The sequence below is a fragment of the Calliopsis andreniformis genome, chromosome 1, assembly GCF_051401765.1.
Source record: "Calliopsis andreniformis isolate RMS-2024a chromosome 1, iyCalAndr_principal, whole genome shotgun sequence".
NCBI classification, from domain to species: Eukaryota; Metazoa; Arthropoda; class Insecta; order Hymenoptera; family Andrenidae; genus Calliopsis; species Calliopsis andreniformis.
This window is the reverse complement of record NC_135062.1, coordinates 215167-491450: the sequence shown is the minus strand read 5'-3', so window position 1 is coordinate 491450 and position 276284 is coordinate 215167. Positions and strand designations below refer to the sequence as shown.

The 276284-nt window shown below is 37.9% G+C and overlaps 4 protein-coding genes and 6 long non-coding RNA genes across 14 annotated transcripts; 5 read left to right on the top strand and 5 right to left on the bottom strand.

Moving 5' to 3' along the window:
- Positions 1 to 1550: 1550 nt before the first annotated feature.
- LOC143178351 (uncharacterized) lies at positions 1551 to 3351 on the bottom strand. The gene is made up of 3 exons (XR_013001768.1): positions 2353 to 3351; positions 1882 to 2266; positions 1551 to 1794 (listed from the first exon to the last, which is right to left on the bottom strand). It is a non-coding gene; the product is annotated as an uncharacterized LOC143178351 (long non-coding RNA).
- A 15306-nt stretch (positions 3352 to 18657) lies between these two features.
- On the bottom strand, positions 18658 to 20373 carry LOC143179876 (uncharacterized). Its single transcript, XR_013002034.1, has 4 exons — positions 19969 to 20373; positions 19675 to 19761; positions 19479 to 19584; positions 18658 to 18895 (listed from the first exon to the last, which is right to left on the bottom strand). It is a non-coding gene; the product is annotated as an uncharacterized LOC143179876 (long non-coding RNA).
- Positions 20374 to 42418: 22045 nt separating this feature from the next.
- LOC143177708 (uncharacterized) lies at positions 42419 to 61423 on the bottom strand. 2 transcript variants are annotated; one of them, XR_013001634.1, is made up of 4 exons: positions 60175 to 60419; positions 59783 to 59872; positions 43303 to 43414; positions 42419 to 43243 (listed from the first exon to the last, which is right to left on the bottom strand). It is a non-coding gene; the product is annotated as an uncharacterized LOC143177708 (long non-coding RNA). The 2 variants fall into 2 exon arrangements; XR_013001629.1 differs by lacking the exons at positions 59783 to 59872; positions 60175 to 60419 and adding an exon at positions 61211 to 61423.
- Stck (LIM zinc finger domain containing stck) lies at positions 52642 to 145026 on the top strand. 3 transcript variants are annotated; one of them, XM_076375802.1, is made up of 8 exons: positions 52642 to 52787; positions 52854 to 53035; positions 53928 to 54041; positions 112006 to 112118; positions 112337 to 112529; positions 116293 to 116434; positions 136223 to 136481; positions 144475 to 145026. In XM_076375802.1, the coding sequence occupies exons 3-8, from the start codon at positions 53938 to 53940 to the stop codon at positions 144672 to 144674; spliced, it is 1011 nt and encodes a 336-aa protein (XP_076231917.1). In that variant the 5' UTR covers positions 52642 to 52787; positions 52854 to 53035; positions 53928 to 53937; the 3' UTR covers positions 144675 to 145026. The 3 variants fall into 3 exon arrangements, with proteins under 3 accessions (XP_076231917.1, XP_076231908.1, XP_076231927.1); XM_076375793.1 differs by lacking the exons at positions 52642 to 52787; positions 52854 to 53035 and adding an exon at positions 53129 to 53438; XM_076375812.1 differs by lacking the exons at positions 52642 to 52787; positions 52854 to 53035 and adding an exon at positions 53129 to 53510.
- LOC143177702 (uncharacterized) lies at positions 55519 to 57339 on the top strand. Its single transcript, XR_013001628.1, has 3 exons — positions 55519 to 55826; positions 55956 to 56143; positions 56631 to 57339. It is a non-coding gene; the product is annotated as an uncharacterized LOC143177702 (long non-coding RNA).
- Positions 97253 to 99085, top strand: LOC143177722 (uncharacterized). The gene is made up of 3 exons (XR_013001635.1): positions 97253 to 97899; positions 98173 to 98719; positions 98803 to 99085. It is a non-coding gene; the product is annotated as an uncharacterized LOC143177722 (long non-coding RNA).
- Positions 105546 to 106946, top strand: LOC143180809 (uncharacterized). The gene is made up of 3 exons (XR_013002186.1): positions 105546 to 105691; positions 106806 to 106838; positions 106915 to 106946. It is a non-coding gene; the product is annotated as an uncharacterized LOC143180809 (long non-coding RNA).
- Positions 145027 to 165637: 20611 nt separating the features above from the next.
- On the bottom strand, positions 165638 to 166780 carry LOC143178255 (uncharacterized). Of its 2 annotated transcripts, none has more exons than XM_076376790.1 (2): positions 166330 to 166780; positions 165638 to 166147 (listed from the first exon to the last, which is right to left on the bottom strand). In XM_076376790.1, exons 1-2 carry the CDS (start codon positions 166477 to 166479, stop codon positions 165929 to 165931), a joined length of 369 nt encoding a protein of 122 aa, XP_076232905.1. In that variant the 5' UTR covers positions 166480 to 166780; the 3' UTR covers positions 165638 to 165928. The 2 variants fall into 2 exon arrangements, with proteins under 2 accessions (XP_076232905.1, XP_076232910.1); XM_076376795.1 differs by having other exon boundaries at positions 165638 to 166119.
- Positions 166781 to 167324: 544 nt separating this feature from the next.
- Positions 167325 to 168551, bottom strand: LOC143180302 (uncharacterized). The gene has a single exon (XM_076379936.1). The coding sequence runs from the start codon at positions 168549 to 168551 to the stop codon at positions 167325 to 167327; it is 1227 nt and encodes a 408-aa protein (XP_076236051.1).
- Positions 168552 to 181706: 13155 nt separating this feature from the next.
- LOC143180294 (uncharacterized) lies at positions 181707 to 247817 on the top strand. Its single transcript, XM_076379925.1, has 7 exons — positions 181707 to 181725; positions 181770 to 181822; positions 181908 to 181928; positions 181975 to 182178; positions 182432 to 182625; positions 237783 to 238059; positions 247704 to 247817. The coding sequence occupies exons 1-7, from the start codon at positions 181707 to 181709 to the stop codon at positions 247815 to 247817; spliced, it is 882 nt and encodes a 293-aa protein (XP_076236040.1).
- Positions 247818 to 276284: the final 28467 nt, after the last annotated feature.

The following is a 276284-nucleotide window of genomic DNA, read 5'->3' as shown; positions in this document are numbered from 1 at the left end:
CCAGATTCAAAACTCCACGTATATTCCACTTCATACCGTTATCAATATTCTTTTCATCAGATCTTTCTTGCACAGATGAAATCGTGTTACTCGTAACCCACGTAAGATCCGCAACTTTAGATCTTCCTTTTTCCGTAACTTTCATAACCGATAAATTAGATTTGCAATTTCGTCTCATTCGATTATATTCTAAAATTGCCGGTTCACTGGCTTTTACACCGTGAGAATCGAAATTATTCAGACGAAGACCATTCAACGACGTAACGCTAAAAAGCACAACGTAAACCTGTCCGTAACTAAAAATATTCCTTCCAACATCCACAATAGCATTACCGAGAGTACGTCCTTGACTCTTATGAATAGTGATTCCATAACTCAGCGATACCGGAAACTGTTTTCGAAATATAAAAGGCGTATCCATTCCTTCAAATTTCATGATAATGCTTTGGACCGTACATTCCAATTTCTAAGGTACAACAATTTTTGTCGATTCAACCTTGTTTATATCGTCAATAGATCTGGAAACAGACGACACCACATCAGTAGTGCCATTACTAAGAACTCTGGTAACGTCGAGGTTTCATCTGATCATCACATTCGCTCCAATTTTAGCAATTATACGCCTAGAAAGCCCAGTCATGTGAAAAACGTCCTCGTCAGTTTTAGCCAAGAGTCGTGATACTGTTTGTTTTAAATAAGGTACACAGTCTATCGTATCTAACAACATTTTTTTTTTTATGTTGCAAGCGTCCGGTACAATTCGAAGAAGTAAATTCTGGTTTTCTGGATATCAAACATTTCGTATCAGAATCTAGCAATACACCAACTTGAATCCTAGAAAGTATTTCACGATATCGCGTATCGGACTGTTGTTGCACATTTATAGTTAACTCGCCATAAGCAAATGCAGTCGAGAAATTAAGAGACCCTCAAGAACCAAGAATTTTTTCGACATTCTCTTTTACCAATTGCACAAAAGTCGCTTTTGACCTGCACATGGACATCACTTACTATAATTATAATTTATTACTATACTATACTATATTATTATAACTATAACTTATAATATATATGTGAGTATGTGTGAGTATGGCTGTTATTGTTTGTGTGGTTGTCATTGGGAATGTGGCTGTCATTACAAGTGTGGCTTTTGTGGTATTTCTATTTCTTTAAGAAAATTTTAATATGTTTGTAAATGTTGATTGTCATTTTGTTTTTTCATAACTATCGCTTATATAGTATAAGTTATATATTTATAAGTTATAGTTATAAGCACAAGAAGCTTCCAATTTGATTATTGATTTGATTAATGATCTCGAGTAAAAAATATCAATTAATTTCTTAGAAAACGTATTCACAAAATCATGAAATCATTTATTTGTAATGATAACACATGTAAAGATCTAAAAGTATTATAGGGAATCACTTTTTCTTGGATTTTGTTTATTCAAATAAAATTTTTTTTATACAAAGTTTCTAATTGATAACTTCTGTCTGTTAAAATATTGGATAACCACGATATAACTACAATTATAACTATATAACTATAACTATGACTTATGATATAAAAAAATTAATAAAAAATTTAACAATATAAAAATTCCAAAACTGAGTGCAATATTAATACTTCAAAAGCGTAAACTCCATTTTTTATGAGAACACAGCTATTTCTCAAGTCAACAATGCTAATTTCATTCCTAATATCAAATATAACTTCAACATCTTCTATTATCTTCCTTTCTTGCTCGGGATTATTAAGTTTATCTAATAGTCAAGCAATAGAAATAAATTTAACTGAAAAACAAACCATTAATTTTGATATTGTGATTGCAACATAAGAATTTAGTTATACCATTTTACAAAGTCTATTATTGCACTTACCTGTTTTCATATACCAAATTAAAAATGCCCATACAACTTCACAAGATTACCTCCATTTTGAAATACTGGATATTTCACAGAAACTTCTAATGTGATTGTTAATTTGATTAATGATCTCTATAATAACTTATGTATTGTCTATTATAACTTATAATATAAACAAATAAATATAAATCTAATGGTAGAAAAATTCCAAAACTAAATGTAATAATAATTATTCAAAAGTGAAAAACTCCTTTTTTTATGAGAACACAACCATTCGTCAAGTCAACAATGCAAACATCATTCCTGTTATCCAATAATCTTTAATATCTTCTATTATCTTCCTCCCTTGCTGTTGATTAATCAAGTTTATCTAATATATGACCAACAAAAATAAATTTAACTGAAAAACAAACCATTAGCTTTGATACTGTGATTATGACATGAGAATTAGTTGTACCATTTTATAAAGTCTGTTATTACACTTACCTGTTTTCAGCTACCAAATTCAAAATTCACATACAACTTCACAAGATTACCTCCGTTTTTAAATACCAGATATTTCACCGAAGCTTCTAACTTTTTTCAGTTAGAAACTTCATGGAAGCTTCTACGTCTTTTCTGTATCTATTTATGGCTGTTGTAACCCTGATAGTTGTGGCTGTTGTGATTGTAGTTGCAAAAAGTAATAATTACTTTGTATAATTAATAAATTTATTAATAAAATACTTTTTGTGCTTTTATTTTTGTCCCTTTTATGATACTATATTTTCTAGTAAAATATGTGTACATATGATTTTCCTTTCCTGTCCTTTCTACTTATTATTGCTACTGTAATCCTGATAGTTGAGGCTGTTATTCTAATTCGGTCTGTGTGTACGATATTTCCATTTCATTAAAAGAATTTTAATAATTAGTAACTGTATATAACTTACATAGTTTTAAGCACAAAAAGCTTCTAATTTGATTAGTAATTGGTGCTTGATTTACAAAAATTTCTACTTCAACTATCTATGCATGTAAAAACTGATGAACGCATAAATAATGCCTACGTCTAAATAACTGAAATTATGAAGTAGATTTATAACAAATTAAACTAAAAACATATAAAGTACTTTATTACTTTTGTTTAAAATACACAGTTAGAAACAGAAAAGTCCAGATGCATAACCTCTGTCTCTACAAGCTGTCAAACGTCATGCACGGCAAACAAAAGTCATGTCACATTCAAAATGATCACAGCAATTTCAGAGGAAACCGACAATCGGTACACGATTGCTAAAAATAACATTAATAGTTTATTGTTGCGTTGTTATTTAGTAAATTGTTCTATTAATTTAAAACGGAATGAAACTTATTGGATTGGAAGAGAGAATGTGTTATTTAGTTATACGTCTTGTCAGTTGAGTTACAATTCTGGAATGAATTGATCTTCTTTTCAATCGTTGCTAACAACTAATATTCCTTTTGTTTTTCTACTGGATGAAATTTAAACCCAAATGTACAATCATTTAAAATACAACATTATGATTTACATTTATAGCTTATAATAATCGATTCATTTAAATCTCCCTCCAAACTATCTTCGTGATGGCGCAGCTTGAGACTTCTACCTAAGTTCACATAATTTAAAGATATAAGAACGCGACGTTATGACATGTTTATTTACGCAAGTCCAATAAAATTGCATTTATTGACAAGAAGTTTCATAGTATAATTCATACTTGGCGCGAATATCTGCCAAGATTTCTGATGTGTTGCCAATCACTTCAATTGAACAATGCCGCCATACTCTTAAATTGATTTAGAACTACAAAAATCGCATTTGACATCTTCCTTGTTCGCGCAAATTTACATAAATCTATCTTTCTCCCTCTAACACAGCTAGTAATGTAGTTCTCACAGGACATCTTACTGGAATTTACTAAACCTTTTTTCGGCACACAAACCGCTTAATATGCTATTTTTTCGATAATGCATACATTAATTTCACTAATATTTGCATCAGTACGTAGATGAAGGTTTACAGTTATAATTAATCAATTTTCATGAAAAAAACATCTTCCAAAATACTTTTAAAAAAGCTCAAAGTTTCAACATCTTCTCATTTTTCACTCGTGTGTAGATACCACGGTGAGATCTTCTCACCAGTTCCCCGCCACTCGTGGTGTGAATGCACTTGGTGCGAGATTGTACCGAGAATGCTGATGCTCTGTGTTAATATTCTTTGGTAACATTTATGTTGAATTCCGATACCGTCTCTTATTATGCGTACTTAGATCAGTCATTACGAATTGCGAATGATGAAAGGCGCAAGCTCGAATATACAAAAGCATTATTACTATTAGATCAGTGATCGAAGTGTATCTAGTATATACATATCAGTGGTAAGAGTAAACTGTTTCTTATATCGCACGTGTCACGCTTTTGATATCACTGGTCCTACAGGTTAATATTGTTGCTATGGAAAATACGGAAAATATACAAAAACAACAATCCTTAAAATCACCTTTCACCTTATTTGGAATACCAGTTATTCAATCAAAGTGCCAAAGGGATGCTTTTCTGTATGGTATAACTGGTGGTATAGCCATTGGCTTAGTCGCATTTTTATTTACAAGCCATGCCAAATATTCTGCAAATATATCCTTTGGGAGTTATGTTGGAATAACAATGTGTGGTAGTTTGTATTGTATCTATAATGAACATAAAATGAGAAAGGAAATGAAGATGATTAAAAAAGTTATGCGGGAAGCATGTTTGGAAGAAAATAATTAAACTGAGAGTACGTAGAAGTAATATTTTTCATGAAAAGTATTTTATTTTTCCGTGGATTTGATAATAATGAAAAAATAATAATACTATATTGGTAGAAATACTTACGTATCATTTTATATGTATATAATCTTAATTTTTAAGAAAATAATGCTACCAGTATAATGTATGGTAATGAAAAATAAATACTATAACTTATTTGTACTTATGTATATGTCAATGTTATTTTTTTTTAAATAATATTATTATGACTTTCCTAAATGAGATGTAATATAAAGCAAATGATAAAACCATATTCAGTACTGAAATAAATAATAAGTAATGCTACAAATGTAGATATTCGTTTCTTATATTACTGAATGAATATTATTCACAGTAAGAACTTCTAAATGAAGTGTTTTTTGTCATTTGAATAAATATATATCTGTAGTGAAGGAGGATATTGTATGGTTATTACAATCACAGTTTATAATGAAAATATTCCAAAGATTTCAACTTCAGATTTTGATCTTTTTAAACAAGATATATCTCTTAAAAAGGATTAAACAGTATACATGTTATACATAGTACATTATTGTAGACAATCCCATTAAATATCTCTAAAATTATTGACAATAAACAAACAAAAATTTATTTATTTATTACAATGAATGAAGAAAACAGTGTACAAAAAAATTCACATACTATAAAAATATGATGTTTGCATTTAAAATATAATGATTTTCCTTAACCCTTTGCACTCAAAGTTTTTTTTCATTCGTATTACCAGCAACTGAAGGGATTTTTGTGAAAAGATCATATTCGCATGTAAGTTAATGATATACGTATTAAAAGAAAAGTCATCGTTGTATGTTATAATTTTTTTAATTGTTTATGAATACAAATGTTATGATATATAAAAAAACAAAAAATTATAAAATTATTACATTTTGTAATCGTCCAAAGTGTGATACCTCTCGAAGCAATGGCCAATATGTAATCTTGGCTTTTCTAGACAGGTATCACAAAAATAATGGGTCTGCCGTCTTTCGCCCGGAATTTTTCTATTGGAACACACTACACAATCTTTCTTGGTTCCAGAACGTATAATGTGTAGGTGGTTGTTGAGCCTGCCCTCCGTATTTGGTGTATAAGTGTATTCTCGAGATGTGCTGTTTTGTCGAAAATTCCCAATCAATTGGTCCACCAACAATTTTACAAACTTCAAATGTGACATTGGTTTTTCATTATTTATTTTTTTAACAGAAGTGTAAAGTGTAAAAGAAGTCATTTGTCACCAACAACGAAACATCTTACAACTAGTTTTTACGATTTGTTCTTGTTCTTATGTTAAAAACTGAAAACTATTTGCATTGTCTCCGTAGCGGAGCCCTCGAGTTTGAAGAAAAATTTTAAATGGCTCCGCTCCGGAGCCCTCGAGTGCAAAGGGTTAAAGGTATCATAGGAACTAGAGAAGGTAATAAATTTATTGAGCTCATTTATATTAATAACAATAGAATTGATACAATTAAATTAACCGTATAGAGTTTGATGGTATTCTTATTTTAAGTCTTTGACTGCGATGCGCCCTGAGGATGTCATACTGCACGGACAAGTCGCTGTTCGTCCCCCGGCAAAGGATCATTGTTGAACACCTATAGGCGTCATTTGCGCGCAGCGACGATTTTTCACGGGCGATTATAGGTGCTGTACGCTGTACGCTGTACACAATCAAATTTTTGGACTAATAACAACACCATTTAGTACCTTTTGGGTAAAATTAGATGGTTTACATAAAGGACATTGTTGTATATCAATTCTAAATTTTCCTCCACTTTCTGAACTTTATCGTATATCTCTTGGAAACCTAAACTAATAGACAATATGTACCCAAATTCTTCCATTCATGAGTCCCTTTTATCACTCATCCGTGAACTCTCCTTAGTTGCTCATTGCTTATTCATCTTTGAACCTTGGCCTCAGTGTCTCATCCTTTGATAATCTGTTAGATCTAAAACAACGCCACTCTTAAAACTACTGAACATACACAGGGTGTAACAAAAATGTTGTAGTTCCTTGAAAGAAGTGATTCAGGGTGTAATTTGAAACAACTTTTTTCTTAGCGAAAATGTAAGATGAGGCTTCGTTAACGAGTTATTAACGAAAAACACCAGCCAATGAGTTAGTAGCGTTGGATACGCGCGCTAGACGCTATGGTTGTACTCCGAACAAGAAAATCGTCATACATCGAAGGAAATAGCATTAGTATGAAAACTAAAAGCGACATAATAAATAATACCGAGTCCTTTTTTTGTTTATCACTTGAAGTGAATAATTACATAAAATCGAGGAAACCTACGTGCAACGTAAAAACACGAATACAGTCTTTTTGTTTAAGGAGAATCAAAAACAATAATTACTTAATGTGAGAGGATAAGGAATACGTAAATTTCTTATTTGCATAACGTATAAACGAAAAAGCAATGCAATAAAAAAATAAAGGGAGAGGAGAACAAACTTCACCTGTAGCTTGTAAACCTGTGTCACTGGGTCACTGTACCGATCCTGGTCATCGACCGTCGAAATGGTTTATGCTAGGGTAGAATTTTTTCAAAGATGCTCCTTCTACCCTCACATAGTTTCCCATCGTTCTATTATGAGTTAACTTCCACTACAACAAAAGTGAGAGAGAAAAAAATCAGTATCTGCCAAGAAAACATGTGCTTTGCAGAAGTGCACAACGAGCACCATCAAGCAGTTTTACAAAAGCGCTCACTCCACTCTTTTACTGCCTACGTATCCAATGCTTCGAGACAGAAAACAGACACATTTTGCATCGGTCCAAAAGGGTTCGTGAAGAAGAGAAAGTCTTTTCCGTCCCCGAAGAATACGAAACAGTTTTAGAATCATGTGTCGAGTTGTTTTTTTTTTTTTTTTAAACTGATGTTTATTATCATAATACAAATCATTCACATTTAATGGCGATAATAAACATAGAAAAATAGCCAAACAAGATATTATTAAACTATAACGCTACTTGACCATCCGCAAATAGTTCTCGCAGCATAACATGGTTTTGTTCATAAACTTAAAATAATAAAAATAAATGGCTTTTCGTGACAAGCATTTGGCGCTTTAACAATTAATGTTGCATGAGCAATGGTACGTGGGGAAAAATGACTAAAAACCCCTGTGACAGAACTGCTTTACATATTTACAGACTAGGACTTACAAACTACTACTTAAAAAAAACTAATAACTAGAACTAAGACTATTTACAAAGAGTGTGATACTCTAACTAGTATATATTAGCAGGGAACAATGGGACTACCTCAATGGGTAGATCTTATTATCAATGACTAACCAGTCTTTCTTTTTATTTTTTAATTTTTTTATATTGCGGGCCGCCAGTTCGGGTAAGTATTTGTCGGTCGGATTGAGCCACCAATATTTTTTGAAATCCAGTCTGTGGAAGTCACAAAAATCTCTATAGGGCAATGATATTCAGAATTTGAACATGTTTCTGTTCGTCAGGAATTCGTTGGGATTGAGCGCAATTCTCTTGTCCGCCTTATTGCGGCGCCAGTGATATATTAACGGAACGTTTTCCGCGTTCTGAATAAGGCCCCATTTATCACACATTAAAAAAGTTTGAGGGGTGATGTAACCCGATTGCAATTGCCTTAGTGCAGTGGCAGGTAACATAGTTGATAAGGATCGTATATTATTATCAATATTTGGGAGTTTACTAAAATATCCTCTAACAAGTTTAATAATAAATGAATCTATTCTTGGGATTTGTGCTTTGTTGTAGATTAGCTTATTGGAAATAAAGTGTTGCCAATCGGTATGTTGAGATCTATGCATTTTAAGGCAAACTCTCAGGCATTTACGCTCAAAGGATCTGAGTTTTTCCATCATTGTATGGTTGATGTTCCACCAGGTAGGAGCGGCGTAGGTAATGATAGGTCTGATTAATAGCTTGTATAAGATTACTTTTGTTCTTGGAGTCAGATGCTTGTTACGGAAGATAGCGCTGTTGGCATGAAATGCCTTGTTGGCTTTGTTTAGTTGAATTTCAACATGGTTATTGCCTCTCAGAAGGTAATCAATATGGATACCCAGGTATTTAACCACTTTTTTGTGTGGAATTGGTTCTTTGGTATTAGTATCCGGGTTAGTGGTAGAGATCTGAAACTTGCCATTACCTCTCCTAGTATTATATGAGAGTAAATCTACCGGTTTTCTGAACAAAATGGATTCGCACTTACTGGGATTAGTTTTAAGATTCCATTGGATGTAATATTGATTCACCTTCTCAACTAATTCCTCAAGGGATTTTTGTACAGCATCTACTTTATTACCAACGACATAAACAATCTTGTCGTCAGCAAAATCAATTACTGAGGCTTTATGGCTTTCGTTGAATTCAAAGAGTTTTGGCAAATCGCTGGTATAGATGTTGAAAAGGAGAGGAGAGTTGACTGTTCCCTGTTGTAATCCCTCTAAAATCAGAAACACTTCAGAAGATAGCCGGGTGCCATCCCATGTTACAAAAGATTTGTCTTTGATCATGTCCCATATTAGATAAATCAGCCAGGTGGGGAACTGCTTTTTATAGAGTTTAAAAAGTAACCCGTTCAGCCATACGGAATCAAAGGCCTTCTGAAGGTCTATTAAGGCCGCTCCAACCAATTGACTCTTCTCAACATACTGTGCCGTATCAGACAGGAGTTTATGGATCGCATGTACAGTCGCGTGTTGAAATTTAAAGCCAAACTGACAGTCCGGAATGATCTTACGAGAGTTGCAAAAGGCGTTAATGTTAGAATTAATTATAGCTTCATAGACTTTACTTAAATTAGGAGTAAGACTGATTGGGCGATAACTTGTTGGGTCGGTTGGGGTTTTGCCTTTTTTAAGGATAGGAATAACTTTGGCTCTTTTCCAGGACTTTGGAAAATAGTTCAGGTTTATGGCATTATTAAATAGAATTGTTAGATGGCAGATGATTATTGGAGGTAAGTGCTTGAGGGCTAGTGTCGGGATATTGTCAGGACCACTGGGTGTTTTATTTGGTAGGCCTTTGAGGATCTTTATGACCTCTGCTGGGTTGCAAAAGGGTTGAAGAGGTGTCTCGGGTGAGGTTGGTCTAATCGCACTATTGTTCCTATTGAATTGGGTTATGGATATTTTTTGGTCTCTTGCAAGATTAAAATTGGCCTTGATGTTATTAGCCGTACTATCAACAATTACCTTTAAGCGGGAATTATCGTTGGTATGGCGTGGTGAGTTGATAGCTTCGAAGTGAGCTCCGATTATATTTAATTTATTTAGATTTTCTGTGAAAATTAGTTTGTTATCTATAATAGGGATGTTTAGTAAATCACATTTGCTTCTTTGAAGTAAGATATTATTACTGTGTAAAATATGTAGCTCTTTAATGGCTTGGAAGTTTTTAGGGCGAAGTATATGGTTAATATTGGGGAAAAAAGCCTCTGGCTTGCGATGATCGATTTTTTTTAGTTGGCTCTCCCAAAATTTCTCCGAGGACTTTTTGAATTCTGAATGTAAAAGGGAGATAACATTCTTTAAGGCACTTTTAGCGTTTCTTGTTAGAGCTAATCTGCTAACCGGGTCAATAATGTGCAGCTTGTGCAACAGGGAAATCAGCTCTCTCCTCCTTTTCTGAAGCTTTTTGATTTTGCAGTTGACATATTTGATGATTGAATCTTTAGGTGTGAACTTAGGTACTATTGTCTCCATCGTCTTAGTGATCGCGTCATTGATCATTTGGAGACCGTGGTCAATCTCATCTATAGCCAGATTACGTTTATCAGAGATAACGTTATTGTAAATTTCATTTAGATTTTTGGCGAACTTTTCCCATTTTGTTGCTTTAAAGTTGTATTTATGAGCAGGGGTATGGTTGACATTCCTGTATATAGTGTCATTATTTATCTTAAATATAAAAGAGATCGCCGCGTGATCGCTATCGTAAGGCAACGTATTTAATTGCTGTTAATACAATCGGTTAAGCTTAGCCTAGAATCAGCCAAACAGATATCTAAAAAGGATTGAGCAGGTTTATAAGTAGGTAGTATAGGTGTGAATAACGATACTTTGAACATAAATTCTTGACTGGAAATCCACTGTTTCAGATATCTGCCCCTCTGATTATTGCATCTGTCTCCCCATGACTTGTGCCGCGCGTTTAAATCACCCGCAATTGTATAATAGTTTTCGTTCTTATGTAAGTTAAGTTTTTCAAACATATAGTTTAATTCATCTATGACTAGGTTGCGATTGTCGTTTGTAGCGTATATGCTGACAATAAATAAATTTTTGCTGTTACCTATGAGTAATTTGATGATAGTGTATTCGACAATTTCGTTACCGAAGGAGGAAGGGAAAGAGACTTCCTCATAGGGGATATTCTTCTTAATTATAATCGCAGTGCCTCCGCCCTGCTTAGAGTAGGGTCTATCCGTTCTAATCATATTGTAGTCCTTCAAGCTTATTTTGTGTTGAGATGTGATCTTCGTTTCGGAAACTAAAAGAATATCATGGTTATGTGTATGTAGAAACTGTAATAATTCTAAACGTCTATAGTTAGCTCTTATGGAGTTGGCATTAATAGCAACAATTTTTATTTGTGAGTCCAGAAATGATAAATTAGCCATTCTGCTTTTTGAAGATTGTATTTAAGATGAATTCAATTTTTTCTGAGTTGGCGGTCACTTTCGAAGCCAAGGATTGGAATTGGATTGAGACTAAAGCTGCGATTTCCATTTTGAGGTTGGACGCCCACGCTGGCGGTTTTGAAGACGGATGAGAGCCAATTGGAGGAAGAAGATCCCTGCCGACTGTATGGGGTGCGATATTCTCTTCGACGTCTGGGGTCGGCAATATTTTTGTTTGTGTTAGCGGTTGTTGAATTGAGTTACCGGATGTTGCTTGTGCGAATGAGATATTGTTTCTTAGTGTTGGAAAGTATGTTTTTGTGTTCTTTCTTCTGGATCAGAGCAAATTTAATAAAGGGGCAACCCTTGTATGAAGCGGGGTGTCCTTTTTGACCACAATTAGCACATTTTAATGTAGATCTTGGAACGATCTTGTCTAGTAGACATTCTCCTGGGTTGTGCGATTGGGCACATTTTACGCAGCAATATTGTAATTGGCAGTTTCTGCTCGCATGCGCTAATCGTTGGCACTTTCTGCATTGGAAAACTTTTGGCTTTCTTAGATACTCCCAGTTTATCTTTTGGTAAGCCAAGGTTTTGATTTTGAACAGGTCTGTCGTGGGGCTGTTGTGAGAGATTTGTAATACGTGGTGAAATTTGTCCGGGTTGGATTTATTATAAATAAATTTTGAGAAGTTAATAAGTTTCAGGTTAGGGATCTGCAGCTCCATTATTTCTTTCTTTAAGTCGTCTGTTGAGAAATCGCCTCTTATACCTTTTAAGAGGATTGATTTGGGCTTAGCGTTCTTTGGCGTGTAAGTGTAGAACTGCACTTTGTTATGGGTTAGGCTTTTAACGAAAGCATTATAATGTAGGATATCATTGATGTAAATGGTATGACTAGTGTCATCAATTTCCTTTATTGCGAACGCAGTTTTAGGGATATTCAAAGCTTTGGATACTTCAATCAAGGATTTAATGTTAGAATGCACTGTGTAAATAGGAGGTGGTTTGAGCTTTTTGGCTGGCTTTCCCGTTAGCGGGTCAGTTGGTTGATCTGTATCGTCCGTCTCCATATCACCATCACTGACTAAGGTGTGAAATTTATTAGGAGTTACCTCTACGTCGTCGGTACTAAGAAGTTTCCTTGGTGGTTACTAGTCTTCTTCGGTAAAATCCAATCGGACTGTGTACGAGAATAGGAGTGTTCATCATTCGTGTTTTGCATGGTGGATTCCAGCATGGCTTGGGATTTGGCTAGGCACGCTATTTTGAGGTTAGCCCTAACATCATTCGAGCACATGTGAATTTGATTTTCCTTCAAGAAGTTTTTATATAAACGGTCCAGATGTAAGGAATGGAGCTTCGGGGTTTTGGAGCGCCTTCCCGTTGTATTAGGATCATCCTCTCTTCGTCGAGGGTGGTTGAGAGGCCATCGATTCGATAGCCCCGCGGGGCGGGCCCTCGAGAGTTCGTGGTATAGGATCACACACTACTAGTATATGTATTAAACCGATTAACGAAAACAATTTTTGACCATAAATTAACCGGCACGAGTGTTGAAGAAATAAGACCTAAATATATCGCAGTCGTGCGTGATGGTCTCTATCCTTCTACCTGAGTGTAACCGTGGCTCTCCTTGGCGCGAGTCTCTGCCGAGACTCCTGAATTTATGGCATTCCATGTGTCGAGTTGTCGCTGCTAGGACCAGTCTAACCACCTTAGCAGAGATCAGGGACACACGTTTAGATAATTTATGGCTTTATTGCTTTGGCTTCGAAACAGACGTGATCTCGCAGTGTCCGAACAAGGAAGGTCTGAAGTCCTTAAACTACGTGGGGATACAAGGAGCTTCTTTGGAAAAATTCTACCCTACCATAAACCATTTCGACGGTTCATGACCAGGATCGGTACAGTGACACAGTGACACAGTGACACAGATTTACAAACTACAGATGAATTGCATTTAATTCATTAGTGATTATTATTTTTTAAATCTAACGCAGACTACTTTCAACGTTTCTATCTTCAACGTTAATTCTCCAATTCTCCGTTCATTTTTTTGTTGCATTGTTTTTTTGTTTATACGTTATGCAAATGTTTTCATACTAATGTTATTTCCTTCGACGCATGCCGACTTTCTTGTTCGGAGTATAACCGAAGTGCCTAGCGCGTACCCAACGTTACTGCGGTCGCTCGGGCGGCAAACTCGCGCTCTCATTGGCCGGTGTTTTTCGTAAATGACTCGTTAACGAAGCCTCATCTTACATTTTCGCTAAGGAAAAAGTTGTTTCAAATCACCCCCTGAATCACCCCTTTTAAGGAACTGCGACATTTTTGTTACACCCTGTATATACAGTAAAACATGAGGTAGCATATCTAGTAATTATATGTGTTATTAAAGACGATCAGGGAGTGACAGTAGTGTAGTATTTCGATCTCACCGTCTGCCGTCTACAATAACGGAATAGGATTCCACAATACAATCCGAGCTTATATTCTATTAATTTATTCATGTATTTATTGTACGTAATTTTCAGAATCATGATTCTCTTCGTAAAAATGTTTAAAGCAGAAGTATTTTTTACACCAAGCACAAAGAAGAATTGCAATTTCTCCGCATATGTGATACATATAAATTTCGATATCTTGTTTCCCGAAACAATAATCAACTGGATGCTCGTAACGATCAGGACGATCTTGATGAATGAATGTTTAAATACATTATGAAATCTAGGCGGAGACAGCTGATTATGAGTAAGAGATTGTAACTTTATAATGTTATTTCTTTGGTGCTATCAGGTTAATTTTTCGATGAAGTGGTTGACGAGAGCTTTCTCTCCGTCGAGCTGCCGTGAGCTTTTGAGGCAGGAGAGCCTGATAACTTATAAGCCGTATTTGCTCTGCAAGTCGCTCGACAGAAACGGCGATTGTCCAGATGGAGGCGCCAGGCACTTTGGTGCCAACTACAATGAAAATTGACAACGATACGCGACCCTTGCAGTGCAGGTACGGCGGAAAACCTCGGCTAACTCGGACGCGCAGAGGAATCAAGCCTTCACGGCAAGGCAAAGACGAAACGTCGAGTATCTTCCACAGGTGTTTATTGAACAAAATACTGGACCGTGCAGACGGCACGGTAACGGAAGATTACACAGATGTTCGGTAATAGTGACAAACACGCGCCCTAACAATCTCGGGACACGCGGACTCGCCCGTTACAAAAGTCGTGTCGATCGTAGTGACACCGGAATGAGCGATACATTAGACAAAATACACAATGCCGCGATATCGGAGACGCCTTGGAGGAAATCCCAATCTTGCCTAGCACCAACGGCACTCCGTGCCCAGTAATTAGACCAAGGAAATCTATGCAACTTACCCTAATTCGCTAATCGTTCGTGGTCTCTGGGTCGCGTGTCGGCAACGACTGACGACGCTCGGCACGCGCGCATGTGGCCCTCCCTCATTCGTGGCACGTCCTTCCCCGGCGCAAGCGCGACGCGCCCTCGGTGTACTTGGTGTGGTTTAGGCTCGTTTGCGAGGAGCGGGGCCCCCAGGGTGGGCCGCTCCTCTCCGGCGACGATCCGGATTTCCTCGGCATCGTGGAGACTTCCCCGGAACTTCCTGTGGCTCCTGCCGCCTGGACAACGATCTCCGGGCTCACCTCCACCCTCACCCTCCGCTTGAGTCGTTGTAGAAGGGCAGCACCGCGGGACCATCCCTTAGCTCGCTGTGGGCGCATTTTCCTTCGGCTCTCTGGTTCTCCGCGGAGACGGCAAGTCCCTCAACTCCGAGGGTGCAGGGCCTCTGTACCATGCGGTGTAGATACGGCGCTTGAATCCGGAAACTGTACGGCCAGGGGACGGCGACGGTCTTAGGGTCCCTCAGATTTCCTCTACGGTCCTGAAACGTCGTGCGCGCTCGGCACGGAAGCACCCGAAATTAGCGGCGGTTCCAATTTCACGATATTTTCCTCCAGGAGGCATCTCTCGGCATGTGTTCCGCAAGGGGGCCGTACGTTCCTTGTTATCACAAACTTCACGTAATTTACCAAAACGGTGACGGCGCTGTGCGCAACGTCACAGTGCAAATTGACGTCGTAATAAACCATAGAAGCTGTCATACAATCTACATCTGCAATTACTCACAGGTATACCATTCATCCAATTATTTCTGCAAATGGAAAGTTACTCTCATCTGTCTATTTAGTACTGAAAGAACCAAGTGGACAGTTCGGACCAGTGGTAGCTAGTACCTTATTCAGACCATCCAGTATTTAGACTTCTGCGTTAAAATATGGAAAATTAACTGGCAATCATTTTAAAACTTGGTTCATACATGTATATTTGCTACAAGTGAAAGATCAAAGCGTATTATTGTTGGATTCTTGGAGCGGACATTGCCCAAATCACGCGTAACAGCTTGTGCCTCATGGTAAGGAAGTAACTATTTTTACAATACTAAAAATGGCTACAGGGCAGCTACAACCCTTAGATGTTCTTGGTTTTCGAATTTGGAAAAATTTCGTAAAAACTTTATCTGATCACATTGTATTGCGTATTTACGACGTCAATTTGCACCAAAGAAATAACATTATAAAGTTACAATCTCTTACTCACAGTCAGCTGTCTTCACCTAGATTTCATAATATGTTTAAATATTCATTCATCAAGATCGTCCAGGTCGTTACGAGAATCCAGTTGATTATTGTTTCGGGAAACAAGATATCAAAATTCATATGTGTCACATATGCGGAGAAATTGCAATTCTTCTTCGTGCTTGGTGTAAAAAATACTTCTGCTTTAAACATTTTTAGGAAGAGAAAGTATCATGATTCTGAAAATTACATACAATAAATACATTAATAAATTAACAGAATATAAGCTCGGATTGTATTGTGGAATCCTATTTAGTTATTGTAGACGGTGAGATCGAAATACTACACTACTGTCACTGCCTGATTGTATGTTCTTTAATTTTGAAATAAATAAAAATTATAAAAGACCATGGGTAAAATTAACTGATATTGTTATTTTTTCTCCCCGTTTAATTTCTTCTCCTTCATCCAGAGCTGCCAACTACAATGCAAGTTGTGCCATTCCACACCCAAGCCATATGTATAGAAAAACTCTACTGCATTATCAGTAGCATTCAAGGGTCAGAAAATAAGGTTTGTTATTATTGTCGGGGTATTGTAACGAACAACGATAACGATAACACCCGAAAATCAGAATGAAAAATGTAATAATTGGATATTTACTTCAATTCACCGTACCAATAATGGCGAATATTACACTATGCAGAAATGATGCAACGTTTTTGTATACAAGAAATAGAATAATTGTATACTGCTATAAAACACTGAATTCGCAACAAAAAGCTCTTTATTTATTTGAAATAAAAACATTTTTTGTTAGAAACGGGGGGGATTGAGTTTTTATAAACAATTCGTTTTTTCAAACTTTTTAATGCCGCCTTATAGGTCTGGAAAAACTGTAAAACTTTTGTATGCAACATTTTTTTATAGCACTTATACTTTGTGAGCTATAAGCACCGAAATGAAAAGGGCGACTTGGATGAAAGGGGTAGTTTCTCTCTTAAAAGTGCGTATGGGCAGCTACTTAGTGCGGTAAAATTCTTACGTAAGATCATAGAATAATTGTATAAAGTTTCGTTAAAATCGGCGATTAACACTCACCGAACTTCCGTTGTAAGATATCACTTTGAACATTATCGAAAGCCCCTTTCATGCCAAGGAAACAAGGAAGAACATCCTCATTCATATGAAAAGTCTCCTCAATAGTAAGAGTAAGCAGAGCAAGGTTGTCAGAGCAGGATCTCCCAAATCTAAATCCTGGTTGAGTTGGAGGAAAGAAATCAATTGTTTCTAACCAGTGCTGCAGTCTTAGCTTAATTATCGCCTCAAAGATCTTGCAAATACATGAGGTGAGCGAAATGGGTCTAACATTGTCGCTTTCTTTTTTATCAATAAAGAAAGTGAGACTATCTTACCAAGACGCAGAAATTTCAGAATTCACATATATTTCTTTGAAAATATCAATCAAGATGAGCTTTAATTTAAAGGGAAGATAAGTTATGAAGCTATACTCAATCTTATCAGAACCAGGAGAGGCTTTAGTCCTACAGGTACTAAGAGCGAGGTTGAATTGTTGTAGTGTGAACTCAGAATTAAGGTAATTACTGTTGTGGTTTGGATTGCAATTAAAATCAGTCGGATTCGTAGGAACCTCACAAGGACTGATTTTACAGATCGTCTCTTCTATCTTGCGAGTACGGTCAGCAGAATGGCATTTACTAGAGTTAGTGTTAGTCTATTTGTTTTTGAGTAATTTACACTTATCCCAAACATAGGATATGTCTGTCTTAAAATTGATGCTTTGAGCAAAATTGCGAAAATCCTTTACCTTTTTTTTCCGGATATAACTCCCAGCTGATGCTTTGCGTTTTTTATATTCTATATAGTCAGAGAGTCGATGCGTAGAGTGCCATTTTTTAAGTGCAGCCTGTCTGAAACGAATAAGTTTCTCACATTCATTGTCCCACCAAGAGGTAGGGTTCCTATGTTCTTCAAGATATGGTGACTTCTTTTTAGGAGTACATTTCTTAATTGCATCAATTACACTGTTCAACAAATTTTGACTTTTTTTCGATTTTGTAAACGTGAATAAACATTTCTTATAGATTTCAACGTGCTGATTACGAATCTGCAAACCGTTTTTTTCCAGAACGTACAGTTTTTGAAAAAATCAATTTTGAAAAAAATGACAAATTTTCAACTTTGGGATTTTTCTGTGCTTTTGCCGTAGTAGTTATTTAGTTGCTCTTTGCACGAAATGATTCTGTGAACTCTCCCGAATAAAATAATATAAATAGTTATTAGATTATAAACATCGAAATAGGTTTAAATAACAATTAAAATGAAAAGGACACCCAAAACGCACCCATTTTTGCTGATATTTTTCACTTTCTTTCACAAAGTAAGGGTCTAGGAGAAAATTTGACTATACCACGCGATAGAGCTAACCTTTCTACTAAGGAAGGCATCAGGCGAATGTCCAAAATTATTTTTGTTTTCAATATAGAAATAAAATAGTTTGACGAAACGCGCGCCGGAGACAGTGGTACTCAATGACGTCAATGTGTATAGGGTCCGCGGAACGGCAGGCGATAGGCGAGGCGTCCACCGGCGCGCGCCGCCGTCATTTACATTGAAAAATGTAAATGGTTACTGGGCGAGAACATCGTCATCATTTTGCATTTTTATCAATCAATATTACATAAGTTTTGGGGAGAAGAAGAATGGTTGTACAACGGTTGTGCTTCATAATTGAAGCACAACCCAGACTTAATCCTGACCTAGACCGGATCTTAGAGTAATAGATTATTAAGAATATGAAATTAAAATTTTAAAAACAATTTTTAATATGTATTTACCATGTAGATTAAAACATGTTTTTAAAATTTAAATTTCATCAAAATAGTAAAATAATTTTATCAAAATCAAAAATAAAAAATAAAAAATACAAAATAAAAATTCGCCTCATTCTTCCTCTTCGGGAGTAGTTCATTATCTGGAATATATAAAAAAATATTATATAAGTTTTTAATTTATTGATATATACAGTATGTCCCACGAAATCCTGGACAGTCGATTATTTGCTAACCTATTAAAGATACGAAAAAAGTTTTTATATGAAATTGAATGGCAAGAGGGGGCTGATTTATTGGCCGTCACAATTTTTTTTTATAATTATTGTCATCAACTGAGAGTCGAGACTCCCTACTGTGCTTCCTGGTCTCGCAGATTTTCTTCCACCGAAAATCAGTAAACTTTTACGCGTAATATCTTAAAAACTATTTGAAAAAAGGTGTATACATTAATGTTTGCTGAATTCGTCTTGAAACGTACTATCTATTGATAAAAAAAAATATATATAATCCCATTTAAAAAACCAAACTTAACTTTCATATCTCTGTAAACAATAATGATAAAAAAAAATTGTTACGGCCAATAAATCAGCCCCCTCTTGCCATTCAATTTCATAAAAAAACTTTTTTCGTATCTTTAATAGGTTAGCAAATAATCGACTGTTCAGGATTTCATGGGACATACTGTAGAATTATTAGAAATCGTATTATAATATTCATACTAACTAAATAAATAATCTAATGATATGTCATTCCACTCCCACAGCTCATTGTTATATTGTCGGCGGCGGCGGCACTCTTCACGGCGCCTTATAAACATTAAGTTTATAAGCTGTAAGCAAACGAAAAAATACAGAAAATTAATAAAAAATTAAATGGAATAAGTATTTTATTAAATGTATTATTTAAAAATGGTGCTTACGGCGTGATACGCCTGGTGCTCCTCGCATATATTCTGCTACCACCGACGTCTCGTGACATGGAACCTCATAAACCAATGATTTATCAGCTGAAAAAATACAAAAAGATTTAATTGTATAAATATAGGGTGCGTGGACACTTGAGAAAGTAAAAACTATCACGAGCTACTCTTGGGAGTACTCTCAGACAATATCTTTTCAGTTACTCTCAATGCAATGTCACTATCTGAAAGTACTCCCGAGAGTAGCTTGTTACTGCTTAATTAAAGTATAATTAAAGTGAAAATAGTACTTACGATATCCAGCGCTGCCGATTCCAATTTTTGTGGAACATTTTCCATTACACATAAAATATGAAAATATAATTTCGATTTTATAAATTTTTTATTCTGAACTGCGACAATGTTTCATCAGATCACACGTTATATATAATTATCCCCACTAGATCATTATTCTTATCATTCACCTACATGGCAAGATTCTACAGTCTCACAGCGTTTAGCTACAGAGACAATGTAGTGATGTGTTATATGATATATGTATTGTGACCAGGGGGAGTAAACTCTTATGTATGACTTTGGACACTCGTTAGTACACTTTCTAAGGAGTTATCTCAAATGGCACCATGATCGCACCACATCACGTGACTGGACGTGACTGATATTCAAATGTTTTGGCGCTACTATTATCGCCAAAACCGCATAGCAACTAATAGCAACACATAGCAATCTTGATTGCAGACTGTTGCGGACTGCGAAGAGAATTAGAGAAACTTTTATATTGTTTTATTAATAATAGAATTGTGTTGAAAATTTGATTAATAAGCTCATGGAATATTGTTCACTCAGTGAACTTATTTTTGAACTTATGTTTCAAATTTTTGTGCATAAATTATAAACTTTTCTAAAGTTTGTTTCAGGATAGTAGGATAGTGAGGTGCAGAGGAGTGGAGCATCAAGTAGAAAAAGTGTAAAAAGTGAATAAAGACATATAAGTGCATAAAACACATAAGTGCAGACAGTTTATATAAACAATTTGTGTGAATGTTTGGACATCAGAACAAAATGGTGAGAGCGTGTGCAGTTCCACAGTGTTCATCGGGTGTGACTATCCCAGCGTACCACTTTCCCAAAGATGTTGTACGATCAGAGTCTTGGGCTAATAAAATTCAGTGTCCTGTACTACTTAAACTGACAAGCACTGAAAGGCGCAGATACAGGGTGTGTTACAGACACTTTGAAGAAACCTCATTTCTGCGTTCTACTCAATGAAGAAGATTAAGACATGATGCTATTCCAACTTTGCATTTGCCAGTGCAGAGCCAGAACAAAGAATATGCATCTGAAAATATAGAAGCAGAAGTATATCCAGTTTCTGCTACAACAGTAGAAAGTGATAACAATAACAAACACAAGAGTCTCATAAAGAATTGCATGAGCGAAGAAATAACTGAAAGAATTTGTGAAGAAACACTATGGGATATTAATGAACATAATGAAGCTGGTCCAAGTAGTTCAATAATATCAGGATAGTTAGAACAGTGTTCAATGTCACAGAAAAGTCACAGAAATATACTATTGCAGGATAACATGAAACAGTGCCAATTGACACCAAAAGCAGCTAAATTATACAAAATTGCTAAAACACTGATGAAACGCAATCGTTATGCACACAGGAAGAGAGAAGATTTAAAGGCACGACTGGAACGAGCAATGGTGTTGTCAGAATCTAATCTGGTACATAGATTTCAAAATCTATCCACCACGCAGAGGATGTTCATCGAAATGCAGTTACGTACATCCAGATCCATGCCACAGGTAAATAAAATTGTAGATGTAGCTAATGATATACCAGTAGCTATCCAGCATTTTCAGCCAGCCACAACAAATCGTATCAGACATGTTAGTACTACTACTACTACTGTTCACATGGGAGGCAACATGATGCAGGCAGTAAGAAAGGTAATGTTTACAATTTGAATATTTTTTTGCACGCTGCTCCACATGCATGAAGTGCCTGAAGATGTGCTTCAGTGATGATGGACCCTGTTACCCTGCCTGCCTGAAAGAATGATGCTGTCTTATGGTTTCTACTTATAATCATACTACTTATTTTTTCTACTTATTTCTTATAGTTTCTATTTATTCTTTTATTTAATTGCAACCATATGCCTCTAACTGGTTTTGTGTTTGGGTATGGCTATATAACTATATTTGATTTGTAACTATTTATTGCTGCTGTGTAATATATGCTGTATTTTCATTGTATTATTTTATTGTAATTTGTTTATAACTTTATGAAATATGTTTTCAGGGAAGACGCTACACAACAGACGAGAAAATATTGGCCTTAGCACTTCTGAAGCACTCTTCTAAATCATACAGGCTCCTGAGGATGCTATGCAATCTTCCAAGTGCAACCATATTAAAAAAGATGCTAAGAAAAATTCCAATCAACGTGGTCAAGCGGATACCATGAGTGCTCAAGAAAAACTGTGTGTATTGATATGGGACGAGATGTCATTGATGCCCCATGTTGACTACGACGTTAACGAAGACAAAATAATAGGCTTCGAAGACTGGGGCACAAGAAGAACTTCAAGATTTGCAGATCATGCCCTTGTCTTCATGTTAAGAGGACTACACAGTGGTTAGAAAATGCCCATTTCCTACAATTATTGTGACAGCCAGACAAAAGCACCACAATTAATACAGTGCATCAAGAATATAGTAAAAGCACTGTAGAAAACTGGGATAGAAGTTGTTGCCACTGTATGTGATCAAGGATCGTCGAATGTTGATGCCATCAACACATTACAGGCAGACACACAGAAAAAATGGAAACAAGGAGAAGAGCACCGTATGTATACATTATTAGGTTTTTCATATAATTTAAAAAATGTAATATTGTGAATCAATGCAATCATTTTATGCTTATAGGTGACGTAATTGAAGTAGATGGTATTCAATTGATACCATTTTATGATCCGCCACACTGAATTAAAGGAATAAGGAATAACTTATTAAATAAGGATCTGAAAATAAATGTGACACCAGGAAGAAAAGAATGTGAAAGGCAATTCGCATCATGGAGAATAATTGAACAGGCGTATAATATGGATATCTCTGGCTACGTGGTACGCCCCATGATGAAGAGACTCACAAAGGAACATGTTGTTCCTAAAAAAATTCCAAAAATGAAGTACGCATCGCAAGTGTTCAGCGAAACAATAGCGTCACATATAGGATTCCTTAGTCGCCACCAATGTAAGTAAAAGTTATATTTTATTATATGAATAGTATGGACGTTCTTTTATGCTTGAATAACTAATAAAATATTCATTACCACAGGCGTTGTAGAAACAGACCATGGCCCATTAAAAATACCGAAGGAGGAAGGCCTCACGACAGCGGAAGTCCTTAGCTTTTTCAATAAATTATTTGACTCCGTTAATGGGCATAGTGCAGCCTCAGAAGCTCAACCGAGGACAGTCATTTCAGAAGCCAGTGCACCTGAAGAATTTTGGTCTGACACGATTAAATATATAAAATGTATGCGATATGTCCATCCACTTACAAAAATGCCAGTGTCTGGATCACTATGTTTGAAGAATTGGATGAAGACTATCTCCGCATTTCAAGTTCTATGGAGATTATTAAAGACACAGGGATTTAAAAATTTCAAGACAAGATTGATTAATCAAGATCCCTTGGAAAATTTTTTTGGATGCATACGATCTGTTGGGCATCAAAACGTACATCCCACTCCGTACGGCTTCCAGGTGGCATATAAAATTATGCTCATCAATAATATTACCTCCAGCCAAAGTATTGGCTTCAATTGTGAAGATGTCTGCAGTGGACACTTTCTGTTTACATTGAAGAAGCTTTTAATAGAAGAAGAAGAAGAAGATATCCAATCTGCAGTGACCGAGGTAATAATGGAAGAAACGAGTGCTGCGTCTCAAAGTACTGAAAATATAGCACAGGAAGAATATGAAGAAATTAATACTTGTGCAATTGTAAAGAAAATAATTTGTACTAGCCCTCATAAAGAATGTCAGTTGTGCAAAGCATCTTTTTGCAGATTTAACGAAGATGCATCAATACAAAATGTATAGAAAAAAATTGATATTATGCTGCACAAAACCATGCCTCATGTTTATTTCAGAAGTAAACTCCAAGAACACATGGAGAACATGTTGCATGAGGGAAATAAACTTATCGTTTATTAAATGTAAGCAGCATGCACAACAGTTAAGAAAGAGAATATTGACTGTGAAAATTTCATATTTTATTAACAAGTGGTGCACCACAGTCAATAACATTCTATGTGGGAAAGACGTCAGAAGGCGACAAGATGCAGTACTTCAGCAAACACTGTTAAAACAAATGAAGTTTAGAAGATCCGTAAGGGAAGAAGACCAATTAAACATTATTATCATGTATTTTTCTTATTTATTTATTTTATTTATTTATATATTGATTTATTTATATATTATGTTACGAGCCGAGGGCTAGATGGTCTGACCGAGGGTCAGGGTTTTTGGAATATTGTTATTTTTTCGTGGACGAACCAACGGGTAACTTTGCACTCGTTGGGAGCCACCTCACGGATGTGGACGAACCAGTGCGCAACTGCCAACACCGGGAGCCACGTTAGGATTTGGGTAGGTTTTCGTGGACGAACCGACACTCAACTTGGCGAGTATCGGGAGCCACTAGGATGGAATAAAGACTGTGGACGAACCAGCGAGTAACTTTGCACTCGCCAGGAGCCACCGGGACGTGGACGAACCAGTGCGCAACTGCCAACACCGGGAGCCACTTGTAGGTTAGGAAAAGGACCTTCGCAAGGATTGCGAAGATGTTAATATAGCCTCGTAACTTTTAAATTTACAATATATATATCTCGAGCGGTAAAGATATATTATTTGTGGGATCGTTTACGCGTTCGCTTCTTATTGGATTTAGGAAAGGTTTTGATTGAACTAAATCCAATTTAACAAACCTTATAAAACTGTATATAATTACACGTTTGAGTTGACTCGAAGGAATACAAGTGTTTATGATTTTACGTGTCGCGGAACTAAGTCCTCTCTCTCTCGATTACGCACAGAGGTATGCGGGGGACGCGTCGTTAAGACTACGTTACAGTGAGTTTTTTACGTACTGTACTCAAAGATTTTTGCTTGAAGGAGAACTAATGCTCGATCTTGCTTTCCGGTCTAAGCCACGTACTAACTTCCAAACTGGATTACGAGTGAGCCCGCTAGACCGAGTGTCTTAGCCTTTTTATAGTCAAAAATCTATAGGGAAAATGGTGGGGACTCGGTTGCATCGCAGAGTTTCCAAGAAAATTGAGAGATATTAATTTCGAAGAAAATCTATTAATTGGGTGCAACGGAAATGCCTATCGGCCCTTACATGGTGACTTCCAGGCAAAGTCAAAGGTCAACGGAGGGAGCTTTGAATCGAGCCCTTTTATAGTTACTTTACGTAACTCGTCTGGACTCGTAACATCTCCCCCCTTAGATGAAACATCGTTTCTTACGATGCTTTCACCTGCCTGGGAGTCATCATGCAGGAACAAATGGATGAAAATCTACTCACGAGTTAAACGGTTGATTCTATTGTTCCTATTGCGGTGTATGTGTGGGTGTTCTGTTCGTGTACTGTAGGTGGGCAAAAAAAAATTTTGTTGAGCTGATGAGGTCTGGTTTCCAGGGGCTGGTGCTCCTGGGATGTCCTGGTCGTCTGGATGTTGAGACCCTCTCCTCATGTTCTGGTTGATGGTTGATGGAATGATTGTCGTTGAACAAAGGATTGACTATTTATTCTCCAAAGAGCTCCTTTATAAGTTTTTGTTTCTTCTTTTGTAGCCGTTTAATGCCACTTCCTGGAGTCCAGTTTGCGATGTTTTCCTTGTCGAGTTTGACCAGTTTTAGCCCGTCTTCGTACTCATAGTCGAGCCTATGGTTGTCGTATACAGTGTCCGTTTGAGAATGTTTTTCTCTCTTTCGGATTTGTTGCGTCTGAGTACCTCTCGCACGAGCCTCGCAACCCTTTCCAGAGATGAACTGCCCTGAGCGATACTTGAGGGTTCCCCTTCGCGATTCCTGGTCCCAAACTGCATAGACGGCCGTTTGGACAGCCACAGTACGTTTGCCTTCGACCAGGCAGGTCTGGGTTCCGATGCTGTTACTCATGATGCTCGTGTCTAACTGTGAAAAATCCTGAGAGTTTCTGGGTTTTATAGAAAAGGGACTTCGTTCCTTCGTGAAATTATCAAATTTATATGACGTTTACTCCTGATCTAGGCACAGTGATTCCCTGTTGCGGTGCCGAGAGTCCTGTCGACGCATTCTTCGGTGTTCCGGGGGTTTGGGGTGATTCCTCAGAGATAATCCCTTTATCTCTTTTTCTGAAGCACTTCAACTTGAAAATTCCTATCGCTAAGCCTACCACAATAAATATCGTAAATAGGCTTGTGCCCGAGTATGTTCCAATGTTGAATTTCTTTGATAAGGTGTCGAGGTTTTTAATCTGTTGGGCTTTTTCTTCCAATGTCTTTAGTGATATGGACGCCTCCGTTTCACTCCATTCTTTGCCTGGGTAGGTTTTTGCATTTGTGTGAGATAGTCCTTCCAAAATGTTAAAGTGTGCGTCGTCGAAATCAGGTGCAATCCGTGTTAAGTTGATTGAGACTTCAGGTGTATATAGATGTTCTTCTATTGTTGCTAAGCTGATTCCTGCTTTTATCTGAGTATTGTCAGTAACTGCCATACATCCTGGGCGTATCCGTATTATTCCCGCTTGATTAATATAATCAACACCGACGGACCGTCCTTTACAGTAAAACTGTATTCGTCTTTCCGTCTTGACATAGTATAGCCAGGCCTGCATGGATTCCAAAGATTCCCAAACTTCATCGGCTTTCAACAGGATGTGCACGTTGCAAATTTCCCAGTCGTCCGGTTTTGGGTTTTTCAATAATTTTGTCTCGCAAATAGGTTGCGTTTCGGTTTTGTACATGGGTAAGGATGCTTGACAGATGATTTGTCTATGGTGATGGAAACAGTGTTGGATGTATTGGTTGGTAGGTAAAACATAGGTAGGTTTAGAGGTGGACGTGGCTATATATGGGGTCACTGGTTTGATGTAGACGGTGACCTGTTTGCCTTCCTTATACTGCGTTGCTGGATTCGGATGAATTTTGTACAGGTTAAAAGTTTCTGGGTCCAATAGCGGTACTGTCAGTTGGAACATCGCTCGTCCACCAGAGTGCACAATCTTTAATTCGGTAATTCCATTGACTTGTTCCGAGAGCAATTCAGCAGGGGATAGCGGAAATTCCAGGGATGTAGCATTCTTTATATGTTGTGCAGCTGCCCAAAGTTGTGTTGGTGACCAAATAGCAGGATGCAGAACTCCCTGTCTTGCAAATAAAATGGCATCCACCATCATGATGAGATGAAATCTGTAATCTTCCACGGCAGAGTCCAATTCCTGCATCCAATTTCTTATGAAGAGTTCAATTCTTGTTCTTCTAATGGAGTTCTGTGCTTTGTTCAAAGATTCACTTATCTCATTTGCTTTGGCGAACAAGGCATCTGCCTTATTTGAGAAGTTTTGTATTTTTGCGTGAAAGGTGCTGAATTGGGAACGAACTATATGTGTTTGATTTACCACTATTTCGGCTAAAGTGCTTTGCCTTGAATACAATTGATCCAGAGCATGGTTGTATCTGGTTTCGTCTTTCTCCGACAAAGTGCCGAATAAAACTTTACTTATAGTACCGATGAATGATAATGGAGCGGTCCTCCTTATTCGTTTGCCAGACGGTTTTCCCAAAGCTTCTTCTAGCATAGCCCTGTATCTGTCAGCGTCGGCTAGTTTTCCCATGATAACGCGTTTGAATTCTTGAACAGGGCAAACAGTGAGATTTCTTTGAACGCATATTTTCATTGCCTGAATTATATGAGTTGAGACAGCAGGTTCATCCTTGAGATACTGCGTTATCTCTAGCGATGTGACGAGGTTCCATTGAGAGCGGTACAGCTTCAGTGGCTGCAGCTTCTCAAAATACAAGCCAGTGTTGTATTTTAACGGCATGATGTCGAAGTCATCTTCTGCCTTACTTCCTTGTCCCAGATGAATAAGGATAATCACAGCTATCCGAAACATTTTCTGATGCCTGTGAACAGAATACGTTGATTGTCATCTGTTTCTTGTATTCCATTAGGTAAACCGGCGTGCATTTAAAACCTTACTTAATAATTGATTATGATTTCCCTTTTTTTTTTTTTTTTTTTTTTTTACTTCACCATCGCGTAATCACCGCTATGGTTTCACCATTTAGTAATTTTTCCTTTTGCTCTTCGTTCAATTCAAAATATTCTTCGATGCACTGAGGGCATGTAGCGGCTGATGTGAACACTGCGAATAATGTATCACACGCTTCGCAGCGGCATTTATTCGGTGCTGTCTGAACGGTTAGTGATTGGCAATCTTCTGTGCAAAGGATCTTGATGAATTTTTCCTCTTCGGATATTTCTGCGTCTGACTGGTGTATTTCCTTTTCCTTCGGACTCTTCTGAACTGTAGCTAAGCTCTTCGTAGCTGGGTCGGGTTTCACGATCTCTTCGCAATTCCCGAATGCGTTGTCCAATGGTGTCAGATCTTGAGGCTGTTGTTTTGGGTATTTGCATCTTGAAGTCTTTGTCCTCTTCCCTCGGAATCAATGGCAAACAGACTACTGGATTACGAGATAAAGCATCAGCATTTTTATTTGTTTTTCCCGCTTTATGTATTACTTCATACTCGTACTCCAAAAGTTTTAATTTCCATTTGACCAAGCGCGAGGTTGGATCCTTAACAGAGTGAAGCCAAACTAATGGTCGGTGATCCGTAACCAATGTAAATTTGCTGCCATAAACATATGGTCTGAAATATTGCACAGCATATACCATTGCTAAGCATTCTTTCTCTGTTGCTGATTAATTCTTTTCGGCGGAATTCAGACTGCGTGAAGCGTAAGCTATCGGCAAATCTTCTCCTACTTTTCCTTGGCTTAAAACAGCACCTATTGCGAAATCTGAAACGTCTGTGGTGATGATGAAGGGTTGATCGAAATCTGGATATTGTAGAATTGGTCCTTTACACAGCTCGTCTCGTAATGTTTCAAAACTTCGTTGTTGTTCCTCATTCCACTTGAATTTAATTCCTTTTCCGAGTAACTGGATCAAAGGATTTGCTTTTACTGAATAATTTGAAATGAAACGTCGATAATATCCGGTTAATCCAAGGAATTGTTGAATATTTTTTTGTGATCTCGGTGTCGGAAAATTTCTTACAGCTTGGAGTTTTCTCGGATCAGGTCTTACTCCTTCTGATGAAACTATATGTCCCAGATAGGTGACTTCTTTGCGAAGAAATTCGCATTTGCTGGTTTGCAGTGTAAGTCCATGTTCCCTGAGACAGTTCATCAGTTTTCTGATCTTGATCTCGTGTTCTCTCAGTGATGATGAGTAAACCACGATGTCATCAAGGTAGACAAACAATTCTGATCCTTGAAGTCCCGTCAAAACTTGATCCATGAGACGTTGGAATGTTGGTGGAGCATTTTTCAATCCAAATGGCATACGCACAAACTCGTAATGTCCATACGGTGTTGTGAAGGCAGTCTTTTCTCTGTCTCGTGGATGCATCTCAATTTGAAGCCATTGGCTAAGTCAAAAATTGAGAAATACTTGGCACTTCCTAATTTGTCCAAAATTTCTGTGATTTGCGGAAGCGGATATTTATCACTAACGGTTTTTTCGTTGAGTGCTCGGTAATCGATGACCATACGCCAACGTTTATTCCCGTCCGCATCCGGTTTTTTAGGTACAATCCACAAAGGTGAATTGTATGGTGAATTGGATGGTTTAATGATTCCTTGTGACAGAAGCGTTCCCACCTGTCGTTGAATTTCCTCTTGATGTATAGGTGGATATCGATATTGTCTGGTGTTAATCGGAACGTCATCTGTAACGTGAATGGAGTGGTAAAAATTTGGAACTTTGTCTAATTTATCTCCTGGTAGATAAAATCTATCAGAAAATTCTTGAATAATATTCTTGATGTGTCGTTGTTCTTCAGAATTAAGATGATCGGTTTTTAGTGTGTCCCAAATATGTTGTGTTCTCTTCTTGTCTTGAACAGCATCTGATTGATAATATAATACTGGATCTTCATCAGAGGTGTCGAAGGTATCATACGGATGCAGATACTGTGGTTCAAAGGTTATTTCCTCTTCTTTTTCCCCTGTATTTGTAGCCATAACATAACCCATACCGTTGCGATTAAGGACCGCAGCTTCACCAATGAAAAGATTCTTTGGTGTTTTTAAACGCGGCAGATAACCTTCCCTAACTTCCGGGTTGGCTATGCTCAATGCTATCGGCTGCGTCGTCCTTCCAGGAATTTGGTGTTTGGTTCTGGTAAGATTACGTCGTGTTTCTGTCTCCATGTAATTACAGAAACGGATAGGTTTAGTCGGCTGGCTGCGAATGACTAACGTCTTGTGGTAATATGAGATTTCGGCTTCTTCTTGTAGTAAAAAAGGACTTCCTATGAGACCATGGGCGTCAATAGGCAGATTTGTTACTACGTAGAAGTGTGCTGGGATTCCATTGATATGAAGCGTAGTGGTACCCAACGTACGGATGATGGAGCGAGATAACCCCGTTATCTCGATTTCTTCCCTCGAAGTGATTTTGGTTGTATCTCTCAACGCATCGAGAACTACAAGGTTTACGGAAGCTCCACCGTCAATGAGGAACTCTCCTTGTCCGTTTTTCATTTCTGGAACTTTGATCCTGATTCTCGGCGTTGGTGCTCCTTTGTAAATTATTGGTTCTTGTCGTTGAATCGGACGGTTCTTTGGCGATCCCTTTTCAATACACTCACCGTGTCGCCTGTACGATGAGCGCTGTTGAAGTTTAAATGTTTCTGTGAAGAAGGTTGAGGTGATTTGCTTCTACGACCATATTTTTCGTTGTCTCTGCAGGTTTTTCCATCATGCTCTTTCACACCGCAGTTCCAACAAAATAATTGTGAGATATTGCTAGATTTGCTGGTCCAGTTGTCTCTTCTGTCATCCTTTGTTGATGTATTAGAAGAACAAGTGGACGAACACGAAGGACGCTTAGACAAAGTTAAAGCTGTTCCGTGTTTCGGCCGATTTCGGTCGTTGTAATCGGACTCCGAACCCGATGCACTTCTGTCCCTCCGGTAGTCGTTGCGATAACGCAAAGGAGATGGTGAATGAGAGTATCCCCGTCGTGAACTATGATCCCTTTCACGACTTCTTCTGCGGCTACGGTAATCCTCTTCGTAGTCGTAATTTGTCGATCTGTCGTCAATGATGTGACGACGGTTTCGTAAACGACGATCCACTTGAAGAACAGCATCGAATGCGTCCTCCAGACTGTCGTGTCTTTCGCCCAAGGATGTCATTCTCCATGCTATTCGTTCCGGTAGTCCCTCGAGGAAATTTTCAACCACGTCTTCTTCTATTTCTTTAATTCTTTCTTCGCTGTTCGCGCCGTACCGATCGCGAATAGCGGTCCGAGTACAATGTGCCAGGTGACTAACTCGATCGATATATTTTCGAATAGTTTCGTCACTACGAATTTTTAAACGAGCAATTTCTCTTTGGAAATACGCGAGATTACGTCCCGGAGCGTAACGTTTCTTCAGATGTTTTAAAAACATTGATACGTTAGAGAACGTTTTATTTTGTATACTGATTCTCGCAGAACCCGTAAGTTTTGTTAACACAATTTTTAGATACTCTGATTCCGAATCTTGCGGAACTAACGCTAACCCGTTTTCTACGTTCTGCGCGAAAACAGAGAGAGGCGGATTTTCTCCGTCGAAAACTGGAATCGACGCTGTTGCGAATTGAATGCAATTACGCTGCGTAAGTGCAGCCATGGAATTAGCCATGGAAAGAGTTAAACTCGCGATATCATCTGGTGCTTGTGCCATGATGAATCCTTAAGCGATTTCGAAAACTAATTCACAAACTATATGTGAAACAATGATACAGCCGCTAAGGCGATGGAATAATCTACTGAGTCTATGTAAAGACTCGTCGATAAACGCACACAAAACAACCGAAGTTCTAGGGCGTTATAAGAATAATTTTCCTCGGAATGGTTAAGGCATAATCTAATCAGATTCTATTTGCCACCACAATCCTTGGTTGTAGTTTAAACTACTTTAAATATCCTCGCGAATTTAAGCGTTTCCCTAAGGAGCATTTTCGGACGCGGAGCCGAAGAAATTATTTAAAAATCCAATTATCCAATAAGAAGGGAGTTTAATTCAAATGGTATATTCACAGAAGTGAATCGCACCAAAATAAGAACGTTAGCGTATCCCACCGCTGTCACCAGTTTGTTACGAGCCGAGGGCTAGATGGTCTGACCGAGGGTCAGGGTTTTTGGAATATTGTTATTTTTTCGTGGACGAACCAACGGGTAACTTTGCACTCGTTGGGAGCCACCTCACGGATGTGGACGAACCAGTGCGCAACTGCCAACACCGGGAGCCACGTTAGGATTTGGGTAGGTTTTCGTGGACGAACCGACACTCAACTTGGCGAGTATCGGGAGCCACTAGGATGGAATAAAGACTGTGGACGAACCAGCGAGTAACTTTGCACTCGCCAGGAGCCACCGGGACGTGGACGAACCAGAGCGCAACTGCCAACACCGGGAGCCACTTGTAAGTTAGGAAAAGGACCTTCGCAAGGATTGCGAAGATGTTAATATAGCCTCGTAACTTTTAAATTTACAATATATATCTCGAGCGGTAAAGATATATTATTTGTGGGATCGTTTACGCGTTCGCTTCTTATTGGATTTAGGAAAGGTTTTGATTGAACTAAATCCAATTTAACAAACCTTATAAAACTGTATATAATTACACGTTTGAGTTGACTCGAAGGAATACAAGTGTTTATGATTTTACGTGTCGCGGAACTAAGTCCTCTCTCTCTCGATTACGCACAGAGGTATGCGGGGGACGCGTCGTTAAGACTACGTTACAGTGAGTTTTTTACGTACTGTACTCAAAGATTTTTGCTTGAAGGAGAACTAATGCTCGATCTTGCTTTCCGGTCTAAGCCACGTACTAACTTACAAACTGGATTACGAGTGAGCCCGCTAGACCGAGTGTCTTAGCCTTTTTATAGTCAAAAATCTATAGGGAAAATGGTGGGGACTCGGTTGCATCGCAGAGTTTCCAAGAAAATTGAGAGATATTAATTTCGAAGAAAATCTATTAATTGGGTGCAACGGAAATGCCTATCGGCCCTTACATGGTGACTTCCAGGCAAAGTCAAAGGTCAACGGAAGGAGCTTTGAATCGAGCCCTTTCATAGTTACTTTACGTAACTCGTCTGGACTCGTAACAATTAATTTATTTATTTATTAATTTATTTATATATTAATTTATTTATATATTTATACATTTATATTAGTATTTATATATATTATATTGTAATATTTATTATTTACATTATTTATAATATTTATTATTTATATTATTTATAATATTTATTGATATTATATTAATTATAATATTTATTGATATTATATTATGTATAATATTTATTAATATTATATTATTTATAATATTTATTAATATTATATTATTCATAATATTTATTAATATTATATTATAATATTTATATATAATAAATATATATTATGTATTATATTTATTTATTATATATTTATATTTATATATATTTATATTATACGTATCTATATTTAAATAAAAATTTTATTAAAATAAACTATTGTGTTACAAAACATATTATGTCCTTTAAGCATAAGTTTACTTCTAAGTTTATAGTAATCGTACTGTAGTAGAGAGGTATATGTATGTGTATGTATGCGTATAGAATCGTATAGCTATATACAGGGTGTCTCAAACTAAGTGCGGGATCCGGAGATGAGAGATTCCTGGGGTGATTCTAAACAACATTTTCCTTTGCAAACATATCCTCCGAAGCTTTGTTAACGAATTATTAACGAAAAACCCCGACCAATCACAGAGCACGAATAGCGAGCGCTCGGCCGACCAGCGACAGGTCACAAGCTACGCGGAGCGTCTGCTACTCACCGTGCTCGAGGTTTGTACAAGAAACTCAAGACCTTTACACGTTATTGCCAAATTTCTTCTAAAGTATTCGATGAAAAATTATGAAAAAAATTAGAGACAAGCTAACTATCGCGACACATATTGTGGAATTTTTTCAGATTTTTAAATTATTAGCCAAGTTGTAGAAAAAAAAAAGACAGTTTTAGTGTTGATTTCTCATAAAGTATTGGACAAAAAATTATGAAAAAAATAAGGAACACCTTAGCTATCGCGACAAATGTTCTGAAATTTTCTCAGATTTTTAAATTAATTAACAAAATTGTAAAAGATAAAAAACGAGAGACAAGAAGGATGTTGACCAATTTTGTTAAAACTATTGGTGGAAAAATTATAACAAAAAATGCTGCAACATGCTAACTATCGCGACAAATATTTTGGAATTTTTTCAGATTTTTAAAACAATTAACAAAGTTGTAAAACATAAAAAACGAGGAAAAAGGGTTTCAAAATGCCGATTTAGTAAAGTAATGCTATAGTAAAAAAAATAAAAAGCAATGTTTTCGTAGTTCCTACGGATTGTACGTTATTTTACTGTGTATTAAAACATTGAAAACTCTACAAAAATACTTATTGCATAATGAATGAACAAAAATTGGACGTATTAGTTGCTGTAATCGGTAAAAAGTACGGAAACATTGATTTTTATTTTTTTAATTATCACGGACCAAAAAAAAAAATGTTTAAATGAATTGAGATTAATAATATGACTATAGTAATACGAGTAATTACTATCGGTAAAACTCACCCATTCGGAGAGGAATTCACCGGCTGCTTGAACACTTGCTCCATTAGGTCGTTGTGCCGATCCCGATCATTGGGGGATGATGCCCAGGTAGCGCTGATCGCAGGTATCCAAGACCGCAAGAAGACACCTCACATTTACAACACTTCGCGGTCACTAACACTGATCACTTCACTAAACGAGCACTTGACCTTTTAATGACCGACAACCGATTACTTTGAAACGTTTTGCGGCATTCCGTAAATAAAAACAAGATGTTACACAGTTCGGCAGCGAAATTACGATCGATACTTACGATTTTTTCCGAAGTCTCTTTCCTCGTGCCCTCGCATCCCTCCAGCACGACTTCTCGGGATGTAGCTTCGTCAAAATACTCGAATTTGATTTGCTAGCTGACACCAACAACGTTGGATCTTCCTCGGTTACTTTTTTTAGTGGAGGTGGTAGTCTCTTCATCGAGTCGAAAAAGTCGCAAGACAAATGCATGGGGAAAAGCAAAGGCATATCGGATCAGCGTAGGAGACCGTAACGAGTGTCTTGCAGATGTGGCCGTATATGATCATAGGTATTACCTTGCCTAGTTCGAAGGAGCCATCCATACCGGAGACCGAAGGCCGCGAGGGTCGCGTTGCGCTTACCATGGAAATCCTTTCGATGCATTCGGACGGATGTAATATGGAATTGCCCGTTGTTAAAAAGCGAGTTGGGGAATCTCTTTTGCCCTTAAACATTTGGTCAACGAATGTCTGGCAGAGAATAATTCGTCGCTGCATCAGGGGTTAAATACATCAATTGTATTCGAATCCCTTTAACTATTTCGATGTCAGCGTCTTGCGACCGAGTCTTGCTTTTTATCACGCTGCACATGTAGTGACCGTACATTTATTCTTATTGTTTGCCCTGCTATCTTTCAAAATATTTTTATGAAACAATCCGAAGGAAAAAAAGTATTGCCATTGTATTGAATTTAATTTCCAAATGGTTTATAAAGGAGGTCCTGATTTTACATATACCTAAATGCATTTACGTGCATGTAAAAGATCCGTCAAATCTTTAATACATGAGTAAGCCTCCCCTATAGGTTGAAAAGGTTTACGAAAATTGGGGAAGAGAGAAACAAACATCGGATAATCACTGTGTGTGTGTGCCGTAATAAAATGCATGCCGGCCGCAGGACTCTGATATTGAAGTAACTAAAGAATGAGAATACAATTGCCGTATTTTCTCCTCATCGACGAGTTTGTCTGTCTATGCGAGACATCCGTTGACCAAATGTTTAACGTTTAGAAGCTTTCCCCAACTGGCGTTTTAACAACGGGCAATTCCATATTTCATCCGTCCTAATGCATCGAAAGGACTTCCATGGTAAACGCGACGCGACCCTTGCGGTCTTCAGTCTCGGGTACCGATGGCTCCTTCGAACTTGCAGGGCAATACCTGTGATCATAAACGGTCGCATCTGCGAGACACTCGTTACGGCCTTCGCTTTTCCCCATGAATTTGCTTGCGACTTTTTCGACTCGAAGAAGAGACTACCACCTCCACTGAAAAAAGTAACCGAGGAAAGTCCAACCTCGTTGGTGTCAACTAGCAAATCAAATTCGAGTATTTCGAAGAAGCTACACCCCGAGAAGTTGCGCTGGAGGGATGCGAGGGCACGAGGAAAGAGACTTCGGAAAAAATCGCCAGTGTCGATCGTAATTTCGTCGCCGAACTGTATAACATCTTGTTTTTATTTACGCAATGCCGCGTTTCAAAGTAATCGGTTGTTGGTCATTAAAAGGTCAAGTGTTCGTTTAGTGAAGTGATCAGTGTTAGTGACCGCGAAGTGTTGTAAATGTGAGGTGTCTTCTTGCGGTCTTGGATACCTGCGATCAGCGCTACCTGGGCATCATCCCCCAATGATCGGGATCGGCACAACGACCTAATGGAGCAAGTGTTCAAGCAGCCGGTGAATTCCTCTCCGAATGGGTGAGTTTTACCGATAGTAATTACTCGTATTACTATAGTCATATTATTAATCTCAATTCATTTAAACATTTTTTTTTTGGTCCGTGATAATTAAAAAAATAAAAATCAATGTTTCCGTACTTTTTACCGATTACAGCAACTAATACGTCCAATTTTTGTTCATTCATTATGCAATAAGTATTTTTGTAGAGTTTTCAATGTTTTAATACACAGTAAAATAACGTACAATCCGTAGGAACTACGAAAACATTGCTTTCTATTTTTTTTACTATAGCATTACTTTACTAAATCGGCATTTTGAAACCCTTTTTCCTCGTTTTTTATGTTTTACAACTTTGTTAATTGTTTTAAAAATCTGAAAAAATTCCAAAATATTTGTCGCGATAGTTAGCATGTTGCAGCATTTTTTGTTATAATTTTTCCACCAATAGTTTTAACAAAATTGGTCAACATCCTTCTTGTCTCTCGTTTTTTATCTTTTACAATTTTGTTAATTAATTTAAAAATCTGAGAAAATTTCAGAACATTTGTCGCGATAGCTAAGGTGTTCCTAATTTTTTTCATAATTTTTTGTCCAGTACTTTATGAGAAGTCAACATTAAAACTGTCTTTTTTTTTTCTACAACTTGGCTAATAATTTAAAAATCTGAAAAAATTCCACAATATGTGTCGCGATAGTTAGCTTGTCTCTAATTTTTTTCATAATTTTTCATCGAATACTTTAGGAGAAATTTGGCAATAACGTGTAAAGGTCTTGAGTTTCTTGTACAAACCTCGAGCACGGTGAGTAGCAGACGCTCCGCGTAACTTGTGACCTGTCGCTGGTCGGCCGAGCGCTCGCTATTCGTGCTCTGTGATTGGTCGGGGTTTTTCGTTAATAACTCGTTAACAAAGCTTCGGAGGATATTTTTGCAAAGGAAAATGTTGTTTAGAATCACCCTAAGAATCTCTCATCTCCGGCTCCCGCACTTAGTTTGGGACACCCTGTATATCAAGCCAAACGTTGGTGCCGGCTTCCGAGAATTTTCGTTTTAATATTTTTTCGATTTAATCGACAACTCAACGAATTAAAAATAGATTTTTTTGTTACGTTACTAGGGCAACGAATCTCTGCATATTTTATAACAATTGGTTGGTGAAATAAATGAGTGTTATAGTTTCAAGAAAATAGAAAACAGTCAGTCAGTATAGCGATTACATCAGTAGGTCTGTGTTTATTTATGTAATAAATAACAGTTAAAATGTAAAAATGCCTATATAATAAGTACATGTATAAAAAATATATAGTAATATTTAAGAATACTTTATAAATGTAAATTAAAAAGGTGCATATATGCATTGTACAAATTTTTTGTGGAGCGCTTAAAAATGTGCGGGCCCCGGGAGCACGTTGAGCGAGTATAATGCCGTACTCACATCAATGTGAACTGGTGGAATCGAAATCTAAACTAACAGGTGCAATAATACATTGTACACATATATTAATATTACAAGGATTAATAAAACCCCTCGAGCATTACAATAGTGTTGTTACGCTGCGGTCTAGACTAATGGGGAAGATGTTTGCCGCAAAAGTTTCTGACATTTCGACACATAATTTCACAACTGAAGAGGAACTAGAATTTAATAATGACGGACATGTAGAAGATAAGGAACTTCACAACGAAGACAAGTATTCCATGAAGAAGAATCATCATCAAGATGATGAAGATGCAAGCGTTCCACTTTCAATAAAGGCCAAGATAGTTTCACTTGCTAGGATGCATCCGAAGTGGAGTCTCAATTCACTTCAATTCAAAGGAAGCAAATTTTTACAATCAAAAACAACTTGGCATACGGAAGAAACAAATCGAAAAATATGGATTCAGGAGAGATAAATTTAAGTAGATAGACAGCTCAGTTTTCGATAGATTTTGGGAGGCAAGGAAAGACAAAAGAGTAATAACGCATACATGAACATTACAATTATGGGCATTAACAGCTGCTTTTCATGACATGTGTGTTAAAAATAATTCACCCAAAATGCACATCTATATGCCAACCGTGTGATGTGTATTTTTATCGGCAAATTAAAAATTACGCGAGGAAAATATAGAATTTCTGAACATTGGCAAGTGAGAATTGCGACTTGCCTACGCGGGAAGACGCTATTACAATCCAGTCGTTACTTCATAACCAGCTGCAAGCACCAATTTATAGTAACATAAGGTAAATACAATTTTAATACTATTTTAGGTAATTATATTTAATTATTTTCGTAGTAGATTATAACACGTTTATTTTCATAATAGATATGCATCAAGCCGCCTTGATTGTTATTATTGATTGAATTATTAATGTCAATCAAGCCGCCTTTCCTCCAGAAACACAAAAACAAATCTGCAACTACGGAACTAGGTGCTTTATCCGATGTGCGTAGTGCATGAAATTTTTTCTTTTGCATGCTTATATGTCACATATCATCCAAATTCGGGTGCATCTTTATAATTGTAATTGAAATTAAATATACTGCAAAATATTAATCAATTAAGCAGTAAATCATATTTACAGGCCAGTTATAAACAGTACATTATAAAATGGGGAAAAAAGAAAAAAAAATCTTGTAAAAATTTCTCTAGCAGGATTCGAATCCGCAACAAAAAGAACAACGTTCCAGCAAGCGGACACCTAACCGACTAAACCACGTTCTCTTACATTGTTTGAAGTTGCAACTTCGGGAGTTAAGGGCTTAGGGTAGTCACGTGACTTAACGAGATTTCTTGGTCGGTATCTGCCGTTACAGTTTTCTTTACAGAAATAAAATTATCCACAGACATATGGCTGCCTAATGAATGCGAGATGGAGCCACACAATGATTCCCCCTCCACCATACACACTACTATACGAGCCGTATGTACGTGAATTCGGCCCTTCGGATCACTTCGGATAGCTTCGGAAAGACGAGAGAGAAGACAAATGTCAAATCTTACTCTCGCGTTTCTAAAACGCTATTGTGGTTTGGTCCAAGTCGCTCGCAAGCGGCATTGAGCGGCACGAGTCACTCGTAAAATATTTCGAGTGGAAACTCTGGTTTATCTGCAAAACTAAATCAGTTTAATAAAAATTACTTTTCGAGTTTATGTAACTTGAATGTAAAAGATGATATATGTCGAGTATATTAAATAAGACAACGTCTGTATGGTTCTAATTACTCTTTTTATAATATTGCCTTTTCGTGACTACACGACTTTATCATACAGATCACAGCATTCTGATCTTGTCTTGTTCCCTTGCCTCCATTGAACTTCACGCTCGATAACATTAAAAACAATAACATCTAGTTCTTATATATGGTGTCCTGATTGAATAACATCAAGCGCCGACATATACTTACAAGTTTTACACTTTCTACGTTCTTGATACCAGCCTTTAAAAAACAATTAAAACAAGTTCATGATGATTTCATATTAATTTACTTACAAACAATAACAGTAAACGAATTTTAGTTATCTCTTTGTATATGTGGCGAATTATTTCCTATTCGTTTTTCCTTCCGGTTTGGTCTGGGTTAGGTCAGGGTTAGCTCTGGGTATATACAAAATAAGAGGAGACGTTGCTAAAAATACATTAATTTAATATATTTATAATCATCAGAATCACGGTTGCCGCTGCGACCCCGACCGCGGCTTCTTCCATACTTTCATTTACGGACTTTCTTTTTAAAATCCCAGAACTGTAATATGAAAAATAGACACATGTTATTCACGAAATTTACTTCGTTCTTGAACAAAAAATGAATAGATAAATTACTTAGCGCTTTAGCATAAGATTGCCTATGATCTACGTACGTTTTGTCGTCATGCCTCCTCTAAAGCTTGCACCGACTCCGGCGTCGACGTCGGAGTCGGCGTTGGTGTGGGCGTCGGCGTCGGCGCTAGCTTTAGAGGAGGCATGACGACAAAACGTACGTAGATCATAGGCAATCTTATGCTAAAGCGCTAAGTAATTTATCTATTCATTTTTTGTTCAAGAACGAAGTAAATTTCGTGAATAACATGTGTCTATTTTTCATATTACAGTTCTGGGATTTTAAAAAGAAAGTCCGTAAATGAAAGTGTGGGAAAAGCCGCGGTCGGGGTCGCAGCGGCAACCGTGATTCTGATGATTATAAATATATTAAATTAATGTATTTTTAGCAACGTCTCCTCTTATTTTGTATATACCCAGAGCTAACCCTGACCTAACCCAGACCAAACTGGAAGGAAAAACGAATACGAAATCCCGGGGGCGCGGCTCCTTAACGCCGAGTATCGGCAAAAGCCTTGCCTCGAACCTTCACAACCAGTTCGGCCCCCTTAACCCTGACCTATGCTGATTATGCTGATTATGCTAACTATCACGGAGGGGAGTGATCACCGGTGGGACTCCCAGGCCACTATCAGACTTGGTACGTTCGACTTCACGCCGAAGCATGGAGGCAATAACCCGTTCCTACCCTCAACCCCAGCTTCCGTTTCACCCCTGCTTTACTGGCCCGGGCCTATGCAGAGTGTGCCTTCAGCCGGGGGTACGTCCTCATCGAAGTTCGTGCCATGGTTCCTCCCTGTTCGTAGTTAAGAGTGGTATAAGACGTTGGGCCGACCGAACTTCTCAGACGCCTTCGAGTCCTGCGAAGAACCCGATCTTGACTTACGTCAAATCACTGCGAATTCTTCATCGATCGAAGCCTCCCTAAGCTATCCTTCGTTACACAAATTTCCCCGTGCACGCGACCTAGGACCAGCTACCCTGGTGCCTTCCCCCCTTAGCTAATCTTCCCCCCACCCTCACAGTTGTTGAGCCAGCTGAATTTCACCGAAATCATCTCATCGACCAGTTGACCTTGCGTCTATCGATCGAGCTATCGATGATATCAGTTCCGTCAGTGTTTTTGACGCGTCTCTTTTTCCCAAATTTTCCCCTCCAACCCCCCTTATGCCCAGAGACGCAGAAAGCTCCCCCCCTCCCTTTCACGAATAAGCAACTCTAGCTCCCCTCATCCTTACGGTGTCGAGCCCCCACCCTTTCATCCCCCATCCCCTCGCGTGCTTTTACTCCCTATGCTCTAGCTCCTCTTAGTCCCTGTCCACCTACCGTTCCCCTGGAGGCTTCCGATCTCAAAATTCGCAGCTCGTTCGTTGAAACTCTACAGTGCTGAGATGAGGTGTAAACCTTCCTCATCTCCGGCCTCTGTAATTCTTCCTTTTTTCAGGAAGGCATTTCCTTTCGGAATCCCCATGTCCTTTCGGACAGGTAACTTGGATTTGGCTCCCCGTCTTCGCGGTTCGCCGCCTCCATTTCTCGTATGTCGGATGCGCAACGTATGTCAAGTAGAGAGAGAGTTTCTAGGACAGACTCCTCGTCCCTATGTTACCGCGGAACTATGGGACAGTTCGTCCTGGATTCTCATGGACCCTCCCCCGCTCCTATGTTTCACCTGTTACAGCTTAACTATGGAACGGACGATTCGCAGGAGTCGGGAATCATCTAGATCTATACTCTGCCTTCCCAAAGGTTCGTTATGATTCTAGATTATCCCGTGGATCGGATACAAGCTCTACTCCTTGTCTATTCTTCAGCATTGCTGCCTAGATATGACTCAGTTTCGTTAAGGACGCGTTTGACTCTAAGACAGGTGACTCTTTCTACCCTCCCGTTACGCATCTTATCCCTCCTTCTCTCTTTTTTTTTTTCTCTCAAATGTTCACTACTTTCCAGGTATATTTATTTTGACACGTTGACACAGTATTCTCGTTAAACGTTTCATTTATTTATTTATCTTCTTCTCTTATAAATACAGGTTTCCCATTCTTATTACTAATACGTGCACCTCCTTATTTCCTTCTTACAATTGTTTATTCTATTGGCTACCTATCGTCATTCCTTACTTTATTCACATGTTCTTGCTTACGTGTTTACTCTCAATCATTTACTCGTTCCATCTATGTACTATTGTGATATCCTAGTGTTGCACTCACCCACGGTGTCCCTTATTCTATTATTTATTATTATTATTCATATTCTATATATACCAAAAATTTTTGTTTTTTTTTCGATCTCCTTTCATTTCTTCCCTCCCCATAAGTACAATTCACCTTCGTGTTATTTCGTTATTATCATTATTACTATCGTTATCTAACTCTATCCTTGGTAACAATCTGTACCTTCTCTATCTTATATTAACATTCTAGCACTAACATCTCCTATATCTAGTCTACTCATCGTACCGTATTTGTTTATCTATCTCTCCTCTTTTCGTAAAGGAAAAACTATACTTAACTAAGCTTACATCATATTCTAATCATTCGTACATTGTGACTCTTTGGAAAGTTTTTTTTTTTCTCTCAAACAATTTATCTATGTTACATTATTATTTTCATTTTGTTACTCTACTGTCTACTTATTAAATTTACGTTCCCATCCTCTTAATTTACGCGTTTCTCTTCTTCTTTTCCTTTCCTGATCCTTCCCAGTTCCTTCCTGCCCACCGGATGTCCCTTTCCTTTGGCCCTCGTCCTTGTCCCATTCCTGTTCCTAATCCTGCATTCCCTTTCTTCTGTCTGTCTCCTTCCGCTCCTCTCGTTTCCCGAGTCTGTCCTTGCCTCCCCTTTTTCCAGCTGGCTGAAAACATTGAACTCATATCACCAGTCTATTTCTTTAGCTCTTGCCTTCGCTCGTACCCCTTGGCTTTGTGGTGACGGGGGCCCCTCATTTATCCTGCTTCTCCCGACTACTTTGGTGATATCCTCCTGGGCCGTCTCTCCTCGACCCCCTCTTCCGCTTCCTCGTTCGCTGCAAACAGTGCAAATAATTATTTCCTCTGTCTCTCTCATCTTTATGTCCATTGCGATGAGAGCCCCGACCTCGCCCTCATCCGCGAGTCCCCCCAGGATCCAATTGATCCTATCATCCCCGAGGATGATCTAAACCTAGTGAAAGCCTCCATCCTTCGATCGAGGCCACCACCTAGCTGGACTCTCCGTTTAACCCTGACCTAACCCAGACCAAACCGGAAGGAAAAACGAATTGGAAATAATTCGCCACATATACAAAGAGATAACTAAAATTCGTTTACTCTTATTGTTTGTAAGTAAATTAATAGAAAATCATCATGAACTTGTTTTAATTGTTTTTAAAGGCTGGTATTAAGAACGTAGAATGTGTAAAACTTGTAAGTATATCATCTTTTACATTCAAATTATATAAATTCGAAAAGTAATTTTTATTAAACTGATTTACTTGTGCAGATCAAATCAGAGTTTACACTTGAAATATTTCGTGCCGCTCAATGCCGCTTGCGGGTGACTTGCACCAAACCATAATAGCGTTTTAGAAACACGAGAGTAAGATATGACATTTGCCTTCTCTCTTGTCTTTCCGAAGCTATCCAAAGTGATCCGAAGAGCCGAATTCACGTACATACGGCTCGTATAATAGTGTGTATAATGGAGGTGAATCACAGTGTGGCTCCATCTCGCATTCATTAGGCAGCCACATGTCCGTGGATAATTTTATTTCTCTAAAGAAAACTGTAACAGCAGATACCGACCAAGAAATCTCGTAAAGTCACGTGACTACCCTAGGCCCTTAACGGCGTCGCGGGAGGTATAGGCAGACCTTCTTGCAAGGACTGACATGGAGTCAACCTCTCGAGCTGGACAGATCTACGTGGAAGTCTTTCGCGTACTTTTGTATTTGCGTTCGAGTGTATTACACTCCGAAACTGTTTTATTGAGTATCCGTCTGTATATTCAATCCCGATCCGCTACGCCACGTCCTCACCTCGTTTTGAATTTTCTTACACGATGTCTGCGTGTCCGCTCGTTACGCCTCTCAAATCAGATTGACTTTTTCCTTTCATTCACGCACTGACGCATTCTCTACAGTCATTCTCTTCTCTTTCTCATTGATTTGCTTGCACTCTAAACTCTGCGCGACACTCGATACACACTTTCAAACATCCTCTCAAATCTTATACACTCTGCTAACATTCAGTCGTTCGTTCCAAATCTTAATCCAAACATTCAAAGGTAACGTGTTGCCTCCGTTTTGAAATGCCGCAGATTTCACCGAAGCTTCTAATTTGATTATTAATTGGTGCTTGATTTACAAAAGTTTCTACTTCAACTATCTATATATGTAAAAACTGATAAGCACATAAATAATGCCTATGGGTCATTCCACGCGAAATCGGGCATGTTTTGGAGTAAGTTTTTGTAGATTGCTCAAATTTAACAAGGTTATAGCCTTTAATGATATTTAAACGTACCCCAAAGGATTTTTCAAAATTTTGAAAATTGTCGATTTTATAGCTGTTTGAAGTTAAGTGCTACCTTTTCTTAAAAAAATTATAGCTGTTGAACTATTAAGCGGATGAAGATGAGCTTTAAGTTGCTTACAGAGAAAACATTGAAGTTCATAAAAAAAATTATTTTAGTTAAAAAAATTGTTTTTTAACTATTTTTTTTTTGCAATTATTTTAAACAAATGCAAGTTTTTAAGATGGTGCGCCATTTTAAAAATCTCAAAAAAGGAGAATATAGTTTGATCCTTCCCCTTGATGGACAAACTTTCAAAAAGATGGACATTTTAAAATTGACCCTGTGAAAATTGTGGAAAGTTGACGCTGTGTCGAGTCGCACTACCGCGGCGGGCGCGTCGTTGCTGGCAGCCTGAACGTGCGTTATTATTTGCGACCAAGCCGGCAAATATTGATAACTCACTCTTTGTCAACGGTACTTATTGACAAGTTCACATGCATTTTTGCCATGTGAAGTTGCAAAAAAGTGCCAATCAGCATTAATACCAAAATCTTCGAAATGATAGCTAGGATTTAAGAGATTATATTTATGTTTTCAACAATAAGACGAAGAGTGAGTTACCAATATTTATTGATTGCATTAACCCTTTGTACTCGTATGTCCACTCTCAGCCACCAAAGCCTTTTTACCGTTCCGCTCGTATGTCTGCTCTCAGCCACCACAGCAAGGAACTATACGAATCGTATACCGTATGCATTCATGTATCAGATTTCACTTTTCCTATAAGAACCACAATGCCTAAGGAACCTATTCACAAACTAATACAGTGCTCCATCGACTGGAGATAACGAAAACCAATCTAAACAAATGTTGTCACCCAGCGCTCGCCATGCAAGACGCAGCGGCGAGTCAGTCCTCTTTTGAACCTAATGAAATCGACAACGTTCGGCAATACCTCGTAGAATTCCGAAGGACATTTTATAAATTGTATTTAACAGTAATTAGACATTCTCTCTTCTTAAAATATTCCAAAATTATCCCCCAAAATGGCAAAAAGAAAGTTACCGCAAGAAGTGTTCGGTCAAACTGACGATAGCGATGAAGACTTTTATTTTGGCCTCCCGAATACTGATTCTAATAGAGAAAGTGATAACTATTGCAGTGACTCTGATAGCGACATAGTTCCCGTGAAGCGACAAGTAAGGCAGTTAACAATATCCAGCGACAGTAAAACAGAAGAAAATGATGAAAATGAGAATAGTAATATAAACGAATTTACTACTTGGAGAGACGTTACGTACACAGATGAGCCACAATCAAGAACTAATTTTTCGACGGGATCGAAGACTGTTGGACCGAATGTACCCTTGAATTGCACGGAACCTATCGACTTTTTTAGACTCTTCTTCACAGACACACTGCTTGAAAAAATTGTACTAGAGACAAATAAATATGCCCAAAATAAAATAGAACAGCAGAGCTTATCAACTCGATCACCGTGGAATAAGTGGATCGATGTGACGAAGAAGGAGTTAACAGATTTTTTGGGTGTAGTCCTGAACATGGGTACTATACCAGTTCCTAACATGCAATATTATTGGACTAAGGATTATATTGGAAACATACCATTTTTTAGAGGTACGTTTCGGAGGGAAAGATTTTTGCAAATATTTTGGATGTTACATCTAAATGAAAATGTTTCCACAAATAGAAATGTATCAACGAGAATTCAAAAAGTGAGCAACTTTCTGGATTATATTGGTGAAAAGTTCCGAGCGTATTTTACACCGGATAGAGAAATATCCATCGATGAGTCTGTTGTGAAATTCAAGGGCAAAATTAGCTTTATTACATATAATCCTAAAAAGCCCACCAAATGGGGAATCCGAATTTATGTATTGTCAGACTCCCATACAAGATACATATATGCTATGCTTCCCTACTATGGAAGCGTTACTACAGACATTCTCATCCGTCCAGACCTCCCTGTCAGTTCAAGAATTGTCTTACAACTTTATCACACGCTGTTGACCGCAAATCCCGAGGCAAAGGGATACCACATCTTTACAGACAGATTTTTTACAGGGATCCCATTAGCGCAGGAACTTCTAAAAATAAACTGTTATTTAACTGGCACAATTAACACAAACACGAAATATGTACCAGCTGTGATTGAAAAACCAGCTTTATCAAAAAATAATACTGTCGCTGCCTACCGATCAGGCGATATTCTACTATTAGCGTGAAGAGATAAAAGAATAGTGACCATACTAAGCAGTTACGACCCATCGGGTACGACAATTATAGAAAGAAGAAAGAAACAAGCTGGGACCGTCAACATTATCAAACCAAACGTTGTTATAAATTATAATATGAACATGGTAGGTGTGGATAAGGCTAACCAATTAGCAACTTCGTACTGTTTTATGAGAAAATCGTGCAAGTGGTGGCGAAAACTTTTTTTCTGAGGATTAGAGATTTCTGCAATAAATAGTTATATTTTATATAAGGTGTCAGCTAGAAGGGAGAGCAGAAAACCTATGTCACATTTTATGTTCGTCCGAAAATTGGTGGCACAACTGGTAGGTGATTTTCGTGACGGACCAGATTCAAAACCAGGAAGACCACCGACCTCTGATAAGGATGAAAGACTGAATGGAAAACTGCATATATTGCGGCATTGCGAAAATGTAAAAAGTAAAGATTGTACTGTATGTTCAAACAGAAAGATTGAGGGTGGAAGGCATCAAACAAATTATTTTTGCGATACATGCACTCGAAAACCTGGCCTACATATTGGAGAGTGTTTTGAAAAATATCACACGAAGGAGAATTATAAAACATAATTTTTATACAAAAACATATCACTAGATGAGTGTATGGAATAAAGATATATCTAAAGTTCACAAAAAAATTACTAAATCTTGTTTATACATCCTAAACTTGCGTGTTATGTATCCCTGCTCTATCGACGGAAATTAATTCCGAGCAGTACGATACCCATCTCTAAATTTAATCCGAGCGCAAAGGGTTAAACTTGCAAATGCTCGGAGATAATGTAGAATAATGTTGGGTGAAGCAACCAAGATCGCAAATAATTACGTACGTTCGCCCGCTGGAGTCGTCCAGGCTGCCAGCGACGACGCGTCCGCCTAGGCGCGGCGCACCGTGGTCTAAAATCCCAAAAATGTGGCCAAAATATGAAAGCGTCTTATGATTTTTGTGAAAAGTAGTATATTGGGGTTTTTGAGGTCACTGATAACGAATTCAAAGTCGAAATAATAAAAAAACAAAATAGTGAACTCAAGATGGCGGTCTAGTGTAACGAAGAAAATACTGGAATCAATGATAGTTGGTATTCTGGGGTTTTCGAGGTCACTGATAATAAATATAAAGTTAAAATGGCAAGAAGTAAAATGGTGGACTCAAGATGACGGAAAAATATGTTAAAAAATATCAAAATCATTGAAAACTATATCTAATTTTGATTTATATTATCATTTCACTAATTCAATAGAACACGCATTTCAATAAATGAATCAAAAAATATTTTACGTTAACTGTTATTATTATTTGCATAATTATACATAATAAAAATGAAATTGTAAATTCTCATATGTGCGCATATAAGTCATTTTATTTAACATTTTTACAGCATTTATACAAAGAAATCGAAAGTATTTCTGTCCCCATCGTTATTTTCGTGTAAATCATTTGCTACTGTTCTTTCACTACTGCTATTTCTACTTCTGGCTCATTTAATAATTCTCTAACTTGTAATGGGAGACATTTGATAGCCTTCTTAATTGTATGTCTATCTCTGGTGCTTGAAATAACAGGATCTGAAGAAAGTATCAATCTATGAAATACATCTTCCAATGTTTCTATCCTAGATGTCTTACGAGAAAAGTCTGCGCGATATTTTCTGATGTCCTTGTTGCGGGCTTCCAAAGGTTCTTCTGAAAACTGCCCAATTGGAAGAAGTGCATTTTCGATTTCTTGAAATCCGTGTATCAAAATTTTTTGGACTGTTGTAGGCATTGGATACCACGCATATTTTTTTGTATATAATTTTGCCGCGTCCAAGGCATAAATGTTAAATTTAGAGGCATTTATTTTAAATTCACAGAATAGCGCAATAAGAGTTATGGGTCATTCCACGCCAAATCGATCACTTTGTGACCTCGAAATCAGGGATTTTGTTCAAAATTGAATATGATGTAGTCCACATGAAATTAGGTTGGGTTTAAGTCATCATTTTGCTGTTATCAAATTTGTTTACAAAATACAGGCGGTCAAAGTTTTCAATTTTTGCCTATTTTCGTGAAACCGGGGTGTACTTTGGAATTTTTATCTCAGGAACTATTTGTCGTATTGAGTTGATTTTTTTTTATTTTAATCGGGATGATTTGGCCTATTTTAATAATATATTGTTTAATTGGAAACTGTTTTTTGTAATATGGAAAAGTATAAACAAACTTTTCTTTTGCAAATTTCCCTTAGAGGATCGGGGGTCAAAAATTAAAAAAAAAATATGACCATATTCCTTGAACTTTAGCCTACAAAATAAGCTATTGCCGAAAATGGAACTCGTAAAACTAACTGCGCTGTGAACAGTTATAGGTAGTGATGCGCGCCGCTTCAGGTAAGCGACCCGCGCGTCCAGAGATTACAGTCGCCCGATCGGACCTCTCGCATCCCGTATTATTTGACTGAGGTGTATTCTTTATGGGAGTTGATTAATTATAACTCTGTGAACCTTCTACGTATTGATGCAAATATTAATGAAATTAGTGTATGCATTATCGAAAAAATAGCATATAGAGCGGCTCGTGTGCCGGAAAATGGGTGATAATATTCTAGAAATATGTCTGTAAGAACTATATCACTAGCTGTCTTAGAGCGAGAAAGATAGACTTATGTAAATTTGCGCAAATGAGAAAGATACCAAATGCGATTTTCCTAGTCCTAAATCAATTTAAAAGTGTGTCGACATTGTTCGATTGAAGTGATTGGTAACATATGAGGAGTTTTAGCAGAGATTCGCGCCAAGTACGAATAAATAATATGAATAATGTCGTGAAACTTCTTGTTAATAAATATATTTTTATTGGATAAATAAAAATGTTTATAAACTAGCAGTGATATTTTTAGTAATCGTGTATTGATTACCGGTTTTTTTGAAATTGCTGTGATTATTATTTTAAATCAGGTAAATTTTATGATTATATAATTTTCGTTTGACAGTTTGTTGAGACAGAGGTTACGTATCTGAGTTTTATTATCTCTATAACTGTGTACTTTAAATGAAAGTACTAAAGGAGTTTATATGTTTTAAGTTTAATTTATTAATTAAATTTATTTTATGGTTTCAGTTATTATCAGTTATTATCAGGCATAAACATTATGTATGCGCTTATCAATTTTTATATTTATAGATAATTGAAGTAGAAATTTTTGTAAATCAAGCACCAATTAATAATCAAATTAGAAGCTTTTTGTGCTTAAAACTATGTAAGTTATATACAGTTACTAATTATTAAAATTCTTTTAATGAAATGGAAATATCGTACACAGTGTCCGAATTAGAATAACAGCCTCAACTATCAGGGTTACAGTAGCAATAAGTAGAAAGGACAGGAAACGAAAATCATAAGTACACATATTTCATTAGAAAATATAGTATCATAAAAGGAACCAAAATAAAAAAACAAAAAGTATTTTATTAATAAATTTATTAATTATAGAAAGTAATTATTACTTTTTGCAGCTACAATCACAACAGCCACAACTATCAGGGTTACAACAGTCGTAAATAGATATAGAAAAAGAAAATCATAAGTAAACATGTATATTGTTAATTAACATATATAGTGATAAGTTACAATTATAGTTATAAACAAAAGAAGCTTCTACTTTGATTTTTATTGTACTTTTATGTGACTATAACTTATAAATCACATGTTTATTCACGACTTTTCTTTTCTGGATTTATTTTTGTATTTTGCGATTTTGACTCTGATGGTTGCGGCTGTGGTTGTTTTTCGTCCTTTTTCTCCCAAAATCATGACACGGCAGAAGATACAGGATTGCTTTCTTAATTATTGTTTCTTTAACACCTGCAGAACCATTCAACGGTGTTTCTCCTCCCGTACCCAACAATTTGTGCTCGGGGTAGTTTTGTATAATTGTAATCCCAGCAAAAATATTGTCTGTGTGAAAATGTACACTCAGTACATTTGTAAAAATCGTGATTATTCCGGTCTTAAGAAGTATCGAAATATTGAATACTATGTAAATAAATAGTAGCGACAAATTGATATATGTATATTAGCACATATGTGTTGACTGTAGAAAGGGGGCAAATTTTGCAAAAAATAATTAAATCCCAACAAAAACACTATCAGTTTAAAAACATGTGCCAAGTACATTCACAAAAATCGTGATTATTTCGATCCCAGCAAAAAATATTGTCAATTTATCCCCACGGAAACGCTATCAGTGTATCGCAGCAAAAAGATTGTCGGTGTAAAAATGTACACTCAGTACATTTGCAAAAATCATGGTTATTCCGGACTTACAAAATATTGAAATGAAATAAAACCAAGTACATAAGCCTTTTATAGTTTATGTGAATAGTCCAGTGTGCGTTGTGAAAAATTTGCGAGACAACTATCACTTTAGGAGTCATACAGAAATTGAAAAAAAAAAAAAAAATATAAAACGTACTTGGCGGGCCCTTTTACGAAGGAAATGTTTTAATGGGAAAAACATTGCCATTAATTCTGCCAGAACCAGATCTAGGGGATGCAGAGAGTTTCGAATAAACTTGTGCCACAAATGCAGTTCTGAAATCCTCGCTCAGTTGTTACCAGTATTTAAATTTATTATAGCGGATAGGATCGCTTATTTGATGTATAATTGATTCACCCCCACCACTCATAGCGCGAATGTAATGTACTTAGCACAAGTTTCTATCGAAGCTTTTGATATAATAACTAGAGGTTATATCCTTTCTAATTTCTCCTACTCCCTCTAATCTCTCTTAGTCCTTTTTCCTTCCTTAATCCAAGCCTGGTAAAAACATTTCCTTCGTAAAAGGGCCCGCCAAGTACGTTTCATTTATTTTTTTTTTTTCAATTTCTATATGACTCCTAAAGTGATAGTTGTCTCGCAAATTTTTCACAGCGCACACTGGACTATTCACATAAACTATAAAAGGCTTATGTACTTGGCTTTATTTCATTTCAATATTTTGTAAGTCCGGAATAACCATGATTTTTGCAAATGTATTGAGTGTTACATTTTTACACCGACAATCTTTTTGCTGGAATACACCGATATTGTTTTTGCTGGGATACACCGATATTGTTTTTGTTGGGATACACTGTCAAAGACGATATTTTTGTTAGGTTGTGTATGACTGTTAAAGTGATGCTTATCTCGCAAATTTTTCACAACGCACACTGGACTATTCACATAAACTGTAGAAGGCTTGTGTACTTGGCTTTATTTCATTTCTATACTATGTAAGAGGCAAATAACCACGATTTTTGCAAATGTACTGAGTGTACATTTTTACACCGACAATGTTTTTGCTGCGATACACTGATAGTGTTTTCGTGGAAATACATTGACAATATTTTTGCTGTGATCGGAATAATCACGATTGTTGCGAATGTACTTGGCGCATATTTTTACACTGATAGTGTTTTTGTTGGGATTTAATTATTTTTTGCAAAGGTTATCCCCTTTCACCAATCAACACAAAGCTGGGATACACCAATAGTGTTTTTGTGGAGATACATTGACAATATTTTTGCTGTAATCGGAATAATCACGACTTTTGCGAATATACATACTTGGCGCATGTTTTACATTGATAGTGTTTTTGTTGGGATTTGGTAAGACCGGACGATTTCTACATATGTGCTGGGTGTACATTTTTACACGGACGATGTTTTCGTTAGGTTTTTCAGTTCGTGAACTCTGCAAATCCTGAACCCTGCGAAACTACCGAAGAATATTCTTCTTTAGAGTGGAACTATCGTAAGCTGTCATTCGTCAATTTACAGTAGACGGCGCTGCGGTAGGAAATCCTCAAATCTTACAATTTCTTGAGGGACTTTACTATGCACTAGTTTCTTTCTAGGTGAGTTTTCTTGTTTATGATAAATATTCGTAAAAGGCTACGTTATGTTTCCAGTGTTTGATTGGTCATCGTAGATAAATGAAGTTGTTTATAAGTAGTGCTGACTGATGTAATTTCTGTTTTAAGGTTATGACGAATCAATTTTAGTTTTACGTAAATCCCACGCATATGAGAAAGTGTACATTTTACACGTATTTTACGTAGTAAACTCGATTTTAGGCAAAACTATAGTGTCATAATAAATATTTGTATTCTTATTTTTTTTTTTAATATTTCATATTTCCCTAAATAGTGTGTATTATTTAATGTTTAATACTATAAAACCTCAAAAAATAAAATAACAATTACCATAAAAAAACGTGAAGTTTACTTAGTTCTTCTTTATTATTAAAAGAATGCCAGGGTAAGCACAATTATTTCTCTTGCGAAATAGTGTTTTAGGATATTTCTTCCGTCTTCAAAAGTTAAGTTACAGGTATATAATTTAAAATCTGTTCCTCTGAGACACTTAAAATGTTAATGTATATGAATTTTTAATATGATGATAATTTGTAAACTTTTATTTCTGTAGTTTTGGAAAAAAAGCAATTTGAATGTAAAGTAGTTATTATAAATAAAGAAGCAATATGATTATTTATAAACTAATTACTATAAGTGGATACTAAAAATAGGCGATTCTATTTTGAAAGTAACAGAAGTTTTCTATTTCATGCATTTTGTCAAATTTGATCTTTCATTAAGTTTATTTCATATTACCTATTTTAAATAAAAAGCTATATGTATGATTCTATCAGTTCCTTTTTTAAATTTGTAAATAAACATTGAATATATGGAATATGAAATGAATCATGATTTGTGCCATGTTTTTATTGACATATACTTTAAAAAAAAGTGTTACAGAAATGTCTCTGGATCATATGTTTTGTTCTCGATGCAAGGAGGGATTTGTACCTCATGAAAAGATTGTGAATTCGCATGGTGAATTATGGCATCCTCAATGTTTTGTGTAAGAATACCTACTTATTATATTCTTAATTTTATTAAATCACAGAATATTTTTTTTTAATTCTGATAAATATATTTACATAAAATATATGTTTTATATGTATTTGGTATACAAACTGTTAACATTACAATTATGTACCAAATGACCCAATACAATGATATAAGGGAGAAGCTGTTACTTCTTTAGGAAAAATGAGATCAAAAAGCCAAGTTCTATTTTTAAAGTACTAACAGTTGAAAATTAAGAGTTAAGCATTTTGACTATATTTATAATGGGTAATACAGTTCTGGAACATTAGTAGCTAGTAGCTAATAAATGACTGTCCATGCAAGGTTTAAACTTGACACAAAAGTTAAAATCTTCACTGGTTGAATGTTACAAAGACTGCTATTTGTCAACTAATTGTCATGAGACAATTAATTATCAATATTCTTAGCATTTTGAATGTTAAACAGCCTATCCAGGAAAAAAAAATCTCACAGTTTCAGCTATAATTATTTTGGAAATAGAACTTCAAATTGCATCTTAGTAAAGGACCTTTTTATTTTTTTCATGTAACAAATTTGCAGCTTTGGCTCCATAGTTTTTAACACATTTTATATATAAATATTTAATATTATTTATATTAAATTTAACAAATAATCATGAACAATAGTACATGATATGTAGATAGAACTGTATTTGACAAGTCAAATCACCAGGTATAAACAAATACAGGTGACAGCATTTTGGCAGGATAGGAATGTATTTGTAATTCCTACATGGTGTGTGTACTATGAAACAATAAAATATAAATGTAACTCAAAAATGAAACAACAAATATAATTATAATACAATAACTATGAATACACATAACAAGTATGCAAACACAAATAGTGAGTAATGATGCAGACTACAATAATTTGACATTTTTTATAACATGATACAATCTGCCATTATTATTACCAGTTAACTAATGTTTGATAGTCTTTGTCTGTCACTTGTTATGAATGCTACTTTTGTCATTTTCTTTAACATGTGAATATTTTGTTTACATCTGGTGCCTCAAATTGTTGAACATAATATAACTTGTATCCTCTGATTAACTTCTAAACCTAAACTATAGTTAGTTGTACAGTTTTAAGGAGGATAGTTCATCATATTCATATTTTTTTTTAAGGCACTGATATTTTAAAGATTTCAAAGTCAGCTTTGTTTCTTTGCGTAAAATTTTATGAAAGTAACGAATTCTGTGGGAAAATATATTAACAGTTAATGCTTTTAAATTTAGTAGTTAACAAAAATAATTTGATTCATTTATCAAAAATATTTGATACTAAAAATTCAATATCTAGAGTAAACACTTTAGTAATGCAACAATATCTACATATATTTACATTATGCAACAACATTTACTTAGCAATGTTTATTAACATGAATAATTTTATCTTAGTGTAATTATCTGTATTTGTTGTTTAGTTTCAAGAATATCATTATCTAAATGGTCACTGAAGCTTAATCAGTGAGAATGAAAATTAGATATGCAACAATTGGATATGCTTGTAGAATTTAATGAATGAAAATGTAATAAAGCTACAATTATGTATCTATGTTATAAAATGTATTAAACAACACAATTTTTTCAATGAATATCTAAAAGACTTTTTCAAGACTTTATAAATTGCTGTTCACGCGTTATCGCATAAGGGTCATTCCACGGGAAATCGGACATTGTTTGGAGTAAAATCTCGGATTTTGTTCAAATTTGGATTTTTCAAAATTCTGAAAATATGATTGATTTTACAGGTACGCAAAGTGTAGTATTAACTTTTTTTTCAAAACATTGTAACTCTTGAACCACTAACCGTACAAGAATATGCTTCTGGGTAGTATAGCGATGTTACATCCGTAACGAAACTTTCGTTTCATTGACAGGAAAAAGGAAAAGTGCTAAAAAAAAGACATGTACATGCACGTTGCAGGACTGTCCGAACGATGCAAACAGGGTTGCTTGGGTTCAGTGCAATAATCCTAACATTGACCAGAGCGAGCGCTCAAGGACTCCCAAAATCTTTAGGACGTATGATGCACGGATGTTTTGGAGAATCGGAGTATCTCGGCTGGTTTGTGTCCCGATATTCCTAACAATTAATTGTGCTATGAGGAATAGTTGTAATTCGACAAAAAGAAATTAACTTATTTTTAAAAAATATTCTTAAAAATAAACATTTGTCTCTATTCGTAACAGTGAACACATAAGAATACTAAAAAAAAATTGTTTTAGTTTAGAAAAAGCTTTTTTTAAACATTTTTTCTGTAATTATTTTGAGCAAATGCGATGTTTTAGTACCGGGTACGATTTTAAAAATTTGGAAAGAAATAAGAAGGTAGTCTTATTCGATCTCTTTACGGACATATTTTCAAAAATATGGACATTTGAAAATTGACCAAATCAAAATTGATTGAAGGTGACACTATGTCGCGTCGAAGCGTACCACGTGCAGCCTAATGGTACGGTACTAGCGGCTAGGCGGCTGTACCCGTCATTTACGTAGCCTAATAAATTTGTTGTTGGAGATTTCGCAGAATATTATTCATTTCTAATTTAAGATGGAATTCAGAACTACCATTGGCCTGGCAAACAAGCAACAATACATATATTCATTGCTTATCATCGAATGGATAACAAGCTAAAACATGACAACTTTGTCATTATATCAGACTATCATGAACATGATAGTATAACTGTTCGTTTACTTCAAACCTAACAAACAACTTCAAAATAGTAAAAGAATTACGTCAAGTACATGAAAAAGTTAGTACTGTGTAACAAAACAATGTGAAATCAAAATGAGCTGCAAGTACATAAAGGAATGTGCAAAGGGGACACTATGTAACGTAATGTAAGATTTAGTGCTTTCCAACTACACTTAAGATGACACAACTAGCACAGCTAAAATGCTGTGTTCAACTTGGCGTGGCCAGGCAAGGTTAAGGTGTCGATGAATAAGAATTATTTAGAAATTGTAAACTAATGAAAGTGTACGTAATGTGTTAAAACTTAAAATGACCTTAGAAATATTTTAAAATGCAACATAATGAAAATCTACTCATATTGTCAGAGTTTTAAATTCACAAATTATCTGAAAGCCTGCGAGAGAAGGTATGGTATTGATCTGAGAATACCTTAGAATTTGTTTTGGAAGCAGTTATATTGACTTTCTTCATTATGTTTGTATTTTAACTATCACAATTATTGCAAGCATTTGTCAGATTTATCCATCTTGTAAAATTATGTTTTATTATGTCTTAAAATTCAAATGATTTTTTTAACATCTTGGGCAGTGCAAGACGTATACCACACAATTTATACTGATAGTAGTACTTGTATAATTATATTTGTTGTAACAATCATACATTTCTATCGTAATTTTTCTTCGAGTATTTATTATATCAATATTTGAAATTTCTGTTGCATTACAGAAGAGTTTATCAACTAGTTAATTACAAACTGAAAGCAGTTAAAACAATGAAATGATAATGTTTTAAATGAGAATTGTGGCTGCAATTTGTTAGAACATATTTCGCACAAGCATGGCACAAATTTTCAGAAACTTGTGCGAATGAAGATTCTCCTCCGTTCTACAACCTTTTGCAACAGATAACCTCCCTGCCGAATGATCTCGAGAGTCGATGAACGAAACATGTGTTAGTTCCTTTTGGCTGAATATGTGCGTGTAACGCGTATACGTATTATGTTGACGAAAATTTGCCTGAAGAATAAAAATCATAAGAAGAATCAAAAGAAAAATCATACAATTTTCGACTGATCCATGACATGATATTACGATATTTTTGACATAGGTTGACCGATTTTCTTGAATTTGGTCTCATTCGAAAGCTCAGATGCGGTTTACATAAGAAAAATGCTTTTAAATTTAGAAAATATTGTCCGTGTGATGAGATATTAATGAAACAAGTTTCAGGTAAGCTTGAATTTTCGAGTAAAGATACGCGGCAGCGACAGTCGACACAGTATGTCCCACGAAATCCTGAACAGTCGATTATTTGCTAACCTATTAAAGATACGAAAAAAGTTTTTTTATGAAATTGAATGGCAAGAGGGGGCTGATTTATTGGCCGTAACAATTTTTTTTTATCATTATTGTTTACAGAGATATGAAAGTTAAGTTTGGTTTTTTAAATGGGATTATATATATATTTTTTTGATCAATAGATAATACGTTTCAATACGAATGCAGCAAATATTAATGTGTACACCTTTTTTCAAATAGTTTTTAAGATATTACGCGTAAAAGTTTACTGATTTTTGGTACAAGAAAATCTGCGAGACCAGGAAGCACAGTAGGAAGTCTCGACTCTCGACCACACTTAAAATGCTACGGGTTAAACCGTATCGTGCCTCTTGAAACTGATACGAAGAGACTGGGGTAGGAACGGCAGTCCTAAATTCTACACAATAATTTTGTATACACCGTAGTAATACCATTCACATCTGAAAAAGTTTCTCTACCCCTTTTGTACGAATTTAAATTCAAATTCTAATATTAAATTCTTGTGGTACATAATATCTTGCCATCATAAGTATTTTCCACTCAAATGTATTGCTAATTTGTTAATTACTTCAAAGTATGAGCAACGCTTTAGTTTTATTTCTCTACTAAAACATGGGCGATATTTTTCTGCATGCTGTAAAGGTAATGGTTGTGAAAAAAACTATTTTTGTAAAATTTAGGCCTGCCGTTCCTACCCCAGTCTCTTCGTATCAGTTTCAAGAGGCATGGGTTATCCTGTAGCATTGTAAGTGTGGTCGAGAGTCGAGACCTCCTACTGTGCTTCCTGGTCTCGCAGATTTTGTTGTACCGAAAATTAGTAAACTTTTACGCGTAATATATTAAAAACTATTTGAAAAAAGGTGTATACATTAATGTTTGCTGCATTCGTATTGAAACGTATTATCTATTGATCAAACAAAAAATATATAATCCCATTTAAAAAACCAAACTTAGCTTTCATATCTCTGTAAACAATAATGATAAAAAAAAATTGTTATGGCCAATAAATCAGCCCCTTTTTGCCATTCAATTTTATATAAAAACTTTTTTCGTATCTTTAATAGGTTACCAAATAATCGACTGTCCAGGATTTCGTGGGACATACTGTATGTACATGGTGTTCTTTTTCATGTACATACTTAGCGTCGAGACGCTACCGCGTGTCTAGATACATTTAATACAGTTTTTTATTGAAAACTATGGTGCTGGTATTACAAAAATTAAATACTTTTCTGACGGGGCTTCTTAGCAATACAAAAATAAATATAATTTACTTAACCGCAGCTTTCATTTCGAAGATTTTGGAATTCATGCAGAGTGGCACTTTTTTACAACTTTATTTGGCAAAAACACATGCGATGGTGTTGACGAGTTCTTGAAATGCCTTACAACTCGAGTTAGTTTATAAAGTCCACTATAATATTAAATCATAACACCACAGAAATTGTTCAATTGAGCTACTGCGAACATTGAGAATATTAATTTTAAATTTTGCTCAGTTAAAGAATGTAAAGAACATTCAGAACTACTACCAGAAAGACGCACATTAGCTAAAATAATTCCTTGAACAAGACATTTTCATTCATACGTACTGACAGATATACTGTCTGATTTGTTGACTATAGTTTACTCTAATAGTCAAAATTAAAAATAGTAAAAATTATTAAATAATTAATTATTGTGTACCCTCTACATTAATGACAGGTATAGCCGCCTAGCTGCTAGTGCCGTACGTTCAGACTGCACGCGGTACGCTTCGACGCGACGCAGCGTTACCTTCAATCAATTTTCATTTGGTCAATTTTTAAATGTTTATATTTTTTAAAATATGTTTGTAAAGAGAACGAATAGAACTATATCATCATTTTTTCAAGTTTTTAAAATCGTACCCGATACTAAAACATCGCATTTGTTTAAAAAAATGAGAGAAAAAGTGTTTAAAAAAGCTTTTTCTAAACTGAAACAACTTTTTTTTTAGTACTCTTATGTGTTCATTATAACTACCCAAAAGTGTAGTGGTTCAAAAGTTGTTTGAAACTACATTTTTTGGAAAAAAGTTAGCACTATATTTTGCGTACCTGTAAAATCAATAATTTTCAAAATTTTGAAAAGTCCTTCAACATACGTTTTAATATCACTAAAGTTTACAACATATCTAAATTTGAACAAAATCCCAGGTGTTGCTCTAAAAAGTGTCCGATTTCCCGTGGAATGACACGTAAGACATTTGTGTTCAGTTAACGGCGAGTAACATGGCGAGTTTTGAGATAGTGCATCAGTATCATCTCAACACAGAACGTGTTAATATCCAAATCTTTGATATGTAAAGAACTAGAGAACAGGTTCCACGGGTGTATTTAAAGTTGAACTAGATACAGCATTACCTCAATACAAGTAAACTGCTCGGGGGACAAGGCGCTATTGTATCGAGAGCTGAATACTATTCGGCCCGTCTTTATTTAGCCGCCTGGTGACTGCCGCAGGGGCGAGACATGTGTAACAAATACCATTTTAGTTTGGCGCACTCTATGCAGAAGAAAACGGAATAGATGTATTTTTCGCACTCTGTTACTAACATATACTATCTACAATTCAAATAGAACTCTCAATTGACATTTATGTGTAAACTTATATTAATTATTTTACTAGAATTATTCTAATATTTTAGGATAACTATGAGGTGCTGAGAAATATAAAAATGAAGAAAAAATTGTATAGGAAACCTACTTTTTAAATCAGGTTTCAAGTATAAATTAAATATTTATACTTTCTTCTTTTTCATTTTAGTATTTATGTATATATTCAAATTTGGTACATATTTTATAAATTAAGCAATGCACTTTTGTCGTGAAAAATGAGTACAAAAATATCGTACGATATTAAATAAAGCTAATGCATATTTACGTATTGAAGTCCTGTGGCAAATTTAGATGTAATAACTAATATTTGCTATATATTTTTAAGAAGTATATTTCAACTTTGTCGAATTGTTCAAGTACTAGTTTTCTGGAGAGAGATAGCTGTTGCCATTCTGTGAAATAACTACATATTAAATACCATTGTCTACAATTCAAGATATTAGTACACATATGTACAAGAAATATGAATTTTTACCTTCTTCAAATCGCCGGTGTTCTCTTCGTTGACGGTATTCTCATCGATAGCGATGTGTTTGGTAATGTCCTTGGCAATGTTCTCCTTGATAGCGATATCCTTTGCGATAGCGGTGATTTCCTCGGTAGCGTCCTTGATAGCAGTATCCTCTTTGATAATATCCTCTACTTTTTCGTAATTTTCTTACGGAATACCTCTACGACAGCCTTCGCCTAGCAGTTGTAACGAATGATCATTTTCTGTTTGTCTTGACAAGATATCATATACAAAATCCAATTCTTGTTTTCTGTTCTCATCGGCGGTTGCGGCGTTCTCGGTGGCGGTTGTGGTATTCTCGGCGTCCTCTTTGGCGATGTCTCCTCTTCAGTGGCGTCTTCTTCAGCAATGTTTTCCAAAGGGCCTAGCCGAATAAGGGGGTCAAAAGTGCCCCCAAACCAAATCCGACTTCCAATGAATCATTCGATAGCTTATTACAAAAAACTAGTTTGTGGCAATTTTCAACCCTGTAACTCAACCTGGGGGGTAGTTATGAGGGTAAATAGAAAATCAAGTTTTTTGGAAATTACTCGCATCTTACTGAATAAAAAATTCGACAAAAAATCAGAGATATATCAGATACCAAGACACATGTTGTGGAATTTTTTGAGATTTTTAAAACGATAATTGAAGCCGTGAAAAATAAAAAACGCAAAAAAACGCCAAAAAACGCGAATTTCGCATTGAAGCAATCGCAGAACTACAATCATATTTTTACAGTAAATACATAATGTTGTTACTAGTATCCCTGATTTTTTTCAGATTTTTCGGTTTGGTGCGCCATTTTCAAAAAAATCAAAAACCGATATTTTCGTCGTTTCTTTCGCGTCAGAGTAACATGTACGTTGAATTTCCGTACATTCTTTATGAAACATATGTTTTGTGCAATGTTCAATGCTTTTGCACTCAGAAAAATAATATAAGAATTACAGAAAATAAATAAACTCGTCCGATGAAAACTATGTCGAGCGCGTTATGTTTCGAAGTGTCGACGCTATATCTGCAACAGCGTCAGTGGCGCAGCGACAAAGCGTCCGCTTGCCGGACCGCTGCATGTTTTTTACCTGCAGGTTCGAGTCCTTCTTGGACTCATAATTTTTTATGTTCATTATTATATTTTTTTTTTAGTTTCTAACTATGTAATGATGATCAACATTTACTTTTAAATGTTTTTTGAGAACGTTTCAAAATATTTTAATCTGAAATGCCTATAAAAATAATTTTGGAGTGTTTTTCACGATTCCGCTTTTCTTATTACATATATGTTGTAGGTGTTTACCACAGCTTCAGTATCTAACGGAAGAAGCTATAAGGATCATTCCACTCTATATCTACTATCCCACTCTCAGTCAATAATACTTTTTTTTTAATAATCACATATTTAAGTACCTGTTTGATTGTTCGCTACTCATTTGTAGAAAAAAGTATTATTGTTCGATGGAAACCACGGGAAGGTGGTGGGCTTCTTCCATCAGGAAGGGGTAAGAATTGGTCTGGGTTAGGTCTAGGTTAGATATGGGGATAAGGGAAGGTGGTGGGAAGATACGGTTACTATTCGTACAATTCGCAACAATAACGTTTAATGCTAGGGTCACCTATTGAATTTGGAGTATAATCAATGTGACGTCTGTAAGTATGTTCATTTTACCTGTCTTTTGTTCTTTTTTGGTATTTGATATTCGTCCCTACCATATTTACCTTAAAGCTTGTCATTGAGTTTTAAGTAAAAGTTTTTTAGCGAGACATAATTACTCTTCGGACAGAGGAGCGACTGCGTACACCATAAACCATTGTACTCAAAACAACGAATTCATGAAAATGGCACTCATAAAGCTTTTACTGTATTGAAAAAGGTCAGTCTCAAAGGGTACAAAGTTGGAGAGTACCGACCATGTGCGTCCCTTACTATGGGTTTATAACAGGTCAATTGCTATTGAGGATCTTGAACTGTGCTTCAAAACAAGAAGATATAAAAGATCCTTTAGTCTTTAGCTCCCTTCCCACTCTCGTTACCTACCTTCCCCCCACCGTCCATTGGAAAATGTTTTCCTCTAAGCAAAAGTACGGAAAAGATAATCAGTCTTGGTTGAAATACCAAATACAACGGTCTTCATTAATACGTCGCGTGGTGAGCTTATTTCATTTTTAGTAGTAGCTATTTGATCAGTTTCTTAACTTTATTTTCCGCGTACATTCATCTTTTGTGTATTTTCCAATATGTCCAGTCAATCAGTACAATTCGTTGAAAGAAAAACTTTGCACGCTAAATGCATTCGTTGTCATATTTTAATTCGTAAATCGCCTGGTCAGATCAAGAAAATCAAGACAGAAGCTGAAGCAATGAAGTGTTCAAGGATTTTGAGAATTTCCGTGAGTGTAGGTGACATGTTGTGTAATAGGTGCCGTGTTTATATGTATAAACAAGCAGTGACTTCCACCTCAGATTCTGATAGTTCTCAGGTATTTCTTCAGCTTGAGGAAACTTCCACCGGTATGTCTTCTATTGTCGAATCTTTTACTTCAGTCGAGTGCTCTTCTGCAGACATAGTGTTCTCTTCAATTGAGTCCTCTTCTTCAAATGAAATCATTCATTCAGTTGAACCCTCTTCTTCATCTGCAACTTGTCGTTTAGTTGAACCCTCTTCTTCAGCTGAAACTTTGTTTCCAGTGGAACCTTCTTCTTCTTCATTTGGAGTTGTTTCAGCTGAAGTATCTTTACCTGGAACGTCATCAGCCGAGGTACCTTCACCTGAATCATCAGTAGAAATGTCTTCACCAGATCAATCTACCTCTGAACCCATTTCATCATGTTCCTCAATTCAAGATCCATCATTTGTTTTCGATTCAAATAATATTGAAGTTTCGGTCGTAGAAATGCCATTTGCAAGAGTTATTTCCACTCACAAATAGTGCTTTCTTTGCGGTTCTTCAAAAAATATCATTAGTGTACCAATTGAAACTAGACAACAGGTCTTTATCATGCGCAGATTATATGTTCCTAAAGGAAATCGAGCCTGTCCTGGTCATTTGTTAAAAAAACGTTTATTTCAAGATGATATTACGAATTTACGCGTACATTCAAATAGTAGTACAATCGATACAAAAGAATTACGGAATTATTTTGAATATCTTTCGATTAATAGCTCTTCGCATATTCAAGATAAAGTAGGTGATTTTACACTTTCCGAAGAACGGTTAAAAGTATTTACAGGTTTAACGTGGGAAAACTTAATAAAACTTCGCGAAATGATGTCTTCCATGAGGAATTCTGAACAGCGTGATGTTACACAAGCTATAGTTGTTTTTTTACTAAAATTGCGTACCGGTAATTCAAATAGTATGATAGCTCCAATTCTCGGATTAGAACGCGAGCAACAAGTATCTGATTTTCGTAGATCCGTTATAAACTCGTTCGAAAAAGACATATTACCCTTTCATTTTGGATTCGGCGTGCGTTCTAGAAATGATTTAATAGAAAATGAAACTTCGCTTGTTGCTAAAAAATTGTATAATATAACAGACTAAATGGCACTGATTTTCGATGGAACATATATTCGGCATGAAAAAAGTTCTAATAACGAATATCAGCGGAAATCTTATTCAGGTCAAAAGAAGGTACCTCTGTGCAAACCTTTCACTGTTTGCACAACAAACGGTTACATTCTTGATATGCTAGGTCCATTTTATGCCACCCAAAATGACGCGGAAATTCTGAAAATTGTATTACAAGATCCTAATGGATTACAAACAATATTAAAATCCGGAGATATTTGTATTGTTGATCGAGGCTTTCGCGATATAACGTCTTATTTAGAAGAACGCGGTTATAGAGTTCTCATGCCTGCGTTGAAAAGCAAACGTAGTCAATTAACGACTACAGAATCAAATGCATCTCGTCATATAACGAAAGTTCGCTGGGTAGTCGAGACAGTTCATGGCATTTTAGGTCAAAAGTATCAGCTTTTACATCATCAATTAGATAACAAACTACTCCCAAAAGTCAGTTCACTTTGTAGAATAGCGGGTTTTCTTAATAATACTTTCGGTAAACGCTTAAATTCGGATGTAGGTCTTTTTAACGAAATAGTAGACAGAATGTCCTCTCAAAATAGTATCGAGAATTCACTGGCAGTACAGGTTGAGAATCAACACTGGAACAGAAGAAAGGTACCCTTCAAATTGCTTTCAGCTTCTGAAGTTCTTGATTTTCCGGAAATGACCGAGAAAGATCTTAAAATTCTGTTTACCGGTTCTTATCAATTATCTCAAGCGGTTTCGTATTTAGCGGAACTTATGGATGAAGAAAATAAAATTAACGTTCGTTGCCTTAAAGAGACCAATAATATTCTTAAATTCGAAGTAAAATCACGGCATATTAATAGTAAAACATATAGATGTTACATTGATTATACTCCAAATTCAATTGGTTACTCGGGAACTCAACGCTATTGTTGCGAATGTGCGAATGGTAACCGTACCGTCGGATGCTGTTCACATGTCGCAGCAATCATATATTATTTATCACATGCTCGGTACTTATCAAAAGTTATACGTCCCGCAGAAATCTTAACTAAAATATTCAGCATCGAAGAAGTAGCTCCGGTCATTAACGCAGACAGCGATGAAGATTAGAAACATTTTTAGGAATTCATCCGGATCATTCCACGCTCGTACTTGCAACCCTTTACCCCGCCATGTAAACTCATCTCATTCAGGTTATCCTTTGAAACCTATCTTTATCCCCAAACCTAACCTAGACCTAACCCAGACCAATCCTTACCCCTTCCTGATGGAAGAAGCCCACCACCTTCCCGTGGTTTCCATCGAACAATAATACTTTTTTCTACAAATGAGTAGCGAACAATCAAACAAGTACTTAAATATGTGATTATTAAAAAAAAAATATTATTGACTGAGAGTGGGATAGTAGATATAGAGTGGAATGATCCTTATAGCTTCTTCCGTTAGATACTGAAGCTGTGGTAAACACCTACAACATATATATAATAAGAAAAGCGGAATCGTGAAAAACACTCCAAAATTATTTTTATAGGCATTTCAGATTAAAATATTTTGAAACGTTCTCAAAAAACATTTAAAAGTAAATGTTGATCATCATTACATAGTTAGAAACTAAAAAAAAAAATATAATAATGAACATAAAAAATTATGAGTCCAAGAAGGACTCGAACCTGCAGGTAAAAAACATGCAGCGGTCCGGCAAGCGGACGCTTTGTTTTTTTTTTTTTTTTTTTTTTTTTTGTGAAAAATGTTTATTAAAATAGCTTTTACAATCTTTTAACAATGTCATAAACATAAATGAAAGAACATTTTAGTCGGATTTTTCCAATAAGGCCTTATACTCCGGCTCACATTGGAATTTGTTCGCATACATCGAGTTTAATAAACTATACTTGCTTATAACTAATTATACCTTTGTACTTCTCTTTTTGGCAACATTTATTTTTATTGCACTAATAATACTTGGGGAAAATGCTATTTTTTTAAAACCCCTGTTTCAGTCTTCCAGAAAATTTATCTACTTATTCTAATTAACCTAAACTTATAACTACACTTAAACCTAAACTATGTACAATGGTTATACTCTCCTATAACCTAATTCAATTATGTACTAGGTTGTCACTCCACTTGTACTCTTCTTTTTCTGTTTAGGTATATTTTATACCTATCCTTTAAATCCCCTATATGGGGGTCATTCGGACCTATCCACCAGTATTTTTTAAAATTCAATCTGTGGAATTCATCTATGTCGATGTCAGGGATTGTCATTGAATAGGTAAATTTCTCAGGTGTCACTCATCTGGCATTGTGTTCGTACGCTATGCGTTTATTGGCTTTATTGCGCCTCCAGTGATAAATTAGCGGTATATTCAGATTGTCTTGAATTAAACCTAACTTATCGCAATGAATAAACGTTTGTGGGGCGACATAACCCGTACTGAGGTTTCTTTGGTTTCGCGCTGGATGTATTTCCAACAGCTCCTTCATGTAAGTGTTGTCTGTAAGGGGAAGTCTGCTGAAGTAGTCCCTAGTCAATTTTATTATGAACGAGTCTATTCTTGTTATGTTGGTTTCGTTATATATAAAACTATTTGATAGATAGTGTTGCCAATTAGAGTGTGCTGAGCGGTACATCGAGAGGCAGGCTCTTAAACACTTACGTTCGAAGGTTCTAATTTTCTCCATTGTGGAGTGGTTAACATTCCACCATGTTGGTGCCGCGTATGTGATTATCGGTCTTATTAATAACATATACAAGATGATTCTACATTTACTAGATAAATATTTATTATGAAATAGTCTTCTATGCATCTGAAAGGCTTTTTTTGCTTTCTCTAATTGTATGTCAATGTGTTTATTACATCTTAAAAGGTAATCAATGTTGACTCCAAGGTATTTCACAATGTTTTTATGAGGGATTTCGATTAATTCGTCTGTTCCGGGTTTAAATGTAGCTATCTTGAATTTGTTGCTACCTTTTGTGGTTTGATAAGAAAGGTTGCGCAATGGTTTACGGAATAGAATTGTTTCGCATTTTGTCGGATTTATTTTTAAATTCCACTGTGCGTAGTAAGCGTTTATTTTGTTAACTATTTCTTCCAGTTTGTCTTTTACCTTTGCGACTCTATTTCCGGCTGTGTATACTATAAGATCGTCCGCGAAAGCAATGGCAGAAAATTCTTTGTGTTGATTTAGATCGAACAGAGCATACATGTCGCTTGTGTAAATGCTAAACAGTATTGGTGAGTTTACCATTCCCTGCTGCAAACCCTCTGCAATCCCAAAGATCTCTGAGGATAACATTAGTCCGTTCGTTGTTACGAATGATCTATTGTCTATCATGTCCCAAATTAATCTTGTAAGCCATCTAGGGAATGCTTTTTTTTCCAATTTATACAGAAGACCATCGTGCCATACCGTGTCAAACGCTTTTTCAAGATCTATAAGCGCAGCTCCTACTAGCTTACTATTTTCTACTTCCTTTGAGATGTCCGATAACAATTTATTGATAGCATGAACTGTTGACAGTTTGTTTCTGAAACCAAATTGACAGTCTGGGATTATTCTATTGAGCGAGCAATGTATATTAATTTTGATGTTTATGACTGCTTCGAAAACTTTACTGATGTTCGGTGTTAAACTGATTGGGCGATAACTCGTTGGATTACTCGGATCTTTATCTTTTTTCACGATGGGTACTGTTTTGGCTCTTTTCCAGTTACTTGGAAAATAAGATAAATTTATTGCGTTATTAAATAATATCGTTAAGTTGATGATAATCGATGGCGGTAGTTTTTTCAAAACTATAGCTGGAATGTTATCTAATCCCGAAGAATATTTGTTTGGCAGTTTTTTTAATATTGTGTAAACATCTCTCGGAAAGCAGAATGGGAATAGTTGCTCTTCAGTGTTTAATGGCCTAGACGATCTATTATTATTTGAGAAATGGGTTATCGTTACATTTTGAATTTTCGAGTTAACGAAATCATTTTTTATCAATTTAGTCCTATCCTCTATGATTGTTTTCAGCCTGGTGTTGTTATTTAAAGTATTGGGGGAGTTAACCGATTCAAAATAGGCTCCCATTATATTTAAAATATCTTCCTGTTTAGTAGCTCTAGTTATGCTCTGATCGATCTGTAACTCATTTCTGTCACATTTACTACGTTCAATAATATCACTATTTATATTCTCTATATTAAGTCCCTTTATTTTTTGTATTTTTTTAGGTCTAAAGATTCTATTTATGTTTGGGAAAAAAGCTTCTGAATTTCTATGATCAATTTGTTTTATTTGGTTGTTCCAATAATTATCTGCTGCTTTTCTAAATTCAGACATAATAATTAACGATATGTTTTTTAAAAGGATTTTTGCTTCTCTGGTACTGCTCAATCTACTAAGTGAATCAATCTTATGCAAATCGTGTAACAAAGAGACTAACTTTTTTTTTCGTTTTTGCCATTTTAGAATATTTCTGTTGATATATTTGTCTACGCTGTTTGATGGTGACCATTTGGGAATAACCCTTTCTATGGTTTCAACAATCAGTCCGTTTATGATTTCCAGTTCTGTATCTATCTCTTCTATTAATAAATTGCGATTATCGGGTATAATCTGTGAATACTTATTGTCTAGGACTTCAGTAAACTTCCCCCACTTAGTTCTTCTAAAATTATAGTGAATCTGTAGTATATTTGTATCTGTAAATGGTAGTAAATTTTCTGTAAGGTCAAAGGAGAGAGCAATGGCCGCATGATCGCTGTCATATGGCAATGTTATTAATTTGTCATTCGTCCCGTTCGTTAGCACGAGTCTCGAGTCCGCGATACAGATGTCTAGGTACGAATTTGCTGGTTTAAAAGTTGGCGACGACGGGTAATACACTTTAGCTTTATATCTAATCCCTTGGTTGTTATCCCATTGTCTTAAGTAACGTCCTCTTTGGTTAGATACTCTGTCGCCCCAGTCTTTGTGTCTTGCATTCATATCTCCCGCTATTATGTAAAAATTGTTATTTAAATCTAATTTTAACGCTTCGAACAAAACATTAATTTCATCTAAAACTAAGTTTCTATTGTCATTGGTGGCATAAATACTAATTATGAATAGACTATGATTGTTTAACAATCTTAACTTTATGATAGTGTATTCTAATATTTCGTTTTTGTCTGAGGATGGCCATTGTATTTCCTCAAACCTGATATTCTTCTTAATTATTATAGCAGTGCCACCTCCTTGAATTGCGTTTGCTCTGTCTTTTCTAACTATATTATACTCTTTGAAATTTAATACATGCTGCATGTTTAATTTAGTTTCAGATAGCAAAACTATGTCAAGTTTGTAGTTTTCTAGGAACTGCAATAGTTCATATCGTCTAGCATTTGTAATTATAGAATTAACATTAATCGCCGCTAGATGCAATTGAGAAATTGGACTATTCACGTTATCCATTATGTGTTGTATATAAAGAGTTTAAAATAAAATCTATTTTGTCTGTATTTGACGATACTTGAGCTGCTAAAGTTTGAAACTGTTTTGTTATTACGTCGGTGAGTTCTTTTTTCAAGTTTGTAATCCAATCTGATGAGGGAGGTGCGGGTTGGTCCTGTTCATTTCTGCTTCTTTGTGATGATTGATGTGTTGGCTGCCTATCAGATGTCCATTGATTGTCTTGCGATGAGTTCTGCCTTCTCGCTGCACTGATCTTCATTGATTGTGATGATTGTTCGTGCTGGACTTGTGTAGCTTGTGCATATGTGATGTTTTTCCTAACTGTTGATGCAATATGATTTATTTGGTTGGTTTTCCTAGTTATTGAATTTTATTTTATATCCTTTCTTTGTTCTAAAGCAAATTTTATGTATGGACAGCCCTTATAAGATGCGGGATGGCCATTGCGACCACAGTTTGCACACTTAAGGTTGTCCTTGTTTGCCGTTTGCGAGATGTTGCATTCACCCGGAGCGTGTGAGAGGGCACATTTGACACACCTGTAACTCATATTACAATTAGTGCTAGCGTGACCTAGCCTTTGACACTTTCGGCACTGGAAAATTAAAGGTTTTTTCAAAGGTTCCCACTTCACTCTTTGGTACGCTAGCACCTTAATTTTAAAAAGTTCTGCAGGGGAGCTGTTGCTGGAAATCTGTACAATGTGATGAAATCTTTCTGGGTTGCTTTTGTCGAATTGAAATTTGGTTATTTTTATTATGTCCAGATTTTTCCAATTATACTCCATTAGTTCCATTTTTATCTTTTCCGTTGTGAAATCTCCGCGGATTCCCTTTAATACGAAAGATTTCGGTCTTTTGTCCTTGGGGGTGAAGGAGTAAAATGCTATGTTCTCCTCTAATAATTTGCTCGAGACAAGGGTGTGCTGTTCATTTGTACTCAGATATATCGAGTGATTCGTTGGGTTTGTTTCTCTAATTGAGAAATTTTCTTTGTTTAGACCTAGGTTTGTTACTAGGTTAATTAATGCTTTTAGATTAGTTCCCAATGTATAGATAGGTGGTGGTTGTCCTTTCTTTTTTTGTCCTTCACTCGCAGAATTCATTTGTTCTGTTGGATCTGAAATTTCCATATCTTCCTCTTGTGATAAAGCTTCAAAAACGTTGTCTGACAGTACAGAGTTGTCTTCTTTGTCTTCCTGCGTCAAGTTAGTGGGTCTGGCAGTTTTCTTGGGTATCTCCCAGGTATCCGTCGGTAACTCAATATTTGTGTCTCGGCTTGTACCCGCTGAGACTTTCATCTGTGGCGCTAGTGTTTTTTCTATCTCCGATGTGCCCGCGTTCCTCGGACCACGTGTTCCTTTTAGGTTAGGAACCATTGTATGTTTGGGGATACTATTTCCGTAGTCCTTCATAAAGTCTTTATACATCCTATCTAATTGAAATGAGTGTGTTTTAACAAACCTAGATTTTCTTTCCGGAGAGGACATTTCCGGCGGTATATTTTCTTTCTCCTCTCTCACCAATTCACGCTTTGCACTATGCGAACTCCTGTCCATTTTTAACTCTGCCCTTATGGGCGGCCCAAAGGCCACTAATAGTTAAAAACACTCTTCTTCACTTTCTGTACATGTTGCACTCAGTTCACACCTACAAAAAAATGCTACTTTGCGCTGTTACGCTAATCTAATATTGAAAAATAACTTTCACTGAATACGGAACGTGTTCGTGTTTACGCCGCCATTCTCCGTCCCCAAGCGGACGCTTTGTCGCTGCGCCACTGACGCTGTTGCAGATATAGCGTCGACACTTCGAAACATAACGCGCTCGACATAGTTTTCATCGGACGAGTTTATTTATTTTTTGTAATTCTTATATTATTTTTCTGAGTGCAAAAGCATTGAACATTGCACAAAACATATGTTTCATAAAGAATGTACGGAAATTCAACGTACATGTTACTCTGACGCGAAAGAAATGATGAAAATATCGGTTTTTGATTTTTTTGACAATGGCGCACCAAACCGAAAAATCTGAAAAAAATCAGGGATACTAGTAACAACATTATGTATTTACTGTAAAATTATGATTGTAGTTCTGCTATTGCTTCAATGCGAAATTCGCGTTTTTTGGCGTTTTTTTGCGTTTTTTATTTTTCACGGCTTCAATTATCGTTTTAAAAATCTCAAAAAATTCCACAACATGTGTCTTGGTATCTGATATATCTCTGATTTTTTGTCGAATTTTTTATTCAGTAAGATGCGAGTAATTTCCAAAAAACTTGATTTTCTATTTACCCTCATAACTACCCCCCAGGTTGAGTTACAGGGTTGAAAATTGCCACAAACTAGTTTTTTGTAATAAGCTATCGAATGATTCATTGGAAGTCGGATTTGGTTTGGGGGCACTTTTGACCCCCTTATTTGGCTAGGCCCTCTTCCGCTTCTTTGCATTCCATAATAAAATTAACGAGTTTCGCATCCCCAGCTGCTTCTCGAGTAAGAGATACGAATATCTGACTTATTTCTAAATCTATGGAACGATCCAATTCTACTTCCTGCGTGAGTTTCGGGTTTCTATGTGAATAGATCTTGTTCCAAGCATTGGGTATATTTGTTGCTGTTACTGCTGTCCACGTTTCGTGTAAATGTTCTATGCCGTCCTTGATGGTGAATTGCTTGTAAAATTTCTGCACTTCACTTGGATACTGTACAACAACCTGTAACATCCTATATCGATATAGTTTCTTCATTTTGACAATTATCCCTTGATTCATTGGTTTGTTACGAGACGGGAGGCGAGCAGCGCGAGAGACCGTCGAGGATAGGTATATTTCCAAAAAATATAGTGGTTGATGTGTTAGTTGGTACACGGACGAAACTGATGCGAAATCAGTGAGCCGCTGAGATTATTGTAGACGAGGACGAACCTGATGTAAAATCAGGGAGCCTCTGAGGATAGGTGTGCTTGCGGACGAAACTGATCGGTGATCAGTGAGCCGCAGGAGAGTGAGTTTTGTGAACGTACCTGATGCGAAATCAGGGAGTCACTAGGATCAGTTTTACAGACGAACTCAAATTAAAATTGAGGTGTTGTTAAGGAGGTTGGCGAATTCGAACAGACGAGCCTGATGCGAAATCAGGGTGCTGTAAGGAAGTTGGATAATGTACAGACGAACCTGGTATTAGGTGGCTGTAGGAAGTAGACGAAACTGATGTAAAATCAGTTAGCTACAGGATAAGTTAGCTGTCGTGGACGAACTCGAATAAATCGAGGAGCCACTAAGTTGAATGCAGTTTCTTTGAAAGTAAGGATATGCGGACGAAATTGATGCAAGATCAGAGAGCCGCAGGAAATGTTAGTGAGCCTCGTAACTTTTTAAATTACTAATTGATACAACTTGAGCGGTTAAGCTGTATCGTGGTGGGTCTGTCAACTTCGAATGGGATCGCTTAAGGTAGTTATAGGTTTGTAAGCAATCTACGCAAAATTACAATGAATGCTTAAATATATTCTAAATCAGTCTTTACGTACAAGTGTACAGTGTAGTGTTGTCGCGTAAAGTGTATGATATTAATGCACGGTGTTAACGCACTGGCGATGCGGGGACTTGAGTAGTCGTAGGTATTGCCAGATAGAATTTATGCCGACTCGCGGATTCTATGAGGTTAAACTGTAGACTCGAAAGGGAACTTTAGCCCGATCTAACTGGATAGCAACCAACTCTGACGAACTTGACTATCAACGTGACGGTACTGTTCTGAACCCGTTAGAGCTAAAATCTCTGAGTTTATATAGTGCGAAAACTGAGTGGGGGTTCGTTAAAAATTTCCATATAAGGAAATTTCTCACGGTTGGTACAGCGTCGTGGTTGCTACCCAGCTGCTCGGAGCCGCGCTTCTATTAAGATAACGAAAAAACGAAAGTGCTAGGGCGTTTTCTCTTAACAGGCAGAGACTTGAATATTTGAGAGAGTAGTCGGAAAATATTCTCCGTACGTAACAGGTTGAAGCAACGCCGTAGCATTAGATGGCAAGAACTGAATTTCAGAGTTCTCGTCCTTATTAGGTGTCAATAATTTGTGATTGCTACAATTACTTAGTAGCAAGATCACATTACCACTAATCCCGTTTTCCATTTGATATTGTCTAGAAGATGGTTTGAAGTCATTTTGAACCAATCGATGAAAATTTTTGTATCCATTCAAGCTTGCTTCTGAGCTTTATAAATTGCCGAGAGCTTACTGCAACGTATCAGCACTCTTAAGTTCTGGTATTTGTGGATAAATATTGGTACTAATTTGTGACTGCCAGACACATTGGTACATACGACCGCTGTTACGCGCTCCTTCTGTGTTTTTACTCCTCTCACCTGCGTTTCATTGTCATGAATTAAACTTTTGGACGGTAGAGCCTTCCACATCGTAAGTTCTGTCTCGTCCATGTTGTACACATTGCCTTGTGTTACGTCTTTTCGTTCTAAACTTTTAACAAAATGCAATAAAAATTCTTCTAAACCTTCTACATCCGCATTTACCTTCTCTCCATGGAAATGAATTAATCGAATATCGAAACGTTTAAATTTATGTAGCTGGACCCTACTGACGTAGAAGGTCAACGGCTCTCCAATTTCGTTGTTTATTTCCAACGCCTTCTCATACAGTAGAGCTGTTACTTATAAGATACCCGGATACTCGGGTTACCCGTGAGATACTCGGGTAAATGAAAATTACCCGGGTACCCGGTTAAATGAAAATTATCCATTACCCGATTCCCGAGGTAAACGAAAACTACCCGGATACTCGGGTAAATGAAAATTACCCGTTATCCAACTACTCGGACAAATAACAATTCAAGTAACCTTATATGTAACCATGTTTCATGAGATACTCGGATACATTTTTTACAACATTAAAACAACGGTATGTATTAGGTGCCAAATTTTTATTGCAAAAAATGCAACTTACCGTATTTACATTTATTCCAGATATTTAGTATTAAAGATAAAGTTATACCTACTACCGTTCAAATACCTCGGGACTCACTATATCTATATTATCTATTGCTTCTCGATTCTCGACCGTTTGGGCATTTGAATACTCGATACATTTTAGTCAAGTATACCTGGGACTCCTTTTACGCGGTCTGTTTTACACGATTTGTATACTTTTATAAAGATTACTTACGCGGTGAAAATTAGAAAAAATTTTTTTAAATAAAAAATTTAACAATTTTGACGATGAATAAAATGTCCATCTTTGAAAAAACTACTTTTTTTATTTTCCTTAATAAGAGTTTGATTGGTTAATCTTGATTTTCCTTACTTCTTTTATGTGTTTACTGAACAAAATGTTGTTAAATTGCTTTTTCTATTGTTTACATTTTGTTGACTTTTTTCTACACGGTTTTTCACACGGAACGCGCCGCGCCCCCCCCCCCCCCCCCCCCCCCCCCCGTGTAAAAAGAATCCCGGGTGTACTCCATTCATATTATTCGGTTTTCTGTTTCTGCGAGAAATAATAAAACAATAAAATAATTAATTAGTTTACATGAGATGTTTTTATTTTTGTACAAAAATACTAAAAGATCTACATTTTCTGGTAATAAGCTCGATCGCTTTGAATTCACAATATTTCCAGCTGTGGAAAATAGTCTTTCCGAGCTGGCGTTTTGCTAACTTTGCATATTTTTTTTCTTTTGTTTTTCAACACTCTAATGGGCATAAGTTATGATTAATTTCAATATCTTGTAAATAATTATTAAGTTCTGCATTACTGTCACTGGGAAGTTGTGTGTTGTGGAATATAAAGTCGAGACCACTAGCTAGTGTAGAACTGATATTTTCTCTACTTCCCGATGTTTCTATGGTTTCCGTCATATTCACAATAGATATTTTAATAAAATCTTTCTTCTCATCAGTTGCAAATGACATATCTTTACTTCTTGGATCTAACAATGAAGCAAGACAATGCATAATGTCGGTGTTTGAATTTAAATGAAACCTATTTGTCAGTGATTTCACCAATACGTTTTTAAATTGTTCTGTTTCAGGTCTATCCGTACTATTACTTTTGAGGTGGTTAGTAATAAGGCTATGGATGATAGGAAGTACCAAAGAAATGGTTACTTCAGTTTCTGAACATAATGCTGTAGTTGCTATATCCAGGGGTTTTAAGACCATAATTATTTCATCCATTATGACCCAGTAGTGTTCTGATATATTGAGTTTTAATGCAATATTTAATTTTGTTATGGTTCTATCCGTTAAAACGGATGTAATTACATTTCTATTTTGTACGAGCCTGTCACACATGTAAAAATAAGAACCCCATCTTGTGGGACAACTTTGAATTAATTTTTGCTTCCTTAATCCTAATTGCTCCTGTTTGGCGGATAAAGCATTTGCAGCAATATTAGAATGGTTGAAATATTGAACGATCTTACTGCCTCTTTGAATAACATCTTTGATAGTATCTATTGCATCCGGAGCATCTTTTACACATAGATGAATAGTATGTGCCACGCAAGAGATGCTATATTGCATGTTGTCCAACAAATTCGCAGCCATACATACGTTATACGCGTTATCGTGAACCATTGCATTTATTTTATCAGCAATTTTCCAGTTTTTAATGATCATATTGAACTTTATAGCCAAATTTTCCCCCAAATGACGGTCTTCTATTGGTTGTGTACAAAACGTGTAACTTTTTCAGACCCATTGGTCATTAATAAAATGTGCTGTAGTAGAAATGTATGAATCTTGTGATCTCAAGGACCAACCGTCATTCGTCAAAGCTATATTGGATGCCATAGAAAGCTCTTTTTCTATTTTCTTTCGTTTTTCATTGTAAATAACTTTCAATCGATTTATAATACTTTTGGGACAAGGACACCGATATCCCGGTTCTAATACAGCCATAAACTTTCTAAATTCATCACTACTACAAAATGAAATCGGTATCATATTTGCCGAAATCATATGTGCAAGAGCTTGTGATATCTTTTCTTGTCGTTTTGATGTGCATAATGTGTCTAATTTTTGCTGTTTCATACGGAAACTGGCTTCGATAGATGATGAGTGTGATGAGTGTGATGACACTGATGACTCTGATCTAGATATCGATGTCGATGGTTCATCACTCTCAGCGTAATAACGGACGTTGATCCATTAAAAGATAAGCTATTATCACATATATTGCATATAATGAACTTTCCATCTTCGGATGGAATACTGTATTGCCACACCCAACTTCTTTATCTTGAGACAGATCCGGGTACCCGGGCACTCGAATAACTGAAGTACCCGGGCCATCGATCATAGCTTTATCAAGCAGCAATAAATCTGTTAGTAGATCTTCCACTGTCCTCTGTTCCAAAAACCACGCGTATAATTGGTTTTTCATATCTTAATGAACTGCTTTTCTCATTCGTGTTCACTTCGGCGTAGGCATTGCTGGTGTTCCATAATTTTGGAATTACTTTGTATTGTATTGTATTGCACCGTATTCTTCAGGTGAGGTGGTAACGGCTACACCATTTTTGAATTTTTGGAAAATGTCAATTTTCTGCTGTATGATCAGCTGTGTCCTCGATGACGCCATTGTACCTTCATAATGTGCACGTAATCTCTTTACAAAATGACTAAACTTGCACAAGGGTTCGTTGAAGTGTTGTGAAAGACTGACGGATCACGATGTTGGACTCTTGCTTATAAACCTCAGGCTTTGAGGACTAAGAGGGTTAACGAATTCCGATTGGCTGATTTTCTACAAGAGTGGAGGAAAAGGTACCTCCTCTAAGGCGTCAATGAAGAACTAATTAGGAAAATCCTCCGATCGGCGATGAAAAATATGCCCCTTTTATTGCAAAATTTAATTCGACTTCCTTTGTTCTTAGTTAATGCGTTATTGCTTCATTGGCGAGAATAAAAATGGAAAAATTTGGGATCGAAGCGTACCATTTTCCATGATTGACTTGTTAAACAATGCGATCATAAAGCGCGACTGTAACGAGTCACTTTTATCAATCATTCTCTAATTTTTTAGTACTAAGAGGTTGCATTTTACATATTTAAGTTGTTGTGAACAAAAGTAATACTTTACCTTTGCATTACCAGCGTAATCGGCAGCGAAGATATTGTAAAAAGTACACGAGCCAGACTCGTCAAAGTACGCCAAGGGGTTAAATCACAGAGACAAGAACTGCAAGTGTCGTAGAGTGAGAGAAAAATATCCTAATTTATCTCCTATTGCGAAAGCACTGCCGCAACCTTGTCAGGCGAAATTTATTGCTTGTACCTATCATCGTCGCGATAAAACTACAATCAAAGTGGTGGGGGTAGCAGTGCGCTTATAGCGAGAGCTGAGAAGATTACTCGTATCAAGGCAGTAGTATAGCTACACTGTTGGCCTGTCCGTTATTCTTTGTAAAATCGGGTTAATTACGTTATTAACCGTATAGTATGTATAGTCATTATTGGTAGACATTTGAATTGTACTTTTGAGACGCCTGTATTTCTCAGTGTGTTACAACTGAGAGGTGCCTAACTACCCGACATATTCATAGATTTAAAACATTTGTAGAAGACTCATTTTTGTAAGAATATATTGTTTTATATTTATACTCAAATCATGAGTTATTTCAATCTAGCCAAAACGCAAACATAATCCGAACTCATAAGCAGTATATCCTTACCACTTGGGGTGTATTATTATAAAAGAAGTATGATACGCGTCAACTAACATTCTTCGAATTTCCGACATTTTTACCAGGATTTAGGAATTTTTTTTATTTGCCACAAGTAAATATTTTTTTCGCTATTTGATTCTACAGAAAAACGATGTATGTTTTGCACAAACATATGCATTCAATCCACACAAGTTTGGTGGTGGCTTGGAGACACGGATCCACTGACCGCGAGAGCATTGCGTCGCGGGGACTTCTACTCAGTAACAGTCAAACGTTTGCAAACTGCGAAACTAACTATTCTGTGTCATACAAATTTACTCATTACGTACGATATAAATCTCCCGTATCTCACTGTGATAGTCGTGTGGTTGGTAAAGGACTGACCACGAAGCTCGCGAGCTTCAGCTTGCGGATCCCTACCAAGAGTCGGCAGAGCCGTACACATACATGACACTACCCCTCTTACAAAAGTTGATGTTCCTGCATCAAAGTGATTGTTGTTTCGTAGATTGGTTTGTTGCGTTGTGTGTTGATGTTTTATAGTTGGCGTGATCCGTTGTCTGAAAGATGTTTAGTTGGACGAGTAGTGTCGTGGTGTTAACAATCTTGTTTATCTGAAAAATATGGCACTATAAGAACAAATTTCCATGTCGTGATATGATTCAATTATGATGTGATATGAGGATTTATATATACATACGTATACCTGTATAGTTTGAATATATTGTATAGTTACCAAATTATATGCATTTATATTATTGTTTTATGATAGGTGGATTTTTTATTCTTCTTTTTGTTCTGAAACTCTTAAAGCTTATTATTACATATATAATTATATTACTAAAGAAGAAGTATATGTTTTCTTTTTTTTTCTTTATTTTTTAAGCAAATGCGGATATAAAAACAGAAGCGTTAAGATATAAAAACATGCACTACTATCACTATATTTTTAAACACTATAAACTACATGTGCATTAGTGCATCTATAAACTAATATAGCTTATGTTTTGTGCCGTGTATGAAAAAATGCTGACTTGTATTATGGAATGATATTTTGTGTATGATAGTGTAATGTTTGCATTGGTATCATCTTGGTTCTATTTACAGTTTCAATTTGGGGTGTCGATACTTCGATGGGACTAGTTAATTGTATTATTCTTTGGTTGTTCGTTGGTTGCGATCGTGTTCCATTTCGTTCGGCAATATTAGTAATAAAGTTTATTATTGAGAAGATTTTACTGAATATTGAAAATTTCTAACAAAGTCCTAGTGTAAGTATTATTGGGCCCATTGAAAATCCTATATATTTAATTACTTTTTCAAATATAGAGAGTCTATTATGTATATAGTGTGTTTTACTGATTTCTTTAGCTTTTGCTATTATTGTTTTTAATCTAATTTCCTGGTGAGTTAAATCCTCTGTAATACTATTTGGTTCTAAAGTCTCTGTGTACCTGTCTGTTTTTCTTAAAATTTCTGTAAGATTTACAGTATCTTCTAAATCTATCGGTTTTTTATTATTTCGATAATGTTCAAAACTGCTAAGTGGAAGGAAAAATTTGTTGTTATGTGTGACGTTATTTCCGTTAACGGTACTAATTTTACTAGATGTGTTTTGGCAATACAGAATTCCTCAATTTGGAGTATTCCTGTTCCTTCTATTGACTCTATAAGGAATTGTTTATTGTTACATGTAATGTAAAGTGTATCGGTTTTTGGTGCAACGTATAACAAATTATTTGTACTTCGAATTCTAACCAGTAAGTTTGTTCAAGGTTCTATTTCGTATATCACATATATCTAAATTGTGGAAATTTGGATTTAGTAGCAGTTGTACTTCGCATTCAACATCGTTACTTATAGTCTGGCTTGGACTGATTTGATTGCATATATAGTAAGAATTTATGTAAATTTTGAATGTTGCAATAACTTTCAAAATCTACGGAAATTGCAGTGTACATTGTAGATGGCTCTATGAAAGTAGATTTTGAACTACTGTTAATATAGATACATTGAGGAATGAGCACTGGGAAATGTTGATACACTTTCTAAGAAGTGTAATCCAGAAGTGATATTTTCAAAATATAAATTAATTTAGCTCCATTGTGAAATATTGTTAAGTTGATTTTTGCTGAAATACTGTTAAGTAACTGAGGTATATGCTGCTCATCCAGTGGTATCGAGAATTTAAGATTTGGCGTAGATTTGTGTATAGTCTCAGCACAGGATAGGATTTGCTGATTCGACAAAATCTAATCTTTTTTGCAAAAAAAATAGCGTCGATAAGGGTATTAGTTTTTATTTCTAGTTTTGTTAGTGCTTCATCTATTCCTGTTGCGTATGCGATTGCCTTTTGGTTGTATTGAAAGTTTTTTGTCGTAGTAATATTTGCTAACAAAACCTGATAAACTAAATAAACCAGAGTTTTGTATAAGTGGTGTTATCGTGTACGGACTCTCCGCTTGCACTAGTGATGGGAAGCATCTAGAACATGTGTCAATTTGATTTTATCTACGTGCACTATTTTGGATTTGTTTTCGTTAATTTTTAGTTTCACATTATGCTTATCTAAAATTTCTAGAATTTAGAAGGGACCAATATAATTGCTTTCGAGCTTATCTTTTTTCTTTGGTCTCTAATTAAAAATACAAGCTGACCGACAGAGAAGTTTGGTATGATAACTCTTCTATCGTAGTATCGCTTCGTTCTTTCTTTAAATTATATTTGTTTTTGCGCTGCGATTTATTGTTTTCTTTTTAAATGTTCAATAAGGTTACGTAAGTAGTCGTCATATGTTAAAGTTTTTTCGAGAGGTGGAAATTTTGAAGGAGTACATGCTGTTCTACCAGAAACTAGTTCGAAATGTGTAAAACCGGTACTTTGATGTACATTTGTATTATAAGATAGCATCGCAAGTTTGAGATATTGATCCCAGTCGCGCGATTCGCATATAAATTGTTTTAAGTATTCTATGAGACCATGATGGCTACGTTCAACAGCACCATTTGATTGTGGTTAGTAAGCTGATGTTTGATAATGTTTAATTTTAAAATGGTTTGTAAATTCCTTGAATATGTTAGACATGAAATTTCTGCCCTGATCCGAAAGAATCACTCGTGGAGCACCAAATATGGCAATGAAATCTGTAACGAGTGCTTCAGCGACTTCCGCAGCTGTTTGTTGGTTTAGAAGTATTGCTATTCCAAATTTGCTAAAAAGGTCGATAATTGTTTAAGTGTTCCCATAACCATTTCCTGTTTTCCTTAAAGGTCCGCATATGTCTATAGCAACTTTGTAAAATGGTTTTGTAGGCGTGTCCGTAACAATCATCGGAGCTTTACGTTTAGCTCGCACTAATTTGTTCTTTTGGCAATCGAAACAATATTTTATAAAGTTTTTAACATCATTTTTCATGTTTCTCCAGTAATACTGAGAAGCAATTCTTTTGTACGTTTTCGATATAGCCTTGTGACCGCCGATTGTGGAACTGTTCAATTCTTCGATTATCCTTCTCCTAATTTCCGCTGGTGGAACTGATACAAGCCCTTCGCAAAGTGTGATGGTAAGTCACGTGTGTGGTGTATTTATGAGTAAAAATGTTTTGCTGTTTGACCACATAAATGAGTCGATTATTTTGGTATCTTTGAATATAGTACATGAATCAATTTGGAGTTTATTCAGTGTATTTAAAAGTGTTGCGAGACATATTGTTGCAGTGTCAACATTTATACCACTTGTACTACTTTTTTTGCAAATTATACCAAAATAATAAGTAAGACCGTGTCGTATAATAAGAATATCTCCGGCGTTTGGATTGCATTCTAAAAGAAATTGTTGGGTTATAATTCCTTTTTTCTGAAGTGTTTGTGTTATCGGTGTGTCAAATGTGCAATCTGCGGAGACGAAATATGCGACTTTGTCTTTTTTTGTTAGAAAATTATTCGGTGCAACTATAATATTATTTCGTATTGTTATGTTCTTTGTGCGGTGCGTTCGCTGTGTACTTGATCTTGGTATGATTAGCTGCTTTCGGTGATAAGCTGGTGGCTGGTATGCTTCGTCTTGAGTTTCATCCGCTGTGGAGGTGCTTGAACTACTTGATTCTATACGTGTCTTATATTTTTGAAATATGAGGTTTCGGTCTTGTGTACCTGTTGTATAATTTTTGTTCGGTAGGTTTGTTTGTGTTTCAACTGTATTTTTTTTACTATATTTTTCAGAATTTCGTAATATTGGTTGGGATGCAATTATATTATCTTGAGATTTATTGTCAGGTGTTTCATCCATTATTCCTGTTGTTGGCTGATTACCCGGTGGTGGTGAACGGAAGTTTTGTGTTACTTTTTCCGATGATATATTTGCCTCTGTGTCGAGAAGATATGTATTGTCAGTTGAATTCGTTGTTGGGTTTTCTTCTACGATATATGTTGGTTTTTGATTTAAAAGTGGTGCGTGAGGATATATTTGATTGTCGTCATTTAGTAAACGGTCATTTTGTTTTTCATCGTCATGTAGCAGACGTTTGCTCATTGTTGCATCACTTGTAATTTTGTTACTCAAACTTGATTCTGTTCTGTTTACTACATCATTACAAAATTCATATACCTCGACCACCGTATATTTTTCTGTATTGATTTTTACTTGGTGATTTTGTTTTGTTGGATTTTTTTTCTGTGGTAGTTTTACATTGTCTATACTTCAAACGTTTTCGTATTACATTCTGTTTTTGTAAAATGTAATTTTCGCCGCGATGATACAGACAATAATAAGTCCCTATTATTATGATCTATGGTATCATCTGATTCTATATTTCTAAACTCCATATCCAATAGTGTTAATGAGTTGGGGTCTGGTTCTGGTACCCAGTGGGTTATGTTTTCATGCGAGTTAAATTGTTTCTTGCGCGGTGTTGGATTTCTTGATCCGTCATCCGATGTCGAATGTATCCTAGTTAGTGATTGATGAATGTCTTCAGTTTTTTATTATTGTCTGTATCTGTAGTGTCCGATAGTTGTCGTCTTAGTTTAATAGGCATAATGTTCGCAGGGTATCGAGATAAAGCATTAGCTACTAGGTTTAATTTTCCAGATTGGTGATGAATTTCGAAGTTGTAGTCATTTAATATCACTTGTTTGATTAATATCATTTTGTATTAGAAATTTTTTTAATGGGTTGTAATTTTAATTCTGAAATTTCTAATCCTATTGGTGTTGTATCTGTATTTATAACGTGTATACAGTATGAAATACTGTACCCACGAAATCCTGGACAGGCGATTATTTGGTAACCTATTAAAGATAGGAAAAAAGTTTTTGTATGAAATTGAATGGCAAGAGGGGGCAGATTTATTGGTCGTAACAATTTTTTTTTATCATTATTGTTTACAGAGATATGAAAGTTAAGTTTGGTTTTTCAAATGGGATTGTATATTTTTTGTTTGATCAATAGATAGTACGTTTCAAGACGAATTCAGCAAACATTAATGTATGCACCCTTTTTCAAATAGTTTTTAAGATATTACGCATAAAGGTTTACTGATTTTCAGTACTCTTGACCACACTTGAATTGCTACGGATTAAACCGTGCCTCTTGAAACTGATACGAGAGACTGCTGTAGAAACGGCAGACCTAAATTCTACACAATAGTTTTTTTCACAACCGTTACCTTTACGGCAGGCAGAAAAATATCGCCCATGTTTTAGTAAAGAAATAAAGTTAACGGATAAAGCTAAAGGACTGTCTACCCCAGTCTCTTCGTATCGGTTTCAAGAGGCACGGTTTAATCCGTAGCATTTTAAGTGTGGTCGAGAGTCGAGACCTCCTACTGTGCTTCCTGGTCTCGCAGATTTTCTTGTACCGAAAATTAGTAAACCTTTATGCGTAATATCTTAAAAACTATTTGAAAAAGGGTGCATACATTAATGTTTGCTGAATTCGTCTTGAAACGTACTATCTATTGATCAAACAAAAAATATATAATCCCATTGAAAAAACCAAACTTAACTTTAATATCTCTGTAAACAATAATGATAACAAAAATTGTTACGGCCAATAAATCAGCCCCCTCTTGCCATTCAATTTCATATAAAAACTTTTTTCCTATCTTTAATAGGTTACCAAATAATCGACTGTCCAGGATTGCGTGGGAAATACTGTATATGCTATATTCTTATGGTTTTTCATTAATGCATTTTCTTAATAAAAATTTTCGTGTGCTTTAATTTTTGGGTATGTAACCTTCCTGGAGATCTGTTCGTTTTAATCTAATATGCTAATTTCTAACTTAATGCTATTTCTAACCGTTCTATTATTTTATTTAATATTTTACGTATTCGTACAGAATAGTTGATTACTGATTCACCATAATTTTGTGTAGACGATTTTAATTCGAATTTTAAGTCAGATAATTCAGTAGGTTTACTAAATGTGGTCTTTAGATTTGATAATAAATCATTTAAAGATGCGTAATTTTTTGTATCTACTAGTTGGATAGCATTTCCAGTTAATTTGTACGGCAATAATTCTAAAAATTTAGGTTTCTCTACGTCTAACAACGCAGCATTTGCTCGATTACACGCTCGGATAAAAGTTTCTGTAGGTATATTATTAGCGTTAAATGTAGGAATTGTAAAATATATATTGCGAAATATTATTGTATTTGACATTTTTGTTTCTTTATCTATTATTTTAGTTTCCTTATATTTTGGAATTTCTAATGGTACATAAAAAACTGGATTCAGACGATTTTGTTTCGTATGACGTTTTGGTCGTGTAGGCGGCAGGCGATTGTTTATACGTTAATGTTTGTGACTTACCGTATGCATAGGATGCAGTATAGAACAATAATTGTTTGCATCTTACATTCTCTATGTAACCTTTGTTTCCTCTATCTTCTTTTCCTTATTTTTTTTATTATTTTTCACTTTATTTTTGTTTCTTTTGTTTTGTTTTGTTTTGTTTTGTTTTGTTTTGTTTGTTGTTATTTTTGTAAAGGACTGACCACGAGACTCGCAAGTTTCGACTCGCGATCTCTACCAAGAGTCGGCAGGGCCGTACACATACATGACACCACAATAATGGCTAATGGAAATAAACGAATCGCCGACGCATGTAATTATTATACTAAAATTGATGGTAAACGTGCAAAGTGCTCTAAATGTTGAAAATTAATTGGATCTAAAGGGTTATCTATCAACTAGTGGATTAACAAGGACACATCGCGAGGTGTAAATCGTTGATTTTTATGAAACATGCCAAGATTGTAGAGTAGCCGAAAATATTCGACACGTATATTTTACCAGCTCTAATTCGTGTTAAGTTGTTGAATACCACTCCCAAAATGAGAGATGGAAAATATATTTCGTTTAATATATCGAAAACTTTTGCATGCAGTAAAATGGTGTAAATAGGACGATTGTGTATTTTTGAACGACGAATTCACGTATGTAAGCAATTTTTTAAAATATTGTTACGTACGGAGAATATTTTCCGTCTACTCTCCCAAATATTCAAGTCTCTGCCTGTTAAGAGAAAACGCCCTAGCACTTTCGTTTTTTCGTTATCTTAATGTAAGCGCGACTCCGAGCAGCTGGGTAGCAACCACGACGCTGTACCAACCGTGAGAAATTTCCTTATATGGAAATTTCTAACGAACCCCCACTCATTTTTCGGCCTATATAAATTCAGAGATTATAGCTCTAACGGGTTCAGAACAGTACCGTCACGTTGATAGTCAAGTTCGTCAGAGTTGGTTGCTATCCAGTTAGATCGGGCTAAAGTTCCCTTTCGAGTCTACAGTTTAACCTCATAGAATCCGCGAGTCGGCATAAATTCTATCTGGCAATACCTACGACTACTCAAGTCCCCGCATCGCCAGTGCGTTAACACCGTGCATTAATATCATACACTTTACGCGACAACACTACACTGTACACTTGCACGTAAAGACTGATTTAGAATATATTTAAGTATTCATTGTAATTTTGGGTAGATTGCTTACAAACCTATAACTACCTTAAGCGATCCCATTCGAAGTTGACAGATCCACCACGATACAGCTTAACCGCTCAAGTTGTATCAATTAATAATTTAAAAGTTACGAGGCTCACTAACATCTCCAGCGGCTCTCTGATCTTACATCAGTTTCGTCCGCTTACCCTTACTTCCAAAGAAACTGCATTCAACCTAGTGGCTCCTCGATTTATTCGAGTTCGTCCACGAAAGCTAACCTATCCTGTAGCTAACTGATTTTTACATCAGTTTAGTCTACTTCCTGCAGCTACCTGAGACCAGGTTCGTCTGTACATTATCCAACTTCCTTACATCACCCTGATTTCGCATCAGGCTCGTCTGTTCGAATTCGCCAACCTCCTTAACAGCACCTCAATTTAATTTGAGTTCGTCTGTAAAACTGATCCTAGTGACTCCCTGATTTCGCATCAGGTACGTTCACAAACTCACTCTCCTGCGGCTCACTGATCACCGATCAGTTTCGTCCGCAAGCACACCTATCCTCAGAGGCTACCTGATTGTACATCAGGTCCGTCCTCGTCTACAATAATCCTAACAGCTCACTGATCTCGCATCAGTTTCGTCCGTGTACCAACCAACACATCAACCACTATATTCTTTGGAATTATACCTATCCGCGACGGTCTCTCGCGCTGCTCACCTCCTGTCTCGTAACAATATCAATTTGTTCAAAAAATATATTAAAAAGTAGTATGTTTTCGTTGTTTTCACTGATTAAATGTTGATCGATTGTTTCACAAAGGGCCTACCCGAATAAGGAGGTCCAAAGTGGACACAAACCAAATTCAACTTGCGATAGGTCATTCGATAGCTTATCACAAAAAAGTAGTGCCAATTTTCAACTCTCGATCTCAATCTGGGGGGTAGTAATGAGGGTAAATAGAAAATCACGTTTTTTGGAAATTATTCGTACTCTATTGAATAAAATATTCGACAAAAAATCAGAGATATTTCAGATACTAAGATACATGTTGTAGAATTTTTTTGATATTTTGAAATTGATAATTGAAGCTGTAAAAAATAGAAAACGCGAAAAAATGCCAAAAAACGCGAATTTCGCACTGAAGAAATCTCAGAATTACTATAATATTTTTACAGTAACTACATATTGCTGTTACTATGTAGTACCTCTGACATTTTTCAGATTTTTCTGTTTGGTGCGTCATAGTAAAAAAAATCAAAAACTAATATTTTCGTCGTTTCTTTCGCGTCAAAGTAATATATGTATACGTTGAATTTTCGTACATTCTTTAAAAGGCAAGTGTTTTGTTCAATGTGCAATGTTCTTACACTCAGGAAAATAACATAAGAGTTACAAAAAATAAATAAATTTATCCGATGAAAACTGCACTGTAAATGAAAACCGCACTAATTTGAATGCACTTTTGTGGGATTTAATTTGTCTTTTGTCTTACTAACACTTTATCGACTCGTCATGGTTAAGGCTGCCACTCTCAGTAAGGACCGGCTTAGTCGCGCGCGCATTTGCTTCCAGTACTGGCTAAATTTTCGCTATTTATTGTGTTGTGCTTATTCCTTTTGTTTCAAAGGAATATAATTTTATTGATATTTATGCTTTATTTTACATTTATTTTATATAATAAAGGGCCTTATAAACTAGTATTCATATAATATATATTCACGGTAATAGTAATTCAAATTTTTAATAATTCTTTAGAGTGTGATATCGCTCGTAACAGTTACCCTTATGTAACGGAATAGTACAAAATTCACGTATGAAACATGTTCTACTTCTTGTATTTTTCGATGCACATACTCTATATTGTTTTTGGGGTACTTTGCTTTTACCACTTATCACTATTATTATAAGCTTATGCTTCTTTATGCATGATAATCTTTCTGGATGATCTGATCTTGGTGCTCTTCTCGTAAGCTCTGAAGTACTTGATTTGTTAGTTGAGTCTGCTGTGTCGTCACTTTGAGAATCTGTTGATGATAAATCGGATATCTACGAAATTGCCGCTTTGTGTAAGCATTTCTTATATATCAACTTTTTTCCATTCAATATTGTATTGTGGTAATTGGGTTGTAGTAAATTAGTACACACGTAGATGGTGTAAAAATGCTTCGTTTATTCAGCACGGCAGCTTGCCGTATTTGACTCGAAGAGTGCTGTGAGTTGCCGTCTTCACGTTCAAGGGCTTTCTGCCGTCTCTGATCGGCGACATCGCAGATCGCATTTTTCACGCTTCGGGCAGGCCGACCATCTAATTGCTTTGTATATCTTTCGCGGCGCCATTCTGCCCCAGCGAGATAAGTCTGTATATACATCGGCGACTCGGTTTTCTACGCCGAAAACTGGCCTAGTGGTCGCTACATCACCCCCTTACCAGTGATAACGATACGCTAAACTATACTCTAGATTACTTAACCTATTTATACTAACCTACTCTAATTCTACATCTAAGTCTTACACATACGTTATTTACAATATTTACAGTATTAGCTCTAAGTCGTTATCGACCGACTTGTAGACGATCTGGGAACCTTACTCGTTTCACCGAACGAGTACGTAAAGGTTACTGTACGCAAATTGATTTATCGGGGCTCGTACCCTTGTCGCTTATAGTAGGTGCCTGTTCTTGCACTTGACTATCTTCGTTAAACAGATAGACTGGTTTGAGCCTGTCGATAGGTATCGTAACATCTTTGCTTCGTAACCGGACTACAAATGTCTTTTCCCTCCGTGAGATTACTTTAAATGGTCCTTCGTAAGGATTTTGCAACGGACTCTTAACCGGACTCTTAACGTCATGGGACGTCGTAGCCAAATCTTTAAATACAAACACCCGCCTTTGTCCGTGACGTAAACTATTTACTGCTCGCATGTTCCTAAAATGTGCGCGGAGCTGCTGAATTAACTGGACTGGATCCCTGTTGTAATTTCCTCCGTTTACAAACATTTCTCCAGGTAAACGTAAATTTTCGCCGTACACTAATTCTGCGGTGGATGATTTCAAATCATCTCTATAGGCTGTCCTTATACCTAACAATACAATAGGAAGGGCGTCTGTCCACCTTTCGTCATTATGGCATTTTATTGCCGCTTTGAACTGACGATGAAAGCGTTCGACTAGTCCGTTCGCTGCCGGATGGTACGCGGTGGTCTTCAGGTGTGTTAACTCCAATAAAGAATTTACCTGCTTGAAAAGTTCTGTCTCGAATTGTCTACCGCGGTCAGTGGTAATTCGCATAGGCATTCCGAACCGGCCGCCCCAATCAGCAACGAATGTCCTAGCGACAGTTTCAGCTTCTATATTTTCGATCGGAAATGCTTCGGGCCAACGAGTAAAGCGATCGACACAGGTTAAACAGTACCTGTCGTTCCGGGACACAAATAAAGGTCCTACAAGATCTATGTGCACGTGTTCAAACCTGTGCGACGGTGGCTCAAAATTTCCAACCGGGCTCGTTACATGTCTACTGACTTTCGCTTTCTGACACTTGAGACAGCATCGGCTCCATTCGCGGCAATCTTTTTCAATAAACGGCCAGACAAATCTTTGCTTTATTAACCGGATCGTAGCTTTAACCCCGGGATGAGACAATGCATGCATTGCGCTAAAGACCTGTCGTCGAAACAGCTGTGTCACGAATGGACGTACGTTCACAGTCGACACGTCGCAATACACGGGCGAGTCGCTGTTTAAAAAGCGTACACGCTTCAATTGTAATGATGTATCAGACGCGTTTGGGAAACTGCTTATTTCGTCATAATTTTCCTGCGAATTAGCTAGCTCTTCGTAGTTCAGTGGTGTCCCTACAGCTTCTATTCGTGATAGCGAGTCTGCTACCTCATTATCTTTCCCGCTAATGTGTTGTATGTCAGTCATATATTGCCCGATCAAATCAAGATACCGAAACTGTCTCGGCGTGCATTTTTCTGGCTTTGGCTAAACGCGTAAATTATCGGCTTATGATCTGTATACAGGGTGTCCCAGAATAAATGTAAGTCCCGAGAAGGGGTGATTCCTGGGGTAATTCTAAGCAACTTTTTCCTTAGCAAAAATTTCCTCCGAGCCTTCGTTAACGAGTTATTAATGAAAAACATCGATCAATCAGAGAGTGCCTATAGCGAACAGACGGCTGTCCGGTGACAGGGCACAAGCTACACGAAGCGTTCACTACTGGCTGTGCTCGAGTCTTGTACAAGAAACTCAAGATCTCTACGTTATTGCTCAATTTCTCTTAAACGAATAGATGGAAAATTATGAAAAAAATCAGGAACACGTTAGCTATCGCGACACATATTATAGAATTTTTTCAGATTTTTAAATTAATTCTCCAAGTTGTGAAAAATAAAAAACGAGAAAAAAGAACTTTAAAAATGCCGATTTAGTAAAGTAATGCCATAGTAAAAAAAATAAAAAGCAATGTTTTCGTAGTTCCTACGGATTGTACGTTATTTTACTGTGTATCAAAACATTGAAAACTGTACAAGAATACTTATTTCATAATGAATGAACGAAAATTGGACGTATTAGTTGCTGTAATCGGTAAAAAGTACGGAAACATTGATTTTTATTTTTTTAATTATGACGGACCAAGGCAAAACATGTTTAAGTAAATTGAGATTAATAATATGACTCGAGTAATACGAGTAATTACTATCGGTAAAACTCACCCATTCGGAGAGGAATTCACCTGCTGCTTGAACACTTGCTCCATTAGGTCGTTGTGCCGATCCCGATCATTGGGGGATGATGCCTAGCGCTGATCGCAAGTATCCAAGACCACAAGAAGACACCTCACATTTACAACACTTCGCGGTCACTAACACTGATCACTTCACTAAACGAGTACTTGACCTTTTAATGACCGACAACCGACTATTTTGATCCGTTCTACGGCATTCCGTAAATAAAAAGATGTTACACAGTTCAGCAGCGAAATTACGATCGATACTGGCGATTTTTTCCGAAGTCTCTTTCTTCGTGCCCCCGCATCCCTCCAGCGCGACTTCTCGGGGTGTAGCTTGGTCGAAATACTCGAATTTGATTTGTTAGTTGACACCGACAAGGTTGGATCTTCCTCGGGTACTTTTTTTTAGTGGAGGTGGTAGTCTCTTTATTGGGTCGAAAAAGTCAGTTTTTCAATACCATCACTTTTTTGTCTTCTCCGTGCATAGCGTCATCTTTTTCCTTTTTAAATATTTTCCAAATATTTTTAACATCCCCTTCAATTCTTATTCTCTATCTACTAGTAATACGATGTCGTCCGCATATGTTAGCGACCATACTTTCTTTTTTCCTATTACCACTCCCCCCTCTTGTCCTTCTCTCGTTTCCTCTTTTAAGTCCGCTAAATAGATGTTAAAGAGAGTTGGGCTCATGGGGCATCCTTGCCTTACTTCTAACGTCGTCCAGAACTCTTTCGTCATCATACTTCCCACTTTTACTATGCTTGTTATTTCCTTCAGTCTCTCCTTTAATGCTCTCCTGTTCACCCTATTAAATGCCGCCTTCAAGTCTGCAAATTATGCATATAGTTTCCTTTTTTTCTTCCCGAGTGCTTTGTCTATTGCATGATTCAGGACATATATTGCATCGCTTACACCTCTTTCCCTTCTAAATCCAAACTGTACCTCTTGTAACTTCCCTTTTATTTGTTTCCTGAGCCTTTCATTTAGTATGTCCGCATAGATTTTATACGCCGTGTTCATTAATTTTACTCCTCTATATTTTGCCACCTTTTGCTTATCTCCCTTTTTATAAATTGGACATATCACTCCTCTTTTCCATTCATCCGGTATCTCTCCTTCTTCCCATATTTTTCTAAATAAGCTCCACATCTCCTTTCCTATACTTTGTGGTATAAATATCCATACTTCATTTTCCAATGTGTCTTGCCCTGGTGCTTTCCCCCTCTTCAGTTTCACCACTTGCTCTATCACCTCCTCCTTGCTTATCTCTTAGTCCCCTGTCATCCCCTCGTTGTTCTCCTCCTCCGGCACCTCCCCTTCCACTCCCCCCATCACATCTCTCCCCTACTTCCCCTTCAACCTCTTTATGAACTTATTTCTCCATTGCTCTTCCTCAATCCATTCCATTTTTTGAATCTATTTATATGCTTCCACGCTTCTTACTCTGTTCTGATGTTTTTGATCTTCTCCTCTTCCTCTCTTTCATATCCCTTTTTCTTCTCTTCACCCCATTTCTTATACTCCTTTCTTTTCTCTAAGAACTCTTCTCTACTGCATTTTTCTTTTTTCAGCTTTCTTAACATTCTCCTTACCTCTCTTTTTCTCTCCGTCCACTCCCTGTCATGCCATACTCGTTCCCACATTTTCCATCTTTTTCTTTTCATAATCTTCTTTGGTATCGCTTGGTTTACTTTCTCTTTTATCTTCCTCCAAATCTTCTCTATTTCTACTTCTCCATTCTCCCATTGTTCACAATTTTTGTGGTATATTTCTATATTTTCTACCGCCCATTCTCTCTTTTCCCTTGCTTCTTCCTCTTCCTCTTTTGCCCCTCTCCTATAAAACTCAACCTCCAATGGCATATGGTTCGATTCTGTCCTCTGTCCTATTTTCAATTCTTTGATTCCTTCTTTTACCTCTTCGTTTCCTATTATATAGTCAATGGTTAATGTTCCTTTTTCCTGTATATATGTCCAATCTCCCTTATCCCCTTTACTCCCATTAATTATTGTCCATCCCTTCTCTTTTATGTATCTTATCAGTCTTCTTCCCTCCCCATTTAATATCTTGTCGCGCAATTTCCTCAATTCTTCCCTTTCAAATCCCTGTGCTATCTATCCTCCCCTATTACTTGTTCTTACATGCCAATCTCCTCCTATGATTACCACCTCCTCCTCATTTTCCTCCATTCCTCTTGATATACTCTCCGTTGTCTCCTTTACATTTTGACTATAAACAGTCATCACCTTCCATTCCCTCCCGTCAATTTCTATTTTTCTTTCAACTATGTTTGTCCTTCATTTATTATATCCTTTCTGTTTAATCCTCTTGTCTACCCCTGTTATTATCCCTCCCTTCGCTCTTCCCTTTTTTATTTTTTCTTTTTGCTGGGCTACACTTCCAGTCGTACTTTTTAGATAGCCTCCCTTTTATTTTATCCCATTTGTCTTCTTCTACCCACGTTTCTGTCAATCCCACTATTCCAAAATTCTCCAGGTAATCTCACACCTCCATGTCCTTATTCATTACCCCTGCTGTGATCCAAAAACACATCTTCACCCCCTTCTTCGCTTCCCCCTTGCCTGTTACCTTCTTTCTATTTTTCTTCCCCTCTTTTCGTATCCCTACGAAATTTCTCCTTCGTATCACTCCAGATATACCACTGCCGCTCCACTCTTAGCTTCATAAATCCTACATTCGCCCTCTTGCCTTTTTCTCTTTCTTCTTTCGCTATTCTTCTCGCTTCTCTTTGTATATCCCTTTACTTTTCTGCCAAATCGTCATCTATATACTTCTTAGTTCATTTTTACTTTTCATGACCATCATCTTCATCTCCTAATTTTCTAGCTTTGCCACCACCATGTTTCCTGTCTCTCTTTGTTTTTCTCTACTTAGCAAATGTGCTTTCTCCATTTTAATTATCTTCTTTAGGTTTTTTTCTATAAACTCTTCTACGTTCTTTTCTATATTGTTACGTTTGTGGGGAGCCGCCGGCGGCTCCCCGCGCGCACCGTAATCTCTAACGCGTCGCGGCATCGGAATCAAGCTTACACGGTATCACAATTTCTTTATTTACAATTATTAACTATACGCAGTATTATTAAGCTCAGATATAAGGTAAACGATTCGGGTATTTTGCTCGTCGTGTTTACTGCCTGACAGCTGTCAGAATTCTGTTCTACAGTTGTTCCTCGAATGTCCTCCTATTCCTCGTTGCGAGCGTAGCAGGCCATGGAGATGTACCCTGGTCCATCCAATGGCCGCAGAGTTAGAGCCATGGCTAGGTCTTCATATAGCCATTTTGTATCTCTCACCCATTTTCTGTAGGTGGCTCGAAACCCTAGCAACAAGCTCAGGGCTCCAGCGTAATCGTCCTGACATGTTATCACTATCAGGGAATTCTATGTCCGAAATAGACTGTAACCCTTCAGGGTTTAGTCTTTCGACCAATGGTCTGAAGCCCAACAGGTTGAGATTAGGAACTGCACCGTTGGGATAGGAACCATCAGGCATGGGGTTCCAGGCCTGGAATCGTCTATCCTCGTTTTGTCTGCGAGTCTCCAACACTAATTGTGAAGTAATAAAGGGCGAGACGTAACACTCATACTTATTGTGGTCCGCCGCTGTTAATCGCTCAAAACTGCCCGATGGTATGGCATCCTGTTGACAGGCGCCACCATCGTCGTCGACTTCTGGAATGCCCACTTGAGGAATCCCAACTTCAGGAATATTAACCTTCACCATGTCACCTTGTGGCGTAGTGGTGTTGGCAATCATCTTATAATATTCCGATATTGGAGCAGGAATGACAAAATCTTCAGGGATCAAATTGAGTGGCGATTCTTCATCAGCATACCGATCTTCTGCATTGATGGTACGTACGTGATCAATGATCACAGCATTAAGTACACTTGTATATACATGCTGGAATGCGCAAAACGGAATTTCTCGCCTTAGGCGGGGGTTTTCAGCCTCTAGGTCACCGTACACTCTTTCGCAGAGTATCGGGAAGGTGGAAAAATCCATATTCTGAGAATAAATCCTAGTTATAGGCTGGGTGCCAATAGAAGATTGTGGGCTCCCCGCGCGCACCGTAATCTCTAACGCGTCGCGGCATCGGAATCAAGCTTACACGGTATCACAATTTCTTTATTTACAATTATTAACTATACGCAGTATTATTAAGCTCAGATATAAGGTAAACGATTCGGATATTTTGCTCGTCGTGTTTACTGCCTGACAGCTGTCAGAATTCTGTTCTACAGTTGTTCCTCGAATGTCCTCCTATTCCTCGTTGCGAGCGTAGCAGGCCATGGAGATGTACCCTGGTCCATCCAATGGCCGCAGAGTTAGAGCCATGGCTAGGTCTTCCTATAGCCATTTTGTATCTCTCACCCATTTTCTGTAGGTGGCTCGAAACCCTAGCAACAAGCTCAGGGCTCTAGCGTAATCCTCCTGACATGTTATCACTATCAGGGAATTCTATGTCCGAAATAGACTGTAACCCTTCAGGGTTTAGTCTTTCGACCAATGGTCTGAAGCCCAACAGGTTGAGATTAGGAACTGCACCGTTGGGATAGGAACCATCAGGCATGGGGTTCCAGGCCTGGAATCGTCTATCCTCGTTTTGTCTGCGAGTCTCCAACACTAATTGTGAAGTAATAAAGGGCGAGACGTAACACTCATACTTATTGTGGTCCGCCGCTGTTAATCGCCCAAAACTGCCCGATGGTATGGCATCCTGTTGACAGGCGCCACCATCGTCGTCGACTTCTGGAATGCCCACTTGAGGAATCCCAACTTCAGGAATATTAACCTTCACCATGTCACCTTGTGGCGTAGTGGTGTTGGCAATCATCTTATAATATTCCGATATTGGAGCAGGAATGACAAAATCTTCAGGGATCAAATTGAGTGGCGATTCTTCATCAGCATACCGATCTTCTGCATTGATGGTACGTACGTGATCAATGATCACAGCATTAAGTACACTTGTATATACATGCTGGAATGCGCAAAACGGAATTTCTCGCCTTAGGCGGGGGTTTTCAGCCTCTAGGTCACCGTACACTCTTTCGCAGAGTATCGGGAAGGTGGAAAAATCCATATTCTGAGAATAAATCCTAGTTATAGGCTGGGTGCCAATAGAAGATTGTGGGCTCCCCGCGCGCACCGTAATCTCTAACGCGTCGCGGCATCGGAATCAAGCTTACACGGTATCACAATTTCTTTATTTACAATTATTAACTATACGCAGTATTATTAAGCTCAGATATAAGGTAAACGATTCGGATATTTTGCTCGTCGTGTTTACTGCCTGACAGCTGTCAGAATTCTGTTCTACAGTTGTTCCTCGAATGTCCTCCTATTCCTCGTTGCGAGCGTAGCAGGCCATGGAGATGTACCCTGGTCCATCCAATGGCCGCAGAGTTAGAGCCATGGCTAGGTCTTCCTATAGCCATTTTGTATCTCTCACCCATTTTCTGTAGGTGGCTCGAAACCCTAGCAACAAGCTCAGGGCTCTAGCGTAATCCTCCTGACATGTTATCACTATCAGGGAATTCTATGTCCGAAATAGACTGTAACCCTTCAGGGTTTAGTCTTTCGACCAATGGTCTGAAGCCCAACAGGTTGAGATTAGGAACTGCACCGTTGGGATAGGAACCATCAGGCATGGGGTTCCAGGCCTGGAATCGTCTATCCTCGTTTTGTCTGCGAGTCTCCAACACTAATTGTGAAGTAATAAAGGGCGAGACGTAACACTCATACTTATTGTGGTCCGCCGCTGTTAATCGCCCAAAACTGCCCGATGGTATGGCATCCTGTTGACAGGCGCCACCATCGTCGTCGACTTCTGGAATGCCCACTTGAGGAATCCCAACTTCAGGAATATTAACCTTCACCATGTCACCTTGTGGCGTAGTGGTGTTGGCAATCATCTTATAATATTCCGATATTGGAGCAGGAATGACAAAATCTTCAGGGATCAAATTGAGTGGCGATTCTTCATCAGCATACCGATCTTCTGCATTGATGGTACGTACGTGATCAATGATCACAGCATTAAGTACACTTGTATATACATGCTGGAATGCGCAAAACGGAATTTCTCGCCTTAGGCGGGGGTTTTCAGCCTCTAGGTCACCGTACACTCTTTCGCAGAGTATCGGGAAGGTGGAAAAATCCATATTCTGAGAATAAATCCTAGTTATAGGCTGGGTGCCAATAGAAGATTGTGGGCTCCCCGCGCGCACCGTAATCTCTAACGCGTCGCGGCATCGGAATCAAGCTTACACGGTATCACAATTTCTTTATTTACAATTATTAACTATACGCAGTATTATTAAGCTCAGATATAAGGTAAACGATTCGGATATTTTGCTCGTCGTGTTTACTGCCTGACAGCTGTCAGAATTCTGTTCTACAGTTGTTCCTCGAATGTCCTCCTATTCCTCGTTGCGAGCGTAGCAGGCCATGGAGATGTACCCTGGTCCATCCAATGGCCGCAGAGTTAGAGCCATGGCTAGGTCTTCCTATAGCCATTTTGTATCTCTCACCCATTTTCTGTAGGTGGCTCGAAACCCTAGCAACAAGCTCAGGGCTCCAGGGTAATCGTCCTGACATGTTATCACTATCAGGGAATTCTATGTCCGAAATAGACTGTAACCCTTCAGGGTTTAGTCTTTCGACCAATGGTCTGAAGCCCAACAGGTTGAGATTAGGAACTGCACCGTTGGGATAGGAACCATCAGGCATGGGGTTCCAGGCCTGGAATCGTCTATCCTCGTTTTGTCTGCGAGTCTCCAACACTAATTGTGAAGTAATAAAGGGCGAGACGTAACACTCATACTTATTGTGGTCCGCCGCTGTTAATCGCCCAAAACTGCCCGATGGTATGGCATCCTGTTGACAGGCGCCACCATCGTCGTCGACTTCTGGAATGCCCACTTGAGGAATCCCAACTTCAGGAATATTAACCTTCACCATGTCACCTTGTGGCGTAGTGGTGTTGGCAATCATCTTATAATATTCCGATATTGGAGCAGGAATGACAAAATCTTCAGGGATCAAATTGAGTGGCGATTCTTCATCAGCATACCGATCTTCTGCATTGATGGTACGTACGTGATCAATGATCACAGCATTAAGTACACTTGTATATACATGCTGGAATGCGCAAAACGGAATTTCTCGCCTTAGGCGGGGGTTTTCAGCCTCTAGGTCACCGTACACTCTTTCGCAGAGTATCGGGAAGGTGGAAAAATCCATATTCTGAGAATAAATCCTAGTTATAGGCTGGGTGCCAATAGAAGATTGTGGGCTCCCCGCGCGCACCGTAATCTCTAACGCGTCGCGGCATCGGAATCAAGCTTACACGGTATCACAATTTCTTTATTTACAATTATTAACTATACGCAGTATTATTAAGCTCAGATATAAGGTAAACGATTCGGATATTTTGCTCGTCGTGTTTACTGCCTGACAGCTGTCAGAATTCTGTTCTACAGTTGTTCCTCGAATGTCCTCCTATTCCTCGTTGCGAGCGTAGCAGGCCATGGAGATGTACCCGGTGCTCGCAACATTATTAATGAATCCGAAGAAGTGTGATTTCCTAAAAAGGGAAACAAAATACCTGGGACACATCGTCACCGGAGAAGGAGTCAAGACAGACCCTGAGAAAATACGAGCCATTGCAGAATGGCCGGTCCCAGCCAATATCAAAGAATTGAGAAGTTTTCTAGGACTCTGCACTTACTACCGGAAATTCGTGAGGAACTTCTCGGATATTGCAAAACCGCTGCACCAGTTGACGGAAAACAAACAAACCTTCATCTGGACGGAACAGCACCAGAAGACTTTCGAACGGCTGAAGAGTTGTCTAATAAGCTCTCCCGTTCTCGCATATCCCATTGAAGGAGCGGATTTTATTTTGGGCACGGATGCCTCAAACGTGGCCATTGGAGCAGTATTATCACAGGTACAAGGAGGCCAGGAAAAAGTAATAGCCTATTTCTCTAAAGTCCTGGGGAAGCCAGAAAGAAATTACTGCGTGACCAGAAGAGAATTGCTTGCGGTAGTGAAATCCGTGGAGCACTTCCACCACTACCTCTACGGACGAAGGTTCCTGGTGAGGACTGATCACGCAGCATTACGATGGCTAATGTCCTTCAAGCGTCCTGAAGGGCAAATCGCTCGATGGATAGAGCGATTACAAGAATATGACATTGAAATCCGACATCGAGGAGGAAAGGCGCATGGGAATGCAGATGCGCTGTCAAGAAGACCGTGCGCCGATACACATTGTAAACCCTGCAGCAGAAGAGAGGAGCAGGACCAGAGGGAGACTACAAGGATTTTACGGACGGCCTGTGAAACTGGAGACGTCGGAGACTGGAGACAAACCCAGGCCGAGGACGAGGATATTGGACTGATCTTATTAAAGAAGCGCGAAGAAATCAGACCAACACGAGAAGAAATTTCAGCATGTCCGCCGCAAACAAAATTTTATTGGACGATATGGGATTCCTTAGAGGTCAAGGATGGCATCCTCTATCGAAAATGGGAATCATCTTGCGGCGCGAAAATAACGTGGTTGCTAGTGGTGCCACGGAAGAAAGTAACAGAAGTACTACAGGAATGTCACAGCTCCCCAGCAGCAGGACACTTCGGAGTGAACAAAACCCTGGCGAAGGTGCGGCAGCGATTTTATTGGATCACCTGTCGACAGGATGTCGTGGAGTGGTGCCGGAAATGTACTACTTGCACGGCGAAGAAGGGACCGCGAGAAAGAGGAGCCGGCGTGATGCAGATCTACAATGTCGGAGCTCCGTTCGAGAGGATTGCGATGGACGTCGTAGGACCCCTTCCGAAGTCAAGTTCTGGAAATCGATTCCTGCTGGTGGTTGCTGATTACTTTTCAAAATGGCCAGAGGAGTTAAGAAGACGAGGACTACACCCCTGCATCCACAATCTGACGGTATGGTGGAACGGTTAAATCGGACCTTACTACAGTATCTCTCCATGTTCGTCGCCGAACATCAGAGGGATTGGGATGAGTGGATTCCGATGTTCCTGTTGGCATACAGGTCAGCCCGACACGAAACCACACAAATGACACCGTCAATGGTCCTGTACGGGCAAGAATTGCGTCTCCCTATACAATTGTGGAGGGGGCTACCGCCCCAAGGAAATGACGCCCAAACGGAGTTTGTATCCCAACTCAAAGAGAGAATGAAAAAAATGCATGAGTTTGTCCGACATCGTCTGTGTTTAAGTAGCGCCAAGACGAAGGCCTGGTACGACAGCCACGCTAATACCATCACTTTTGTTCCAAGTGAAAAGGTATGGCTGTTCCAACCGCGATGAAGAAAGGGCAAATGCCCCAAGCTACAGTCGGACTGGGAAGGGCCGTATGTCGTGGTAGAGAAATTGAACGATGTAATTTATCGAATTAAGGGCACCGCCCGAGGCAAGTGTAAAGTAGTACATGTGAATCGCCTCGCGAGATTCAGCGAATAACCCATTTCCCCAGCAAAGAAGAAACAAATATCTCCAAGAGAAGAGGAACAAGAAGAAAGAAGTGCTCAAGAAACGTCAAGAGGCAAGAGGAGCTGGGGAAAGCAGGAACAGAGCTGAGACGCGGGCCCCGGGTGAACACGGGGAGGGGGGGATGCCGGGGGATCGTTGGTCGGGACTCTTCGGTAAGACGACCTAACCCAGGTCCACGCAGGCTCCTGGAGGGTTGCAGAGGACGTCGCGGCCTTGGGTTCCCCGGGCGACACTCCCTCTCCAGGCAGGGAGGTGTCCGAGACGAGCCCACAAAGTCAAAAGACTCCAGGACCACAGTACAGGAACAAGAAAGGATGGGGACATGGAAAGCGGAGGAGTATTTTCGCCGGCGAGTGCAGGAAGAAGGACCAATAGAAGAAAGAAGAAAACCAACAACCAACATCGTCCAAGAAGAAGAAGCGCCATCGCAGAAGGCTAGGGTGAGTCTCCCTTCTCATCTCCTCGTTCAACCTCGCCGTCCAGGGGCACAACGGCTACCATCGTGTGCCGCCCGGGGTTCGCAGTGCGGATCGGCCGACAGCGGGTGGGGGACTTAACCGTACGCGGGTCTGTTTCCCCACACCGGAGAAGTCTCGTTTTCCCGGGAAGGCGAGCCTCCGGGGCCGGTCCCTGGATATGTGGCGCACCTTTGGACCTATAAAGAGGTCCCCTTGCCATACGGGGAATAGTGATTCCCTGGTGGGAAACAAGGAGGTGCGTCCGGCCGAGGTATGTTTCGTGGAGAGAGACCGTAGGGAGCAGGGCCCGAGAAAACAGCAAGAAAGAAGGACGCAAGTATGAAGAGGACGGGCGAGGGCAGAAGAGCGAAGAAGAGGAATACGAAATTGGTCTTAGCACACTGCGCCTCGCCCAGGGTTTTGGCATGGTTTTTCCCTGGGACCGTGGACGAATGTCGAGGCGCAGCCTGGGGAAGGCCATGCAGGTATAAACTTTCTTGTACCTCTTTTCCAGGCAGCAATACAGACGCCGACTTGGAAGCCTACATTGAGCGCGGTCGGGACGCCCGCTTTCCGAAGGAGGGGAGCAGTGTTGCGAGCACCGGGTACATCTCCATGGCCTGCTACGCTCGCAACGAGGAATAGGAGGACATTCGAGGAACAACTGTAGAACAGAATTCTGACAGCTGTCAGGCAGTAAACACGACGAGCAAAATATCCGAATCGTTTACCTTATATCTGAGCTTAATAATACTGCGTATAGTTAATAATTGTAAATAAAGAAATTGTGATACCGTGTAAGCTTGATTCCGATGCCGCGACGCGTTAGAGATTACGGTGCGCGCGGGGAGCCCACAATCTTCTATTGGCACCCAGCCTATAACTAGGATTTATTCTCAGAATATGGATTTTTCCACCTTCCCGATACTCTGCGAAAGAGTGTACGGTGACCTAGAGGCTGAAAACCCCCGCCTAAGGCGAGAAATTCCGTTTTGCGCATTCCAGCATGTATATACAAGTGTACTTAATGCTGTGATCATTGATCACGTACGTACCATCAATGCAGAAGATCGGTATGCTGATGAAGAATCGCCACTCAATTTGATCCCTGAAGATTTTGTCATTCCTGCTCCAATATCGGAATATTATAAGATGATTGCCAACACCACTACGCCACAAGGTGACATGGTGAAGGTTAATATTCCTGAAGTTGGGATTCCTCAAGTGGGCATTCCAGAAGTCGACGACGATGGTGGCGCCTGTCAACAGGATGTCATACCATCGGGCAGTTTTGGGCGATTAACAGCGGCGGACCACAATAAGTATGAGTGTTACGTCTCGCCCTTTATTACTTCACAATTAGTGTTGGAGACTCGCAGACAAAACGAGGATAGACGATTCCAGGCCTGGAACCCCATGCCTGATGGTTCCTATCCCAACGGTGCAGTTCCTAATCTCAACCTGTTGGGCTTCAGACCATTGGTCGAAAGACTAAACCCTGAAGGGTTACAGTCTATTTCGGACATAGAATTCCCTGATAGTGATAACATGTCAGGACGATTACGCTGGAGCCCTGAGCTTGTTGCTAGGGTTTCGAGCCACCTACAGAAAATGGGTGAGAGATACAAAATGGCTATAGGAAGACCTAGCCATGGCTCTAACTCTGCGGCCACTGGATGGACCAGGGTACATCTCCATGGCCTGCTACGCTCGCAACGAGGAATAGGAGGACATTCGAGGAACAACTGTAGAACAGAATTCTGACAGCTGTCAGGCAGTAAACACGACGAGCAAAATATCCGAATCGTTTACCTTATATCTGAGCTTAATAATACTGCGTATAGTTAATAATTGTAAATAAAGAAATTGTGATACCGTGTAAGCTTGATTCCGATGCCGCGACGCGTTAGAGATTACGGTGCGCGCGGGGAGCCGCCGGCGGCTCCCCACAAACGTAACAATAACTTCGCGTTCCGAAGGCGTTGAAATACATATTCTCCTCTTTGAACACATATTCTCCTCTTTGAATTCTTCCCCCTTTATCTCTATGTTTTTCTTCCTCTTTTCTATCTCTTCCCTGTCCATTGCCTTCTCCAATCTTCTTACCTCCTTCTGTAATTCTTCTATCCTGCAGGATTTTTTCTCTTTCTTCCATTCTTCCATTCTTCCTTCCCACTCTTCTCTCATTCCTTTTCTTATCATATCCATTTGTATTTTTATTTGCTCTTCTGTTTTTCTTTCTATCCATTCAGTTCTTTCCAACATGTTGTCTCCCAATTCCTTTATCATTTTCTGTATCCGTCACTTCTCCCTTTCCTCTTCCTTTCCCTTCTCCACTCCATAATTCTCCAGCGTTGACTCCTTTGGTTTGTTTTTGCTTCCCAACGGCCTTCTTACCTTTGCTCCCATCTGTGTTTCGCCTTGTTACGATTCCTTAGTTTCCTCAATCTGACTTCTGTCCTCTAATCTCTAACTTCTACTGTTCCTATTTTTCCTCCTACTTCAAACTTAAACGAAACTCCCACGTAAACTTCAAACGTAAACAATACTTGCCAAATACAAAAAAAGGTCTTGACAAACTGCAATCGAAAAACTAATATGTTAGCGTCAATGTATTTTTAAGAGAAATTTTGGGACGAATAGCCGAACGATGACGGGTCTTTGATGAATTTATGACAGGGTCTTAGTTTACGAAAGGCTGATCGAGGGTGCATGAGACTAAGCAGTCCCGTCGGCGACCGATGGCTGATGGCTACGTTGGGCCTCCCAGCTATCGGGTGTTCTATGACTGTTTAGAAAAAGAGCGAGTGTTTGGAGAAGGCAAGCGGCCGGACGCCGTATTGCTAAAGAGTAAAGATATTGTTCCTAAAGGATCTGGCCACGGGGTGGGGAAGGCTATGCCTTTTGGTAAGAGGACTGTGACGAACCCCACGGCACTTACCCCAGAACCTCGACGGAAATAACTTGGGTTTTCTAACAAATATTTTCAAAATTTTAGTCTTTTCAGTTCGAACGTTACTGCCTGTTGGCATTTCACTGAACACTTAGTACTTTAATTTTCCTTACAACTAAAAATCACAAATAATACTATATGTAGTTCCATGTTTTTTACGTACAATGATACGCCTGAGTAATTACAAAAGTGGCACGAATATACCAATAAGTAGAGGAGACACGAAAATATTCATTCTCTTTGTTGAAATAGTTTATTTTCAATAAACGTTAACAATAGGTAAATGTATATGTATATCTGGAACCGCTGTACCAGAATGTAAAATAAACCATATCACTTGATTTAAAGAAACGAGGTTAAGGGCCTAGGATCAGATATGTCAGGGCGGTGACATTACCGACAAAATTAGGCAAAAACAGAGGTTTACGCGCTGACGCTTTACGTCCTTATATTGAAAGATTTTGAGATGGAAAAGGACTCATTCGATAGAGGAAGATTCAATCTAGCCCGTGCTGGTCATTATTTAATCAGATTCTGCTGATGTTCAGTAATATGAGTGTTCAAAGTAAAGCAAAAATCGACAAATTCACAGCCATGAAATCTAACCATTTTTACCTAATTTAGAGATTGTTCTGAGTGAAATTATGACCAGCGCGGGCTAGATTGATCCTTCCTCTATCGAATGAGCTCTTTTCGAGCTCAAAACCTTCCAATATAAGGACGTAAAGCGTCAGCGCGATTTGGCAGTGCTTTTTGCCAGGTTAGAGATAAAACAGAGTAAAAAACTGACAAGTTTAGTTCCGCTTGAACACACCAGGCAGCGCCTAATCAGGAGGCCCGTGCTGCCCTGAGTTGGCACGCGAGTTTCGAGAATTTGACGCACTACTGCACATGCAACTATACGAGCTGCGTGTTTCACTCATGTCCCACAAGAAGTCCCATGAAAAGTCATTCCGAGTGACATTGTAAGGTTCAAACAGAAAGTGAGCTCGGCGGTTCGGACTGCTTCGGACGGCTTCGGAAAGATTCGGAAAGAAGCTTGAAACGCTTCGGCAAGCGCAACACGGCACAAGCAGCCTTTTTGATATTATAGATATTTTCACGTTTCGACTCGGAAGGAGATTATTCGGTGAGATCTTCAAAAATTTTTATGAAATTTTGAGGGATGAGTTTAAAGATCAAACGATGACATTCTCTGTGTATTTTGTATGAAAAATTATATTAAAACAAGTTTATGTACAAGCTGATACAATCGAGAAAGAGCGATTCTACATGCAATAATAAACTAAAAATAAAGAATATAAATTGTTTATAATATTTATATGTTCTTAGGTCTGGGTTAGGTCTGGGTTAGGTCTGGGTGAGGTCTGGATATATACAAAATAAAAGGAGACATTGCTAAAAATACATTAATTTAATATGTTTACTTTTTAATTATAATAATTTATAATTAAATCCCCCCCCCCCCCCCCCCCCCCCCCCCGTTCGCGCCTCTTCCCCCCAGGCCAGGTTCGCAGTTGCTGCCACGACCCCAACTGCGGCTTCTCCCATACTTCCACTTGCGGATTTTCTTTTTAAAGTCCCAAAATTATGATATGAAAAATAGACACATGTTATTCACGAAATTTACTTCGTTCTTGAACAAAAAATGAGTAGATAAATTATTGAGCGCTTTAGCATACGATCGCCTATGATCTACGTACGTTTTGTCGTCATGCCTCCTCTAAAGCTTGCACCGACTCCGGCGTCGGCGTCGGAGTCGGTGTTCGTGTGGGCGTCGGCGTCGGCGCTAGCTTTAGAGGAGGCATGACGACAAAACGTACGTAGATCATAGGCGATCTTATGCTAAAGCGCTTAGTAATTTATCTATTCATTTTTTGTTCAAGAACGAAGTAAATTTCGTGAATAACATGTGTCTATTTTTCATATTACAGTTCTGGGATTTTAAAAAGAAAGTCCGTAAATGGAAGTATGGGAGAAGCCGCGGTCGGGGTCGCAGCGGCAACCGAGATTCTGATGGTTATTATAAATATATTAAATTAATATATTTTTAGTAACGTCTCCTCTTATTTTGTATATACCCAGAGCTAACCCTGACCTAACCCAGACCAAACCGGAAGGAGAAACGAATTGGAAATAATTCGCCACACATACAAAGAGATAACTAAAATTCGTTTATGGTTATTGTTTGTAAGTAAATTAATATGAAATCATCATGAACTTGTTCTAATTGTTTTTTAAAGGCTGGTATCAAGAACGTAGAAAGTGTAAAACTTGTAAGTATATCATCTTTTACATTCAAGTTACATAAACTCGAAAAGTAATTTTTATTAAACTGATTTAGTTTTGCAGATAAACCAGAGTTTCCACTCGAAATATTTTACGAGTGACTCGCGCCGCTCAATGCCGCTTGCGGGCGACTTGGACCAAACCACAATAGCGTTTTAGAAACGCGAGAGTAAGATTTGACATTTGCCTTCTCTCTCGAGTTTCCGAAGCTATCCGAAGTGATCCGAAGGGCCGAATTCACGTACATACGGCTCGTATAGTAGTGTGTATAGTGGAGGGGGAATCATAGTGTGGCTCCATCTCGCATTCATTAGGCAGCCACATGTCTCTGGATAATTTTATTTCTGTAAAGAAAACTGTAACGGCAGATACCGATCAAGAAATCTCGTAAAGTCACGTGACTACCCTAAGCCCTTAACCTTCATATCCCTTGTAGGGAGCATAAGGTAACTCCCTCGTTCCACCCACAGATGGCGCAGCGGCGCCACTGCTAACCAATGTGATGAAGGCCGGTATGCGCTAGGGTACTTTGCCTACTGATGCCAGAATTACGGACGCTGGGCGCTCGACGGTTCCCTCACTATGGCCTACTGGCGTCCCCCACTTTGTTTCCATCGACGCGCACACTAGCTACGCGTCCCCTCTACGTGTGCGGTCCGCATTACTCGTTGCTTTCAGACAATGTTCCATGTTTCACGTTGCCAGAAGCGAAAGCTTGAGCAGAGGCACAGAGGGAGGCAGAATGAATCGCCGATCGTCGTCACCGTTGTCAATCGCTAACGTGAGCAGCCACTTGCGACTAGGTGATACCCTTCAAGTTCCAATACTGCAGATTTTAATTAACTCATAATTTTACGTTATGACTTCGCGATAAAAATAAACTGAAATCAGAATTATAAGTTGAACAAATTTACCTAAATTATTAACATTTTCAGTAACTTACCTTTTTTTTCTTAATTTTATATAATTTGACGTTCAAGTTCCGAGAGAAAATCCTTGAATTACTAAAAACTTGAACTGATTCACACACGTTGCCAAAACTACTTCTGTTGCTTTATATATATATAAAGAAAAAATATATACAATTAAAATCTTGTTTGCAATAGAAATATAGAACAAAGTATTAATGTTACTATAAACTTATCTTTTTTTTTTTTTTTAATGTTCCGGAGTCCTAATTTGAGAATGAATATTGGTGTCTTCGAAAACTATACCTTACTTAATCGCCTATAAAGAAAGAGAAATAAATAATTTAAATCATAATCAAAATTTTAATAATATAGTAACAAATATTAACGTTACAATAAACTTTTTTTAAATATTCTGTAATTTACCTAAAACTCCTTTAACTGTTTCGTGTACGTTGTTCAATCTTTTCTCCTTTGTAGCACTGGACATAAACCGTTCATTTGTCAAACTGAAAAGTACAGTTTATCGATGTGACAAATGGGCGGTTCATGCATAAAAAAAAACAAACACAATTAAAATTGTAATTCTGATACATTAAAACAAATTATAAATATAATTGTAATAAGTTACCTTTTTGAAATTTTTCTGATGAAAGGATAGGTGACAGATCTGTGATATGAACGATCATGTTTGTGGGAATTGCAACTGTTTGAAAACTTCGAATTCCGTCCATCAATGCTACACATAAAATTAGACGAATTACCTATTTTCGACAGCGTTTAGAGTCAACTGCTTAAAGGTCTCTAAACGCGTCAAATTTTTGTACAAATGCTGCCCTGACATGAGCTCTAGATGTCGGTCATCGACAGACATGGTGCGACTAGTCCCATTCCTAGCTTTTAAAGGTGTGCGTACCACACAGATTGATTCTAGGAGATCGACTCCTATTTTATTTCTTTTTTTAGATTTAACATCGGGCAGCATAGAAAATATTCGTTCCGCCGTTGCTTTAGAGTGGGGCAAACATCTGTCTGTGTTTACTAACGACTTGAGGTAGGGAAAGAGACATTTTTTCGGGAGTTTCTAATTTGCAAGTGTCTGCCCACATGTCGAAGATCATTTTTGCCCAGTCATCTTTTTGGGCTTGCATTGTACCGCTATACAAAACATTTCATTCTTTTTGTAGTTCATCAGTACTAGAAATTCGGAATTGTCGAGCAACAGCAGCAACATCAGCTAAAGTGGAAACTCTGTCGCTACTAAACAAAGCATTGACTGATTTAAAAACAGTCAGCTGTTTAAGAAAAATATCGTCATGAGGAAGACGATTCCGAATATCATTACTTACGGTAACGTAAAACCGTAAGCAATTTTCGCGGAAGGAGCGTACCTCAACTTCCGACATTGCGTTTTCAGTTGCCTCTTCCAAAAAATCTGTACACTCGAGATCAAGATTCACCTCATTGAGTGAAACTTGGTTGCACGGTAAAGAAAAATCGACCTGTGTAACTAAATCAATGTGCCTTAGAAGAGCCGGCTTTAAAAATTTATTTAAAAAAAATAGGAGTAGCCTGACTGAAAAGGGCTGTAACTCCTGAACCATTGTTTCGCTACTTTGGAACGAGGCATTGAAAGAATTTAGAATATTGAGGGTAAATTCCATAAAATAGAAATACCCTTTAATGTCATATCTGCTAAGAGAAGACAGAAATTCTGTAGTAGCTTTCAACTTTTCAGAAAATGTTTGCTCCGAGAAAAATCGGACTAAATCGTCCCAGATAAATAAAAATCTCTGAACACATTGATGCCTTGCGAACCAACGTGTATCAGAGAATTTGAGTACTTTTAGAATAGCTTTTAGAACTTTTAGAATAGCAGCTTGTTTAAGGCTGCTGTTTATGTAAAAAGCGACGCCTCGGAGCAATTTGTCACATTTGTCGGAAATTGTAGCATAAGCAGTACTTGCTGCCACTGCTACAGAATGGCATACACATAGCAATGTTACGGTATTGGGATGTTTTTCAAGTAACTTGGACTTGAATGAAGAACATCTACTCGTCGTTACTGAGGCATTGTCACAACTAAGGGCTGCGATATTTTGCAAAGGAATTTGCATTTTCAGCAACTGATTTTCGAAAGATTTGAAAATCTTTTCTACTGAACAATCGCTGGCATCCAGATGAATTAGTTGTAACAATTCGGTTCTTAGTGACAAACGACATGGTTCAACATACTTAACTCCTAGGGTGAGCCATTTATCGTTTGTCGAATCCGAGGTTTCATCCTTGTAAACTGAAAATTTAGTATGTCGTACATTGTCAATAATGCGTTCCCTTTCGCGATCGCCTAAAACATTAGTAATAACTTTACTACATTTACTGCGACTGATTTTCACGCCTGATTTTTACCTAACACTTTAGGCTCCTTGCTTATGTTTTGCATGAGATGAAGGAAATCAGACGCGACCGAAAGGAGAACATTATGCTCGGCGAAAAAAGCGGCATATTTTATCTCCGCTATTTTTATTTTTTCATCGAGTGTCAATGAAGAAGAACACGTGACGAACTCCTCGGTTTGGTTTTCTGTTGGTAACGGTTCTTCTTTTCCGGTTGTGGTAGAACCGATACCTTCAGTATTTTTACTACACATTTGCTGCATATTTTTAATATGCAGCTGTGTGAACGAATGCCTGCGTATTTCTGAAAGCCCGCAATCGAAGTCTTTGTTGCAGCCTTTGCAGAAGCATTTTGACTCGTTCGTGGAAACAGTTTGCAACCAAACTTTTTAAGAGTCGTCAGCATCAAACCAATGTTGCTGGAATCTTTTTTTGTACCTTTTAGCTAGTCGAGAATCCATCGTTAAAGCAGTTGCAATTCCTCTTTAGTCGAATATATTAGTCCTCTGGAACCACTTACGCGCACTCGCACTATTCTCTGATATATAAGAACTACGCACGCTGTTTACTCGCGGAGATGCACGTGTCGCGGACGCGGGCTTTAAATGATCAATTGTCAATACTGACGCGCGTAGCATCTATTCCCGCTCAAAACAACGTTCTTTTGTTTTAGGCGGTTGCGTGGAAACGTAACGCTGTTGACACCGCACGATTTAAATGCGTTTTTACAATTTGTCATTATTGATATTTTTCTTCCTATTTCAAAGTTGAAATTTCAAACAAAAAATTGATTCTTTCCTACAAAATGGTATAATCTTCATAATTTCTGCAAGATTTCAAATCTTGGCTCAATGGACTATTGTTAAATTACCATTTTATAACATCGTCGTCCATATTTTATTACTGTGTGCCTTTTTAGTAGGCAAATGTACTGATTAGAAGGCGTCGTTTTTAGTACAGAGATTACTGCAGCCACAAAAAATAGAGTAAAAATAGGGAAAATGTCTGTGAAAAACCTTTTTTTATTTAAATAAAGGTTCCGAAAATAAAACACAATAATAACATTTTCGATTTATTTCACTCCTTCCTTAAAAAATTCCCAAAAATCATCAATTTTTTAACGTGAAGAACGTAGTAACCCCTCAGCAATGAAAGTGTCAGACTATGTATAATGTGTAGTATTTTACTTTATCGTGAAGTCGTAACGTAAAAGTATGGGTTAATTAAAATCTGCAGTATTGGGATTTGAAGGGTGTCGCCTAGTCGCGAGTCGCCGTTCACGTTAGCGACTGACGACGGCGACGACGATCGGCGATTCATTCTGCCTCCCTCTGTGCCTCTGCTCGAGCTTTCGCCTCTGGCAACGTGAAACATGGAACATTGTCTGAAAGCAACGAGTAATACGGGCCGCACACTTACAGGGAACGCGTAGCTTGTGTGTGCGTCGATGGAAGCAAAGTGGGGAACGCCGGTAGGTCATAGTGAGGGAACCGTCGAGCGCCCAGCGCCCACGATTTTGGCATCAGTGAGTTTGATCTGATACTTTCTCCTTCTACTGAGTAAAGTGTGTTACACAGGTAACTGTTTTGATGTTTCACACTGTATACTTATAAATAATAAAAGTAGAAGAAACGCTTTTTGTTCTCTGTGTGTACTGTAAGTTCTTAAAATCTCGGACTTCCGTTTTTTAACCAATCTGTATGATTTATTGCAGTTATAATCAATTGTATACATCATAATTTGTAGGTTTTTTATGTTTACACATTGTATTCATTTTTAACATCTTCATTAAAGTATATTTATCTCAACAAAATTAGGTAAACAGTAAATCTTACGTTCTATTTTTTCAGATGTGCACAATGTTTCCGTCCATTTCCAGATGGAGTATTCTATGAATTTGAGGGATATAAATACTGTGAACATGATTTTCATGTTCTATTTGCTCCTTGCTGTGAAAAATGTGGTAAATTATTTCTTATTTAATTGAGTTCAAAGTAGTTTAAACTAAAGATATACTTAATGTATCCACTAATTCTGGAGATATTGTTTGCTGATTAAGTATAAACATTTAAGAAACGAGCACTATTAACGTCAGTTATTGACAATAGACATATGAAATGTAACGTGTTAGAATAAAATGAAAATTTGTGTCTTTAAAAATACTATTTATATTTTTGTTAGGAGAATTTGTCGTTGGGCGTGTAATAAAAGCAATGAATGCAAATTGGCATCCAGGATGTTTCCGCTGTGAAGAGTGCAATGGCGAATTGGCCGATGCAGGTTTTATTAAGTGTCAAGGAAGAGCTTTATGTCACACTTGTAACGCACGTGTTAAAGCAGGAGCACTTGGAAAATATATTTGTCATCAATGCCAGTATGTATCCTAATTTAACTGGTAGAGTAAAAATTTCTCATTTCTTTTGTATGTGATATAAGATTTTAATATCATGTAAACAGATCTTAACTATAAGCTTAAATACGCAAGAATATAAGGAAACAATGTGAATGACGGTAAAATACAAGAACTTCTTTATTATTTCAAATCTTTCACGGTTTAATATACAGGGTAGAAATTATACAGCGTTACAAACGAATATCTCCAAAAATATTGATTATACGCAAAAACATTTCAGATAAAAGTTGTTCAGCGCTGAGGGTAATAACATGTTACAACCTTTTTTTCAAATGGAATCATGCTTTTATTTTTTGCTAGTATTGTAGCTTATTTTAACACGAATTTGAAAACTATCTACAGAAAGTCATTCAAGGTCAGACTTGCCGAAAAGGTGATTGAAATAAATGTATTAATAATTTAACGTAATTGCGTTTTATTTGTACTTTAATAAGTGTTCAAAATGCTTATCTTGTACTTCAATTCACCCAAGCAGAGATAGAGATCACTACTTCAGCAATGTGTGGTCTAATTAATTGCAAGTACGCGTTTACGTTGTAAGGCAATTTTAGACAGCAATGATAATTGGATATATATTACTATAGAAGCGTCATAAGTAAAATTTATACAATAATTTTTACGTTATTACAACGAATATACAGGGTGTAGTAAAAATGCTGGTAGTTCATTGAAAGGGATCATTCATGGGGTGATTTGAAACAACTTTTTCCTTAGCGTAAATGTTAGATGAGGCTTCCTTAACGAGTTACTAACGAAAAACACGGGCCAATGAGAACGCGAGTTTGCCGCCCGAGCGACTGCGGTAGCGTTGGGTACGGGCTATGCGCTACGGTTGTACTCCGAACAAGAAAGTCGGCATGCATGGAAGGAAATAGCATTAGCATTGAGGCGAATAATACAAACTGACTCCAACTAATTCAGCTCTCAATTATTTTATTGTCACACTTATATGAAATATACAGGAATCTGTAGACGTGCCTACTCGGTTGCTCCGGACTAAGTGTCCCGCGCTTCGAAAATTCCGCCCTTAAATCCTACACGAAAAGAAAGATAGTGATAGTAGAAAGAACGAAGAAAGAAAACGGAAAGGAGAGAAAACCGGAGAGAAAGTTGAAAGAAAAGAAACAGTCCTTAAGGTCGCCCTGGTCTGGTCGCCAAATGTGCTTGATGATGACCAGGCCAGGACGAACCCTTGAGAGCGTAGAAATCGAAAGAGTAGACAGGAAATCGTAAACACGTCAGGAAAAGTAGAAAAGAGAAAGCTACGAAGACTAAAGACAAAAATACACACTAAGAATGAATTGATCACAGCAAGCGCGAGTTGGCCGTTACACACGCCACAGTACCCCCCTACCAGAATTCGACTCGCAGAACTAAATTAATGCATACTTAATAAAAACATTTACAGTCTTTAACTTTCACTGATACATACAATTAAATACATAGAATTTCCCGTATTTGCAAACGATTCGGAAATCGAACACGTCTACCCGACCGCGTGATTCGAACCGGAGGTTCCGGAATAAACGCAGGTGATGACGTAGACGGCTCCTCGGAAACTGGCCACGGGTAGACTACCTGCTCCTCGGGAACTGTCACTATAGCATGAAAACTGAAAGCTACATAACAAATAATACCCAGTCCTTTTTTTGTTTATCACTTGAACTGAATAATTAAGTAAAATCGAGAAGAACTACGTGCAACGTAAAAACACGAATACACAGTTTTTTTGTTTAAGGAGAATCAAGAATAATGATTACTTGATGTGAGAGGACAAGGAATACGTAAATTTCCTATTCCCATATAACGTATAAACGAAAAATCAATGCAACTAAAAAATGAACGGAGAATTGGAGAATTGACGTTGAATATAAAAACATTGAAAATAGTCTGCGTTAGATTTAAAAAATAATAATCATTAATTAATTAAATACAATTCACCTGTAGTTTGTAAATCTGTGTCACTAGGTCACTGTAGCGATCCTGGTCATCGACCGTCGAAATGGTTTATGCTAGTGTAACGAATCGTGTGTCGTTGTACATAAAGCGTCCACAGATAGAGCGGCTTACCTGTGAGTAGGATTCGTGTGGCGTACGGTTAAGAAATAAGTTTCATAGACTATGATTTCTCTTTTAAAATAAAACATGAAATCATTTATTAGGCTAAATGTTTTACAATACTAAGATCCTTAATTCTATTCTTATTGTAATACTACCTTTAGTCTCTGGTGCGATAGATTCCTATTACTTTACGAATTGATACTTATCGCGAAATTCTGTATAGACAGAATATTAATTACTTTTAATTTGAGCAGATGGCAGTGATGATCGGAGTCAATGAATGTTGGGGAAAGGCTAAGGAGCTAGTTGAAGCTGCCTCGGTCGGTAATCGAGGAGCTGATCGAAGCTGCCTCGATTCCGAAGATCCAAGGAGTTGGTTACAGCTGCCCCGGTTAGAAGTGATCTAGGAGCTGGCTAAAGCTACCTAGACTGAAGGGATCAAGGAGCTGTTTAAAGCTGCTTTGAACGAGCTGCTTTGGTGTCGTTTGAAATTTTGGGAGAGAACTAGAGTTTTAATTCTTATTATTTTTCTACTGGCTTCTGGTTCTGGTGCTGCCCTATTTATACGGGGAAATTGCCTCCCTCTTTTGGGCCCAATGACTGACCTCGATGTAGGGGTAGCGTCATGTTGCGCCTGCGCGTGTAGGAGTCATCGCAGAATATGCGCTCTCTATTGGTTCCGGGTTTTCGGCGTATGCGTCTGGTAGTGTTTGCACCGGCGTATAGAGAGCGTTGTTTGTTGATTGGCTCGTACTGTCATCATCCGGACGTACCAATCCTGTGCGCACGCGTAGTGGGAAGCGTTCCATTGTGTGTGAGCACGCGCGCCGCATGTCGCTTGCGCGAGGGTTCGATTAAGGATTTGATTAAGAATTCGATTAAGGATTCGAGGTTAGGGTTTTCTATCACTGCCACTGTTCGAATTTAATTATCTCTTGTTATTTATTAATTATAAACGGGGAAATGTCCTGCGACACTGGATTTCCTCACAGATGAGGTCGCGGCTGGTTGTTACACTAGGGTAGAATTTTTCTTAGGCTGTTTTTTTAGGGTAGAATAGTGTGGTTTACAAACTACACGTGAACGTGAACAACTAACATTTTTGCTAAGGAAAAAGTTGTTTCAAATCACTCCTTGAATCACCCCTTTCAAGGAATTACAAAATTTTTTGTTACACCTAGTATATTAAATTATGCCAGACACGCTCTCGTTAGGTAGACTATACATATACTATTCATGAGAATCTTGTTTGTAAAATATACAAATTTCAAATTCGATTGCAAATTCGGGTCAACAATGTATTCCAATATGTCCATTACTTTAATATAATTCTGTTATATTATTTAGGATCTCATACCAACTCTAAAATGGTTTTAATATGTTTTCTGCTGTGTGAGTCGCGTGTATCGGATAAAGTTTTCCAGAAATAGGGAAACTTTTATTGATTGAATAAATATATTGTATAATTTTCATTTCAAGTAACATGATTATTTCTCGGCAACTGAATATGTGTATATTATAATATTGCTTTTAGATATATTTTTAAATTTTATTGAAAATTTTTTATTCTGTTGCAACAAGGAATATGTTAACATAGATTAAAGATAATAACTCTGTATACTGTTTGTATATCTAATGGTAATTGTGTAATATTTAATTTTAGCGGAGTAATCGACGATAAACCTTTACGTTTCCGAGGAGAACTTTACCATCCTTATCATTTTAACTGTACAGCTTGTGGAGTAGAACTGAATTCTGATGCTAGAGAAGTTAATTCTAGACCAGGATATGCTGCCAACGAAATGGTATTTTGTTATATTATTACTATATAGGCTATTTAGTAATTATGTGCCACTGAAAATGGTGATGATACCATATGAAAAAATAAATCGAAAATCTAGAAAAACATTTTTTTTATATGAAGCTTGATGATTTTCAAGAAAATTTACTTTAAATATTCGTCAAGTACGCATACACTTAACTGTCTCCATGTAACGTATCTCACTGTAGACTACTATGTTAGCACAGGTTTGTACTTACAAATACTCCCAATATCACAAATAAATTACAAGTGTTGAATAATTTAAAGAAAAAATTAACGTACAACCTTCACGAAGTATCCCCTTCCAATTTCAATGACTTTGCAGACGTATAGAAGAAGCAAAAATACATAATGTTACATATTTTTTTCTTTTTTGGTACCAGTGTAACTCAAGTTTAAGGGTGCAGACTCCTTCGGGGCCTACTCCAAATCGATCAAAGTTCGATCATAATGTGACATCTAGCGTTATCTTGTTGAATTATAAATGAGAATTGCGAAGGTATAATTGTTAAATCGCATCGTAGGAAAGTTCTGTCACGCTATTGTCACGTCAGTTACAATTTTATCCATCAGTAAATCTCTACTAAATACTCCTTGAGCCGATATATTGCTTCATACGGAATATAGGTGTTGGTATGATTTATAATAACGCACTTTATTATTACACTAGTAACTACACTTAAACTAAATTTCCTCAACGAATAATAGTTTTAATAACTAAAACATAATATATCTTTGCTCACACGACGCATGGTTACAACTATACAACTCATTCACACTTATACCATCAATAGGAAAGGACGGTGCGAGCGAGAAAGAAAGAGTATCACGAATGAAACAAAAGATATGTGCCCATAATTGTGAAAGTGGTCTAAATCAATTCAAACTTTAAAAACAACATTTTCGTATGAGATTCACAAAAAATTTCACATTCATAATAAATTTTCATTAATTAAAAGTAATAAAATTCTAAATTATAATGTACATATTTTAAATCTATTAAACAATCTATGGAGAACATTTAAATCTAATTGTATACTGCTATATTAACATTTCATCAATTTTTACCCTAAATAAAATAGTTAAACTTTGAAAATGTTTTATAAATTACTATTTTTGTAGTCTACCTTTAAAAGAAAGAAGCAGGGGACGAAAATAAAAAAAAATAGAAGAAAAAGCTTAAAAATTTTCGGAGACAATACCTATTATAAACAACTTTCAAACCTGTCTTATTATTTTTCTCATTAACGAAAGCCTATGAGACAAAAGGCCCTTAGGGTTTTCTTGTATGTAATGTACACTATTATCATGCAAACTTTCATAAAAATTGGAAACATCATTTTGGCGAATTCTTCTTATTAGACCACTTTCATAATTATGAGCATAAATAATTGATTAAATTGATACTATTTATTCATTCATTCATACTTTTTAACCCTTTAATGTAACGTAACATATTGTTATGTGCATATTGTTGCACATATGAATCGTCTATAAAATACCTTCTAAAATCAGAAGACTGATGCAAAATGAATTGTAGACTAAAAGTACCTTATTAAAATTAATCAGTTTAAACTTCTAATAGAACCTTTAAACCAATTATGAACGCCAATTATTTTTAGCGTCTAATTAATATTCATGATTTTTTGTTTAAACTGGAGATGTTGCGCATTTAAGGGTTAAATTTAGAAATAAAAATACAAAGATCTTGTATGTTTTAATTTCTTTTTATTTATTTAAAAATGAATACATTCTTATGACTTCACGAAAAACATGTTCTGTATAATGTTCTGTATACATCGACTCCATTTATAACTTTTTGGATCCGAACTGATCCAAATTTGAATGATGCTTTTACTCATAATATACTATATGGTAGTAAATGACCTTCGAACTGATAAAATTTATACCAATAATAAATTGGTGAATTGAGTTGAATGGTCCAATTGTAATCTGTGAAAAGGTATACGAAAGCTACAATTATTTAAAATAAAAATTTTGTGTTTTGGTTCATAGTATATGCATACAAATTTGCAAAACGATTGATCAGCATGTAGTCAGTGAAAACAAATATTGATATTTTTAAAAATTGTTTACATAGGTGGATTTCGTCGTTCAAAAATACACAATCGCCCCATTTATACCATTTTGCTACACGCACTAATTTTCGAGATATTAAACGAAATATGTTTTCCATCCCCAACTTTGGGTGTGGTTTTCACACCCTTTACAAGAATTAGAACCGATAAAAAAATACGCGTCGAATATTTTCGGCTATTCTACAATCCTGCAAAGTTTCATAAAAATCGGATCTTGATGTTCCCTCATTAGTAAGAGTCAAAATCTTGGCTGGAGCTGGATTCGTTTGAGTTTTCCTGATGGGCAGAATTGTAATATGTACATACATATATGTAGCAACAGCGTGACCAAACTTTCCATACGTTTTGGCAACTAAGCTTTTCTTGCGTCTGTATTCGCGTATTTGATGAATACGCCAGTCAGCTGTCATTCTAGATCAGGAGTCTCGGTAGAGACTCGCGCCAAGTACATATGCACCACGAGTGGTGGGGATAACTGACGAGAGCTCGCCGAGACTATCTACAGGGTGTTCAAAAAAAACCATTCAATATTTATATGGTATATTTAATTTCCCTTTGGTGGTTTTATAAATACGTCTGACTGTATTTTTCCATCTAGTAAAGCTGTAGGTACGTCTAGTTGTTTTATTTTCCAATCATTTTGGAGAGCCAAAGACAATATTACTCTTAGTGTAGAGAGTCTAGCTGTCGGAGCATACATTGTATCTTCCTGATGTATTTGATATCCTTTGGCGACTAATCTAGCTTTTTTAAGCCTTCTTCTTTCGTTCTGAATATCCATTTCGTGTCGATTGCATAGGCTCCTTTGGGTAGTGTAGCCGTTTTCCATGCTCCTAGTCTGTCATGTGCTTCTAACTCAATTTTGATAGCTGTTTGCCATTTTTTATGCAGCACTGCTTCTTCGTATGACTTTGGGTCTGCGTTCGCTAACATGCAATATCTCAAATAAACTTCATAGTCTTTTAAATGATTTGGCATTTTTCTTGATCTCTTTGCTGTCGTTTCTTCGTTTTCTCTTTCCTTCACTTGTTCTATTTGTTCCATTTCAATATCTTCATTTGTTAAAGTTGTTTCAGCTTCCGAATCATCCTTCTCTTCTGATCATCATTGTTTATTCTTTCCTTCGTATCTTCTTCAATTCTTATTCTATTGAAGTTCTTCTGTTTATTTCTTCCATCGAACTTTACATCCCTTGCATTTATTATTTTATTTATAGATGGAATCCAAATTCTGTATCCATTATGACAATAGCCAACCATTTTGCCTTCTATTGCACTGTTTTCTAGTTTCCCTGCTTTAGGTAGTATGTACGTCCATGTTTTACATCCAAATACTCTAACTTTATCTAGATTTACATGACCATACCATTTTTTTATTGGTATATCACCTGCTAAAGCGTTTGTAGGTGATCTGTTCAGAACAAATGCTGCTGATCTAATTGATTCACCCCAGATATTCTTGGGTATATCTTCTTCAGACATCATTACCCTTGCCTTGTTCAACAATCTTCTATTTATTCCTTCACGTACACCATTTTGTTGTGGCGTATATGGAATTGTACTTTGTATTTTTATTCCCTTGTCATCGCATAACTTCTTTAGCTTTTCATTCACAAATTCTTTCCCATTGTCACAGCGCAGTTTGTACTCCTTCTCCGTCTTTTTAATTATCGCGTCGATTAACTCGTTAGAGGATTCGAATGGTCTCTGACTGTTGTCACGTTTCTGACGTTCAGACTGTTTGACTTATTTCGGCGTTATGCTTTTGGCGTTCTGACCAAGACTCTTATGTCTCCTGGTTTTGTTTTCTCGGAGTCCGTTCCTCCACCACTTTCATCCCCCAAACTTGCGAATTTGAGGGCGTCACTGATTTGGTGTGACTAGACAAATCAGCATTGATTGGCCTTCGACCCAAAGAAGGAAGCTCCTCTTGGCCACCTTGACGGGGGCAAGGGAACCGCCCTGACTTCCTCGTGACGAAGGTCGAGGAAACCTCTCCTTTAGGTCGAAGGCCGCGAAAATTGGGGAGGAAGAAACGGTACTCCGGATCAAAAAGACAAGACCGAACGAGTGTTTCACAGATGTTTTTATGGCCATATTGTCCCGCGAGTCGACTGCAATCCTCGATGACCTTACCGAGGTTGGCCCTGAGCCGTTAACGACCGCGGAGCAATATGGCCTCTTCGATGGTTATTGCTAGGGAAAAGAACATGCCGTTCGACGACAGTCCCGAAATTATATTGTAAAAATATGCCAGATGTGGAACTTCGAAACGATGCGAAAAGAACCAAGATTTCCACATCTGGCAACAATAAAAAACAGAGTGTTGCTTCGTCGAACGGAACACTTACAGACTTATTTTATTTCCTTTATAGGACAACAACAGTTTTCCTTTCTTGTTTGTCTTCAATATATATGGCCGTTCGTTATTTTTATCAGTGCTTCCTGAGGAATTAATTCTATGGACTTCATGTGCTTTCCTATATCCTCTGTTACAAGGTGCTCTGATGCACCGGAGTCAATGAAGAATGTTACTGTTTTACCTTCATGATCTGCTTTGTAACAACAATGATCTCCATCCATAACCACGAAAATTATCTCTTCAGAATGTGTAGCACTTTTTGCATAGTTTGTCTTTCTTTGATTATTGTAATGCAGCTTACCTGATTCTTTTTTATATTTTGTTTCTTTAAATTTACTGTAGCATTCGTGTTTTTTATGACCCTTTTTACCGCATCCAAAGCATACTAGAAAACTGGTTTCGTTTTCCACGTTACTGTTTGATAAGTTTTCCTTCTTTAATTCATATTCCATTAATCTCGTCTTTACAAAATCCAAAGTTCTATCGGCCCGCCCAGTACGGTTTTTTTTTCCAATTTCTGCATGGCTCCTAAAATGATACCTGTCTCGCAAATTTTTCACAGCTCACACTGAACTATTCACATAAACTATAGAAGGCTTATGTACTTGGCTTTATTTCATTTCGATACATTGTAAGTCCGGAATAACCATGATTTTTGCAAATGTACTGAGTGTTACATTTTTACACCGACAATCTTTTTGCTGAAATACACCGACAATCTTTTTGCTGGAATACACCGACATTGTTTTTGTTGGGATACACTGTCAAAGACAATATTTTTGTTAGGTTGTGTATAACTGCTAAAGTGATGCTTATCTCGCAAATTTTTCACAGCGCACACTGGACTATTCACATAAACTGTAGGCAGCTTGTGTATTTGGCTTTATTTCATTTCGATGCTTTGTAAGAGAGGAATAACCACGATTCTTGTAAATGTACTGGGTGTACATTTTTACACCGACAATGTTTTTGCTGTGATACACTGATAGTGTTTTCGTGGGGATACATTGACTGTATTTTTGCTGGGATCTTTGTTGGGATTACATTTACCGACTGATCTGTATTTTCATCGATGATGATGGTAATATGATCAAATTGGTTAAGATATACCATCAACGCTTCTAACGGCAAGTCGTTATACTATTTTTTTGTCAAAACGTGGGCACAACGCATATTACGCTTTACGCCTTCAAAAAGTGTTAAATTGAGGAAAATTGCATTTCCACGAGAATGTTCTAATTCAAGGAAGGGTGGTCTGGTGTGCTATGAGTGAACAAACCATTAAATCGTCAGATATTTGCAAAAATGTCACTTCGGCAGCCATCATGCTACATAGTTTCCAACAGCATCTGTTTCATGCTTACAGAGTATAATTTTACATTTTTCTCAACATATAGTGTTTATTGGAGTTTAAACGGACCAGACCACCCTGTGGTGAAGTCTACCCCCAGGTTCTGTACCCGCGAAAAATTCATTTATGCAAGTGTCGAGATGTAAAACATAATTTGCGAAATCGTTAGTCTCCTTCGCTCATCGCGTATACGTGTATGACTTTCTTTGCTTGTGTGAGCGCACGCACACAACTCACGACACAAAGACTTTGCTCCCTTAAGGGCCTAGGGTAGTCACGTGACTTTTCGAGATTTCTTGGTCGGTATCTGCTGTTATAGTTTTCTTTACAGAAATAATATTACCTACAGTCATGTGGCTGCCTAATGAATGCGAGATGGAGCCACACTGTGATTTCCCCTTCATTATACACAGTACTGCACGAGCCGTATGTACGTGAATTCGGCACTTCGGATGACTTCGGATAGCTTCGGAAAGACGAGAAAGAAGGCAAATATCATATCATACTCTCGCGTTTCTAAAATGCTATTATGGTTTGGTCCAAGTCACCCGCAAGCGGCATTGAGCGGCACGAGTCACTCGCGGAATATGTCGAGTGTAAACTCTGGTTTGATCTGCAAAAGTAAATCAGTTTAATAAAAATTACTTTCCGAGTTTATGTAACTTGAATGTAAACGATGATATACTTACAAGTTTTACACTTTCTACGTTCTTGATACCAGCCTTTAAAATACAATTAAAACAATTTCATGATGATTTCCCATTAATTTACTTACAAACAATAAGAGTAAAAGGATTTTACTTATCTCTTTGTATACATATGTGGCGAATTATTTCCAGTTCGTTTTTCCTTCCGGTTTAGTCTGGGTTAAGTTTGGGTATATACAAAATAAAAGGAGATGTTGCTAAAAATACATTAATTTAATATATTTATTTTCTAATTAGTTATAATAATTAATAATTAAATTTTTCCCCCGTTCCCCCCTCTTCCACCCTGGCCTGGACCATGGTTGCCGCCGCGACCCCGACCGCGGCTTCTCCCGTACTTCCATTTACGGACTTTTTTTTTAAAGTCCTGGAACTGTAATATGAAAAATAGACACATGTTATTCACGAAATTTACTTCGTTCTTGAACAAAAAATGAATTGATAAATTACTTAGCGCTTTAGCATAAAATCGCCTGTGATCTACGTACCTTTTGTCGCCATGACTCCTCTAAAGCTTGTACCGACTCTGGCATCGGAGTCGGCGTCGGCGTCGGCATCGACGCAAGCTTTAGAGGAGGCATGGCGACAAAAGGTACGTAGATCATAGGCGATCTTACGCTAAAGCGCTGAGTAATTTATCTATTCATTTTTTATTCAAGAACGAAGTAAACTTCGCGAATAACATATGTCTAATTTTCATATTACAGTTCTGGGACTTTAAAAAAAAAGTCCGTAAATAAAAGTACGGGAGAAGCCGCAGTCGGGGTCGCGGCGACAACCGGGGTCGCGGCGACAACCGTGGTCCCGGCCGTGGGGGAAGAGGGGGGAACGGGGAGGAAAAAATTTAATTATTAATTCTTATAACTAATTAGAAAATAAATATATTATATTAATGTATTTTGAGCAACGTCTTCTTTTATTTTGTACATACCGAGACTGAACCCAGACCTAACCCAAACCTAGGAACATACTATAAATATTATAAACAATTTATATTCTTTTTTTTTGGTTTATTATTGCATGTAGAATCGCTCTTTCTCGATTGTATCAGCTTGTACATAAACTTGTTTTAATTTAATTTTTCATACAAAATACATAGAGAACGTCATCGTTTGATCTTTAAACTCATCCCTCAAAATTTCATAAAAATTTTTGGAGATCTCACCCAAGAATCTCCTTCCGAGTCGAAAAGTGAAAATATCTGTAATATCAAAAAGACTACGTGTGCCTCGTTGCGCTTGCCGGTGACTTGGACCTAAGCGTTTCAAGCTTCTTTCCGAAGTCGTCCAAAGCGGTCCGAACGGCCGAGCTCACTTTCTGTTCGAACCTCACAATATCACTCGGAATGACTTTTCATGGGACTTCTTGTGCTTGTGTTCATATAGTTGCATGTGTAGTGGTGCGTCAAATTCTCGAAACTCGCGTGCCAACTGAGGGCAGCATGGGCCTCCTGATTAGGCGCCGCCTGGTGTGTTTAAGCGGAACTAAACTTGTCAGTTTTTCACTCTGTTTTATCTCTAACCTAGCAGAAAGCACTGCCAAATCGCGCTGACGCTTTACGTCCTTATATTGAAAGGTTTTGAGCTGGTAAAGGGCTCATTTGATAGAGGAAGGTTCTATCTAGCCCGCGCTGGTCATGATTTCACTCAGAAGAATCTCTAAATTAGCTAGAAACGCTTAGATTTCGTGCCTGTGAATTTGTCGATTTTTGCTTTACTTTGAACACTCATATTACTGAACATCAGCAGAATCTGATTAAATAATGACCAGCGCGAGTTAGATTGAACCTTGCTTTATCGAATGAACCCTTTTCCACCTCAAAATCTTTCAATATGAGGACGTAAAACGTCAGCGCGTAAACCTCTGTTTTTGTCTAATTTTGTCGGTAATGTCATCGCCCTGACACATCTGATCCTAGGCCCTTAAGGAGATACAGTAGTCATGTGACATTTTGAGATTAATAGGTCGGTATCTGCTGTTACAGTTTTCATTACAGGAATAATCTTACCTATAAATGGGCAATTGTCTAATAAAAAGCAAGATGGAGTCACTTTATGATTGCAAATTGGAAATGTAATTTAGAAAATTTGCTCTTCTACTACGCATACTACCACCGACTAGGCACCGACCTAACATCCTATGCATTTTTCTGTCCCTGATTTTTGGGGTGCTAGCACCCCATTATCATTATAGTGCCACCGCCAATATTACCGGCGAAGTCTCAAAACAGATTGCAACGCTACGAATTTTCGGAATTACAATTAAAATGGAGTAGGCAGCTTATATTAAGCCCGCAATTTTTGAATGTTTATGTAAGAGTAATAGTTAATAACTATATTGCGAATTTCATTAATTTCTGCCAAAATATAGAAAATATGAAGAATATAAATCAAGTTGCAATATTTAGAAAATAAGACACACTACTTACATAAATAATAACTATACTCTACGTATCAGCCATTGAGATATTAAAGTTTAACATTTTGTAATTTATTAAGCTATTAAACAGTACAATTTTCTAACGATTTGAACTATTAAACTATAAAAACTTCTTAATGTATGTATATTAATGTATATAACTAAAAAAAATCATGGTACTAAGAGACACAAAATTTGTTATATGTTGTAATAGTTGTGTAATAACTTACTTTAACTTGCAATCTTTGTAAAGTTTCAAAGTATAAAGTAGTAAAGTTTCAAAGTTTCAAAGTATTTCAAAGTAAATAGTAATAATAAATAAACATAATGATTATAGTATATAAACAAGCTAAATGAGAGCACCTACATACTTGTCCTGTTTATTATTACACAATGTAATTTAACAATGGAAAGAATTTTTCCCAGTCATTCTCTTTACGAGATTTCAAGGTCACTGATATTTTTGAAACGAGATTCTATATTTTTTTCTATATTCTTCTGGAGGATATCTATAAGAATATATTTAACTTTCTTAATACTCGTAACGTTTCAATTATTATTTCGCAAGATGACTTGCTATAAATAACGCTCTGATCTTTTAAATAGAACTGGAAAAAATCCGTTAAATTATTGTTTATAATAATAAACAATTTTAAAATTTAGATATGGTTCTCTGATTCAATTTATTTGGATAAATTTGTAAGAAATTGTATTGAAATTTATTTGTCAGAAAAATACGAAGAATAAGAAATCTGTTCCTTAGACAATGGTTGGGGTAAGTGCCGTGGGGTTCATCACAGTCCTGTTACCGAAAGGAATAGCCTTCCCCACTCCGTGGTCAGATCCTTTAGGTACAATATTCCCATTCTTTAGCAATACGGTGTCGGGCCGCTTGCCTTCTTTAAACACTCGCTCTTCTTTCAAACAGTCACACAACACCCAATAACTGGAAGGCCAAACGTAGCCATCAGTCGCCAACGGGACTGTTTAATCTCATGCACCTTCAATCAGCCACAGGCAGACTAAGACCCTATTACCCTATCATAAATCCCTCAAAGACACATTCTTGTTCGGCTAACCGTCCCAAACTCTCTCTTAAAATACGTTAACGCTAGCACATTTAATTATTTAAGTTGGAATTTGTTTTTCATGGTCTTCTTAATTAGTTAGTTTATTATTTTTATGTAAAAGAACATATTATATTTTCATACATATATTTATATTTATATATCATGAAGAGACAAAAGTAACGACGTGACTATATGTATAACTATGCAAAATAACATTTTTTTACAATGTTTTCATTCGTAACACATCGTATGTGAGCTAAAGCGTGGGTGGGCAAAGCTCCTTTTCTATATTGAATGAACTGTCAAATTCGACTCTATTCTGAGAAGTCACACGTATGTAAGCACACACACTATTCGATATTTCACCACAGGTTGGAATAGTTCTGCACATAAACGTTATTCGTGAGTAGAGGTCGCCTAATTCGGTAAGGCAGTTTGACCTGAGACACAAAACCCCATTGAATGTTAGGTCTATCATTATCTGGTCGGTGATACTACTACAAGTCACATGTACGTAATTTTGGTTCTTTGAATTTGAAATCATTTCGAACGGCTGCAGAAAGGCGAGAGAGAAGGCATATGTGATCCTTACTCTTTTGCTCTTGGAAAATTGAGATTCAACTATTTAAGAGTTTAAGTCATCAGAAAGCGACACGAGCCATACGCGATCTTTTCAATTGCCAAGATATTTTCATTGTTCGATTTGTTAAAAAAAGACAGTATCGAATTTAGTCTTCAAAAAGTTCGAGATGTTTGGAGCTTCATTAACCCTTTCGCTACGGAGGCTTTCTGCGCCGCGCTACTGCCGCTGAACGAGCTGCCGCGCCAAACGTGTGCACTTGCGAAACGACTGCGATGGATAATCATCGATATAACAGATATACTTTGTTCACGTAGATTCGTGGGTGACTTAAGTCACCGTTCGTACATAGCGAGCATCAAATGTTGGGTGACTATAGTCACCGATCGTACGTGGCGAGCGTCGGGCGTTGGGTGACTATAGTCACTGTTCGTACGTGGCGAGCGTCGGGCGTTGGGTGACTATAGTCACCGTTCGTAGCGAAAGGGTTAAGATAAATAAATTATGGGCACTGTGTATTGTTTTATTTTTATGCAAAAAATTAAGTAAACGTAAATCAAGAATAGTTGGATCAAGTATTTGAAAAGACATCTTTTTCACATTTATCGCGATAATAATGTAGCTGTATCATCTACACTCTCCCGGCTGATCAGTTTGTCTGGAAGCCCTCTGAGTGTTGGTGACATTTATTCTAAATGCTGTTAGCATTGGAAGTGCTGACAACACTCATTAGAGGGTTTCCATTTAAACTGATCATTCAGTAGGTGTTAAAAGTTAGCCATAACTCAGTCAACTTTCATTCAGTTTCTTTTAAACGTTGTTGAATCTTTTTTTCACATATATGAAAATAAGCTTTAAATAAAAAATACAACTCTTTCTATAAGGCACTTAGTTTTTGGGAAAATTGAATTTAAAGACTCGTCTAGTGTATATGTACCTGACTATATTCGGACTTCATGTACAGTAGGGTGGAGTGAAAAAGGCAAATTTTTCTGTTTTTTTTTTTCAAGTTTAATATTTCCTGACTTAGTAAATGGTGCTGTTTGGCAAGAAAGACACTGCAAAAAAATCCCAGCGCCATCACTCATCGTCTTCAGATTTCACACAAGGGGTCAAAGAAGGGAATATTAACGTCAAAAAGTAAAAAAAATCAATTTCTGTAATTTAATTTTAATGTTTACACAGCTTTATTTTTTGACTCAAAAGCAGTTCTAATTATTAAAAAGCAACAGGAAAACATTGTCGTTTCAAAAACATATCATTAACCTATTACGAGTAAAACGTCTCGTGGCCGGGTTCCATAGAGACCGGTTTGGAGAGGCGTAAGGAATAATTGACACGAACTACGTGACTTAGACTGTCTACAAAATTATGAGCTGTATTTCAGTTGAGTTTTGGGTTTTATATACAATTTGGTTGTACAGTCATACGGAGGGTTTTGGGGTAGGGCGTACAGTCATCATAGGAAAATGTTATGAACTATCTTATCGGGGTCTAAGGGTAGCGAAAGCTACTTCAGTAGGTACATAATGCCTCATCGGTGATCTCATGCGACAGAAGTTGTTTTAGGTCGTTACAAACCTGCAATTGGGTGTCATAAGTCCCTGGGTGTATATTGAATACATGGCTGTTAATATTTACATGGACTTAATTTTTAAAACTATTAATATTTAAAAAGCACACAGATACAGAAAGGGAAATGAAAATAAATTTAACAATGTACCAATTTACAATGTATTGGTCGAGTTATATTGATTAATAAAACATTTTACTTTAATCAGTCTTCAATTTTGAATTTCACATGAGGGCCAAAATAATTAACTTCGGTGTCAAATTTTGGAAATTCTTTTCGTGACTTGATTCCGCTGCGAATGTATCCATCCCTGGCTTCTGCGCCACATGTTACCAATAATGCTTGTGTTACTAGTCGCACATGCCTTTCTACTGTTCGAGAATGGCAAGGGAATACAGAAATATCAAACAAAGTACTGTTTGCTTGGTCAAAGAAATCTTTCCTAATTTTGTCAGCCCCTTTTCGAGATTTGGGTATTTTTTTATATCGTTGTACTTTTCATTGTAATTTCTAATAAGATAAATAACTTCTTGATGACTTGCCACAGGCAAGGAGGCTTTCTTCCAAATTCTTTCAATGTCACAAGAAACAATTTCGCTATCTTTTACTGAAGGATCTTTTTTGTCCCCCTTTCACAATAAATCATTTTTTATCCATAGGAAATGTTTCATTAAATCAGCATACGTGGGCAACACTACTTCGTTTAGTTGTAAAAGTTTCACTTCTAGTTGAGGTCATGTTTAATTAAAAGTCCGTATTGTCCAATATAAATCACGATTGATAAAACTTATCAATATTAATTTACAAATTAATTAATTATTATTTTTCGATAAACAGGCACTACAAACTTTAAAAAAAGGCAATACAGATATTTACGTGAGGTAAAATGGTAAAATGGTAACATTTTGAGCTGAAATTTGGAGACAATTTGTTCCAGCCAGTTTCACACCATATAATAATTCAGGCAATGTGAATTTCGAGAAAAAGTTTTTTCGCTCTACCCTAATGTACAGGGTGTTTTCGAATAATAAGTCTCTTCGAGGAGGTGATTCTTTATGAAAAAATAAGTAAAATTTAAAGTATTACATTTGCTGGTTTCCGAATGTTTGTAAATAATGTTTACAGGATATTTCCTAAGATACCACATTCCAGGAAAAAAAAGAAAAATATGGATCTTGTTAACTATTCTGCTTTTTGTAATAACGAACAATAGCAGACAAATTTCCGTTATAGACTCCCAAAGCTCAGATCATGTCAATGTAGTGCCGATTCGTGTAAGTCATCGTCGTGGCAAATTAACGAAAACCGAGTGTTTACGATGAATCATTGATTCGAGTATATACAGTATGTCTCACGAAATCCTGGACAGTCGACTATTTGCTAACCTATTAAAGATACGAAAAAAGTTTTTATATGAAATTGAATGGCAAAAGGGTGCTGATTTATTGGCCGTAACAATTTTTTTGTATCATTATTGTTTACAGAAATATGAAAGTTAAGTTTGGTTTTTTAAATGGGATTATATATTTTTTGTTTGATCAATAGATAGTACGTTTCAAGACGAATTCGGCAAACATTAATGTATGCACCCTTTTTCAAATAGTTTTTAAGACATTACGCGTAAAAGTTTATGATTTTCGGTACAAGAAAATCTGCGACACCAGGAAGCACAGTAGGAGGTCTCGACTCTCGACCACACTTAAAATGCTACGGATTAAACCGTGCCCCGTGCCTCTTGAAACCGATACGAAGAGACTGGGGTAGGAACGGCAGGCCTAAATTCTACAAAAATAGTTTTTTTCACAACCATTACCTTTACAGCATACAGAAAAATATCGCCCATGTTTTAGTAGAGAAATAAAGCTAAAGCGTTGCTCATACTTTGAAGTAATTAACAAATTAGCAATACATTTGAGTGGAAAATACTTATGATGGCAAGATATTATGTACTAAAAGAATTTAATATTAGAATTTGAATTTAAATTCGTACAAAAGGGGTAGAGAAACTTTTTCAGATGTGAATGGTATTACTACGGTGTATACAAATCTATTGTGTAGAATTGAGGACTGCCATTCCTACCGCAGTCTCTTCGTATCAGTTTCAAGAGGCACGGTTTAACGCGTAGCATTTTAAGTGTGGTCGAGAGTCGAGACTTCTTACTGTGCTTCCTGGTCTCGCAGATTTTCTTGTACCGAAAATCAGTAAACTTTTACGCGTAATGTCTTAAAAACTATTTGAAAAAGGGTGCATACATTAATGTTTGCCGAATTCGTCTTGAAACGTACTATCTATTGATCAAACAAAAAATATATAATCCCATTTAAAAAACCAAACTTAACTTTCATATTTCTGTAAACAATAATGATACAAAAAAATTGTTACGGCCAATAAATCAGCACCCTTTTGCCATTCAATTTCATATAAAAACTTTTTTCGTATCTTTAATAGGTTAGCAAATAGTCGACTGTCCAGGATTTCGTGAGACATACTGTATAAAGTCGTGGAATAGTGTTTACAAACACGTTAGACATATTTCATCGTTGGGTCAAACATTGTATACATAGTGGTCCCAACATCATTATTTTCGGTTTACTTTTATATTATATACATAGTTCCATTGATTTTGTCAGAGCTGGATCTAGGGGTATTGTAGGTAATTTCGAATAAGTTTATGCCGACTTGCTAGAAACAGTTTAGTTATTTATTTATTTATACAGGTTTAAAAAGCCTTTGGTATACAAAAATACTGAAAAACTTGATATAGAACCGTCGTAGGAGACTGACAATCGCATAACATTGTCTCTAAAAGGAGCAGGGGAATCGAAAAAATTTAGATTATTCTATTAAGACTATTAAATTGACCGTAAGCTGTTTTATGAAATTCAGGTCGCAGTAATACATGATATCTCAGTGATGTCCATCACGTATTTAAATAGAATTTAGAAAAAATGTCCGGACAAGTGAAAACACTATTTAAAACTTTGACAGCAAAAAGTAAATCAAAGAGTATTCTTCGATGCTCAAGAGACAGTAGATTAAGACGAGATAGTAGAGGTGAATAACCATGCTCATATCGGGACATATTACAATTTCGTTTACGGGATGCCAGACGCAACAATTGATGTTGAATGCTTTCAATTTTAACGCAAAGATAACTATGATGGAGTGACCAAACAGCTGAACAGTATTTTAATTGTGAACGAACTAAAGAGCAATACAAAATTTGGATGGTGTTTACGTTTTCAAAATGCTTAGAGACTCTATTGATGAAGCCCAGGGTACGGAATGCAGCACTGAATATATTTAAGATGTAACTAGCAAAAAATAAGTTAAAAGAGAAAATGACACCATGATCACGTATTTCCGTTTCAGAGTTCAGAACATAATCATTTATAACGTATTTATGTGTTAAGTAATTTTTTAAATGTGAGAAACGGATCGTTAAGTATTTAGATACGTTTAAACAAAGTTTGCTATGTTGACACTAGTGTAACGTCCCTAAAGCGATGCTACGTTGTCCATGGAAGAGCGGCTTTCCGATGGACGAAAAGTGGGGTTCGTGTGGCGTGCGGTTAAGGAGTTAAAATCCAAAACTTAGATCTTTCTTGACAATAATTTATTCAGTAAAACCCTATTCTAATTCTAACGTAAATACAATACTAATGCCTATTCTAATTCGTTAAATGTTTATAAGAACAAATAAGGTTAATTATTATGTACAGACGAGGTTATGTTGATCGTAATCGTTATGCGATATACTTCTATCATTTATCTCGATAACGCGAGAGTTAGGTTATGTGTCTATGCTTAAAATTCGTGAATAGAAGTTAGGTTATGTGTCTAAGCTTTTACATTCGTGAACAAGAGTAATTATGCTGTTATTAATTATTAATCCGTATTAATTGCGGTAGAGGATCCTCTATTTTAGACGATACGCAGTGTAAGTGTGTGTGTGTGCGCAATAGATCTTGTCTCGTATGCCCTGGTCGCTGCCAAAGTTATAGGTGGCTATAACCTAAGAGCGGTCTCAAGGTTTCATGAAACATATAATCTTTGCTTGATTGCCTAAGCATCCGTAAGCCCTTCGTTATCTTTTCTACATCAGTCGCTACCTTGGAGAAAAGACTCTTCAGGAGCGGTCTTAGAAATGCGTCCGACTAGGAATGGCTTCTAGCGCTTGTTGGCAAGCGATTCGTCTGCTTACGGCAAGCACGAACTCTATATTAAAGGAGCATCAATTACTATTTGGTAGAACGGTCGCTACCCCTAAAGGAGCGGTCTCGATCTTTAGTATATCAGCTACCTCCAAGATGTCGCCCGTACTGCACTTGCTTAGAATCGTCGTAGTGCACCTGTCATAAAGTTACTCAAGATTGAACCTGTAAAGGAGCATCGAATACTCTTGATCTCTGGAAAACGGTCGCTACCCCTAAAGGAGCGGTCTCGATCTCACTGGACGAGTATCTCAGCTGCCTCCCAGATCTTCGTCTATTCGGAACCTGATGCCAGAGAGAAGTGTGTTCCTGCTGCTTTCGCAGCTCCTTATATACCCGCCAGTCGGAGTTCGCACATGCGCAGTTGTTCTAATTCTAATGGTGCTCTTATTCTAATAGTGACTGTTTTAATATGAAAACGTACGAAATATGTTATACTTATATGAGAATGTAATTAAAATCTATAATATATAATGTGTGTCGTAATACAAAAATGTCTATTAGTAAATTGATGAACAGAATACGCGCTTATATACAGTAATAAGATAGAAATAGAAAGAGATAGACATATTTACAATAAGATGGAGAGAGACAGCGATAGTAGAGAGAGATAGAGTGAAATAGGAAGAGACAGAGACAGAGTCGTGGGGCGTTACACTAGGCAACTAGGTTATCATGAAAACATTCCGAAATATCATTAATGAAAAGAGTAAATAGTAATGGACCGAGGTGAGAACCCTGAGGAACTCCAGACGTTACACTAATGACATGGGAAAATGAATTTTGTAATTTTACAATCTGTGATCTAAATGATATGAAGCTACTGATCCATGTTAGTAAGTTACCACAGATACTATATGCATTAAGTTTTGCAAGAAGAATGGAATGATTAACTGAATCAAATGCCAAATCGGTATAAATAGCATCAATCTACATTCTTTACTGAACTGCATTTGATAGATAATGTTGTCATAACATAAGATTTGTTTCAGTTGACCTACCCAATATAAAAAACCATGCTGTTCATTTATTATAACATTTCTACAAAAAAAGCTTTTTAGTCATTATTCTAGGATATAGGTAATGTAAAGAATACCCTTTCATCATTTATATTTCACTTGGTACATTCAATACGTCTTGACCTGTACAAGCATATTATAAGAAGTTTCTTGGATAATTTTTGTATGAGAAACTATCTGAGATAGAAACAAAAACAAGCAATTATCCCTTCAAAGATCTTGGAGAATACATTCTACAAACTAATCGGTCTATAATTAATAATATCAGATGGATCGCCACCTTTAAAAGTAGGCCTAATAATACGTGTTTTCCAAAGGGTCGGAAAAATACCTGTAGAGAGCGATGTGGATAAGATCAATGAATTATATTACACTGTGCACGTACAGGACAAGATGACAAGGCAGCGGAAGAATATGAAAGGTTGCCAAAGGAATCATTCGACCATATGGAATTTGACAAATTATAATCACCAAGAATAAGAAGGTCAGTGGCCTGAGGATAGAGGTCAATAATTCCTCAATATATAAACAGTGTTCGGTATAAAGACTAAGGTTACTGGCAGGAGATAAATAAACCGAGCCGATAATAACAGTCTTGAAAGAACAGCAGACTTCCACAAAAATCTGCTCAACATATAACCAGGACGGGGGTAATAACCGACAACTGTATAAGGATTCATGTACAGCAATTAAAACACCACCACCCATATGAGCGTTACTTGAATTAAAATTCGTATCAAATCTATATATAATGTAATTAGGCAAACCAAGTTCGAAACTGCCAATGCCGTCACACAGTCAGGTTTCGACTAATATAATTATTTTATAAAATTTCAAGGATGAAGCTACAGCTCATGTAAGAATATTTAATTTGAATCTAAGACCTCTAACGTTCTGATAATAGACCAAAGGGAAAGCATTTAGTTTTTTTTTATTAAGAGAAGAACGATTAGAGTTTACAATCCTCGGAGTTCCATTTACAAACCCAATTGTTTTATTCAGTTTACTGATTGAGTGGAGATGATTAAGTTCCTAGCGAAGATTTTGAAGATGAGTCTTTGCTTCGGCGTACGATCCTCGCAGATGAAAGCGTGACCTCTGTACTTCTTGTTTCGAAGAACAGTTAAAACGTCCTTCCTCGACTTGAGAGTGATTTTCAGAGGTCTAGGTCGATCTGGATGCCTAATGTCAATACTAACAATATTACAAACAATATTAAGGATATTTTTGAATCAGAGTGATTGCCACTGATTAAAGGGTCCCCCTCACGAGACATTGAGATCTGTGGGATTTTTAGTTCTTTGAGATTGAAGACTAAAGCATGTAGGGATCTTTTATCCCTTTCAGAAATCTCATTAGTGAAGTCTTCCTCGGATAGTAGTCTAGTAGATGACATTGGAACTGATTCCTCTAAGGCAGATAGTCTCACCCTAATGTAATTCATTTCAGTAAAAATCTCATCCTTCACCTTGCCAATGACTTTTGGCATGTTTGTTGGGTAAGCCTTGAAACTATATGATAGGATATTTGTTAGTTTTTCCCTAACAATTTGTCAGAGTTCGTTAAACGGCTGTACATTCATGTCCTGGAGATCCGTTCTAAGCGCAAGAGATGGTGAAGGGGGACATGGTGAGGTCCTAGGTATGTACTCCCTGAAACGATTGTTTAGATCCTCATGATCGGCACGATGAATACATTCGGAATGAGAAGGCATCCCATAAGTTGGACAAAAAACAAGCTCCACCACTGTCTTATTACAAGCCTTACAAATTATGTCTTCCATAAGAGAAGAGACTGCCCACAAATTATTAACTGAAAAGAACCATTTTTAATAACTGACACGTTGTCGCCTTAAGAAGGCAAAACAAAGGAGTGTCGGCTAAACACATCTTGTGTGCTTGACGGTCACAGGTGAACTTTAGACTACGTTAGTTACAAGACATTCTATAATCCAATTGGGGTATTCTACCACCCCTTGAAATATTGAAACGTATATATGTTATACACTGTATATTCTATATTCTGTATAGATTATTTGAGTACTCAATATAATAAACACAAATCTGAGCCAAGATAATAATTTACATAGAAATCCATTGCCCCTCTCCATATTATACCAAAGTTACGGGTGTCTCGCTGCTATGAGTCAAAAGTGACTCCCGCATCGACCAGTATTGCGAAGGTTAAGTCAAGACATAGACAACTGTACGTCCATTCGATGAATATTTAAGGTTGAGTTTTTTAAAACCAAGCATCATATGAAAAAACGTTACTGTACATTTTCCCTTCTAGTTATATCATCAGTTACCGAATCCTCTATGTTATTGTGTTGTCACAAAAGTATAATTTTATGTTTAAGTACGAACTATTACTTTTAGAATGAACTGTATTGTTTGCGATGTCACGATAAAATGGGAATCCCAATCTGTGGAGCATGTCGACGTCCAATAGAAGAACGTGTAGTAACAGCTTTGGGTAAACACTGGCATGTTGAACATTTTGTTTGTGCAAAATGTGAAAAACCATTCCTAGGTCATCGACATTATGAGAAGAAAGGCTTGGCTTATTGTGAAACACATTATCATCAACTGTTCGGCAATCTTTGTTTTGTATGTAATCAAGTAATTTCTGGCGATGGTATGTATATAATATTTTAATAAAAATTATATTTCTACTAAAAAAGAGAGATAGTTCTAGAAAAGCTGTCTCCTCGCTAACTTTGATAATGTTGAAATATGTGGTCAAGATCATCATTTGGAATAACTTTTTCTTACACCTGCCGATCAACCTTAGTTTCAGAGATATTAGCAAAAATATATGCAATACCATTCAAATTCAAAACGGATCAGAGTCAGTTTCAATGAGTTTGATCGTGTTGTATGTTGTCGAATACAGTTTCCAGAGTAACTCGAAGGAAATTACGATTAAAAAACGTTTGAACAATACAGCCCTTATTTTCAACCTAGCTCAAACCTAACGGTAATTCAAACTCATATCGAGCTTAGGATCCTTCGAAATCGTAGAATGTCGAACGAAAATATAAAATATCTCTTCAGCGATTGAATTTACAATAATTAAGGTTCAATAATATTTTTTTTATATTTTGCTTTCGCGTTTTGCGGATCCGAAGGATATCTCAAATTACTCACCAAAATAAAGTGCTCAAAGAAGTTCTAGTTTATAAGATAGTAGTAGAAATGCGTAGTATTAAATACATAATGTTATAAATATTCTTTAATACTTCTCGGGAATTATCTAGCCAATTACCAGGCACATGTGTAAGAACAAGTTGTCCAAATATTCATTTCTACAACATGATTAAAAATCATCGAAATCAATGAGGAGACAGCTTTTCTAGAACATTACCAATAGATCATTCTATGCGAATTCAGATACTTTTCGAAGTAACATCTCCATCTTGTTTAAATTTGAGTATGTTGTAATCTTTAGCAATGTTTAAGCATGTCTTAAAGAGTTTTTTAAAATTGTTCGCAGACACATGGTTTTTATCTTCGCAGTGCGTAGGGTCATTTTTGAAGACAATATAATTTATTCGTGAACCTTTCACATTTTATGAATAACAGAAGAAATGCCGCGCTACACATTTTTCGTGACTACTCCTGGATGGGACTTGGTACAAGAAAATAATATCATAATCGTTTTGCACGCTACGCTTTTTTGGTCACACTGCGCTATATTCTGTTGTTACGAGACGGGACGCGAGCAACACAAGAGGCCAATGAGAATAGATATATTTTCAAAGGACATAGTGGTGAAGTGTTAATGGGTACAAGGGACGAAACTGCTGCGAGATCAGTGAGCCGTTAGGCTGAAGTTCCCTTTCGAATCTACAGTTTAACCTCATAGAATCCGTGAGTCAGTCTAAATTCTATTTGGGAATCTCTACGACCACTCTGTAAATTTCCACATCGCCAATGCGTTAACACCGAGCATTAAAATCATACATTTTACGCAACAACACTACACTATACATCTTTACGTAAAGACTGATTGGGCTACCAACAACTTCAGACAATTTGCCGCATATTTTGTGTATTCCTTACAGCTAACTTAAAATGATTTCACATACAAATTAACATATAAAACTATTATACACTCAGCAAAAGAATTAAGAGATCACCCCTACGAAGCCGAAAAATGGGGCCAAGTTCAAATAGACATAAATTTGGCAAAAATAGTCGAATTGATAATATCAAAAATTTTCATCAACTTTCTAATACTCCATGGGACGTAAAAAATTTTTTAGGTATATTGCATTTATACCAGTCGAAAGCGACTTCTTTCCCATGTAAAATAAGTGTTTGCTGAATGTTGTACGCTTTTTTTAAATAAAGTTATTCAACTTTAAAGCAGAGCCGTCTCTTTGACTTTAATTATTACTGAAAGGCGCTAGAATCGTCGTAGAATGTAGATTGTTTTTAAATGAAGCGTCAAAAAAATCTGGTTGAACCTATTTCCCGTAAATGTGTTTGAATAAAAAGAAATCTAGCTTCCATTATTTCTTGACCAATACTCTTGTAAATTTGCCAATGACATAGTCCCTATATTCGTAATCACTCCAATAAATGCGCACACTTCTTCAATAGTCACACTGTGCTAAGTTTGTAAAGCGGTTTGTAAACACTAAAGTAAACATCGCATGCGATGGAAGCAAGTAAGTCAATCATGATACTAGCAAACAAAAATGTTTATACCTCAGAAACGATTGACCTTTCGACTTATGTTTACTAAAGCTTTTTTAATCAGTACAATGTATCCTATATACCATATAAATATTGAATGGTTTTTTTTAACACCCTGCGTATTTTTCGAAAATATATTCATCCCAACTGGCCTGTCGCGCTGCTCGCGTCTCGTTTCGTAACAACGGTTAGCACGTGCACGTGACTGGTGTTAATAAAGTTCATATTTTCGTATAAATCTGTTCATCGTTACTGTTTTCTGTAATTCCAGTTGTCCCCCGTTCCTCAATACAACACAGATTAAAGCGCATGCGTCGCAAAAAGGTGCAAAAGAAGTATTTGAACGTCCATCCAAATATGTATTTATGCTATAAGTAAATTTTTTATAGCATGGTAAAATGTTCGATCAAAATTGACATAAAACAATTTTAAATGTCATTAAATAATACGTATTATTAATAATATTATTTTTATGAAGAAGATTCATATTAAAGAATAAATTGGTTTTATTGCGTGCGTGCGTGCGTGTGTGTGTGTCCATGTCCGTGTCCGTCGTAATTAGGAATCATGCGATAGAGAACACAATATTTCGGGAGTTGCGAAGAAACGGTCACGAAGTGCGAATGTTATTGAATTCAAATTCCTTTGTTCTTTACATTAATCTTTTAATAAACCTACATATTTTGGGGGGCTCAGCCGGGATAGGGTCAGACGTAGGCAAGTTTTAAGATCTTCGCGACGGTGACATACAAAACACTATGGCGACTACGAGCAAAGATCCGGTACTAGTTAATCCGCCGACAGCCACAGGGAAACCGATAGTGGACATAAAAAATATGAAGCGGAAGAATTAAGGGAACAGTTGAGAAAATTGGGACTCGGTGTTCGAGGTAAGCGTGATTATTGATATGAGGTCGTATTAGCCGCAAGACTGGAAGGCGCCCTTACACAGAACACGGAGAGAGACGGAGAATCTAGCGACGAATATTACGATAGCGACGAAGATCCTGCCGACAGACCCAAGCAGGCATTGTCTTTCAAGGATGTGGAAGAATCTATCAAGGCTTTCAGCGGCAACGATTCAACCAACGTAAACTGCTGGATAGAAGAATTCGAGGAACTGGCGGAGCTGTGCGAATGGACAGACATCCAGAAAATTATTTACTGCAAGAGGCTCCTAAACCGATCGGCAAAGCTATTCGTCCAGTTCGAGAAATGTGGCAAAACGTGGAAACGGTTGAAAAAAGCCCTAATAGCTGAATTCTCAAGCTCCGTGGGTACGTACAAAATTCATAGAGAATTGACGAAAAGAAGAAAGGAGCCCCATGAAACGTATCAACAATACATCTACAAGATGTGTGATATAGCCGCACGAGGTGGGGTAGAAAAGAGCGCAACGATACAGTACATCATAGATGGAATTCACGACGAACCTGTAAATAAGACCATTCTGTACGGGGTAACAAACATTAATGAACTGAAACAAAAATTCGCATTGTACGAGTCGATGAAGAGGAGCATGCAACCAAAATCGAAACGTCCGGCGGAGAGCGAGGGTAAGAAGCAAGGATCGAATCGGCCTACTGAAGGGAAGCGCTGCTACATCTGGGTACAAAGTGTCCGTATTCACGAAAGGGTACTAGGTGTTTCAACTGCAACGGCTTTGGACATATAGCAGCGGACTGCCCCGAGCGGAAGAGTGCACCGAAAAAAAGCTGCAGTACCAGCCATGCATTCGTCAAGAAGAACTTTAAGGAAGTAAAGCTACGAGACGACAAGATAGTGGCGTTGATCGACACAGGCAGTGATTTAAGCCTGATTCGTGCGGAACAGTCGCATATCATGAATGCAGCGCACCGCAAAAGGATAGAAGACGCGGTGACTAACTATAAGCCGAGTAAGACGCGCGGTATTGATATTGAGATGAATATAATTTTGAAAGACGAGGAACCCGTCTATCATCGTCCAAGGCGCCTATCGCCGTCGGAAAAAATGGAGGTAGATAGTCAGGTCAACAAATGGTTAGCGGAAGGAATAATCTGACCGTCCAACTCGGATTTCGCTAGCCCGGTAGTTTTATTGAAAACAAAGGACGGGACAAGTAGGCTTTGCATTAGTTATAGGAAACTAAATCAAAAGATTATTAAAGAGCGATACCCGTTGCCGTTGATCGAGGATCAATTGGACGCATTAGAAGGCGCACGCGTATACAGTACACTCGATTTGAAGAACGGATTTTTTCACGTTCCAATAAACGAAGAAAGCCGTAAATACACCGCGTTCGTTGTTCCAAACGGTCACTATGAGTTCCTCAAAGTTCCCTTCGGTCTGTGCAATTCGCCGTCAATTTTCCAGAAATTCATCAATACGATTTTCAGAAGAAATGTCAATTTATACGAACGCGTATAGATTATCTTGGGCACGTGGTCGAGAACGGAACGATTCGCCCGTCGGTAGCCAACACGTTGGCCGTCTCGAAATTTCCGAAGCCAACTAATTTAAAAGGAGTACAAGGCTGTCTTGGTTTGACGGGTTACTTCCGAAAATTCGTTCCCCAATACGCAATTATAGCGAGGCCGTTGTCCAACCTCTTGAAAAGAGACAACAAATTTAATTTCGGTTGCGAAGAAAAGCGATCGTTCGAGCGACTTAAGGCAATTTTGTGCGTCGCGCCGGTTCTTAGACTGTATAAACCGACCGCGGAAACGGAGTTGCACACCGATGCGTCGGCTATGGGATATGGCGCTATTCTAATGCAACGCGATAGCGAAGATAGAGCATTTCACCCCGTTTACTATGCTAGCGGAAAAACCACACCCGCCGAGGAGAAGTACCCCAGTTACGAGTTGGAAGTATTGGCGATCATCAAATCGCTACGCAAATTCAGAGTATACCTGTTAGGAATACAGTTCAAAATTGTTACAGATTGTCGCGCATTTACAATGACAATGAATAAATTAGATTTACATGTAAGAATAGCTAGATGGGCACTACTTCTCGAAGAGTTCCAATACTCAATCGAACATCGTTCGTGTAAGAATATGACACATGTAGATGCTCTAAGTCGCAACCCTTTACATACGGTGCTAGTCGTAAGTGAGAGCGAAGAAGGAATTATTTTCAAATTAAAAAAGGCACAACGCGCAGACGATAACGTGCGAGCGATTATAGAAAAAATTCGTGAGGGTGAGGCCTCGGGATTTCTAGTAAAAAACGACCTGTTGTATAGAGTAGTGTTAGGGGACATTTGAAGAATATTGCAACTCGGAGAACATAAAACACACGAAAATCACCACCGGAACGCCGAGAGAGAACAGACAAGTCGAGAGGGTCAATCGTACTCTCATACCACTACTGACTAAAATGAGTGCACCTAACCCCGAAGAATGGTATCGCTATCTCAAACTGGTCCAAAAATATCTAAATGCGACGCCAAACAGGAGCATCGATACTTCACCTTTTACTCTATTATTCGGTGTGCCGATGAGAATGCAAGAAGACCAATCGGTAAGGTCGATTATCGAGGAAGAATGGAGAGGCATGTTCCAGGAAAATCGGAAGGAATTGAGAGCATGCAAAGGAGGCTATTCTCAAGGTCCAGGAGGAAAATCGAAAGGGCTTCAACAAGAAGCGGACTGCGGCCAAACGGTATGAGGTGGGAGAAATGGTCGCGATCTGTAGGACACAATTCGGTTCAGGCTTAAAACTATACCCTAAATACTTGGGGCCCTATGAAGTACTAAGAGTCCTGAAAAACGATCGTTACGTGGTACGGAAAATCGGTGAGCATGAAGGGCCTAACACAAGGAGTACTGCCGCAGACTCAATGAAACCATGGAGCAACGACGAAGAAAGAGACTCCTCGGATGCAGGAGAGGAAAATCAGAACATCTGAGGGTAGATGTTAATTGTCAGGACGGCCGAGTGTAGGATGGACGAATCCCGATGCGTGTGTGTATGTGTGTGCAAACACATTTGTGGTCGCGAGGTATCGCCGAATTCGCGCGACGCCGAGTAAACACGCGAGGCAAAACCGTTGGAAAGGTGTTGTGTGTGTGTGTGTGTATATGTGTCCGTCATAATTAGCAATCATGCGACAGAGGACACAATATTTTAGGAGTTGCGAAGAAATGGTCACAAAGCGCGAACGTTATCGAATTCAAATTCCTTTTGTTCTTTACATTATTCTTTTAATAAACCTACATTTATAATATATGTCAATAAAAGTTATTATTAAAATTACATGTATCAGTGTCAGAATTTAACCCTTTGCGCTCTGAGGTTCTGACAAGAGAAGTTCGTTCGGAAAACGAATTGTTTAAAAATATTCAATTTTATCCCCGCTTTTTTAAAATTGTTCTTAAACCACCATATAGGTCTTGAAAAACAGTAAAACTTTTGTATGCAACATTTTTTTATGGCGCTTATACTTTATGAGCTATAAGCACCGAAATGAAAAGGGCAACTTGGATTAAAGGGGTAGTTTCTCCCTTGAGCGTATGGGCGGCTACTTTATACAGCAAAATTCTTAGGTAGGACCATAGAACTTTCCTTGTGAGTTTTCATTCATTTTGTCCTCTTAGAGGAGACACTCGAGTGAAAAGGATTAAATTCTGAAATGTATCCTTAGATAAATTTTCTGAAGGGATTGCATCTGGCTTTAATCTGTTCAGTTTTGCTTCTACAGTATTATAAAAATCAGTACATCCAAAATGTTTTGCACAAATTATACTCCATGTATTTGGTAGTCAATCTTTTTGATTTACTACTGCAATCCATGCTAACAGTAATTGTGGTTCATTTAACGGAAATCTAAACGTTTTTTAATGTAGGAAGTTAGGTTTCAAATAAAGTTTAACATAAAACATGTTTTGCACAATTTTAAAATAATATAATACTCACTGGTAGGACCAAATTCCGGAACCTTTAATTTTCATGCTTTTACAGTGATCGACTACATATTTGCTACGCATAATTATACAATAATTCTTACTATACACTGATGAAAACCGATGTTGATTAGCTTCAATGCAATAAATTCAAAATGGACGCCACGTAGAAAAGTATGCAACACGTATTATGTGCGTGTGTATAAATACCTATATATTTGCACCTCTTCGCCGCGCGTACGTTCATTTAGTACATACTTTCTGGGTACATTCCTTTGCAACTATACATGAGGAGTCAAAAGTCTAGTGTATTGTATAGAAGTTTGTGGTATTGTATCTATTACTTGTGTTAAACAATGACAAAACCAATCACAGTTGACACCATTATTTCAAGACTTTGATTGAAGGGCCTCTAATCGAGACTTTCTCGTACGCTACTAGCGATCAAGCAGCTAAGCACTAGCGCTAAATTTCGACGCAGCGTTAACTTCAACGAATTTTCATAGAGCTAATTTTAAAATGTCCAAATTTTTGTAAAATTGTCCGTAAAGAAGACAGATGACGCTACATTCTCATCTTTTCAGATTTTTAAATATTTCTCCACTACAAGAAAAGGGCATTTATTTAAAACAATTGCAAAAATTAGTTAAAAACAATTTTTATTTAGATATTTAATATCTTTGTTATAAGCATGCATTGAAAAAATGCTAACATTGAAAAAATGTTAGCAGCCTACTTAAAATAACCGTAAAGTCCATCAGTTTCAAAATTTTGAAAAAGCCTTTGAGATACGTTTAAACATGCCTAAGAACTACGACACATCCGAATTTGAACAAGATTCGAGATGTTATTCCGAAAAGTGCCTGATTTCGCATGGAGTGACTCCAAGGATAGGCATTATTATTACTTTAGTAAATACCAGTTATAATAAATTCTTTCTATGTTAAATATCAAAGTCAGAATACTGTCTATCTTTTTCACATTTATAGTACTAAATTACAAAATATCAAATGACTACATGATATATTTATGTTTCAGTCTTTACAGCCTTGAACAAAGCATGGTGTGTTCATCATTTTGCATGTGCATTTTGCGATCAGAAAATGAACCAGAAAACCAAGTTTTTTGAATTTGATTTGAGACCAGCTTGTAAAAAGTGTTACGACAAATTTCCACAAGAATTAAAAAAACGTTTGCGTCGTATGCACGATTTAAATCCTAAAAGGGTACCAGCTTAAGAAAGCATACGCACTATAATTTTACGTTTATATGCATTATTGAAGAAAATGGAAAATAATTTTTAGTCCATTGATATAGGTCTAATTATTGTGTTATTAATATTACTTTATAATTATGTATTAATTATAAATATTATTTTACAATAACTATAATGCATTACTTTTGAGAACTTTATATAAAACAATTATTATTAGCAGTATCATATGTTAAGAAATTAAAAACATATAATAACAGTAAGTTCTATCGATTCATTTCTGAATTAATCTCTAAAAGATCTGCGTGTTTGTAACTTGACAGATATTCATGTGTTAAGGGACTAATTGTAAGTAAATTGATAAGAGAAATAAAAGCCGTATTTTAATTAAAAGCAGTTGTCATTATATGTATGTTTCTAATATAAAAATTAATATTTTTATATCAAAACAACCATTATACACATAACGGATATTTACTGTCTACAAAATCTTTGAAATTTTCTTTTATTTTAATTTATTTATTTAAGATCGCATCGGAAGTCATTAGCGACCACGTGTGTTATTCATTTGTTAGTATACAACGCATGGATCTTTACAAAATATATGTGTATATATAATTTGTTTGCAGTTAGTCTGAATTATTATAAAATAGTGGGTATTTCACTTTTGGGGGCAGGTAGTTCACAGTTTTTTCAATAGATGGATTTGTTCCAAAAAGTTAATTATATTTTTTTGGTATTTATTGTCGTTTAGACTGATTGTAATATCTGAGCGTAGTTTTAGTGTATTTCGCTGCGACCTTGTGGTGGGGCATTCCTGCATTATGTGTTTTATTGTTAACTGTTCGTTGCAGTTATTGCTTTGATATTAAGTAAGTAGTCATGTGTCAATTTGGTATGCCCTATTCTTAGTCTTGTTAGTAGGACTTAATTTTTTCTGATCAGAGGTAGAGCTAGGTTTTCGGTGTTGATTTTTCTCTTACTTCATGGAGTTTGGTGGGTTTTCCATTCAGCCACTGTTGGTTCCATTTGTCATAAATCATCTTGGAAATATGTTTTTGGGCGTCTTGTATTGGGATTGGTGCTTGTTATAGGTTGCTGCTTGTTTCTTTTTAGAAGGTTGTGATCAAATCGTTTTTTGAGATGACTATAATTAATTTTAACATTGTTTTATTTGATAAGTTCGTGTTGGATATTGTTTAGAAGGGGGTCGTTGTTGTATGGGTTCGAAATTTCATTAATGATGTTAGGATCTGTCATTGTTACGGCGTAAGGGATGTTCGGATTTATTTCTAGTTTCTCTAGGGTTAGTGGTACGGTGTATAGGTGGCTCGATTTCTGTGATATTAAGTTGGGTAGGGTATAATTCGTTTTGGCGTTATTGAGTATTGTTGTGTCGATTATTAAGTTATTGTCTATGTTGGTACTAGTGTGAATACGTGTAGAGCTTGGAGTATTTTCAATAGGATCATTTATGTTAATGACTAGTTGTGACGGTAGGTGGGGAAGTCTTTCTGTTATTAGTGGCAGTTCCGTGTTTAATTCTTTGAGAATATTTTCCTGATAGTGGGGTATGATTGTTCCTGCTTTTGTTGTTTAAGTTATTTTTTTTGTTATTAAGGAGAAGTTCCGCACAGGATTGAATGGGGATGCCATTAATTTGCATATGTAGTTACATCTTAGTTTCAATCTTCTGAGATCTAGTGGCATGGTATTACTTTCCACTTGCAGGCTAGATATTGGACTCGTGCGGTATGCTCCTAGGGCTATTCCAAGTCCTGCCTTTTGTATAAGGTTTAATATTTTCGTTGCGTTACTGGTGCCATATATTATTGACGCGTAGTCGAGTTTCGCTAGGATGATTGATTTGTGTCTTTTTAGTAATACTGTAGAGTCTGCTCCCCAATTATTGGCGGCTAGTGTCTTGAGAAGGTTAAGTCTTTTGGAACATTCATTTTTTAGCTTTGTAATGTGGGGTCCCATGTCATGTTCTTATCAAATATTAAGCCTAAAATTTTTAGTTCGTGGATTTCTTTTGTAGAGGACTTATTAATATAAAAGTTGACTCCTTCTAATTTTTTTCGTTTTTTAGTTATTTTTATGTATTCCGATTTATTGGTTGAGAATTTAAAGCCGGTTGTGATTGACCATTTGTATATTTTTTTCAGCGAGTCTTGTAGAATTTTTTGCGTAATTGTCAGGTTTCTTCCACTACAGTATATAGTGAAGTCGTCAGCAAATAGCACATATTTGACCGAGTTTCTGATTTATCTGGTGATGTCGTTGATTGCTAAGAGGAATAAGGTTACACTGAGGATAGATCTTTGCGGTATTCCGTTTTGAATTTCGATGAGTGGGGAGAGGTATCTGTTTGTTTTTACACGAATGTATCTTTGGTGGATGAAATTGTAGATAAATTTGACAATTTTTCCTTGGAGTTTATGTTGGTTTAGTATGTTGATTACTCTTTCTTTCCATATCATTTCATATACTTTTTTTTATATCTAACGTAATTATTGTCGAGTGTTGCTTATTTGCAAAAGCCTCATAGAGGTATATTTCTGAGGAGTCTAAGTGGTCTAGGAAAGACCTCTGTTATCTGAAGCTACTTTGTCCGAGTGATAAAATATTGTGTATTTCAAGGTATGCAGTTAGTCTTTTGTTAAAGATTTATTCGAGTAGTTTGCGTATGATGCATGTTAGAGCTATTAGTCTATAGTTTACTGCATAGTTTCTGTCCTTACCAGGTTTTGGGATGAGGATGATAGTTGCCTCCGTCCATTGTTTGGGGAATATTTCTTCCATCCATATGATGTTTAGTATGTTGCACAAGAACTCAATTCCTTTTGAGGAACGTTATGTTAATAGAATGATTGGAATTTTATCAGAGCCAGAGCTTGTGTTTTTACACTTATTTAATGTCAGTTTAATTTCATGATTGTAATTTCACTGTTTATGTTGTTTAGCTCGGCGTTTTCCTTGTTTCTTGGTTTGTCCACTGGTGTTCTTGGAGGTTGCTCTTGTGCTTTAGAAATTCCTCAGAGTAGTTTTCGTCACTAGAGTTTGCAGCGAATGTTGAAGCTAGTTCTGCAAGCAATTTGTTGGCTGTCATGGATGGTTTCGTCGTTTGTATCAATTAAGTTTGTGATGTTTATCGAAGTATTTCTTCCTTTTAACCTTCTTAACTTATCATAGATAATTGGTAAGGGGGTCTGTGTACTCTAACCAAGATTTTCTTTGGATTTCTTTGAAGGTTCTTCTGCGCAGAGCTTTAGCTCTGTTGTATGTAATTTTATTTTCGACAGTTTTATGTCTTTTGTATACATTAAATGCGTGTTTGCTTTCTCTTAAAGACTCTTCACATTCGCGATTCTGCTATGGAACTTATCATTTAGTAGTGATCTTACTTTTAGGAACGGCAATGTCAGTGCATTGAAGGATACGTTGTACGACGCTATTCACTATGTGGTCTACTTTTCCTTTTATTTCGGATGATAGTTATTCAATGTTTCCTATATTTTTGTCAATTTTGTTCTGGAATTTACTCCAATTTACTTGTTTAAAGTTGCATATTAGTGGAACGTTGTTGGTATTAGTGCTGTTTGTGTCAAGGTTGTATATCATAATGGGGTAGTGGTCGCTGTCATACAGTTCGTCTGAGGCTTTCCATTCTAAACTCTCAGCCATCTGTGATGATACTAATGTTAAGTATCCTGTTAAAATTCCTCATCATATTTGCTAGGTCAGTTTTGTCATTAATATAGTTGTCAGCAATCTTTGAAGCCAAGAGGCTTGCAATGGCATTATTTAGGAAGCTTCTGAAGGTAAGAAAAGTTAGGGGAAAATTATTATTTTCTTTTTTAGTGGAATTAGAAATTTGTCAGTATTGTCCTTGACTGCAGATAGAGGGCAGATTTTCGGTTTTTTGAGTCCTCTGTATTTAGGAGAGTCTTCGATATTCTCTCTAGATTTGTTATTTTGAAGTGTGAATACAGAGTCGATGCTAGTATCCGAATCAGATAATTCGTCCATTTGTATTGTTTCTGTATTAGATCCAAAGGTGGTAGAAATAAGTCTTTTGGTACCTGTTCCTTGTTCCTTCTGGAGTGGGGAAGGTAGAAGTTCCATGTCTATTAAAGAGGGAGTCGGTGGTCTTACATCACGTGGTTGAGAGTTAGGGATAGATGTTTCTGTATCTCGTGTTTGAATGTCTTGAACGTGTGGTGTTTGTGCTGATTGGCTTTAGTTGACCGGGCACTGTTTAGCTAAGTGTCCTTCCTTTTTACAGATAATGCATATGAATAAGTCTGTTGAAAGGAAAAACCAGTAATTTGTGTCTTCGTATTCAATTTGGAAAGTTTCAGGAATTTTGTGTAGATCTTCAGGATGATTCTTTCAGTATTTTTTCTATGATGTCGTTGGGTATTATGGGGCAAACATTGGAGATAATAATTCTTTTAGCTCGTGAGATTAGTGGTCTTATTTGGATGTTGTGGGTTCCTAGTATGATCTTTTTGGTTTTTTGAATCCAATCATTGGCAATTTAATTAGTAGCGAAGTATATGCATATTCTGTTATTAGAGATTCTGGATACAAATCTAATGTTAGCTGGATTTGTTTGTATAGAGATCTCTTTTATGTAGTCTTTAACGGAGAAGCTTTCAACAGTGTCCATTATGATAGCTTGATCTTTTTGGGGGAGTAACGAGTTTTTTGTTACAGTTGCATAGCTTGTGTTCCTTGGTTCATTTTAGTTGGATGACTATTAGGTTCGGCGTTTAACATTGGATTACCTTCTCTCCTGTACTCAGCAGAGGTAGATGATGTTGAGAGCACTTTTGTGGAGAGAATTGCACTTGGTGTAACAATTTGGTCTGATTTTTTTATCAAGACACTAAAGGGGTAATACTTATATATTAGACACACTGTATATCGTACACATTGTATAGGTACATTGTTATCCGCGACACTCGTGGAACCGCGGTGTTTATATAAGGTGTATGCTGATTATGCTGATTATGCTAACTGTCACAGGGGCAGTGATCACCGGTGTGACTCCCAGGCCACTATCAGACTTGGTACGTCCGACTTCACGCCGAAGCATGGAGGTGTTACGTCCCTGCTTTGCGGAGCGCACGCGCGCAGCACGGCAGGGGAAAGTACAGTGAATATTTAAATTTTTAAATATAATTTTGTTTGGGTTCGGAGACACTCTAGTCCCATACGGGCCCCATTCACAGGATTACTTAAAGAAAGTGGTAACAAAATAAGAGCTTGAGATTAATTTTAACTGGAAAAGATATAATGTGTAATTGCCAATTCTCAATGATTACAACAAAGTTATTCAATGAATATAAACATATAAAAGAGAAAATTTATAAAATACGACATACGCGTACACACACACAATCGACCGAGTTGTTACAAAATTTTTATTATAAAGGAGTAACGGAAAAGTACTCACCAAATTTTATTTGGTCAATTTACTTTATAATTTTGCTTTTGGTATTTGGCTTTAACTGTGTTATTTCCTGTTGGGAGAAGAAGTACACACACACTGTTATTAGCACTACAGTTACGTATGATTATAATTATAATAATAAGAAAATTAAAATTGAGTATATATATAATATGGAAAAAGAAATAAAGAAAAAGAAAAAGAAAAACGAAGTTAAAGAGAATACTAATTAGGATAACTAATTTTCGAGAGGCTGAGTCCTTTTTGTTAATAACAAAACTATGTCTCAAACCACCCCACGGACTCACGACACGCACCTCGCGATTGTACGTCGACAAGTGACGCAGCTTCACGCTCCCGGAGGAGACCAAAGTGGGCCTCGTCCGAAATTGTTTATTCTGCGTCCCGTATCTTAACGAATTAGGTCGCGAGTTCGATACATGGTGAGCCGTGATTCGTCAATCTATTGCATCGAGAGCATGTGAAGAGTGTGTGTATGCTCCTTCCTTTCTTCTTTCTATATTCTACTATGCTCTTTTTTTTTTTAAAGGGTTTTATAATGAATTTTGAATTTGGAGTAAAAGAGAATTTTCCAGACGATGCGTGACGCTAATGAAAAGGAAAGGCATTCATAAAATTAGTATCAATATCCACTATGGTCAGGGAAAGCCCACAATGCTATGCAATACCACAGTGTTCTAGTACCATATAGTTCTATTAAGTAATGCCCATCCTTACATTGAAACGCATTCAATCAACTCACTCAATCGCATACACGTACATAGGTGCAACTAAACAAATTGAAGGCTGACTAGCGCGCAACGGTAACAGTGTCTTATAGTTATAAAAATTATTTAACGTGGGAAAGGAATGTTCTAGAGCGGCAAGCGAGCGCTATCACCCTCACAGGATGTTTACGGTCCTTATACGCAACCTGATCTGTTGCGCGTTAAAAATCGGAGCATAGGACCACGCTGATTCCAAGGAAGGAATGTCTAATTTCAACAGCTGTTCGGCGTCACCAATGCGATAATGAATAAACATAGATCGTTTATTCTCTTAATGAGGGAGTTCTCAGTACACCATAGGCGTAATTCATACCATAAGCGTATTCGGAACGTAACAGTCCTCACCCCTTAGAATCATCGTCGTCCCCGACGATGGACGGTGGGTCAGCAATAAGGTTCAATCCAACACAGAAGAATAAGGTTCTGACAGTATTTGGTCGGGGAAAGCCCACAATGCTATGCATTACCATAATACATGTCAGACCCTAATACAGAGGAGAATACATGCTAGTGTAGACGACTCGTAAGTATAAATTTTGCCGAAAACGTGTATATGGTTTAATCGTCGTCCCTCCTACATAAAGGTACAATGGCTTGTCTCTATTCGTTTCTCGAATGCTATTGGAAATACCTTCTAGGGTTGATATGTCTATGTTTTTACATGTTTCGTCGTCTATTGTATTAAGTTGGGTGCAGTGTCGTACCATATTAGATAAATGATTGCCCCTTATACCGAAGTTTGCTCTGGCATGTAGTATTTCTAAGGAGTGTAAAGTTTGAAGAAAGTCTCCGCTGATTACTGGGCGGAGATAGCATATCTCAAGGGTTTTTAGCTTTGGTAATTGATTCAACGGAACGAGATCATTTTCTTCTCTAAGGTTTGTGCAACCATTTATATTAAGGTAGCTAATATTTTTCATGTGGTGTCCTATTTCAATAATAAAATCTGTAGTTACCCAGTGACAGAAAACTAATGTGAGGTTAGAAATGTTCGTGAATTTCGAGGGGAATAAATTTGCTTGTTCTACAGGTTGCCAATCTAATTCTAAAAATTGTGGTGGATCCTCATCGTCATAAATATACATCGGTAATTGAATTATTAAAGTTTGAAGTGTTGCGGTTAACAATGGGTTTTGAACTATAGCCTGAAAGATAACATTATAGTTTAAACGTTCACAACTAATGATCTCTAGATGTTTTAGATTGTTGAAAGTGTTAAAAGCTATTAGCATGGCGAGATAGTCTGTACGTAAATTATTGCAACACTTTAGTATAAGGGACGTCACATTCGCACCTAAAGAAGTTAGGAGTTTACCTGTTAAGTTAGAGTGTAAAAGCTGCAAAGATTCTAAGTGGTTTGCGGTATGAAGTGTATTAATCAGTTCTGTGTCTATTGGACCATCGCATTTTCCTAATTTTAAGTGTGTGATTTGTGTACCGTTAAGTATATCCCTTATTGCCGGAGGTCGAATAGTAGAAGTGGATAAATCTATTGAATGTAAATTTGGACAGTGTCTCATCATGATTGAGTAGACCTGCGGTTTTATATTTTCACTGAGTTTGGCGTCATCTACACTAACCTGTCGGAGGTATATGCCATTTCGCATTAAAAACCAATGGAACGAGTTGGAAGTCACCCTCCTACCATCTCAGGTTTTCGGCCATCGCCAGTCTCCTAGAGTTATCGTAGTCGTACCCCTATGGGAGGCTAAACTTCCCATGCGCCACGCTCGCGACACATGCTCCATTGCAGCCCTATCCTTGTACGGGAGGTATTGCGCTATCTTAGCTATACAATCCACTGGAAGCGATGGGGTCCGTCGTATAAAGACGCCGTCGAAGGGATCAAACTCCTCCTTTCTGTCTTCGTTGACGCTGTGTCGACTCCTTTCGTGCCAAGCATCGGCCCTCAACACCCGCAGTTTGCGATTTTTGCAAAAGATGCCAGGTCCCTCTGCCTCTCTTAATGCCCTTGCAACTCCTTCTTGCGTTTCAAGGGTTACAAACGCTGTGTTTCCTGTTTTCTTCTGCGTTACAACAGCGTGTTCAACACCGAAACTCGCAAATGCCTTCAGGAGATTCTTCTTCCTCGTAAATGGAGCTAAGCGACTAACGAAAAGCCGACATCCTTCATCGTTTTGGTACTCACTATTGGTAGCCATATTTTTTTTTTTTTTTTCCTACCTATTGTATAAAATAACAGATTATGAGTAATGGTAAAATGTAATATCATATCAATTAATAATGATTTACAGCTAGTAATACATATGATAAAAAAGAAAATAATCATTCAGTTTTAAAACATTAAATTCAAGCGTATTAATTTTCAATATTTGCTATAATTCGAGGAACAGTGGACTGGGATGTTGATGGTTGTGCTCTTGGTCGAGGATTTGGTTGAGTCGGAGATTCTTCCAGTGTTGTAGTAGTTGCTTCGATTGCTGTTTTATGTCTTCTTTCTTTTGACTTCCTGAGCAGATGTATGCAAAAGATTTTCCGTATTGAGGTCCAGTAATAGTATGTTATAATTCCAAGGATCATGATTATCTGAGCCATGATTGTTCCATATGTTAATCCAAAATGTATTTTTGTTTCACGATGATGCGTTTCTATTTCCTTTAATCTTTCCTCTATTTCATATAGAGACTCTGCGGTGTGTTGTGAATCCAATGAGAAAATCCGTGTATGGTCGGTTCCAATAGGTTGTTGGTGGTGAAATTCCATCATAATTGGCGAGATTTCGTTAATGTCCAATAAAAGATTAGGATTATAGACAAATTCTTCAGTACTGTCGAGAATTTCGGTTCCAATTAGAGTCGTCATCCTTGTTTTTGCTATACAAGCCGGATTTAGCTGTAGTATTCCTGTTCCATGTATGGTAATCAAGGTGGTACCCAGTTTTCCGCATAGGATTTGCAATGGTTCTGGATCCTTAAGGGAATAGAGCCAATCTCCGGTCATTCTCAATTTGTTCCAATAGGATTCATACCTGCTGAGTTTAATATCACATAATCTAAATGCTTGTGTAGTCGGGCGTAAAAGTAGTGATATTTCATATGCTTCAGATGCCGATGTTTCATGTAAAGGTACATCCATTTTGCATAGGTGATAATGCCAAGTCTTTTGACATGTATCAATAACTTGCTTAGATGTCTCGAAGTACATGCTGTAGTCGTTACTCAGGCCTAAATATGTGTGTCGTGGAACTATATATGCGGAAATATTGGAATCATCCCTCATATGTTGTAGAATCGGTAAACTGTGGAGTTGATACAAATGGTAATTTAAACGATTAACTAATGGAACATGGATGGTAATGAATATTTTTCCTTTGTGATATCCTAATGTTACTCGAGTAATTTTTGCAAATTCCTCAATCCTTGGTCGGCTGTGAGGTAATGGAATTTCATAAGGAGTAACTGAGTTATGAATTTCAGTTATTATGGTATATAATTTAGCCGTATTTAATAATGAAGGATGCAGTTTTTCTTCTCGTGCTAGTTCTATTGCAGTTATGAACCTTTGTGCCGAAGAGATATAGTGGTCCAATGAATATTCTACAGAGGTCGCATATTGACTCAATGTGAAACTGTAGTTTATTAGATCTGCTTGATTTAACATCGATACCAGTTGGTTTATCTTGAATCTATGGTCCTCAACTGTCATTGCTAAACCTTCAATCATTTTGTGTACACCATGAAGGTCACTCAGGACTATATGGGTCTGTTTATCCATGAGTTTTACGATTTCTTTTTGGTCCTTGTATAGTTTGTCAATTTCCGAATCGTAGTATTCTGCATCGTCCGTGTTTAATGTTCCGAATAGGGTGCGCGAGACGGTGCCAACGAATCCAAAGGGTACACCTCTGCGTACCATTGTCCTAGGAAGACCCTCTTTAGGTTCCGATACGATGGTGTCGACTTCCAGTACGAGCGCCTTAACTCGCTTATACATTTCCGTTGCCTCTTCAATCCTTTGTTTTATATAATGAGTTCGCAATAAGGAATTACATTCTATTTTCAATGAAAGATTTATACATCGACTATGAATATCCTCTAGTTTTTGAAACTCTTGCGGAAATCGGTGTTCTAACTTATAAACATCGATAATCAACGCTACACGCCAGTCAGCCATTCGGAATCGAATGTTATATAACTTTTCGAAATACAATCCAGGATTGGCGTCGATGCGTGTTAACTTGTAAGTCTTCTGAGCCTCGATGACAATTATGGATAATAGTAGAAAGGTTAACAGCGTGCGTGCCATTCCTCTGTCCTAGGTTAACATAATTTTAATTTATCCACATGCTTTGCCATATGTTTTCCGTTTTCATCCTCCAACACAACATTGCTTTTCTCCAGAATTTCAACAATTCTATATGGTCCGTGATAACGCTTACCAAATTTTCCTTTCTTTGGCTCGACTAAGACGTATACCGTATCTCCTATTTTGCCATTAAATGGTCGCGCTTTTTCGTCATAATGAAGTTTAGATTTTTCCTTTGCCTGATTTAAATTATGTGCAGCTATAGTTTGCATTTCAGAGAGGCGAGTTATTAGATCAGCAGAATATGAGTTATATGTAGGTAGTTTGTTGTCTATTGCAAAAGAACTCGGACATCGTGCTACTTTTCCAAATACTAACTCAAATGGAGTGAAATTTGTGGTTTCGTGTACTGATGTGTTATAGGAAAACATAGCGAAAGGTACTAAACGATCCCAATCGTCGAATTTATCTATGTAGTGGCTAATGTATTCGGTTAAAACTATGTGGCTCCTTTCTAATGCTCCATTTGTCTGAGGTCTATATCCCGAGGTAGTGACGTGCTGTATTCTAAAAGTTTTTGTCAAATTCTGAATTACCTTATTTAAAAAGCTAGTGCCTCTATCTGTTAATATTGCTCGTGGTGTTCCATATTGTAAAATCAGGTTTGTTACTATAGCATGGGCTACTGTTTCTGACTTTATGTTTGGTATAGGGACTGCTATGCAATATTTTGTCAAATTATCCTGCATGGTTAGAATATATCTGTTACCAATTGGAGTGGTAGGTAAAGGTCCGACTGTGTCTAACGATACCTTCTCAAACGGTTCTAATGGAGTGTCAGTTATGATCATCGGTTCTCGTGTTTTTGTACGAACTAACTTCTGATGTTGACAACTACTACATTTACGAATAAATTCTTGAACATCATTGCGTAAATTTGGCCAATAAAATCTCTCACGAACTCTACGATATGTTTTAGTAACGCCTTTATGGCCGCCAATCAAACTGCTATGCAACTCCGAAATAATCTTCTCACGAAGATCATCGGGTGGTATTTCGATCTTACCCTGACAGAGTGTTATCTTAATGTCACTATTCCCAAAAGTATTCATTAACATCTCCGCTAACATACCCTGGGGAAGTGCATCCGTTAAATCTCCTGTCTGTGATATTCTGAAGGAATTTATACCCAAATGTAAAAGAGTTCGTCTCAAATTTTCTAACCCAATCTTTAAAAGTTCAGCAGACAATTTATCAAAATAATTCTTTTTAATAACCACGCTGAAAATTTTATATTTTCCCTGATTTGTAATTAGGACCTGTCCTATCTTTGGTTTTGATTCTTGCAAATAGTCAGCTCTAATTATGCCTAAATCAGAAAGTAATTTGCTTATGGAAGTGACCAAGTGACAGTCAGAAGAAATGAAATGAATATAGTTCGAATGATGATAAGTTAAATTTTCCCTGGAAAAAGTTATGACCTTTTTAGTTTCATATCGTAGATTTCGCGATTGATTCAGCATCATAGGAGTAATATCTGGGAGTATATTTTCAGTAACTTGAATAGGTGTAGACTCCAAATTATGTTTCTGCATAGATTTTGATTCTGACACAATAATATCCTTTCTTCCCTCCTTAGGATCTGCTGTGGAGATTGGAGAGGATAATGCTAGAGGAGGTGATGTAGGAAGTGGTGTTGGTAACCTAGAATTGTATTGTGGTCTTTGCACTATGGAACCTTTTGATCTAATACTTGAATTTAGTTCTTCGTTTTCCACAATGTTGTCCAAAACAGGTACCTCTGCTATTGGCTCTTTAGCCTTTAGATTTTTATTTTTCGAATTATTGACTTGTTTCATTAAATTTTCTAACCGGTTTTGTAAAACTTCATCACTTACATCGGAGTCAGAATCTGTTCGACTAAAAATTTGTGCTGGTTCTACTAATGTATCTTCATCAGATGAAATGTCAGAAAACTCTTGCTTACTTTGGTTTGGAGTGCTAAAAATTTCATTTTCACTGTCACTATCAGGAATTTCTGGAACTTCAACCATGATTACAGGATCCGTTTCTTCAGTAGATGCACACCGTTCCTCAGAAACCTTAGGTATTCGGGTTTCCACATGAGGTTGGAGGCTCGGTAGTACACTCCTACGCTTGACAAATTTTGGAGGTTCTGACAATTCATCATCGGAATTATCATCGGATGATTCGGAAATATTTTTAGTTTCTGGAGGTGCTAATGATCTAAGTAATGGTCTAGGTGGAGCTGAAGTTGACTGCACTTTTGATCTGGTCCTAGTAGCTACTGCTTCCGCGTCAAATGGTACAGGTTGTTTTGGTTTAGATTTAGAACCTACTGGCCTACCAACTTTTGGAATTTTAGCGGACTTTACTTGAAATTTAGAAACCTCTGGTTCTGTATTTGAAAGTTTTCCCGTATTTTCGTCTATCAGATATGCTTTATGAAATTCGGCTTCATTTTCCTCATCAGATGAACTAGATAAACTAAAATTATCGGAAGAAATTATTTCGTCTACTATAACAGGATTACGAGATAATGCATCTGCGTTCCTATTTAATTTACCAGATTTATGAACAAAATTGTAATCATAGTCTCTTAATTTTAATCTCCAACGAATCAATCTTTGTCCAGGATCTTTTATTGAGTTTATCCAGCGTAATGGTTCATGATCACTAACTAATGTGAATTTACGGCCATATAAGTAAGGTCGGAAATGTAAAATTGCGTATAGAACTGCTAAGCATTCTTTTTCAGTCGTGAAATAATTTTGTTCCGGTTTTGTCAAAGTTCTCGATAAATATGCTACTGGTAAATCAAGACCATCAACTTCCTGACTAAGAATTGCGCCAATTGCATAATCTGAAGCATCAGTTGTCACAGTAAAAGGTTTATCGAAATTTGGATATTGTAAAATAGGATTTTTGCATAGTGCTTTTCGTAATTTAAGGAAACTTTCTTTTTGTTCTTTGCCCCAAACAAATTTCTTATTTTTCTTTAACAACTCTGTTAAGGGTTTAGCTATCGCGGCAAAATTTTTAATGAATCGTCTGTAATATCCTGCTAATCCTAAGAATTGTCTAACATTTTTCGCGTTTTTCGGACGAGGAAAATTTTTAACAGCAATTACCTTTTTGGGATCTGGTTTTACACCATTTCTACTAATTACGTGTCCTAAGTATGAAACCTCGGTTCTTAAAAACTCGCATTTGTCCGGTTGTAAAGTTAACCCAGCGTCTGACAAACGTGCAAACAGTCGTCTAATTTTCTTTTTATGCTCATCTAAATTTTTGGCATATACAACTATGTCATCTAGATACACGAAAATTTCAACTCCCTGTAATCCGCGTAAAATTAAATCCATTAATCGTTGAAAGGTTGCTGGTGCGTTTTTAAGACCTTCGGGCATACGCATATATTCATAACGTCCGTTGGGCGTACTGAAAGCCGTTTTTTGTCTGTCCTGTGGATCCATTTTTATTTGTTGGAAACTACTCGCCAAATCGAAAACAGAAAAGTAATTAGCCTCGCCTACATGATCTAATATCTCTGAAATGTTGGGCAAGGGATATGCATCGCCGATTGTCTTTTCATTTAATTGTCGAAAATCTATTACCATTCGCCACCTTGGATTACCCTTGGAGTCTGGCTTCTTCGGGACTATCCAAAGAGGAGAATTGTATGGAGATTTTGAAGGTGTTATAATTCCGTCAGTTAGCTTATTTAAAATTTGTCTTTCTATTTCTTGTTTATGGATTGGAGGAAATCTATATTGTCTTGTATTTATCGGAACGTCATCTATCGTAGGTATATGATGTTTAATATAAGGGGTTGCTTGCAATTTCTCACCAGGCAAATGAAATCTTTCAGGAAACTCTTCAATAATATCAATTACGTGATTTCTTTCTTCTTCGTTTAAATGATCCAAGCGTAGTCTTTTAATGATTTCGCTGACTCTATCTGAAGTAACCGAGTCTGAAGAATATTTATCGTATTTATCCCCATCACATTCTTCTTCTTCCGGAAAATTATGATATTCAAATGGAATTAGTTTTTGTGGAGTCATTTCTATTTCTATATCTTTATCTAGTGTGTTAATGGCTAGGAGATGGCACACGCCCTTGTCGTCCACTGATACTGCAGCTTCGCCAATGTATAAACCATCAATATAACCGAGTCTAGGTAAATATCCTTCTTTTAATTCTGAATTAATTACATCTATGGCAATAGGCTGACGAGTACGAGCTTTTATATGAATTTTTCGAGGTGCTAAATTTTGTCTGTTAAATTTTAGGTTTACCGAATTTTTATCGATAAATCTAATAGGTCTAATTGGGTCGCTTCGTGTTACCATAGTATTATGTGCAAAGGAAATTTCAGCCTGTTCTTGTCTAAGATATTCTTGTCCTAATATACCATCATTCCTTAATGGAAACGTAGACTTTACAACGTGAAATCTTATTGGTTGATTTTGCAAAGTTACTATCGTCGTTCCTAATGTATCCAATTTTTCTGGGGTTATACCAGTTATAACGACAGAATCGTCTATCGAAACTGTTACATCTTCGTGCAATGCTTTTAGTTTTATTATGTTAATTTCCGCGCCTGTATCTATCAGAAACTGAGCTGAACCTGCACGTAATTCTTTAGCTTGCATATTAATTATCGGTGTATCACGATTCATTTCTATGGAAAGTAATGTTCGTTCTCCTCGAGAAATCTTACTGTCGGTTGACGCATTGTTTTTCCCGAGCTCGCCGTCGCGTCTACACGTCGAGTCTGCTGCAAGTTTAAATTCTCTGACTTTTCGGAGTTAGATTTAATAATACGAGGTGATGGTGATCGTGTTCTAGAAATTGAAGATTGTGCAGAAGATGTGGAAGGCTGAGCCGCGGATGACGAATCCGGTATAGGCGAATATGATTTACGGAATCTCGTTTCCTGATTGTCTTGTTGATGACGTGAAATATTAGAGTGATGATTATTAGGATAATTAGTACAATTATGCACCGAATTAGAAATTTGACAACATGGTGGTATAGTGCAAGAGCAATGGCAATGACGAGTATTTGCCGGATAACTTTGCGAACTGCAATGGTATTGAGAATATCGAGATATTCCATACGGACTAGGTGATCTAGAACGATTATTGCTAACAACAGGATAGTTTTGAAATTCCCGGTGTTGATATGAATATGATAATGGATATGGATCATTTGAATATTCACGATAGTTATTCGGTCGGTAGTTTTCTCGCGGTTGAAAATTATATCTGTGATCTGAATTAAAAGATAATCTGTCGCGTTCGTATGATGGTATAATTCCAGAATTCATTCTATCTTCAATTTTAACTGCTACTTCTAATGCATGTTCTAAACTGTTCGGATCTCGTGCTTCGACTGCTCTAGCCAGTTCATCCGGTAAGCCTCTAATGAATGCATTAATCGCGGCTGTTTTTACGGGTTGTAGCATTTTATCTGAATCGTCTCCATAACTGTCTCTTAATGTAGTATGTAAATTACTAATTAGAATTTTTAAACGATCATAGAATGCGTATACTGATTCATTTCTTTTCATTCGAATGTTGTTAATTTCTTGCTGATAATACTCGTATGTTTTTCCTCTAGCAAACCGTCGTTTTAAATGTTTAATTAAATCATTAAGACTGGAGAACTGTAAATCATAGATACTATCGCGTGCTTCTCCGCGTAATTTACCGATTACTGCTCGAATAAATGATTTCTCTACCGTTTGCGGAAGATTACATGCACCGTTTTGAACATCTAACAAAAAATCTTTCAATGGGATATTGTTTCCATCAAAGTATGGTATATTAGTAGTAGCTTGTTGGATGGCAAAACTTTCAGCCACTGTCATAGACAAAGCATCAGTATGTGAACTATTAGAAGCATTCGCGCTACCAGCAGCGATTTGCTCTGTATCAGGCATAATTAAAGTAAAAGTGTTTCACAAGAAAATTTACACAATATATATATATAACAATGCAGTATAAGGATAAAATAAAATGATTCCCGAAATTATGATAAATTCTGTTCAATAGTAAACGCTATCAAGGATCCGTAAATATTCAATCAATCATAAATCAAATCACTCGATCGTACCTGCGTATGCGTATGTAAATGTACTATGACTTTATATAGGCATTAATTCAGAAAACCAACCTTCTGAAAGCAAAACTGTGAATACGAATGTCTCAGTTCGAATTGTAAAGTTTCAAGAATTTCTAAATTTCGACTATCCCACCGCTGCCACCAATTTCTGTTACGTCCCTGCTTTGCGGAGCGCACGCGCGCAGCACGGCAGGGGAAAGTACAGTGAATATTTAAATTTTTAAATATAATTTTGTTTGGGTTCGGAGACACTCTAGTCCCATACGGGCCCCATTCACAGGATTACTTAAAGAAAGTGGTAACAAAATAAGAGCTTGAGATTAATTTTAACTGGAAAAGATATAATGTGTAATTGCCAATTCTCAATGATTACAACAAAGTTATTCAATGAATATAAACATATAAAAGAGAAAATTTATAAAATACGACATACGCGTACACACACACAATCGACCGAGTTGTTACAAAATTTTTATTATAAAGGAGTAACGGAAAAGTACTCACCAAATTTTATTTGGTCAATTTACTTTATAATTTTGCTTTTGGTATTTGGCTTTAACTGTGTTATTTCCTGTTGGGAGAAGAAGTACACACACACTGTTATTAGCACTACAGTTACGTATGATTATAATTATAATAATAAGAAAATTAAAATTGAGTATATATATATATAATATGGAAAAAGAAATAAAGAAAAAGAAAAAGAAAAACGAAGTTAAAGAGAATACTAATTAGGATAACTAATTTTCGAGAGGCTGAGTCCTTTTTGTTAATAACAAAACTATGTCTCAAACCACCCCACGGACTCACGACACGCACCTCGCGATTGTACGTCGACAAGTGACGCAGCTTCACGCTCCCGGAGGAGACCAAAGTGGGCCTCGTCCGAAATTGTTTATTCTGCGTCCCGTATCTTAACGAATTAGGTCGCGAGTTCGATACATGGTGAGCCGTGATTCGTCAATCTATTGCATCGAGAGCATGTGAAGAGTGTGTGTATGCTCCTTCCTTTCTTCTTTCTATATTCTACTATGCTCTTTTTTTTTTAAAGGGTTTTATAATGAATTTTGAATTTGGAGTAAAAGAGAATTTTCCAGACGATGCGTGACGCTAATGAAAAGGAAAGGCATTCATAAAATTAGTACCAATATCCACTATGGTCAGGGAAAGCCCACAATGCTATGCAATACCACAGTGTTCTAGTACCATATAGTTCTATTAAGTAATGCCCATCCTTACATTGAAACGCATTCAATCAACTCACTCAATCGCATACACGTACATAGGTGCAACTAAACAAATTGAAGGCTGACTAGCGCGCAACGGTAACAGTGTCTTATAGTTATAAAAATTATTTAACGTGGGAAAGGAATGTTCTAGAGCGGCAAGCGAGCGCTATCACCCTCACAGGATGTTTACGGTCCTTATACGCAACCTGATCTGTTGCGCGTTAAAAATCGGAGCATAGGACCACGCTGATTCCAAGGAAGGAATGTCTAATTTCAACAGCTGTTCGGCGTCACCAATGCGATAATGAATAAACATAGATCGTTTATTCTCTTAATGAGGGAGTTCTCAGTACACCATAGGCGTAATTCATACCATAAGCGTATTCGGAACGTAACAGAGGCAATAACCCGTTCCTACCCTCAACTCCAGCTTCCGTTTCACCCCTGCTTTACTGGCCCGGGCCTATGCAGAGTGTGCCTTCAGCCGGGGGTACGTCCTCATCGAAGTTCGTGCCATGGTTCCTCCCTGTTCGTAGCTAAGAGTGGTGTAAGACGTTGGGCCAACCGAACTGCTCAGACGCTTTCGAGTCCTGCTAAGAACCCGATCTTGACTTACGTCAAATCGCTGCGAATTCGTCCTCGATCGAAGCCTCCCTAAGCTATCCTCCGTTACACAAAATTCCCCGTGCACGCGGCCTAGGATCAGCTACCCTGGTGCCTTCCCCCCTTGACTAATCTTCCCCCCACCCTCACCATTGTCGAGCCAGCTGACAAAGCTCCCCCCCCCCCCCCCCCCCCCCCCCCCGACGGGTAAGCAACTCTAGTTGCCCTCATCCCTACGGTATCGACCCCCCACCCTTTTTATCCCCCATCCCCTCGCGTGCTTTTACTCCCTATGCTCTAGCTCCTCTAAGTCCCTGTCTACCTACCATTCCCCTGGAGGCTTCCGATCTCAAAATTCACAGCTCGTTCGTTGAAACTCTACAGTGCTGAGATGAGGTATAAACCTTCCCCATCTCCGGCCTCTGTACTTGTTCCCTTTTTCAGGGAGGCATTTCTTTTCTAAATCCCCATGTCCTTTCGGACAGGTAACTTGGATTTGGCTCCCCGTCTTCGCGGTTCGCCGCCTCCATTTCTCATATGTAGGATGCGCAACGTATGTCAAGTAGAGAGAGAGTTTCTAGGACAGACTTCTCGTCCCTATGTTTCTGTGGAACTATGGGACAATTTGTCCTGGATTTTCATGGATCCTCCCCCGCTCCAATGTTTCACCTTTCACAGCTTAACTATGGAGCGGGCGATTTCCAGGAGTCAGGAGTCATCTAGATCTATACTCTGCCTTCCCAAAGGTTCATTATGATTCTAGATTATCCCGTGGATCGGATACAAGCTCTACTCCTTGTCTATTCTTCAGCATTGCTGCCTAGATATGACTCAGTTTCGTTAAGGACGCGTTTGACTCTAAGACAGGTGACTCTCTCTACTCTCCCGTTACGCATCTTATCCCTCCTTCTCTCTTTTTTTTTTTTCTCTCAAATGTTCACTACTTTCCAGGTATATTTATTTTGACTCGTTGACACAGTATTCTCGTTAAACGTTTCATTTATTTATTCATCTTCTTCTCTTATAAATACAGGTTTCTCATTCTTATTACTAGTACATGCGCCTCCTTATTTCCTCCTTACAATTGTTTATTCCATTGGCTACCTATCGTCATTCCTTACTTTATTCACATGTTCTTGCTTACGTGTATACTTTTAATCATTTACTCGTTCCATCTATGTAGTATTGTGATATTCTAGTGTTGCACTCACCGACGGTGTCCCTATTCTATTATTTATTATTATTATTCTTGCTCTATATATACAGGGTGTAACAAAAATGTCGCAGTTCCTTAAAAGGGGTGATTCAGGGGGTGATTTGAAACAACTTTTTCCTTAGCGAAAATGTAAGATGAGGCTTCGTTAACGAGTTATTAATGAAAAACACCGGCCAATGAGAGCGCGAGTTTGCCGTTCGAGCGACTGCGGTAGCGTTGGGTACGCGCTGGGCGCTACGGTTGTACTCCGAACAAGAAAGTCGACATGCGTCGAAGGAAATAACATTAGTGTGAAAATATTTGCATAACGTATAAACGAAAAAGCAATGCAACAAAAGAAATGAACGGAGAATTGGAGAATTAACGTTGAAGATAGAAACCTTGAAAGTAGTCTGCGTTAGATTTAAAAAATAATAATCATTAATGAATTAAATGCAATTCATCTGTAGTTTGTAAATCTGTGTCACTGGGTCACTGTACCGATACTGGTCATCGACCTCTGGAATGGTTTATGGCAGGGTAGAATTTTTCCAAAGAAGCTCCTTGTACCCCCCACGTAGTTTAAGCACCTCAGACCTTCTTTGTTCGGACACTCCGAGATCATGTCTCCTTCGAAACCAAAGCAATAAAGCCATAAATTACCTAAACGCGTGCCCTAGCATAAACCATTTCGACAGTCGATGACCAGGATCGGTACAGTGACCCAGTGACACAGGTTTACAAACTACAGGTGAAGTTTGTTCTCTTCTTCCTTTATTTTTCGTTGTATTGCTTTTTCGTTTATACGTTATGCGAATAAGAGATTTACATATTCGTATTTTTACGTTGCACGTAGTTTTCCTCGATTTTAAGTAATTATTCACTTCAAGTGATAAACAAAAAAAGGACTCGGTGTTATTTATTATGTCGCTTTCAGTTTTCATACTAATGCTATTTTCTTCGATGTATGACGACTTTCTTGTTCGGAGTACAACTGTAGCATCTAGCGCGCGTACCCAACGCTACCGCGGTCGCTCGGGCGGCAAACTCGCGCTTTCATTGGCCGGTGTTTTTCGTTAATAACTCGTTAACGAAGCCTCATCTTACATTTTCGCTAAGGAAAAAGTTGTTTCAAATCACCCCCTAAATCACCCCTTTTAAGGAACTGCGACATTTTTGTTACACCCTGTATACATTTTTTTTTTCGATCTCCTTTCATTTCTTCCCTCCCCATAAGTACAATTCACCTTTGTATTATTTCATTATTATTATTACTATCATTATCTAGCTCTATCCTTAGTAACAATCCGTACCTTCTCTATTTTATATTAACATTTTAGCATTAACATCTCCTATATCTAGTCTACTCATCATACCGTATTTATTTATCTATTTCTCCTGTTTTGGTAAAAGAAAAACTATATTTAACTAAGCTTATATCATATTCTAATCATTCGTACATTGTGACTCTTTGGAAAAGTTTTTTTTTTTCTCTCAGTCAATTTATCTATATTACATTATTATTTTCATTTTGTTAATCTACTGTCCCGTCCTACTTATTAAATTTACGTTCCCGTCCTCTTAATTTTACACGTCTTTCTTCTTCTTTTCCTTTCCTGATCCTTCCCAGTTCCTTCCTGCCCACCGGGTGTCCCTTTCCTTTGGCTCTCGTCCCTGTCCCATTTCTATTCCTAGTCCTGCATTCCCTTCCTTCTGTCTGTCTCCTTCCGCTCCTCTCGTTTCCCGAGTCTGTCCTTGCCTCCCCTTTCTCCAGCTGGCTGAAAACATTGAACTCATATCAACACTCTATTTCTTTAGTTCTTGCCTTTGCTTGTACCCTTTGGCTTTGTGGTGACGGGGGCCCCGACCTCGCCCCCATCCGTGAGTCCCCCCAGGATCGCAAGATCCTATCATCCCGAAGGATGATCTGAACTTAGTGAGGGCCTTGTCGGCCACCACCCAGTCGGACTCTCCGTTCTGAATCTTACCCTTGGAGACTGGTCAGGATATCTCCACAGGCCAGTCCCTGTTCCGTGTTCCTCTCGTTTCCTACTGTCAGTGTCCCACCTAGCCTCTGTCCCCTTCTTGTGCCATTCCTTGCTCTCTCCATCTGGAACATAACTTCCCCTCTGCCCCATTATTACTCGTTTCTATTCTCCTATCCTTTTAACCTCCTGCAAGTTCAAACAGCCGATTAGACATGTCGTTCGTGTGCATTGATTCTTTGGAAAACCCTTCTCCCTTGTACGCTCTGTGTTCCCTCAATATCTCGCTACGCTTGTGTATGTATTATTTGTCCGTCTATTTTTTTTTTTTTTTGCTTGTACATCTTTATGTTCTCGCATAACCAGTTCATACATGAAACTTCCCTCCAACCTTCTCTCCTTTATTTACAAAAACCTCCTCTCTTTTTTTTTTTACATTTATTCAAACTCCTCTCCTTTCCTTTCCTCCTCGCCTCCCTTTCCTCCTCCTTGTCCTCTTCTGTTCTCCCTCTTATGCCCTGCTCTTTTCCTCATTTCTCCTGCTTCTCCCGACTACTTTGGTGATGTCCTCCTGGCCGTCTCTCCTCGACCCCCTCTTCCGCTTCCTCGTTCGCTGCAAACAGTGCAAATAATTATTTCCTCTGTCTTTCTCACCTTTATGTCCATTGCCATGAGAGCCCCGACCTCGCCCTCATCCGTGAGTCCCCCCAGGATCCGATTGATCCTATCATCCCCGTGGATGATCTAAACTTAGTGAAAGCCTCCACCTTTCAGTCGAGGCCACCACCTAGTTGGACTCTCCGTTTGCCCTCTTCCCTCCTTTACCTTACCCTGGTCGCTTCCAGGGATTGACTTCCAACATAAATTTTGCCAGTTTGTCCAGTTTCATACCTTTGACCTCTTCTGTTTCTAAGAGGTGTTTCCCTAGATGTTTGTACCTTCTCTCCATCAATCTGGGGCACCTGCATATTATATGCGCGCTACTCTCCTCTTCTTTTTCACAGAAGCTGCACATCCTGTCTTCCAGTTGCTTCATCCTTGTCAGGTGGAGCTTTAGCTGCGCGTGATCCGTATCCCGGTTCTTTTCCCAGTATCTCTTTTGCCTCCCTGCATCCTTCCGTTTCCTCCCATCTCCTCTTCCTCTGTTCCATTGCCCAGTCCTTGATAGCCATTTTCACCGTGAGGGTCGACATCGGTAGATATGGTTCCGCTCCCGTTGGAACCTCATCCGACCCCTGATTTGCCAGCTTATCCGCCATTTCATTTCCATCAAATCCCTCGTATCCTAGCACCCACACTATCACGATTTTGTTACCTCTTCCTGCCAGATCGTTTATCCTCTTCTTGCATTCCATCACCGATATCGATTTATGTGCCGGTTTACTCAGTGCCTTCTGTGCCGCCTGGCTGTCCGAACATATAGCGATCCTCCTGTGCCTGGTATCCCTTCCCATCAGCATTTCCGCGCAGTCCTGTATTGCCATTACCTCTGCCTGAAAAACCGTTGCCAGTTTCCCCAACTTCAGTACCCTTCTGTCTGTACCGTCTTCGTGTGTCCAGGCTGCTCCTGTGATGCCCTTCTTCCTTGAACCATCCGTATACCATATCTGGTGGAACTCTCTCATGCCCTTTTTCTTGTCCTTCCAACTCACCTTGCTACCGATCTGAATCTGGAATTTCTTCTGGAACATGAACTCCAGTACCTTGTTATCCTGCCTCATACTTACTAGTTCTCTTATAGCTTCATTTCCTTCCACTTTTAATATGGAGCTGTGCCCAAAGTCCCTGTCTTTCCACACATTCCATGTTACCAATCTATGCGCCGTCTTCAATGCCAGCGTTTTAATCTTGACATCCAGCGGCTCTATTCCTGCCACCACCTCCGCCGCCCTTGTAGGTGTTGTACTTAGTGTACCTAAAATTCTCTTCAACGCCAGCCCCTGTAACCCATCCAGCTTGTCCTTAACCGTCCTCATATTTGCCGCTTCCCACCATGCAATGCTACCAAACATTAGCCTAGGGAGCACGATCGCCTCGTACATCCATTTTGTCGTCGCCGGTGTGAGACCCCACATATGATCTACCACTCTGCCCAACATTGCCAAATTTGCTTTACCCTTACTAACCTTAGTAAGCAATGTTGGGCAGAGTGGTAGATCATATGTGGGGTCTGGGTTAGGTGTTTGAAGATATGTTTTCTCCAGGTCAGCCTCTCGTTCAACCATACCCCTAGATACTTCACCTCCTTTGTGAATTCCAACACTTGTCCCTTGTATCTTAGGTCCGTGATAATTGGCCTATTTATCTTCCTCGTAAACAGGATCGTCTCCATCTTAGTTGGATTCACCGACAGTCCCGTCCTCATACACCAGACCTCCAGCACCTGTAACGCCTTTCTTGCCCTACAAGTAACAATCAATTCGTTCTTTCCTGTTGCCAGGAACGTTACGTCATCAGCGTACGCCAATACCGCTACACCGCTCTTTTCAAGCCGGTGTAGGAGATTATCCACTGCCAGACACCATAATAGTGGTGACAGGATTTATATAGGGTGTAACAAAAATGTTGCAGTTCCTTGAAAGGAGTGATTCAGGGGGTGATTTGAAACAACTTTTTCTTTAGCGAAAATGTAAGATGAGGCTTCGTTAACGAGTTACAGTAATGTTGCGGACGAGAGCCGCTCTCGGGTCTGGTCGCGACTCTCGTCCGCGACTGGTAGTCGATTCGGCTTCCTTTGCTTTCGGTCGCCGAGATAATTGGTACACGACCGGAGAAGCAAAAAAAAGGGTCTCGCTCGAGCTCGATGCCCGAAATCAATGACGTCAGAAAAGACAAGGATAGCATTAGGGATTTAATAGGAAAAATTGAAGTTCCTTATTTGCAAACAGATTTTCACGCAAGTAACACCAATCGATTCCTTGTGCTCTTCCGATAAAAATGATATCAAATACGACATGATTCCTATTATTTATAATAAAGATATTTAAATAATAAACGTTGGAACACTGCGACGGTTACGGAGAATCGTCAAAGTTACTTTTCTATCAGTTCTTTACGAGCTAAAAATGACATAAACAGAATTTATGTATATTATATTTAATCGATGTCGGAAAGAAGATATTAAAAATAAAAAAATAAAAATTTCTAAACATTTAAAACGGAACTTATATACATACTTTTTGTATTACGCTTTCATTTTCTTAATAATTTCAGTTATTAAATAATTAAACACAAAAATATGAGGGAATACATAATAGGGAGTTAGCCCTACGACGAGAGCCGTGTTCGCCGAATCGACTACCACTCGCGAGCGAGAGTCGCGCTCGGGTCTAGTCGTGCCTTAGAATCGACTACCATTCACGGACGAGAGCAGCGCTCGAGACTGGTCGTGCTTAAAATCGACTACCACTCACGGACGAGAGTCGCGCTCGGGTCTGTTTACATAACGCGATGAGCATGACCTTTCGTTCTACAAACCAAGTTTTATGTATCTTTGTTAAAAATAATCGGAATCGTGTCGTGTTTGACATCATTTTAATCGGGAGAGCACAAGGAATCGATTGGTGTTACTTGCGTGAAAATCTGTTTGCGAATAAGAAACTTCAATTTTTCCTATTTAAATCCCTAATGCTATCGTTGTTTTTTATGACGTCCTTGTTCTCGGGCGTCGAGCTCGAACGCGATGGTTCCAAGAATTGGTTTTTCGGCGGCACGTATCAAACGAGGTAGTGGGGATAAACCACGGCTCTCGTCCGTGTAGACGAAACGGCTCTCGTCCGCAACATTACTGTATTAGAGATTTTCAGTGCAATTAACTGTAAACTTTGTGTGGGCGTATATCTGCGCGAGTCTTTTGTGTGACATTACGAACTACGAACGTATGTCGCTGTGCAAATACAGTTTGCCATTTAAACAGCGCGCCTCGAAAGTCAAACTTCCAATTTTCAACTACTAATATCTTGGAAACGAAGTCGCAAATTGCAAAATGGTGAAGGACTTTTAGATTTCTTTATGCATGAATTATAAGCATGTTTCTTTAGATTGTCCCATTATTTTTGAACACCTTGTATTTATACGCTGTGTAAAATTATGAAAAATCAATTGAAGTACTAGAGCGAGAATGAATTGGGAAAATTCAAACAAAATAATTGAATCCAAGTTGCTGCTACAATTGAGTGAAATAAATTTTTCTGTAGAGGATTAAGAAATATTTAGAGAGGTATCACTATAGCAATACGATTAACACTAATATACTACTATGACACTAATATACAGGGTTATTAGTGAGTCACACTCGACGTTGGACTGCAAAGGATTAAATCTCTTAATAGAGTTTGTTGATTTCATTATACTGAGATTGATATCGAAAGAGATGTGGGAAAAGAGTTAAGATTATCTTAAATGGTTTATTTCAACTTAACCAATCTAATCTGATGTGTTTGCGAGGTGTATCATTTAGACAGGTATTAACTCTTATGTGGATAACCGGGTACCCGGGTACCCATTTCTATGTTTCCTCTAATAAATTGTTATGTTTTTATGAAGATATCGCAAAGCCGCCTTGGATCCCCATTATTTAGAAAGTTCTCTATCGATCTACGGTTTCGGAAATAAAATTGATGCAAACCGCTTTAAATAATAACGCTTCAGTCTTATTTATACGGTTGTTGAATAACCGGGGTATCCGGGTACCTATACATAGGAAGTTGTAGTTGGATGCTTATGAAGGGAAGTTTTACAACACAATCATACAATACACAAATTTTTTCAATTAATATTATTTATTTATTAGTAGAATTACTATTAAGAACCAATAACAGGACAATTTTTATAAACTGTTACAGTATTTGCGTGTTCATCGCAAACTGGTTTTATACAGTTTTGACAATATTTTCGTGTCTTTCTACGTTTTCTATCAGGGTCAGCTTGGCATATATGACATAAACCTCCAACTCTTTTTCATCCAGTTTTATCGTTGTTGAACAGCATCTGATGTTGAAGGAACGTCAGTCATTGTTGGTGACTTATGTAGCATGCTTTCTATTGCTAATTTACTAGAGAAATGTTTCATCACTTGAACATTGATTGATCGACTTCTAATTATTGGAAGACAAAGTTCCTCTCCCAATTGGCATAAAAATATTCGGCGATTATTGGATTTCTTAGGCAACATATTGTTATTGGTGGTATATATGATGTATGAGGCAAAAGCAGCAATATCATTTATGTTATAAAAAAATGCTAATGGCCATCTGTTAGTTCGTCTTTGTGTAGTATATCGTTTCAACATTTAATCCATCATGTCGACACCGAATTTTGTTTTATTATAGAACTGGACTATTTCAGGTTTTCTCTTTGGCCCAGAAACAACATTATCATTGTACATTGTGGATAGTAATACAACAACCTTTCATTTTTTTGGTATATAAGAACAAATTGTAACATCTTGGTTGTGACCAAATTAAGTTGAATAAATTTCACGCGATTTTGGTGACATTTCTTTTGGAATATATTTTTTTTTTTTCAGTGTACCCACAATTGTCAATTTCCATCATAAAAGGTGTCTAGCTAAGGGAAGGGTAGTAAAAAAATTATCTAATGTAATATTTCGCCCAGACCCTTTATGCGGAACAACTAAGTCTTTTACTACCCGTTCACCTTGATTTTTTTTACGACCTGAAAAAGCTTTCCCAGTATAAATTTGATTCGATAATGGGTAATAATTTTGAGCATCATATATCCACCATACCTTGATTCCATACTTCGCTGGTTTTGACGGCATGTACTGTGTAAATCTGGTTCTACCTCTGTAAGGGAAGAGTTCGTCCACAGTCAAATTTGTTGATGGTTGTAGGCTTTTGCTAAATTTGAATTTAATATTGTCCACACATCTCGTATGGAAGCTGCTTTGTCATTGGTTATACGTTCGGCTTCAATATTTTCATTATCAAAGCGAATAATTCGTAAAATGTTACGAAATCTATTCTGACCCATGATTGCTCACTACAATGGATATGAACTTGTCTTCCACATGTCGTCTACATGATCAACGTTTGAATTATTCACGCCAATTGTAAGTAAAATTCTTATAAAGGCAGACAACTCTTCTGTCGTTAGATTTTTCCAAGTTTTTAAATTTGTGGGATTATCGCGATTACATCTTTCGTAAACAGTATTCGCTTTACGATTAGTATGTCTGATAATGATGTCTACTATTTCAAATGAAAAAATAAAATTAAATGTATTCTGAATCGTTAAACTTGATGTGGATTGATGTGGACCACTCCTTCGCCTGATAATGTTATACGATGATATTTAATTGGTGCAGGGATTGTAACATTGTCACGTATTTAGGTTCGTGTTCTGTACATTGCCATATAATGTGGATTAAGTCTTGGAATTCTGATCCGCAATGACAAGAACTGTTTGGTGTAATATTAACTCTTTCAAGGGACGTGTTTAAATTGTAGTGATCCGCGAGCGGCTTCTATTGACGAATGTAACAAAGTCCCTAAACAAGTAATTTATGACCATGAAATGATGTATTTTTATAGTAGTATCTGAAGTAATTTGTACCTTTAAATAATCCTTGATTTTTTGTTAATACATTCGTTTCTGTTACGATCTGGTGTTTGAGGTAGTAAGTTAAGTCTGAGGGTTGTATTTTGAAGATAACTATATGTGCTGCACCTGTAGCTTCTTTGGCCAGTAAATCAACTTTTTCATTTCCATTTATGCCAATGTGGGAGGGAATCTAAATAAATTTAATGAACAGGTTGTTTCTGTTATTTTTTATAAAGTTGTTATATTTCCTTTCGATTTCTACAATTAATTGTTTAGTGTGCAAGTTAAGAGAAAGAAGTTTTTGAAGTGCTTCAATTACACTTAATGAGTCAGTGAGAATGTAAAAGTTAGTATTAATGAGGGAATTTGTTAAGTCTAGTGCTTGGTTTATCACGTAACATTCTGCTGTAAAAATTGATGTTTGCTTAGGTAGGCTAAATATTTTCATTGTTTCTAATTGTGGGTAATAGTACATTGCGTCTACTGAGTCTACGTCTTTAATTTTGCTGCCGTCTGTTTAAATTGTAACTGTAGTAGGGGGTGCCTGTGAAATGTAGTGACTTAGGATCATATTAGGGTTAGTTGAATTGCGGAGTATTTCACCTAAACTGAGGTTGCACTCTGGTATAGTACACATCAATGATTTATAATTGTAAGTGTACAATGGATATTTTTCGCTTGAGCTGACCATGTCCTATTTCTAACCACTAGCGTTTCAAAGTCTGTGTTGTTATTGAGGAGCAATTGATTGAATAGCAGATCCCTCAAAGAGGAATATTTTAATAACGTAAGTATTTTTTCACAAAAGAATTACTTCTATCTTGGAAACTGGTTGTTTTGCTTTCACACATTAGTATATTGGTGGGTGTGCTTATTCTATACCCTAGTGCGATTCCAATTACCGCAAATTGTATTCGATTTAATTTTAGTTGTAGATTTTTGTTTGTCGGGTAATATATGGAGCAGTTGTATTCCATTACAGACCTAATGAGACTATTAAATATTGGCAGTGATGTGTTGGGTGTTGCTCTCCATGAGATTCCTGTAAAGAAATTTCATGATGTTTAGTAGGTAATAACAGATAATAATAGGTAATAATAACATTTACGTGGGAGTTACTTGACTTAATAGTAAGGTTTTCAATGTTGATTTCGGTTTTATCTGGTGAAATATATCTGTTATTGAAGTGAAGAAATACTGCTTTTTGAGGGGATAAGTTAAGGCCTATTTGTTCCAAATTATTTTTCACTGTTTTGATCGATTTTTCTAATAGTTATTTACTCTTGGTAATACAGAGAAAATTGCAGTAGATAGCTACGTCGACAGTAAATTGAGAAATTTTGACTTTCATAAATATTTTCCGTAATTTTTGCTACATATAGGTTGTAGAGTATTAGGCTTAGTATTCCTCCTTGAGAGAGGCCCTTCCACACTGTTCTTAGTATCTTTTCCACAAACCCTGTTATGGCAGATATAGATCTTTCGGAAGTCAGATGTTTGATGAATTTTAGTTTATTTAGAGAGCAGCCTACTTTTGCTAATGTTTGCAGAAGCAGATTGTATTGAATATTGGCAAAGGCAGATTAAACATCTAAAAATGCCCCGAGAGTATCCTTCTGTAAATTCATTGCAAGTTCAATGCTGTTGGACATAATGGCTAGATTATCTGTGCAGGATTTTCGTTTGCAGAAGCTCGATTGTGAATTTGGTAAAACATTTTATTTTTCTAGCCATCATTCTAGCCTATTTTTAATCATAGTTTCAAAGAGTTTACAGGTACAAGATGTTAGAGAGATGGGTCTGACACCGGATTTATCTGCTTCGTTTATGAAAAACATTTGCGTGTTGTACCAATCTTTTAGATACTAGCTTTTTAGATACATTTCGTTAAATATATCTAACAGATTGAGTTTTATATTGTTTGGTAGAATTTTCAGTAAAAGGTAGTCGATGCCATCCATTTCCGGTGCAGATTTGTCGTTCTTTTTAGTTTGGGCATAATTAAATTCTGTGAAGTTAAATGGGATATTAAAGAGTTCATTGGAGGAACACTATGGGAACCGTTCTGGGTTGGTAGCAATTCATGGTGGCGCAATTTAGTTTAATCATTCGTGGATTTTTTGTAGTCTTTGATCGGTATTAAGAGATCTGCTGTGTGTGTTAGTCCATTTGTTCTTTAATTTCTTACAGTTATCCCAGAAGTATTTGCTATTGTGTTTGAGGTTAAAATTTTTGACAAAGTTAAAAAATATTCTTTTTCCTGAAGTTTGAAAGTTCTCCTAGCGATGGCAATGTGTTTTTTTAAATGTAATGAGATCTTCCATTTCATGTGTGTGTTTGAATTTTTTAAATGCTGCTTTTCTTAGTCTTTTGGCCTTGTTATATTCGTCATTCCATCATGGGACTAGATTGTGCGATAAATTTAAGCTGACCATGCCTCTTTGAGGGGTACTATTTATAATATAATCTTTAATTTGGTCGATAAGAAAGTCATATTTACTCATACAGTCCAAGTTATCAAATTCAAATGACAAAAAAGCGGGAAACTTTTGTGATAGCAAGATTTGACACTTATCCCAGTCAGTTCGCTTTGAAGATAGCCTGTTTGTAGTTTTGCTGTAAGAAAATTTTGTTTTCTTGACGTTGATTTCTATATTAATCAAACAGTGGTCGGATTCGGGGGTATCGTCAAGTATCTCGATAATTATTTGTTCGACTACGTCGGAAGTTATGAACATTAAATCGATATTGGATTTATCGTTTCTGGAAAAGTCGAAATGTGTAAAGCTATTCGGATTGTGTAAAAAAACATCATAATTCATTAAGCTGTTGAAAAGTCTTTCACCGTTAATATCGGTGCTAGTGCAGTTCCATGCCCTATTGTGCGCATTAAAATCACCTAGGAGGAGGCATGGCTGTAGTCTTGAAATGTTATTCAAAAATGAGTTCCAGTTATATTATCTTAGAGAAGGACCCTGTGGTCTGTATTAAGCTACTATATTAATAGTATTGGTTAGATTGATAGCGCAAAGTTCGACCCGATTATTAAAGGAGTTCATATTAGGTAAGATAAAATAGTTGACATCTTTTTTCAGAAATATAACAATGCTATCTCCTTTCTTACCAATTCTATCTTTGCGAACGGTGTTGAAGTCCTCAAAGACAAGTCGGATTTCGGGCTTTAGCCAGGATTCTACGGAGATAAATATATCGACATTTTGTAGAATTTCTTGCAGTTCTTCCTTATACTTGACAATAGTTCTTACGTTCCAGTACATGATGCGAAGAGATGATAGGTTGAGTATTCCGTTGGTGTGATGTCCCATGTGTGGTGGTTGTGTAAGTAGTTAGGTTGAATTAGGAGTTGACGTAATCTTCTAATTTTTTTATGATTCTCATTAGACGGTTCTTGATGCTACGGTGTGCTAGGCTGGGATAAATGTTCCTTAGCATTTTGCTGAAAGCTTTTATGTCGTCTGTATATCTTTTGGCTATTTCAAGATGATTAGTATTACCAACGATATCACGCAACAAGTTATTCAGAATGTTGTAGTCCATAATAAAAGCATTCTGGTATTGAGTGAGAATTGCTTTTACTGGGGCAGTGTGTCTCAATATCAGTTTCAACCTCACTACTAACTCTCATCTGTCTTTCTTTTCTCCAGCTTCTTTTTTCCTTTTATGTATTTGCTTTGGATTGTGCGTTCACAATCCATCTTACTGTCGGAGTCGTCTGAAGAAGAATTAATATTGCTTTGCGTTTTTGTCGTGAACAAGCTGGATTCAGTGACTGAAATGAGTCTTTTATCATTTTTATTGCGAGTAACTGTTTCAGTGAGTTCGACTGTCATTTAGGACTGTACTTTCCTCAAGATTGCCATTGATTAATTTATTTGCAATTGTTTCTTTAGAAATTGCCATTTGCGTGTTGGTTTTATTGTTTGGACAATGTCTAGCTAGATGATTGCCTTTCTTACACAGAAAGCAAGTGGGATTTTTACATGAGAAATGAATCCAATAGGTAACGTTATCGTGTTCAATTTGCATGTTGTCCGGTATGTTATTTGCATCATTGGGATCTATGTAGATCTGTCGTCGAAAGCTCAAGATGTGTGTGTACCCTGGTTCGTTCATTCCTGCTCTTATGAACGTTAAATGTAAGGTACACTTTATGCCCAGGATAGTTAGTTTGTTCTCAATTATATCGTGCGGAATTATAGGACACACGTTAGATATAATGATACACTTCTGAGGGAAGGTCTCCAAGTGTAACTCTTATTTTTTAAATGAGCCTTTGTATAACGATAGCGTTTAAAAAACTGAAGCTAATGATACCTGGTTTTGGGGGCACATGGATAATAGTTTACAAAATATTTAACATTGAAGTTATCAACCCCGAAATTTACCTTCCTGAAAATGGAAGAAGTACAGAGGCCGGAGAAGGGATACACCCTATCTCAGTACTGTAAATGATCTGAAACTGAGCTACGAATTCTGGAGATTGGAAGAGTCTTCAAACTATTAGGCAGGGAGAAGAGAGGGGTGCTTAGAACAAAGGGAGTAATATCACGCGAGGGGAAGGGAGGTAGAGGGTGAAGGGAGTTTATCGACATCGTGGGGTGAAGGGGATTTAGATTTGCTATTCGTCAAAGGGAGGGGGGAGCTTTCGACGTCTCTGGGCATAAAGGGGGGAGGGATGGTAGATTTCAAGAAAAGAGAAGAGACGCGTCAAAAACACTGACGGAACTGATATTATCGATAGTTCGATCGAAAGACTGAAAGTCATCTGATCGATGAGACAATTTCGGTGAAATTCAGTTGGCTCGACAACGGAGAGGGTGGTGGGAAGATTAGTCAGGGGAGGAAGGTACCAGGATAGCTGGTCCTAGGTCGCGAGGGAATGAAGTTTGCAGTAGTTTAGGGAAGACTTCCAATCGAAGATAGATTCGTATCGGTTCGACGAAAGTCGAGTTCGATTCCTTCGCAGGAATCGGTTGCGTCTGAGGTGCCGTTTCGCCCAACGTCATAAACCACGTAGCTTCAACTAGGGAGGAATCATGGCACGGCTTCGACGAGGACGTACCCCTGGCCAAAGGCACACCCTGCATAGGCTCGAGCCAGTAAAGCAGGGGTGATCTGGAGGTTGGGGCTGAGGGTAGGAACGGGTTATTGCCTCCATGCTTCGGCATGAAGTCGGACGTACCAAGTCTGATAGTGGCCTGGGAGTCACACCGGTGATCACTCCCCCCGTTAGAACTCGCGCAATAATCGCGCGCGATTATAGGTCAGGGTTAGCTCTGGGTATATACAAAATAAGAGGAGACGTTGCTACAAATACATTACTTTAATATATTTATAATCATCAGAATCACGGTTGCCGCTGCGATCCCAACCGCGGCTTCTCCCGTACTTCCATTTACGGACTTTCTTTTTAAAATCCCAGAACTCTAATATGAAAAATAGACACATGTTACTCACGAAATTTACTTCGTTCTTGAACAAAAAATGAATAGATAAATTACTTAGCGCTTTAGCATAAGATCGCCTATGATCTACGTGCGTTTTGTCGTCATGCCTTCTCTAAAGCTAGCGCCGACGCCGACGCCGACGCCGACGCCAGCACCAACGCCGACTCCGACGCCGACGCCGGAATCGGTGCAAGCTTTAGAAGAGGCATGACAACAAAAGGTACGTAAATCATAGGCGATCTTATGCTAAAGCGCTAAGTAATTTATCTATTCATTTTTTGTTCAAGAACGAAGTAAACTTCGTGAATAGCATGTGTCTATTTTTCATATTATAATTTCGGGACTTATGTAAGTATGGGAGAAGCCGCAGTCGGGGTCGCGGCAGTAGCCGCGGTCCTGGCCGGGGGGGAAGAGGCGGGAACGGGGGGGGGGGGTTTAATTATAAATTATTATAATTAAAAAGTAAATATATTAAATTAATGTATTTTTAACAATGCCTCCTTTTATTTTGTATATACCCAGACCTAACCCAGACCTAAGAACATATAAATATTATAAACAATTTATATTCTTTATTTTTAGTTTATTATTGCATGTAGAATCGCTCTTTCTCGATTGTATCAGCTTGTACATAAACTTGTTTTAATTTAATTTTTCATACAAAATACACAGAGAATGTCATCGTTTGTCTTTAAACTCATCCCTCAAAATTTCATAAAAATTTTTGAAGATCTCACCGAAGAATCTCCTTCCAAGTCGAAACGTGAAAATATCTATAATATCAAAAAGGCTGCGTGTGCCTTGTTGCGCTTGCCGGTGACTTAGATCTAGGCGTTTCAAGCTTCTAGAATCTAGCGATTCTGGTCATGATTTCGTTCAGAACAATATGTAAATTAATTAAAAATACTTAGATTTCATGGCTGTAAATTTGTCGATTTTCGGGGTCCTTTGAAGACTCATATTACTGAACATCAGCAAAATCTGATTAAATCATGATCAGAGCGGGCTAGATTGAACCTTGCTCTATCGAATGAGCCCTTTCCCAGCTTAAAATTTTTCAATATAAGGACGTAAAGCGTCAGGGCGTAAACCTCTGTTTTTGCCTAATTTTGTAGGTAATGTCACTGTCCTGACATATCCGACCCTAGGCCCGTAATGAATAATTTTATATGCCATTATGTACACCCGGCGACAAAACCGGCTTCCCTCAGAAAATGGCAACATCGGAAGCCGGGGTCCCTAATATCTGAGAATCACTGGCGGAATCCGTAGCTTACGCGGATAGGTGCACAAGCATTTATTTATTTGACTGAAATAGAATTTTGCTGGACTAAATATTATACGTAAAAGCAATTTTGTTCACTGAGCAGTAATATAAAAATATGATGGACTCGATTCTTAATTTGGTTGTGATATAGCTAATATGCATCGTGGGTAGGTGAACGCACGAATTCGCCATGTCGGCTTCCCAGCAAGGGAAGGCGAGGGAAGGCGTTCTGCACGCGCCGACGCCTGCATTGGCCGCTGCCGCATAAGAGCCTCTCACTCGCGCATAAAGACCTGTCCTTGTTTAGCGCTATCTCTGTCTATCGTATCACTGTGGCCGTATGCTGCCTGTTCCGTGCACAGGAATGACAGAGAGCATGCGATCACTGCCATGCGGCAGACAAGGATGGTGCTAATCACGGCACGCTCTCTGTCATTTATGTACCGGTAACTGGCGCGAAACTAGCGCAGAAATAAATACGATACTCCTTTCTTCGCCACGCTAAGTGTGAGATATTTATTTTTTATTTCGAATTTCTTTTTAATTCTTTTTTCTTTTTTTAATTACGTTCTCCGTCCTATCTTTGTCCAGTTACTTAATGCTAAGTCGTAATTTTATTTCTGTAAGCTTCTACAAAATTCCTTGTTTTAATTGTTTACTTATTTGTGCGGAGAAAGGAGTGGGAATGAAAAGAAATAACGTCAGGGTATGTCCACTTTTGTTTATTAATGTCATTGTCATTAGTCCTCCAACCTTCATCCGCGACACTTAGCACGATGGCTCCTAATATTTCCGCTGTAGATAAGGCGCGAATTACCGCGTATTGGGAGGGAGGATTTAGTGTAGGGGAAATTAGTGCGCGATTGGCATGTTCTAAGAAAACTGTGCGATTTTGGATCAGGAAGTTCCAAGAAGGTGGAATAACGAGTGTAGTCAGCCATAGTGAGGGAGGCTGTCACCGTAAAACTACTGCTGAACAAGAGCCGAACTAGTCCAGCAAATAGTTAACAATCCCTTTCTGCGCCCCACGGAGGTCGTCCGCGAAATGCGATTACCGATTTCCGTGGCGACCGGTCGACGCCGCGCCGCCTGCACGAAGCAGATTTGCGTTGTCACCGACCGGCGCGGAAAATCGCGCTGACGCAAAATCATTGCGATAAATCATTCTATTTGCAGACATTTTGTTGGTTTCAACTAAAGGCCAATAAAACAAATAATAAAATTTTATATATCGATTCTCATTTTATCCATTGTTCGGTCTGTAATCGCCCTTTAATTAAAACTGACAAAATTATGATTGTAATAAAAATCTTAATTTTTACCGTCCTAAGGTATTATATTTTTACCGCTCTGTAATAAAAGAAAAGGATGGGGAAGAAGGGAGTCATGAGAATTTACAGTGTTAGATAGAGTCAAAGGTTTTTTGGTCTTTTTATTAGCTCAAATCTTTTTAAGTAAAAATTTATATATTTTACATACTTATATAATTTATACAAAATGGCGCAGACATAGTAGCATTCATTTATACAGTTACATTTCTATTGGATGATACATCGGAAATATTTCGAAAATTGCCAAATGTAAAATAAGATTTTCTTAAATTCGGTCTTCGTCAAACCGAACTTGAAACATACAGGAATATTTTGAACAACTTCTTTGTAAAGACTATCTTATTCTAGGACTATGAATATATAGCATCTTAAGAACTTCTTAAACGAATAAGATCTTCTTGATGAAGAAGATCATAAGTAATTTCTTGAGAACTGGAACGAAATACAAAAGTATTTAACGACGCTTTTTTAAAAAAAATGACGGAAAATACATTAATTTTTTGAGCATTCACGACTGATTTCTTGTTTTAATAATAAAATAAACCTTTTCAAAAGAATAGTCAAGTGAAATAATCAACACTTAAAATGAATATTTACTAAAAAAATTTATAAAAATTGTGTATTGAATTACGATTGTTTGACAGTTGTCAAATTTGTTTTCGAATTTGTATAGTTACAAACAACAGCGACGATGGACATAACAAGATAACATTAGGGAAAAAAAGAGAAAATTAATTTAAATTTCGCTATATGTTAATGCAAATTAGAAGTTACGGCCTCCTAACAAGCAATATTTAACCATATAATTGTAAGCATTAACATATTATGACATAATTTTTAATTTGTTTTGTAATATACAAATATTTGTATTAATTGGAAAGTCATTACTATTTATACTGACACATTAAATAGTTTTTATTCTTAGTTTATTACTAATAACTGTTTAATCAGAAATTCAAATTTCATAATGAAGTAGGACAAATGGTTAAAATTATTTAAGTAAATTTTAAAAAATTAGAAAACTATGGATAAAAAGACTTACAAAAAGTATAAACGAAGAATTGCTGAAGCACAAGCTAAAATTAATAATGAACCTCCAAAATTTAAAGTGTCTACGTATTATAAGCCCCGTAACTTAAGCATTGATGCAAATCGAATAAGAAGAATAGATACAGAAAATATGGTTATGTTAAGAAGAATGAATATTATTACCAGGTTAGGAGTGAGTATGCAACGTTTTTCTATACAACTAATGCATCCATTAAACCTAAATAATCAGAAACAAATTTAAAGATATACATTTTTTTTCTTTATACTTATCAAGTTTTTGATATATTATTTTATTTTGTACTATAAACTCGTATATTGTATATAGTATTATTGTATATCATACCAAAGTAGAAAAAAGATGGTTTTTATAGACTTAAAAGTATAATCAAAATACAATCATATCATGTATTGTATTTATATTATAGGGAATAGTTGACTGCTGGGTGCGAAATATCAAATATAGATCAGATATTGATGATCCACAAATAAGAAACAATAATATTATGAGATCAAATAAAGTTTTGCTCAAAAATATTCGGAATACTGTTAGTAACTATCCTACTGCAGAATTTATAAGGAATTGGAAAGATATGAAACTGTTGTCATTACATAGCAAGAAGTAAATTATTAATTTAATTTGTTTTATAACTTCAAATTGCTTGTTACAGTAATGACATAACTCAAAAAGTAACTCTTTTTGAGTTATTAGTAGAAGTTCCTATTTGAAATGATAGTATTATCTCATTTTTTGAAAAATTATGGTTTTTGAGTTATGTCATTATTGCAGCAAATGAATGATATAAAAAAGTTATTCATTCATAATGATAATGATTAAATACATATTTTTCTTTATTTATTATGTGAATAGTAAATATTTACTTCTTTAGCTTTCAATTTAAGAACAAGGTGTAAATTATATATAAGTTTAATACCAGATCTCTTACATATATGGAGTAATATACAATATCTAGCATTATAGTTGTTTCATATTATATATTTTTAATCTGCTAAACTTTAATGAACCTGGTTTATGTCCACTTTTACTATTCCTGTATTTAAAATTTTTTACATTTACCATGTTCCTTTTTCATTATCTCTTGATGATACTTTGATATTATTTTGTCATTTTCATTAACTATATGTTTACAATCTCCTATTAGATGCTCTAACGTTTCTAATATTTTTTACATATCCTGTATTTATAATCTTTTTCTGATTTCCAATACCTATTTCTTTTTTACTCATTTATGTGTCTGAAATTTCTTATCATAGCTTGATTTACCTAAAACTCTTGTATCACATTTACATTTGTTCAGTTCTATTTGTCTGTATTATCTTTATTTGCTAATTCCTTTCTTTCTCATTTTTGTGTCTATTTTTTAGTACATCAGTACTTTACCTTTTATAGTACTGTTTATCATTTATTATCACTTTTTTCAAGGAGTCTGATCTTATATCATTCATTTACAACTTCTTCTAGCATTATTGCTTTTTGTTTCTCCTAAACATTTCACATTTTGTCTTTTTGTTTATTTTCTTTCTTGGCTATTAATTTTTTAACACTAAAACTATGGAGAATAACATATATCTGTTTCTATTAAAGTGTCAAAATTATAAGTCTTTGATAAAATACATAATTCATATGAACAACCATCAATTATACACTTATCTACTTTTATTCGACAAAAATTATTATGTACTTACAGAACAAAATATTTATAAGGTGTAACTATGACGGTTATTTGACTGCTGTGGTAGTTTTACTGTTAAAATACTTTTTCTATGTCTTTATTTTATTTACTCTATCGACCCAGTTTTTCTCTTCATTATGTGGATATACTATCAAATTTTATTTATGTTCCTCAGTATCAACCTGTATTTTTTTCATGTTTTCTTCACAAATCCTCCTTTCTTCTATGACATCTTATCTTGTGTATTTTTTTGATTTTATACTCATTTTGGCTACTTTTTTCTGTTACCTGTTTTCTCAATACTGTAATTGTGCATATAGAAGTACACCTCACTGATTTTGATGAAACTGAAATATCTGGTAAAACTCAATATTCTAAACAATTTTCCTATGGAGGGTGTTTCAGAACAGTTCGGCATAACTATAAACACCAAAATAATACGAAAATCAAGAATAATGATTTTGCGTTTGGAGTTTTGTTAGTTACAAACGTTTAAAAACTAGTGCGAACACCAGAAGTGAGCCCGCGCGGAGGCCTCGAGCATTGGCAATGATGCAAGGGCGGGGAGAGGTCACGCGCCATCGAATAGCTGATCGGAAATTTTACAATACTTGACAAGGCTACAGGATCCAAAATTCAGTTAGAATTGATGAATATCATTGAATAATAATAATCTTGTCTGTTTCTTGCAATCTGTATCCTAATTGAAAACACTCGCTATGAGATAGAAAGAGTTAAAATATCCACCTCCATGTAAATTGTCTGTTCACTTTACACATCCATATATCACGTTTCTCATCCGTGAATGTTGAAACACTATATGATGGTATCGTTGAATAACACTAAATCTGTGTACTCTTTACAGTTCAGAGGGTAACTCTAAATACGTCCCATAAAATTTCAGAGTAGAGAGGGTTAACATGTCCACCCTCTGAGTAATCTCCTGGTTTAAATTTACACACGAAAAAACTGCACGGATTATTAGAAGTTACACACATAACGGGAATATCGTGAAAAAAAGACTAGATTTGTAGGAAAACTTAGCATATATTATGAATATTAGTACAAACGTTCGACACGAAGGTTCATCGAAAAAGCAACAACGATTTCTTGAAACACTCGTTGAGGATTCGTCACAACATCTAGGTTTTCACCCAAAAGTCTTTAGTTTTACCGAAGGCTTAGGCTTAGGCTCTCCGAAAACCGAGTCGATGCGCAAAGAAAGTTTTTCAATGTTTGACATTTAAATTCCTGTAAACAAAATTAAGCTAACTATATGAGTGAAATACCGCTCGGCGTTTACACCTATTGCACTAATCGCCAGTAGTCTGCTTTTCTGAGCGAGTGTTGAGAGAATCGTGATGTGTGATGTGTAAAGTAAACAAACAATTTACGTGAAGGTAAACATATTAATCTTTTCTATATTGTAATGAGTGTTTTGAGTTGGCCTATGGATTGCTGTGAATAGATAAGATTATTGTTATTCAATGATATTCACCAATTGAGCTGGTTCTGGACTCCTGGCCGCCCATGTACTAAAAAAATTAGATCTCCCGTTTCAAATAAGAAATGTATGCAAATTTATTTAAACAATAAATTGTGATTGCGTTTCTCTGGCTTCCTTATTAGCCAGTTCAACGATAATATTTGACAGTTTTGAACTTTCACATAAATCCTTCTCTATCGCTGATAGTCCTAGATCGTTAAATCTCTCTTGCATTATTGACATTCCTAAATATGTTTTTATTTAAATTCGCCGCGCCATGAATGTATTACGAAATAATGACATCAAATTGTTTTTTATAATATAGGACAGGTTTTGTAATGGATTTGTAATTCCACTGTTCAAAATTCTATACGTAATTAGTTCATTAAAAAGCTCTAAACCAACAATATCGTTAACAATCGCGATTTCTTTATTAATTTGAAGGGAAATATCTGAATCCACATAAGATTTTTTCATTTCCTCTTGAGTAATTTGTTCAAATTCCAAAAGAAACTGAAATATACTGTTACATTTGTTTAGATTTACGAACCTTTCCTGAATGGAATTTAGGGCTGTATCAACAATTGTTAAATAAAACTGTGCTTTATATAATCGTTCTGAACTAGTGATTTGTTCATCGGGACTTTCATAATCAAAATGGCAGACTTTAGTTCTACTCCTTATAATTGGCAATTCTGGAACTACGTTTAATTCTGCAGGTAAAACGTTTGAGTCTATAACACTTTGCACTTGGAAGTTCTTATTTTCCATTCATTTTGTCCTCTTAGAAGGGACAACCGAATGTAAAGGGATAATATATTTGTTGCATGTCTTATCAAGAATGGCTGCACTTAGAAATTTAACAACCTCATTCAAAAAATCAAGAGATTCATTTATATTACATTCAGGACTCTGTAACATTTTACTTACAATATCAGTTTTTGATAAAATATCGTTCCATATAACGACTGAGCAAGTGAACTTAAAAGACATAACGTGATCTAACAAACATTGAGCTGTACGTTTTGTTTTCATGTCTCTAGACTTATCATCTATTATTTCATTTAAACTTTTCAAGATTTCGTTTAATTACAATTTGGGAGGTCGTTCTGCTTTTATTCTACTCTCCTACCCTGTCTTGTTTACAGATTTCTGCGTTAATCTAGTGACATTACGACTAAATATGTTCCCCCTATAAGTAGATAAAGAGAAAAACGTATTGTTACGATTTTGGGGAGCCGCCGACGGCTCCCCGCGCGCACTCGGTCTCTCAACCGCCGCGACATCACGTAACGCCGATTCCGTTCAATAATTTTATATACTTCACTAAGGTGGTTTTATTTACAACACTTTTGTGGAGATCGGTTTATTTACAATACTCGTATATTTTAATTCGATTTCGGTCGTATGTCTGCACGCTCAGACAGCTGTCAGAATTGTCTTCTTTCGAAGTTCCTTGAACGTCTTCCTATTCTTCGTTGCGAGCACAGCAGGCCGTGCAAATATACCCGGTGCTCGCAACAGTGTACACGGTGTTCCACACAAGGTGGCGGAGCCGTTAAGGGGAGATTCCTGGGGTGATTCTAAACAGCCTTTTCCTTTTGCAAAAATGCTCTCTGATGCTGTGGTAACGAGTTATTAATAGAAAACATCGACTAATCAGAGAATGCCTATAACGGACGAACGGCCGCCTAGTGACAGGGCAAAAGCTACGCGTAACGTTTACTACTCGCCGTGCTCGAGGCTTATACAAGAAACTCAAGATCTCTACGTTATTGTCCAGTTTCGCTTAAACTATTAGATGGAAAATTATGAAAAAAGTCACAACACATATTATGGAATTTTGTCAGATTTCTCAATTAATTATCCAAGTTGTAAAAAATAATAGACAAGGAAAAACAATTTAAAAACGCCGGTTTAGTATTATAGCAAAACCGGATTTATGATCATACTAATTCAGTACACAAATATCACTAATACCATTATGTAACATCTTTTTTCGCACTTTTTAACTTGATACGCCATCGTAAAAAAATAAAAAGCAATGTTTTCGTAGTTCCTACGGATTGTACTGTGTATCAAAACATTGAAAATTGTACAAAAATACTTATTTCATAAGCAATGGACGAAAATTGGACGTATTAGTTGTTATAGTCAATGAAAAATACGGAATTACCGGTTTTCCGTTTTTTCATTATGACGATCCAAAGCAAGAAATGTTTAAATAAATTGAGGTTAATAATATGACACTAGTAATATGAGTAATTACTATCGGTACAACTCACCCATTCGGAGAGGAATTCATCTGTTGCTTGAACACTTGTTTCATTGGGTCACTGTGCTGATCCCGGTCATTCAGGGATGATGCCCAGGTGATCGCAGCAGCGCTGATCGCTATTCCATATTTCATCCGTCCGTAAGCGCGACACGACCCTCGTGGCCTTCAGTCTTGGGTACGAATGGCTCCTCCGAACCAGGCAAGGCAATACCTGTGATCATAAACGGCCACATTTGCGAGACACTCCTTACGGTCTCTTATACTGATCCGATATGCCTTTGCTTTACCCCATGAATTTGCTTGCGAGTTTTTCGATCCGAAGAAGAAACTACCAGCTCCACTAAAAAAAATACCCGAGGGAGATCCAAGCTCGTTGGTGACAACTAACAAATCAAATTCGAGTATTTCGATGAAGCTACACTCCGAAAAGTCGTGCTGGAGGGATGCGAGGGTACGAGGAAAGAGACTTCGGAAAAAATCGTCAGTATCGATCTTAATTTCACCGCCGAACTGTGTGACATTTTGTTTTTCTTTACGGAATGCCACGGATTGTGGACGTCGCACCGCAAAACGTTTCAAAATAATCCACGACCATGGGGTTTTTAATTCTGTGCTTTCCGCGGTTGTCAGTCGTTAAAAGGTTAATTTCTCGTTTGGTGAAGTGATTAGTCACTTCACCAAATCATTAGTGTTAGTGACTGCAGAGTGCTATAAATGTATGGTGGCTTCCTATGGTGTTATATACCTGCAATCAGCAGGACTTAGGCTGTACATTGTCTGTGCATCATCTCCCAACGACCGGGATCTGCACAGTGACACAGTGGAGCAAGTGTTCAAGCAACAGGTGTATTCGTCTCCGAATGGGTGAGTTTTACCGTTAGTAATTACATATTGTTACGTCCCGGGTACGCTACCAGGACTAAATACAGTATTTATATGAGGTTTAGGCTAGGCCTGCGGATCGGCTCGAATATTCGAGCCATCCGAAATCCGAACCGAGCCGGGACTCGGTTTCCGATTTGATCCGAGTACTCGAAAGAACCGAGCTGCTCGAAAAAACCGAGCCACTCGGTTTCGATCCGAGTAGCTCGGTTTTTCCGAGCCGCCCGCTTCCAAACTGAGCCGCTCGATTTTTTCGAGCAGCTCGGTTCTTTCGAGTACTCGAATCGGATCGGTTATTCGATCGGAGTAAAACTCGGCTTGTTTTTTCCGAGTATTCCGCAGCTCTAGTTTAGGCAATGTATGCCTTCCTCGAGATCGTCGGAATGTTCGGGAATCGGGAATTGGTCAGGCTGTCGTCGCTTAACCCCTTACGTATATGTGTACCAATAGTTTAATTGATTATATCTCGTTTCGGAGATAAAAATAATACGTTATTACAAATATGATTTACAATAATTGATTTACCTTACAACTATAACGGTAGCGAGTGACAAAGACCTAATGGCGCAGCGTTAGAAGACTTACAAAGGTTTTCACTCGCGGTTTTACGTCGCGTGACACTGACTACGGAACTGTGTACTCGACTGTGTATTAATGTATTCTTTCACCTTTTGTCGAATTTGCGGAAACCAATAAACTCTACTAATGTTTTCAACTACTTTATCCACCCCTAAGTGGCCTAAATTATCAGCAGAAGTCTTAATTACGTTCTGTTCTAAAGACGCTAGTACGTAAGATAATAATTAATTATTTTTTACTTTTTTGTATACCAACCCGTCTCCCAATTGATAAAACTTGTCTTCGCGTGTTTCTAATTGATCTCTCAATTTACGAATTTGACTATCCTGAGACTGTTTAATTGATAATGTCTGCGCGAGTGTATTTGGTTCTAAAACCAGAACTGAATGGTACCTACTTAATGCGTCTACATGTGCCATTTTACTACCACTTCGATGTTCTATTTCATAGTCATAGTTCTGTAAGAACATCGCCCAACGAGAAATTTGTGGATTGATATCCTGTTTGCTCAAGGTTAATCTAAAGCTGTCACAATCTATAATTATTTTAAATGGTATGACCGTCAAGTAAATATGAAATCTTAATTGCATATACGACCGCTAGATATTCCAGTTCAAAACTATGATGCTTCCCCTCTTGTACTGTTGTTCGTTTACTAAAATAGAACACTGGTCGGAAGACTCCATTTAATTGTTTCTGTAACAGAATCGCATCAAGTCCACTGCTACTCGTGTTACAGTGGAGTTCGGTTGATTTATATTCATGAGTCTCGATGAATATATCGTTAAAACCGGCTCATTTATTAATCTCTGTTTGAGTGTCTTGAATGCCTGATTTTCTTCTACTCCAAAACGAAAAATGGCATTGTTTTGTAGCAAATCATATAATGGCCTAGCAATAATTGAAAAATCCCGAATAAATCGTTTAAAATAGCTTGCTAAACCTACAGAACGCTGAACTTCTTTAACATTTCTAAAAACCGGATATTCAATGATAGAATTTAAATTTTCTATTGCAGGTGCTATTCCATTATTACTAAACAAATACCTCAAATAGGTTACTTGGCAAAACAAAGAAAAACATTTATCTAACCTAAATTTCAAATTATATCGTTTTGCTAATTTAAAAACTTCACTTAAAATTTATAAATGATCCTCATTGGTTTTTGTCACAATCATAAAATCGTCTAAGTACAGTAAAACTTTGTTTTGACTAATCAACTCTGCGAAAATTTCGTTTAAACGGCGAACAGCATCATAAAATATTCATATTGTCCCAACGGCATTATAAATGACGTATAGTTAATAGAAGATTTGGCAACTTTCACATGAGAAAACCCATTTTTTAAGTCTAATTTTGTAAAATACGATTTATCGGGTAACCTGTCTAAACAATCGTCAATCAACGGAAGTGGAAAATTTTCTCTTACCGTAACCTTGTTAATTTCGTGATAATCCACGCATAACCGAAATTCACCCGTTTTCTTCCTAACAAGAACAATCAGGCTAGCGTAAGGAGAGTTACTAAGTCTAATAACACCAGTTTTTAGAAAATCGTCAATGATAACTTGCAGTTTTTCTTTGTCTGCAAACGGTAACCAACGTGGTCGAAAACTAATATGTTGTTCGGTCTTCAGTAAAATAACAGTCTCCACAAAACACGGATGCTGGTCTTCTACATTTACATGATCGTAATCATTAAAGTAAATTTGCTCATTATTTTTGAATCTAACTGCGGATTTATATTTAAACTATGACCTACAGAAATTGGATTTCTTACGTACTCAATTTGTAATATTTGTCCAATGAGTTTATCCGTATCAGAATTTTGCTTCCCGTCTTTATTCGACGAAATTTTAAAAGAATTCTCTAACACCACTCGAATTTACGGTGACAAAATAAAATCTCTTCCAAGAAGAACAAAGCATCACATTGTATTATCCGGTACAACTAAAAGTTTAATTTTTAGATGCATATTATTAACGTTAATCTCGGTCAAAAACGAACTCTCAATTTTCACAGGTGTTCGGTTAATGCCATAGTAATTATTACTTTCCGATCGGCTAAAACGGAACATAGACGGTAACAAATTGTATTGAATTAAACTAACGAGCGACCCAGAGTCGATCATCGCTGTGACGGCCAAATTTGTATCCTACCGTTGTCGTCCTCAACTGCGAATTTTATGGGTACCATAAACGGAATATTAGGAGAGTCTGGCTGCACGAGGTTCATTGATGTCCCTATCGGTCGGGGTTGACAATGACGTCGGAATTGGTGCCTGCTGTTGTCTTCGTACCTGCCGCGGTGTCGAAACATCTCGCCTCGGTGCTGAGGTATCCTGCGGATAATTCTTCGCCTGATGAGTCGATGTTCCGCATTTAAAATAAGAGCCCCAATCCAGTCTTGGTTTCTGGCAATCCTTCCAGTGACCCGCTTCCCCACAATTGAAACATGGCACTTCTTTCCCCTGTGCGTCTACTTTTGCCGCCGCTGGTTTTGCCAAACCTGGTCGGTTCAAGTTTTTGCGGTCACGATCGAATTTTCCATCGCTTCTCAGCGACAACTTCTTAAACGCTTCCAACAAATCACTCGGTCTTTCAAGACACTGCATACACGCTTGATCTCTCAACTGAGCATCCGGAACCCTATCTATTATTAAATCGACCAGTTCATCCGAATCGATCGAAATCTTATTAGACAAAGTGATCTTGTCCTGAAAATAATCGCAGAAAGATTCATGTCTCTGTCAAATTCTACTCTCGAATTCTCTCCGCGAAGTCAAGTTGTCCACCCTGTTGTCAAACATTTTCTGGATCTCTTCCAATAACGACGACGATGATAGGGCCATCAAAGTCGGTTTCGATTGGAATCATTTCAATGCCTTACCTCGAAGACGCAAGACCATTATCGTCATTGTAGCGACATCATCCAATTGGTAAATCGTTTTCAACTGTTCCACCTGCTGCCTTCAAGTTGAAAAATTATTTTCTGTGCCAGAAAGTTCACACAGTAGATTCGAAAGCCTTCTAATACTTGGAGTCGACCGAACTCGAAAGCGTTGCTCTCGACTGTGTTACTAAGAACGCCGCCCGTTCTTGCCGCACAAGATCTAATTCACGGCGTAACAAATCACGATCACGGCGAAGCATTTCCACTTTTCTCTCAACTAATGATGAACTCGTTCCAGGTTCTAACAAAATACTGCGTGCAGAATGTTCTTTTGCGAATGGAATCGAAGCCTGACTGTCCTCAAATGGATGGCTCCCGGATTGTTACTGCAGAGTGGTTTCAATATCCGGATCAGGAGCGATCAACCGTGTGATCAGTTCATTTTTGGTACCACTTATAGACAAACTTCTTTGACGAGGAAGTTCCTTAAGTTCAGCGATGGTTGTTATTGCAGGCGCCATTCTTCTGCTGTCCTATCACAAATTCACTTCTAAAAACAATAGTTCTGTCACTTAATCAAACTTAACAAAGCCACAAAGTTCACTAAACTTAAGAACAGTTCAAATCAAGGAGTTTCGTTCAAAACCCTCTTACGGCTAAATATCGCGAGTACAAACTCCGCGATCGAACTAAATCAAAGTCCAAAACACCGTAGTGATTGTCGGCACAAAACTGATAGTCGCGAATCACCAAATTTCACGCACTATCCTAACAATTCCTGTCCCACTTCTGATGATTTTGTAGGAGGGTAGACTGAATAACTCGTTGATATGGTTAAATATTAGAAACTTTATTAGATATATCTGCTAAGACGCCTGGATTTCAAGTGCCTCCGGAAACGTAGGCCGAAGGCAAAGAAAGTCACGGTCCACTTGAGGGTACGTGCCCACACAGGGATTGGCGAATTGGACACGCTTTCTAAAATATGCTCTGTACCGCAACGAGGGTCTAACGTCTAACTTATCCTCGAGGACCCAAAAAGGTTTATTGACGACTAACAGCCTACAGTAAAAACTGATGTTTACGTATTTTTTACCGATTATAGCAACTAATACGTCCAATTTTCGTCCATTCCTTATGAAATAAGTATTTTTGTACAGTTTTCAATGTTTTGATACACAGTACAATTCGTAGGAACTACGAAAACATTGCTGTTTACTTTTTTAGCGTAGCATTTCAAATTAAAAAATGTGAAAGGAAATGTTCCAGAATGGTATTAGTGATATTTATGTACTGAAGTAATATGATCATAAATCCGGTTTTGCTACAATACTAAATCAGCAGTTTTAAATTCTTTTTCCTGGTTTTTTTATCTTTTACAACTTGGATAATTAATTCAAAAATCTGAAAAAATCCTATAATATGTGTCGCGATAGCTAATGTGTTCCAGATTTTTTCATAAATTTCCATCTAATAGTTTAAGAGAAAGTGAGCAATAACGTAGAGAGCTTGAGTTTCTTGTACAAGACTCGAGCACAGCAAGTGGTGAACGCTACGCGTAGCTTGTGCCCTGTCACCGGACGGCCGTCCGTCTACTGTAGGCGCTCTCTGATTGATCGATGTTTTTCGTTAATAACTCGTTAACAAAGACCCGGAGGAAATTTTCGCTAAGGAAAGAGTTGCTTAGAATTACCCCAGGAATCATCCCTTTTCGGGAGTTATACTTATTCTGGGACACTTTTGAGCTGGGAAGGGGATCATTCGATAGAGCAAGGTTCAATCTAGCCCGCTCTGGTCATCACTAAATCAGATTCTGTTGATGTTCAGCAATATGAGTGTTCAAAGTAAAGCGAAAATCGACAAATTAATAGACATGAAATCTAAGCATTTTTAGCTAATTTAGAGATTGTTATGAGTGAAATCATGACCAAGGTGGGCTAGATTGAGCCTTCCTCTATCAAAAAACTCTCAATGTAGGGATGTGGAGCGTCAGGGTGATTTGACAGTACTTTTTGCCAGGTTAGAGATAAAACAGACTAAAGAACTAACAAGTGTAGTTCGACTTGAGCAAACCAGGTGGCGCCTAATCAGGAGGTCCGTGTTACCGTGATTTGGCACGCGACTTTCGGAAATTTGCCCGCCACTACACATAGAACTGTACAAACTGCGTGTTTCGTCCATGTGTCACAAGAAGAGGTTTGAACAGAAAATGAGCTTGGCGGTTCGGACCGCTTCGGACGGCTTCCGAAAGATTCGGAAAAGAAGCTTGTAACGCTTAGGTCCAAGTCATCGCCTGGCGCAACGAGGCACACGCAGTCTTTTTGATATTATAGGTTATAGATATTTTCACTTTCCGACTCAGAAAGAGATTCTTCGGTGAGAGCTCTAAAAATTATTATGAAATTTTGATGGATGAGTCTAAAGATCAAACGATGACATTTTGTGCGTATTTTGTATGAAGAATTAAATTAAAGTAAGTTTATGTACAAGCTCATAGAATCGAGGAAAGAAGATTCTAGAAGCAATAATGAACCAAAAATAAAGAATATAAATTGTTTATAAGATTTATAGTATTTTCATAGGTCTGGGTTAGGTCTGGGTATTCATCACATGCGATATACCTTTAGATATGTGATGAGGAGGAGGCACGCCAGATGTAAGCGAGCCACCTCCGACTTACCTATCCGAAAGGATATGGGGATGAAATAAGTGGCCCCCTTGAAAACGAGAGAAGTACAGAATTTGAGAGGTGGAAGGTCCATACCCCCTCTAAGCACTTTAAAGAATAAAAACTTTGAGCTACGAATTGTGCAGGTTGGAAGTCTTCAGGGGACAGGTAGAGGAAGTTTAGAGAAGGTAGTAAAGTCATGCGGGGACAGAGGGGGTGAAGGGGGGAGGGGGCACCATCACCGAAGGGTGGAGGGGAACTAGTTTTGCATGTCCGTCAAGGGACGGTGGGGAGCTTTCGACAACTCTGGGTCATAAGGGGGAGGGAAGCTTTTTTGGGAAAAGAGTCCCGTCAAAAACACTAACGGAACTGATATTGTCGACAGTTCGATCGAAAGACGTTCGTCATCTGGTCGATGAGACAATTACGGTGAATTTCAGTTGGCTCGACAACGGTGAGGGAGGGAGGAAATTAAAGAAGGGAGGAAGGTACTAGGATAGCTGGTCCTAGGTTGCGGTGGAGTCAAAGTTTATAGGATAGGAAGACTTCCAATCGAGGATAGAATCGTAGCGAATCGACGACAGTCGAGTGTCGATCCTTTCGCAGGAATCGATGCGTCCGAGGAGCCGTTTTGCCCAACGTCATCTACCACGTAGTTTCGATTAGGGAGGAAACATGGCATGGTCTCCGATGACGACGTACCCTCAGTCAAAGGTACACTCTGTATAGGCCCGGGCCGGTAAAGCAGTGGTGGTCCGGAGGTTGGGGCAGGGCGTAGGAACGGGTTATTGCCTCGGCATGAAGTCGGACGGTTCACATTCGATGGCCTGGGAGTCACACCGGTGATCACTGTCCCCGTTTAAACGTCGTATAACTTCGCATAACTTCGCGTAACTTCGCATATTTTAAGACATCCTGTATGTTCTTTCTAATCAGATCTACATGATCCCGACATAATAAGTGACATTTTTTACGAATATAACAAAAGAGTTACGTTTAAGGCTATCAAAGAAGGTGAAAAAAAGAAAAAAAACGAAGTTGTAGGTTGTGATTTTTCTCCTTCCCCTTGTTCTCCTTGTAGGGGGAAAGTGAGTCTGGTAAATAGAGATCTAATTTCTTCTTAAGAATCTTCTCCTTCGCCTGCACATCTTGGTCGGTTGCTATCAAAAGGTTTTTGATTCTGGTTGCAGGTTCCCCGTTCTGTTGATCAAGTAGTTGGTGTGTCAAATTCCGAGTAATTTGATTTCATCCCAGTTTTGGGTCCGGTGGGACTAAGTTCCTCCAATGTGTACGCCCCGCCGTTTAATCCCATGCCAAATTACTGAACTAGAATTGCTTGGAGAAGCTTAATAGATAAGCGATTTTAGACCAATTTATAGTTACTAATTTTCTACTAAAAAGATTATAGGTTCAAAATCGTTTTAAACTTTTAATAAGTTAAACGTAAAGTTTTCCTTGTTGGTATGTATGTGGTAGCTCTGAAACGAGCTGTTTGTGTTGTGAATTCTACAGTAGCTGGAAGGTAAATATAATGTGATATGGTCTTGTAACGTTTCCTAGCCTGCCTGTCTTCAGCGGACACAGCAACCATGGCACAGGAACAAACTTTTCAACTGTATGATGAGACGACTACTGTATCGTCTACTCCGTTACTACACACTGCTAGATTCAATGAGGATCTTATAAAGATTAAAGAGCTACTAAACGCAAGATCTACGACGCTTGAAAATGAGTTTATGGTCTTTTAATGTAATTTAGAGCTCATACACAATTCCCTGTCTGTCCTTAATGACAAAGTTACTAAACTAGAATCCTCGAACCCAGAAGTGGTCATAATCGAGGAAATAAATATAAGACATCGACGATTGCATAATGTCATGTTGTTCAACATGGAGGAAGCTGATCCTGCTTCAGATATTGCATTCATCAGCAGCATCTTACAGAAAATTGATGTCACCAAGACTATCAATGTCTTCACCTACAAGCGATTTGACAAGAAAAGTGCAAACAAAACTCGCCTGCTTTGCGTAACTATTAATTCGCCGAGGATTCCTACAACTATTTTAAGGAATAAAAAGAAATATCCTGGACCGGTTATTATATCTCAGAACTCCACTACAAAATAAAGTGCTTATTTAAACGATAAATTGCGTATCAAATTACGTGATATGAGTATTTCGATGATTAACAATACAAAAACTATTATATTGTTACGTTTATGGGGAGCCGCCGATGGCTCCCCGCGCGCACTACTATTGCGAACTCGTCGCGGCATTACACAATGGTTAACACTTTTAACACTGTTCGTTTATTTACAATCAATCTTATGCATTACTAATTTTATATACAAGACTCGTATTTCAAATTTGGCGTTTACTGTGTTTGCTCTCTGACAGCTGTCAGAATTCTGTCTGACAGCTGTTCCTCGAACGTCTTGCTATTCTTCGTTACGAGCGTAGCAGGCCGTTGAGATATACCCGGTGCTCGCAACAATATATATTCATGGCGTTCCCAAAATCGTACCGTTCTCAGGGCTCAAAAAATTAACGCCAAGCCTCTCTATCTATTATCAGAATGTTAAAGGCCTACACACAAAATTACGGAATTTATAACAACATGACGCCTGCTCATCTTTATAGTACGACGTTCTAATCTTCACCGAGGCCTGGCTTAATGATAGCTTCTCTGATAGCGAACTGTATATTGACAACTACATTACCTATCGCTGTGATAGATCTCATTTAACTAGTACCCATTCTAGCGACGGTGGCACTCTAATTGCTATTATGAAAGACATTCGTAGCATAGGTAATGCAACGGCCCCTCTTACGCCTGCGCCATTGCCCTAGCCATATCTTTTTTTCGTCTAATGTGGTCCTTTTCTACGATAGCTACTCCACTCATGTATGTGGGATTGGAAAATTAAACGAACTCAGTGTTTCTTTAAATCGTGTGCCGTCGTGCGTCCCACCGTCCGATCTCTTGCGTCGCTATACCACATGTATAACCCTCTTCATTGCGTTCATAATGTTTCATTAATTACAATTGACTTCAGCTATTAATTTTACATATTTTTTTCATTGCACGTTTTCTAGAATTTTAAGATATACGTACTCAGGTTCACATCTTTCAAAATATTTTATAATTACGGCATATTTCCCACCTCTTAGCCACAACAACTTGTATAACACGCACAGCTCATTCATCTGTATAGTTTTAGGGAAATATCTGAATTGTGATTATGTTATTTGTGGAGATTATAACCTCCTGTATAGTATGTGGCCCGACTACAACCTATGTTTTGCACAACTAAATGCCTCTACAAATGAGATCGCTGCTGCTAGACTTTTATTTTCGTCTTTCAAGTTTCACGATGGGCTGCAGCTTAATACAGTACTAACTTCCTACAGTACTAACTTCCTACAGTACTAACTTACTACAGTACTAACACTCTCGACTTAATTTTCTCTAACATTATATCCGCGTACGTTATATCTCTTGTTAATGTTAAACTTGTGATTTATTTTAGACAATTCCAGGGCGTCATACACAGTTGTGAACCGCAACGAACAGCAGCTATTAATTGCACACAAACGGCATGTAACATGCAATATTCGACAAGACGACCAAAGTATCCTATCAGTTTAATTTTTCTCGGTAATCCCGGGAAGCACACACATCTTGCACACGTTCTAATATATCTAGACATTTTTAGCGACTTACAGAGGGCGCGGTCTTCGCTTATTGCGTTCCCCTTTCTTTTTTTGCGCTTCCAATATAAAAGAAATAAAGGCAAACAAAAGAACTCAACAGTTATGTTCAGAACAGGAAAAATTTTGGATTTCTCCTCTTTTGGCCACTACGTCGATTGGAATGTATCACGATAATGGTTTACATTTTGGAAATTCCTGATCGAAAATATTCCGAGCCTTTGACGTCCAAAATTCAATATTTTATTATTGTCTTTACCCGCTTTCTCCTTGGAATCGTCGTCGGAAGTCGACGCCGTGTGTATGTGTGTGCGTTCTTCTGAACCTCGAGAACGTAAAGACTAATGTTCTTGTCAAAGCGACAAGCGTTGTACATCGACATTCGAAATTAGCGAGTTCTCATGAGCCAGAATCAATGTAGCTAGAGTGTGTGTGATCTATACCTTTATCGCAGAATTGTACGTGTCGTTATCTGTAATGCTTGTTAATACCTAGTGGAAATTGTTCATGGAAACTGAGAGCATTCGTGTCTTGCATTATTAGAGACAGCTATAGTTGATTTCGGGAACTGCCTTATAACACGTCGACATATAAAAGTCGAGTGAGAATCTTTCGCCGTTCAAAATTGGAGGTCGCGCAAAAGTTATAAATAGCGTGCGACACGATGACCGTCTGAGCAACTATACCTCATGACGAATATAATATCGAATGTTCTCGAAAATGGCAAAAACCATCTACTACTACCATCCCCCATAATATTATTATTAGCGATTGATAAAACAGAGTAGTTGCTCAATTAGTCACTTACACAGAGCGTGATTATATTAATTTAAAGAATACATCTCGGATGACCTAACCCAGGTTTCGGAATTAACTGCTCTTTTCGGCCGATTTTCGAAAGCGACGCCTCCTTTCTCCCTCGCCCGTCACTTCTCTCCGCGGCGGCCCTAGTGCTCGGAAGGCTTCAGGCGCGTGCCACAAGAATCGCGTGTTAATTGATATAAGTGTTTGATATAAATGTACACTATTGATATAAGTGTCGTCGCCCCTATGCGCCACGCATAATTCTTGTAGCACGCGCCTGAGGCCTTCCGAGCACTAGGGCCGCCGCGGAGAGAAGTGACATGCGAGGAAGAAAGGAGGCGTCGCCTTCCAAAATCGGCCGAAAAGAGCAATTCATTCCGAAGCCTGACCTAACCAACCCGTCAAAAAACTGTAAGTAACGAGCGGGAAACGAACTCCTCTCGTAACACTCCGGTACAATTTTTTATAATCAGCGATAACTATCATGCCCCTGTTCTGATCTCAGCTAAATACTACATTAATCGAAACAATAAACACTGTAACTAGATTTATTACAATTATAAGCGTGGCGATTACCGTAGTGTCATTGATTATCTGAATGGTATACCATGGGACAATCTGTTTGCTAATACTAGTGTAACATCCAGCTGCGATTTCGCCTACGAAGAAATCGAGATTTAAAAGACAATTTTTCTTTTATATTTAATAAATGATAACTTATAGCTAAATCTGTACAGTGGCAGTGACCTGAGCACACAACCATATCCTAACCTCAATCCCCTAGATCAAATCATCGCACCAGCTACGAGCGACGCACTTACGCACACACAGCAGGTTGCTTCCCATTACGCATGCGCACAAAATCAGTACGTCACCGAAGCGACACCCTATGGCGTGTGATGGAACACGCATTGACGACACAATGACGATCAAGCAGCGACATCGCAAACCAATCGGCGAGCGATACTCTCAATACGCCTGCACGAGCACCGCTAGACGTATGCGCCAAGATACGTCTGAACACGCAGGCGCAACACAACGCTACCCTTACATCGAGGGCAGTCATCGGGCCCAAAAGAAGGAGGCAATTTTCTGGTATAAATACGGCGGCGCCAGTACCAGCTTTCAGATAGAACGAAGACAGTAGTAGAACGCAGCGCAGATTTCACTCTGAATCCAAACGCTCAAATCATACCGAGGTAGCTTTAACCAGCTCCTTGGTTCTTTCGATCTAGACAGCTTTAGCCAGCTCTTTCATTAAAAGATTGAATTTCATATAGTTTTAAGAATAGTGTTAAGTATTACAAGTTGTATAACTCTTGAGTTAATAAATATTGTTATATATTATTTTAAAGTGAAATCATAGTCTATGAAATTTATTTCTTAACCGCACGCCACCCTCCCTGTTCACAGGTAAGCCGCTCTATCTGGGAACGTTTTATATACTACGACGCACGGTTCATTATACTAGCGTCGATCACTCTGTAAGTCTATTTTGTAACCATCTCTACTCTGCTACCGAAGTTTTCATTCCTAACAAGGGAACTACCCGAAGTGATAATCTCCGGTTTTGATGCAACTTTGTAGGTTGGTAGAGAAGCCAAAAATATTCGACATGTATTTTTTTATATTGGCTATATTCGATGTTAAAAGGGTGAAAACAGCCCCCAAAGTAGGGGGTGGAAAACATATTTGGTCTCCTATCTTGAAAACTACTAGGTATAGAAAAAAAGTGTAAATTGGACGATTACGTATTTTTTAGCAACGAATCCATCTGAATAAATAGTTTTTAAAAATACTTATTTGTTTAAACAATATATTGAAAAATGTCATATTTTTGTTAATTTTTCAGGTAAAATGTTAATCGATTTTCTCCTACCCCACTCTCTTCGTATCGGTTTCAAGAGGCACGGTTTGACCCGTAGCATTTTAAGTGTGGTCGAGAGTCGAGACCTCCTCCTGTGCTTCCTGATCTCGCAGATTTTCTTGTACCGAAAATCAGTAAACTTTTACGTGTAATATATTAAAAACTATTTCAAAAAAGGTGTATACTGTTTGCTGTACAATGTTTGCTGAAGTCTTCTTGAACCGTACTATCTATTGATTAAACAAAAAATATATAATCCCATTTAAAAAATCAAACCTAACTTTCATATCTCTGTAAGCAATAATGATAAAAAAAATTGTTACGGCCAAAAAATCAGCCCCCTTCTTGTCATTCAATTTCATATAAAAACTTTTTTCGTATCTTTAATAGGTTACCAAATAATCGACTGTCCAGGATTTCGTGGGACATACTGTATAACCTTCTACTACAGATAACCTCCCTGCCGGTGCGTCTGAAATGTTATTCGACACTTGGCAGGTTCCCTTTCCAATGACGGCCGCCAAACCGTGCCGAATGATGCAGAGTCAACGAACGAATCATGTGTTAGCTCGTTTTTGTTGAATGCGCATGTGTAACGCGTATACGTATTATGTTGACGAAAATTTATCTGAATAAGAAGAATCAGGAGAAAAATCGTACAATTTCCGACTGATTCATGACATGATATTACGATATCTCTGTCATAGGTTGACCGATTTTATTGAATTTCGTCTTATTGGAAAGCTCAGATGCGGTTTACACAAGAAAAATGCTTTTAAATTTAGAAAATATTACCCGTGTGATGAGATATTAATGAAACAAGTTTCAGGTAAGGTTGGAATAACCGATTCTCGAGTAAAGGTACATGGCAGCGACAGTCGACATATATAGATATACAGGGTGATACTTCATGTACTTGGCGTCGAGACGCTACCGCGTCTGGAGAGATAACTAACCCGTAGAAGTTACGTACGGGGCGTCAAGAGAGCAGGATGTGTTTACGAATTGCTCCGGCTGTCGCTTGAAACTTAGTAACGCGCGAGTGTCAGTGTATGTCTCTGGGTCTATGCGTCTATGCGTCACTTCGCTTTGTGCTTTCTTTGGAGTCTCTGATTACAGAAGCTTCTGCTCTATCAAATCACCGGCATTTTCCACAACCATGGATTTTTCTAAACAAAAAACTTCTCCTCAAGTCTCCTACGTTCAAGTAGCGCAGAAGATACAGTTCCCACCAAAGAGCAGGCCATAGTCTTAGACGCTGTTGAAAGTATCTCAGCTACTCTTACTACTTCTGTTACTAACGCAAATGACGCAAGCCTCAACTCTGTTCCGGACAAAATGGAGGACGCTCAGTTTTCACTGACTCTCCCTTTCCCTCCCCATGCGAAACGAACCCTCTCTACGTCTTCCTCCGACGCTAGTCACTGGATCCCCGTGACAACTGTGTTAAGACGACTTCCACACATGTGAGAAAATCTAAAAAACCCAAAATATTTGGTGCTGAAACTCCCTTAACGACATCGCCAATCAACTTCTCCTGGCGGAAGACTTAATTTTTTCAAATGCAAAGAAGTAGCCACTAGATATGGAAAAACTCACTGGTTTTCTTCATGGCTCTTTCGGTCGGTCTGAACTTTTAAAAGAAGCCCAGATTTACACACCTGATATTCCAGCTCTCGTTAATATGCTATTTGAGAGCATCCCTTGTATCGCCAACAGAACTCTAAAGGCCCATATACTCAGAATTAATAAACGTCTGACTAATCCGATCGATGCCGATTCCAGTAACCTCAACTGCAGTTCTCGTGAAGATTCTGATGCTTAGTTTCCTGCGCATACTATGGCGACAAACAGAAGATCTCTAAACATCTGCTTCTGGAATGTCAGAAGTGTTACAGCAAGACTAGACGAAATCAGGAGTATTTTAGACAACGTTGACATCTTGGTCTGCCTCGAGTCTTGGCTCTGCCCGGACAAGAACCTCTGCCCTCCTCCTGGTTTTTTGACGCTTAGAAGTGATAAGACTCTCAAAACACACTTTCAGCTTAAAAAACACTTTTAAGCTGAAATCTAAGAAAACAAATTGGGTTACATTCAGAGATTACACGAAGCGTTCTTATCATTCTTTCCTCTCATCGGATTATGATCTTTTACTTCCCAGTCACAAATATGAGTTCTTTATCAGATCTGTCACAAAAGCAATCCAGTCTGCTTCTCCCTCTGACAGGGGTGCAACTCGTTTTGCAGCAAGGCGCAACCCGGCTCCATGGTGGGACTTAGACCGTGAAAAGGCTAAACGACTCTGTCGGAACTTTCTCAAAACATGGGAACATTCTAATGAGTTAGGGGACTTAATCAATTATAACAAACATGTCGCCCTTGCCAGGAAAACTTTTAAAAACAAAAAGAAGGCTTGCTTCAGAAAATTTGCTAAATACATCAACATTCATACCAATCTGCATAATTCATACCTGCCTTAAATAAACTCAGTCCGGCTTGGGTTCTAACTAATCCATCTCGTTTCCCACCTCACCATGAGAACGAATTTCTTGACCACACTTTCGACTTTATAGAATTTAATATTGCCCTGGATTCAAAGAAATCCACTTCTGCATCGGGAATCGACGGCATAGATTTCGAGATTTTAAAAAATTTACCTGCCAAATTCAAACTCCTGTTGCTCGAAATTTTCAATTTAATGTATACCACTCGTGAATTCCCGGAAAGTTGGAAGCACTCCTTCATCCATTGTCGAGGACTCAAGTGGGTTGCGATGTGGTCGACATACACCTGTGTCGTTTTTGAGGAAGTCGATTTGTTACTCATTGTATGTTTTCTTTAGGACTTCGATTTGGCGACTGAATAGTACGAACTTTCTTTTTTGACGTTGTGCAGCCAGATCCCCTCAACGGCAATTGACGCATCGTAGGCCCACACGCCGAGAAAACATTATGTCGAAAAGATGTTTCAGAGTTCTAAACATTGTTAAATATCCCCGAGGAATCTGGTAGGGTTCCGATCCGGAGAACCTTCTCATACTATATATGAGTTTCGTTCATTCTGTTGTTGAATACAGTCTTTTCATCTACTTTTCTAATAGTAAATGTTGGTCGGAAATAATTGAACGTATTCAAGTTTCCGCAATAAGATGTGCTTTTGGCTACCGCATCTCTACCCCCACTAATATTATTATGGCGGAGTCGGGGTTGCAGCTTTTGGAGAGCAGAGCCAGGTTTCTATGTAACTGCTTCCTTGTTAAAGCGATGTCTAACTACAAGCTTTACTTATAAGTCTGTCGTAAATTATGTTTTTTCGTTTTTTATGAATAAGTTCATGTCTAGATTATTGATACTGATACAGTGTATAAACTCAGCACTCGACAATTCCACGGAGGTGTAATCACAGGGTAACTGGTATACTTATCGCCATAGCTTTGACACACTAACCACTTCTATTCACTTTGATGTCAATCTAGGACATGATGCATCTTCTTCTCACGACGCCAACTTTACTTTTCTGTCTCGCACCAATAATCTCAACGCTGTATCCATCTTTAACACTCTTGGTATTGGTTCGGCTTGTATACGCCCTGAACTCAAAATACGCATAAAGCGAGCAGGTATTAATCGCAATGCTTCAATTTTCACGGCAAAGTGTATTGATCTTAATGATGCTATGGATATCGCTTTATTTCACACGAGCTACTGTTTCCTCATATTCTTGGACTCCTTCAGCGCCTTGTCGTCACTGCAGTCACATAGGCTTAACATCAGAATCAATTCATACATTCTCGAAATCAAAAGAAAATTATCCCTATTTCATTCTACTTCCAACAACACATTCAGCGAATTTTCTTGAGTTCCATCACGCGGGAATTGAGGAAAACGAGCGGGCTGATCAGGCCGCCAAGGAGGCTGCGCTTTGTAACTTTCTATATATTATCCACATTCCTTTTACAGATCTTTATGCTTATTTAGAAAAACTATGAAAGATGATACTAATGAATTTTTGAAAAAGTAGGGTTCATTCAAGGGCAAAAAGTTCTTTCGAAATTTCCATAGTGGCTTGGGCCCTCCTTGGTTTACTCACAAAAATCTCAAAAGAGATTTCATTATCAATATTAATAGGATGAGGTCTGATCATTATAACTTGTCCTTCTCCTTAGCCCGTATTGGTATAATTAAGGAAGCCAAGTGTCAATGCAACTCCCTCATCGAAGATCTATGGAAATGGTTTTATGACAATGTCTTGTGTATAACACTCAGAGAACCAAACTAATTGCTTCACTAAGGAGACTGGACTTTACCCTACCTCTATGCATTAAAAATATCAAAATAAAAAAAGTATAAATATAAAAAATATAAATTTATAATTAGCGTCTGCTACTGCCATTAGTACTATTGAATAGAATTGTTTATAATTATAGTACTTGCTTCCGGATTTTGGTGGACATTTAATTCTCATATGTTTTCCGTCGATACTGTCTACACAATGTGAGAAATTCCATTTATAATAAAATTCTTTTGAAATGTCATAAAATTTCTCAGTATCAGGTACACTCATGTGTTTCATTTGTAATGATTTCCAAATAGCAAGACAAACTTCGATTACAATAACAGATACAGCACTTTTAGATATTCTAAATGAAACAGCGAGTTGTCTGAAAGCCATTCCTGTTGCTAAGTATCTAAAATAAAAGTAATGTTCTTTTATTTTAGAGAAACAAGTAAAACAGAATTGGCGAAATTTAAGGGGTCAATTCCAGAGAGAAATTAAAAAAATAAAGAAACCGTGTTCTGGTCATCGAGGAAGTCCTAACACCAGCAATTACATTGGAAAATGGATGTATATTCAGAATATGCTGTTTTTAAACAATATAGTACTGCCTAGACAAACTGAAACTAATTTTGCAAATTGTAGTTCTAATCATGATGATAATAATGCTGTTCGTATTTCTAATGATGATTATGGTGAAAATCGCAAGATAACCATGAGGATATTCAAGTTAACCGGCTTATTTTCCCTGAAGATGTCTTTACTCGTGAGCAAACACCACCACGTGACTAAATTTATGAATCTCCTAGAGTGGAAGAGTCAGTCAGGCCTCTGGTGGATGTCTCTTTGCGAGTAGGAACAAATTGATCAAAAAAAGGGAAAAAAGAAATGCAATGCAGTTAACAGATTTTGAGAAAAACTTGTTAGAAGTTGAAAACAGGAAAATTGCAATGCTTGAAAAAAAATCCACAGGAATAAATGGATCGGAGAAAATTGACGAAGACATGTATTTTGCAAAATCATTAGTGTCATTTTTCAAAAATTAAATCCATTGCGAAAATTAGTGGTTAGAAATGAAATACAAAATATATTAATTAGAGAATTAATGAATGAATCAATTCATTATCATAACATATAATCACTTGCAATATTTTCATTTTTAAACAACTAAATATTAAGAGTTGTAACAATTTCTAAATTAAAAAATTCTCTTGTTTACCTTAAAGTCACAATCAGTCTTTCTTTTACCGAAATTGGCTTCTTAAAGTTAGTAGTTTGCCGAGAACATTTTTCTCATATCGCTTCAAGAATATAATCGAAAGTATTACGTATCATTCTAGTATATTGGTGAAATAAACTATGATTTTCCCAAAGCTGGTAATACAAGTAATGAAATTCTCCAAATTGAATCCTGTAACTCTGTAACATTATCTTTTATCATACTTTTTTTAGCAGTTTGCAAAGAAAACATTAGATATCGCTGCTTCTATAATCGTGTTCCTGTATTGACAAAAGACGAATGCTTAGTCATGTTTTGTAGAAAAGGATACTCGTACAGATCTCACGAACAAAAACACATGCTTCGATTTCGTCCGTTTTCCAACGCACGTAGCAACGATAGTTTAGTAATAACATTCAATGTCACGTGGGGCATGCACCATTATACTTTAAATAATTCAATTTCAGATTTTAACGTTGAAGATCTCACAAGACAATTGTTATGGTTGCGTGATCGTATTTAAATTAATTCGTGAGTGTTTAAAAAGCGGTTATGTAACGCGCATTTGGCTCGTCCGTGAGATTCGTGGTCTGTTGGCATACATGACCGACCGAAGGTCGCCTTCGATTGGAGATTCCGTTGTCCTAATAACAAAACACCCTAAATTGTCGTATGACTCGTTTTAATCGTTACAATTGAAGTTCAAACAAGGTGAGTATTGTCGAGCAACGGTTTTGAACTCCAGGTCCGATGTCGAGTGGGGACATCGGAGCCTGAAGGAGAGAGAGAGTGAATCATACAGTGTATAGTAGTGTAGTGTATAGTATATATCGTAGCGGCAAAATTAGCATGTTTCGCGTTTTGCGGAAACACACGCGGCTCCCGCAGCAGTCATCTTTCGGCAGTAGTCTTGCGCCAGTCCTTTCGACAGGTCGTCAAGCAAAGTCAGTAGTTTGGTCTGCCCTGATTCTCTGAGTTTCGTCTTCGTCAAGGAGCAACAAAGCTGCTTTCTGGTTGATCCCTAAGTGATGGAATACAATAGAGAGAGGTAACGTACGTGCCTATCACCTCTGCGTTACTCGCGCTCTGCCACTCCGTTTAGTAGCAACCCCCGTGTGACGAATAGATGCACACAGTGAGGTAAACGGCGTCGTGGAGCCTCTGGCCGTCATCAGCTACCAGGACTAGTAATCGCTAGCTATAGCGTGTCCTCCCGCTCGCGATTCCCCGTTTACATCGGGATTTGTACGAAGCGAGCCTATCTATAAGGTGCAAAAGCGAAGAGAAGAGGCCCCCCTCCTCCCTATCCACTCGCCTATCGACAATTTCTTCACAGCGAAGAAACGTCGATAATACAGTCCACTGCATTACCTTGTGTTACGGCAAGGCATTGCTCCCCCATCTAGATAGGCTCGTTATCGAAGCCTGGAGTTGGGAAGACTAGGTATAGCGTGATAGCCATATTCTCGCTTACCGATGCGGTTCCACCTTTATTCTTTTTTTCCCGACGCCAGTGTCGCTGACCGGCATAGGAAGGACCAGGGCCCCACTCCACCCACAGCGAAGCCCGCCACGGACCAGGAGGCCCCCGCCTCAAAGTTCTCGAAGTCAAATAAACGTCGTACATAAGCCCTTTTAAGGGCCGACTTAAATTTGCTTAAGTGTACCAGTTTTCTTTAAAACCCTAACTCTCACCTTTTCCGGAACCTGGTTAGATCACTTATTCTAGGCGATTCTAACAACGAGTGTGAATTGCTATGCGTTTATAATCTTCGTAAAATCCCAATAAAAGTTTTCGTGGTACACAAAAATTGAAATAATATTTCATATCTTTCTCATCCTTCCATCTATTGTTCCATCCAGCTTTCTCCATAATTTCATTTTCGTGCTTTACTTCTTAAGTGTGCTAGTTATTCCAACGTCTCTATTTAGATCAATTTCCACACCGCTCAATTCGTATCGAATTTCATCAAACCTGAATGCTATGTAATTATTTCCCAACTTTATAATTGATGCATTACTTGGTTTTTTTTATCATAACCTTGCCTTCCACGTAGAGGAAACTCTCACATGGTAACGTGTATAGATTTTATTGTTGTATTGGTATTCTTATCTTATCACTGTATCCAAACGTCGTGTTAGTGTACTGATTGTATGTATGAGTCTCAAGCTTGACGACACGATCATCAAACGTAGATTGTTTCACGATATTTAGAATATTCATTATTTTTCTAGTAATTACACAGAATGACCTCCAATGATTTCAAAAATGCAATATTCACTGTACTCAGCTTCTCTTTCTTTTCCTTTTCTTTTTCAATGTATTCGGGGGAAGCCTTAATGTTATATGTAGTTTTGTTTGCAAAGAAAAATGTCTTTTTCGGGTGTTGTGTGTCGTTCAGTACAAGCATCTCATTTACATGTAATGCATGTATTATCGATACCGCCATACTTGTAACTTTACGGTAATTTGTTCTCCACGGAAATGAATCAGTCGTCTGGTCTGATCTACGATGCGTATTGTTGGATCTGTAATGTTCTGTGCAATGTATGCAAGGTAAATGACTTGAGTAGGCATTTCCGATATTTTATGTCCTGGTGGCATGTTTGGAGAGAATTGTATATTGTATTGTACTGTATGTATTGTATTAACATATCTATGATTGCTGTGTGCACCAACGGTGATATTGCATTCTACTCGAATAATGTTTATATCCATGATACTAATTGGGTTATCTGATTCATGCCACTGACGCAGTTCTAAAATGCGAGTAGATCAGAATCCTAACAATGAACCAATATTGTTAGGTTAGGTAAAATTTATTCGTTGAGCGCACTTTATCTCATTCTTCATGCTATTGTTATTAGCTCGAATTAATATATTATCATAGACATCGTTGTCATCATCCACATCGAAGTTGATATTCATTTTCCATACCTCTGCTTTCACATACTTATTGGAGCAAGGGACAGTCTGCATAATTAAGCGATTCAGATACTTTCCTGTCGTATATAACCCATATGATCCATCGGGAATTACTATTGCTTTGTCATCATGATTAAAGTAAAATGTGTTATTCAAAGAATTCACATTCGATACCGTACTATATGTTCCAAAAGCTGTTAGAGCAAGCCCACAAACATCGTCACTCAAATCTAGAGACAGAAGATAGCTTACCACAAACTATTATCGCTTAATGTAAATGTTATCGACATGTTCCAAGAAACAGTACAATTCATACTGAATTATGATGATGAAAATTCATCGTTTAAACTTACCATGAACCGTTCATAGAAGTTGTAGATACAGTTGTCTACAATTTTACTTATTGTAGTGCTGATAAGGTGTGTAATTACATTCGATTTACACGATATTTTTCTGAAGATAGTATGTTAATTTTTTGGGCGATCGAAGATTATCAAAATTATCAAAATATATAGCTCCATGTCCCCTCTTTGCATAACTTACCCAATGTGTGCCAGGTCTTTCAGCATTGTCCAAGTTTATGATACCACTCTCCTCTTAATGTACCCTCCTTGATGGTAAAGCATTGGCCGTATAGATACGTCTAAAGAAAGGAATATGCATATATTCTGCGAGTTACCTTAATTATGTATCACTTGTTACACCTATAGGTATATTTAGTGCCGTCTATGGCGTTTCTATGGCATTTTTGTTTCTTATTCAGCATGTGCCGTTCATGCTTATATGTTAATCAGTTAGTAGATCATCTGCGTTTACTACTAGTATCGCGTCAAGCGGGTAACAATTCGCACAACAACGAGTTTCTATCGATTACCGAAGAACTTCGCGAAGCAGGTCTCATTATAAATTAAACTGATAGTTTAAGCTGATAATTCATTTTATTTGCATCGAAATATCAATCAATAAGTTTGAACTATCACTTAAAAAGCATGGCGTATCATCAGTAGACTACTATAGATGCAGTGGTATGTTTCGAAATTATGTACGCGATAACGTTCTCCGTATGGTCGGATCCAACTTTCATGCAAAATTCTGTAAAATTCGACATGTAACGTAACCAGAGATCAACACAGATGCAGTAAATAAGCAGTACTTGGAAGAATGCATATGAATCTTGAAGGTTCAACAGCAAGAATTTGAAAAAGAGCTGCTCACATTTCAAAACAAGGTGTCAGCAATGCAAAATAATATTCAATAAATACAACAGGAAGTTAAGAAAAGATTGATTGCATTGCAGAATAACTTGATAACATTGCAAAATGATGCTCAGTAAGTATTGCAATTATTAAGTCCTCTTTCTCAAGAGAAAGATTATATAACAAACAACAACAACAATGTATAAATCAATGAAGTCCAAAAAAAAGCACAGCCTCGAAAAGCAACAGCCTGTGAAGGAATTGCATGCTCCAGCTCGAAGAAACTTTTCCGCAGACGTGTTATCGTACATGGATATGAACGATGACATAAATCTGTGGCAAGCTGATGTGGTTGAGATGCGCCCATATACTTAGAGTTATAGATGCACTGAGCAAATATGTATGGACTGTACCATTCAAAACTAAAAATGGTCTCGAAGTAGCCAAAGCATTGGCAAAGATAATTCGAGATCGATCTCCAAAAAATTTACAAATCGATCAAGGAAAAGAATTTGACAATGCTGACGTACAAAGATTCTTAAAAAAAACATAATATCAATCAGTATTCAACATATTCAATAATGAAGGCTTCTATCGTGAAACGTTTTAATCGTACTTTGAAAAATCATATGTGAAAACTTTACACTCAATGAAATATACAGGGTGTCTCACTTGATTTTGACATCTTGATTTTCTCGCTATTGTTACTCGTAGCAAAAAATGTTTCAGTGGAGGCTTGAATGGTATCGAGTGGAGCATATTCTGATGTTATTAGTTTTTTCGTGAGTGGACGCGTAAAGGTCACATAAAGGTCAACTTTGTTTTTTTAAATGGAATGATGTATTTTTTAATACATCAATCGATGCAGCTGGACATTCGTTATAAAAAAGTACTAACCTGTGTATGTCGAAAAGTTAGTAGTTCAGGAGATATTTCAATTTAAATAATTCTAAAACACCATTACTGTCGTACTAAGACGTTAGCGTTTATTTACAGGAATGGTTCAATGTAACGACCATTTACATCACGGCATTTTTTAAATCGATCAAGTAATGACTGGCTTACATTGTTTAATGTATCGGCTGATATTTTACGACACTCAGCGATAATACGCTGCTTCATATCGGCTACTGTAGTTGGAGCTTTAGCATAAACTTTATTCTTTAAATCGCCCTATAAGAAAAAGTCGAGGGGCGTTAAATCAGGTGACCGTGCTGGAAAATGAATGGGACCACCTCTTCCAATCCAGCGATTCGAAAATTGTCGATTTAAAGCATTTCTTGCTACTGAAGAATAATGTGCAGGGCATCCGTCTTGCTGCATCCACATTCCTAAACGAACATGTAGCGGCACATCTTCCAATAATGTGGGTAAAATTTCCATTATGAAGTGTTTGTACTTCGGTCCAGTCAGTGGCCCATCGATAAAATATGGACCAATAATGAGTGTCGATAATGCCAACCCATACGTTCAAACTCCATCGATGTTGATGGTCAATTTTTTTTTTTGAAATATCTGCTGAACTACTAACTTTTCGACATACATAGGTTAGTACTTTTTTATAACGAATGTCCAGCTGCATCGATTGATATATTAAAAAATACATCATTCCATTTAAAAAAACAAAGTTGACCTTTATGCGACCTTTACGCGTCCACTCACGAAAAAACTAATAACATCAGAATATGCTCCACTCGATACCATTCAAGCCTCCCCTGAAACGAGTAACAATAGCGAGAAAATCAAGATGTCAAAATCAGGTGAGACACCCTGTATAAATAGATCGATGCACTACCAAGTCTTGTGGCCGAATATAACAGGCGAAGACAAAGAACTATTGGAATGCGACCATGATGTTACCCGTACAATTACTGATAAGCTTTTGAACACAGTATATAGCAATGTAAAGATTGCTGCTCCACCGAGATTCAAGGTTGGTGACTCTGTACGCGTGAGCAAATACAAAATCGTTTTCGACAAAGGATATATATCAAATTGGACTGCGGAAGTGTTTAAGATAATCAAAGTACAGACAACAAATGCCGTGACTTATCTGCTATTACAGGAAGATTCTATGAATATGAATTACAATACGTTACTAATTCCTATGTCTATTTAATGCAAAAAGTATTGTGTAAGAAGGACGATAAGGTATATGTGAAATGATTAAGGTTTGATCATTCCTATAGCGATGGATAATGGATACATAAAAGTATTTTATAAAAATTGATAACGGATGTATAAAAATAATGTATTGTAAACAAAAAGATGTTTTTATTGCAATATGAATATAAAGATATGTAGGGTGCATAAGGTAATTCCCTAGTTACGCCTACAGATGGCGCAGTGGCGCCATGGCCAACGGAGATGATTTTGGCTCCGAGGTACTCTTGGCATCCTCTCTGGATAGTCTAGTTCAAAGGAGTATAGCTGGCAGACGCAATAAAAGAGAACTCCACGGAAAACCACGTGTGAAATCATTTTTCCTGATTACTGAATCACGTCACGTAGTACTGAATCTACAGATACAAATAAGTTGATTTGATACAATAACTTCAATCTATCATTATAGAGTTTCTGTCCTTTGCAATGTTATTTTACAATGCCCCTAAGGTAAAGTACCATTTACATCGGATACAAGATATTGCTTATCATCGTACAAACTGAGAGCAGTTTTCAATTCTGTTATTGTATACATAATGTAAACCTTATGTATGACTGACGACGAGTTATTTCAAGTGCATCGTGCAAACAATGCTTGTAGTCATCGAAATTTATCATTTCGGTTACAATTATAAATTGCTTTGTTGAATCTAATCTTGAGTTTACGCAATTCAATTGCAACAAAATTTTCCGAAAAAATGCTTCTATCATGAAAGTTAGGTTTTGAGACTATAGCATCTACACCGAATCTTCCATCCCATTTAGTCAAAAGCTTTACATCTACTGCGATTTGCTCGTTTGGTCTCGCCGCAATCAAGCCCGCACGGTCGTACGAAATAATCCTCCACTCTTCACACGCCTTGTATGAGTAAAGGGTGCCAGGGTGTCTTTCGATATGAAAGAAGAACGCCAGTCAACATGCGGTCTTTCTGGTTTAAATAAAACATGATATTTGAGCAAGTAGTGTACAGTGGCTGACTCGTAGGTTTTACACGCGTGTTGGCTCGGGACCCGTGGTCGCGGCCGAGGTACGATTACTCGCAGCCCGCAGACCGAAGGTATTCCTGTTCGCGAAAACCGTTCGTTAACCTAACCAAGTACATAGCCACTGACTTGGCTTGCATTGCAAACCTCAGGTCGAAAATAATCCGCACGTAATAGCCTTCTTCCTGCCACATGGCCTGTGGCGACCACCAAGAGTTGGACTCTACGCAGTATCGCATTCGAAATTTCGGGCTCTGGATACACGGGGAAAAAGTAAGGAAGCTCTTACCGCCTGTGGCCTCATCAGCGTCCAGCACAAGAAAAAGGACAATATCGTTGCTCGCTGCAAGAACTCTATACTCGGCGGTTTCCTATTATATCACTGGTTGGCTCGCGCGTGTCGGGTAATCTCGCGGCTAATAAGTCACAGCAACAGATCGATATCCAACGATGATTAGCATTGAATATGACTCTAGCTATAAGGTCAATGCATGCTTCCCGAACGAGGCTTGCGCCTATGTGGGCCGATGTTCGGAGCGTTAAACCACTGTCAAGGGTTACATCCACGTCTGGACTCGTGCACGCCGTGCCTGGAAAATCCCCTTCGTCACCTTTCTGCAGGATCACTTGAAGGGTAGGTGAATAGGGAGGTGATCCACTTGGTTACTACCCACCCTGTAGCCATATCAAATGTAGGTCCAGGGTGGGCAGTGTTCTAGCGGGGGCCACAGGGAGGCGGGATCACCAGTACGAATGCTCGGTCTCTTACAGGCTTCTGTGAAGTGCAGGTTTTCCTAAACCTCATAGAACTGTTTAATTATTTTCGTCCCAGTCAACCCAATCAAATCAGGCTGACTGGGCCAAGTATAATTGCCGGTCCTGGTACATCCTGGTGCATCCTGTGTTACCAGAAACCGGCCCCACAATGATTGGCAGGAACCACTGTGTGGCCGCCCCTCGGAGCTTTTCGTATGGCAATGATCTCAAGACGTTGAGCCTCCAAAGCCCGCGGGTTTCTTCTACCACCATCTAACAACGATGCGGCGTCTCCAGCTTGCGCTCTTACGCCTGTCCGTCAGGGACTTCTGTCCCGGAACGCGGGGCGAGGTGACCTTCTGCGCGTGACGTTGGCTGATTCCTATGACTCGGTGCATCTCCGTGCAACTGTGATGCAGCCCTCCCACCGGGCGTCCATCCTGAGTCGGTTCTATAGGCGACGATAGCCTCTGCCATCTTCGAGGCATCGCTTGACTCGCCGATCCTGAAGTAGCTGGTATCTGAGCCGCTTCCCAAAGTCGAAGATCTCTGCTGGCTGCAATGCTAGGAAGTCAACTGTCCCGTGCCAAAGGCGCCATGGTAGTCGCTGAAATATTCGTTACCGTTTGACGCGCTTGTGCGTAAAATAGATGTTATTTTCGTACTATACTCCTGATGGTGCTCATTAAAGGCTGCTTCTGCCCCCGGAAAGGCTTTGTGACTGATGTCACATCACACTACATAGTTTAGAGCATTTTCTATTATTTTATTAAGTACTGTATTGTCCACTAGTTTGTACAAATTCCTTTCAAAATCATTTGTTGCGTGTGTTCGAAATTGAGTGTTGAGTTCTATACAATCGCGAAGTCATGAGGATTGATTAAATTGGAGAATGTGGCGTATCTTTGTAATACGAAGACAATGATGTATACACTGTTGTAAGATATGATAACGAATAATGTATCACGGTGTATCATACGAGGTTGCTAGTAACTTATCCTGTTTCGTGGCAGGAGGTTTGACACGTATTGGGCAAAACGGTTGACTAGCATCGTTATGTAAATGTTGCGGATATACTATATCAATTTCAAGAATATAACCTACAGGTGAATCGTTGCAATCGAAGATATATAAAAATTCTCAACATTGTCGATCCATTGAAATCCTGCATATTGTAATGGTTGACACTTTGCCCATCCATATAAATTGCTTATATCAAAGTACATGAGATATGATGATAGTTTTGATAGATCATAGCGCCACATATACTCGTTGCTGGCTTGTGCATATCTTCCTGAACATTAACTCAAACCACCACGTACACTCCGCTTAATAAACAAAACCTTACCGATGTCAGTGAAAAATTCAAAATTAACTTTAGTATGTTTTAACATAGTGTTTATCTTATGTAAAACCTTGTAATGAGTACTAGTATGCTGGATCTAGACCATAACGTTTGATACAACTTTCACGGAAATTTTCAAAAATCTCTGCTAGTAGTAAAATATCTGTTCGTAAATACAAGTTGCTGTATTCATCAAAAGTTTTAATCTCGCGTAATTGCTTTCAAATACTGCCTCCATTAGTCGACGAAGTGTAGAAAAATTCAGGCGATGATAAAGACGAATTCACTAGTGCCTCTAAGTGTAATGTCTCGTCCTACGCTTGTGCTGTTGCTCTTTTCTATGATAACTACTCCACTAATGTACAACCCTCTTCATTGCGTTCGTAATATTAGTTAATTATAATTGCCTTCAATTATTAATTTATATGCCTTTCTCATTACATATATTGTAGAATTTTAAAATATACGTATTCAGTTTCGCAGCTTTTATAATACTTTATAATTACTTTATAATACTTTATAATTTTTCGAGTATAGGAGCAGGTGTTCCAGCTGCATCTCTTACAGAAAACAGATTTGGACGACAAGAATAACGCTTTGACTATCTCGAAGGCAGCTGATATATTCCTAGTGGTTATTGGAGACCGCTGGCTCGAGATGTGGTCCCGGCGGCAATAGCAATTCAATGCCCAGAGAATTAAAGGTGTTTGATGCTCCTTTTGGGATGAATACCGAGGGTGTCTTAATATTCATGAACTCGGAATAATAAGCCCGACGAACGTATTCTATAATTGCAAAAGATCTCAGAACACTCCGTTCGAGACAAGGTCTCTACAGTTATAGTGACTGGATACTCCGGCATGCTTAACCGAACATAGAAGTCGTAAGAAGCGTAGGCAAGCAACTTGACGTTGATAAGAGTAGCAGACCGCTGCGTTCGTGACAATGTCCCGACGGTTATAGCAACTGAATTTCATACAAACTAAAAGTCGCTTAAAAATGCTGAACGCATGTAGTCTATTATCTTTTTTATTTTGGAATAATGAGGAGATCATTATCTATCAGATAAAGATTGATGTTCGACATAACCTCTCCAGATCTCGCGCCGTTTACAGTCTAGGGCACTGGAACGTTACACAAGAAATCAATGTATTCATATGGAAAGACACCCTTTCGCGGCAATAAATTAAATTTTTCTTTGGATAAAATTGGAAATTTAAAGTATAAAATTTTTAACTCATCTTTGCTGAAAAAGGTGCTAATTTATCGATACTAGTATCTAAAAATTTATATGAATCGATAAACCATAATCTTATATAATTTCGACAACCTGATTCTTCCGTTACATCTTTTACATTTTTTGTCAACGAAATATACTTTTCTTTGGTTATAGGTAGTAAATCAATGCAGTGCTACGTTGCGAACAGGAAAATTTTGAAGAATCTTCATTTTGACCATTCCGTCGGTTTAGATGTGCCATGACAATGCTTTGTCATTATGTATTTTCCTAGTCTGGCTTATTCTGGCCTTTGACGTTCAAAATTCTAAATCATAATCATTGTATTATCCGCTCTCTCCTTGGAATCGTTGTAGAAAGTCGACGCCGCGAGTGTGTGTATGTGTTGTGTATCACAGTGTGTGCGAGTATGTGTGTGTGCTTTTAAAATCTAGAGAAGGTGAATACGAACATTTTTATCGTACCAACTATCGTTACATTTCGATATCTGGAATCGCAGGTTCTCATATGTCCGAATGAGTATGTTCTCAACGCGCGTATAAAACACCTTGTATCGCGAATTGAACATCTTGTTGTCTGTGATGTCTGTTAGAATCACTTGCGAATTGCTCGTAAGAATCAAGTGCATTTGTATTTCGCACAAATTAGAACGGGTACAACTGATTACGGGAAATAATCTGTAATGCGACGGCATTTCGAAAATTGAAATGAGAACCTTTGATATTAAGTTTTGGAACTCACATAAAAACTGAATACAGCGCGCGACACGATGCGACGCATATGAACGACGAAATCACACGACGAAGACGCGAAGCATTTCCCGTAAAGGTTCGAAAACCTATGTGAATTGTTACAGCAAGTTTAATAATTTCTCACAGTTAATAATTCGAAAGAGCAATAGAGAATGCTGTATGTGTACAAAAATTAAGCAATTAGTAAATTGTAGAGGAAACCGGAAAGAGAACATAAGCGATATATCGAAGTACGAATTGACGAATCGCGAAACGGTTCCCGTGGCGCTACTTCACCTGATTCATCAGGATTTCCCACTGATATGGCAGGAGTACAATGTATTGGTAATCCGCGAAGTATCCTGCCTATCCTGATTTCCGTAATCGATCACTCTTCATCGACAAGTCATGAGGTATGCGACGGGAGCCCGTGGGCTAATTATCCTTTTCTTTCCTTCTTTGTTTTGTCACTTATTCGTAATTTTCATTAATTGTACCATAGCCGAAACTATGATCGATTCACTCATTGAGTGCCGTGTGCCGGGAGTGAATGGACTCATATCTCTACGTAAAATCCCGCCATCAGTTCTTGTAAAAATCATAGTTCAATTTAAAATTACTCTAAAAATCCGCGTGTGTGCTCTCTTTCTTTTTCAGTACTAGCAGCATTTAGACGCAATCCATACAGTGGCACTGTACACCTGTTACGATTTCGGCTAACGATTTTGGTTCTGATTTTGGATAGGAAAAACGACAACCAGACTTGTTTTTCCTACTACGATTAATTATTTTGATTTCTTTGACTGTGTGAGTCCTTTTGGTTATTATATAATTTCTTCATTATAATTTGATTGCTCTGGAATAATTTTTTTAATATAATTTCTGCTTTGATCATCTTAGTTTGGTTTGCAATTTGTTGTAGATACGCTACCTATGTCGATGTCAGGTCCCATATGCGAATGAGAGAAACCAAACGGTTGTTGATAGCCAGGTTATTGTCTCTCGGACAGCGTAACACGAAGTAATTCCGCAGATATCAGACATACCCAATTCATTACATTCCATATTACACGCATACCAAAATCTCCATATAAATATGATCCCGGCACACGAGAGCTGCACTAGTTCGCCGACTGCCGTGGATAGCAGATCGTCTATACGTTACTTTCGCCTTCGGGCCATCTCATTGCTTATTCTTTATCTCGTCTTCGGGCTCACCCCTTACTTCCTCTTGGATCATTCCACGCCAAATCGATCAATTTTTGACCTCGACATCAGGGATTTTGTTCAAAATTGAATATGATGTAGTCCACATGAAATTGGGGGGGGGGGGGGGGGGGGGGGGGGTTCTTGATTGTATGTCTATCTCTGGTACTTGAAATAACAGGATCTGAAGAAAGTATCAAACTATGAAATACATCTTCCAATGTTTGTATCCTAGATGTCTTACGAGAAAAGTCTGCGCGATATTTTCTGATGTCCTTGTTACGGGCTTCCAAAGGTTCTTCTGAAAACTGCCCAATTGGAAGAAGTGCATTTTCGATTTCTTGAAATCCGTGTATCAAAATTTTTTGGACTGTTGTAGGCATTGGATACCACGCATATTTTTTTGTATATAATTTTGCCGCGTCCAGGGCATAAATGTTAAATTTAGAGGCATTTATTTTAAATTCACAGAATAGCGCAATAAGAGTTATGGGTCATTCCACGCCAAATCGATCACTTTGTAACCTCGAAATCAGGGATTTTGTTCAAAATTGAATATGATGTAGTCCACATGAAATTAGGTTGGGTTTAAGTCATCATTTTGCTGTTATCAAATTTGTTTACAAAATACAGGCGGTCAAAGTTTTCAATTTTTGCCTATTTTCGTGAAATCGGGGTGTACTTTGGAATTTTTATCTCAGGAACTATTTGTCGTATTGAGTTGATCTTTTTTTATTTTAATCGGGATGATTTGGCCTATTTTAATAATATATTTTTTAATTGGAAACTCTTTTTTGTAATATGGAAAATTATAAACAAACTTTTCATTTGCAAATTTCCCTTAGAGGGTTGGGGGTCAAAAATTAAAAAAAAAATATGACCATATTCCTTGAACTTTAACCTACAAAATAAGCTATTGCCGAAAATGGAACTCGTAAAACTCCGCAGTGAGCAGTTATAGGTAGTAGTGCGCGCCGCTTCAGGTAAGTAACCCGCGCGTCCGGAGATTACGGTCGCCCGATCGGACCTCTCTCGCATCCCATATTATTTGACTGAGGTGTAAAAACAATATCGACAGGTTACGTATCAGTCTTAATGATACCTTTTATACCTGAAGAAAAATTTTACTAACTCACTCTTGGCCAAAGACACTTATTTATGGAAATCAAGTTCATACACATCAGTGTCTTCGGTAATTGAATATTAATTAAAAAAAGTGTCATTACTCGATTAAAAGGATTACAACACTACTGACGCATTGTCTCCGAAAACTCACTCACTACCTTACGATGAGAATAAGAAGTGCATGACTCGGAAATCTTTTGCAGACTAAAAGCTTAAAGGAACGATGTCTAAAGATATAACTCCTTACTATCAAGTCAGTTATACCTGGAAAATACGTTCAATCGTACTGACGCCTGTGTATTGCTCATATTTTGAAAACATCTACCCAGCTGACAATAAATGGAAAGGAAGGTGTTGAAGGAAAATCGTCTCCCCTCCTTCGCCCGCTCAAGGATGCGAAGCTTGCCTTCGACGTTTGAGATTTCCCTTCCTTCCTCTCAAAGATGCGAAGCATGCCTTCGGCACCTGAGATCTCCTCCTTTTCCTCGTATACAGCCATGTAACCCTAGACATTGCACATAAGAAATCTTTATTCTCACTTGCGATAACTTTAATCAACGATCTGTTCCTGAGTTATATTTCATATCAACTGTTCCGTCCTAACTAGACGGGCGATCGTCTCGAGCGGCGGAGGTTGACCTTTAAGGTTCTTGCTCTTTTAAAGTACTAAAGCACACCTTGATTAAACTTATCTTGTAAATGTGTAGTGAAAGGAAAGAGGGAAAAATGAGCTGGTAGATTGTGTTTAGATTTGTCAGATTCATATATTTAATAAGTTGCGAATTACATACTAACTCTTCCCTTCTGTCTGTACAATCTCAACGTTGGCAACTGGTAAGTTAACGGATCGCTGGTCGCTTATGGTTGCTTGTCGACGGGGTTTCCTGGTCGCACGCACTTTCCTATTTCGAACTATGCGGATTCACTCGACGCGGTCTAAGGAGGCAGATACGGATTTCACGGTGTACGCTTACGATACCTTACGACTCTTGCGCGGATTCCGCTTAAACGTTACAATACACCCTCACTGTTACAATGTTACAGCTCTTGCGCGGGTGGAGATCAGAGAGTCGCTCTCATCCTTCACTTCTACTCTGTACTATTCTCTTACTTGTACTAAGTAAATGCCGCTTTAGTCAATTCTGTACGCCGATAGATACTGGATGTTTTTAGTCTTGGATTGAATACGAGGTTTAAGACGATAACAAGGTGTTGTGCCCCGCGTGGTGGCTTCGCAGGACGAGGGACGGAATATGGTCTTTCGGTCCGTGAGTAGTTAGGATTAGAATCCACCGTGTGATTTCAACAAAATTCCGTTTATTGAACAAAGAGCTGAAGAGTTCAGGAGGTTACAGTGGTTGCATCGACCTGTTTTCGGTCGTGGTTTGCTTCGAACTCCTCGATTTCCAACTCTCTCGAATTCTGCTCGGCGTTTCTTTCTGAGGTCGCATATTACCATATATGGTTCTGTCAGCAACAACGTTAAGATGTCGATGCTGAATTAGCGGAACGTGCTCAGCAGAACACGTGTCTTTCTAGAGCGTTTTCAGGTGACGCAACTATGTTACACGGATGGGCGTTGTCTGGCACAACAAGTGTATTAACTAGCATCAAATTACATCTAAAGAATGTAAGTAAAACTTGCGCTAGTTATAAACTAGACTATTGCAATTATTCAATTCTAAGATATATGCTAAGGATATCATAAGCAGAATTTAATAAAATTCTGTTACCAGGTGAAATAGATACAAATGAGAGTTAGTACAATGATATCGAACATAAACAAAATGTAAATTATTATATAATTTTTTATATATAAATGTATATATTATGCTCATATTTGTTATGTATATATGTAAATAGTGTACCTACACTTTTTATAGATGAATGTAGTGTACATATATTGTTATTTACTTTTTATTCAAATATATTAGCTACATATATTTTGTAATATATATAAACGTAAACATGTACAGATTAAATCATATAATAAATAGGAATAAATTTATGGCTTATAAAATTCATACATTCAGGTTTATAAACAATATAATCACATAGGTTTTATGTCATAAAGCATGATAACATTAAGTTTATTTTTGAATTATTTTAATTTCTGGTCAATTTTTTAAATAACAAATATTGCATTTCAAAGACACCTTCTTTTGTTGAATTTCTAGTAAGAAAATCTATATGTTTGAAATAATACAACATATATTACAATAATTTTTCATATTTTTTACAGAGATAAACATGAAGTAACAGATGCAATTACTGTATCACAAACAAACGAAGACAGATGTATGGTTAATAATTTGCTATTATTAAAAGAGATGAACTCATCTATTCGAACTAGATGCTTTTTTGAACTTGAGATTCAAGATGATATGCAGAAATTAGGAATTATTTATTTTGAACTTTACGATGATGTAGTACCACGAACATGTGCAAATTTCGCACAGCTTTGCAGCAATACAAGGAGTGGTTTATCGTACAAGTAAGAGTACTTTTGCAATAAAACATAAAAAATTGATTGTTTTGTAAGAAAAGGTATTTTTTATAACGATTTTTATGTTAAAAGCAGTCGATAACTTGGTTTAATTGTATTAGTAACGAGGAAAGGTTTCAAACGTAAAAATTAAGATTATAATGAAAGTTTCTGTTAATATAATGATTCTCATACATATTTGCAGACTAGTATAATTTGAACTTCTAAGATTCGTATATTCATTAAATGTTCATAAAACAAGAACAACAAGTGAATGGTATAAACTACAGAAATTATTAATTTTCTACGTATGGTTGCCTTAGAAAAAAGGGTCAAAGAACAGCAAATTTTGATTTTACACAGATAATCGCATGCAAAGTGAAGTGTTAAACTCGAGAACCGGTAATCAGTTTAATTGTAGAAACAGTTAATCAGCACAATGTTACATTACAATAGTCGAGAAGCAGTTTGCATTACAGATAAGGTAATGCGCGTAACTGGAGTCACTTCGACTATGCCATAAGTAGTGATGTAGTGAAAAATACATCAGACAGAAGTTGAATGGTTACGGGGGAGACACAGTTTGATACAACTAGTACAGGTCATGTGAAGGTCAAGTAAATATTTTTGATCAACCAGTCAATATGTTATCTCCTCATGGATTGATGATGAATATGTCAATTAATTAATTAGTGTCAATTAATTCTTTTATTGGTTTGTTAGTCTTATTTCGTCCTTGTTTAGTCTATGTTAATTGGGGACTGGATCACGTGAGTGCGAGGAGAGAGGTTGGGCTTACAGCGTATAGAAAGAAAATGGCGATTGTAGAGAATAGGACTTAGTGGAGCGGCGATAAAAGTGCGAATTTATTCAGCGAATGTGTATTGGAAAACAGTATAATATTGGAAGAAACATGAAAGGGTGAGATTAAAAATTAAATAGGAAAAGAACAAACTGAGTCATAGTGAGGTTAGAAGTGACAGGTGTGCATGACCATCACAAGCGATAATAGGTAAACTAAAGGACGGATAGTCAGCGAGGGAGGAAGGAAACGTAGAAATAAGCAATAGAAAGTAGAATAATAAGGAACTTAGATCAGTTGTGCAACAAAAGAAAGTCTGTGTAAAACGGTTGATAAGGTCATTTTTAAATTTATTATCCACAGATCGGTGTAAGTGAGGGGTGTAGATGACGTGGGGGTGTGTGCGAGTGCAATGTCAGGAAAGACACGGCAAAATTCACTCCTATAGCCTCTGATTATAGATCAATGACTACAGCAGATCGAGGGAGAAGCAAGAGGGGAAGACCGACGACAGTCGAACAGCTAGCGAAAGGATACAAACAGCGAATGGATAGCATACAGGATATGTTCCAGAAAAGAGAAAAAGAGGCAGATAAAGAAGAAGACGGACGCTCACTGTTCAAGAAAAGCACGAAGATGCAGAGGTCCTCAATTGCAAATAAGAATGAAGAAAAAACGGAGAGAGCGTAATACTAAAGAAGATAATGCAAGAATTAACAAATAGTAAAACAGAAATTAAGCAAGAAATGAGAAGGAAGAGGAAAGAAATGAGAAAATACGGAGAGAAAGCGAGAAAGGTCAGGGAGAAGATAGGAGGAGAAATTAAAAAACCAAAAAGAGATATGAATGAGTGGAAGGGCGCATAGGAAGAAAAGCATGAGTCATTGCATGAAAGGATAGAGAGACTAAAGAAACAGATGACGAGAGTGGAAGAAAATGAAGAAATGAGAGAAAAAGAGAGAGGAGAGATATTAGCAACATTGGAGAACATACAAAAAGAAAGAGGGGAAAAATGGTACCAGGGGTGGTGGGCGAACTAAAAAGAAATAAAGAAACGGAGGAAACGATAAATAAATTAAATTTAAAATGGGAATTACAAGAAAGAAAGGAAAGAAGAAATAATATTGTAACTAAAGGAAGGAAATGGGAAAAAGGAATCGAAGAAGAAATGGTAGAAAAATGTTTGAAAAAAGAGATAGATGCGAAAATAGTTGTCTACAATGCGAGAATCGAAAATGTGAAAGTAAGAGTGTAGCAAAAGTCGAACTGAATGAGTGGAAACATAAAAAGAAAATAATGGAAAAGAAAAAGAGATTAGGAAATAAAAAAATATATAGAGATAACGATTTAACACAGAAGGAGAGAGAGATTCAGAAGAATTTGTGGAAAATAACAGTAAGAGAAAGAGAAAAGAATAAAATGGTCAAAATAGGGAATAAAAAAATTATGATAGAGGGAAAATGGATGCGATGAGACGAAAAAGAAGAGAAGCTGAAAGAAGAACGAATTTTTCGTAAGGCAGAGGACGCGAAAGAGTAGAAGGACTTTAGTTTCTGGTATAGGCGTAGGAGATAGAAAACTCAGAGCGGTTTTTTGGAACGTAGCGGGTATAGCGAGGAAGGATGAGGAGTTTTGGGAGTATGTGAGACAGTTTGATTATGTAGGAATGACAGAGACGTGGATGGAAGAGAAGAACTGGGAGAGAATGAAAAATCGTATGCCAAGCGAGTATATATGGAAAATACAACTTGCGGAAAGGAGTGAAAGAAAAGGCAAAGCGAAAGGAGGTGTTAGGTTAGGTATAAAAGAATATTAACAAGTGTTAGGTTAGGTATAAAAGAAAAGAATGAAGGGTTATTGAATAGCGAAGAAGGACAGAAGAGACAGTTGAGATTAGGGAAGGATGTATGGAGAGTGATAGTTGTATACAGCAACGGTGATATGAAGCGAATGGCAACAAAAATAACGGAAAGTGTAGCTGAGAACGAGGGAAGGAGGTTGATAATTGCAGGAGATTTTAACGCCAGAATTGGACATGAAGGTGGAAGGCATGAGCAAGGAACGAATAAGTTTAAAAGAACTGAAAGAGGGACGAAAGACAAGATGGTAAATAGAGAAGGAGAGTGTTTAATAGAGATGATTAAAGAAAGCCGTTGGTCGATTCTAAACGGAAACACGAAAGGTGATGAATGTGGCGAATATACGTATATGAGTACGAATGGTATGACGGTAATTGATTACGTAATAATGAATGAAGATGCGTGGGAAAGACTGAGCGAATTTAGAATAGGTGAGAGAGTGAAGTCGGACCACCAGCCACTGGTCGTAGAAGTGAAAGAGGAAGTATAAATAGCAGAACACAACGAAGCAAAGATAGAGAAGGAAATTATAAATTGAAATAATAGGAGAATAGAAGAGTATAAGAAGGAAACAGAGAAGGCGAATTTTACGCAAGTGGAAGTAGAGCAAATGTGGAAAGAAGTGAGCGTAGCAATTGAAAAGTGGTTACCGAAAAAGAAAATTAAAGTTGAAAGGAAAAGTATTGGATGGAAAAGATGATGGAACAAGGAATGCAAGAGAGAAAAGAGAAAATTAAGAAAGAAGTATAAAGATTGGGAATCGGGTAAAATATGTAGAGAAGAATATATAAAAAGCAGGAGAAATTTCAAGACACTATGCGAAAGATAATGTAAGGAAGGAAATGACAAAATTATGGAAGAGATCAAGAAGATAACAGCCGTAGGACAAGTTCTGAAGTTTTTAAACAAGGAACGGAAGAAGAGAGAAAGAATAAGTGAAAGAATCGGTATGGATGAATGGAGACAACCCTTTAAGGAACTGTTAGAAGGAGTGGATGAAGTGCAAGAAAAATCATCTGAATGTAGAAGAACAAGTGAAGAAGGTGAAGGACTCACTGAAGAGGAGATAGAATTACAAATAATAAGGCTGAAGATAGGCAAGGCAACAGGAATGGATGGAATACCGAATAAAGCGTGGATGTATTGTAAAGGTAACACGAGGAAGAGAATGACTGAGACTATAAAGAAAGTTAGGAATGGTGAGGGATTTCCAGGAGTATGGCGAGAAGGTATCATTTCACCTTGGTATAAAAAAGGAGACCGAGACAAACCTGAAAACTACAGGGGCATAACCCTGCTGAATTCCGCGTATAAGATATACGCGGCAGTGTTGACAGAAAAACTGAAAAGTGAAGTAGAGGAAAACGGAATACTTCCGGACACACAAGCAGGCTTTGGTAAGGGAAGAGGAACCATGGACAACATTTATATTCTACATCATGTAATAGGGAAGGAGTTATCCAAAAAGAAAGGGAAGGTGTACGTCTTCTTCGTAGATCTTAAAGCAGCGTTTGACAAAGTCAACCGTCATACCTTGTGGGAATCGATGAGGAGAAGAGGAGTTGGTAAAGTATTAACTGAAAGGGTGCAAGAGATCTACGAGAAAACCATAAACGTTGTCCGGGTGAACGGCAAAAGATCAGAAGAATTCTACATGGAAAAGAAAGTGAGACAAGGGTGTCCGCTTAGTCCAACACTGTTCGCGATTCTTATGGCGGACCTTGAAGAAGAACTGGCAAAAAGACAGGCAGAGGGGTTGTAGTAGATAGGGTTAAATTCTAGTCTCTGGCATATGCAGATGATTTAGTACTTCTAGCTAAGGAAGAAGCGGAGATGAAGGAAATGATGCCGACGCTTCGAAAATATTTACACAGGAGAGGTCTCGCCTTAAACGTAAAGAAATCGAAAATAATTAAGATCCAAAAAGGTGGTGGAAGAGAGTGGAAAGTTGAATGGCAATGGATGGGAGAGAACATAGAGGAAACGAAGGAATGCGTATATCTAGGGTACTGTATGAGTACCCTTAAAAAAATGGAAGTGAGCAGAGTCAAATAAGAGAGTTAGCGCGAAAGGGTAATTGGCTGATACGTCAAGTATGGGGGTTGAGTGAGAGGAGAATGCGTGATGACTTCCATAGGAGCATAATGTTGTACGATTACTTAATAAAAAGCGTGATAATGTATGGTGCGGAAATATGGGGATGGAAAGAGTGTGAGAGGTTAGAAAGAAGCCAAAAAAGATATATACGCTGGGTATTAGGTTTAGAAAGATGTACACTAGGGTATATGATTTTAGAGGAAACGAAGAAGGATGCGCTAAAAATGAGTGCAAGAGAACGTGCCCTGAAATTTGAGGAAAAAATAAGAGTGAGCTTCGATAGAATTATAACAAGGGAATGTTTAAGAGACAGAGAAGGTAGGATGACCACAGTAAGACAACGCGAGAAAGAAGAATATTTGAGGAGAAATGGATACAGTAAGGAGGGTGTAGATGTGGAGCGAGAGAGAGGAATAGATATAGTTAAAATGATAAGGAATAGGGAAAGAGATATACAGAGACAGGAGAGAATGAGTAGGATAAGAGAGTCAAAGTATAACGTCAGGTATAAGGACTGTGTGACTGTAGGTACTCCTGGATATTTAGGGAGAGAAAAGAGAGGCGTGAATATAAGAACAATTGCTAGAATAAGATGTGGGAACGAAGAAGAAAGGAATAGATACAGGTTAGACGAGGAAAGAAGGGAATTTTCAACACCTGATAGATAAGTGCGAGAAGTGTGAGAGAGTGACAATACAGGTGAACGAATTATTGAATGAGAATGGCAATGATAGAGCGATAGAGTGGATGAGGAGTGTGAAAAGCAAACGGAAGGAGCGAATGAGAAAGGATGAATGACAGCGCGAAAAAAGATGTAATGACCAAGTTCCCTAATCTAGGTCAGTAGGTTGATTTGATTAATAAAACATATAGTCCATGTTAATTTTAATCTTTGGTCAATTAGTGTAACGCTTGCTTTTACATTTTTAAAATTAAATCTCAACATATTTAATATGAAGGGTGAGACACCTAAGGTTTGCACCTCAAATTTCTTTCTTATTTTTAAAGATACGTCAAATGTCTTAAGGATAAAGTTGAATGGTTCAATGGAACTCACACAATGCCAAACAGTTTTTTTTGTCGTGTTTTTTGAGATATCAAGATCATCTTCATTTTTTCAAATGGAAAAAAGTGAAATGAAAAATGATCTTTTTAATCACCCACAATGACAGCCTCTTTTAGTACGAGTTCAGTAACTATTATTATTCTCATAATCTACAGGGTGTCCCAAACTAAGTACGGGAGTCAGAAATGGGAGATTCCTGGGGTGATTCTAAACAACATTCTCCATTGCACAAATATCCTCCGAAGCTTTGTTAACCAGTTATTAACGAAAAACCCTGACCAATCAGAGACCGCGAATAGCGAGCCCTCGGCCGACCAGTAACAAGCCACAAGCTACGCGGAGCGTCTGCTATTCACATGCTCGAGGCTTGTACAAGAAATTCAAAATGTTTACGTCAATGCTCAATTTCTCCTAAACTATTGGATGAAAAATTATTAAAAAAATTAGGACCACGTTAACTATTGAGACATATATTATAGAATTTTTTCAGATTTTTAAATTAATTATTCAAGTTGTAAAAAATAAAAAACGAGAAGAAAGAATTTTAAAATGCCGATTTAGTAAAGTAATGCCACACTAAAAAAAAAAAAAAATAAAAAGCAATGTTTTCGTAGTTCCTACGGATTGTACGTTATTTTACTGTGTATTAAAACATTGAAAACTCTACACGAATACTTATTTCATAATGAATGAACAAAAATTGGCCGTATTAGTTGCTATAATCGGTAAAAAGTATGGAAACATTGATTTTTATTTTTTTAATTATGACGGACCAAAGCAAAATATGTTTAAATGAACTGAGATTAATAATATGACTATAGTAATAGGAGTAATTACTATTGGTGAAACTCACCCATTCGGAGAAGAATTCACCTGCTGCCTGAACACTTGTTCCATTGGGTCACTGTACCGATCCCGATCACTGAGGGATGATGCCCAGGTAGCGTTGATCGCAGGTACAACGGCACAAGAAGCCACTTTGCATTTACAACAGTTCGCGATCACTAACACTGATCACTTCACTAAACGAGCACTTGACCTTTTAATGACCGACAACCGATTACCTTGAAACGTTCTGTGGCATTCCGTAAATAAAAACAAGATGTTACGAAATTACGATCGATACTGACGATTTTTTCCGAAGTCTCTTTCCTCGTGCCCTCGCATCCCTTCAGCACGACTTCTCGGGGTGTAGCTTCGTCAAAATACTCGAATTTGATTTGCTAGCTGACACCAACAAGGTTGGATCTTCCTCGGTTACTTTTTTTAGTAGAGGTAGTAGTCTCCCCTTCGAGTCGAAAAAGTCACAAGCAAATTCATGGGGAAAAGCAAAGGCATATCGGATTAGCGTAAGAGACCGTAACAAGTGTCTCGCAGATGTGACCGGTTATGATCACAGGTATTGCCCTGCCTAGTTAGAAGGAGCCATCCGTACCCGAGACCGAAGGCCGCGAGGGTCGCGTCTCGTTTACCATGGAAGTCCTTTCGATGCATTCGGACGGATGAAATATGGAATTGCCCGTTGTTAAGAAGCGAGTTGGGGAAACTCTTTTGCTCTTAAACATTTGGTCAACGAATGTCTGGCAGAGACTAATTCGTCGCTGCATCGGGGGTTAAATACATCAATTGTATTCGAATCCCTTTCACTATTTCGTTGTCTGGGTCTTGCGACTGAGCCTTGCTTTTTATCACGCTGCACATGTAGTGACCGTACATTTATTCTTATTGTTTGCCCTGCTATCTTTCAAAATATTTTTATGAAACAAAATCGAAAAAATAAACACATATTCGTTGAAATATTCCGAAGGGAGAAACGTATTGCCATTGTATTGAATTTAATTTCCAAGTGGTTTATAAAGGAGGCCCTGATTTTACATGTACCTAAATGCATTTACGTGCATGTAAATGATCCGTCAAATCTTTAATACATGGGTAAGCCTCCCCTATAGGTCGAAAAGGTTTACAAAAATTGGGGAAGAGAGAAACAAACATCGGATGATCACTGTGTGTGTGTGTGCCGTAATAAAATGCATGCCGGTCGCAGGACTCTGATATTGAAGTAACTAAAGAATGAGAATACAATTGCCGTATTTTCTCCTCATCGACGAGTTTGTCTGTCTATGCGAGACATCCGTTGACCAAATGTTTAACGTGCAGAAGCTTTCCCGAACTGGCGTTTTAACAACGGGCAATTCCATTTTTCATCCGTCCGAATGCATCGAAAGGACTTCCATGCTAAACGAGAGGCGACCCTTGCGGTCTTCAGTCTCGGGTACCGATGGCTCTTGCGAACTTGCAGGGCAATACTTGTGATCATAAACGGCCACATCTGCGAGACACTCGTTACGGCCTTCGCTTTTCCCCATGAATTTGCTTGCGACTTTTTCGACCCGAAGAAAAAACTACCACCTCCACTTAAGAAAGTAACCGAGGAAGATCCAACCTCGTTGGTGTCAACTAACAAATCAAATTCGAGTATTTCGACGAAGCTACACCCCGAGAAGTAAGTCGCGCTGGAGGGATGCGAGGGCACGAGGAAAGAGACTTCGGAAAAAATCGCCAGTATCGATCGTAATTTCGCCGTTGAAGTGTGTAACATCTTGTTTTTATTTACGGAATGCCGCAGAACGTTTCAAAATAGTCGATTGTCGGTCATTAAAAGGTCAAGTGCTCGTTTAGTGAAGTGATCAGTGTTAGTGACCGCGTAGTGTTGTAAATGCAAGGTGTCTTCTTGTGGTTTTGGATACCTGCGATCAGCGCTACCTGGGCATCATCCCCAAATGATCGGGATCGGCACAACAACCCAATGGAGCAAGTGTACAGGCAGCAGGTGAATTCTTCTCCGAATGGGTGAGTTTTACCGATAGTAATTACTCGTATTACTAGAGTCATATTATTAATCTCAATTCATTTAAACATTTTTTGCTTTGGGCCGGCGTAATTAAAAAAATAAAAATCAATGTTTCCGTACTTTTTACCGATTATAGCAACTAATATGTCCAATTTTCGTTCATTGATTATGCAATAAATATTATTGTACAGTTTTCAATGTTTTGATACACAGTAAAATAACGTACAATCCGTAGGAACTACGAAAACATTGCTTTATATTTTTTTTACTATAGCATTACCTTACTAAATCGGCATTTTGAAACTCTTTTTCCTCGTTTTTTATGTTTTACAACTTTGTTAAGTATTTTAAAAATCTGAAAAAATTCCAAAATATTTGTCGGGATAGCTAACATGTTGCAGCATTTTTGGTTATAATTTTTCCTTCATAGTTTTAACAAAATTGGTCAATATCCTTCTTGTCTCTCGTTTTTTATCTTTTACAATTTTGTTAATTAATTTAAAAATCTGAGAAAATTCCACAACATTTGTCGCGATAGCTAAGGTGTTCCTAATTTTTTTCATAATTTTTTGTCCAATAGTTTATGAGAAATCAACATTAACATTGTCTTTTTTTTCTGCAACTTGGCTAATAGTTTAAAAATCTGAAAAAATTCCACAATATGTGTCGCAATAGTTAGCGTGTCCCTAAGTTTTTTCATAATTTTTCATCCAGTACTTTAGAAGAAATTTGGTAATAACGTGTAAAGGTCTCGAGTTTCTTGTACAAACCTCGAGCACGGTGAGTAGCAGACGCTCCGCGTAGCTTGTGACCTGTCGCTGGTCGGCCGAGGGCTCGCTATTCGTGCTCTGTGATTGGTCGGGGTTTTTTGTTAATAACTTGTTAACAAAGCTTCGGAGGACATTTTTGCAAAGGAAAATGTTGTTTAGAATCACCCCAGGAATCTCCCATTTCCGGCTCCTGCACTTACTTTGGGACACCCTGTATATCCCTACTCGATATCGGGTCTGAGATTCGAACAGCTGATCGCAATCGCACACCTGTTCGAACGTCAACTGTATCAGCTGAAAAACGATTCATAATTCGAATGTACCGTGTTTGTAGTCAGTGCAACTGAATCTCCTACCGAAGGTGACCTTCGGTTGGTCATGAATGCTCACATACTACGATTTTCGCGGATGAGACTAAGGCTCGAAATTTAACCTATTTTTAAACAGTTGCTGTAAACGGGTTCTGAAGGATTGTTGTTGGAGCATTCATGTACACTGTCTTTTTCAGTGGATCCCACAAGAAAAATCCAGTGGATTTAAATCAAGCGAACGTGCTGGCCATAAAACGGATACAACTCGTTCAATCCATTGGGTTAGGAACCTACAATCCAACGTTTCTCTTGCATAATGTGTAGAACAGCCGTTATGTTGGTACCACATATCATGACAGTTTTGTGAAGAGACATCTTTCAACAAAATTTTCAGATCTTCTTGCAAAATTGAGCATATTTATGTCCTGTGATCATTCCGGTAATTAAGTGTAATTTACGCTGCATTATCTTTGGTGGTTAATTTCACGAAGCCAGTGCAGATTATCAACAAATTAATAATGGACGTTCCGTAGATTAATTCAGTCATGATTACTATGGCGCTTCGTCCGTAAACAAGACATTAGGAAGAAGTGAACGTTTTTGTTACAATCCCCATTGACAAAAATTAATTCGATTTTGAAAGTCGCTTCCGTGTAATTCCTGATGTAGCGATATATGAAATCGATGAAATTTATGTCGGGCCAGAATTCGTATTTCACTACTTGGACTCATGCCTACTTCTCGGGCAATTTTTCTCGTACTCATATGTGGGTTGATAGTTATAGCTGCTAAAACATTTATTTTAGTGTCTTCATTACTCGCAGAATTATTGCGTTTACGCTTTATACGTTTCTTCTATCCGTGACATTAAATGACCTTGAATAATAATAGTCACAGAATCCTTAATGAAAGAGACTATCATTGTAGCTGTAGTTGACTATATTATATGTCTACTTACTCACTATCCAATAAAGGGTACAATCGAATTTCGGAGTTATATTATTAACCTTAATTTATCTAAACACTTTTTGCTTTGGTCCGTCAGAAATCAAAAAATAAAAACCGATGTTTCCGTACTTTTTACCGATTACAGCAACTAATACGTCCAATTTTCGGTCATTCCTTATGAAATAAGTATTCTAGTACAGTTTTGAATGTAGTAATACACAGTAAAGTAACGTACAATCCGTAGGAACTACGAAAACATTGCTTTTTATTTTTTTCACTATGGCATTACTTCACTAAATCGGCATGTTTAAATTCTTTTTCCTCGTTTTTTATTTTTTACAACTTGGGTAATTAATTTAAGAATCTGAAAAAATTCTATAATGTGTGTCGCAATAGCTAACGTATTCCTAATTTCTTTCATAATTTTCCATCTAATAGTTTAAGAGAAATTGAGCAATAACGTAGAGATTTTGTGCTTCTTTTACAAGAGTCGAGCACAGCAAGTATTGAACGCAACGCGTAGCTTGTGCCCTGTCACCGGACGGCCGTCCGTCCGCTATAAGCGCTCTCTGATTGGTTGATATTTCTCGTTAATAACTCGTTAGCGAAGTTCCTTTTCGCTAAGGACAAAGTTGTTTAGAATTACGCCAGGAATCACCCCTTCTCGGGAGTTACACTTATTCTGGGACACCCTGTATATTATTTATTGTTTACTAAGCGCATAAATAATAACGCTGTTAGTGAATACTCGCAACGTCTCGCACGTATTGCAAACAGTTCGTAGTTTAATGTATACCTTTTCATAGATTAGAATTGTTTTATAATGGAAACAACTTTGTTTACAAATTTTTCGAGCTGTCTTGAATTTTGTAGACAGAATCATCCGGTGTTGTTATACGGTTGGAAGCATATTTATCGATTCTGTCTCCACCTCAGTCATTAGCTTATCGTACTCGGCTACTGGACGTTCTTCTAAATTCATTCAATTGAACGATATTTACTGGCGAAAATCTAATTATCTGAATATAGTAAATGATTATTGATGAAAAATAATTTCTAAACTATCTTCACTTGCTACATTTCTATCTATGCAAATGTCACCGATACTGAACCCAAACGAACTGTTTGCAACAAGAACAGGACTTTGCTAGTATTCACTAACGGCGTTATTATTTATGCGTTTATTGAACAAAAAGCAATATATATCATAATACAATGATGAAAGCATTATAAAGATATATGTTGTCACGTTCATCGAATTTCACACTATCCCTTATAGCCCCTCTCGGCAATGACACTGAAAAGTAGACACACCCTCGCGGTCATTATCTCTCGAAGGTAGAGCTAAGAACTTTTACCTTCGCCCTGTTTAGCAATGATACCTGAGAGGTGATATATCTTAGCGGTCATTGTGTCTTAAAGGCAGAGATAAGCCCTTTTTTTAAAAACCCTAAAAATTACTACTTCGCACACTACAAACCATACTTCGCCTCAACATTCCAAAAATTCCACAACTCATAGAATCTCCAACATCACCGAATTCCTCAGATTCCACACACACCGAATTCCTACTGCGTTGTGACCGCCCCGCCGAGCCGTATTCGGACTAGGACGGGCGTGCAGGATCCGCCCACTACGCGTCCCACGCCTTGACTTTCCCGTGGACGCCAGGTATCTTGCGATAACAGCGTGGAACGCGTCCTTCCGTTTTTCGAATCGCGGCCCAGGCTAGATCTTAGCGCGGAGAGGGGCGAAGTTCTTTCAGGCGTAAGGTGAGGAACGTGATTTTGGGTTCTTACGGTAAGAACGCCAGTCAAAATACGGTTTTCTGGTATAAAGAGAAATATATTCTAGCGAGAAATGTACAGGTCTTAATCGAGGTTATTACACGCGCTGTCCCACGACACGTGATCGCGTGAAGGTATTCGTTTCTCGCTACAGCGATCGCATTATAAAGGTTTACGATCGGCGACGAGGTTGAAACGCATGTTCGGCGCGCGTTAGAGATCCGCCCGCGTGGCTGCCGTTACAAAGATACGACACCAGCAAGCCGAAGATATTTCCGCACGCGACAACCGTTTGCTATTACGCCGCTAAGCCGCGGGCTCGCTGTTCATTCGAGCCTGCAGGCTCCGAGAAACCCGACCGCGAAGGCTTTCTTTCTGTCGCACGGTTTACACGACCACTAGGAGTCGGCCCTCTCGAAATTTCGCGTTCGAACCGAGCTATTTCAAGTCAACCGCGGAGAAAAATGGGGGAAGACTTACCACCTGCAACCCAGTCGACGTCTCGTACAAGAATGCTTGTACACGATGCTTCCCCCACCGTGTCCCGATTGGCTCGCTCGTGTCACGCGACCTCGCGACCAATAATTATCGGCGCCGTTCAAATGATTACCGGTGATTGGCAGGGACCCATTGAGTCCCCCTGGAACCTGGAACTCTTCTTGCGGTGAGGATCGCAGACGCAGTATTAGACGCTGTACTTCCGGGTCTCGCTGACATCATCTGCCCACGAGATGGTTCCTGTAGCAGCATCCCCGCGCCTCTCCGGTGATGACTTTTTCCCGGAACGCGGAGCGAGGTGACCAACCTCGCACGCGTCGGCTGGTTCCCATCCATCGGTGCATCCTCATACAACCGTGGCGCAGCCCTCCCATTGTGCGCCCTCCGTGAGTTGGTTCAATGAGCCACGACATCCTCCCAATTTAGGCATCGCGTTACTCGCCGGGTGTAGTGACTCTGTAGCGGCTGGTATCCTGGCCGCTCCCTGATTCCGAAGATCCGCTGCAAGAGACCGCTTTGGTGACTCCGTAGTTGTCTAGCCCCTGCCTCCTGCCAATGCTTGCATCTAGGCCGCCGAGATAACCATGGTAGCTTGAGCATAAAGAGATGTTAGTAACACGTTAGATTCCCGATGGTGCGCACTAAAGGCCCCTCTTGGCCCAGGAACGGTTCGGCTTTGTGACTTGCATTTGTGCCACGTCACACTACATAGCAAATTCCTTAGACTCAGATATACCAAATTCCTCAGATTCCACACACACCAGATTTCCTACATAGTAAATTTCTTAGATTTAGACATACAAAATCCTCCTCCACCCGTCGTGACTCCATTAGAAGACGCGAAGCCTGCTTTCAGAGCTCAACCTTCCCATTCCCCTCTTCCTGTTATTCTCCTGACACTAACGGTCTCCTCTCCACTTCCCTCTCAGGTATGCGAAGCTGGGCTTCGGCGCCTGAGATCTCATCTTCCTCTCCCGCTCAGGGACAGGAAGCTTGCCTTCGGCGCCTGAGATCCTTCCTCTCAGGAACGCGAAGCTTACCTTCGACGCCTGAAATCTCCTTCTGTTCCTCGTATACAGCCACGCAAGCCTACACATTGCACCCAAGAAATCTTTATCCTCACTTCACGATAACGTTATTCAATCGTCCGTCCCTGAGTCCTACTTCAAATCAACGCCCTGGTAACGCATTCCAACTTAGGACGTGACAATGTTTTTCATAAAACCATTCGTTTCAGAACTCAATTTCGCACAAAATATAATCTAATTAGGATTGCTATTATTTTGTTTATAGTGTAAAAATTAAAAATTTTATTTCATCCATATTTTGTGTTCTAGTTCATAGTATTCAGATACAAATTTTTAAAAAGATCTATCAACATTTAGTCTGGGAAAACAACAAAAATATACTATCTTTTAATATATTTTTTAAACAAATTGATATTTTCAAAAATTGATTATATAGGTGGATTCATCGTTGAGAAATGTATAATCGTTCCATTTACATCTTTTCGCTAGAGGGAATTGTTTTCGAGATATTAAGCTAAATATGTTTTCGACCCCAACTTTGGGTGTAGTTGTTACCCCTTTAACATGAATATCAGCAGAGAAAAAGATATGTGTATCTTATATTTTTAGGTAATCTACAAATACACCAAATTTCATAAATATCGGACATTTACACTTCGGGATATTTTCTTGTAAGCCTTGAACTGTACTCGCGTGCCACACAAACCTTCATGTTTGGTCTTTCGGAAAGCCGCTCGTTCAAGAATAGCGTAGTTCAATTTTAAGAATCTTACACAAGTGAAAGCATTGGCTCACAAAAGTTGAAGCGCCAAAAATGTCATATGTTGTCCATGTATTACATGTCTGCCTGTAATATCATTTCTTTTTAATCGTTCTCGTTTTCTTCTCAAGTCCAACGCCGCTAGAACAGAGATACCGTCTTTCAGCCTTAGAATTGAGGTTGTTGCCAACTTAAGAGCGCAGCGTATGAGTAGCATCAGACCAACGTCAATGTATTGTCATTATTATATGTATGTAGTTTAAATGTAGGTGCGTCTACCTATTCATAACAGCATAGATTCTGTGCTGTTAAGTGAGCAATAACCCTTTGTAGTACATCTTTCTGTAGACTGGGCAACAGGCCACATTTACGGCTTATATGGGAATATATACTGTGAATGACTAATCTTATTAAATTAAATAATTAATTTATTACCAAAATATTAAAATGCTGTAGAAAACAAGACATAACAGTCAAAGTATTTTTAATCAACAGAAACACGCCATTCCATCGTATTGTGTCGGGATATTGGTGTCAAGGTGGTGATATTACAAAATTCAATGGTAGTGGAGGAAGTTCCATATATGGTGATTCATTCGAAAATGAAAATTTTAATTTACGTCATGCTGGTCCTGGTGTTTTATCTATGTATAGCAACAATGAAAACAAAAACGATTCTAAATTTAATCTTACATTTAAACGATTGGATACAATGAATGGAAAGCACGTCGTCTTTGGAAAAATTATTTCGGGGTTCTCAAATATTTACAAGGTATACAGACTTTGTTTCTTAACGACATAAATTATTTTAAGTTTTATGAATGTTTGTAACAATATGTAATAATATTTAAGATTTTGGATCATAAAATACAGTCACTGTCACTAGATGTTGTTACTACTACTGTCAGCTGGAAATAAGTTTTAACGTCACTTTTAATCCTCGCCCGGCGGAGTCTACTTGCACACTGAGTTCACCGCTCATGGTCATAAATGATCCGCCATACGAGAATTAATGTTTTACAAACAATAGAAATCTACTTAATTAAAATTGTTGCTTCTTGCGTAAACAACTATTATTTAATTCGTTAATTTGGCTTCTGTATTTGAAGAATTATTATACGTTAGACATCAAAAGCTGAGATTAACTCTGTTTTTTCTTTATGGAAAAGTACAGGTTGATCAGCTTAACTGGAAACGCTGAAAAGGCTACGTCTGGTGACATGAGCCACAATTGACACTACCGCAGAAGCTGCAACAAAGGGTATAGCCGCATAAGGAGGTCAAAAGTGCCCCCAAACCAAATTCGACTTGCGATGAGCTATTCAATAGGTTATGCAAAAAAACGATTTATGCCAAGTTTTAACCTTGTATTTCATCCGAGGAGGTAGTAATGGGGAAAAATCGAAATTCATGTTTTTGGCCAATTACGCCAATTTTTTTGTATAAAAAATTCTGAAAAAAATCAGAGACATGGCAGTTGTCAATACACATATTCCAGAATTATTTGAGATTTTTAGATTAAAAATTCTACCTGTGAAAAATAAAAAACCCCAAAAATTGTAAAAATATTGTAAAAAAAATTTCGTATTAAAGCAGATCTGTTACCACAACCATATTTTTACAGTGAATAAGTATTATTGCTAACAATATTCTGAATTTTTTTCAGATTTTTGGTTTTGGTGCGTCATGTCGAGAAAAATTAAAAACTGATTTTTTCATAGTTTTCTGCCGGCAGAGTTATTTCTGTGCAGAATTTTCGTATAAGATTTGTTAAATAAATGTTTTATATTAGGATTTTGAATGAATTGATATATAATAAAACGGAGTAAGAATTAAAAAAGTTGATTGAACAATGCAAGCGAATTACATTCTATAAAAGTGACCATCGGATCAACAGCGTCGGTGACGCAGCAGTGAAGTGTCGAGATGCTAAACCGCTACAAAATATTTTAGTGCGTGTTCGAGACTCGTTCAGGTGCATTTTTTTAACGCTTATTTTGAATTCTTGACTATGTATGATCAATATTTATTGACTATAATGATCAATATTTATTTACAAGTGTTCTAAAAATATTCAAACAATATCTTACCTCATATGGACGGAAGAATTATTTTGAAGCAGGTATGGGAATACCTAGGTATGGGTCGTAGAGGAATCGAGCCTTCACGGCAGGGCAGAGACGAAACGCTTTCTGACAGGCAGAAAACTACGAAAAAATCGGTTTTTAATTTTTCTTGACATGGGGCACCAAAACAAACAATCTGATAAAAATTCAGAATATTGTTATCAATAATACCTACTTACTATAAAAATATGGTTGTGATATCGGATCTGCTTTAATACGAAATGAGCATTTTTTTACAATTTTTGGGGTTTTTTATTTTTCACAGGTAGAACTTTTAATCTAAAAATCTCAAATAATTCTAGAATATGTGTTTTGACAACTAACATGTCTTTGATTTTTTTCGGAATTTTTTAGCCAATACCATTGGCGTAATTGGCCAAAAACATGAATTTCGATTTTTCCCCATTACTACCCCCTCGGATGAAATGCAGGGTTAAAACTTGGCATAAATCGTTTTTTTTTGCATAACCTATCGAATAGCTCATCGCAAGTCGAATTTGATTTGGGGGCACTTTTAATCTCCTAATTCGGCTATACCCTTTGTAGTAGTTCCTTTCATGTCGGTAATTCGACAAGACTGCATTGAACTTTGCCTATACCAGTGAACCTGTCAATTTAATCTTTTAACTCAAGTAAATAGTGTATGAATGTGTTACGTCTTAACTAGTCGTTTCGAGCGACATAGATCGACCTTAAGGATTCTTACTCTAGTATTAAAGCAGATCTTGATTGAACTTATCTTGCACGTGAATGAGTAAGGAGAGAAAAGAAGTGAGCTGGTAGTTGTGCTTTGGTTTAACAGTTTCATACATTTAATGAGATATAAATTACACACCAACTCTTTCTTGCTGTCTGTATAATCTTAACATTGTCACCTTGTAGGTTTAGCTGGTTGCTAGTCGTTCGCGCTCGCTTCTCGACACGGTTTCCTCAGTGCACGCACCGCCCTTTCTCGAACTTCGTGGATCCTCTTGACGCGGTTTAAGGAGGTGGATTCGGATTTCACGTATTACACTTGCGATACCATTCAACTCTTACGCGGTTTTATGTTAAACGTTACAATACGCCCTCACTGTTACGATGTTACAGCTCTCGCGTTGGTGGTGATCAGAGATTCGCTCTGATCTTTGACTGACTCGATATAACTCAAAATTCAACTTCTCTTGTGCGCTGTCAATTCTTATTGTTATAGTATTCCTTTTTATTGTAATGGTAATGGTACGGTCTTGTCTTTCTTCTTGCACGGGACATCGACGAGGCAGCAACGACTTCTGCGCCTTGCGCAATAAACATTTCTGATTGCTTCATACAGTACCGGACAAATGAATTCGGACAAAAATATTTTTGTTTCCCTACACTATGACATTGTTGGTGGGAGAAGGCCACTCTGTGTTTTGTTTTCTATTAGTTGAAAGCTAGCTCACGTGGAAGTTAGAGGTAGATATTTACTCTATATTACGTATAAGATAGGTTTTATTCGAATTTGCTTGGACAAAAGTATTCGGACGTTTCATTTATGCGTGTAATTTATTTTTTAATATTGATATATTTGTTAAATTCTTTTTTTGTGCTTTTATTCTATTCTTACGAAGATGGTGCGAGGACAAAGTTTACCGAAATATATGAAGGAACAGGTTGTAAATGCTTTACAAAATGGTGAATCCATATCTGACGTTTCCCGACGCTTTAACATCGCAAAACAAACCGTGTACTGCATTCAAAAGCGATTTCAAGAACGAGGACACTTAGAAAATAAATTAAAGTCTGGCCGTCCGAAAAAGACCTCGATTAGACAAGACAGGCAAATACGACGTCTGTCAATTGCTGATCCCAGGAGGACTGCAGTAGAGATCCATAGAAGTTTAATCGAAACTGACGACTTGGACGTTAGTGTGCGTACAGTACGACGTCGTCTAATGTCTTTTGGGTTACATGGACGACATGGAGTAAAGAAACCATTGATTTCGAAAAAGAATAGGATGGCCCGACTTAAATTTGCTCGGGAACACCTTCATTGGTCAATAGAAGACTGGTCCAATGTACTTTTCAGCGACGAAAGTAAATTTAAATTATTTGGATCTGATGGAATTCAGTGGGTACGTCGACCAAAAGGTCAAAGATTCAACGTGCGTTATCAAATTCCCACAGTAAAACATGGAGGAGGAAGCATTATGGTTTGGGGGTGCTTTTCCGGTCACGGCGTTGGTCCATTGCGGCAAATTAAAGGTATAATGAAGAAGGAACAGTACATAGAAATATTAGAGACAGACATGTTGCCTCATGCAAGGGAAATCATGGACGAAAATTGGATATTCCAACATGATAATGATCCAAAACACACCTCTTGTGCCGTGAAAAATTGGATTCGTGTAAATAATGTGAACGTTCTTAAGTGGCCATCGCAAAGTCCGGACCTAAATCCGATAGAACATCTTTGGGAACATTTGAAACTATCCATAAAAAATGAAAAATTTCTAAATACTGCTAAATTGTACAACACTCTTTGCCAAAAATGGCAAAACATTACTCCTGCTACATTAAATAGTCTTTTGAAATCTATGCCCAAAAGAATGCAGGCAGTTATTGATTCTAGAGGTTATTCTACTAAATATTAATTTATTCTTTTATTTTCATGAATAACATTCGTTTATATTATAATTTTTTCAAGATATAAGTTTTGTCCGAATACTTTTGTCAATCAAATTTTTGTTTATTGTTCAAAATATATATTTTATGTTACAATTTGCTAAATTGGTTTACATACATTATTTATCACCCTGACTTTCATAAACTGCTCAATTCATTTTATATTAATATCGTGACTTATTCATAAAAACTAAGAGAAATCATTTGTCCGAATACATTTGTCCGGTACTGTATATACTTCTTCTGCCAGGTCCCCTTGTACGTATGTCGTTACTACGTCCATTTGGTGAACTTCCATTTCTTTTTCTACAACAATAGCAAATAGCGTACGAATAGTTCCATATCTGGCAACTGGAGCAAAAACTTTTTCAAAATCTATTCCAGGTTTTTGTTCGAAACCTCGGGCAACTGACCGTGCCTTGTACTTATCTATTTTTCTGGATTTATTCCTCTTTATCTTGTACACCTATTTACTTGACAGAATCTTTTTACCCTTTGGTCTGTTCGCTAAGTTCCATGGTGCAGTTTTCCAACTGGGCGTTGTATTCTGACATCATGGCTTCTAGTCACTTTTCTTTATGCTTCTGACACATAATATCATTCACACTAGTAGGTTCTACTAGTCTGTTATTTCCACACACATTCGCTTCTTGATATATTTTTCGAGGTCTACTCGGTTTACCAGTTTTCTCTATTTTTGGTCTTCATCGTCCTCTCTTAGGGGTTTCAAACTGAGCTGGCTCTTAGACTTCTTCTTCTGATGAATATTGTGAAATCTCCTCTATTTTATTTGTTACTTCATTTGGTTCAGGATCTTTTGTAACTTTTTTCTCTTCAATTTCAAGCGAAGGATTGAATGTTTCTATTCCCATCTTGTACAGCACTTTTGCCTTTTTCTAGAAAATGCACGTCACATCGCTTGATTATTGTTTTGGTTTCTGGTTTGCCAGAGCCTGTATGCCTTAGACCCTGCTGAGTATCCGACGAGAACGTACGATTCCCCTTTGGCCTCAAATTTTCCAAATCGTTTATTTTTCTTTAAAGCAATGGCTTTACTTCCAAAAATTATAAAGAATCCAACATGGGATTTTCTCCCTGTCCAGGCTTGGAATGGCTTCTCATTGTTTAATGCTTTCGTCGGGCACCTATTTCGAATAAATGCTGCTGTATTTACATCTTCTGTCCATAGACTTTGAGGTAGCTTTGATTCTAGCAACATGCACCTTACCATCTCTACAAGTGTGCGATTAGCTCACTCTGCTACACCATTCTGTTGGGGAGTATACTCTTCCGTTAGTTGTCTCTTTATTCCTTCTTCCATTAAAAATCCGTTAAATTCTTTGGACAGATATTCTCTTCCATTATCCGTTCTTAACTTCTTGATACGGTATCCTGTCTGTTTTTCCACGCCTTTTTTATAAATTTTAAATGCATTTAGAACGTCGGCTCGACTTTTTAACATATATACCTCCATGTATTGTGTCTTGTCATCTATAAAGGTGACAAAATATTTTGCACCACCGAGGGATCTCGTATCCATGGGTCCACAAATGTCTGAGTGTATTAACCCTAAAAGATTTTCCTCTCTTGTTTCAAACAGCTTGTGAGAAATCTGTTTTATTTGCCCTTTGCTACATACTTCACATTCCATTTTAACATCTTGGACACTTTCATTAAATCCTCGCACCATGTCTTGTGCCTATAACATTTTTGAATCCGTTAAATTCAGATGACCATACCTGGCATTCCATGCCATCTCATTATTTTGTCTGTCGAAACTTGTACTGTATTTGACTTTGCTCTGTTTAATTCATTAAGCAGATACAGTTCCCCTTGGCGCTTTGCGGTTAATGTTATTGTTCAATCCATGCGTCTTATTTCTGCATAATTCTTGGTGAATAGTACCGTGTAATCATTATCAGTTATTTTAGATGGTGACATAATATTATTGCGTAGTTCAGGTACAAGCATTGTGTTATGCAAGGTTATATTATTGAACCAACCTCTGCGCGCAGCAACTTTTAATTTCACATCACCTATGCCTACAGATGCCACGCTTTCTTCTGTTGCAGTGAATATTTTGCTCTTTTCTTTTATTATGCTTTTATTAAGTGCTGATTTCTGCACTCCTCAACCAGTAGGTTTGGTGATGCTCTCAACCATTCTAAATTTTGAATCCACATTCTCACATGCTCGCATTAATTCGCGCAATAGTAATTCCGGATATGTATAAAAATACGTACATGTATAAAATATAAAATTAAGAGGATAATAATACAAAGGAGAGACATTATAATTTTACCAATGAGGTAGTATTCGGCAAGGATTTGAGAAACATTCGCAAAACTATTGTTCACGTGAAAATAACGGGAACGAGTACAATCAACAAGGGATTCCCCATAACACTGTGTGTTGTTGATGCATCCGTTGCGAATGACAATTTTATTATTATTAAGTTTATTGGAGAACTGGGTGTCCAGAGATTCTACGCATTAACCGTACGTTAATATCGGGTTGCTACAACGGCAGCTTGTTACAGGATTCGAGAGATGTTTGCGACTTACTTTATGCTAACGCCAAATATCGGGTGGCGACCAACCGTCACGACGACAATAATTCCTCGCGGGAAAGGAAAAGAAAAGAAAAAAAAGTTTTAATCATTACGGAACGTAACAAATAACAATAATGATATTTTGATCATTTGTTTGGAAATACATATTTATTAGACAATTAAATAAATAAATCTTCTTGGACGAGGAGCCAGCGGGCCCCCTTTTCTCTTAGTCTCTCTTCCCTAGTCGTTTGGCGGGTAGGTCTCGTTTCTATTGCAGTTTGTATTGCGTCTTCACATTAAATCCTTTCCGTGCCATAGCGGGTTTGGTTTACTTCCACCTTTACTAAAAACTGCGGACGATGAAAATTTTGCTACCCAGCACACTCGGAGAAGGGCGAAATGTCTGGAGACCCAAGATTGCAGCATACCCTGAGCCCTTCTGTAGCCGGCATGGAACGGGGTTGAGCTGTCTTACCGGAGAAGCTTAACGAATGAATCCCCCGACGGTATGAAGACCAGACATGCCAGTTGCTTGGTATTTTCCAATTCCTCTTTTCGCTTCTCGACAGTTTCGCCTAAGATGGTCCGACTTTCCGCAGGCTCAGTAAGTATTCCTGTCTTCTGACTTCCTTCGACGGAATGCAATGTCTCCGTATTCCTTTTTCAACGATGACTTTCTTCCCGACGTCATTCCGCCCATCCCCAAAAGCTGTCCTATATAGGGGGACGTCATGTCGGCCGACCCCTAATATCCCACGTTAGAAGATGCCTTACAGGCCATCTTCTTGCACGGTTATCCACATGAGGTACGAATCCCACTTCTAACACTAGTATTAAAAATTTGGGAAACAAGTATTAACACAAGAAGTGTACACTAGAGCTTTATTTACAATGGATACTTTCGGTATTTATGCAACTAGATTTGCATATAATCAAATGTGCGTGCTGTCTCCGTAACAGCTATCAAAGGATTCTCTCTGCCTCTTGGTAATTTTAAATGTGTCTTCATGTGTTGTCTCTTGGATCTTCGTTGCGAGCATGGCAGACGATGACCACGTATGCTTGCAACAATATGAACGTATGTTGTCTTAGTTTTTTAGTTATACGCTATTTTGTGTTGCGTAAAACGCTGGCTCAGATCCCGTAAAAATAAGGAAAATGTGAGACACTTTTGGAGGATAGTTTCTAGATACGAAGATAATGAAAAAAATTTTAAATGCACATATGGCTGAAAACGCATAGTTCTTTAGTTGCATGGTATTTTATATTGTATAAAATGCTGGCTCATTTCTTGTCTGCACGTCGTGTTATTCTCTTTAAGGTTTTACTAGGCCCAGAGATATTCCGGCTCCTTGAACAAGTGGCACACAATGGTAGATCGTAAAGGAAATATCGTACTGTACGCAATATATAAAATAGTGTATGACTAAGAAACTAACAATCAGTGTTTCCGGATCTATGTGAGGATGAACTTTTTTCATTGTTTTCGCGTCTAGAATCTACCCTAAAAAAATATCCCACGTGTTTGGAAACACCCTCTATAACTTACTCATGTTGCATATATCTTGTATATTGTGTACATATCTTGCATATCGTGACATCAAGAATCAGTGCTGTTCGCGGTTACTCTGTGAAATTGGAAATCTATACCGATTAGATGTCTCGGCAAGTACGACCGGTGACAGAAAAGTATAGTAAATGGGCTGTCACCGACTTTTGTGTGTATATGTGAGTCTTAAGAGAACAGCTTCGTCGGTTCCTTAGTCGTGTTTCAACAATCGTCGTTGTCAGTAACAGACTTAAGTGTTTAGTGATTTCCAATTTAGTAATATTTTATATTACTGTACATTTTGAATACTGGTGACATCATTTTAAAGACCGGAAGATTAAAATTGCCATGTTACAGAACTGGATTGAAATAGTAACAGCCAAGGTTCTTACTATTAACGACGAGAACATTTATTGCAATGTTTGTGCTAAAGAATTTACTACTGACAAAAAGTCACATTTGAAGACTCGTGTACATATAAGTAATTTGCAGCAATATAATGAAAATGATGAAGTACAACAGAGGGAGAGTAAAATTTTATAAGAATTTATGTCGAGTAATGATGTTAATATGTTTCGGCGAAATTTAAATAACGAATATTGGAAGAACAGTTGTCACTGTTAGGTTTTCGGGTGTACGCCGTGTCCATTTGGAATTATTTACCCAACGTTTCGCTAATATTGCAATTAGCTTCATCAGGGGGGTCACAGTATCAGTGTGTGTCTCTTGACCCCCCTTGACGTGCTCAACTTGTTTGTAAGTGAGAAAGATATAGCGGCGGCCAATGCCATATACTTGAAACAAATACTGTGTACATTACAAAGAATATGCAGTTTCAAAAATATTAATTTCTGTAATTTTCACCTTACTTTGATAAAATTACTGCTGGTGGATTGGTGAAGATCTACCGATAAAAGTAAGTCCAAACACTACATAAATTAGATAAGTTTTTATTATTAAACACAGTTCGTGATTTTCTCTTTCGCAGGTTTCATACGCACGCATGCACGCGCGTACACTGTGTACATAATTCCAAGCTCAAAATCTAAAAGACTATTTTGAACAAGGCAGAAAGTGAAAAAATTGTATTGCAAAGAATGTGCGGCCGTCTATATCTGTGTAAGTGTGTGCGTGGAAAACTGCGGATATCTTTCTCACTTACTCTCGCTATTTCTTTGTTTAGGAACTGGACTCTTGAACGCGAACGAATTCCTGAAATAAAATCGCTACTTGTAACACGTGGAAATTACAATGCAGACCCCCGACATATTGTAATTTAAACATGACATTACTGTATGAAAATATTTTATTATATATTTTCGACTTATTTTTTTATATAGAACCACTACTTACCCCTTATGCCATCAGTTAGGGGACACTCTGTACATAGAAATAGAGCAAAAACTATTTTTGCACTGTGAAAATGATGATATTATTACGATTTTTGGATAATTATGTTACATATCCGTACAGGATGGTGTTCTTGATAAAGCAATTATTTAAAGTAGTATTGATATTAATACAAGTTTTATTGCTATTAGATTGAAGAATTCGGCACAAAGACAGGAAAACCGATTAAGACAATAATTATATCTAACTGTGGTATTATTCCAAGAAAAAAATTGATAGTTACAAAAAAAAAGATAGGAATATGAAAAATGTAAGAGATAAACAAATTTGGTAAGTATTTCATTTAATTAACAATTTTATTAATGTTACACACTGGATATTCTCATTGGTTGAAATTTTAATTTCAGCAATGCAACATACGAGGTGGTATCAAAAAGTTTCCAGACTGGCTGTCTGGCGTGTCAATAGACAGTGGCACGGAGTTGCCTGCGCAAGTTATTGTGAGTTAAGAGTCAATGTGAAATTTTATGTTAAACTGGGAAAATCGGTCACAGCGACTTTCCAGATGCTACAGCAGTCTTACGGCGATCAATCAATGAGCCGTACACAATGTTTTGAATGGCGCGGGCGCTTTAAAAGTGGCAGAACATCCTTGGAAGATGACGAGCGGTCTGGAAGATCGTCCGCAAGCATCACCGCTGGAAATATGGAGAGAATTCGGCAACTTGTGCATGAAGACAGTCGGAGAACAATTAACGACATGGCTGGCATTGCTAATATCTCGTTTGGTTCAGTACGGGCAATCTTAATCTCTCTATTGAATATGCGTCGCATAGCTGGGAAGTTTGTCTACGGATATGACTCCGAGACTAAGCAGCAGTCGTCGCAATGGAAAATCCTTCATCTCCACGACCGAAGAAAGTGAGGCAAAGTCGAAGCTCAATCCAAGGCCTGACTATCAATAAGGAATTTTACTGTGATGTTTTAAGGCGTTTGAGGGAAGACATGTGCCGAAAACGACTGGATCTGTGGCGCGCGAAGAATTGGATATTCCATGACGACAACGCACTCTGTCACCGAGCATTCTCCGTTTGTAAATTTCACGCCTCGAACAAGACTGTTACGCTGCCGCAACCGCCCTACTCATCAGATTTGTCTGCTGTCGACTTTTTCTTGTTTTCCAAGCTAAAGATTCAACTCAAAGGTCACCGTTTCAACACTATTGAGGAGATCCAGTGCGAATTACATAAGATCCTCGACGGGCTTACCTAAAGTAATCTCGAGAGCGCATTCTAAAGGTGGCAGAAGCGCTGAGATGCTTGTATTACTGCGCAAGGGGACTACTTTGAAGGAGATCATGTCGAAACTTAGACAAATAAAGTACTGTTCGAAAAACTGTACTAGTCGAGGAATTTTTTGATACCATCTCGTAAGCATCGACGTCAAAGTTTAATACGAGACAAATTTACTTTTACTGATTTTCGCAAGTAAAGATCCCTTGGAGTTCTCTACAACGAAAGCTTTATATTATGCATATGTTGAGAATAGAAATTAAACGAGAGTCAATAAAACAAGCTTATCCACCAAGAAATCCTCTAAAGGAAGTGAAATTTGCTTAAAATTTCAGAAAAAGTGGGTCTCTATATACACTCAGCAAAAAAAGTAAGGGATCACCTCTACGAAGTCGAAAAATAGGGCTTAGTCCAAATAGTCTTAACTTTCGCAATAACGGTCATATATTTTTTTTGTTATTCACGCTATGTAACCCTCTACGGCATTATAAGCAACATACACTAATTAGCGTATGTATAATACAGTAAAATATACAGAGTACAGTACGAAAAAGGCAATACAACAGAGTACAGTACAATACAAAAACTGAGAGCAAAGTAACAAAAGTAATATCGATTACGTTGTTACAGAAGTAGGTTATTTTTCTTTAAAAACTCAAAAATCGTACATAGAGGTGTAACAAGCGGTTTAAATAGGAATACATCTATTAACCAGTTAGCCGTAGCGCCCCCTTTTGCGAGCGCGCACCTATATGTGTCGCCGAAATCGAGCGATGACGAGTATATTCGTCAATCACAGAATAAGTGTCGCTGTTAAGATATTGGATCAAAAAGATAGGTTTATTTTATAAAATTGACACTTTTATTACTAATGTATATTTATTTAGTTAACTTAAACATATATTACATACTTATTAGACGAAAAACGCAAGAAAAATTAAATGCATATGATAGCAAGAATTTAAATTCCTGCTGTGGCGTGGTATTCAGCAAAACAGGGTGTTACACATAATGGGACTTTACAAATGGAACACCAGTAACGGGATTCTTTCATGATCTTGCGTTTATAACAACGTGCACACCTTCGAATAGAATATTTTGTGTTCGAATTTTGGGGTATATAATCCAGAACATGATTCCCGAGTAATTGTGTTACATTAGGCCTAGATGGCCGAGTTTCTGTCATTTTTCCCGTGTTATTGGATATGATGCAATAGTGTTCTCAACAAATTCTACCAAAAAATTCATTCGCGATAGCGTTCCATTATTTTTTTTTGTATAATATATATGAATTGAAACAAATAATATCTAATAGATGGAGAAATATTTTTTTATAATACTTTTTAAGTCTTTTTCTTACTGTGGAGTAAGCTGTTTCAGCCGGTGCATACGGGGCGTATGAGTTTATTTCAAATTATTTATATTTCTTATTCGTTTGTTTTATTCCGGCCTGGCCTCAAAATATTCTAAACATCTTGAAATTTGAGAATATGTTTTGTTTTTCTCAAAAATTACAATTTAAATAGCCAATGGTCACTACTTTTGCTTTTGCAAAGTTTATTAATCATAGCAGGTCTACCGTTATCGTAAAGCGAACATTCCCAAATTATGTGGTTAAGATCCTGCTCACTATAACCGCACTGACATGTCGGGTCCGGAGCGAAGTTAATTTTGAAAAGAGAAGAAGCTAATTGGTAGTGGTTTGCACGGAGTTTGTTAATCACACAAACAAAATCTCTGGAGAAACATTTATGGGCAAACCATGGGATGGAAGCGAAGCTATGAAAGTGTTCGAAAAACTGTTTTTCCTTTGATACATATGTCGTTCAAATTGCGTGCGTTTGGCCGAGCCGGCGAGACACCTCGCGTCGTTTGTTCAAAATGTGCACGAGTGGGTTTTCTGGTTGCGTTGCGAGTGCACGTGTTGAGTGGCATGCAGTTACTTAGTTTTGTTCATTTTATAATAATAATAAGAAACGGATGGGATAGCAAAAATCAGAGTGTGTGGTTCTTTTCCTCCCCGATCACATTTCTGATGAAGAATACAATACCTTTGAATTTAGCTTGTTCCAGTAAAAATTTCGTTGTGTCTTCTTTGGACAGCTTTTTGAAGTGATAAGAAAAGTCAGTAAAAGGAACAAACACGTTAGAAGAGATTTCTAGAAGAGATGATCGTTTGGCCAGGAAGTCAACTATTTCATTAGAAGAGATTCCCATGTGGGCCGGAAGCCAAAACAAGAAAAGTCTGAGTTTACCTTCGAAGTAGTTAGTGTAACGAGCCACGGTCTTCCCTCTCACTCCATCTATTACCCTCTCACCCTATCTATTACCCTCTTACTCTATCTATTACCCTCTCACTCTATCTATTGCTATCTCTCTCTATCTATCACCATCTCTCTTTATATTTGTATCTTTCTAATACTTTATTACTATATTACTGCATATTATATTATATTATATATTATAAGTTTCAATTATATGCTAACATAAAAACAACATATATCGTCCGATTTCATTCACGATTAGAATAAGACCGCCATTAGGAAGTAAGACATTACGCATGCGCTAACTCCGACTAGCGGGTATATAAGGAGCTGCGAAGCAGCAGGAGACATACTTGTCTCTGGCATCAGGTTCCGAACAGACGAAGATCTTGAAGGTAGCTGATATACTCGTCCAGTGAGATCGAGACCGCTCCTCTAGAGGTAGCGACCGTTTTCCAGCGATCAAGAGTATTTGATGCTCCTTTGCAGGTTCAGTCTGAAGTAACCTTATGACAGGTGCAGCACGACGATTCCTGTGAAGTGCAGTAGGGACGACATCTTGGAGCAAGCTGATATACTAATAGATCGAGACCGCTCCTTTAGAGGTAGCGACCGTTCTAGCAAATAGTAGTTGATGCTCCTTTAATATAGAGTTCGTGCTCGCCAGAAGCAGACGAATCGCCTGCCAACAAGCGCTAGAAGCCATTCCTAATCGGACACATTTCTAAGACCGCTCCTGAAGAATCTTTTCTCCAGGGTAGCGACTGATGTAGAAAAGATAACGAAGTGCTTACAGATACTTAGGCAAATAAGTAAAGATTACATGTTTCATGAAAACTTGAGACCGCTCTGAGGTCATAGCCACCTATAACTTTCGCCGCGACCAGGGCATACAAGACAGGATCTGTTGCAGCATACACACAACACTCACTGCGCCTTGCATAGAGAATCCTCTACTGCGAATAATATAAATGCATAATCACATAACCTAACTCTCGTTGAAAAGATATGTAGCGTAGTTGCATAACCCTTGCGTTATTGAGACAATTGATTGATAATTATATGTTAGATGATAATCACGGTCAATATAACCTCACATTTATATAATCCCATATAATATAATCTCGTATTCTCTTATGATTTTATTAATATTTAACCAGATTAGGATAGATATCAACATTGTATCAACGTTAAGATTAGAACAAGTTTTTTTATTGAATAAATTATTGTTAAGAAAGATACAAGCCTTAGTTTTCAACTCCTTAACCGCATGCCACACGAACCCTCACCTTTTCGTCCATTAAAAAGCCGCTCTTCCATGGACAACGTAGTATCGCTTTAGGGACGTAGACTACCATCAACAAAGATTACTTCATAGCTTCAAACGTAGTACAAATTATCAATTTTCATTTAATACTAAATGTAATAGTGAGCCTAGTAGATGTGAGCTTTGCATTGCACAGAAGAAAGTCACATCGAACATTTACTATAACAAAGAAGGTTTGTACTAAATTTGCATTTATTTATGAAGTAAACCTTTTTGATGCTAGTCTAATAATCTTGTATTGACAACCTTGAATGTACTTCTGAATCAATTCCTCTGTATACATTCAATGAATCATGGATAAACTCACTCACATTCTCGAATATTCTTTGATATTAGAAGTCGATTTTTTATTGAAAGGATTGATTTTTGGACCTGTTGTATAATATGGAGATCGATATATCGATCATCGTAGTGAGTTGATACTGTGTGTGCGTGTATGAATGGTGGGTGTTATATTATGAACTAGCCCTAAGAGAACGATTAAAAAATGATATACTATCTAGCGTCAGGGGCGCCACGACTCGATCCATCGTTAACTGTAGTCTAACATGTAAGCTCATATTTTGTCTAATACATATATTTATCATACTCATTATAATATACCCCTGATTTTTATTTACTATCATTACCTAATGATATAACAGTAGGATCTAAGATGGTGTCTATATTGTAAGCCAGTATTTTTGTAATCTAGCTTAGGGGAGTAAAAACAAAGTATTGTTAGACAGAATCCAAACACATCTGGACCAATATTGATTGGACATTTTTTACTGCTCTTGATAATTGCTACAAGTCCTTAAAGACTTGAAACACTTTTTTTTAACACGGTGTATATGAATTGCGTATATGGAAAAATTTTGCTGAGAAAATTTCAGATCTTACACTAACATTAAACATAAATATTAACTTATATACACGCAATACATTAATCAAATTGCAGTCATTAATTCATAATCAGTTATCGCCTCCACGGTACAAAAGTGTCTAAATACTCATGGTTCCGATGCGGGTATATTGATCAAAGACCAGAGGAGTTTGAAAATCCTGTTCAATTCTGTTTTACAGATTGAAATACCATGAACTGCACCCACTGTGATAATGTTGTCTCATTGAAATGTTCTTGGTGTAAAGAGCATTTATGTTACCACTATTTTCTTGAAGAACTTCATTACTGTGATTAATAATTAATATTTATTAACGATTAATATTTATTAATTATCTTTACCTTCCAGCTACTGCAGAATATACAACACAAGCAGCTCTTTTTAAAGCCACCACATACATACATATTAACAAGGAAAACTTCAGGTTTAACTTATTGAAGGTTTAAAATTACTTTGGACCTATAATCTTTTTAGTAAAAAGCTAATAACTGTGAATTGGTCGAAAATCGCTTATCCGTTAAGTCTCCCCAAACAATTCTACTTTCAGTAGTTGTTTTGATAAATAAGGACATCAGTGATATCGCCTACACTCCCTCTGTATCTGTAGTTGTCAATCAGCGACTGCTTGAAAGCCTATTACCTAGAGATTGAAAAGATTTCGAAAATAACTGTTTCAAACTGTTATGTGTTGGTTCTGACTGAAACAGTTACAAGAACCGAAATAATGATATAACTATTATTCAAAAAACGGTTTTGATCTAATATCTGTTCCAGTAATGGTTCTGGTATCGGTTCTGATGTCGGTTACGATTCTGACATTGGTTCTACATCGGTTCTATTCGGAGTCTATACCGGTTACGGTTACAGTTAGAATTGTATTCATCCTTATCTTTGTTTTATTTCGATTCTACGTACGATCATTGTATAAATTGAAATGCATATAACAAAATTATGAAAGCCAGCAAATAAAACAGAAGGACGAAAAATAACTCTATACGATCTTCACTGTTTACGAACATGTTTGTTTACTGTTACTTCCAAGAATGCGAATTTCCAACTACGCGTTATGTCTACGTTCCAAGTCCCAAATAATTCCCTCTACATCTTATGAGTATAGCAGGTATTATGGTACTGGGTGCAAACATTCATTTGTCAAATCTTGAATTCCAACAAAGAAGACAATGGGTAGGAAGAAATGTGAAATTGTCCAAAAATATTTTAAATTGTGTGTTGGCGAAAAGAAACTTCAATGTATAATTCAAAATTGTGGTTCAATTATTTCGGTATGTACATATAATTTACTTATGATATTTAGTTATTATTTTTATCTACGACGCAGAACATTAATAAAATTAGTACTTACAAGACCATTCGACAAATTTACAAAATATTTGGAAGTTTCCCATCCAAATTGAATTTACAACCGTAATGTTAGAAAAAGAAAGACACAAAACAAAAAACAGCTCCAATAATTTTAAAAATTCTGACAAGAGACATTGTAAAAAACCACAATTAGGAGATATAATCCATTCAAAACATTTGGAGATATAATTCACATGATTAAATACTAAAAAGAAGAAGTGAATTCATACAAAGTCCACGATGCACGTATTGAACAAGCATATGAAATAAGAAGAAGAATTACAGAAGAAATAAAAGGCAAATTAACATGCCTTAAGGTTGATGCAGCAACGTGCATGGCAGATCATTTCTCGGTATTAAGACACAATTTATAAAAGACGGTAAACTACATGTTCGCACATTAGGAGTTGTCGAACTTTATAAGAGTCACACTGCCGAATACTTGAAAAGTATTATAATGCAAACTTATAACATGTACGGAATTGAAACAAAGCGGATTTACACTATAACAGTTGATAACGCCGCGAATATGTTAAAAACAGTTAAAATTTTAAATGAAAAAGATAATGATAACAATGACGATGAAAGCATTGAACACATGGATATTACAGGATCGGAAATAACAGACGTTTTGATAAATTTAGAATGTAATAATGAGACAATTGGTAATGAATTGCTTGTAACGTCACATTGTACAGTTAAAACAATTAGATGTAGAGCTCACACTTTGCAGTTAGCTGTTGCAGATTTATTAAAGAAAGAAGAAGTCTCTGTCATTATTGAAGCAGCTAAAAAAGTAGTCAGAAAATTACGCACACCTTTATTAAAATCTATGTTGTTGGCAGCGCACATAAAATGTGCGATATTGGATTGTATAACAAGGTGGCACTCCACATTTGATATGTTGGAACGACTATTAAAATTAAGGGAATATTGCGAAACGATTGACGATAAGGCTGTTAAATTATCGCAATTAGAGTGGACAAAGAGTATTGAAATATTAAACGTACAACAACCGGCACGAATTGCAACGAAACGACTACAAAACGAACAATTATTCGTTGGTGACTCATATGAAATATTTCAACAATGTATTATCGAAATAAAGGAAGAAAACATCAATTTTGTAAACAAATTTGTAAAACATATAGAAAACCGACAATCTACATTATTTGACAGTGACATATTCTCAGCTGCAATATACATGGACCCTAGATATAACGTCACTTTAACAGATAAACAAATTCAAGAAGCAAAAATTTGTTAAATAAATGCATACGTTAGGATAGAACGAATACGTACAGAGACAGAATACATATCGAATCAAGACAGTAATACTACAATTCAGAATACACCGAACGTGGCAGAAAAAGATAATTTGAAATCTTCTTAAAAAGCGCAGAGACTGAGAGACAGAACAGGTTACAAAGTAGAGTTTTGCATTGCATAATTGAAAATAAATTAGATGAATTTTTGAAAGCAACAAGGTTGAAATCGTCCAGTGATATTGTATGCTATTGGAACATGAGGAAGGAAACAGAATTGTACAAATTAGCGGAGGTAGTTTTGGCCATACTACCCAAGCAAGTTACCGTAAAACGATTATTCTATGCACTAAAATGTGTATTATCTCCACAACGCTCAGGAATGGCTGGAAAGTTAGTCATATCATTAATATATCAAATTTTGATATGACCTTAACTCTAACTCTTTACCTAATTATATGTAAAATCGAAATAAAACAAATATAAAAGCAAATACAATTATAACTGTAACCGTAATCAGTACAGAACTGAAAGAGAATCGATATGGAATTGATATCAGAACCGTAACCAACATAGAACTGAAATGAAACCGATATGGAATCGATATCAAAACCGATACTAGAACCTTAACCGAAACCGACATCTTCGTGAATTTCGGTTCCTTCTAGCTATTATAGAAAATAACGGTTCTTTGAAATTGTTTCGAGAACCGAAATTGATATTATAACAGCCGCCGCGCGTTTCCCCAAACTATTTTATTTCTATATTAAAAACAAAAATAATTTTGGACATTCCCCTGATGCTTTCCTTACTAGAAAGGTTTGCTCTATCACGTGGTATAGTCAAATTTTCTCCTAGACCCTTACTTTTTGAAATAAAGTGAAAAATATCAGCAAAAATGGGTGCGTTTTAGGTGTCTTTTTTACTTTAATTGTTATTTAAACCTATTTCGATGTTTATAATCTAATAACTATTTATATTATTTTATTCGGAAGAGTCCACAGAATCATTTCGTGCAAAGAGCAACTAAAAAGCACAAAAAAATCCCAAAGCTGAAAATTTGTCATTTTTCTCAAAATTGATTTTTTCAAAAACTGTACGTTCTGGAAAAAAAACGGTTTGCAGATTCGTAATCAGCATGTCGAAATCTATGAGAAATGTTTATTCACGCTTACAAAATCAGACCCGTGTTGAACAGTGTAATCATTAAATTAAAAGCTGCGGCTGCCGAAATAGCTCCGGTATTTCATGGAATTAATCACCATTGTTACGCGCGTAGCACGGTCGCGTTGATCGGTGGTAAATAAAAGACAATAAACAAAATTTTTAAAACTACAACATTTGGCAACATAGAATTCGTATGTGGGTATTATGAGTCCTGTGCACTAATAGACTTTGGCTTGAAACTGAATTGTTATAAATAGAAAGAGGAAGTCCCACGAACTACACCGTCACGGACCTCCCGACTATACGACAAAGAGTGTCGCAGCTTGGAGACTCCAAAAGCGGCCTAGGCTGGGCTAGCTACCAAAAACTAAACACTGCATTACTATAGCACCTTGATAACAAGACACGGTTTCCTCATAAAATTTGCGCGGTTTGCTAGAAATCACACGTGTGCACTGCGACGTGACCGTCCCGCCGAGCGGTATTCGGCTTAGAACGGGCGTGCAGATCTGGCCACGACGCATCCCACGCCTTGATTTTTCCGTGGGCGCCAGGTATCTTTCGATACCGGCGTGGAACGCGTCTCCTGTTTTCCCAAACCCGCGGCCCGGGCCAGCTCTTCGCGCGGAGAGGGGCGAGGTTCTTTCGAGCGCAGGGTGAGGAACGCTTCGGGATTTCGGGTTCTTACGGTGAGAACGCCAGCTAAAACACGGTTTTCTCTGGTATTAAAAGATATATTTGAGCGAGAAACGTACAAGACTTATGCGACTTCTTACACGCGCGGTCCCGCGACACGTGGCCGCGGGCAGTTTTCCGTTCCCCGCTACAATAATCGCGTAACAAGGTTTTCGAGCGACGACGAGGCTGAAACGCACGTTCGGCACGCGTAAGAGAACCGCCAGCGTGGCTGCTGTTACACCGAAGTTGCACCAGCAAGCCGAAGATGTACCCGCACGCGACAACCGTTTGCTAACACGCCGCTAAGCCGCAGACTCGCCGTTTGGCCGAGCCCGCAGGCTTCAAGAAACCCGCACGCGAAGGCTTTCGTCCTGTAACATGGCCTATACGACCACCAGGAGTCGGCCCTCTCGAGATTTCGCTTACGAACCGATCTAGTCCGAGTCAACCGGGGAGAACAATGGAGGAAGACTTACCACCTGTGACCTGGTCAGCGTCCTGTACAAGAAGAAGGCCGAGATCGCTGCGTGCGGCAGGATCTCGGCACGCGACGCTTCCCCCACTGTGCCCCGATTGGCTCGCTCATCTCGCGCGATCTCGCGACCAATAATCCGTCATGCCGTTCGAAGATTGACGGCTGATTGGCAGGTCCTCCCTGAGTCCCCCTGGAACTCTTCCTGCGGCGTGGATCCGAGGCGCAGTAGTAGACGTCGCTCTTCCGGGGTCCGCTGCCATCGTCTGCCCGCGAGATGGCTCCCGTGGCTACGTCCCTGCACCTCTCCGTCGAGGATCTTTCCCCGGAACGCGGGGTAAGGTGGCCAACCTCGCCCGTGTCGGCTGGTCCCCATGCACCGGTGCGTCCTCACACATCCGTGGGGCAGCCCTCCCATTGTGTGTCCTCCCTGAGTTGCACGATGGGTTCCGACAGTCTCCCAATTTAGGCGTCGTGTCACTCGCCGGGTGAAGTGACTCTGGAGCGGCGGGTACCCTGGCCGCTCCCCGATTCCGATGATCCGCCGCAAGAGACCGTGTCGGTGGTGTCGAGATGGTCTCGTACCTGCCGCCTGCCGATGCTATCATCTAGGCCGCTGAGAGATCTCGATCAGCTAGGGCGCAAAATAGATGTTATAAATGCGTTGGACTCTCTCTGGTGCGCACTAAAGGCCTCTCTTGCTCCGGGAGGGGTTCGGCTTTGTGACTGGCACTTGTGCCACGTCACAGCACATACAGTGGCGGTCATGTACTTGCGCACAATACTTAATTTAGAATTTCATAAGGTTTATGCTTTGATACAATTCATATGTTTGAAGTTAGGATTAAAGGATAGCGACAGGATTTTCTCTTGTTTGAAACTATAACAGGGTATGGAAATTGTTTTTCACCTTTTATTTAAATTTGAAATGTACAATTGTTACATCCTGATAAATTTCAATATGATATACAGCATTCCATTTCGAGCATTGCTCTGAATCCAGGTGACCCCGTAACTTCTTGGTATTTTTTCAGATTCAGCAGATCATTCACCAGCAGATGTTAAATGTATGTTGATGACTGATCTATAGTAGAATTATATACAGTATATATCTTACGTTTATAGAATAGATAGAATATGAGGAAGTAAGAAGACTAGACTGTGCCCTCGCTGGTATTTTGCTTGAGGACTATCGTTTTCCAAATTAACCAAAATTATACATAATAGCGTCGTGATTACAGAACATTCGCTGTAAACATCGCAGAGGTAAGCATCAATTGCGACAGGTCATTCGGCCCCACCATTCCAACATTGATTGTGTTTGTTGCCTATGGCCTGAAGCGTGCATCCCGAAGGAGGCTTATGCCCATGTCGGCCGATGTTCGGAGCGTTAAACCACTACCAGGGGGCGCAGACCCGGAAAAACCCCCTCGTCACCTTCCTACAGGATCATCCGAAGGGCCCACCATTCGAACAAATTCCAATCGAATCCTTTATAACCTGTTAACTTTTGCCGTTGGCTTATTCTTTTATCCGAGCTCAAGTATTACATACTAGGCCCGCCGAGTGCACAGTTATTAGTTAGTGCCTCACGCTACGTGAAAACATGAAACGAGAAGAAGAGACCTGCTATAAGTCTTCTAACGTCGAGCCATTAGGGCCCTTCTTCCTCGTAAGCTAATTTTAAGGTAACCAAACATTGTCAACTTTTGTAAAATATATTTTGTATCTCCAGAACGAGATATAATTGTAATAACAGATCTGCACTATCTCGGAAACGAGATATAATCAAATAAAGTACCTATACCCTTATACGCATGTATTTAAGTGACGACCAATCCAACTAATTCCTAATCACGAACACTCCGACGATCCCGAGGAAGGTAATAGTAGACTAAATCTAAGTCCCGTTTTGTTTTCAACACAGAAACAAAATAGTTTGGTCAAATGTATGGCGTCGTCAGCGGTACTCAACTGTGCGGCGTGGTAAGCCGCGTGTCCACTGCACTGCCGCTTAACATCAAGAGAGAGAATCGCTTAACGCGCTTGATTAATAGTTAATAATTGTATATTAAACATCTTATAAACAATAAATACAATATGGATCACGGTGATAGCCGCGCGTAATACTCTGACGCTGAGCGGCAGTGCAGTGGACACGCGAGCCTACCGCGCCGCGCAATTGAGAACCGCTGACGACGCCGTACGTTTTACCAAACTATTTTGTTTCTGTATTGAAAACAAAACGGGACTTAACACTTCTGTCGATGCTTTCTGAAGGAAAAATGTGTGCTGCATCGCGTGGTGAGGTCAGATTTTCTCCTAGACCCTTAGTTTTTTAAATAAATTGAAAAATATCTGCCAAACTTGGTGCATTTCGGGTGTCCTTTTGCCTTTGCTATGTATATCATTGTATATAATTTTATTTGAGAATGTTCATAGAATAATTTGACACAGAAATCAACTGAATAACTATTACCATTTAAACACAACAATTGTAAAAAGTTTAAAAATTGCGTTTATTTTCAAAATCAATTTTTTTGAAAATTGAGGGTGATGGCGACTAACGGATTGCAGATTCGTATTCAGCGCATAAAAATTTATAAGAAATGAGTATTGAGTGTTACAAGTCCACATGGCTGTTGTACAGTGTAATTAATACATAGATATATAATTGTAATTGTGCTAATGAATACGAGAATGTATGTGTGCACGTAAATTCAAAATTTAAAATATATAGGAGCGTCACCAAACCTATTGGTTGAAGAATATGAGGTTGAAGAAATAAGAGGAACACACATACAGTGGCGTCCATAAGTATATGGCCGCCTCCAATTTTGCCTTCTTAACATCAGTACAGTAATGTTGCGGACGAGAGTCGTTTCGTCTACACGGACGAGAGCCGTGGTTTATCCCCACTACCTCGTTTGATACGTGCCGCCGAGAAACCAATTCTTGGAACCATCGCGTTCGAGCTCGACGCCCGAGAACAAGGACGTCATAAAAAACAACGATAGCATTAGGGATTTAAATAGGAAAAATTGAAGTTTCTTATTCGCAAACGGATTTTCACGCAAGTAACACCAATCGATTCCTTGTGCTCTCCCGATTAAAATGATGTCAAACACGACATGATTCCGATTATTTTTAACAAAGATACATAAAACTTGGTTTGTAGAACGAAAGGTCATGCTCATCGCGTTATGTAAACAGACCCGAGCGCGACTCTCGTCCGTGAGTGGTAGTAGATTTTAAGCACGACCAGTCTCGAACGCTGCTCTCGTCCGTGAATGGTAGTCGATTCTAAGGCACGACTAGACCCGAGCGCGACTCTCGTCCGTGAGTGGTAGTCGATTCGACGAGCGCGGCTCTCGTCGTAGGGATAACTCCCTATTATTCCCTCATATTTTTGTGTTTAATTATTTAATGACTGAAATTATTAAGGAAATGAAAGCATAACACAAAAAGTATATAAGTTCCGTTTTAAATGTTTAGAAATTTTTATTTTTTTATTTTCAATATCTTTTTTCCGACATCAATTAAATATAATATACATAAATTCTGTTAGCCAAATCTTCATTTACTGTCATTTTTAGCTCGTAAAGAACTGATAGAAAAGTAACTTTGACAATTCTCCGTAACCGTTGCAGGGTTCCAACCTTTATTATTTAAATATCTTTATTATAAATAATAGGACTCATGTCGTATTTGATATCATTTTTATCGGGAGAGCACAAGGAATCGATTGGTGTTACTTGCATGAAAATCTGTTTGCAAATAAGGAGCTTCAATTTTTCCTATTAATTCCTAATGCTATCCTTGTCTTTTCTGACGTCATTGATTTCGGGCATCGAGCTCGAGCATCAACGATCGAGCGAGACCCTTTTTTTTGCTTCTCCGGTCGTGTACCAATTATCTCGGCGACCGAGAGTCGCGACCAGACCCGAGAGCGGCTCTCGTCCGCAACATTACTGTATTTCTCTCATGAAGCTTCTAGCAAAACAAAAACAATGTTCTAATAAAAGTACAGCTTTTCTAGTATACGTTAGGAAAAACATAGTTACGTATTCTAGGAATTCAGGACAATGTAAACATTTCTTTCTTAACATAGACGATTTTGCGCGGACAGCTACTTAAGGCCAGTTGAACGTGATCTGCTGAATATAAAAGCTTCACTTTGGTTTCAAATTTCACTAATTCCTTTCAAGCAGTGTGGTAAGGCAGAAATACAATATAGTGTATACAACGAGTAGAGAGAAGAATAGTACTCCAGAACAACGTCACCAAGTCGAACTTCTGCGAAAGTAAGGAAAGTCATATCGGTAGATTTCTAAAGAATTGGGGAATATTCAAGATGCCTTATTGTAATGCAATTCATCATATTGAGCATTATAGAACTGCAGATAATGCTTCACGCAAGATACGTAGCTTCAAAACTGATGTTCGAATTGACTGTCGGAGGCAGACCGATTTAAAACAGCAGCCGATATTCATGCTGAAATTTTGCCATATTTAAACGAAAATATAAGTGTCCGGACTGTACGTCGCCATCTAAATGAATTTCGTTTGTAGAGATATGTTGCTTGAAGGAAATCCTTCATCTCAGAAAAAAATCGACGTGCCAGAATTGCGTTTGCCAAAGAGCATCTGAACTGGACATCTGAGCAGTGGGCCAAAGTTGTAATGACTAATGAATCAAAGTTCAACAAATTTAGATCTGACGGAACAACCTATATAAGACGTCGGGATCTTCTTCGAAATTGCAGGGCAATACCTGCGATCATAAACGGCCACATCTGCGAGACACTCGTTACGGTCTCCTACACTGATCCGATATGCCTTTGCTTTCTCCCATGAATTTGTTTGCGACTTTTTCGACCTGAAAACGAGACAACCACCTCCAGTAAAAAAAGTAACGGAGGAAGACCCAATCTCGTTGATGACAACTAGCAAATCAAATTCGAGTATTTCGCCGAAATTACACCTCGAGAAGTCGTCGTGGAGGGATGCGAGGGTACGAGGAAAGAGGCTTCGGAAAAAATCGACAGTTTCAGTCGTAATTCCGACGTTGAATTGTGTAACATCTTGTTTTTATTTATGCAATGCCACGGCATTGCGGACGTTGCATCGTAGAACGTTTCAAAATAATCAGCTGTCGATCATTAAGAGGTCAAGTGTTCGTTTGTTGAAGTGATCAGTGTTAGTGACCGCGGAATGTTATAAATGCAATGTGGCTTCCTGTCGTGTTGTACACCTGCGACTAGCGGGATCTGTTATGTCCGCTACCTGGGCATGATCTTCCAACGACCGGGGTCAGCACAGAGTCGCAGTGGAGCAAGTGTTCAAGCAGCAGGTGAATTCCTCTCCGAATGGGTGAGTTCTAACGACAGTAATTATGTGTTTACTTACTCATCATCCAATAAAGGGTACAATCGAAATTGGAAGTCATATTATTAACCTCAATTTATTTAAACATTTTTTGCTTCGGTCCGTCATAAATCAAAAAATAAAAACCGATGTTTCCGTACTTTTTACCGATTACAGCAATCAATACGTCCAATTTTCGTTCATTCCTTATGAAATAAGTATTGGACCACAGTTTTCAATGTTTTGGTAAACAGTAGAATAATGTACAATCTGTAGGAACTACGAAAGCATTGCTTTTTATTTTTTTACTACGGCGTATCAAGTTAAAAAATGTGAGAAAGAATGTTACACAATGGTATTAGTAATATTTATATACTGAATTAATATGATCAAAAATCCGGTTTTGCTACAATACTAAATTAGCATTTTTAATTTATATATCGCGATAGTTAATGTGTCTGTGATTTTTTTTATAGTTTTCCATCTAATAGCACTGTTCGACAAATTTTGACTTTTTTTTCGATTTTGTAAGCGTGAATAAACATTTCTCATAGATTTTGACGTGCTGATTACGAATCTTCAAACTGTTTTTCCCCAGAACGTACAGTTTTTGAAAAAATCAATTTTGAAAAAAATGACAAATTTTGAACTTTGGGATTTTTTTCTGCTTTTACCGTAGTGAGTTATTTAGTTGCTCTTTACACGAAATGATTCTGTGGACTCTCCCGAATAAAATAATATAAATAGTTATTAGATTATAAACATCGAAATAGGTTTAAATAACAATTAAAGTGAAAAGGACACCAAAAACGCACCCATTTTTGCTGATATTTTTCACTTTATTTCAAAAAGTATGGGTCTAGGAGAAAATTTGACTATACCACGCGATAGTGCAAACCTTTCCACTAAGGACAGCATCAAGCGAATGTTCAAAATTATTTTTGTTTTCAATATAGAAATAAAATAGTTTGGCGAAACGCGCGCCGGAGTCAGTGGTACTCAATGACAGCGGCGCGCGCGGAGGACGCTTCGCCTACCGGCTGCCGTTCAGCGGTCCCTATACGCATTGACGTCATTGAGTACCACTGTCGCCGCCACGCGTTTCGCGAAACTGTTTTATTTCTATATTGAAATCAAAAATAAGTTTGGACATTCGCTTGATGCTTTCCTTAGTAGAAAGGTTTGCTCTATCGCGTGATATAGTCAAATTTTCTCCTAGACCCTTACTTTTTGAAATAAAGTGAAAAATATCAGCAAAAATGGGTGCGTTTTTGGTGTCCTTTTCACTTTAATTGTTATTTAAACCTATTTCGATGTTTATAATCTAATAACTATTTATATTATTTTATTCGGGAGAGTCCACAGAATCATTTCGTGCAAAGAGCAACTAAATAACTACTACAGTAAAAGCAGAAAAAAATCCCAAAGTTCAAAATTTGTCATTTTCTTCAAAATTGATTTTTTCAAAAACTGTACGTTCTGGGGAAAAACGGTTTGCAGATTCGTAATCAGTACGTCGAAATCTATAAGAAATGTTTATTCACGCTTACAAAATCAGACCCGTGTTGAACAGTGTAGTTTAAGAGAAATTGGGCAATAACGTAGAGATTTTCAGTTTCTTGTGTAAGACTCGAGCACAGCAAGTAGCAAACGTTACGCGTAGCTTGTGCCCGGTGACTGGACGGCCGTCCGTCCGCTATAAGCGCTCTCTGATTGGTCGATGTTTTTCGTTAATAACTCGTTAACAAAGCTTCAGAGAACATTTTTGCAAAGGAATAGGTTGTTCAGAATCACCCCAGGAATCTCCCCTTAACGGTTCCGCAACCTTGTATGGAACACCCTGTATACTGAGTCAGTCATCAACACACACCTGCTGACTCTGACACAATACCGAATTACGGGGGTTACTCGGACTTAGAGCAACGCTTGGAATGGAATGTTGCATATCGTGTCGAAATTTACTGGGACGTAACAGTAGAGAACAGACACACTAATTTTATAAAATGAGGTGTTACGGTAGGAATTTGAGAAATATGTGGTAAACTGCAGTCCATGTGAAAATAACGGGAACAGGTGCAATCAGTAAGGGATTCCCCCAAAACGCTGTGAGTTGTTGATCCATTCGTTGTGAATGACAGTTTTGTTATTATTAAATGTTATTATAGAACCACTGGGTGATCCGGATATTCTACATTTTAACCGGATGTTAATATCAGATGACTACAACGGGAGCTCATTGCATGGACTCGAGAGACGCTTGCGACTTACACTATGCTTACGTCAGATATTAGGTAGTGACAGATCGTCGTGATGACGATAATTTTTCGTGGGAAAGATATTAAAAAACAAATTTAATCGTTATGAACTATAACACTATCATAGTTATATAAAAAATTTAATCATTACGAAATATAACACTATCATAGTTATTTAAGTACTGAATGTGAAGTTCGATTGTCATACAAACTCTACAGGGTGAGGCACTAATTATTGCCACAATTATTGCCGAAATAAAAGTTGCATGGGACAACACGGACCATAGTATGGCGTTCATCTTCTGTTGCTAGGTGGAGTCGCTTCAGAGATATGAGGGTCATCCTTGTTTTTTTAAATGTAATGCTATATTTGGATACTTTTTTTAATAGCGGCTATTGAGACGAATCCAATGAAGTGCAACATTAAGGTCTTTGAAGGTCAATAAAGGTCTATTATGACAAAAAAACGAAATAAACTTACTTTTAAAGAAGGTGTTCATCAATGCAGTGCTGCAATCTTCTTATCATGGATTAAGTAGCATTTCTTATGACTTGTAGGGATTCTTGAAGCCCCTCGCGACTCGACGGGCTTCCTCGGCACCGCACGAAGACTTTCTGTAAAAGTAAGTTTATTTCGTTTTTTTGTCATAATAGACCTTTTTTGACCTTCAAAGACCTTAATGTTGCACTTCAGTGGATTAGTCTCAATAGCCGCTATCAGAAAACAAGTACCAAAATATAGCATTCCATTTAAAAAAACAAAGGTGACCTTCATATCTCTGAAGCGACTCCACCTAGCAACAGACGGTGAATGCCATACTATGGTCCGTGATGTCCCATGCAACTTTTGTTTCGGGAAATTTTCGACTACTATCATACTTTCGGAGTTACATATTAAGGTGGCAATAATTAGTGCCTCACCCTGTATAAAGATTCTCCTGTATCTTCAAAAATCTAATGTGGAGGAACGAAAGCAGAGTGTATTGTAGAAAACGTTTTATGCCCAAAATCAATTGGATTGGTAATAGAACATATGAAAACATTGCCATTTTCTATTTGCACTGACGCGAACAACAAAGACAGTGAACAATTTTTTCCGATAGCAGTAAAATATTTTAATAATACGACAGGAGTAGAACATAAGATTTTAGATTTTTATGAAGAGGGAAAAGAAATTGTGAAAATTTATGGCTTTAGTTTTATTATGAAAGTTCCTATATTAGTTTTAAGAGTTGGCAATACTGTAATGGTTTTAGAATAAGAATGTAAGCATATGCGTATACAATGAGTTAATTTTTAATTACCAAAGATCTGATGATAAATATATGCATCAGTGAAAAATACAATCTGCATGACTACAAGCTAAAATAAACTGAAAGTGTGTTCATGTTATTCCTGATAAAGACAATGTAATCGTAAGAATAAACTACACAATGAAATCATCAGAAATTTCCGAAGTTATAGCCAACAATATTGTTGCGAGCACCGGGTATATCTCCACGGCCTACTGCGCTCGCAACGAAGAATAGGAAGACGTTCGAGGAACAGCTGTCAGAATTCCGTCAGAGAGCAAACACAGCAAACGTCAAATTTGAGATACGAGCCTTGTATATAAGATTAGTAATACACAAGATTGATTGTAAATAAACGAACAGTGTTAAAGTGTTAAACTAATTGTAATGCCGCGACGAGTTCGGGATAGTAGTGCGCGTGGGGAGCCGCCGCCGACTCCCCACAAACATAACATTGGTGTCAGAAGTGGGATCCGGACCCCTTCTGCACGCCCGCAAAAGGGGACGGCCGACGTGGCATCCCCCAACGTGGGACAGGGGACGGCCGACGTGGCATCCCCCTACGAGAGACAGGGGACGGCCGGCGTGGCATCCCCTACGAGGGAGAGCGAGTCATGCAAAGGCTCCTCGGAAGGTTCCAGCAGGCGCTTTCCGAACAACTGGAAGAGCAATGGAAAAACTCAGAACGACGTTCGATCGAGGGGCGGGCCCGATGGCAAGCGGAAAAGACAGTGAGGGAAGCCTTTGAGAAGACGATGGACGCACGAGTGAACAACCTGCAAGGACAAACCCAGATGCTAATGCAAGAATTCACTAGGTTAAGCGGCGCTGAGTCTCGCGTCGCTGGGGGGGGGGGGGGGGGGGGGGGGGGGGGCACGGGACGGCCATGCAGGGAGAGGTCAGTAGTATGCCCTCCTTGGCTGCCTTGGGACCTTCGTCTGCCGCGAACCGCGCTTCGCCGGTCCCTCCGCCTTCGTCCGAGAGTGTTAGTGAACACTGCGTGCCCTTGGACTTGGAGTACGCGGTGAAGCCGAAGGCGATTACCGGGAAGGAGTCCTGAGAAGAATACAGAGTACAGTTTGAGACTGTGTCTCGGGCGAATAGATGGGACGGGGCGAAGAAGGCTACAGCCTTGGTCGCCTTGTTGGAGGGTTCGTCGCGGGGCATTTTGACGGCTCTGTCTGCTGCCGAGTTAGCAAATTACGAGTTTCTAGTTTCGGCCTTGGAGCTCCGCTTTGGAGCTAAAAATTTAGCTAGTTTAAAGTACGTATTGTTTCAAAATTGTCGGCAGCGGAGAGGGGAGTCCCTGACGTCGCTAGCCAGGGAAGTGGAGAGGCTGGCGGGTGCCGCGTTTCCGGAGTGTCCTGCGGAGACGCGGGACAAATTAGCGGCCTCCCAATTCATCACGGCCCTGGAGAGTGACGAAGTCAGGAGATCGCTGCGTCTGAGCGGCTTCACCTCGTTGGGGGCCGTCGTTTCCCGGGCCCTCGAGGTTGAGGCCGTAGAGGCACTGGCGCGAGACGAGGCGCGACGAACGGCACCTATACGAGGATATAAACCGTTCGCGCATTTGGAGTTTCAGAGTAGCAGAAGAAGAGATCCAGACCGGAGTCAGGAGACTACATCAGCGATGAAGAGGAAAGCGGAATATAAGGGAGCATGCTGGAGCTGTGGACAGCAGGGCCATTTGCGCAGGAATTGCCCGGAAACCAAGCGAAGAAAGGCGGGAAACGCGAAGAGGCCGGCGTGAGGGGGACCAGCCTGGCCTACGCGACAGCGCGTCCCCCCATCGTGGGAGTTGTCTCGTCAAGAGAGACGAAGAGGACTGCGCTCTGGGACACCGTCGTCGAGGGACGCATTGAAGAAACGGCCTGCCTCATCGTCCTCGATACCGGCTCCCCAGGCAACTTTATAAGAAGAGGAGTATGTTCAATGGGGAAGCTGGACCATTGGAGATTGAGGATTCGCTCCGCCGTGCGAGAAGACATGCCAGTCTTCGGGAAAGGAACCCTTCAGCTACAGTTGGGGGGACTTTCTGAGCAAAGAGGAGTTCTACGTCGTGGTGATGACGGAGCCATGTATCTTAGGCATGGCATTCTTAAGCAAACACCGGTGCCAAATTGATTTAGCCCGGCGAGTGGTATGCCTCGCAGTAGGAATTTCGATCCCACTGAAGGGGAGAAAAAAGGAAAACCGAAGACTTCAAGAGGAAACCGAAGAGGAAAACCGAAGACTTCAAGAGGAAACCGAAGAGAAGAAAGGCATACCAGAACATCTAAAAAAAACTTTTTGAGCGATGTTCCATGGATCTGACAGCGAATCAGCAGAGTCGATTCCCTGACTTGCTTGAGGAATTCCACGATGTGTTTGCAAAGAACCCCGATAAGGTAGGCAGGTGTGAAATAGTTCAACACCGAATAAACACAGGAGACCACGCGCCGATCAAACAGGCGCCATGGAGATTGCCGTTAAATCGCCGTCAAGAGGTTAACCAGCTATTGGAAAAGATGGAGGCGCAAGGGGTAATCGAAAAGTCACAGAGTCCCTGATTATCTCCGATAGTCCTAGTGAAAAAGAAGGACGGTTCGACCAGATTTTGCATAGATTATCGTCGATTGAACGAAGTTACGAGAAAGGACTCTTACCCGCTGCCGAGGATCGAAGATACCCTTGACGCTCTGGCAAACTCCACCTGGTTTTCAACAGTTGACCTACAGAGTGGATATTGGCAGATTGTCATGGACAAAAGGGACCGGGAGAAAACATCTTTTTGCGTGGGAGCTGGACTGTGGCAGTTCCGAGTAATGCCCTTCGGGCTGTGCAATGCTCTCGCGACGTTCGAATGTTTGATGGAAACAGTTCTCCAAGGGTTGAATTGGAGAATCTGTCTAGTATACTTGGACGACATTATCATCCACGCGAGGACCTTCGATGAGGAAGTGGAGCATCTACGTCAAGTATTTCAACGTCTTCGGAACGCGAAGCTATTGATGAACCCGAAGAAGTGTGATTTCTTCAAAAGGGAAACAAAATACCTGGGGCGCATCGTCACCGGAGAGGGAGTCAGGACAGACCCTGAAAAGATACGAGCCATTGCGGAGTAGCCGGTCCCAGCCAATGTAAAGGAACTGAGAAGCTTTTTAGGATTGTGCACCTACTACCGGAAATTCGTAGGGAATTTCTCGGATATTGCAGCGAAGCCGCTGCACCACTTGACGGAAAGCAAACAAACCTTTATCTGTACGGACCAGCACCAGAAGACTTTCGAACGGTTGAAGAGTTGTTTAATAACCTCTCCCGTTCTCGCGTATCCCATTGCAGGTGCGGATTTTATTTTGGACACCGATGCCTCAAACGTGGCCATTGGAGCAGTGTTATCACAGGTGCAAGAAGGCCAGGAAAAAGTGATAGCCTATTTCTCAAAAGTCCTGGGGAAGCCAGAAAGAAATTACTGCGTGACCAGAAGGGAACTGCTCGCGGTGGTAAAATTCGTGGAACACTTCCATCACTACCTCTATGGACGAAGGTTCTTGGTGAGGACTGACCACGGAGCGTTACGCTAGCTAATGTCCTTCAAGCGTCCTGAAGGGCAAATCGCTCAATGGATAGAGCGGTTACAGGAGTATGACTTCGAAGTCCGACATTGTGGAGCAAAGGCGCACGGGAATGCAGATGCGCTGTGAAGAAGGCCATGCGCAGACACAAATTGTAAACCTTGTAGCAGAAGAGAGGAACAAAACAAGAGGGAAACGACGAGGATTTTGCGGACGGCCTGTGAAATTGGAGACGTCAAGGACTGGAAACAAACCCAGGCCGAGGACGAAGATATCGGGCTTATTTTATTGAAGAAGCACGAAGGAATTAGACCGTCACGAGAAGATATTGCCGCATGCCCGTCACGAACAAAATTCTACTGGACGATCTGGGATTCTTTAGAGGTCAAGGATGGAGTACTTTATCGAAAATGGGAATCGTCTTGCGGCGCGAAGATAACGTGGTTGCTAGTGGTGCCACGGAAGAAGGTAACAGAAGTGCTGCACGAGTGTCACAGTTCCCCATCAGCAGGACACTTTGGAGTCAATAAAACCCTGGCGAAGGTGCGTCAGCGATTCTACTCGATCACCTGTCGACTGGATGTCATGGAATGGTACGCCGGAAGTGTACCACTTACACGGCGAAGAAGGGACCGCGGGAAAGAGGAGCCGGCGTGATGCAGATTTACAACGTTGGAGCTCCGTTCGAGAGAATCGCGGTGGACGTCATAGGACCCCTTCCGAAGTCCAGTTTCAGAAATCGGTTCATGCTGGTGCTTGCTGACTATTTTTCGAAATGGCCAGAGGTAGTCCCTATGTTAAATCAACGGGCTGAAACAGTGGCAAGAGCGTTACTGGTGCATGTCGTGAGTCGACACGGAGTGCCCCTGGAAATGCACTCGGATCAAGGGAGGAACTTTGAGTCCACCGTCTTCAAAGAACTCATGAAACTGCTACGAGTTAAGAAGACGAGGACTACACCCCTGCATCCGCAATCCGACGGTATGTAGGAACGGCTAAATCGGACCTTACTACAATATCTCTCCATGTTCGTCGCCGAACATCAGTGGGATTGGAATGAGTGGATCCCGATGTTCCTGTTGGCGTAACAGGTCGGCTCGACATGAAACCATCCAGATGACACTGTCAATGGTCCTGTATGGTCAAAAGTTGCGTCTCCCTATACAACTGTGGAGGGGGTTACCGCCCCAAGAAACTGACACTCAAACAGAGTTTGTTTCCCAGCTCAAGGATAGGTTGGAAAGAATGCATGAGTTTGTCGGACATCGTCTGTGTCTGAGCAGCGCCAAGACGAAGGCCTGGTACGACAGCTACGCCAATACCATCGCTTTCGTGCCAGGTGAAAAGGTATGGCTGTTCCAACCGTGAAGAAGAAAAGGAAAGTGCCCCAAGTTACAGTCGGACTGGGAAGGACCGTGTGTCGTTGTAGACAAATTGAACGACGTAATTTATTGAATTAAGGGCACCACCCGAGGCAAGTGTAAAGTAGTACACGTGAATCGCCTTGCGAGATTCAGCGAATAATCCATTTCCCCAGCAAAGAAAAGAGATATCTCCGAGAGAAGAGGAACAAGAAGAAAGAAGAGCTCAAGAAACGTCAAGAGGCAAGAGGAGCTGGGGAAAGCGGGAACAGAGCTGTGACGCGGGCCTCTGGTGAGCAGGGGGGAGGGGGACGCCGGGGGAGCGTTGGTCGGGCCTCTTCGGTAAGACGACCTAACCCAGGTCCACACAGGCTCCTGGGGGGTTGCAGAGGACGTCGTGGCCTTGGGTTCCCTGGGCGACACTCCCTCTCCAGGCAGGGTAGGTGTCCGAGACGATGACACAAACTCAAAAGACTGGAGGACCATACTACAGGAACGAAAAGGGATGGGGACACAGAAAGCAGAGGAGTCTTTCGCTGGCGAGTGCAGGAAGAAGGACCAATAGAAGAAAGAAGAGAACCGGCAACCGACCTCGCCTGAGAAGAAGAAGCGCCATCGCAGAAGTCTAGGGTGAGTCTCCCTTCTCGTCTCCTCGTTCAACCTCGACGACCAGGGGCACAACGGCTACCATCGTGTGCCGCCCGGAGTCCGCAATGTGAATCAGCCGACAGCGGGTGGGGACTTAATCGTACATGGGTCTGCTTCCCCACACCGAAGTAGTCTCGTTTTCCCGGGAAGGCGGGCCTCTGGGGCCGGTCCCTGGATATGTGGCGCACCTTTGGACCTACAAAGAGGTCCCCTTGCCATACGGGGAATAGTGATTCCCTGGTGGGAAAGAAGGAGGTGCGTCCGGCCGAGGTATGTTTCGTGGAGAGAGACCGTAGGGAGCAGGGCCCGAGAAGACAGCAAGAAAGAAGTACACAAGCATTAAGAGGACGGGCGAGGGCAGAAGAGCGAAGAAGAGGAATAAGAAATTGGTCCTAACACACTGCGCCTCGTCCAGGGTTATTGGCATGGTTTTTCCCTGGGACCGTGGACGAATGTCGAGGCGCAGCCTGGGAAAGGCCATGCAGGTATAAATTCTCTTGTACCTCTTTTCCAGGCAGAAGTACAGACGCCGACTTGGAAGCCCCGCACTGAGCGCGGTCGGGACGCCCGCTTTCCGAAGGAGGGGAGCAGTGTTGCGAGCACCGGGTACATCTCCACAGCCTACTACGCTCGCAACAAAGAATAAGAAGACGTTCAAGGAACAACTGTCAGACAGAATTCTGACAGCTGTCAGAGAGCAAACATAGCAAACGTCAAATTTGAGATACATGCCTTGTATATAAGATTAGTAATACACAAGATTGATTGTAAATAAACGAACAGTGTTAAATGGTTATACTAATTGTAATGCCGCGACGAGTTCGGGATAGTAGTGCGCGCGGGGAGCCGCCGCCGGCTCCCCACAAACGCAACAATATCAAAGTTCGACTTGAAAAAGGGGGCTGGATTCGACGAAATTAGTTTTGTACTTCCATCGTGCTTCCGTTAACTATAGAAAATATGTTTCCATAAATCAGAATTTAAAGCGAAATGTAAATAGTAATTTATTAAGAGGAAAGTATCATTGCCATATTTTATACAATGCATCTTGTCATACAATGAAAATTCCTTCCTTTTGATGTAGAAAATTTATTACACAAAGTATATGCAGATTTTAGTAATAGTTGAAAGAAAGTAGAAGAATTGAAAGGATGTTTTCATTTCATTAAAATTGAATATGAGAAGATACTAAAATATTTCAGAATTAGATGGTTTTCCTTTTTTCAAGCCCTTGAACGTTTAGTACATTCATGGTCGGCAATAAGAAAGTATTTTGTACCACTAGGAAATGAAAATTGCAGTAAAGTTATATGGGATTTTATTAGTGAGCAGTAAAACAAATTTCATGACCATATGTTATCACTAACACTTCCTAAATTGTACTTATATTTTTTATATCGTTACATGGATTTAATGTAGAAAACTTTGCAAATTCTTGAAAGCAACAATATGTCAGTTATTGAGTTGGATGTAGCCATGCGCGACGTACGAAATAAAATTAATAATGGTATTGAGAATAAATTCTTTGGTGTTAAAGTCAATACTACATTTCAGAATATATATGAAGAAGACAAATAATTACTTATAACTGAAGCAATATCAGTTTACAAGAGGACAGTAGATTGTTTGCAGAAATGGTATGAATATGATACAATAATTTAATAAAAAGTTAAATAACTTCAAATTAAGAAGTACAGGTAATAATAACTTCAATTACAAATACGTAACAAAAATCACAAAATTGTTGAGCATACCGATAAGCAGCGATTTAATATTTGATGAAATACAATTAGTAAAACATATAATAACGAAAATAAAAATTGAAAGTAATGTAGTGCAGAAATATGGATATAAATTTTTAATACTGAACATATATTCGGAGAGTTACCAAAAATTTTGGAATATACATTAGCTATTCCAGTTAATAGTAATTACATTGAAGGAGTTTTTTCGATTGTGAAAAATACATGAAATGACGAAAGAAATAGAATACCAGTAAATTTAGTAAAGGCAGAAATTTATACTAAACTAAATTTCAGAGTATGAAGTGTAAAGAATTTTTAATGATTTTCTGATGAAAAAGAACAAAAAAGTTTATTAGAATGTGAATTCCTAACAAGAAATATTTGTTTATAAATAGGATTTAAAATGATTTATTAGTGTATGATAAAAAGTTCCTATTAGTATGTAATAAAGAAGGCTACTGAGTTTATTCTTTTACTTTATGATAAAAATGACAATTTTTTTTAATATATCATTTATTATTTTAAAAAAGTATAACATTCTAAACTTCGTTTATTTTATATTTTGTTGTAACTAAAATACTTCTACAATAAATATATGTTCGAAAAAATAATACGTTTTTAATTAATAATTTATACTTTTACACGTAGAATTTTGTTAATATAATTACTTTTTTTGTTCTTCTGATCTTCGGGTTTTGACTGCAATCTCCGGGTGGCAAATCATAACACTTCCGGATTTATATTATAGTAAAGGTGACAAACTTGGTTACACAGCCTACTACTCCTTTATCACGGGTACGCACTCCGCTCTGTCTGTTGTTACGAGTCCAGACGAGTTACGTAAAGTAACTATGAAAGAGCTTGATTCAAAGTTCCTTCCGAGATCTTTGACTTTACCTGGAAGTCACCATGCAAAGGCCGATAGGCATTTCCATTGTACGCAGTTAATAGAAGTTTTTGAAACTAATATCATCGAACTTTTCTCGAAAACTCTGCGATGCAGCCGAGTCCCCACCATTTTTCCCATAGATTTTTGAGTATAAAAAGGCCAAGAAATTCGTCTAGCGGGCTCATTTCCAATGCAGTTCGAGTTTAGTACGCGGCTTAGACTGGAAGTAAGATCGAGCATTAGTTCTCCTTCGAGCAGAATCTTAGAGTACAGCATGTAAAGTAAAGTCACTGTAACGTAGTCTTAACGACGCGTCCCCCGCATACTTCTGTGCGTAATCTAGAGAGAGAGGACTTCCGCGACACTTGAATTCATAAACACTTGTATTCCTTTGAGTCAAACTTAAACTCGTAATAATACACATTCCTATAAGGTTTGTTAAACTGGACTTAGTTCAATCAAAACCTTTTCGAAATCCAGTAAGAAGCGAACGCGTAACGATCCCACAAATATTATATCTTTATCGTTCGAGATATATTATAAATTTGAAAGTTACGAGGCTATACTAACATCTTCGCAATCCTTGCGAAGATCCCTTTCCTAACCTACAAGTGGCTCCTGGTGTTGGCCATTGCGCACTGGTTCGTCTACGTCTATGGCTCCTAGCGAGTGCAAAGTTACCCGCTGGTTCGTCCACAATCTTTATTCCATCCTAGTGGCTCCCGATACTCACCAAGTTGAGTGTTGATTCGTCCATGAAAACCTACCTAAACCTAAGGTGGCTCCCGGTGTTAGCCGTTGCGCACTCGGTTCGTCCATATCCGTGAAGTGGCTCCCAACGAGTGCAAAGTTATTCGTTGGTTCGTCCGTGAAACAATAACAAAATTTCAAAAACCCTGACCGTCGGTTAGACTATCTAGCCCCCGGATCGTAACACTGTAAACGTCTGT

What these genes read in the sequence shown, in the direction of transcription:
- Stck (XM_076375793.1), top strand. An exon ending in TGGCATCCTCAATGTTTTGT is followed by an intron (nt 54,042 to 112,005) that starts GTAAGAATACCT and finishes CTATTTTTTCAG; the next exon opens with ATGTGCACAATGTTTCCGTC. An exon ending in TATATTTGTCATCAATGCCA is followed by an intron (nt 112,530 to 116,292) that starts GTATGTATCCTA and finishes ATTTAATTTTAG; the next exon opens with CGGAGTAATCGACGATAAAC.
- LOC143178255 (XM_076376790.1), bottom strand. Translation starts at nt 166,479, where the DNA reads ATGGGGCAGAGGGGAAGTTATGTTCCAGATGGAGAGAGCAAGGAATGG. An exon ending in ATCCTGACCAGTCTCCAAGG is followed by an intron (nt 166,148 to 166,329) that starts GTAAGATTCAGA and finishes CTAAAGAAATAG; the next exon opens with AGTGTTGATATGAGTTCAAT.
- LOC143180302 (XM_076379936.1), bottom strand. Translation starts at nt 168,551, where the DNA reads ATGGTTGAACGAGAGGCTGACCTGGAGAAAACATATCTTCAAACACCT.
- LOC143180294 (XM_076379925.1), top strand. An exon ending in TTTGTAATATACAAATATTT is followed by an intron (nt 181,823 to 181,907) that starts GTATTAATTGGA and finishes CTGTTTAATCAG; the next exon opens with AAATTCAAATTTCATAATGA. An exon ending in GGTTCTCAAATATTTACAAG is followed by an intron (nt 238,060 to 247,703) that starts GTATACAGACTT and finishes TATTGCTATTAG; the next exon opens with ATTGAAGAATTCGGCACAAA.